At 40.1% G+C, this 243,793-nt stretch overlaps 4 protein-coding genes across 16 annotated transcripts; 1 reads left to right on the top strand and 3 right to left on the bottom strand.

Annotated features, from left to right (window-relative positions):
- Window positions 1–1,223: 1,223 nt before the first annotated feature.
- On the bottom strand, window positions 1,224–128,100 carry LOC137595259 (novel protein similar to human membrane-associated guanylate kinase-related (MAGI-3) (MAGI-3)). Of its 2 annotated transcripts, XM_068315219.1 has the most exons (22): window positions 127,794–128,100; window positions 45,986–46,102; window positions 38,322–38,441; window positions 33,124–33,330; window positions 29,187–29,355; window positions 26,803–26,882; window positions 25,091–25,148; window positions 24,044–24,150; window positions 16,687–16,872; window positions 15,270–15,917; window positions 13,639–13,670; window positions 12,654–12,819; window positions 12,486–12,580; window positions 12,118–12,325; window positions 11,492–11,674; window positions 10,850–11,035; window positions 10,542–10,638; window positions 9,922–10,027; window positions 9,530–9,667; window positions 7,478–7,616; window positions 6,540–6,625; window positions 4,064–4,182 (listed from the first exon to the last, which is right to left on the bottom strand). In XM_068315219.1, the coding sequence occupies exons 1-21, from the start codon at window positions 128,098–128,100 to the stop codon at window positions 6,576–6,578; spliced, it is 3,399 nt and encodes a 1,132-aa protein (XP_068171320.1). In that variant the 3' UTR covers window positions 4,064–4,182; window positions 6,540–6,575. The 2 variants fall into 2 exon arrangements, with proteins under 2 accessions (XP_068171319.1, XP_068171320.1); XM_068315218.1 differs by lacking the exon at window positions 6,540–6,625 and having other exon boundaries at window positions 1,224–4,182.
- A 3,084-nt stretch (window positions 128,101–131,184) lies between these two features.
- Window positions 131,185–151,699, bottom strand: lrig2 (leucine-rich repeats and immunoglobulin-like domains 2). Its single transcript, XM_068316170.1, has 18 exons — window positions 151,086–151,699; window positions 149,858–149,932; window positions 149,140–149,274; window positions 148,500–148,643; window positions 148,151–148,294; window positions 147,738–147,881; window positions 147,305–147,448; window positions 145,144–145,224; window positions 144,749–144,820; window positions 144,486–144,554; window positions 141,922–142,085; window positions 141,368–141,679; window positions 140,931–141,212; window positions 140,114–140,554; window positions 139,783–139,935; window positions 137,209–137,349; window positions 135,407–135,679; window positions 131,185–134,925 (listed from the first exon to the last, which is right to left on the bottom strand). The coding sequence occupies exons 1-18, from the start codon at window positions 151,274–151,276 to the stop codon at window positions 134,696–134,698; spliced, it is 3,195 nt and encodes a 1,064-aa protein (XP_068172271.1). The 5' UTR covers window positions 151,277–151,699; the 3' UTR covers window positions 131,185–134,695.
- Window positions 151,700–152,588: 889 nt separating this feature from the next.
- On the top strand, window positions 152,589–165,716 carry padi2 (peptidyl arginine deiminase, type II). 2 transcript variants are annotated; one of them, XM_068316183.1, is made up of 16 exons: window positions 152,589–152,828; window positions 155,142–155,316; window positions 155,800–155,869; window positions 156,135–156,196; window positions 157,212–157,335; window positions 157,558–157,710; window positions 157,837–158,030; window positions 158,376–158,479; window positions 158,616–158,727; window positions 159,240–159,347; window positions 159,960–160,111; window positions 160,677–160,824; window positions 160,947–161,040; window positions 161,125–161,204; window positions 162,452–162,598; window positions 162,713–165,716. In XM_068316183.1, exons 1-16 carry the CDS (start codon window positions 152,698–152,700, stop codon window positions 162,944–162,946), a joined length of 2,088 nt encoding a protein of 695 aa, XP_068172284.1. In that variant the 5' UTR covers window positions 152,589–152,697; the 3' UTR covers window positions 162,947–165,716. The 2 variants fall into 2 exon arrangements, with proteins under 2 accessions (XP_068172284.1, XP_068172285.1); XM_068316184.1 differs by lacking the exon at window positions 152,589–152,828 and adding an exon at window positions 153,376–153,533 and having other exon boundaries at window positions 162,713–165,708.
- Window positions 165,717–165,912: 196 nt separating this feature from the next.
- On the bottom strand, window positions 165,913–222,541 carry rap1gapb (RAP1 GTPase activating protein b). Of its 11 annotated transcripts, XM_068316182.1 has the most exons (25): window positions 222,418–222,541; window positions 197,364–197,457; window positions 191,252–191,287; window positions 188,766–188,813; window positions 186,275–186,313; window positions 185,574–185,759; window positions 184,955–185,058; window positions 181,729–181,807; window positions 181,574–181,627; window positions 181,419–181,502; window positions 181,227–181,327; window positions 180,645–180,774; window positions 176,295–176,450; window positions 176,068–176,139; window positions 175,898–175,984; window positions 175,596–175,745; window positions 174,291–174,422; window positions 173,098–173,175; window positions 172,375–172,484; window positions 169,827–169,943; window positions 168,606–168,717; window positions 168,366–168,462; window positions 167,818–167,924; window positions 166,763–166,807; window positions 166,424–166,690 (listed from the first exon to the last, which is right to left on the bottom strand). In XM_068316182.1, the coding sequence occupies exons 1-24, from the start codon at window positions 222,459–222,461 to the stop codon at window positions 166,799–166,801; spliced, it is 2,226 nt and encodes a 741-aa protein (XP_068172283.1). In that variant the 5' UTR covers window positions 222,462–222,541; the 3' UTR covers window positions 166,424–166,690; window positions 166,763–166,798. The 11 variants fall into 11 exon arrangements, with proteins under 11 accessions (XP_068172272.1, XP_068172274.1, XP_068172277.1 ...); XM_068316171.1 differs by lacking the exon at window positions 173,098–173,175 and having other exon boundaries at window positions 165,913–166,690; window positions 168,606–168,735; window positions 186,275–186,349; XM_068316173.1 differs by lacking the exon at window positions 173,098–173,175 and having other exon boundaries at window positions 165,913–166,690; window positions 168,606–168,735.
- Window positions 222,542–243,793: the final 21,252 nt, after the last annotated feature.

Here is a 243,793-nt window from a genome sequence, read left to right as displayed (position 1 = left end):
GTTGTCTACTATAATTGTCAGGACATTCCAGCTCCACACATCATGCCTATACCTAACATTCAATACACTAAATGTCACATTCCAGCCATATAAGCAGTTCAGTTGATTGGATCAGATCAGTCATTATGTAGTCAATGAAGCTGCTCGTCTCTGATCATAACAGGCTCTGAATGACTCAGCAGGTCTCATTCAAACCAAGGTCAAAGTCACTATATGAGGGTACAGTCTAAGAGGCCATTTACAGATTAATCATACTTTTATGTCAGAAACACATTTGATTCAACACTTTTCATTCCCTTAACTGGCCTGGTTAGGTTTGCCACGGATCAAATAGGTTCTTGGTGCTACAGCAAAAATCTCAGGTGTGGATCGGTAATTGTATGAAAGTTATGCCCCGAAAGAGATAATGCATAACACAAGAGCATTCCCTTTTCAAAACGGACCAAAAAAAAGTTTCACTTACAATCCTGAAAAATGTTCAAAGCTTCAATGTAAACTTGTATCAGTTGAAAAGGTCGATTTTTAGATGATTCTTGCAGCTTACCCAACTTTTATTTACTGTGATTCAGAACAAGAGTAAATAAAGAGAAACATAACACTCAAATGTAAAGCTGGAAAGCTATTGACAATGTTTTTTTTGTAGTTTTACTAGATTTCCTTGTTCCTAATTCAGAATGTGTGATTCATCAGTGAATTACAGTACATCCTTATACATTAATGGACATCACTAGATTTGTTTCTTGTATAATCCTTAATCTCTGCATCCTGAATTACATCTAGGTTTTGAAAACAGTCCCTGGAAAAAAGTTAATTTGTGAACTCATGTAAATATGGCTCAAAGATGCAGGCCTGCTTTCAAAACTATTGATGTTTGATGAACGGGACACAAACCTGGTTTAAAATGCCTCTGAGCTTTCTCCTCTTAATAAAGCATCTACTTTGTCCAACTGTCTCCCATCTATGTTGAGAGAAACAATTGGCTACCATGACAACTGGAAATCTCCCATACTTATTGCAACAATGGCCTATGCTGTTTTGTCTCATGCTATTTGATGGCAGGATGAGAGAATCTAAATATGACCTCTGTGACTTTGAGTTCTGATTGTATGAGTGGTACAATTACCCCAAGATCCAGAAATAAATGGGATCATATACAAGTTGATGATATTTTCAGCACAAGAGACCCAAAGGGTGTTTTCAGTAAAACTTTATTTTTCAGTGCATGAGCGGAACACCATGTCAAGGTCATAGTCTATCCTTTGTCATTTTTAAATATTTTGTCATTTTTTTACATAAAAAAATAATGGAGCAATTTAATATACCTCTATTTTTCCCGCAGAGAGAGCACTCAGCAAGTATTTATAAAGGTGCTGTACAATGTACAAACATTTACATTTACTGTTCATACAGAATGTAGAAGGTACTACAAGGATCAGTTCTCTAATGAAGCAACGCAAGGCCACGGTATAATACAGAAATGAGACACAAAATGGTCAAAGTAAAGGAGTAAAGGGGTAAAACAGTGCAGGAGACACACAAAATAAAAAGGGCATTATCTGATTCACCAGACTGGGCTATTTGTACCTGACACCCGTGGCTGGATTCACTCCTTCAACCAACTGAACTATTGCACAAAACCCACTGAGTGGCCAAAAACAAAGCTCCTATTTATTTTTAACCCAGACACCCATAAACAATCTTATCACAGTCAACCAGAGATCTTCACCATCATAACCTTTGCTACTATACTGCATTCCCTGAGGTCATTTGAATATGTCTTAATTTATAAATTGTATTCGTAGATATGTTGAGTATATTTCATATTATATAAATTTCTTGAAACAACAGTGAAATTAGACTTCATCTCATTTTCACTGACCTCACATGATAAATAAATCATCTCAACAATGCACAGAATACATCCAAAACTGTGTATGCCCAGTGACTAAACCACCATCTCACTCTGAACTCCACTAGCCTTACAACTAGCATTACATTTTCGCACAGCAGGCTCAACATGCACACATTTTAAATCCTCAATTTCTTTACTAATTAAAACCATCAGGGAGGTGGCACAAACTTTGCACAGTATTATGTAAATCACCATTTTTAGCTCTAAACACTGAATGTTTTTGAAAAAAAAAAAAAATCACGTCATAAAATAATAAAATGGTAATACATTTGTAGCACGTCAACATCACAAATTAAATACAACTCATGGTCATTCTTTTATGCTACAAGGGCAGATGCAGTGCAATGGAATTCAATAGATATTTAAACATTAGAATCTGTAAAACATGACACATTCAAATATTATATTTTCACAATGACAAACTTTTTGAACGACTGCAAATATTTGGTAGAGTGGCTTGCGCGCTACCTGTACATTTCATGAACTACAAGATTCATGGTAACCCTGACCAAGTACATTGGAAGGATGGTAAAAGCTCAAATAACATGGGAAAATCTTTAAAGTTTATATCAAAATGTGGAACGGCTTGGAATAGCTACATATGCATGTGTGAATGCATTATCTCAATAAGTTACACCTAAGTTGGTTATCACACACATGGTAAACAAGTTGTCAAAACACAAGTTTCTGGTCTTTTTAATGCTAATGTTCAAATGGTGGGAGGTCATGTATAACCACAGAACAGTCTAGAGTCACTGTTGAGGTGAACACTTGCTGGATTGTATCATAAATCTGCCTGGTATTGAGGATGAGAATTGGAAACAACAAACAGGATCATCCTTTGTGATGTGCAGAACACATGCAGTAAAACAAACAAAGGAACTGACTGCATGCAGCTGAGCAAACCTTTAAGAAAAAGACAAGTTCAAAATATCTCATCATGAGATTGAGAGTGAAATTAAATCCTTGATAATGGTCATGTCATGCGTACCAGAAAGGCGAGAGGTGAGGGCCTGTCTCTATTTCTTTGCATATGGATCATTGTATTGTGATGAGTGAAGCACTGTTGGTGGTCATTGTCCCACACAAGGCTTCCAGGATTGGCACATATTAACATCATAATATCTTGTCTGACAAGGCTTTGATATGGTCCACATGCTTGAGTCCAGTATCAGGGATGAGGCAGCGGACAGGGCAGGGGAGTGATGCTACACGCCACATGCAGTGTCACAGGACTTCCAAATGTTGTCTAGCCGAAATAAAACTGCATTTCTCTGTTTTGTGGAAGAACTCAGAATAATCCATCAATGGTGCTGATAAATATTCCATGGCTCAGCTGAAGTATGGTGACTCAATATTCTGTCACAAAGAGTCATGGAGAACCTCTGACTGGGAGACAAGTTTGGCTGTGCTGGGCACTTTCCAAGAGCCGGTGTGAGACAACACAAGTTCTCCTTTGTCGAGCTCTTTATTTTTATTCCTGTCTTCTACCAATTTCCTATCAACTTCTCTCTGCCTTGAGTCTTTACACGCACCTTTGTTGATTTCTTTTACTGCATGAGAGGATCTCATGTAGGTTTGAGACTCCGCTGCCTCTCTTCTTTTAAAAATGTCCTGCTCGCTATCCGGCCTGGTTCTTTGTCCTCTTCCTACCCTCTCCCTTCCTTGTGTACATTGTCTGCTCTCAACATCTCCCAATTTCACATTTTTCTTTCCATAATCCAAGCTCTCTTTGCTTGAAAAGTCTTTTAATCTCTTTTGAGGATCCTGTTGATGCTCGGGGTGCTGTATAGTTGAAGTGACCTGCTGTCCAACTCGAGGAGACTTCCCAGAGTTTGTGGATCGTGTTGCCACCTGAGAAGACCTGCTCCTGCCTTCTGTTTCTTCACCAGTCTTTTTGAGAGAGAGATGGTGCTCTTTGGATTCAGGAAATGTAATCCCCGTTTTCTTTGGGCTGCTTAGCTCTCTATCTTTGTGTATGGGCCTGATCCTCTTGTAAAATTTCCAACGGTCAAGCGGTGGGGGAGAGAGCCCGTCCACCTGCTTTGCTGGCCACTCCCCGCGCTCCTCAACTGAGCTTAAAGCCTTGATTCTGTGTGGCCTGGGGCCTTTTGGGGATAAGTTACTCCAGCTATGGGAATGTTTCAGTTTGCTGGAGAAGTGATGTGAGACAAAGACTGAAGTCCCAGTGGGAGATGGAGAGGATGAAATATCAGAGAACACCTCTCTGGAACGACTTGTGGGTGAAATGAGTCGTTGATCAAGTCGACCTGCAACAGAGGCACATGTTTTACAAAGGATGCAGGGGCATGTCTAAAGATTGAACACTAAGGTGTCCCAAGTAAGACACACACACACACACACACACACACACACACACACACACACACACACACACACACACACACACACACACACACTCTGGGTCGCTATATGGCGGATTTTCATTTTTCGCAGGTAGTCCTGGCACACATTAAATGCAAGTAACGAGGGATTACTGTGCTATAATTTGCTTTTTCCATTACATTCATTTAGTGTAGCTTTTAGCCAAAATGAATTACAACACAAGTGTGAAGATTTTCAGTCAATCCATGATAGCTCTTGTGTTGAACAAACTTAACTGAACTTTTTGGAAAAACCTTAAATACGTTTATGTCCTACATCTTCCATACAGCGATTTGCCATTATTGGTGATTTTGTTACCACCATTGGTGGCAAACTGTAGAAAACATGGCTGTGCCACAGGATCACCAACGTAACCCAAACGTCTACATGGAAGATGTAATGCAAATCCTGTTCTTCCTACAATGGAACTGCCCCAAAGCACTGGTTCATATTGTTGGATTATAAGTCAAAAACAAAATCCAGGAAGTGTGGAGCATACATGGAGTATCTCAGCAGATTGGACTGCAACATCCAGTTCACTGAGGAGGATGTCAGGGACAACAGCTGGCTTTTTCTGACTGTTCAGTGCAGATTGGCAGGGATGGGTCCCTCGGTGTAGAAGTGTACAGGAAACGCACCCACAGACTAATATCTGTGGTTCAACACTCACTACACTCTGCGACGTAAACTAGGAGTCATTGGGGCATTACACCAATGGGGTCAAAATGTACCCCCAATGGCAGAGAGGGAGGAGAAGAAACACATGCAGACCACACTCCAAACATGTTTACTCCAATTGGGTTTTTACTGAAATCATCAGACCCAAAACAGACCACAGAGTGAGAGAAGGCAGATGTAAAACTGTTGTCTTTCCTCACTTTGGCTGGGGTACCAGATAACCTGACATGGGTTTTGAATAAACACAGCATGCCTGTAAACTAAGTCTACCACCACCCCTGAGACAGAGGTTGGTTCACTGTGAGGACAAGACACCCAGAGGCTGAGTGGTTTAGTTAATGCAGTTTAGTGCTGTGAGAACTGTCCTGACATGTGGGAGACAAACAACCACAATGAATGGAGCACCACAAGAGATCAAATATCTCAGGGCAGCACTCAGCAGTCCTTCTGCACCTGAAGGATTAGGAGTATTTGTTTGAAGACAACACTGTACACAAATTGGCCAAGGAAGATAGTCAGTCGAAGAGATGGGTTTAAGAGGCCATCTGTATCAAACCTTAATACCATTCCTCGACAGAGGAGGCCTTCAACATTAGCTGTTCTCCACGTATATTTTGGGTTCCCTCTACAGAAAGTTCAAATCTGATCTGCATGACTGTGGGAAGCAAACGACATAACGCCGTCAAAACGACTGGAAGGTGACTCAAACCCCCCGGGGACGAGAGCGTACAAGCCCAGAAGTGACACCTATATGACCAGGTACCAACGGTGTCATTGTGACTTGAGGATTTTAAATACAGTTATCCCTTGCATATCAACACGTGCAATTTCATTACATCGCTAATGTTTAGTAGGTACGTGATAGCGTACGCGCATTCTATTGGGTGACAGCATCCAGAAGTGTGCTGCGTTCCGTGAGTCTCAGAACTCAGCGCACTTCGGTGAGAAACAAAAGTGCTTTAAACACTTTTGTGAAAAAAGGGGTGGGAAAATGTAATACAGATAGAGGATGGTTAAGTGTCAGTATGGGGAGGGTTCATAAACATTTAAATTACCGTAAATAATAAAATAGTTTGTTGCTATATCGCGGAATTTTGATTTTGCTGGTGGTTCCTGGAACGCATTAACCGCAAGTAACGAGGGGTTACTGTACCCCAACTAGGTTAAATATCCATAACTCCCCACCAGCCATTCATTGGATGACAGTTAAAATGTCTTCAAGCTCTTCCTGAAAGTCCAGCTGACTTTATTCAACACAGAGATAATTAGTGTGGCACCAAACAAATACTAAAAAAGGTTCACACCTTTTTCTAGAAATTGCACCCCTAAAAAATGTGAGGTATACAAAAAATAATTATGCACAATGAAAAATTCTAAGTTTAAATTAAATCAACTTTATTACTGAGAAGTTTATCATACGTAAGATAATGAGGAGAGTTGATCAAGCAAATCGGAGTCTTTGACCACATGGGCTCAAAACTATTATATGTTCAACACAAAACCCTGGCCTGTAAGGAGAGAAGGAAGAAAAGCAGTAGATTGAAGTTTTGACAATAAGAATTACCAAGGTAAAAGAAGAGGCCATAAAAGAGTGGAGATGTTAGTGTTGGTGTTCAGTGTAGTAGCACACAGTAGAAGAAGCTGTACTACCTGCATCAGGGGCAAGAAGAAAAGAGCCAAAGAAAGAAGATGGTTAGAGGTTGAATGAAAGAATAAGTACATTTGAATGAACACAAACTTCACACATTAGACTCAATTATTTCTCTGTTGGAGTCATTACCATTAGCTTTAAATTTGTTGGATTTATGCATTTAGCATGTCTAAAACAACTTAATGTCTCCTTCACCAAGCATATAAAAAAGCAAATTCAGTCCAGCTTGTTTAACGTGTTTGTGTTGTTAATGTGAAAATATATTTAATCTTTATTATGCCACGTAATTTAAATAAATAGTTTGGCGAGCAGTTGACTCTCGCATTGCGCATCTAAATATGGCGCTGAACAAATGAACCAGAATCCACAAGGTCACAAGACATTTTTTTTATCCTTTGAGCAGAGCTAGGATTCCTGTTTAATAATGGTTCTATGCTACGTGACATAAGTTAACTTCATTGACTTTAAAATCCTATTCAAACAGGGTGCTACAGGGGCCTGTACTCACTAATATGTATGCATGCGTTTGAACCACTAACTAGAGTGTGCTTTCTTAATTTCTATTTTCCCTTCGGGGATCAAATCAGTATATACAATTAAAAAAAAATAATTAAACTGGTACCATTTTTCATGTTTCTGTGAGAAGTAAATGAGCAAATGAGGAGTTTTTTCCAATTAAAATGAATTTGTTTCCAAGATGAATGATTATATGCCATGCTTTTCTGATACACAGATTAAGTTGATGAATTTTATTTAGTCAAGTAAATACTAATGTTGCATTGACCAACATACATTAAGTGATCATTGTGTAATCATTGTGTAATTATTGTGTGATCATTGTGTGTACTTACTGCCATCTTGAGCCACACCCGCCCCAGGTCGCAGCAGCAGTACTACTTTGCTTCCTCCAGCCTGGATCAGGTCAATAGCCCGTGTATGGGAGATGCCTCGTGCTGGCTCCCCATTTATCTCAACTATTTCATCTCCCACCTGTCAGCAACATGTAAAAAATAAAAAATAAACAGAAACAAACCAATAAAAAAACATAGCTTGCACGCACTTTCATTTAAACATACACAGGTGATGTGCTCACCAACACCTGGGTATGTCTAAAAAGTGAAAACACGTCAGTCTCTTAGGATCTAATCATTGTCGACATTCCTGCCCTCCCTTGGATCAGAAAAGTCATGGCCAGAGACCGCAGCCTGGAGAAATTTTGATTCTGGACACTTGCTGCACGTCTCAATTTCCATCTCATCCAAATGTTAGTCATGTGATATTTTCATCCCAGCGGAACACTTATAATATTGTTGAACCACAAGTCAGTAAATAATAGAGGCCAGGTAGGTAGATAGAGAATAAAACATGCAGAGCATCAAGCATGCGACACTAACAGTTTTAGTTAAATCTCTGGTGCATTTAGACCACAGCAACGTAAAGGATATTATTCCAGATTTACTTCACCTCCATAAACTGGCAAATGTGCAAACATTTGGCAATGTCATCATTTATCAGTCTTTATTTAACAATACTCAGAAAACATTTTTTATTTAATCAAGCATCAGTTTTGTATTTGCTGCTCACTGAAAAAAAACTTTTGGCTCAGGTGTGGAAAGACACATCTGTCTACAATATAATCAGCAAGGGACTTCAACATTAATGAACCACTTCTTAGAATTGTAAATCTCAGACCCACAATTAATCCTATTGGTTTTACTAACTCTTTGATCTATGTTTTAGTCCTACCACAATTTAATTTGTAAAAATTCTGTGCACATTCTCTATAATCAACTGTGAATACAATGCATCTCATTATCCATAAACAAATTCCAATACAATACACTGAGCACTTTCATTAGAATTTTTGGAAAATGACATCATGTACTTACTCTATGTCCTGATGACTTATCTTAGCTCCACTCGGAAAGCAAATTTCTCTAATAGCCCCAGGACCACCAAGATTTTAAGAAGAGCATATTTGGTGGGACGAATATTGTTGTATTATTAGATCTTCTATGTCTGCTTATCAGTGCTTTGGACATAATGGAACCAATTTAAAGTAAAGTCTACGGTTCAAGTGCATTTGTATTTGCTTTTTGCTGGTTAAACTGTGTCTTATCTGGGTGTGAAGTAAGGTGCAAGTGCAAGAGCATCAATCAGGTGTGTTTTAGCATAACATAATGTACATTCAACCAATGAGAGGATCTCCACTATTACCCAGAAAATAGCAATATGCCAGGGTGGCCTCATGTCACCTCTTTAAAAACATTTCACACAGAAAACACATTAATCTGCAGTGAATGAACAGCAGCATAATTTTTCAGTATGTCTACGTCGTTTATGCATGAAGTACTCCAGTTTCATTTCAATACATCTACTTGAACCAAGAAAAGATCGACAAGAATCAAACGTTCATTAATACTATGTGAGTGAACTTAATACTGTAAATTCACACACATAGTTCACAGAGAGATTATTTGTAAAGCAGCCATAATTCTGATGAATCCTGAGGCACTGGTGGTGCTGCAGTGAAACGTGTGAACCAGTTAATAAAACGCATGGAAAGATAAAAACACACAAAACAATGTAGGTCATAATGTTGGAACCAATCATTACATCACAAGTATGTAAGAGGAACAAAACAATGTCGACACATTATCTGATTAATGTACCCTTAAGTGGCTGGAAAAGTGCACCATTGACGATGTTGGTCAGTTGATCACCCCTACTTTCACTACCTACGTAGGTGCATTTGTGGATGTAAGCAGAGTATGATTGCTTCTGGTATGTAAGCACTGGGCCTAAATATGATGGCTAACAATGACAAATATTACATAAATATCAAGTCCAATGTTTTAGTCCCTCAGGGAGTTTCTAGCTACAGTCTGGTAAACTGCACTCACATGGATTCTTCCATCAAGCTCAGCAGGTCCATCCTCAGCCAGTCTCAGGATGTACAGTCCCATGTTGTACTCGGTTCCCCCTCGAAGACTAAATCCAAAGCCCCTGGGACCCCTCTCTAACTCCACTGTCAGACAACCCTACACAACGTGAAGGTCACAAAATTTCTAATAAAAATAAAATGCTTTCACACAAAGAACGGTGTGTCATGTTAACAAAGGACAGACAGACAGACTGACTGACTGACTGCAAACTGCGAAATTCAGAATTATAAATTACAAACTACGTATATAGACTGGAGCCTACATATCTATTATGCAAAAATTGATACCCTGAGTAACTTTCAGATGGATAGGTAGACATTTAGAGGACAGACTGAGAAGACTTTTCTTACCTGGTTGGGTCCTGTCACACACAACGTTCCCTGCTCACCAAGTGAAAGAGTCTTGCAGTCAGACCAGTTAACTCCCTCTCTCTTCTCCTCCACATCCAGGTTGTAACTAAGACAAACAAGCAATGTATTACTTCAGTCATGCATCCTGTAAACAGCACACAGCAGGACAAACCACAATAATCCTACGTTTAATACTTTCAAATCAGATTAGATTTTATTTGACAGATTCAAGGTTTGATTTCTACCCATCATTTTATTAATAGTAGCAATACCAATACTTTTTTTTAATTGTTGGAGTCTCTTGCTGCATTTTCACTCTATGTCAGTGCATCATCACTTTTACCAACGGAGCAGCAAACACCACACAGGGAGAAGCAGATGCTTTTAAAAGCTTCAGTTTGGTGACATTTGGAAAATTTTGATGTACCATTTAGGCACAAATTCTGAAAATATAAAAACTGACAGACTGTATCTTAACATCTAAAACGTACTGACTCAGGAAAATCAATACACAGGGCTTGACAGTATAATTATGCAAAAGACAGGGATGCTTTAAAGGCTTCTTTTCCACTGGTGACTTTATTTATTTACAATATTTATGGCTGAACATAGATTCTTACCGTTCATCCTGTAGAGATGGTCTCAGTCCAGTGGCTCTGTGCTGAAGAGCGGGACTCTGTTTAGCTGAACTGGCTCCAGATGGAGGGCCCTTGTATTCTATAATGCAGTTTCATGTTACAGCAGTCAGCAAAAAGTCAACCTGCAAATGTTTCATATTTACTACAAGCTAAAATGGCCAGCTCCCTGCGACTTGCCAAAGCGGATGAAATGGTTGAAGATGAATGAGTGAATGAATGAATAAAATGGCTAGCATTCAATTATGTTTAGCTAAATGTAAATTCTGTCTGCAAAAGATGCATGCTCTCACCATCCTCAGGAACCACTGTGAGGGTGACAACATGGCCAGCATCCTTGATGAGCTGTACAATGTCATTGTGAGAGAGCTCGATGATAGAGCGCCCGTTGACTGCAGAAATACGATCTCCGACATGCAGCAGGCCACAGCGATCGGTGGGACTTCCTTCGATAATTCGACCAATTTTGTGTGGAATAACTGAAATTGTTTTTGCAAAGACAAACGAGACATGAAAACCCAGATTGAAAGATTGTTATGGAAATTCTGAAATATATTAAGCAAGAATGGTGAAGCCTGATGGAAAATGGACCCATGCTTTTTGCTGACAAATAACAGTTTATTCTATGCCTCTTTTAAGAGGGTTGAATATCTATAAATGCTGACATGAAAGACAGAATGTCCTTCTCTAAGGACGAGTTAATATCCATCTATACCTATATTTACCTTTAATACATTCTACTTAACAATGACACCAGAACACAAGTAGTCTAAGTCTTTTTCCTTGTCTTCAATGTGTCTGCATTCTTAATAAAGACAAAGTGACTTAGGACCGAGCATACATACTGTACATGTCTAGAAATCTGTTTCCCCTCTATAAATTGGTTTTCTATACTGTTTACCTTGAAAAATGGACAAATAGTCTAACATACACACCTCCATATGGTGGTTTACTCTTGGAGGTCAGAATAACGAAGCCAAAGCCTTCAGTTTCCTTGCGGTGGAGCGTGATGTCAAAGGACTCGTGGTCCAAAGCGCTGGGCATTGGTAGGTGAGGGAGCTTAGGAGATCCATTCACCAATACTGGAGTCATTTCCTGAGCCTCTTCGTCTGTTGCTTCTGAAAATGCATGGATGCTAATGTAATTAAAGTGTTTACATATTGTTTGCATATCTGTAGCTATATGGATTTCTCTGTATTTATAGAATGCTGTTCACACATGAGATTTATGCAAATAAAAGTAATCGAGTGGTTTCTCATGAGTGAATATTATAAACAAAGTCACGGTGGAGCAGCGTTATCTCCAGAATGAGGTTGTTGAAATTCTGCGCACACACTCTGTTTCTGAGTTGTAGTCTGCAACCATCACACTGCTATCATACCTGTCAAAATATAACTTGCATCACTTGAAGTAGCTGATAACCTAGACACACTGTGGAATGACTCATTTTATTTCAATATGAAACAGTGGAAAGAAGTCTTCTATCGCCACATATTATCAGATTATTACTTAATTTGATGTAAAATATCCAAACTGTGCCAAATGTCCTTTCATTACACACCTCTGTAGATGACCTTCCTGCGTACTGTCAGCATGACTTGACCATTACGGGCAGCATTGGTCATCAGATCCAGCACCTGCTTGTGCGAGCGGCCTTTCACCATGACCCCATCAATGCCAATGAGCTCATCCCCTGCTCTCAGACGGCCATCCTTCTCCGCTGCACCACTGGGTACAATGGCCCCGATGAACACCTGGGGGAATACATTCTGATACAATGCTAGCATATTAGTGGCAGAGATAAAAATAGTCTGATAGTTGTAAAACAAGGGCAAACAACTGGCCTTTCTGTGCATTCTAAAATTTACAACAAAAATTAAAATATTTAAAATTTGTATGCAAGATGTGATTCTGTGATTCTATGCTTACTGGCTGTTGTGGTCCCTCTCCTCCCAAAACACGGAAACCAAAGCCTGTTTCAATGTCTCTCTTCAGAAAAACGTCAATGTCTTTGGCGTGAGGCTCTGCGGATCAGAAATAACGTGGGAATTTGAACCAGACATAGGGTTAAAAAGCTATTTCTGTGATGACGCTTACGTCTGCTGTCCAGCAGGGCTTTGGACTTCAGGTACAGTTCTGCGGCATCGTGTTTAGGAGAGTCGATGGAGCGCAGGGTGCTCACGTTGGAGTGGTAAGTCAGAGCCTGGGGGGCCGAGTCCAAGTTAGTGTCCAAAGTCTCAGTGCTGGCCATCATTTCCTGTCTCTGAATTGTTAAAAAAAAGGTAAAATTTTTATGTATTATATATATATATATATATATATATATATATATATATATATATATATATATATATATATATATATATATATATATATATATATATATGAACATAAAAAAACCCTTAAAAGTATCAATATTTACAACATACACACTTGTATTTTCTGCTTAGTCATCTGCTTAGTCATTCATCTATGACAACTATACTATCCAGGCTCATTACCCAAGATAAGTAGCTGAGCAGCTAGTAGTGATGAATTACTTTAAGTAATTTAGTCCCTTTCACATTTTCTGCTTTTAAAACATCAACAACTCTCAATTGAAACCCTTCTGTGTTTTGAAGGCCACACAATCAAATTTAATGGTAAAAGAGCGTCCTCAGGAAAAAAACAAAGATTTCCAAAATAACTATTAGATTTCAGACCAACAGGCAATTTTTTCATTGCCTTATTATATAATATTATTATATTACCTGCAAACTGTTGTAATAATGTAAAATGTTGTTGTAAAATGGCTCATCCATGCTTCATTACCATTACCATTACCATTACTTTGTGCTATTGTCCCCTGACAATAGCACTAAGAATACCAATACTTAATGGAAGTAATTAAGGCTGTTTTTCCAAGCAAACAAAAGGAGATGCTCAGAAGCATAATCAATATTCAAATTTATTGCCATCATTTCATTTTATGCAATAGATGCTTATTGGTTGAGCTGAAAGACAAAAATCTTTGAAATTAAATGGATGAGACCCCTTGGAGGTACAAAAGCGCAGAAATAGGAAGATATGGATTTCCACTCACAGGCTTTAGACTCTTCACAGGGGATGTTTGACCTGTGTAGAGACATACAACAGACATTGGAGGTAACGTAAATACAGCGATTACTGAACCACCAGATGGCACTGTCTCTCTGATGGTGGGCAAAACAGCAGTGACCATAAAAACAAAGCAGTGAACTGCTCCAAACTCAAGAGGTGTACTCACTCAGGAACGCTCCATTAGGGAATATACATTCTTGTGACATTAAAGATACATACGGAAGATAGAGGCAATGCATGCGCTGGACTACTGACTACATGTTAGCCTACTGCAGGGCGAAGCGAGTGGGTTGTGGGCACCAGATAGTCATGCATGTAATTCAATGACTGATAATTCCCTTCCCTCGGTGTTTGCTGCACAGTACACCCACACATTCTATCTGAGGAGTTGCAGATCATCACTTGTGGCCCCATTCCCTCTCCTTAGCTCTCCACATAAAATGGATTAACAAACACTCCTCTAGAGCCTGCAGCCCCAAGGGACCAGACCAACACTCCGCTTGATGATGGCTTAATGGAGTCTGAGGTAAAAGGGGAAGAAGCAGCAGCATTTTCTGCGTCAATGCTAAATTCCCAATCCAACATTTTCATTCATTCCAAAAGAACAAATATGGCAAGTGTGCTGTACACACACCTGAAGCACATCATTTCCTCCTTTCTTTAACATCTACTACTCAGTGATGCTCTCTCTCACAGACACACACACGCACGCACGCACGCACGCACGCACACACACACACACACACACACACACAGTGATTATCTAATGAGGGTTAGAGTTGGCTTTAGCTTTTCAATTGTGCACACTGGGTGAGGATGAGCCTAGCTCTGCAACAGCTGGGGAGGCATGCAAGGCGTGAGGGACATGGTAATGGTAGCACAACAGTGTGGGAGAGTAATCTAGGGAAAAAAAGAGAAGGGCTGTGATGAGGACGTCCCTGAGGACCTCTCCCTCTACGTACATTTGGCCATGGCTCTTTCAGGAGCCACAGATGTAGTGGCATGAACAAATGGACTGCACTCTGCTGATGATCAAAGCCAATCCGTGGCTCATAGTCTTATGCATCAAATCCTCATGGTGGCCCAAGAGGATGCAGGAAACATTTGAAGGGTGCACAGCTTCCTCCCTCTCTCCCTCAGAACCAAGCACATCTTCACACTTACGTAATTCCTGCTCTCAGAGTCGTAACAGATTGCGTTACGCCTCAACAGGAGTCACCATAAACAGATGAGAATGCTCAAGATATACAAGCAGCGCCTGGTAATAGTAAGAGGTAATAGTATCCAGGCTGATTATTATATGCATCTACTATAGGAGTGTAAGTGAATCATCTCAACTGTAATTGTACAAGCCACAGACCCAGTGTCATCACACAGGATGTGGAACAACATTGTATAGTCAGTGGTCAGCGGTAGGCCTTCGACAAGCCACATCACCTCAGCTCCTGTTAGTATCAACACTGACCTTACCTCCCATGAGTGCTGGAGTTGTATTGACAGAAATAAGACGGTGTCTCACAGGACGGTATGAGAATCAAGAATGATAGAAGAACATCTTTCATCCTGCAGGACATGATCCGCAAATACAGAGATGTAAAGATCTTTCAGTCTTACCTCCACGGAGCACTACAACTGCCACTTCGCTCCCCACAGGTAAGTCTTTGAGAATATCCACCACTTGGGCATGGGTCAGCGTTTGGACATTCTGTCTGTTGATCTCCTTGATGACGTCTCCTTTTTGCAGGCCACGGCACCACTGGGCATCTAGAATCATTTTAACCTTCTGCCCCAGTGGGCAGTCAGCTATGGCAAACCCAAACCCTCCAGGTCCCTTCACCAGTGACACGCTCACCAGTTCTGGCTGTATCAAAGCAGCAGCCACATCCCCACGCTCCCCCTGCCTCCCATTTGGCAGAGCCGCCACAACGGGCCGGCCGCTGGCATCCATGGTGACATAATGGAGCTCCTGAGAGGAGCCGTGAAGGACGTCGCCTTTCACGAGCAGCGGCTGTCCATTGATGAGCGGCACAGCCGTCACTACCTCTCCACCATGGAGGGCCTGTGGGGGTTGGGTGGCTGGTGGGGGAGGAGGAGGCGGAAGAGGGTCATCGCTCTCAAGATCTACATCTGGAGGAAGTGGGTAACCACGGCAAAGAACCATGTCCACATATTGGTTGGTGGGAATCGACTGGAACATCTGCACTACCTCTGGGTGAGTTTTCCCAAGGACAGACGTCCCGTTAATCTCAACAATCACGTCACCTAAGATAGATAGAAGGAAAAAACAAAAACAAGAAAAGAAGTGGAGGACAGGTTTCTTCTCTACTATGTGATGCAGATTCATCTATTTCTTTACATTTCTTTGTTAGACAGAATCATCTCCTAAAACACTGCAGTCCTAGTCACTTCTCTCTTGTATTTTCATTTTGACAGCTTCCTCTATATCTTCCCTTTCCTTTTTTATCAGTCATTTCTACTTTTCTCCCCATCTTTTACTCAGTTGCTCCACTGAGCAGACCTGAACAGTTCTCTCTGCTTCAACTATGCCGAGGTGATGGGTGTAGCTTTCTGTCACACTGAAGAATTGTAACTATCATTTACATCCACAGAGCTCACAGCTATGTGTTTCTATGGACAGCTGAAAGGCAATGGCAAGATCAGGAACAGAAAAAACAAACATTTTAGATGGTTTTACACCCATTTTAATCTCTGTCTGCTATAAAAAATATGGCATGGGCATTGCTGGAGTTGTTTTTATTGCTTTGTTAAGCTCAAGGGACAATTTAAAGGTCAAGTAAACACAGCACAAGTGAAGTTAACACCTCCAGGTGCATTGCTGGAGCGCACTCGATGCAAGCTGCCTGTAAAATAATTTTCTGTAATATTTTGGAAATTAGCACATACATCATCCTGCCAGCGAAATGTGATTCTTACTGCTCATCTGAAAAGGAACACTCTCCACTATCATCTAAGCTTATGTGGTGACTCATAAATAAAGGTAGAGTACTACATCTGTGGAGGCTTTCCTTACCAGATGCCATCTTGTTGTCATGGGCAGCAGGGCCGTCGCCTAGTACGTTTTTCACCTGCAGAAACTCATCTGTGCGGTCACCTCCAATGATGGTGAATCCAAAGCCCTGGGAGCTTTTTTTCAGCGCTGTGTGGAACATCTCACCTTTCAGCTGACTGGGGTCTGCAGTGAACCCAGAGGTTCCACCTGTACATGCAATTAAATTGTGGATGATAGCATATAGAGTATGAAAGGCCGAAATGCTGGTGGCATAAAATCTTCAAACATTGCCCAACATGAAATGCAGCACTTGTAAGAGGTAAAATCCATTTATGTCTTCAATGGATGTCAGCTTTATGCATTACATGCCAATTATCACCGCAGTAATTAGCCATTTCTAATTAACAAGCACGATTTACATGCCTGAATTAGATAAACCCAGCAGACCTTTTTGCACAACTATGATAAGAAAAGAGCACAAACAGACAGATACAATCAAATGGAAGGTTAGTTTCATAGGCTAAATTACACCTTATCTGTTATGTGCTACCTCAAATTACAAAACTATACAGCGGAACAGTGATTTAACACTTCTGACAGGATCCAATTTAGCACCCCATCTCTTTCTATCCCCTCCATGCGGAAGTCAGTGACTCAGAAAAAAGCAGGTTTGTCAGTGTTGACTTTTTATAACTTCAGCAAGGAACAACTTAAGGTCAGTGGCGACATGAACGTTGAACAGCAGCTTGTCTGTGACATAAACACTAGATAACAGACTGTCAGGGTCACACTGCATTAAACCGAGTAGCTCTCCTATCTCTCAGCACTTTGAATCATGAACAAACCATCTTTCCTGTGCTGCCTGATGGTACCTGATTGCGTAGTCTAGGCCGTCTTACAGCTTTGACGTAAAAATTCTGAATCCAAAGGCAGCGAGTGACAAGCAATGCAAGTTCCAGTTGCTGTGCTGAATAGTGAGGTGATGCTCTGGGATGCCAGAGGAGCTGAAGTACAAATATAGGGTTTATCAGTTAAATATTACAAATACTTTTGTTGATTCTTTATTATGATGTCTGTCCGTCTGTCTGTCCGTCTGTCTATGATTGCTAGCTGGTCTGTGACATCTATGTTTATCATTGTATTCCTATTGTTTTATTGTTCCTATTCTGGGACAAATATGTCTTCTTCTAGTGTTGATTTCATCTTTAATCTCTTTTAATTGTCCTTGATTTTTCTTTTTTATCTACTTTTAAATCCTTTTTTTTTTTTACCCCTTTATTGTTATTTGTGATGTTACTCTCAGGATATGACATCCTCGTAATTGTTTTTTATTACCTTTTATCGAATTGAACTGAATTCTTGTATTTATCCATTATCTATTACTGTGTTATATTGACTTTTATTTTGTAATTTCTCTTCTATTTATTCACCATTACTTAAGCTTTTCTCCATCTTTGGGTTTCATATTAGCATTTGTATATTTTGTGTTCTCATCCTCAGTTTTAATTCTTTCAACTCAGTCTCAAATCCTTTTTGTCTCAATGGTTTACTTTTAACATTATGTGGCCTGATTTTCCTGCCTTTGTTTTTTCTGTCAAAACTGATTTTAAAAATAATCTGCAGCAAACCTCTTCTCTATAGTAACAACATTGTGAACAGTTTCGCGACCCTTCACTCTGCCTCCCATGTACTGCTGTACTAATTGCGTGCCTAGAGGCCCCTAGTGTGTTGTGTCTGTTTCAGGGGCCTGTACACAACATTGTGCTGTGATTAACACATATATTTATGCATGTACATGAATGAGCGTAAAGATTATTGATCCCTCAGTGGGGAAATTAAGTAAATTTAATCTTTAATCTTAACAATTAATTTTATTTTCAACAAATTAATTAATCAAAGAGTCTGGGGAACTAGAATTGTTGAAGGAGTCCCAATGAGTTCAAAAATATGGGGATTCATTTATTTTCATCCATCCATTCATCCATCCATCTTCCACGGGTTATCCGTAGTCAGATCGCGGGGGCAGTAACTTCAAAAGGGAACCCCAAACTTCCCTTTCCCTGGTCACAACCACTAGCTCACCAGCACCAACCAACTGGGGGATCCCAAGGCGTTCCCAGGCCAGTGTTGAGATATAATCCCTCCACCTGGTCCTGGGTCTGCCCCGAGGTCTCCTCCCAGCTGGACGTGCCAGAAACACCTCCCTAGGGAGGCGCCCCGGAGGCATCTGCACCAGATGCCCAAACCACTTCAGCTGACTCCTTTCGACTTGAAAGAGCAGTGACTCTACTCTGAACCCCTCGAGAACAGCAGTGTTTCTCACCTATATCTAACGAGACACCAGCTATCCGCCTGAGAAAGCCCATTTCCGCCGCTTGTATCTGCAATCTTGTTCTTTCGGTCATGACCCATCGCTTATGACCGAAGGGTAGGAACGAAGATTGAACGAATAAATGAAGATTGATGAAAAGCTCTGCCTCTCGGCTTAGCTCCCTCTTTGTGGAGCCCAAGATACTTGATCTCCTTCACTTGTGGAAGGACGTCATTCCCCACTCAGAGAAGGCAGTCCACTGGTTTCCTGCTGAGGACCTTGGCCCTCAGATTTGGAGGTGCTAATCCTCATCCCTGCCGCTTTACACTCGGCTGCAAACTGGACCAGTGAGTGCTGCAGGTCACAGGCTGATGACATAAACAGGACCACATCATTTTCAAAAAGCAGCGATGTGATCCTCAGCGAACCAAACTGCAAACCCTCCTCACCACCACTACGCCTCGATATGCTGTCCATGAAAATCACGAACAGAATTGGTGATAAAGCGCAGCCCTGGCCAACAGCTACTCGGAACAAGTTCGACTTACTGCCGAGAACCCGAACGCAGCTCTCACTTTGGGCGTACAGGGATTGGATGGCCCTGAGGAGAGGCCCCCTCACCCCATACTCCCACAGTACCTCCCACAGTAAGTCCCAAGGAACCCGATCGTACGCCTTCTCCAAGTCCACAAAACACATATAGACTGGATGGGCATACTTCCAAGCCCCTTCTAGGATCCCTGCGAGACCAAATTGCTGGTCCATTGTTCCACATCCAGGACGGAACCCACATTGTTCCTCCTCAATCCGAGGTTCGACAATCGGCCGGACCCTCCTTTCCAGCACCTTGGAGTAAACTTTCCCAGGGAGGCTGAGGAGTGTGATGCTCTTGTAGTTGGCACACACCTTCTGGTCCCCCTTTTTAAAAAGAGGAACCACCACCCCAGTCTGCCACTCTTTCCGCACTGTCCCAGACTTCCATGCAATTTTAAAGAGGCGTGTCATCCACAACAGCTCCTCAACACCCAGAGCCTTCAGCATTCCTGGGCGAATCTCATCAACATCCGGGGCTTTGGCACCATGAAGTTGTTTAACTACCTTGGTGACTTCGCACGGAGAGATTAATTCAAATCCCCCATCATCCTCCAGCCCTGCCTCTGCAACAGAGAATGGGTCAGTTGGGGTAGTTGGATTCAAAAGTTTCTCAAAGTGCTCCTTCCACTGACCGACAACCTCTTCAGTTGAGGTCAACAGTGTCCCATCCTTGCCGTATACAGCTTGGATGGTCCCTGGTTTTCCCCTCCTGAGGTGTCGGACAGTCCTCGAGAACAACTTTGGTGCCGTCCGATAGTCCTTCTCCATGGCCTCTCCAAACTTCTCACACCCTCTGTTTTGCCTTCATCGCAAGCCAATTTAAAAAAAAAAATTAACTGTAATTTAATCTATACATGACATAATGTCAGAATGTATACTAATATACTGTAGTACATGTGTTTATTGCAGTTCATATGAACTAAGAGCTAAATTAATTTCATAAGGTAGGGGCCCCTCTACCAAATCTTATCTGGTGGAACTCCAAGCTGTTTGCATAAGTTTAAGTGTCCTTGACAAGGAAAAGTCTGGAAGCCTCTTGTTTTAATTGGATTAAAAAATCAATACTTCAGTTCATTTCCTGAAGTGTGACCATTCCTCACTGAAGATGGACTGCGACATTATTGTTTTAATAAAGAAAATACAACCAAAGAAAAAACACAAAAAAAATTACATCAAACACTGAAGTAGTGCGTCAATTAACTTATTGTCTTGTATCTAGGATTGAATCAAACTACAAGAGAGTGTCTGCATGACTGATAACAGTGGGACATACCAACCAATAGAAAGTATGTCTTACTTGTGTCTTAAGCCGCCATGGCCTTTTGGGGATTATTACTATAATCGATTGGTTTTGTTTTTTTGTTTTTTTTTGTGACTTTTGACATCTGCAGATAAAAATGACTGTATTAATGAATGTGTGTCCCATGTCTGTCTTTTTTGATAGTGATGCAAAATCACAATGAGCTCATTCTCATGCATTTCCAAATATCAGAACAGCTTATTTGGTGTACTGAATGATAATTGTAGTTCTCCTTCAGTAATGAAAACACTATAATGTCCATATGTGTGTGTGTGAGGAATATGAACGTACAATACCCGATGATGCCAAAAGATTCAGCAGTCATGGACATACACTGCAGGCACAAAAAGCTGTAAATGATTCTAACTTATCACAGCCAGTGTGGATTCCAGATGTCCAGACTGCTGGATGGATCATGCAAATCCCATTTACATAATTACATCCAAATTGCTTTATAAATGCAACAAGGAATGCCCCCCATGACCCCAATTGAGTGCTGAAATAAACATTTCACTGCATGTGTGATGAAACACAGATTAAGAGGACGGAGGATAAAGAAAGGAAAAGACTGTGACACTTGTGAACTCCTACTTCTGTGGGAGAGTCCACAGCAGGTCTCTGTGCCAATGATTGTGAGGAGTTTGAAAAACTTAACCTGAAATAAATCATCATATTCACTGCATCAAAAGCCATAGTTTTTAATTCTGTGTCTGACTCAATTCTGTGTAAATCTCCACCTGCATTATTCAGCATAATTAAGAATTGAGAATTTAAAAAGAATTGTGTTTGCCAGGCTGAGATGACTAACAAAGAATGTACTATAGCTGGCTGTGTAATTTGCACCTAGGCCTTTAGTGATGTTCTACTTAGTCAAACTTGCATAACTACATATATACATACAGCACATACATACATACATATATACATACAGTACATACATACATATATACATACAGTACATACATACATACATACAGTATATACTCTGTATACACACACACACACACACATATATACAGTATACATACATATATATTTAAGGAAAATGCATTAAAATATAATTAACTTTTATCATAAATTTTATGATTTCTGGTTAAGACAGCAGATAAGGCTTTGCTGGCACTGACGGCCCGCCACTATATGTACATATGCTATACGTATTTTCACCTATCAGAGCAAAGCAAGCATTAAATATTTGTGGGCACAAAGTCTGGTATGCCGGCCAGCTAACAGACACCACATTACTGTCTCTTTCATAGGCTCAATGCAGCAACAGCTCAGAATCCAGATGCAAGCCTGATTGCCCAACAGATGTGACCTGTTGATATGATGATATTTGATAAATACATATTTTACTGTATATTTTGTTATTTTAAAGATGAAAAAAAATTTTTTGGGAGATTTGCAGTATATGTAATCTAAATTTGACGCAGGCAACAGACGTTGAAAAGTTGTAACATGGGCAACAAAAATATATGATTGGATTCCTTTATGGGTCAAGATTCATTATCAGGCAACAGTATCATCAATGATGTACAGACATCCTAGGAACTCTCAAGTGCTGCTGCTGACGAGGTTCTGTGAAACACAAGAATGTATATTAAACAGGCTTGGAACACTTTTTCACTCCTGTCCTTCTCATTTTCACATAATCAAATCCATTTATTTATATTCTGCACACCATCTCCTATTCTTCAATTCTTCACACCATACAAGAAGAATGATGTCAAACAAACCTACATGTCAACTTAGTGAATGGCCACATTTAAGTCTTGACTTGAAAGGCTATAAGATTTTCTCAAAATCAGCGGCAGAAATTCCAAAAGTTGATATGTATGCGTACCTGACTTAAATAGTTTTTAATGAAAATTGTCTGATTGTTTCACAACAAATAGATTCATTAAAATGGTTATTTTTATGTATTCATCACTCATCCTTTTGTATTTTGATAGCAGTATATTCACGATGTAAACCCCCCTGTGTATTTTTCCTCTTGGAAAGCAACAAGCTGAATTCTAGCCTGAGGCATAACTGTTGTCTGATGATGGTTTAGTTTCATCATAACAACCATCTGACAGCTCACTAGGTTGTATAATCTGTAATCAGGGGCAAGATGGCGGTTTTCCCACACACCTGAACAGAGAAATTTCTGATTATGCTTGGAGTCTCTGATGTGCTGCTCCACCAGCTGTTGCCACACACACCACTACTGTATAAGTAAGCCTCCTCCTGTGCCTTCCCACACTACCAGCCAATCTCCACCATCGCAGGGCTGTAATCTATTCTACATCCACTTTAATATAGACGTAGTTAATTCATATTATTGCAGGAGAAAATTTGCTTGTCAACATAGAGAACAGACCAATACTGCAGCTCTGACATATATGTATATTTTAAGAGCAAGCTGCAAAGAAGAAAAAGCTAACCCTATTATTGTTACTGGTATTGTTTGAGGCTACTCTGAGTTTGACTGAGAGTTTGACCCACTCAGATGACCTTGTCTGAAAGGAATGCCCCTGATAAATATATTTTTCATATCATCTTGACTGATGTGAAAGCCCTCTGCACATGGTATAAGCCAAAGTAATTAAACAACGCAATGCTCATTAGACAATATCTGAGACACATAAATAGAACAAGCACAGGAAAATCTAACGTAATTAAAGCCTTTAACAATCATGTTGCTCTTGATATTTTCATACCATAGATGTGTCTTTTGTGCTATTCAAGAACACGATCTTCCCAGATACAGAGAAACATCCAAAATCATGAGGAAAAAGAGCCACAAAAATGACATCCTTCTGCTGCTCCATCATGGATGCCACACTCGAGAGCGATCGAAGGCTAAAAAAGGCCGTTGTGTGCATACAAAGAGATTCATCATTTTAGATGAGTTCAGGCAAACAAGAATTTCTTGCAATATTGTTCTTATCCAGAAAAATAATGACAATGTAAGTCAGAAAGCTACTGAAGTGCAGCTATATATGCATGTCTTCTGAACATAAGATACATATCGTATCCCATATAAGCATGTTTAAATGCTTCCTGTCTGTGCGGTCAAGTAAATGTAAATTATTGTAGATGCAAATTCTATTTCTGTGAGTTGCGTACACTACTGATCTAATTTCCATCATCAACAATCTGAACAGAGGGGGTTTGGGGGCTGTTGCTACCTTGTGAAGGTGCTGTGGCAGCTTGTTGGAGCGCGGCCGTCTCCTGGCTCAGCTTTTTCTTTGCCTCCAGGACTGGGTTCTCAAACTGAGTTTTCTGGTTGATGTGGCTGCAACACAAAGAGCCTCCGATTTAAGAGTCATACACAGACGCACATGTCTTTGTCTTATTGAACTTACTGTTCATATTTTCTGCAATTAATTATGTATGCCCCAGCCTGTAAAGAAACCAAGGCTTTCAAACAGAGAGATAGTATAGAGGCGCCATTATGAATACATTCATAAACACAGCACAGTAAAGGCTGACGCGCCTCCTCCTCATGTGGGGAAACTACGATGGCTTTTATTTATTCACTATTGTAGGAAATGAACCTCCCAACTGCCAGAAACATCCTGTTCCTCCACAACAAGGTAAACAGTCTGTCATCCCCCTGGCATCAAACCATGGCCATCACTTCACTGTGAAGTCATTTCAAGCTAAAACCTGGCGGCCACCAAACACCTACATGCCATCGACACTCTTTGTCCACAAGTTTTGTCTCCCTCGTCACTTCAACCTCGGAGGGCTCCCTCTGTGCAGTGTGAGCAATAAAGCAACAGAAGGGATTTCATTCTCTTTTCATCACAATAGATTGCTATCATCTCCCCACATCTCTCTGCAATGGCCATGTTTCCCTGGGCAATTCCCCGCCAGGCAGCAAATGCAAGAACACATGATGAAAAAATATGTATGCAGATTCACATTCAAGACACACATTTATCATGCTGGCATAAGACTGCGTTGTGTTCGCACACAGGTCACTGCAATGTTACACATAGTCATTAAGAAACCCACTGACGAACAATGAAAACCTCTCCTTACCCAAGAGGAACAAAATAATCTGTGCAACATCCTTTTGTTTATTTTTAGACTGTATTGATTTATGCTACACAACCGCTAATGTACACCAAACAATGCAATACGCACTTTGCTCTAATCCCTCAGGTTAAATGTGTTTGTGTGTTAAGTGTAAAAATGACGCCGACAGTGGAAGCTTTTGGATGACTTACTCAACGTAGTATGTTCCATACTGTGGGTCGTCAATTTCCTCCCAGCCATACGGTAGCTCTGCATCAAAAGAAAAAAACATCATGCTATTGTGTTTTGAAAGGAAACAAATAGGAAACATAAATAAAGACAACTGAAAGAAAGACAAAGCAGTAGGTGCAACATTAAGTAGATCATTTAAAGGATGTCCTATTATGAAAAACAATTTTTTTCAGGTCTGTACATAAACATAGCGGTCCTCCCTAACCCTACCAACTCCTAGAATCTGGTAAACAAACGCTTCCTGCATCAATAAATATCTGGAATTTTAGGAATTCATGCCCAGGACAGAATCAAAATGATCTGATTTACTCGAGTGTCATTTTTGTGATGTCACAAAGCGGGCGTAATTGACCTATCCTGAGTCATATTTGACGGATATGGGCGTGGTTATCCAAGGGGTGGAGTTACGGTAGCAGCGTGTGGTAACAACCTGGCTCAGAGCTACACACTGAAAGTTCCTCACAAGCTGTTGATGTAAGCTAGCATTTGGCTAACTAGTTAGCTCAGCTTCAGTCATGTGTGTGTGTGTGTGTCCGCTAAAGGTGTATCCTCAGCGTCATAGCGAACACAGCTGCGTGTATCCAAAGCGACGACACCGCTCATTAACAAACAGCCCATGCCTTACACAATGAGCCACGGAGTCACTTCCGGCCAAGTGAGAAAGCAGCTCCACCCCTACCGCAGAGAAATCAAGTTATTAACAAGAGAGACAACACGAGAAAAATAAGAGCGAAATATGTAGTAACGGAGTTGTCGAAAGTTAAAAAAGTCCCAAACTATGGTGATCGATCGATCGATCGGTAGTGGGCGTGCGTTCTCGTGCCACATGTAAACAAGACGCACGTTAATGTGAGTGGAGAGGGAGGTGTTGATAGAGAGACCTCGGGGGCGGGGGTGGTGGTGATAGAGGGAGCTCAGAGCCGTGTCCATTAACACAGAGCGTTTCGGAGAGGAATATTGATCAATATTCAATCAAAGATATTGAGGACCAGTTTGGGTTAAGACATTTCAAATACAGTGTAGTTGGGCAACTGGCAGCTGAATGACATAAATTAAAAAAAGCATATTATGGCACCTTTAAAGAGCTGTGGCCCATTCACCATGGTGGTGAGTAGTTGTCAGTGTATTTTCCACCTGACTGGGGTGTTTAGCATAAGAAAGTAGCCATGAAAATAGACTGCAATGACTGAGTGAACATTTCTGTGTTTTCAATAAGCAGGCCGGCTGGAATGGTTGATGTATGTCATGCCCTGATGAGCATATCAGGGAGAGGAAGAGAAAGGGGCCAGAGAGAGAAAGGCACTTCATGCAAGAGAGGGCTTTGGAGTTGCTTTTCAGAATCAACACACCAACTAGCTTTCAGTACGCCTGTAAAAATCCATTAGAACCAGGCTGGAAGGCCCAAGTCTTTCAGCTCTGGCTGCTCTCTGTCTGTACTGGCACCTAAAACTACATTAACATCATGAGGATACAATGGCACATCTGGATTCCCTTGAAATATACACCACTACTATTTCTTGAAAAGTGGGTCATGTGACTGCAATGCTTACTATTCTTAGGTGACAACAGTTCAAAGAGAAGTCAAGTACGTTTTAACTTTTGATGTAACATGTATAGCGTTATATGTAAATTCAGCTATGATTCAGTAAACCAGGTGACCCAATCATCTCACCTCCATCTTCACACTTTTCAGGGGGCTTTGCCTTCTTTGCCAAGCGAGGATCCAACCACGTGGTTGTCTTTGTGTTGTGACTGAGGAGGACAAAAAAGCAGCGGGTAAAGACCATCAATAACCTGCTGTTAAGGTGCACGCAGTCAATGAAAGGACTTGTTACAACAGAAAAATGACAACTTTTTTTCCCGAGTAACATGGTTTGCTCAGAGGGGTTGACGGATTCATCAGCAAATACTTAATCCACTAATTTATTCAGCTGTCACTTTAAAATGTTCATGGTCAGGTGGCCTTAACTTATTTATCCTAGCATGTGTCTAACAACTAGGATGTTTGGTATTCTAATATTTTAGTAGGTAGTCACGTGATACCATACGCACATTCTATTGGCTGACGGCATCCGGAAGTGCGATACGTTCCATGAGTCTCGGAACGCAGCGCACTTCTTTGAGACACAAAAGTGATTTAAACAGTCGATAAGACTGTGGGAAAAGATAATACAGATAGAAGGTGGTTTAATATCAGTATGTGGTGGGTTCATAAACTTTTAAATTACCGTAAATAATAACAAATAGTTTGTCGCTATATTGCAGAATTCATTCCTTGCGTGTGGTTCCCGGAACGCATTAAACGCGGATAAAGAGGGCGCACTGTAACAGTGTGTAATAGCTTGTAATAGATGGTAATAGAGTTAATAGTGGATTATCGATAAGAAGTCAAACTCTGTTAGTGATGCTAAAGGAAATATCACACAGGGTCATGTGAAAGAGGTCAGTTAAAAAAAACCCAACTAAATAGAGATATTAATTAGGTCAAGAGATAGAGAGATAGGAATTGGGTTAAGAAAAAGCAAAACAGATAGTAGCAGTCTCCAAGAGTTTAGAAATACTGTCATGGTGAAAAAATATATGTGAATTTATGTTTGGTGATGTACATCCTGAGGAATATTGAACTGTTACATTAATGATATGGTCATAGTTTGGATATAAGAGATAACTAAATCAATATAATATAGTTATTAATTTCATTGGTTGGATATATGACAGTTGTAAGAAAATGGGCTATTATGATTGATGTTTATTTCATTGTTTTTATTTGTAACAGAAAACAAGATGATGTTATTTCGATTGTTTTTTCATTTCAGGAGTTTTATTACATTTGGAAAACTTGTTATTTGTCATTTCTGTGTAGACTAAGAACGTCTGGATTTATAGATATGAAGATGGATTGGTTTGGTCTGCGACCAGACGGGAAAGATTTGGGGTTTTAGTAGAAAAAAAGGAGAAACAGAGCAGGGGGCAAAGAAGATGAAGAGGCTGGTGAGTATCGTGTGGATGGATGAAAAATAAAATATAAAACCTCTGGATTAAGAAACACGGCATCGCTCGTGTGGTGATTTTAATACACAAACACAAGTCCAGATAATGCTTTTTGGAATTTTATTTGTCGCAGACTACTGAAAGGATCACCATGAAACTGCGTAGAAGATTTAGACATGTACACTGAAAGAACCAATATTTTGGACTAGCTCTGAAAGGTCAAGAGGGCACTCAGAAAGTGAAGACTTCCTTCAATCAAATTCAAAAAACTTTCTATTGCAATCAGAACCCATTCTACTCCATCTATGACCAGCTTCATAAAGAGGACATTATTATTATAATTATTATCATTTGGATATGTGCCATGTTCCAGGTAAGTCTCAATCTACCCCAAGGACAACATTTCAATTGAAATCCAAAGAAAACCTCTAGAGTTATCCTGAGAGACCATCAAACAAACAAACAAACAAACAAACAAACAAACAAACAAACAAACAAACAAACAAACCAACAAACAAACAAAACAACTTCACAGAAATGATAACTTTAAGGTAATGTGATCATAATGATATGAATTTGTTTATGAAGTTTTTCCAGGCAAGTTTTCATGGTCATAATTTGATTATTAACATATGAGATTGGACTATGCTGAAAAAAATAGATGACTGGACCTTAGCAGATCCTAGTGGTGATTCATTTTGAAGATGATCCAGACCAGGATCTGAGAGTTTTTTGGGCCTATTCAGCAATTTTGAAAAAAAAAGTTACATTCTCCATCCTTTTGTCTTATAACTCAAAAACTAAGCAAAACACATGTCTATCACACATTTGGATAAATGTCCTCCAAAAGTCCTTCCAAATATTACGGTCATAGTGGATCTCTGAGTGCCCTCGTTATTACTCCATCAAATGAAAAATCTATAAATACCGAAAGATTTTATGCTATAATTTTAACAAATAAGCAAGCTGTAACTCATGATATTAGAACAGAATAAAATACAGTTAAAGAGAATTTATTTGCTCAGTATAACTACACATGACCCATTGGCTCCATCTTCAACTTACTCTATAAAGTAAACCATGCCGGTTTCGGTGTAAGCCATCTCCCAATTCAGGGGAAGAGGCTCCAGACTATCGTCTCTGGGGAGAGAGCTCCATGTACGGAAGTCCATGGTGTTGCTGGACTGGTTGTAGCTGGGCACAGATTTCCTCCAGTCTGCACCGTCTTTGAGCTCTGGTGAGAGAGAACTATGATTAAATAGCAAGATGAGGTGAAAATGAGCAGACAGAGTGGAAGGTTAGCTTGCAGAGAAACCTCTGCCCTTAGGCTTCCCTGCCTGCCTCAGGGAAGAACAGGCAGAGCTGATGTCACTCGCAGGGTTTGCATTTGAGTGATTGTTTGTGTTTTTGCCACAGGGGTGTTTTGCATGAGCATGTGTGGACAGTTTGAAATCATATGCCTGTACGTACATTCCCTCTGCGTTGCAGTGTTCTAGCCAGGGATCCATGTTAGAAAGGGCCATTTAAGCCTTGAGGCGGTTTGTGTATGATAATACTTAAATGCCGCTTTTCATATACAGCATATTCCAGTCTACATACAGATGCTCCACTTTAATGAGAAACTGTCTACAATGAACATGAAACATGCAACAAACCCACTGTTAATTCACTAAGAGCCCCGTGCTTTTCCTCAGAAGATCGTTATAAAGGGATGAAACATGAGTCTTTTTCATCCCATTCTTTTCATGTGGAGCTAGTCTCTTCACAGCGGAGGACGATGCCATTATATATTACACACAACAAAAAAAAGCAGTTCTATTTCCTTAAAATCACGGTATGTGGTTTTCAGATTGAATATATAATAGATCCAAATCAAAACACTGGGTAATTCGGGAGCATCAAAATCTTTTGTTGTTTGTCTTCGCTGATCAAAAACACACACTAGAGCTTCATACTTAAAGGGAGGTTCACAGCAGGGTGAAGGACAGCAGTCAGGTAGATTATAGACGGACAGCAGGGGAGGGAGAGATAAGAGTGATAACGCCAGTCCAAACAAGATGAGTGGAAACAGCCTTTTATTTTCCATTAGGACTGTCTTTCATTTGACTATAACTGTGCCCATTTTAGGCTGGTCTGAGGCTTCCCCGCTGCAGCTGTGGATACGGAAGAGCAGTCATTTGTGATGGCTTTCTTTCCATAAAAAAAGAACTCCTGGACGTCTGGGCATCAGTCTGTGTTTGATTTCAATATGATGGAGCAGTTGGGTAAACAGACAGCTGAGCAAGCAGCGCTTTAGCCGTGACTGTCAAAACAATACTCATCCTCCTAAGAAAAATTTAATCATTCCATTTTCAGCTTAGAAGTGCCTCAGTGTTAACTCATACACAGATATAGAGCACGGAAAGAGACCTCCTTGTTGGCGTGAAAGATGGTTTTTTTTTTCTCTGGAGGCCTCTGAAGTTGTCCTGAATGATCGCATACACAGCATCCTCCTCTAGAGACGAGACTTTCTCAAGGTGACCTGTGGTACAATAAATTAGAGATAACAGCACTGCCGGTGGAAGATTTATCAGCACTGCGGCCAGCACATTTGAAAATACGTGCGAATCTGTCACTTTGTCAACAGCCTGTCAGGCAGGTTTAGTCACAAACTCCAGTTTAGTATGAAATCACTGGTAAAAGGCTTCACCTAAATAACAAAGAAACTCCAACACAACACTTTTTTCTGTTTTCTTATATTCAGTTGTGCATATACTGTAGCTTGGATTTGTATTGTGACATACATAGATATAGAGATTAATAAGTATCGCAACTGATGAGTCACTAATTTTTTTCTAAACTGTTCTTTATTATTTGTTATTTCCCTCAATTTCTGAAGATTTATTTAACAAGTCAATATTTATTCATCACAGCAATGCAAGATGCCATTAAAAAGTATCTTTTTTTATCTGAATGTCAACACCCTGAATTGGATGCAAGTTAATGCTTTTAATTTATGATGGATTAACCCAACATGCTATCGGCTCAAATCTGTTTATCTCTACTTGCTGTTTTTGGTTTTCCATCAGGTTATCAGAACCAAGTACCTGGTACCATTTTTGGTACCGTCTCCATTGTGTTCCAAATAGAGTTGAGCAGGTACTAAAATTTCACATAAAACGTTATAGGCCAGTGATTGATCAGAAACAGTCCTTTCTGTATCATTGCATCATCAAAGCAAGAGAGCATCCTAAACAGCACAGATTAATGACCACCACATTCAAGCAGCTGAACCACTTTAGTACCTTCAGCCGCAAAACTGAGGAAGTGAAGCAAAGTCTCTGATAGCTGATGGGACAATGACAAGAGTGGTGAGAGCTGACTACGGGTGAGAGGCAGGGTATGCTCTGGACGCATCACAGAGGCCACATGAAAGACAAACAACCACTCATGTACGCAATTCGCCTAAATGATGTTTTTGGAGGTGGGAGGAAGCTGGAGAACTTGGAGAGAACCCACGCAGACATGGGGAGAACATACAAACTCAGTGTAGACACGACTCAAAGCGTTACCTTCTTGCTACTGCACCAATGCAATTAAGATTTCCTCAACGGACTGATCATCCAATCATCACTAATACTATATTATTATGGAATAAACTACATAGAGCTGGACGTTGGGATTTTTCCAAATCTCCTTAAGCACCTTTATGGAATAATATTCAAATTTTAATTGGAGATAAAATGGTTACATAGACACTGTGGCAGAAAGCTGAGATATTTTATGCTTCAGATTTGTTTGATGATAACACAAAACATTTCTTGAGTTTCAACAAGATTGTAGATAAATACAAACTGCCACGTAACCAGTTCTGGAGATATGTCCAAATGCAGAATACCCTGTCTAAATGGTTAGGAAGCTCTCTAACGTGTCCTACAGGCAGCCCAGTGGAAGTTTTATTAACTGGGTCATCACCATGCAAAGCATTACTTCAAAAATATATCATCTGCTGCAGGAACAGCTAAGTGACCCTCTGATTACAGTAAAGAAATGGTGGGAGGGAGATTTGGTGGTGGACATATCTCCTGAGGACTGGGAATCATGTCCGAATAATATTAACACAATGTACAAGGAAATTGGAAATAGATTCGTTCAACTGAAAATAATACATAGATGGCATCGAACACCACACTAATTGTATAAATGGAAACTTATCAACTTATTGTTGCTGGAGCTGTGATGGAGAAGGGCCTTCCATCTTGCATACAATATGGACATGGCCGGACTGGTGGCAGAACATCCAGCACGTTATGTCTGAAGTACTGAAAAAGCTTTCAAGTCTCTGCTAAACTGTCCATCTTGGGTTCAACTATAGAACTCAGAGAATCTGACTTGTCCTCTTTGGAACAGGGATGGACTTTTTGGCATTTACAACAGCTAAATGGATGCTTCTGAGACATTGGACGTAAAGACACCCACCCCCTTATGAGGAATGGGCTACAACAATGACTCAACTGGTTGCTTATGAAAGAGTAACGTACTCTCTACTTAACAAACTTGACCAGTAGATGTTCACCTGGGGTCCCTTTACTTCCTGGCTAACTGTGACCTAGAGGTCAAGCGAGTTGAGTATAAATAAGAGACTGATGTAATTATCTGTTGGGTAACACCAGCGTGTTGAGTGCTGTGTGTTTGCTTTCTTTATTATTTAAAATTCAATAAAATGCCAAATAAAAAAAAGAAGATTTCCTCAATAACTAATCTTCATTTGGCATCAAATAGGGATCAAGATTTGATTTTGGTGTGGTACATACAAAAGCCTCATCCAACTGATGGGGAAGTGGACAGAATGAGAGAGTAAGTATGCAAAAAAAAAAAAAGAAGTGGTAAAAAAACCAAAACCTGAACACCCACAGGGCCAATCGTCTGCAACCAACTTTTATGTTTTATAGAGACATAGTGTAAGATGAATACGATGTCTATAATTCACCATAACACTCAGTGCTTTGACATCTTTACTCACCAGGTAATCCATTAGCCAGTGGTGGCCTCTCATCATCATCTTCCTCCTCGGGGACCACGCTGTCCTTCCTGTCCATTTTACTGACTGAGGTGGTGCGCTTCCTGGGGATCTCCCCACCAAAATCTTCATCAAACAACACCTGATCCACCAGGTCAGGCTGCACCAGGTTGGGCTCCGCCGGGGGCTTTGGGGTTCCATAGTAGTTACCTTATGAAGGATGGGAGGGTGGACGACACTTGTAAAATTATGCAACCACTAACATCATTAAACACGCAATCAAAAACACAAACACAGAGTATATGGAGTCATATATATAGAGTATATATGTGTCATATACCACAAAATATCTACATATGCGAAGCGGCATGGGACAAGTCAAAGATGAGTTCCAATTGATGAGATCTAAATAACAACATGAATCTCAAACATCAGCACTGAAACGTGACTATTAACAGATTTTAAAGGTCTGACTCCTCAACATAATTCTGATGTCTCTTAACCTCCTGCTTTGTTATTCCTCCATAACTGCACCACAGGGCTGTCATGACTCATGTAACATTAAAATCACTTCACTTGGAATTTGCCAGCACCTAATTATACTGATCATTGAATACAGCAATTATCTATCTCTAAAATTGCTTTTCATCCTAATGAAGAAAAGCCTTGTGTTATGGATTATAAATATTCAGTGTGATAACAGTACACCATAAAGGCTCGGGCTCCAGTATAAAACTTTGTTTGCTCATTTAATTCATGGAGTGATCCATCTATGTATGTGGGAATCGATTTATGTTTAAAAGGAACAATTATTTTGCATCTATTAGGGCTATAAAGAATGTGTATTTAAATTTCTACCATATATTATGGTTATTTGTGAAGAGCTGCTCTCTATTAGTCAACTTGTTTCTTTTGTCCATCTATTTGTAAGATCAAATGCTTATTCTCTTTTTATAGAAAGTGATGATCAGCTTGAAGTAACCAAACTAAATCTGGTGTTTTATAATTAGATTGATTAAAGGGAGGCCTCCCATTGGGAAATAAGAATTTTCAGCTATTTAATAAGCATCCATAAACCTGATCTTATTTTCATAGGAACCCAGCTGCATATGGTAAGATGGTGTTATGAAAATTTGATTTATTTAAGAGTGAACATGCCGTTCTGTCAGGGAAGCATTTATCAGCTCCAGATCTTTTTATAGCTCAGTACAAAGAAGGAAAGCTGACAACAGCATGCATGCCAGCAAACATATAGGGGCTCAGAGGAATGCATCACAGTCATTCCCCAAGATTTATGGTAAGACCACAGCACCATGCCAACTACAATACAAAGCTAACTAGGTTAATGCAGCGATACTTGTTTTCCTCAAAGCAGTGGGGATGTTGAGGAGGAGAAGGAGACTGGATGATAGCCACCCCGCACCCACAAACATACCCTCCCCTTATCGATAAATTCTATGTTTACTAAGAGACACTCATCCACATCTGTAAAAAAAAAAAAAGGCTTCATTAACAGGGTTTGGCACAAAGATGGCTAGGAGAGATTGGGTCTACTGGCTAATCCCCGCCTGTCTCCTGCCATGGGATGACATTCATCAGCCAGACACTACCTCTGTGATTAATAACTGACAAACATGTGTCCTGGTCCCAGATACATGTGTGTTGCAGGTATTGAGGTGTGTGAAAGCAACATGTCATAGAAGATTTGTGGCATCATTCATCATGATAAATCGATGGAACCCACAATAAGCTGATGAGCGCTGATGAGCACGGGGAGCCGGTCTGATGTTACATGTCATCTTCATGTCACAGGGATGATGAGTTAGTTGTTTTTTCAAAGTGTATGTTGAAGGTCGGACTTCGCTTCAATGTGAGCAATTTCATGATTACAAAATCAGCGGCTAGTAAGTAAAAGTCTTTGGTGTCAAGGATAACATACAAAAGGTTATGAGCTCAGTGTTGTCACAACAGACAGAATCATTGGTACAGTGACACAAACCATCCACCCACCACGTAGTGCTGCTAATACACAACCTCTGCATTCTCATTTACATCAAGTCTGTTTCCCTCCCTCATTAAAGCATGACTCATTATTATTGGGGATCCCCAAAGCAACAGTGGATGTCCATTTGGCAGAATTTTCCCATCCCTAACCAGGATGCTGCTTGGGCAGTATTTGATTTTCCTGGCAGCAGTTTTGTCCAGCCTTGCATTTTCTTACAAGTTGTACCACTGGAGCTTTGTGTTATGTGAAAATGACCCAACCTGAACCTCAGAGGCAGTGAGACTGAGGAGGGACCAAAAGCCCGAACAAGACTCTCTCACTGCCTGGCACAGATGGTTGATTCATCTGCCTGGCAGGCAACCTGGGACCTTCCAGACCAACACTGAACAGAAGCATGTACCCTACCATATAGTGTGTGTGTGTGTGTGTGTGTGTGTGTGTGTGTGTGTGTGTGTGTGTGTGTGTGTGTGTGTGTGTGTGTGTGTGTGTGTGTGTGTGTGTGTGTGTGTGTGTGTGTGTGTGTGTGTGTGTTAAACTCTGATTAGTCTTTCCTGACAGGAAGGGAATCGACATGGTAATGGTTGGCAGAGTAATGGATTCAAAGGACATGGAGAGTGCACAATGTGTTGAATGGCCCAATCAAAATATTTACTAGGTAGTGAAACCTATTATGCATGAACATACATGTAATGAGCATATAATAAATTAACACATAATGAGCATTCAAGCGCGTCAGTTGGGACTATTAGTAAGACCATTATGATTCGTAACGAATTCCATTATCTTGGTAGCTTCAGAAAAAATCACTAACTGTACACTAAGTCTGAAGGCAATTCATGAAGTCCTCAGAGAGCAACGCAAACCATGTGACCTGTAGAAGAGGATGTCCGACCTTGTTTACTTTCCTCTTTTCAGAGGAAAAATAAGCTGCACTTCATGCAGTGAATCCCACTCCTCAATCCAATTACACCCAGCTCCTCTTTGACTTGCTGTGCGGGTGAGACATCAACACTCTGTCACAGTGGTCAGGCAGTGCTTCTCAAGACTGAGTTTTAGAGAAAGAGAAAGGTGAGTTGTGGGGCTTGATTGGAACATTCACTCCCATCTCTCAGGGACAACATACTGAAATGTCTAACTTTTGAAAGGCTAACACATCTGCACAGACTCCAAAGTGCTCCTACTTTCACTACAAATGTGCTTTCCATCAGAAAAAAGAGCTCAGTTCTCCTCTATATCAGCCCTACCTCTCTATTATAGACTTCTTCAGTTTGCTCTCCATTTCTTCAACTCTATCCAGTCAAACTCTTCAAAAAAGTGGTCTGGCTTTGGTTCAGAGATTAACAACAGCTTGATGGATCCAAAGGCTTGATCAGACACAAGGACATGATTTGTTCTGTGTGCACAGATCTGCTCATACATTTTATCTGTATCTGTGTGAACAGTGGCAGTGCCACGAGCACGAGGGTTGGTGAATGGGAGTTGGCATCTTATCAAACGGATCAGACACTGCAGGAATAACCTGCCTTGACAGGCCCATTACAGATTTGAATATGCACTTCACAGTCTGTAAAGAGCACAAACAAATGCACAGATACAGAAGCACACTTGTGCACACCCAGAGAGAGCTAACTCAGCCAAAATGCATTTTGTCTGAATGAGGATTTGACACTACCTTTTAATGCCCCATCACACAGGAAACACGGCTGAAAGTGAAAGAGGTAATGGCTGCAGACAAGGAGTGTTCACATGATCAGATGTCGTCCCTTAAGCATCTAGAGAAATCTGCACCCATTTTACGTCAGCACTGATATGTAGCAAGAAATAATGAGCCTAAAAGGAGAATCCACATTATCATGTTATTGCCATAACTATTACGCAGTTTGAGAGAAATCCTCCATTCCATTCCTCTCCTGACAAACTGTGGGTGTCTGACTTTCCAGGACCTCTCATTATAGGGTACGTGATTACGTTTCAATATGGCACAAGGTGTGGAAAAAAAAAAACATTGGCTGTTCTCCAAGCTGAAACATCCCATATTATGTAAACTTCTGACTGAGAAGAACATTACCATGCTTGTCTTGCTAAAAATGAAATTCAGTTTCCATTGCCCGGGGCTCCAAATAAAGGTTTATCAAACGATAGTAAAATAGTGATGTAAATGGGCTTGTGCTCAAGTTCAAGTAGGGGTACCTGTGGCTTAGACAGTAGAGTGGATCGCCCAATAATCTTAGTTGGTCGATTGCTGGTTCGAATCCTACTCCAGTCATTCACCATTCACCTTGTGCAAGACACTTCACCCACCTTGCCTCCATGATCTTACTCTGGTGTATGAATGTCGGGTTGTAATTGTAAATGAGAACTGGCTCACAACTGACCTACATGGTTAAATAAAGGTAAAAAAAAAAAGAGGAAGCAAAAAGCAAAGGAGTAAGTCATTTTATCCCATGAATAAAAGAAACGTAAGACTACAAGTGGAACCCGTGATGTGTGACAGTGGGAGCCAGCTGGCAGGGTCAGCATGTTGGTGCTTCTACATGAGACCATTCTCATTTAATGCAGCTGCTACATGCTCACGTTCTATTATAAAACAGGCAAAAATGTAAAGGGAGAGCATGTGGTTGTGGAAAGCTGATGATGGTTTTCTACAAGGAGAAATGCAGAAAGAAAAATTTTTAAATCTGGGGTTGGTTGATATTGTGGGACTTCAAATAAAAGGGTGATTGATATAAATTCTTGGCCTCAGGTAGGTGGAGAAAATCTGACTCCTTACCTCACAACATATAGTCCCCACCAACAATGTTTTACTTAGTCCAGCAGTCAAAAAGCATGGTTCTTAGAATCTGGATTGTAAAATTTACACTTTGATTTAAATTTATTTTAATCCCGCTTGACAAAAAAGCTACAACCATGTCCTGATTCCTACAGCACTCTCCTTTCTATTCAAATATAAATTCTGAACACGTCATGGTCGATTCTACACGGTGTGGAGAACCTAAATACTTCATCTGAAGAGCTGAGAGCATCACTGCTAATTTGACTGTCACTTCCAGCAAGACTTTAATCATGTTTCATGTTCTATCTGATCAATGCAATTTGTCCTGGTTGTCACATTTTAGTGTATGTCAAAATGTTGATTACACTCTCCACTATAGAAGGCTGGGGATATAAATACAACACAGTATTCTTATTTAACTACCATCATAAGTTCCACTCTCCAGTAGTAGTCCACTCTCCTCCAGGATCCTGAAGTCTCCCACACTGATAAAGTTGTAGTCCACTCCTGGCACCTCCCCATCTCGAGGAAGCCGTGTGGTACCTGGGGATAATGGAAAAAACAAAGACGTTATTGTATCAAAATAATGCTTGGTAATTTGAGTCACGGGTTGTTATGATGTTATATCAATCAACTTTTTTGAAAATGCTTAATGACCTGACATGTTCTGAACTTCATTTCTGAAGACAAATTCAAAAGTTTTCAAGGTTTTCACACAACCAAGTTAAAAAAATTGCCAATCAACTCTAGTTCTTTGTCAAACACTGTTTTTCTCTTATTAAAAATAATTGACATGGCTTCTCAACAAAAAGATGCATTTCATTTCACATTGTCTATTGAAAAACCAACCAGCATCAAATAAAATTAGAGAATATTTTCTAAAATTAGAGAACATGGTCTAAAACATCCAATATCTCACAGTTAAAGACAGTGGGAAACAATCCTGGATCCGGCCCTTTTTTTGGGTCCACATCACAATCAAATGAGGTCTTCCCACCAAGATTCATCAAAATCCTTTAGCAGTTTTTGTGTAATCACACTGATAAACCAACTTGCATATTAACAGATTATGATGAAATAATAACCTCCTAATTAGAAATAAGTACATTTTTGTGCTACAGCTCTGCAAAAGACAACAGCACAGTTTTCAAGTAGTAGTTATCTCAGTTTACAACGAAACCCAAGACCGTGGTGTCATCCAGAGAATGATGGATAATTAATTGAGGAGAGAGGAGCAGTAAGGGGTGTAATTGATTTTATCCTCTAGGAGTAGTTCTAGTAATTTTGGCTAACAGCCGATTATTGCGAGGTCCTTGGTGTATGCACTGGTTACAACTGACAGAAAAAAATAAAATAGCCAAGCACATCAAGAATATAAAATGTGATAGAAGCAATTTGCTGTGTAACCTCTTGGTGTGGTTTAGATTCACTCCGACAGAGACCAGAGTCGACACAGATGACAGGAAGCCGTTCTGATGGGTGCTGTGGTGAAACTGCAGTTTCAATACCGATCAGAGGTTCATCCCTCCAGGATGAAGATCCACAAGGCACAAATGGACACCGAGTGATTACATTTGCATGAGGATTATGTAAACTGTATTCCATGAATATATAAATAGGACTGCTCCATGATTGCACTCACGAATAGTTAGGTGGTATGTCACAAAACTTGTGAACTCCATAGGAAAAAATCTCAGCTGCAGTTATTTGTTATACAGGATGCCGAAAATGTGTTCATGCACCAGTCATCAATGCTGAAAGTCACAGCAATCTCCATAACCCAATTTCACCATCGCTCCTGGTCATGGTGGAGATTCATTCATCAGATAGGAATTCCTTTCAGGTTCGTGGTTTCAGGAGGGGAGGCAGTAGGAGTGAGGATCGGAAGAAAGCTGATAAACACCACCGGTCGATTGCAGAGGCTGACATAAATATTCATTAAAATTCATAAAAACAGGCTATTTACAATTTCAAATCAACCTGAATTCCACATCGGAAGAAATGAGAGCATGTTGAGGAGCCCTGCAGCAGCAAAATGGAGAAGTTAGAAACTGAGAGAATATATAAATTCCACCCAGAGAACATCAAGCCATGAATGTCTCACTGTGGAATGAGTCAAGCAGAATATTTATCAAGGATTCAAATATAGGAACATAAGACTAAAACAAACAGCACTTTTGCCTTAATTATACATCAGAAGCATTCATTGTACTGTTCAATAACAGAAAAGCTGCAATAATTTTTTTTTTAAAATGGCATATTTGTTAATGCTTTTTAGAGATCATGTTGAAATATCTTGTTGCAACTTTTTGCATCTCATGACACCTGTAGAGTCTACACAGATTAGTGGTGATGGTGCTTTGTAGAGTCGGGATGCACTTTTGGAAGCTTTATGTTTCTATTTAATTTAGTTTTTTCACCGTTATTAATTTGACAGTAAAAGCTTGGCAAATTAGGAGTAATTTGAGAAGTAAATGAACAGTTAGAAAAAAGAGAAAAAAAATACATCAGGGACACGTCCTTCAACGCTACATTTTGATATCATAGTTTATGAGACCAAAAGAAGCTGAAATTGCATTCTGTGTGAGAATGCCAGACTTGGCTGCTTCTCATTACCAAATACCTTCCCACAGTCATCAGTTTTGGTCAGAAGTGTCCTCCATAGCCCAATTACTTGAGCTACAGTTATGTACCTGTCAAGCCAGTCCTGGTTCAATCATCTGTATGTCACACAAGTGTATACAATAAGCCTCCTTTGTGGGTCAGTCAAAAACATGATACTGAAAGCTCACTGAAAGGGAAATGTTGGTGAGCAGAGCTCTGTAACATCTTGTCTCCTTCATATAAATGCTGGGAGGCTCACTGCTTTGTGAAAAGATGCTTTCAGTAGAATGCAATTAATTAAACCAAACAACAGACTGACAGAACACAGACAGGATCAGAATACAAATCTGTTCATGGTGATGTTTAATACAGAACGGAGTACATTCAGACCACACAGACCTGGAGAAGGAATAATTTCTATTTTTTTAATATATATATATTTTGACAAATACACTGTTCTTGTTTGTTTTTTGTATTGGGTTAACACTCTAATGGCTCAAGAATAAATACACACATGTAATTTCATAGCTTTGTGTGAAAGGTGCAAAAGGGCTACATTTATTCTTTTTAACACCATTAAATCAAGTTCAAAACTAGTTAACAGGTTGTAGTGCACCATTGCAAAAACCAAAGCTTAAAAAGGCACCGTTCCAAGTTTCCACATTTTGCCTACCAACGTCAGTCACAGCAAGATTCCAGTTAGACTTATTGAGCTCTGCTAAAAAAATAATTTGACATTTAGCCCAAATATGAAATGAAATGCGATGAAATCGAATCAACTTTATTAATCTTCCGTAGGGGAAATTATTTGTCCACTCCCGAACATATTACTTGTTGTTAGTCACACATGTATATATGTTGGTACAAGCCAGTAACACACACACAGCTCCTTTTTGGTGCTCCCAATGAACAACCTTGGCAGTTCTCAGGAGGTGAACTGGCACCTCCTACTACCAGTTCACACTCCAAATATTTTGGTCTCGAACAGATCCCATAATATAATCCCTGACATATGTAATCCAAACGTTACCTACGGTTGCCAAACTTCAGGACTGGCACTCATTACATATTTGACATGTGTATTAGTAAGCTTGAGGTGCTGTTGCGTAGATAATACTACTTTGTCTTTGTCTTGAAGATATCCAGTTTTGGGGTGTACTGCCATGGAGTGCAAACAATTAGCTCACCCATATATCGTGTCTAACTCTTGACTGTCCAATAATCATTGCTTGAGCCATATGTCTGTCCTGTACTGACAAAAATGTGAGGTCCTATGCCACTGCATTGTAAGGACATATTTCTTTCAGCATCAAGCCTGAGAGGATGTCATAATGGAAACATAAGAGGTAATTAGTCAGAAATGGCAGTCCATAAATTTAACATGGCGATTTTGTTGTGGTGCTTCCAAAAAAAGAAAAAAAAGAAAAAGGAATGAAAAGAAGGCTTACGGCTTTACAGTTGACATGTTGAGTAGGAATGAGGGAACAAAAGGAGGAGGATCATTGCAATGAAAGTCTGTTAGTTCTTTTGTGGAGTGCTTGTAAACTCTGTTGTATAGATTACCCTGCTGTTGCTGTATTATAAAGAAGTTTACAGCTATTCCTCTAACCATACATCTACAACAACTCATGTCTTTGTATCATTATTCTTTTATAACACAATGTAAACTAAAACCAAATACAACCAAAGAAAGAGGAAAGAGAGAAAACGAAGGAATGAAGAAGTGTGTGCATGCATTAAGATAACAGATTCCTGTGCACCAACAGTAGCGAGCAGTGCGAGCATACAGTACATCAGTAAGAATGAGATGCTAGTTTTTATCAAAGTCTTTCTGCCCACCTCTGATCTCAGCAGAAATTTAAAGGACTGAATGTGAGCCCAGGCACTAAATCCTCTTAGGAAAATCCTCCTCCTTTTGTCCTCTTTGTCCTCACAGCTCTTGAGAGCCACCTCCAGCCGTTAAGAAAAAGACCAAATGAGACCCATTATAAGACCCAGCAAAAGAGAGTCAATGAAGATCTATACTTACGAGTGACTCTCGTTCGTAGTGTCTTGTTTTTCATTCCTTTATTTGTCTTTTAATTTGAAAATTTCTGTTTGAATAATAATAATAATACAATCATCCCAAGAATACAAAATTTCCTTTAACAATGGCCCCATGGTGCAGTAGGTGTACAGAGTTGACCCAGTGGCGTCAGCAGCACAGATCAGCTGCAGTTCCATGAGTCTGTCTGGTTGTTGAGCACCAGGACACAAGCGGCTTCTGCTAATGTTCTTGCTGTCTGCAGGATTGTCTCACACACGGACTCAACAGATGCTGTTCCACAAGTTCAAGAAACACATTTGTATTGCAAATCCTTTCTCTGGTGTGCCACTACTCTCTCAAACTGCTTTGGATTCTCAACTCAAAATGAGAGAAGAAAATTTTTCAGTGATTAAGTGTGAGAAGTCAAGGATGTACAGCTCATTTAATAAGGTAAATCTATCACAAAGAAGAGACAAAATGCATTTAGATATTGTATTTTCATTTTCAATTTCTTAGCAAGATGCATGTTAAACAAATAATCCACCAAATATATATATATATTTTTTAAATCAACAGGTGAGATGAAGGAAGCAGCGAACAGAGAACAACACCAAGTGAATTTGGTGTCAAAAAATAGATACGGTAGTTTAATTGACTTAGAGAATGAACCAAAGTGAAACAGGTTGAGGGGTGTGTCACTGAAAGCTGAGTGAATGATGGGGGTGTTGTCACTGTGTAAGTCCTGGTCTCTTGCTCATTAAGAGAGTAATTTAAGGCATAGATTAGAGTTAGATTCATGTAGTGAGCCCACTGGGTGCTGATGATGAATGGTGGTTACAGGCCATAAAACCATAATGGACAACAATATCACTAAGTGATGTTCTCAGTGGTGGTTGGAATCAAGGTGTGTGTAGCGGTGAATGTGGCTGGTAGAAAGTAGGGAAAGAGAAATCACAGCATGATTTTTTTAAAACTGCGTAATCGTCCTCCCAATATGACTGAGCTTTGAACAAAACAAGACAAAACAAGTAAAATAATTCAAGTTGAACTTAAGCACCAAGAAAAGAAAGGCTCATATGACTACGAGGCATAAGAAAAAAAGAAAGTTGAATAACAATAAGAAGTGGATGTGGTGTAGAAAGAAAGATACCCTCACCTCCATCAAAGAAAATAAACCCCCCCAAAAAAACAAAAAACAGCAAATTATATGACAGGTAAACTGGCTATTTCCTAAATAAAACACTCTTGTGCAAACAACTCTCCTCTGAATCAACAACTTCCTAACATCAGGGGGTAGAGAGCTCATATTCTGCTTGTTTATGACTGTGCCTCAGGTGAAATTGCTCTGCATGTGAATAAAACCTTGACAATATTCGATTATGGTGTTGGTCTGCGCAGTCACAATTCAGCAGGATATGTTATTTAGGTCAAAATATCATCACAGAGTTACAATAGTGTGACTGTCCTTTCTCCTGTTGAGATCAGACTACTTCCATGGGTCACCTTGTGCTCTACAAGTGCAGTGTAATGTCTCTTTAAAATCCAGCAGCATCAGCAGCGCCTGCGGTCAATACCATATCTGGAAGCAGACTCAATAGGAAACATACCTCAGGCCAGTTCAATCAAGCCTTGCAGAGATTCTAAAACACCCCTGGAACCGTAGCAACCGTTTGATTCATGTGGTTATTTTAATTGTTCAAAAATTTCATTGAGCTATATTATTCCCTGAGAAAATAATGAAAACTATAAAACAAAAACAGTGTTTTATAAAATCCAGGTAACACCCAATTGTTAAAGACATCATCAAAATATAATACCATGTATTCTGGAGGCTCAAGAACATCATCCCACCTTGTTTCATAGAATGGGATGGATAGAATCATCTTGAAGTTTTTGTTTAATCCTTCATACAACATAATCTCCTTTGGTGTGTCCCTTGGACGCAAGCTTTAAATGCACTTCCATTCAACAAATATATTCACAATTATTCCATTTCTCCACTTTAATTTCAAACCTGGAAATCGCCATTATGTTATCATCTTGCGTGAGTTTCTCGTTAAGACATTCACCTGCGTGATTCTGCCTTATTAAAATTGACCAAACGGCAACACAACGTCTGCTCGTGTAACGCACTGCAGTGAGAGCGAGGAGTAAGTTTGACCCTCAAGGGCAATCAGAAGCGTCCTGTTGGGTTTCTCTGTCTGTTAAAGCGCTCTGTAATGTCTGCTGATGTGATTCAGCGCTATACAAATAAAGGTTGATTGATCGATCGATCGATTGTCACCATGCCTCCGAAAAAGATGCAAAAGTTGGAGAAAAAACAAGTGACAATGACTGCTTTCTTGCATAAAAAACAATCAGGTGATAATATGAATTAAAGGCAAAAGAAAACTATTGAGTGAAAAGTAAACGTGTAAAAAAAACTATTACATCTTTATTTCTAAAACTGTTTTTTAAATGACTACCAGTCTTGAAAATTTTGATAAAACTAAACTAATTTTACTCTTTTTTTCTTTTACTTAAACAGTTATGATGTTATTAATAACAATATTAAAATTAAGTTTGTGTACTTTTTATATTGTACTATTGGCAAAACTCAAATCTTGCGTAAGCTCCTACCCAATATTCTGTTATTGCTTTTGGAATGCATAAACGTCATGTTGGGATGCACAATTTTTTCTTGAAGCGCATCCCAGGGATGCACTACAATCTTGAGGTAAAATGAACTCTGCTCCTTAGATGAACCTCATCCTTTAGAGCTGGTTATTACCCCTGTGTCTGAATTATAAGTTGTACAGAAGCATCAAACAGATGTTGTTTATTGGAAAAACAACAACCGAACAGTGAATCAACACACATTGCCACTAAATATGAATTATTACTACCTTAAAAATATACTGTTACTGCAGGTTGCTTTGGTTCTGAATGGTCTGCAGTACTGAGTTGTTGAATTCAGTAAAAAAACAAACAAACTTGGAAACAAGCCCACTGGGACAAAGTCAGAGAGGAGGGGTACAGCAGCAAAGGGAAAATGTGACGTTATTCAATGAAGAATATGACTTTGATCATTGTGATGATAAGACACTGAACTAAATAAGTTACAAGGGTCAGAAAGATGTCATTGCTTGAGTTGCTATGGTGACAATGAGGTGTGTGTGTGTGTGGGGGGGGTATTTTTTAAATTATGTGACAGTGAACTGGTAGTGAGGATAGCAGTGTATGAATGGAATCAATAGGAATGTGTCTATCAGTAAGGTGTGAATGTGTTGACAAAAAACACAAAAAATTGCACATTATGCACTTCCTACAGTTTGATACAAACAACATCTTAATCACTTGATTAGGTTGCTCAAGTAATAGCGTGTGTGCGCAATTAAACCTTCCTTTGTGCTTGCTGGTGTTTTTGAGTACATGAATAAGAATTAGGGAAGAAGTGCTAAAGCACTGGTACACTTACAAGGGATGGTGCGAAGGTAGAGGTTGTCCCGTATGATCTGCTGAAGCTTGTGATCCAGCGAGCCCTTCTGAAACTGCAGACTGAGGTAGTGGCGGAGGTCAGTGTTCAAAACTTTACCTACCAAAACAGAGACATGAAGGTACATGAGGAATAAATTAAAAATTAAAAAAAAGGTCACAAATGAACCACATGACAAAATGGTTGTAGCAATAATCTTAGAAATAGATACAGATTTCACAAAATATTAACACAAAAACCAGTGTTCAAAAGTCAGCTGGGGCACATTTAAATTAGAAAATTAAAGAATATAAACCACATGCCTATGCATAAATGATGGGATTGAGTAGAGATGTGTGTATATACACAGTATATGTATGTATGTGTATATATGTATGTATGTGTGTGTATATATTATATATATATATATATATATATATATATATATATATATATATATATATATATATATATATATATATATATATACGCGTGATTCACACAGCTCCAACAATTATTTACTGTATCTTTCTTGTTGTTGTTAGTTGTTGTCTCTTTGAGCATCTCAGGGGGCCTCATGATGTTTTTTCTCATGGAGGAGCTTTTATTACCCCTGCTGCTGTCACTTATGCTTACTCTGGAGGGTTTTGTGGGTTCTGTAGGTTAACATTCCTATAAAAGTGCTTCGAAATGTCTGTTGATGTTGCTAAGCCCTTTATAATTAAAAGTTGATTGATTGATTGATTGATTGACATTTTTGATTGGATGAGGTCAAAACACAGTGTCCAGAATATGGCTTTTTTTATTCAAGGTTTTTCCTTATAGTTTAAATTTTTTCCATGACACCTGCTGCTGCCCCGAGCCAAGAGATTAAATCCTACCTGGTTCAGCTTTAAAGTCCAGTTTCATCATGGAGGCTCAGATTTTAGCTAAGGGCCAAGAAGTGGGTTAAACAGATTTTTAAACTCTGTCCTATTTAATCCACTTCAGACATTAAAAGTACACTACATGGATTTAGGGTAGAAGGGAGGTTACATGGGGATATTCATTCTGGAATACATTAGAAATATGATGTTGAAAAGGAGTGCAGAGTTATACCTGACTGCCTTTCTGATTATTTTACTTTCTAAAGAAAGCAGTTTGTTAGAAAAACCATTCACAAACGAACCTGAATGGAATTCAGTGCCATTAATTCATCTGAGCCAACAAATATGAAATCCAAGCTGCTAAGTGAAAAAATGATTATTGTTGAAATTCAGCTCCACATTTTCCTTTGAAGACCTCAAACGTTTTTTTGTCCAAAAGGTGTAATACCACAGCCTGAGACTGAAGCACAGGGAGATCTTCATAAGAAAATGTGAAAATATTTCACATTGGCTCACAAGTACCAGAAGCCTTTGTAAAAACAAAGGAAGTTCATGCAAAGTTTGAGGCGGAAGAAGACTTCAGAGTCGTCATGCACAAGAAAGGAAAAAAAAAGTTTTTCTCTGGGAGCATGATGAGGAGTTTGGAAAACAGGAATAGATCTTTGGTATCTGCCAGCCCTCAGCTTCAGCAAACCTCATTTCATGACAGATGGATGACTGCAAGCTTTGAAACAGTTTGACTACAGAGAAGCAATAACTTCTTTGTGTTTCTTTATGCTATTGTCTCTCCATCTCTCCTTCCATCTCTGTTGTGCACACAGATCAAGTTTTCCTCAGTACGATTCTTGTCTACATCGCTATGAATACCAATCAGCAAGTCTACAGAGGAGATCTTTCTACTGTAAAACTAATGTACTTCCTAATAGGGATGATATGTACAATACTTGAGGGGTTATGGAGTAATGATGAGCTCAACCTTCAAATCCTCTTGTCCTGCTCATGTCTAAACACAGGCCATTACTGTCACAGTGATTGTAATATTTTTCACTTCAAACACTCTCCCTTTACATTTTGGAAATATCAAATGACCCCATGTCAACAGTCCTTGAATGACACTGTTTTTGATCATTCCAATGCGCCGTACTTTTCTCCATCTTGATCTCCAAACCAGGCATCCTATCTAGCCCAGCAGAAAATTGCCCTATAATAAAATTCTGTGTCAAAACCTTGTGTAAAAATAGCAAGAAAGCAAGTATGTTTCAAGAAGATGCATGTGCCTCATATATTTGAGCTAAAAGCATTGCAACACACTCAGCTCATTTAGCTTCAAATCAATAAAATAGCATTTTCTAAAGCTATAACACCAATATTGAATGACATTAATATTCATTCTCATAGCAACCCTTGGTTTACAACCTACAAACTTATTTGTGGATGTTAAGTGGCTAATTTTTTAGTCATGTTCAGAATATATAATATTTTGTAGTCAATGTGCCAACAACAATAATTTTATAAAACCTGCAAGTTGGACCTAAAGTCCCATAAATGTGGGAATTCTGCTCAGGATGCAACCAGAATCAGAACATGCAACATTTAACATATTCAAATCACATCCTTTGAACTCCATACTTACATACAAATCTACTTACATGTTTGATCGGTCAGCCTCTTTACGTGTCTTAATTTCTTTTTCTAAGATTTTCACGTCAGATATTTTTATTTGAGAACGCAGACAGGCAACATCGTGTTTTCTGCCTGCAAAGCTAATCAAGTCTTCCCGTGTTAAGTCTCCAGGCCTCACGCATAATCTCGATAATAATTAGTCCATAATTAGTCTGAAGTATTTGCATTTTCAATAAAGAAACATTCTTTGAATGATGGCAGCGTCCTACAGAAGTCAAGGGCTCTCTGCAACTGACATCCATGATGCAATCAGCAGCCAGTAGCCTGGATCTTTACATCTGTAAAGTAGAGCTGCCAGGTGTGGACAATAATACTTCAAGAAAGTAGAGCAAGCATGTTGTCACAGTCCACTGCAAAATAAAAAAAATCATGTACACACAGATAAACAGACACACACACACACACACACACACACACACACACACCATTCTGATCTATTCATCGCAATTCTGGTACAGTGCTACTGTGCTGTTCTTGTGGTTTCCTGGGTCCTGTCAGAGACTGTTAGTGAGACTGTTACATCAATCGTCCTTCCCACTGATAATGCTGCTGCTGTAGTAGCCCTCGTTTATCGGCAATTCTATGGGCTCCATTGTGCCCAATCAGTCATTCACTCTCTTCTAGCCTTTTTCTGCACAGCCAGCCATGAGAATGAACATATTGTTCAGTTTGGGGCTACATCATAATAACTAAAAGTCATGAGAGGGAATGTGGTTCTTTAAAAATACATTTTATTTTATTAATTTTTACAATTTCCAGTACATCCTTTCCTCAAGATTGGACGAGATTAGACCAATCAAACAGTAAACCTCTTCAAATGCCGTTGCTTTAAAATCCTCTGACCACCTTCGGCTGCCTTTGATTTTGCATTAAGTGATGGCAGAAGACGTGTCAAAAAACCCAAAAAAAAACAAAGAATACCAAGTTCACATGTGAAAGCTCAGGCCCCATGTTTCTATTTGAACTCTGGGAAAAATTTTTTTGAAATTTTTTGATTTAAATTTTAGTTTACTATACTGAACTGATCCCTATAGGGAGATTATTAATCCACCCCAGCACACACATTGTTCAGTGAGCCGCATGCACATATACAAAGTGTGTACGGGCCCGTAACACACACACGAGGGGCCTGCAAGCATGCAGTTGAGGGAGAAGGAGAGTGGCGGGCAGCTCCTTCATGGTGTGCATAATGAGCAGCTTAAAAAGGGAATGGCGCCTTGCTCATGGGCACCTCGACACTGCTCTGGAGGTGAGTTGACACCCCCCACTGTCAGCTCACACTCCGAAGGAATCAAACCACCAATCCTGCGACCATTGAATGAGCGACGGCCTATAAATATCACCCCACCCACCCACCCACCCCGCCGCCCTCACTCAGAAGCAATAAAATTAGATTAGTGCTCCTTATTTCAAACACAGCTACCTCTCACACCCAAGCACATGTCATGTATCTGAGATTAGCTGTGTGAAAAAGACGAATCTATTCTGGTTATGTAAGATCGAAAACACGTCACGTCTCTTTGAAAGTGAAGAACAGAGAACACTATGAGCAATACGTGAAGCAAAAGAAAAAGCACCATTAGTAATATGAATGATTTTTATTCATTGCTGGACATCAATGATGAACTTTTGGCGGGCAGTTAGAACTATTTACAATTATTATACCCCTTAAAATCAATCAGCTATTTTCTAAAATACCAAGAACTCACTGGAAAAAACAGTTTTTCTATCAAAAATGAACACTCTGGCATGCCTGATGCAATCACTGGACTGCAGGTGAGAGTAAAAACAGATATATAACCACGGAAGTGGCTAAATCGAAGAAGAGGGCAATATCTTCTAAATTACGCATTTTCACCTGCTCATTGACAATTAAATGAGATAAAAGATAAAATCTCAATCTTGAAGGTGATAATGAAAATGTGAAAAGTTGCGAAAATCCTTCGAGAGCACCACTTGCATTGTGGAATTCCATTTATTTCTGATGCTTCTGAACCAGACCTTCGTTGTGCAAGTTGTACTGCGGGTGAATTGTGAATATCTCTCCCCTAAATGCTGCTACATCACTGACTTGTGATTTATTCTTCATATGCTAAATTAAGCTAATCATACACAGGTTATAACTCATCATACAGACGTGAAAATTATCAAATCATCCACTTCTGTCTTGCATACTTTACAGAATAAACTCCATTAAGAGGCACCATTGTGTGAGGATTTTTCGTGTTTCCTCTTGATAGATATTTTTCTAAACACAGCAAGTAAGCAAAATGCTCTGCACCTATTTCAAATTGTCTTTCTGAGGAATTCTCCCCAAGGCACAGGGGTCTTCCTCTGGGAGGTCATTATCTCTGTTGTCTGTCACTTAATTAACAATTTTCTCAATAAGGGTAGTCATCAGGTCTGTTCCTGACACTAATCTCAGAGCACTGGGTCAGCTCCTGGAGAAACAAACGGCAGGTCTTATAATACCCAAAAGACATTGGAAAGTCATGGGATTCACATGTATGCCAAGAATGTATGTGTTTTGGACTGAACAGCCTCCTGTAGTTGTTTAATAGATACACAAGGGGCTTTCAGACTTGGCTTTAATGTAACATAAAGTCTGCTTAAACATTAAGATTTATTTTTGTGTAAAAAGGGCTTTATTTTTGAGAAGAAAACGAAGATATCTGTCAGAATGTACTAACTGCTGCAAAACAGTATTTTTACTTCATTTACTACTCAAGCTATTAAAAGGACAGCACTAAACTAATTTTAAAGTGATATATATTTTGTTTATAATTATGAAAAAAATGAAGAAAAAAAATCCTGATTTCTGGCATCATCCCTGTGGTCAGGAAACCTTAAAATTTGCACTGCAGCATCTTCTGTATCCAGTGGTCACGTGGGGTCATACGTCATCGGCGACACCCGTCGCTTCATCAGTCAGGGCAGCCATTACAACACAATACGATCACCGAAGTGATAAATCAGATAAAGTCGTGGTTATCTGTGGGGTGAATGTTTGTTCCAACATCATAGGAGTTAGACACAAATATAGGAACCTATCTTTCTTCAGAATACCTTCTGGAAAGTTTGGGAGGAAATGGAAGGCACAGATAAACAGGGTAAAAAAGACCAGAGATCCGAAAATCTGCCATGAGCACTTCAACCCAGATGATTTCCAAAGAGATTTGAAGGTAAGATCATTTTCAGACAACCCATATTATTTATTCTGAATTCCCAGGGTTTAGTGGATAACTGGAGCTACTGGAGGTTTTGCATAAATGTTTTTATGACCAGATTATCACGTGCCTATGGCACTCACAAAAAGTAAACAATATCAAAAGTGATTTACTGAGAAGATCTGTGAAACTGAAATAAAACATAAACAGCATGTCAGTGCCTGATCCTTACACATTAGTACATTCAAGACATACCCCCACCCACAGTATATAAATGACTAAGCTGTCAGCTTTCCGGCGTCTACCCGGAAATTCAGGCCGCTAGCCGAGTTAACTCTGGTCTTCGCATTTGTCCACGTCTCTAACTTTCGGAGTCGTTGTGGCGGTTTATATTTCTTGATTGTGACGGACCTCACGTTGTCGTGTGGGGAACCAACCCCCGATGCTTCATTCACCAGGACAGAACTCACAAAGCCCGCGTCTGCCCGGATGGCCGGACTGTAACACCGAAGCGGCCTTCGTCTTGGCGTTCGTCCGTCCCACACACACGGAGCCGTTAGACACATTTATGAAGTATTAAGTATGACAGTTGCTGCTTTTGCAGGACACATCAGTTGTACAAGTGATTCCGTTTTCAATTGTGTTTCAATACTTTATTACACTGTACATTACTATATTATCAATATATTAAATGCATATTTAAATGTTATTCGTGCTTTCTGTTTGAGTTATAAGAGATGGTCGATGATATCAGTAAATTTGGACAGGAAACAACCGATCCTGTCCATCATCCATCCACAAACAGCTCTGAAACTCATCAGTCAACTTAGGCTGTTCCTTCTTTGCTCAACCATAAAGCTGCATGTAGGCTGATTGTTTCCCTGTTGTCTCATTTCCAGTCTTCAGCTGTGAGCAACTTCATAGCTGTAACTAATAACTATTTTTATTTTTAATATGATTTTAGTGTCATAACTGTTCCAACAATTTCCCTTCTTTGAGCAGAGAGTCCAAACAGCAGGAACGACACAGAAAACGATTTCTTAGTGAAACTAGCTGGCTAGCGCGAACAGTCTGTCCAGCTATGGTTTCCGTTTGGAATGGGGCAATCGATGTAGCATCCAAAGTGCTCCCTGGGCATCTGACAAAAATGCTTTTTAAGTAACTACATACAGTTCTGGTCATGAAGTCAGCTAACAGAACTATCACTTCTCTAAAATTTCTTTTCCACTTGCTCTGTTGACAGGTGCCTTTTCCTTTAACGTTAGCTCCTTTGACAATATCACCATTAGTTTGGACTATGTTGGGTGCGCTTGGTTTTCAATACCATGAAAGCTGATATTGTTTTATGGTGGAATTTCCACGGGTTCCCACTAGTTAATATATACTAGAGTTGTTATTAACTCCACTCAGTTCAACAGTAACGAATGGCGGTTAGCTCAATGCTCACATAATATGGAAAATCCCTTTGACGGGCTAGTGCTTTTGCATCGGTAGCGCGCTTAAGTTTTATATGCACACAGTAAACCAAAACGGGACACTATAAATAGTAAGTTACTCAAACAATATGTGCACTCAAAAAAAAAAAAAGGTTAACAGGTAGAAGCCATTGGCTTGTAAAATTTCCGACCCCACAATCAACAACATCTCTGTCATTGCAAAACATTATCAATCAAATTCATACATTGCATGTCACATTTTAATATTTTATTTTAGTACATTGTTGTTTTCTCAGCAATGCTTTCCTTTCCCCTGTTGTAGTAGTCATAACATATTGCATGCATTGACGACTAATCTGGCTATCGTTCACCGTCTCAGTTGCTACACTAAGCTCACAGTGATATTTTTTCACAGGCATGACACATGTAGTTCAATAAACCATAACAGTGTCAGACTTAAACCATCATTTATGTCAGAACTATAGCCTTGCAAAGTTTTTAAAAGATTTTTGAAAGGCAGATAGAAAAAGCATTTGGGGGGCTATTGGGTGAAGGCCAGGTCAGAAAGGAAGCATGTTCACCACGCAGGACAACAGCAGCTATAGACATGTCTATACATTCAATATACCACGTTATATTTAGGTGATATACGCCAGAAAAAAGCAGCAACTGCATAACAACTGACAACCAATTCATTATGTAAAACACCATTAAAACTGAACCTAAGCGCTTGACCAGAATTACGTTAACACTACGGTAGCCATAATTTAGGGTTTCATTTTTCCTAGTATGGGATTTGTAGGCTTTCTCTACAATCTGAGATTTCACCCTGAGGTTTTCTTACACTCAGCTTTTAAATCCTTCTCACTAATGCACCACTTCACCCCTACTGTCAGGCAGATGGATGCTGCTGTAGTCCTACTCTCTGCATCCTGTGGTGTATGACAGGTCACTGACATCCTCTTCATCAGGCTCTGTTCCCCTGTGGCACTCAGTCAAATGATGGCCAGCTAAGTCACAAGCATCTGCAAGACCTGACAGCACCCTCCCCTCAAGCCTCCTCCATCCTGCTCTAACTTTTGCTGCTTCCTGTGGCAATTTTAAGACACAAAATTTTTCTTGAGGCGACATTGACTGGCAAGTTTACAGTGAGGCATTTCCTCTGTTTTTCAGAAAGTTGTACATGAGATTGCGATTGGGGCTAAGTCTGATTGATAAAAAAAAGGAATGTGAATGTTGTTCAATAAGCCTGGCGTATGATCTCACACCTTACGAGGCATTACCAAATGAATTCTCCATTCTTATATAAGTGATATGTGGGGTGTTACTATTACTGCAGGACTATACAGAGTAGTTGCGTGATGGGCGTCTGTGTGACCCGCTCTACATAACTCCACAACCATCCACCCAAGTACACAGAGGCAGTGATCCTACATGTCCAAAGCTCTCCCTGCCCGCCCACTGTCGTTTCACTTCATTTTAGGGGGGCTGGGTCTGCCTTAAGCAGCTTAAAAGAATGAACTCCAAATGAGGGAAAGAATAACCAGATCACATCAAAATCCTGCAATGTTCATTTGATATATATATATATATATATATATATTTTTATGTTGGCCTATCTCCAACTCCAAGGCTACTATTTAAAATGTTTCTGACACTGTCATTACACAAAGGCAGTGTGAAGACAGAAAGTATGTTGCTCCTTTTACAATATTATACTAGAACTAGTGGGAACCCGTGTAAATTCCACAATAAAATATCAGACTTCATACCAAACATATGAAAACACATGTATTGGTATTATCAACCAAGGGCACTCATCACAGAGTTCTCCCACCAGCAGACAGCGCATCCCAGTCTGTCCCAGAACTGGCGTTGGCGTCTTTGGCGAGGAACGTGAATGAATGAATGAATAAATAAATACAGAATAAACTTTATGACTCATAAAGAAAGAAACAGATGAACAAATATCCAACTTTCAAGCATGTTTATCAGCGCGTCTTTGACTTGGAGCTGTTATATGTCAGAAAATAGCTCCGTCCATTCTGTGTGTACATGTACACACGGGTCACACACACTAACGTCACAGCAGTTTTTGTTGCAGGGAGACGCCCCCCCTGGAAAGAAAAAGTTTCAGTTACAGCGTCCACACGATAACACAGACCTGGCGTGTTCGAAAAACTTCACTTTGGCCAGCGTTTTCGTCCTGGACATCTGTGTTGTCGTGTGGACGAAAGGTGTAACCGCAACAAAAAGTCTCGCTGGCTGATGTTCACATGATTCCTTCTGGCAGATACGCCATGATTGGTTGGGCGGTAGTGGGTGGAGTCATGTGAAACCATGAGGTTTTCAGGTGAGCTTCTTCAAATATATAGGTGGGGAGATGTAACAAAAAAAATGCAGGCCTGAAACATATTTACAATGCCTATTTTAGTAAAAGCAGATATTTCAAACACATAATGAGTATGCATTATTTTATAATAATGAAAGCCATAGATGTACCTTTAGCACCTCATGTCACATGTGCTTTTGTCTGAACTAAGGTTCCTGTACAATCCAGGCTTCAAACATTTTCCCATACGATCGTATCATGACAGGTTTTCCAGCCCACTGATGTTATGGCTACACAGCGAAACATCTGCCTCCGCGTTAAAGTTAACTAACCATATGCTCCCTTCTCTTGTCCTCTGCCCTCCACCCCCTTCCATTCTGCTCATCAACCATGCAGGGGATGAAGCGATGACCTTCCTCCAGTGAGGTAAGAGACAGATCAGCCAAACTCAGCAGAGCTGCAGGGGTGGAGGTTTGTGCGGATGTGTGGATTAGCAGCAACATCGACAGCAGAAGTGCAGAGCCGCAGAGCTGCTGTGATAATGTGAGTGGGAAGAAGACACCCTGAGTGATATGCATGAAGGTGAAAGTGAAAATGCAAGAAGAGGTGATGGGAGGAAGGAGTGCTGCTTAGCTCGTGCTGAGTCATACTGTTACTCTATTTTGCCTTGTCGTCGTAAACGTTTCAGTCAGATCTTTCTCTCAGATCTGCAGAGTACATTTCGATTTCTTTCTCTTTTTTGCTGTTTCATATTTGTCCAATCTGGATCTTCATTGTTTCACATTCTTCCTCCCTTTAATGAGGAGTCCACATCCCATGCTTCTGTTTTGACATTATGTGGTCTGTGCACAGGGACAGCTGCAGAGTGAACTCACGCACGCACGCACGCACGCACGCACGCACGCACACACACACACACACACACACACACACACACACACAGTACATCCCATGAAGGTCTCCAATTAGCATCTTTGTCAGACAACATGTTAGGTCTCTTAGAAAAGAGCACATTTAAATCATACTTGGCTCCAAATTGATGGTAAATTCCAAACTTTGCTCCTCTTTATTACGTCACATTAGCTTAATTTTTATCTGCTGGTGAAAATATTATCTATTTAGAAAATGAGCCAAGTAACATTATCATTTACTTTCTCATGAGTTTGCAGTCATGCTATTGCTCTTTGAGGATGATGACTGCACTTTGAGCTTAATGCTTACCTCAGTATGTAGAGAGAATCACCCTATGGACATCACCACACAAGACATTTCTACTGATGGCGCAGCTAAAAATCTGCTACTACCAGAGGATGTGGATTACACCCAGACAAACAACCAATCTGTTGTGAGACAACACTCTGGGATGATGTTGAGTTAAAAAGAAAAAAACAAACAAAAAACAACAAAAAACAAATTTCCTAAATCCTCTGAGTTCTTTAACTCAAGTACATTTTTTTTCATTCTAAGATTACATGTCTCCTGTGTCTGTGGAACACGGTTTAGCAACCACTAATGTAATTTAACATGAATTGGTATTACACTCTCAGCTGTTCTACATGCAAAAGTACATCTAGTACTAATGCATGCAGTCACTGCACCTGCAAAAGAAAAATGAATTTTAAAGTTCAAAAGCAAGAACAACGCAAAGTGAGCTGTGTTGTACTAGGGCCTGTTTGGTCATAAGCTTCTTCTCAAATCTTGTTTCAACAACATGAAGTTGTCTTTTGTGGAGTAAGAACCCAGTTCTATGTATTTAATTATTGAGAGCAGGAGGACACTCTCAGAGAGGGTACGTATTTTGTCGCCGAGATAAGATGGAAGCCAACAAACATGCGTAAACATTCAAAAATCCGAGACAAAAGTTGGGTTCTCCTGCCACCAATTACTACTTCACACCTAATGGCCCAGTTCGATTTTCTCTTTAACACATCACACCTATGTACTATAAACACAAGGACCCCATGATATGAACTGGAACACACACAAAGAGACACTCCCTCTGGGAAATATAGTACAAAGACCAGAAACAGACTACAAAAAAGACTTTTAATGTTGTTTACTGTGACACTTTTTGTGCATAACAGTGAATCGATCCCTGATTCCCAGTTTCACCCACACTAAATAGCCTAAACATGGGTGAAAATGGATAAGTCATGCTTTACCCAAGACCACTGTTGAAAGACACACTCTGCAGCTTCATGTTAATCCTATCAGCCATCAAGGAACTAGGAAAATTATGGGCTATTGCAGTCATCCTCATCAATTGCATCGTGTTAATGGAAGACAGAAGATGGGAATCCAGAAAATTTTTGCCTCAGTTTCCCTCTCTATATAAGTGTTCAAATGATTGATATATTGACTGAAAATGTTGTGTTATTATTTCAGCAACTTGCACACCCAGGCAAAGATAACCTTGAAATAGAACTTTAATTTTTGCTGTGGTGTTGAGACGTGCTAGTCTCCTTGTTTTCAGAAAGCAGCCTCCACACGAGATTTTGCAGAGGAAGAAAGCAAATGAAAAGATGGTGTGTGCCAGACCGGAGAGGGGGAGACTCAGTGACACACTGAGTCTCCCCCTCTAGTCTCTCTAATCTTTTATTATGTAGATTATTATAGTATGGTGTCATTAAATATAACTTCCTAAGGTCTCGGCTGAAAGGCGAGTCAATCCGGATGTGTTTGTAATCATACAAAAACCTGACAAAAGGGGCAGCTCACCGCCTAATTCAAGTCTTCAGGCTAAAACGCCTCTTCCACTTTCGCTTTCATCCATGCAGCTTCTTATGGAAGCAAAGGTCATTTCTGTGCTGCCTGAAATGTCAGTCCATCGCCTCCAATACCATGTATTTTATTGTTGAGCGAGCTAAGAGCATCCTGGGGGCAGCAGGAGCATCTTATGAAAGTGAATTTTGTTCAGAGAGAGTGATGCACACGCATACATTTTACCTCATACACATCCACTCTCATCCAACTTCATCCTATAATTATATAGTATTTCAGTTACAATAATACTTTTCATAAGACTACTTTAGAAATATAAGAACTGATGCTTTTATGTTTCTGAGTCACTTTGAGATTACAAAGCAAAATATTTTTTTTCCCGGGTTTTGTGTTTATTCGTGTTTGTATTTTGTAGTCCTTGTGTCATTTCTTGTTCTTTTCTTTACCTGAGATCATTTCATTTGTGTATGCTTCTTGATTTTCCCTCCATGGGGTATTATTTCCACCTGGCCCCAACTGTCTGCTCCTACCTGTCATCTGTCTGTCATTGTCTCGTCACACAGTGTTTAGTTCCTGCAATTTCATAAGAAACGGCACTACGGTGGCACGGAGGGAAAGCACTGTTGGCTCACAGTAAGAAGGTTCTGGATTTGAGTTCTTCCTGTGCAGTTTGTATGTTCTACCCATGTCTGTCTCTCTCCAAATTGCCCGGAGTGTACCCTGCCACCCACCCATAGTCAGCTGGACAGGCTCCAGCAAAACCCATGATCCATAAAGCATAAAGTGGCTGTAGACAAGTTGATTAAGGTCGTGTTGTCTACAAGAAAATGGATGGAAGGATTCCATCAGTCCACTGTCATTTCTATTGTTTAGTCTTCTGGGTTAAAACCTGTTTGTTTTTCTTTTTTCTTTTTATGTGTAACAACCAGGGTTTTTCTAGTCAACTTGTTTTCCTTGTGGCCATAGTTTGTTCATGTGACTTTCTTTGTGATTTGCTTGCTATGTGAAGCTATGGGACTCCCGATTTTGACTGATTTTTGCTTTATGTCCTAGTCTTCCTTTTAATTTGATTAAATGTCTTTTGTTCAATCTTCTCTTGCCTTCATTTTGTCTAAGTTTGAGTCCTGTAGTTGTTAGCCTTCTTAGCCGTTAAACTGTGGTTAACTTATCAAAACAGATATCATGGCTAAGGGAGCAGATAAGGTCATTTATATTTTTATTGTCCTCTAGGGGAAATCATTCACTACATTTGACCTAGTGGGCAGCCCTTGGGGCACAGTGCAATGAAATTGGGGTTCATTCCCTGATGCAGATCATACGGCTGCCCATTTACTAAAAATTTGATTTTTCTTTCCAGATGATTTCATTGCGTTTTTGTTTTTTGCTTTTTTTATGAAGAGACCGTAGTGTCTACAGTAGTGGCTGTGGCTCAGCAGGTGACAGTGGGCGATCACACTCACGGACCGCACAAAAACACATCCCTGTGGCTTTATGACAGGACATACAGACCACATCAGCGCTGACACTGGCAATTGGCTGTGGCACAGCACAGCTGAACTCCAGGCCTTGTTGCTTTGCCATAAAACATTAAGATTTGCCATCAGTATCTGCTTAAGGTGTATTGATTTGTGCAGCGATGCAAGCATTTTACATCCTTATTCTATTCTCAAGTATCCACATAAATGATGGCATGACTACCATCTAAACTGTGATATTCTGCAGTGTGAGCAGATGGATGGCATGTGCGCCATGCTGGATTCTAACACAAAATGTAGCAAGGAAGAGACATGAGACCTTTCCTTACAAGGGAAAACGGACAACGGTGACATGTTTGTAAGGATTAACTGTTCTCTCACATCATGAGATCACATTTTCTACAACTACCATTTAGAGCATAGGAGTCTGCAGGGACATGGTTGAAAGCAGAATGAGCAGTACTCCTAATTGAGGGAGTTTGAGGGATTGCAGGATTTGGTTGCTGAAGGTGAGAAGCTCTGCTCATAATGCTCTAAAAATTGTTTCTTTGAACGAGCCAATATTTTTGATAGTCTAATGTATAATGTACAGACACATGTATTCAGGTCAGGGCACAACTTCACTGTATTCTTTGGTAACATGAGTTAGTGTTTAACATAGTTGAACATAAAATTGGTTGTCAAACCTGAATTTGTTGCTAAATGTTACTGTCTGACATGCTCGTACAGGCAGTCCTTAACTTACGAGCACAATAGGATCCAAGAGACTGTTTGTAAGCTAAATTCTTCATAAGTAGTTATTATGTTAAATTTCAATCTATAATTGCCATTTGAGGTTTTTTAACATGCCATTACTACTCTAAATACAAAATTACTATCCCCAAAGACTTACCACAGCAATTACAATTACAAACAACACATGAATGACATAAAATACTGTAGCACAGTAATGTAACTTTAACATCAATTTACACACCAAGAGCAAAGCCGACAAGACAACATGAAGTCTGACATCAAAGAAAATTGTTCACTTATTCTTATATTTGCTGAGTTATTTCGACATGACATCCAAATCTTTATCTATGGGTTGCTAATGTTACATTACTTGGCGTGGATTGCAGCATTAAAGTGAACTGCAATGATCAGCAGCACGTGTTTTTTCATATGTTCATAAATCGGATGTTCATATCTTGAGAACTACCTATTTTATTTAATCAGAAAGAGTGTGACTTAAATCTAAATTTTATCAACTATGAAAATCCAGTTCAAGGACGACGGCTGTGGTGGCCGTTCCCGAAGCGTGTTGATTGCACACTCCTTCAAAATTACTGACATCTGTGGCATTGTGATGTGCGAAAAAAAACCCTAATTTTAGAGTGGCCTTTTGTTGTGATGAGCCCAAGGCGCAGCTGTGCAATAATCACGTTGTGTATCCGGATACGGCACACCTGTCAGGTGGATGAATCATCATGGCAAATGAGAAGCAAAAGTCTGGGATCTTTTACTTCGGCAACAACAACAAAAAAGGGTTCATGTTTGTTCACTGTATATAATTTGTAAATTAGGATGAACCTATCCCCAAACCTTGGGAATAAAGAACCTTAGCATGGATAGTCTGAGGACATCTTAGGAACACTACAACACTTACAAAATGCAAAAAGACAGAGGAAGAGGATGGAGTAATATACAAAGAAGGGCTAATATCAGAACTGCATTACATGTTTTTGATATGAATCTCAACTCCTGCAAGATAATTCATAATTCTGATGAGGAGCACAGAAAAATCAGTCGTGGTGTCTGAAGGGCGCATTAAACGGGTAGAACATGGAGAGAATGGAGCTGCTAGTGAAAGTAAGAGTCTGTTGCAGAGGCTGAAGGATTTCTGCCAATTGCATTGACACTGTCCGGGTGAGAAGTCAACAGAGACCATCATAGAGGGTAAGCTTTTGACATGTCTATGGCTTAAGGCAATGTTAGCTATCAGATATACTCTGATGCTGTCAGGACAGAAGAAAGTGTGAGACAGTGCAGCCTGGAGCTGAATAAAGGAAGAGGTAAGGTGAGAAGAGGGTGAGAGAGGAGGAGCTGTTGGTGGTGTTATGGGGATGTTGACGGTCCCCACGATGGCGCCATGACAACCTGGCTCAGGTGTGAGCTGTGACCTGTTAATAATGTCCCACAGGCTGCTGACAAAAAAAGACTGCAGAGCATTTCCCCACTCAGATTCAAACAATCATGTAACAAACCTTTTTATGTTTCATTGAAATCTGACCAACTTCAACTTCAATACAGCACGCCAAACACTTTTGGCAAGGGGTCTTCAAAGTGAAATGACTATGTTAGGGTTCATCAGTAAAACTACTGTCAAAGCACACTCTAACAGCAAATGTTTAATAGTAATTGTCACTAGAAATATAGTAGTTGAAAAGAAAAAGAAGTCAAATATCCCAGCAATGGGACATACTGTACAGATACAAAGTGGTTTAGTATCAGTATGGGGAGGGTTCACAAACGTTTAAATTACCGTAAATAATAAGATAAATAGATCGCGATCTTGATCGCGGATTCCTCAATCGCGTGTGGTTCCTGGAATGCATTAACCGCAAAGACTGAGACCGCACCGTATTAGCAGCTCATGTCAATTCATATTTTCAAATGAGCCAATGAAGTATTGAACGATAAATTTTCAGAAAATAATGAAAAATATCCTCTTTTTCATATTGTTCACAGCTCAGACCCAATGCCATTCTAAAGTAGAATGGCAGTTATTACAGTACATTACACTATTAGTTATTAGTTATTTATACATTATTAGTTGTTTAGTAATGGAACAATTTATGAGAGTATTGAAATAGTGTGTGGCTCCGCGGTGCACTGGCGTCGTGCCCGGAGTGTCTCCCGCCTCACGCCCTATGCCGCCAAGATAGACTCCAGCTCCCCGTGACCCACTGCGGCGAATATAGCGGTGGTAATCTGAAGATGGCTGGCTGAAATGACTTCTTATGGAGTGATTGTTGAAGGACTGACCCCTATATATTTAATGGGTCTTTCAAATTAAGCATTATTTTTTCATGTTCAATGGAATTTTACTTTCTGTACACATGCTGACAAAAAAAACCCACAACTAGAACCAATGTAGTCACAGACTGCAACATACCCTGACCTACTTGGATAGGTCAAACATCAAAGCTAGTACTCTGACCTACTGTCATTGATCAAAGCACTAGCTTTGATCTATGGTCTTACTCACACTGGCCTTCTCCCTCGTCTTTCTATGTTATCCGGTTCCTGAGTGTACAAAAGATGTAACATGTAACAACCACTGAACACAAGTGAAAATAAAGCCTACTTAGCAGAGAAAAAATACTGACTAATCTGTGGCATTTGCACATATTCTATAAATTCACATGTACAAAATATGTCTACACACCGCAAATGAGGTTGTTTACATCAGTGATCAATCAAACTGAAACCATGTATTTTCATAAACTCTCTACCAATGGCTCTGTGTAAGACACTGGAATTTACTCTTTATACCTCGTTTGCAAATGGCCCAGTTTAAAAGCAGCTAAATCTATTGCAGTCTGAGCCACATCTCACGATCACATCTAGTGTTTCAAGGTGAAATATAGTATGGGACGCAATTATTCTTAAAGACAAATGACTTCAGGTAGGTGGGGTGAACAATATCTCTTCACACAAATTTCGTATTTAACAGACTAGAATGCAAACCTCGGAAATCAAACCTGCAAGTTTTCTCAGGCGGGATGTCTGTTGAGCAAGTGGATCATGCTGTAATGTGGTAAATCTCCAGAGAGAGGCAGAGTAAGTGTGTTACTGGCTGCTGTTCACAGACAACCAACCAGCAAGAGGTGTGAAAACATGGTGCAAAAACATCTACGTATGAATCCCACTAGAATGCATTTTTCCCCCAGGGTTTGATATAACAAGCATTTTCCAAATCACGAGTCATTACTTATGTTTATTTTCAAGATAATCTGAGCACAGCAAACTCACAAAAGTTTGAGAATTGCCTTAGTTCTCTTTTTCTCTTGATTTTTTTTGATGGTCATTTCACATGAGATCCATATCACAAATGCAAGTTATCTTTCAAATACAGTCTATATTATGTCAACATGTTAATCTACCTTAGTAAAAAAACAAAAAAAACAAAACTAATACTAAAATTAACTCAGAGGACACAAATGTTTCTGCAACCACAAAAATTAAGCTTGTACTGATCTGGGTGGGCAAAACCTCTAGCAGAGGTGAGCAAAATCACATTGAAAAAAGTTTAACTTTGGCTACAAAGGTCTAACAATGCCAAGGGAAAGACTCCTTCCTGTCCTACTTTACTTTGCACTGCTCCGCTCTACCCTGTCCTGTCTTGTCTTGTCAAGTATTGAATGACAGTAAAAGACTTAAAGCCAACTATTGATGAAAAAATACAGCTGAAAACGATATCAAATTCAAAAGACAACCTACGGCTGCATTTCTTGGGACAGTGCTGGGACACAGAAATCCCTCATTCTACAGTTCTGGAGCACTGAAAGCAGACGGAACCCCCAACCCTCACTCCATGTGGTGACCTTTCTAGTTCGCTAAATATGCAATGTACTCGACACATACGCTTGACACACTCTAATTCCCATACTCATGTCGGATAGAGCTACCAATTGTTGCTGTGGAGTAATTGCTCTGCATTGTAATTATCCTCCATAAACACTGCTGTATGCCCTCTGAAGCGCCAGCAGTAATTATTTCCTTTGAAAGGGAATTTTTCATTGCCATCAATTAAACCACTTATAGTATGGTAACTGTTAAGGTTTTTGTACAGTAGTTGTAGATAGAGGGGGTACTCTTGTTAATTGGAACCTCAGAAGGCTTTCCTTTCAAAGACTGGCATTGGTTTTAAAGAGGGATGAAGAAAAAGGAGACAAAAGGAGAGATTATGGGAGTGAGGGGTGGGGGTGGGGGGTGGCTGGAGGTGCAGAAGCGGGGAGTTCATCATTATCTCAAGGTTATGTTGCATCCCATTCACCTGTGAAGCTTCATTGACCACACTGCTCTTCATAGGCCATAAACAACAACTAACAATTGTCTGCTGGTAACAGACACGCACGCACACGCACACGCACACGCACACGCACACACACACACACACACACACACACACACACACACACACACACACACACACACACACAAACACACACACACACACACACACACACACTAATTCCCTGTTTAATGTGTTCTAGCAGCAAATCTCCGCAGTGGCAACTCTGACATCTCTCTATAATTTATGAAAGCATATCCAAATCAGCATTGGTCTCTGTCTGTTGCTAACAAAAGCACACTGGGGCCACCTTTAAGCAATCCATTGGCAAATTAAGAAGTGAGGATAAATCAAGCTGTCAAAGATTTTTCTGCATCAGCCTGCAAACTGCCTGATTATAATGGCCTCTGTGCCTACCAAGGCTCTAGACAGCTCTGCCACCCACTCCCTGTGGTACAACAATACATCTCAGACCACACAACCAATTCCAGTTCATAAAGGGAGAGCACACCACCCCAAATCAATTAGAGCTGAAATATGCCGTTTTAGGACAGCTATTTATCTCAGCAATATCCACAAGGAAAGACCTTAAGGGGGTTTGGAGGACAATGATTAATTTAATCAAGTGTAAGTGAACTTTCTCCAAAAATCATGCCGCTCCAACAGATAATCCGCTTTCCCTGAAACGTTTCCAACAGGATTAGCCCCCGAGGGAAGCCTGGATGCATTTTATCAGGGAGGATGAGAGAGAGAGAAAGCAAGAGAGAGAGCAAAAAGAAATGAGTTTGAGAATAGAGAGGGAGATTCTGAGAAAAGAATGAAAATTTAAGTACACTGAAAGAGAGCTGGAGATGAGAGGGACTGGAGGATAGAAGGAGGAAGAGTAAAGGGTCATTTTGGAGTTACTGAGGGAACGAGAGACATAAACCAGCATTAACATGAGTTTAAAATGATGTAGACAGCTCAGAAATAAAGGGTAACAAAACAAGTTCTTAACTTGGGCATTAAATGTTTTATTTTGGGAATGAAGGTCGTCACAACTGAATTACTCTATGTAGCTTCACATTAATCCTATTTGGTCAATTATGGTCAGCTGCGTGTGCTCTATGTACTTTTGTGTATTGGTGTATTACGCCTGTATGCTGTGCCAAGTTGTTTTAGAAATTTAACATCTCATAATAACATTATATTCCATTGTTCTGAATCTCTAGAAAAGAAATGAAATTGAACCATAAATTAAAATTGTGGATCCAAGCTGCAATGTGGATTTGAGCTGTAGTGCCAGCTTGTGTAGAAGAAGGTGTCTTGACCATTCACAATAAAAACTAACAACCTTGGTTGAATGTATTATAAACTTGACGGTCTCCAAAAAGCTCACACAGTTATCCCAAAGACTGCCTCTGGCCTAATAATTCATCTTCCTATTTAAAATCTATGTTGTGCTGAGCTCGAGGTTACAACTGCAAATGGGGCGTCGCTGAGCTGCGCTGAAAGCTGTAGCCTTTGATTAAACTCCTCTATTCCAAGTCTAATGCCCAAGCTTTGAATTATTCACACAGTTGGTGGAGAGGGGTTGGGCATGCTACAAGCCTGCTAAGTGTGTTAGCCTAGAAAAACATAATGCAATAAAGCTTACCCATGCATAATGGATACAAGACTGAGGTTGGGTGCTTTCTGTTGTGGGAAGACAGAATTAGAGGGTGAGGATCAGAGCAAGGCGGCTCAACAGTAATGTTGCCAAATTGCCGCCCTCCCCTGCCAGGGCATTCTGAGGCCTTAACCTCTCCCCTCATGGTTGCTGCTCTTCTTTCCCTCTATCCATCCAACACGGCTACAGAGCAGCACAACGTCTCTTCATTTCAACAAAAATAACAAGTGGAGTACTTAGAAAGTCAACCAGGGTCACAGAGGAGCGAAAGCAGATGTTGCTTTGAATAATACTATGTGTCAAACCATAACGATAAAAATAAAAATACATACGGATTACTTCCCCAAAAAGCACAGGACAGTAAGGGAAACAAGGATTGAGGCCATCCAGAGAGGAGAGGAGTTTGGTAAACTGTGGGTTAATTAATCACGTTGGTAAATCATCCGAGTCTGCAGATTTGAACTAAAAGGGTTTTTTTTTTTAATTGAAAATATTTCCTTACCATAGAATACCTGCTTGAAGAATTAATTTGTTTTAATAGCCTATGAAATTCTGCCATGAGCAGAGAGTACTTAAAGTTTATAATTCACATAAATTTACCTGAATTGCCTTCTAATAATGAACATTTTAACAGCATAAAATCCGTAGCTCAAATAGACCTGCTTTCTAAACCTCACAGCTTGAAGCACAAATGCCAAACCAAACAGAGTTTGCTTCTATAGTGATATAACTACAGTATATGTGAGAAACACTGGCCAAAGTAACAAAGCCACAACATACAAAAACTCCGTCTCATCCATCCACTTCATTAACCCTATTTACTAATTAAACCCATACAATTGTTTATTGACAAGGGCACACATTTCCTCATTTGATGATATTTTAACAGCTTCGCAGTTTGAGGAACCCTAAATTCACACAGCTGAAGGGTTCATTATGAAATAAAAATACTTTGAAGTGATGAGCCATGGAGACGAGGCAACACAGTTGTGACTGAATAAAGTTCATTTGAATAACTTGGAGACAAGTGGACTCTGTCAGTGGACTGTTTCTAGTTTATAGAAGTGTGAATATACTGAATGGGGGGGGGGGTATGAATATAGTACAACACAGCTGCACAGATCTGTAAAGATTGAAGTTATTTTCATTCATTTGTGAAATAAATGAGAAAAAAAAGTTTTAAATCAGGTCTTTCACGTAAGACTGTTGGGAAGTGCTGGTTCTCAACATAATAGGGGGGACCTAGGTTCTGTTATATTTTGTTAAGTAATCCATTCAAAGTGCCTATCAGCATCTTCATTTGAAGATAATTCATTCCTTTCTTAATCTATACAATGAAAGGATGTTTATATGTGGCATTTCTCATGTTATCATGAAGAAAGATAGACTTGCATGAATTATGTTTTATTCTGGTGGGGGAATCCCAAATACTGCCACAGAGGTACTGCTAGTGATACAGGTAGATGCTCATACTCCAGATACTGAGGCTAAGAACTTGAGACCAGAACATACATGTTATGGCTGCAGCTCTGGCAGTATAGTCCTCTGTTTCATCTGTCGTGTGTCAGTGTTGTGTGGAAAACTGGAGGTTAGAGTTTAAATACAGTATATTACAATTTAGTTTTGGTAAAATATAGACAGCAAATTCTAACTAATACGATCCGAAATGGAATTAATCTCAAAATCTTCTTTTGCCTTATTGTTGGCAAGCTACTACATTGAATTACATAATTTGAATTAAGGCCTTTAAAGTTGGTGTCAGGTCCTAATCAGTTCACTGGTGGGCAGATTGGTGGAAGAAGGGAAAATACATACATCTTATTACACAGCTTCTTGGGGACAGCAGTGGTAGAGCTGGTGTCCTATGATCACAGGATCGGCGGTTTGATTCCCGCTCCCACCCAGCTACCTTCCGTGTGTGAGCTGACAGTGGGAGGTGCCCTCCTCCTCACAAGCTGCTCAATTGGGTGAACCGCAAAGTCGCTGCCTGTCACTCTGCCTCCCACTGTACTCTTTACTGTTACTGCTTACAGTCCCCTAGTATGTTGTGTTTGTTTCAGGAGTATGTACACAACATTGTATGCATGTCTGTATATATAAGTATGCAGAGAACGTATAGCCTGAGTGAGAAGATAATTTCCCCGTTGAGGACATTTAAGTCGAGTTTCTTTCTTTGTTTCTTTTTCCTTCTTTTATTTCTTTCTCTGTCGTGGATCGCGGGGTAGCTCAAGTCTATCTCAGCGGACTAGGTGTGAAGCCAGTGTACCATTGAGCCACGGGAAAGACAGACACACTCAGACCTACAGACAATTTGAGACCAGCCAATTCACCTGAAGCGCATGTTTTTGGAGGTGGGAGGAAGCCGGAGAACCCGGAAAGAACCTACGCAGACATGGGGAGAACAAACAAACTTTCTTGCTGTGCGCTGACAGCACTCCCCACTGCGTCACTCAGGAGAAAAAAATATGTATAATATTTAATTGCAAACCTTCTATATGTGCTGGGGTAAAAAGGGGATTTGATCTTCTCAAATGCAAGTGCTGCTTTTGCGTTGAAATGGCACTTACATTGGAATTCTTATGGTGTTCTGGACTATAAGGTTGATGGGTTAGTGATTTTAGTTACACAGCAGGGGGGAGCAGATCAATCATAGGGTTGAATGTATGACCTTCACTATGAAACAACATTTTATGAGTGAAGATTGCCAAATATTTATGATTTTTAATCTTCAGTCATAATGTACAAAGATCTTACTTTATATTTGTAGGTACCTAAGCATAGCTTAAAAAAATCTTGATGTTATAAATTGAATTAAAATTTACTGACATTGTGATCTCTGTATCACACGACATTGTGCAGTAGTCAACGATGCACACTACTTTGGTTTTAACATGCCAGCACAGCTCTACCGATCTGTGAGAAGAAGTGATTGTCCATTAGGCACTGCATGTCGTGCGGGCCGATCCCTTACTGGTGCAGCATTGATTTACAAGTTCAATTCTCACCTTCTGAATCTATCAAGCTCACTGTGCAAGTCTTGAAAGGCTTAAAATATTCAAGGTCACAAGGTCAAGAAGATGTGTGCCTCCGCGTCAACATTGATATTTCTGGTGCAATCCAAGTGTGCAACACTGATGATGCTGCTATTCATTCATTTTCAGTTCATTTGAATCCGGGTCACAGGTTAACCCTGGAGCCTATCCCTGCTGATATTGGGGATTGAGGATATTGGGCAGGAGGTGGGGTATACGCTGGATAAATTAGTGTTTTTTTGCAGGGCAACATAGAAAGACAAACACCCATTCAAACGTACACTCACGGTCAATTTAAGGTGAACAACCCATGTATATTACATGCTTATGGAGGTGAAAAGAAGCCAGAGATCCCGGAAAGACCCTACATGGGGAGAGCATGCATACTCTCTAAGGAAAGGCCCCAGGTGTAATGGAACCAAGAAACTTGTTGCTGTGAGGTAACAGCGCTACCCACTGTGCTACCGTACTGCCCATGACGATGATGTGGCTCATTGAACATTAATTTAAGCAAGTTATGATACGGAACATTTTTCAGGCACAGGAGGAAGGGACTGGAGTAATGGATACAGAAACTCTCAGCCCCAACCAGACAAAACAAGCAGACTAAGTCATGGAGGGCTTTTTCTTCAGTTAAAATCTGAGTTTGAGGAAACGCTGCTTTGTGATCAAGGTTGGAGTAACACGTGATTTCATTTTGTTGAGCTTCTGCGGAAACATTACGCCAGTAGGCTCAAAAAGGCCGATTGCTTTTTAATGTAGTCTCTACATACTTTAATTTACTCATAATGTATATAGTTTGACACTACTTCCAGCTTTCATGCAACTGTGATTGTTGTTTCACAGTTTTCTGCAAGAAGAAGCACATTAATAACAAACATAATATAGATTTTCATTATGGAAAATTGTATAATGGCAGTATCCTTTGGCAGGACATTTAACTTTTCATTCATCCTTCTGGATAAACGCTTCAATTGCATCATTTTAGGGTGTGACAGTCCCCTTTTCAATTCAATAACTATGACAGTAAATGTTCTGAAAGTAATGTAAACTGCTTACAAAACCCATTCTGTCAAAAACAGTCTCCACTTCCAATCTGAAGGTTGGCAACAAAAAGAAAAAAAGAGTTTAATACACATCGATAAAGTGTGTAAATAAACTGCTAAAAACCAAGCAGAATGCTGTTATGCATGCCTAAGCCGTTTGAATTAGTCCTCCTGATCTGCCTTGGATGACAGCCGTTTGCACAGGCAGAATGTGATATGAGAATGTATCGCCACAAAACAGACTGCTCCCTTATGCCAACTCTTCCTCTTCACACAAAGAACCGACTTTGGCACTATTCACTCATCAGTCCTCAGCGCAACTACCAGGCAAACTCTGAAATGGAAGCCATGCTGCTGCATGAGCTATGCTGGATGATTTCCAGGCATTGTTCAGGATGAAGTGATGAACTGGTGTTATCCAGACATCTTGCCCCATCAATGTTTGTGCTTGGCGTAATAACATCTTTGTCCATTTTGTTCACTTCTAAAAGCATGTAAATGTCTTTGGGATTCACTGGACATTTCATCTCATAAACTAGACCTATGTATGTCAAAGAATAAATAAAAATATTCAACAACTTATTTTGAAGGAACTTTCTAGTCCAGTGCATTGATTTAAACAACCTTTGATTAAGCCATTTTCAACATGTAGCTCTTAAATGTGTGTTGCCTGCAACAGGACCAAAGTACAACTAATGCTGTGACAGCACACGTCTTGCCGTGAATAAAAGTGTGCAGACAATGTCATAGTTTAGCCAAAATTAATTTTCTCTGCTGCCCGGTAGATGTAGACCAAGAAAAGAGCACTGTTTTTGAATGTCCTACATATGTTGCACTTTTACTGCTTAAAAATAGTGACACTCTATGCTACGTGTCAAAAAGTGTGACATGATTAAAACATATCCAGAGTGGTGTTCCATTAAAATGATAGCAGGCATTCTTACAGTCAGCAGGTGATGCGGTCAAAGTAATTGACCTGATATTATTGTGGTGTGATACATTAAGAAACTGACAACCAGCAGGAAAAAGACAAGGGTCCCAGCAGTGGGAGATTGTTGTCCTGGTGGTGTTTACTGTGCTCTGTGTTATTGTGATCATTAAAAAAAGGTCTCTCTTCATGCTCGATTGGCAACAGCAACATGGTGACAAAATTTGTGTGTGTATGTGTGTGTGTGTGTGTGTGTGTGTGTGTGTGTGTGTGTATGTGTGTGTATGTGTGTGTTGAAGGCAACTCAAAACAGTGAAAACAGCTGAGAGAAGACTTGTTTATTCTTCCACTGTGTCATCATCTGTGAATGTGAGGTGGTGAGAATGGGAGGCGATACAGAAACTGACAGGAGAAGCAGGCACAGGAGCAAATGTAGCACTTAGGAGATTAATCACAATGTGTTAATTGGAAAATATTTTTCTTTGAATAAAAATGTGGAAAAAGAAGTCCTTGCGTTGCTTTTGATGACAAGATAAATATGTTTTAGGGGTAACTTCTTTTTACGGGGACAATCTTTTCTTTTACTTTTAAGACGGAACACAGAAATCTAAATTAAATATCCTCATACGATTGTTTAAAAAAAATTCCCAAGAGAGTATGTGATAATGAAAGAAACAGTTTTAAGACAGAGAAATAGATATGGAAATATGATAACAATGAGAGAAATTGTAGTACCAATAGATGTGGATAATCATTTAGTCAAGACAATTCAGAGGCCTTTGCTTTTGATCAGAGTGAAAAATTGAAAAATAGACAAGGGCTTTAGTGTAACTTGATTCAATACAGTAGATCACTTGTGCGTTTGGAGAAATAAAGGTTTTCCTGACATAACTAAGTTTTTGTACGTTCTATAAGCAGAGGGGGCAGAGTAAGGGAGTAAAGGACAATATAACTCCTCAGTGCCGATCTTGACCATCATATCACCCCCACCACAATCAACTTCCTTTGCCGTAAAGTCTGTGCTACTCCATTGCACCATGACCTTTAATAGACTTTGTCCACTTCTCCACAGCGAGGCGAGGTATTTCATCAATGATGCATACTTGTATGTTAGTGACGCAAGCATGTAGAAAGCAGGTATATCGAATCGCTCAGCGTCCTCTCTGTAACCAAGGGCTTTAATGGGATTCTTTAAGACCAGCTACTCTGGCTGGTTTCCCAGTGTAATGCATGACAATAAATCACAATCATTTTCTATGCTTGTGCTTTGAATGATAGGAAAGTATAACGTGATGCTCATGATAGTCTGCATCTTGACATTTACTGTATTTCCTTCTACATGCTTGAACAGAGCTCGGCACTGCTAATGTTACTCTGACGTCACCACGAGTCTTTCCTGCTGTTAATTTGGTTTCCTCCTGCATGTAAAATAATGGCTGCTGTAGGATACTGCTCTCAGAAACCCCAACTGGCAGAGAAGGTAAAACCCACTGTGCTCCAATATTTATGATTGTTCAGTTCAGAATAGACAGGGCCAATTCCTGCTTGAAAGTCAGAAGCAATCCAGTATTTTTCAGCGGCACTAATCATTCCAGACGGACGATACATCACGGTGGTGAGACATTTGGTTACGATGAAGAACTGCATTGCTGCAATGAAACACTACGCAGTCACAACATGGTTAATATTGCTGTATCTGGCCTCCTCCCTTTACCCTACTTTGAATAAAGGCAAAAAACTCGTGATAGAGCTTAATCATCTTCTACCAAAAGTCCTTTCTTCTCAAGTCCTCCTCCATCTTTTCCACCTCTAAAATCCTTTACTCCCCTCCATTACTTAAATAAGGCTAATCACCCATCCAGCCGGTGCAGTCATGTGCCTGGAAGAACATGTCAGCAAGGGGAGATCAATGGACTGCATCAAAGGGCTGGAGCAGCACACAACCCATCCCAGCTCAGGGCCTGAGAGATAAGGCTACCTCTCTCTCCTATATTTTTCAAGGGATAATCCACTACTGTTCTATTCGTGCTTGTGGTTTAAATGCCGGGTGTTTTAATGAGCTGGGTAAGGCAAGACTAAAGATGCCAATGTTCAAGAGCTTTAAAGCACATGCATGCAAACATGATAATGACATGGGCATGCATCTATAGCCATGCAACTACTAGTGTATGATACAGCAAAATTGTTTGCACATGCTCCCATAAGCACCCATGTAGGCCTGGTTGCATTGCTCCTCCAACAGATGTATTATAGGTTCATCCATAATAGATTACTTGCTAATTAGGGGAAAGTTGCTGGTGCTTCAATAATGTTGAGGGAAAAGTAGGAACTATGAGTAGATAGCTTTGCCAGCTCCCTCCAGAAGATCAGTCTCAGTCTTCACTCTGTTCTTGCTGGAGGCCAAGCAGGTGTTTTACTATCCAAGGGTGCTAACTCAGCCTCCTCCGAGGAGCTGGCTAGCTGAGAAGCTGAAAACAGAGGGATCTAGAGAAGGAGGATATGAAAAACAGGCTAGTTAAGATGCAGGATATGGGGAGATGAAAGAAAATCTTAAACTCACTCAGCAGTCTTAAGAGAAAGATGCGCGTACGGTATCACGTGACCATCTACTGAAAATCTGAAGCTGTGCATCTTGAAGCGCAAATAAGCGAATGATTACTGTATATACTGCATATCAATATATTATATATGTTACATATACAGTAGAATATAACATATGTATATATGTATTTATATATATATAATTATATTATATAAAAAATGTATATATTCACACACACACACAAACACACATATACGCTGACCGGTAGAATTAAAACGTGAACAAAAGGAAGACTTTGGAGACAATAGGGGAGTGCTAATACATTCTCTATAACTCCTAAACACATAGTTACACTGGTTAAGCCAATAGAATCCTATAGAGTGGTGACAAGACATTCCACAAGATAATTACTTTAATCTGAAAATCATTTTATTAAACTTTTCTATGAAGCGTTATATAGCACTGACTTAGGAAATAGCCACAAATCCCCACCTATATATTTGAATAAGTGCGCTTGAAAAGTTTTGCGCTATCACACGCCCAACCAATCACAGTGATCTGCCAGAAGGAATCACATAAGGCATCGGGCAGCGAGGCTTTTTGTTGCGGTTACGCCTTTCGTCTACGCGACAACTGTATTTTCATTTGTGTCATGTCCAAATGATCATTTTCCATACTGACTGTGTGTGTGTGTGTGTGTGTGTGTGTGTGTGTGTTTGTGTGCACTGCACACGTATGCAAGCATTTGGAGTTAAACAAAAGTAATTTCCCTACGGGAATTAAGTTTTATTTGGTTTTTAATTTTTACACACACACACACACACACACACACACACACACACACACACACACACACACACTCAGTGTACTGCCAACACTAAAATATACATGTTTTACATACTTCCTTATTTTGTTGAGGCTTTCTGTAAAATGCCACACACTTCAAACTCATGCCAACTGATATTTTGGCATCCAGTAGATGGCGCACTAGAGCAAATGAAGCCTCATGAAGCTTCGAACCGCAGTGAACCGATTGGGATGAAAAGCTTCAATGCTTCATGGGGCTTCATCTGCCAATCACTAACTATACATGGGTTTCCCAGTTAACATAATTTTAGAATGTCTTAACTGTTCCAACAGTTTTCATGTTTTTGAGCAGAAAGTTCAAACAGCAGGAACGACACTTTTTTTTTTCTTTAACAATCCCAGAGTGTTCCCAGGGAGCCAAATATTTAAACACAACTACACTCGTATCTTCCAGTATTTTATCTTAATGCTGATCTGAACTTCTTTTGTACACTTTAAAGCAAGACAACCACTTCTGTATTTTAATAATAGGTGGCAGCATGTGGCTATGGCTCAATCAATATTAATTTCTCTGCAGACCTGGAATCCTAACATTCTGCATAATTGCGCTGAAGGCCTAACAGTATCTTGTTTTGTGTGACTGAGTGTGTAAATGCAAGGGGAAGCAGCAGGCTAGGTAACGGTATTATGGTGCAGCAAGCTTCTAGCTGCTAATTCAAGGAAGAGGAAAGGAATTAAAACAAAAGACAAACAAGGTTCAAGGAGTCATTATCATCGGATAAGAAGATGAAATTGTGACATTTATACTTTCACATTTTAAATTTTATAGTCAATTGAATGTCCTTGGTTGTGACATAATAGTGGTGTGCTAAACCAATCCCTGTTTACCTGTGATTTTAAGCAATTCTTTTTATGTGAAAATAAATCCAAATTTCAAACTCAGTCCTGCTGCCCCTTGAGGATCTGTGCACTGGGCATGAAAAAAAAAAGGAGAAAAAAAAGCTCTAAACATTAGTGAGGATCATCTATAAAACATCCAAGACAACAATATCACCACACATACATAGAAACATCTACACGCAAGAGCACATGAACACAAGTGCAGTTGACAAGTGCAACCTGCTCTTTGTGGTCATTGCAAAACATTTCTCGTAGTGAGGATGGGATACCGACTTGTTTTCTGTGACTCTACTTGAATGTGATATATTCTCTCACTCTGGATACATGACCTACTTACACACATGCACAAAACGACACTTCTCACCACCGCCACTACAGCGAGGCATTGTGTGTGCATCACCTGTAGAGTGAAACTTTTTCCCAATTGAAAACAGGGAACAAGTTTCTGCATGTTGGCCCCATTTCTGTGCTCTCCATGAGGTATGCAGCAGCTGCGATGCCTTTCTTGGGACTATCACACATGCAGCAATACAAATCTACACACGTTTACAACACACATGCATGTGTGAGTGTAACATAAGCACTGACATTTGTTAACAAAGCTTGACTGCTGCTAAGATTTTTTTCCATTCTCCAGTTTCCTCACGCCACCAAAAATGTGTAATTTAAGTGAATTGGTCACTCTGAATTTGTCCGTATGTGTGAATGTGAGCTTTTACGGTTGTCTGCCTTTTGTGTGGCCCTGCACTGAGCTGGCATCTCGTCCGTGGTGTACCCTGCATGTCATCCTGTAGCCAGTTGTCGTAGCCTCCAGCAGAACACGTGACCCATTACTGGCTGAAGACAGGATGATTACGGTTGTTTCATCTTCAAGAAGATGAGTGAAAATAATAATGTACATTGAGGTTTAAGACATGAACATGTGACCCCGTCTGCTACTGAACAATCAGAAGGGAGCTGGAGTGTGTGTCCATCTGCAGTACAGTACTGATGCTTTGCACTCTTCTTTTTTGAGATTGCTACCTTAAGTCACACATTTCTGAACCCTCTAATTTCCTCCTATCTCTATTTCCTCTCCAGTGCTCCACCACTAGAGCCTCCCCACATTCCCCTCCACCCTTTCTCTAAGCAGTGTTCCATGACATTATCTAACCAGCACAACTCTCCCCACAGGAGTACCATATCAGCTGCTTGTCTCCTCAGGACTCCATTACCTGTTTTTTCTTCTTTCCATTTTTGCAGAACATCTCCTTCAACTATCAAAATGACAAGAACAAAATGTGTGCTATCAAACTAAAACAAGAAAAAGAGCAATGTCATGGATAGCTAAATTGAAAACCTCTAGCACTCACCTCATAACTAACAAGCGATGAACCCTGCAAATCCACAAATTTGTGCTCCTTTATTCTTTTGGCAGCATCACCAGAGGGAACAACGAAGGCTCCATATAGAGGTTATGGTCAATGACATCTGGCCAAAGGTCCTTCCTCTTGACTAGGTCCAGAATAACCTTCAACCTTGAGTTTTTACAGCAGTGGAATAATGTTGTCTGAGGGCCTGACAAAACCAGACAGAGGACGAGGGCCTGAAGCAGGCCAGGGAAATGTGATGAACAAGTGTGAGAGCCCTGTGGAGATGATGTCAGAGTTGAACCACTGCTTTTAGAGATATCATATATGACATAACTAAAAATAAATCCAGGTGACCACAAAATCAGCAAATGTGATGGGCTGTCAAATGTCAGTCAAAAGTTACGTTTTAGAATGGAGGCAAAACTTCCAAAGCAAACGCCCACATGTATCACTTTATATTGAATACAAATCTATTTCCATTATAACAATATCATATACGTCAATGGATTTACTATGACACACACTGCAGGTAGAAATCAATCGATTCTATTTTCATGGAAATTGCGACACACAGTGTTCGAATATTTCACTCAATGTAAACTAAATATTGTCTTCATGATGTGAACAACACTTAGTTACAGGATTGGCTTAACACTTAAGATAATAAATGCTAAAACATTAAATGCTATGTCATATATAATATCTCTTAAAGACTAATAGAATTAAAATTAGAATATGCTTTTTTCTAAACTTTAAAGCTACAAGAAACATTAATAATTCCTGTAAATTATTTGAACAAGACAAACCTTCTAGACAGAAAAAGACAAGTAGTATTAACACTATTGCTTTAATGCAATCTTTAGAAGACCTCCAGCTCTGTTGTTGTCTGGTTCCAACAGTCACACATGCCAGGTGAACTATAATGCAGATGGATGGCTCACTCACCCTGTGGTGGTTATGATGCACGGAAGTTTAAAACCTGTTGTCTCTGAGCTGACAAACACATTCTTCACCGTCTGATTCAGCACAGCCAGAGGTTTCGTTTTGTTTCACACAGTGCACACACACAGTTCCTCCCTGAAGCAGGTGTCTATGAGAGTCAGACCCCCTCCATCGACCATAGAGATGCCACTATGCTTTTTTCTTTTTCTATTGTATTTGATTTCATTTAATTTCCCAGTTTGGGATAAATAAAGTATATCTTACCTTATCTTACCCTAAAACCTGAAGTATTGACGGTGACATCTCAATTAGTTGTCAGATATCTTAGAAATACAGCATTGTAATAGATTATGTCCCAAACTTGAAGAGTGCACATCACTTTGTGTGATGTTTTTCCCTCTATTACGAGCTTCCCAGTGACGGGCCCTCAAGCTGTAGCATGGCTTGTCCCCTACCCATCTGGTAAATGTGATAAAACAACAGAAAACATGAGGATCTGTCAGCTACAACTCACTAAATAAATAAGAAAGTAGGTAAATAAATAAGTACATAAATAAATAAAATCCAAATTGCACATTTTCAAAGCAAGTGGGGTCAAAGCTGAAAATTGAATACGCATATTTTTGCTAAAAGAAAGGACCTTCTCTGTGAAGGTAAGAAAGGTACCAGCTGGTTTAATAGCGACACATTTCATTTGCATGCGTAAGATAACATGATGCACGTTTTTCTTCTTCTTCAAACAAACAAAGGGAGGTTATGGGGTAATCTTTAAACGGGTCCTTTAAGTTCGTGGGGGTGGGGGGGTGACAGTTACTGCAGACGTTGTGAGATACATTGGAGTACAAGATTTGTCTTCTGCTTGTTGCTTTAAATAGAATTCTTGGTGATTGCAGAGAAAAGGCTAATGTTGTTTTCAAACCAAAGACATAGGGAAGATCAGGGCCTTTTCAATAATACAGGTTTTGGTGTCCTGAAAATAGGAAATCCCTGCAGCTAAGGAAGAGCACCTGGTCCCAATCTGTATTAGCTGGTGTAAGAAACATGTCCGGAACCTCCTTGCTCACTGCTCCCTCTCAGTGAATACTGCCCTCTGCATATCGCATTTCTAGTTCAGTATGGCTGTAGCAGACGTAACCATTGTGGAATGATTGTTATCCGTCTGGACAACCAGCACATTAAGGTCAAAAAGATCACCATCATCGTCAGAAACAGCATCTTCTCATTTTGTCCTGAGGGAAGAGCCTCAAAAGAGCCACGGGAAGGTATGAAGCCTGAACGTCCTGTACCGGGAATCCGTTCATTTCATTTGGTGGACCTGAAGTCCACACCTTCTGGGTTAATATCAAAACAGAGTGGCTTAATAAAATCCTGAGTAACCTCAAATATGAGCTGTTTTACTGTTGTTTTTTTTTGTGATTTTAAAAAAAAATGTTCATCTACAGAAATCAAAAATTAGACACTAATCCCAGCCATACAGGGTGGCACAGCGGCGCAGTGGGCAGCGCTGTCGATACACACAGCAAAGCACACACAAAACAAAAATATATAATAGAGTAAATAACTAATCACATGTACATAAACTAAACCAAGCAAGTTAACACAAGCTTCTCAGTGATCACAGCACACATCACGTCTCACACACCACGAGCTGTTAAAAGTTTTCAAATCATTAATTTTTCTGTCGTATTTAAAGTAAATTGCAATTCTTATTTATTTTTAAAATGATTTCCACGTTGCAGTCTAATAATCCTTCAGTCTTTTTGTCTGACCAAGAAGGAAGTTTAAAATCTGTCACTCTTTTTCTTCCTTCGTTTAAAACCAATAGTAAATGCTTGTTTGTAACAACTGCTATCAAATGACTGAAAGATGCGTTTTCAGATACAGGAGGATCGATAATGGAAATAAAACTGTTGACTGTCACAGCACCATGTGAAATCATGCACTGCAGATCTCTAACCTTATTTGTTTATGTAAAAAAATGCCCCAGTTCCTCTCCACAATACTGTATTTAGGTCTGTCAGGTAAACTCCGAGGTATTAAACCCATTTGTTTTCAATCTGAGTTTATCTGGGAGACAGATCTCTTCCAGCCCATCTCCCATCATAAGAGTTCGACTCACCCCCCAGTTGACCTTGGCTGGAGGAGATCTCACCAGAGTGCTGCACGCTTTGTTCTAAAAAGTCCACATTAGCCTGTTTTTGTAATTGCGAAAAACACAGAGCAGAGCATCCCTGCCCCATGTGCCTCTGCAATTGAAAAGGAGCGCTTAAGCCACCATTAACCCTAATACACTCTCAATGTTTACATATAGCAATAGAATATGAGCTAAACCAAAACTTTCAAGTATATGCAAGTACATGTTTTCAACTGTATTGTAAGCCTTTTCTTGGTCTATGACACTCAAAGTCATTTGGACCCGCTTTCCACGGACAAGAAAACACGGAGTTGCAAATACTTTCTGACATTTAACATGAAGATAACACTAAACTATATATAGTATAATACACACACACACACACACACACACACACACACACACACACACACACACACACACACACACACACACACAAAATGGGTTACTATATAAACAACTATAGCATGTTGCTTATGAATGTCATGAAACACTACAGAAAAAATTAAATTTTATTTACGCAATGAAAACATTTGGAACTATTGAAATAATAATAAAAAGGCAGACTGAATTGAAGGTCTCTTTCAAAGGAAGTGAAAACTGTAGTTATACACATAGAAGAAAAAAAAATATTGTAAGTCGTCATTCTCATACCACTTTTGAGCTTTTGGAATGTGGAGCAGAGCCTTGACCTCAATGTAAAAAAAAATTTTTTAATTAAAAAATTCACTAAAAATATTTGAAAAATATCTTTGCCTAGTCAGTGGGACTTCTGAGCCTACCAGCTTTCAGGGAGTGTGATATATTTTGAGCGATGAAAAATATAAAATATAATTTGATTATTAAGTATAATTTAGTATCTCTGGTGGATTCAATACCCACCAAGGGAGCTGTAGGGGATAGGTGCAGTGTGGATCTAAAACACTCATCTAAAATTGGAATGCTGTCAGGTTCAACACCAGTGACTTGTGCAAAGTAGTCCCCAACACAAGACATGTTTTCACCAAGGAGTAATTAATTCAAAAGCCAGAAATGCCAATGGAGAGAGAGCAAGGGTGGGTTGAGTGAACAAATGAGCAAGTGAGAGCATGAGTATTAGATAAAGAGGAGCAATGAGAGAAGCTGGCAGAAGGAAGTGAGGAAGACGGCTTACAGGGAGCGACAGCACATATGCCTACTGCTCAGAGCTGGGCCCATTGAAAAGGATAGATCTCTCTTTCTTTGGAAAGCTGCAGGATGCCAGCCTTGTTAGTCAGACAGGCAGCAGGCTGCGTCCCAGCAGCCCCTGTTGCATATTCATTCAGATTGATTAATGGATCCTAAATCTGTGGGTGTTGTGTCTCTTGACATGTTCAGAGACGTTGATACAACCATGTGCATCTGGATTATTCAGTAAAGCAGATGAGGGCTGATAATGTAATTCCACACTCTTCACTCACAGCTAATCACAAAATGAATCAGCTTTTCATGTGCACAATCACTTGAAGAACTTTACAAATTTCTATTTGGATTATTTATTTTTCCGATATCATCAGAGCCCGTAGTATTTTCACAATAATGAAAAACTTCCACTGAAGATTTACAAAGCCCTCAGCAATCACAACACCAGCATATTTGCCCAGTTTCAATGCCCCAAACAGTTCCTCTAGAGTAGTACTGTCATCTCTGCCAGGGTTATGTTTTGCCAGCATTGGATTGTTTGTCAGCTCAGTAGGTTATAAACAGATTTTGATGAAAGCTTCTGGAGAGGGACTGAAAGGTCCTAGAAGCAATGTGTAGATTTTAGTGGTGATCTAAATTAGCATCTGGATATTCATTACCACTGAGTGATGGGACAAGTATAAGAGTTTGCTTCTAACTGGATAATGTTTGCAACGTTTTTTGGAAAAACACAGCGAGACTTACCACACAAGTCTGATATGGATCCAAGTAGGTTCCAGACCCAGTGACAAAAAAAAAACTCCACCAAAGCTACAAAAGCAGCCGCTAACCACCTGCCTGCAGAGAGTACCACGGTCGTTTTTGTCCCATCAGCTCCACAAAGTGAGTGGGTTTAGAGTGTGGGCACAGATATTTGTAACTTTGCATGCTCTACCTTCTCCCTGTGTGTCCCTTTTGTGTGTGTGTGTGTGTGTGTGTGTGTGTGTGTGTGTGTGTGTGTGTGTGTGTGTGTGTGTGTGTGTGTGTGTGTGTGTGTGTATAAACATGTTTCTCAAGTGACCCTGTGACAGCAACAACGAGTCTTCTGGACATGTACCCTACTCTACGCTTGCAGGATGTCCTCCTCTGGTTCATCTCCATGATTGTTCCTGCTCCTTGAGCCTGTGCCAGTGTTCTTGAACACAGCATGCGCATGGTTGCAGCTGAATTAGACGCAGCTATCCATTTAATGCCAGCATTCTTTTTTTGGCACCTGTGGTCAGTGTCATGTTGCACATTTACAACCTAGGAGGGTCCTCACAGTCTGCACAGGCCTCAGAGCAAGAACCTGTGTCAGAAAGGCAGCTGATAGATTTGTTTCAGGCGTGTGGTGTCTGTTAGGTGTTATCCTGCTGCTCTTACATTCTTTGGGGTTTGTCAAAGCATCGGCATCTTCTAAAATAAACAAAAATGCCAAGCAGTCAATGTTTTTAAAACCCCTCAAGGTGGTGGGGTGGTAAAGGGGTAGACTTGTTTACTAAGACAAGCACATATTTTCTGTCTAAAAATCCAACTATTGTTATGGTTCAGCTTCACCAGGAAGTAGCAACAAGTCTATAAAAAAGGAAGATATAGAGAAAGAGCTGGGAAACACAAAAAAAGAATAAGAAAAGAGGAGGCGAGCATGTCAGTAAAGGACACAGAGACTGACTGACAAAACCTTATTGGATGTATTTGTTTTCTTTTGCTTTTTCAGATAAATCTCATTTATTGTAGCTGACAGCAAGGAGCCCTGCACAGACAAAACTAACTTTTTTTTTTCTTTAACATGACCATAAAGCAGTTCCTCTAGCCGAAAGACTGCCGTCAAACTGTAAAAGCAATATGTTGTATTAAACCCCCCCCGACATATCAGTCATTATCACATTAAATGAAATATTATGGATGAATAATTCATTATTATAAAGGCTAGAGAGAGCAACAGAATGTACTGTCACATAGAACACAAAATATTTGACCTCGACTGTGCTTTTCGCTCTTTTTAAGAACTTCTTGCTGCATTGCATTCATATTTGCCAGGCATCGACACTAAGGTGTGAAAAATATACTCTGGTTAAAATCAGGTTCGGCTTTTTCTGTCAAAAGTTTGATGGGTACCAGGCTCAGAAAATCAGCTGAAAACATTATTCATGTAGATCATTCAAGCAAGAATGTCATGCACTTAAACTGCAAGATATAAGCACAGTTTGTGCAGCATGTAGCAGCTTAGCTACCTATTATGAATATACAGTATAATCACAAACTATTTTCTCAGTTGTTCACATAACAAGAGTATTAACATCCATACCATTCAGTACGACCTTGAAAAGGTGGCAGAGATGAAAAACGTAGTATGTGGTGATTCACACATATGTGCATCACCACATTAATTGTCAGATCACCACATATTCATTGTGAGATGCACAAACATCTGACAATGAATTAGCGATACATGTCAATTTCATGTCCTCTTCTACTGGAGAGGGTGCAGATTGTCCTTCAGGATTCAAAATAAATCAACAATTGGCAGCAGAAGCAATTTAACCAACCCCTGGGTCTGCCAGAGAAAGCATATACGTAATCAAATCTCTTCTTACAAGGTGTTGTGCATGCACTGGGAGGCCCATAATGAAAGCATAATACAAACATAAGGTCCTCATTCAGCTCAAGAAGATCCCCAGATGTTCTCAAAGCCAATATGACAATAAGAGTCATAACCCACGATGAATACAAGCAAGATAGTAATTTATAAGAAGAAGCTAAAAACAACAATCTTATCAAGTCCCCATTATCAAGATATTACATAATTAAAGATAATTCATTAGATTGACTGAAAAATCACATTCAGAATAAATTCCCTATCATCAGCTGTAGAATGTAAAAGGCAATTATTATTTTTCTTATCCATCAGAAAGATAGTTATCAGTAAGATAGTGATGGGTTTTTAAGAGAAAACCTCGTGGGCCTGATAAATGACTTTTAACTGATTATTACAATTTAGTTTTATTTCAGTCATTCAGCATGAAGTTCTATTATCATGATGTAATCCCAGTGGGAGTCGAAAAGATAACAGTGAATTGTTCCCAAGCGCTCACAATGATATATCTGATGGAGCAAAATTATTCCTTTTTGAGATGGAGATTAACTTTAGGGTAAAGACAAAAACACATAAAATTGAATTAATGTTCAACAAAAGGTTTAAATGTGATACCTGCCACATCCAGATGAAATCATTCTTTGTATGTTTTCAATAATGATATTGCTTCAAGTCTTCTCAGAGAGAATGAGTTTGTGTTGACATGTGGAAGGAGTGACAAATGTCCATCTTGGAATCTTGTGAAAAGAAATTCCCTGCTATCTTTTATCACATTATTCTTTTTCAGAATTACCAATAATAGAGGAAGGAGTACCCAATGGTTCTGGCCATCATGGATCAATCTTATAGTATCGTACAGTGAATTTAGCTGGATCCTTCCTATATCCGATACAGCCTTGTCCACTAATCAGTCACGCACCGTAAAAGATTAATCTCGCAGAGCATATCAGCCTATGGTAACCTGGTTCAGAGCAGTTGAACAGCTGTATTAATTTTTAAACATGCGTTGAATTATATCTCAGTGCTCATTGTGGAACATCACATGAACAAACACAAGTAGCACAGACATAATAATGTGAGTGCTAAGCCCAAGGAATGCAGCCTTACAAGAATTAGTAAAGGAAAAACAGCGATCAGATTTACTGCTACACAACAGATTAACTATACTCAACTGCAAGACACAGACTGTCAACCATGAAGCAGCAACAACTATCAGTAACTGTGGTTCAACCAAATGGTAATGCTTCCTTCACAGAAATACATTAAAAAAAAGTTTACATTTGTAACCTGTGCCATTTGTTTTCCACCTGCCTGGAGATTGGATCACTTAAGTGGAAATGACTTGCTCTTTCTCAAAATAATTAAGATGATCAATCCTGACAGTAAAAGGAAATTCCGTTAGCCTTTCTAGCCTTGCCAGAAAGAATAGCCATCTTTTTATTGCATGAGCTCTCAGAGAAATTACCCTACTGGATGAATCATTTCATTATTGGAGTTAGGAATTGTGATTGTCCATTATTCAAATTCAAACATTGTAATCAGATGAAGGTAAATTCGTAAGTAGTCACTAAAAATCTTTTGTAACACAAAAAAACATCATCATTGCAATCTCAACGTTGTCTTTTTTGCTATATGTGTTCCATGTGGCAATGAAACAGGGAGAGAGAGAGTTGCTGCTAAGGATGGAGCCAGTTCTGTTTCATAATCTGTCTGATGATCGAGGTCACAGCAGGGATACCCCATTTTATAATATGACATTTCTTTTAAATACATTTCAGGGAAAGAAATCCATGCATGCATATACTGCTCACTGTGAAAACACCTAATTCCCTTAAATACTTCGGACATGTCAGATATTAGAAAATTATTTATACACCTGTTAATCTATTTTTACTTTTATTTAGAACACGTTTGGCTGCTGTCAGATAACGACTGTTTGAACTGATGTGCAAAGTAGAACACAATTGCACAATGTACGAAAAAAGTACATTTTAAACTTGCACTTTTAAACTCTGTATTTTCCTAATGAAAATAGGAAGCTTAAATTATGCCCATGTAGTTGTGATAAGGCTGTGGTTACCATGGTAACAACACTGAATGGGAGAGGATGAGAATGTATGAGAGTAACCCCTCATGATAAAGGAAATAAATAATAAAGATGGACGTACAGAAAGTACGGATGATACAGATGCTGAATAATACTGACATGTTTATTTATTTCAAGACAGTGTGAGAAATATCAAACTGGAACGTGAAGCATTAATGTGTTCATTTTTTTAACTGGAATTTAAATAACTTAAGTAGATCAGCTTGTCGAGGTCTTGTGTTTTCACTCACCTTCAATCCAAATACAGTGGTACCTCTATTTACGAATGTCTGTACTTACAAAACTTCTCAGCAGGAAAATATTACCTCTAGTTACGAAAGAAAATTTCGACTTACGAAAGGTAAAAATACAGTATGGGCTGATCCTCACAGCTCCCACAGGTTCCTGAACGCAACATTCTCATAGCTGCTCTGCCATTGGCTATTACCTAGTATCTTCCTGGCATCCCATTGGCTAAGAGGGACCTCTGCGTGGAGCTAGATCAGTGTTTATGCAGGGTCCTCGTCACTCGGCTCTCGACCCGTGAGGTGTTCTGATAGTTTTGCGCAAATATACTCTATTAACTTTTTGAGTATTCGCTATGGACCCCAAGAAAGTGACGGAGAAAAGAGGAAAAGAAAAGATGAGGTTTTTTTTCCGTACGAACAAATCAAGAGATAATAGAAAAGCATCAAAAAGGGAAAAAGGTTGATCTCACCAAAGAATATGGCCGTAATGCATCTACAATCGACACGTTAATAAAACAAAAGGAAGTTTAAGGAGTTTAAGGCATCGTGTGGGTGGTTGGAGAAGTTCAAAAGGAGGACTGGAATTCACTCTGTTGTTCAGCATCGTGAGATAGGAGCGCATGAACCAAAGAGGGCAAATAACAATGAGGACAGCAGTTAAAAGGTAAATGAACATCATTTTTATTCTTTACTCTATTATTTGTTTTTTTCATTATACACAACTGTCATTTATTGTGTAATAATCTAATTGTAACATATATTTGTTACATGTTTTGATGCATTTTTATGCTTCATAAACATTTATGTCGGAATTTTTGTGGGCTTGGAATGGATTAGAGCATTTCTACTTATGAAATTTTCTACTTACGTAATTTCTTCGGGAACCAATTAATTTCATAAGTAGAGGTACCACTGTATCATGTTTTATTGGTAATAGACATATACTGTATGTCGGCTATCAGTTTGATATTACAGTGCGCCTTCAACGCACATCAACGCTCGCGACTTCACCTCATCGCAGATTTTTGATAGGCAGTCACTTGTTACCGTACGTGCATTCTATTGGCTCACAGCATCCGGAAGTGTGCTTTAAACAGTCAATAAGAGTGTGGGAAAAGGTAATACAGATAGAAGGTGGTTTAATATCAGTATGGGGAGGGTTCATAAAAGTTTAAATAAACCGTAAATAATAAGATGAATAGTTTGTCGCTCCATCACGGAATTTGTTAATCGCGTGTGGTTCCTGGAACGGATTCACCACAAGTAAGTAACAGGGGCACACTGTATTTTTAGAGATACTGTGTGAGACTGATGCAGTACATGTAGAAAGATGTGATTTACTCATCTTATTCAAAAACATTGCTGGCATGAATATACCTTCCCTAATCTAATATGTCATGCTGTCTCTACCAGCTGCCGGTATTGGCTGCCTGAGTCTGTCGTGTTTCATGAATGTAACCCAAGAGTGTCCAAGTTTTCACCAAAAGTACACCCATCTGTGCCTGCCCACCATCATCTATTCTCAGATCAAGTATATTAATACCAGTTCTTTAAATTTCCGATATTGATGTATTAATTCCTGTTTGGTATAAACAACATGGAAAGAAAAAAATATAATTAAAATGAGACAAATCTTTCTTACATTGTTTTCTATCAATTAGAAAACGTTTATAGGCAAGTTAAATTCCACCAGCTGGGTGTCATGTGAAAGCATTTATGGACAGCAAAAGAGAGACTGAGGGAGACAAAATGAAAAAGCAGTTGAAGGACTCTAATGCAATAAAGTCCAGATGGCAGACAATCCCAGTCTCCTTTTATGTCTCAGAATGGAAAGTAGAGTAAAACTACCTGTCCATCGTTGTTGAATAGAGGTCTTAAAAAGTATGGATGTATACAAAAAAAAGTGACAGTATGTACATGTTTACTCTTTACTGTATATTTTTTTTACCAAGTTGTCAAATTGACATTGTTTTGTTACTATCATTTTGTACACACACACACACACACACACACACACACACACACACACACACGCGTCTGTGCGGTGTCCTTCACTGCAGAGAAAGGTGACTTTAAACAAAATTTATTTTGATTATTATTATTCATCCATTCATTCATTCATTCATTCATTCATTCATTCATTCATCTTCTAAACCCGGTTCATCCGCTGGTGGGGGTCACAGGGGGCTGGAGTCTATCTATCCCAGCCGAAGGGGGGCGTGAGGCAGGGGACCCTCCGGGCACGAAGCCAGTGCACCGCGGAGCCACATAGACAGTCCTTAACTGTAGATGAAGGTGACTTTAAACAAAATGTATTATTATTATTATTATTATTATTATTATTATTATGTGTCGTTAGTGTGATGAGCTGGACCCACTTATCAGGTTTGAGATTAGAGTGGACACCTAAGGGGTGGCAAAGCAAGAAGGTGCCAGTTCAATGGCATTCTGTGTGCTTTCACAGCAGACCAAGTACAGCCTGCAGGGCAGGTTAGGCTTTGCAAACCGGCCCCCAAACTTGTTTAAACTATATAATCAGTTTTATGAAAAAATGCAGTTCTAAAATATGTCATACAACAATCCTCATATATGTACGCTTTGCTGCCAAAAACATGTATACTGTATACTGTAATGTTTTCAGCTGGCCCACCAGTCAAAGGTTAAACCAGTCTGGCCCACCAGTCAAAAAGGTTGCCCATCCCTGATTTATGGTGATAGAACTGACTACAAATTTTAGTGGTCCCCTGTATTTTGAGTCAGTTGTATCAGATCTTTCCTCTGTGTCTTGAAGGTATTCACCACTCTGTTCTATCTACTACGTTTAGACGGAAACAGTATTCATGAATGCCTTGGCATTCATATATGATATGTATGGATATCATGTCCAGAAGGAAGGAAACATGCATGAGAAATGAGACGTGTCAACCTCGGTTATGGCATACTGCTGCTAGTTTCAGCACAGACTGTAATTTTGTAGTTTTCCACAGCATAATATTAACATGGAAGTCAGTGTTCAGGTGTTCAGTCAGTGTTGATGAGGCCATCTCATAAGCAATGTTTAAAGTAATAAAGAAACCACTCGATTCTCTAAGATGATACAGGTAGTAAACGGTTCAAAGAAAATTCTGTCCTGGTAGTTCTCAACAAGCAAGAGTTTAACTTTCCACTGAAGTCAAGGGAAGCGCTAGATTTCAAACTTAAACGCCGCTCTAAAACCTCCCAGGAAAGGTGACAGAAATTTTTCTTTTGCCAGTCAAACTTTTGACTGTCCAAGCATCTGAAAACTATTGAAAAAATAAGTCCTACTCTATCAAAAAAAAAAAAAAATTAAAGAAATCTTAATTAACTTGAACAAAATAAGCTTTTACATTCAAGCTTAAATGAAATCCATTCATCCATGGTGGATGGAGATGAGATGATGACAATTCTCTTGTCTAAAGCCACTTATCCGACGTGTGGGTCACAGGTTTGCTGGAACCTTTCCCAACTGGCTACAGACAAGAGGCAGGGTACACCCCAGATGAGACACCAGCTCATTGCAAGGTCACACAAAAGACAATGCAAATAAACAACCATGCATGTTCACACTCACAAGTAAGGAAAAATTCGGCGAGGAGAATATACAAACTTATACAAAAAGGATAAAACTCAGAGCCTTCCTGCTGAGAGGAAACAACTCACACTGTGCCACCAAGTTCCAGTGAAATTCTCCGGTTAAATATTACAAAAGAGATGGGACTTTAGTTGTTGTTGTTGTTGTTTTTTGAACCAAATTATGCTCTGTTGAAATTAGGCTTTTGAGATGAACCTTTGGACTGCCGATGCACAAGTAAATTCTCAGACAAATACTTTTACTCAGTCATTTGGGAACTTGTAAATGCTTAATGTCGATAGCAACACTAGTCATGGTGGCTTAGAACTTAGCTGCATCTATGCTATTCAGAGAGATGTTTTTGAGAGAAAGAATACCATCCATTTTTGATTTGCATTCACATGAATGCACACATAAGCAGACACAAGGAGCTGTCAGCCTGACAAGTTTTAGCTCACAGTTTCCACAAGCCCAGCCGTCTCCAGAGGTGGATTTCTGCCTCTGGCCAGCTCAACACAGACAAGGGGACTCCTTTTTTCCCTCCACACAACTAGGCAGTAGCTTTGCACCTCTACTTAAATTATGCCCAGTTCTTGGAACATCTCCTCAAGAGGAAAGGGGACCAATTAGCCTGATGCCTGCCCTGAATCACTGTAGCTCTCATGCTGTAACTTGACTGAGTCTGCCTCCAGAAGGATAAAAAACGCCTAAGAAAAAATAGGTTGTTAGATATAGGGATTGTGTTTTTTTCTGTATTTTTGTTGTACTGCTTCATCAAAAATACGGTTTTGGTAAAAAATTAAACATCCAAAAAAAAAATAATCCCAGAGTAAAATGTCATTTTCATCGTTGACTCTAGTTGGGAAATCACTTGACCAGGTTACATAATAGAGAAATACAGGCAGGGGTAATTTTCGAGTCCTGTGAAGCATTCACAATATTCAAAAAACAGTTTTATAGTTCATCAACTCTTTAGAAATGAGTAACAAGAGGTTATTTTCAATGCAGGTGTATTTTTGAATGACAGATCGTGCAGGATTCAAGCGAATAATTAAGGCAACATTCCAGTTAACCCAATTTTGTCTCAACCTGTATTACCAACCTCTAAAATGCTTATTTTACATACAAAGCTTAATTATAAAAAATGTGCAAGGATATGTTTTTCAGTACATTTTTATATGATTCCAAATGAGTGCTGTAATATCTAATTGGTTAGTTTTCTCATGTGACAGCAAAGGAGTACACACGTGTTTTGGAACACCATGTGTGAACACCGCTTATTCTTCACATATGCAGACCTGAGCTTCAGATCTGTGCGTGTCCAAAAGCGAGGAAACCTGAAAGATTTTGACAGGCCTTTTGGTGTTGTGATTTTGTTAAGAACAAATAGGTCTTTAAAGGCAGAACAAATTGCCCGCTTGGATTGTGTCAATTAATAGAGTCATAATCCTTTCAGACACCTGAAAAATTGAATTATTCGACAATTATGCTGTTTGTTTTTTTTAAAACCAGTGAAACACATGAGGTAGACTGCTTTAAATATAAACGTGGGCTGGTTGATATTCTATATAAAACAACCGGAGACTATGAACCAGCCCTAAGGGAGAAAGAACACAATAAGTGCATCAGTATCTTACTCGTATATGCTCCAAGTAAGAATTTCACCTCCCCTGCCAGAGGTTTAATGTTTAATCTGTGCAAGCACTCACTCAGTTCTAGCCTTGTATAAAAAAAAAAAGCCGTACAAGACAGATTTGTTCAGGACAAAACACATTCCACCCACACAGATGCTGCTTCCTCCTCACATCTGTCCATCTTACCATATGGTGTAACTTTTGTCTACAATGGAACATCATAAAGATTGGACAAACAAAAGTGAAATAATTTCCTAATTACATATGGATCCATTGTGCTGTGGCCTAACACCAATTAACTCCAGTTGGACAAAGATTCAGTTTCCATTTCTCCGACAAACTGGCTGTTCCACTCAGGGATTAACATCCATCCCTGCTGATCTGACCACAAGTAGGTATGTCTGAGTCTCTTGACATTTTAATGCATTTTCACATAGATCTTGAGATTGTAATTGGATATTTTCTTGGTCTCAATGCAAATATACCCGCAGATCTCTGGTACATTTATTCATTCATTCATCTTCTGAATCTCTTTTCCGCTGTGGCTCTTTTCCGCGGAGAGCCGGAGCCTATCCCAGCTCCCTTAGGGCGTGAGGTGGGGAAACTCCCAGCACGACGCCAGTGCACCGCAGAGCCGCACAGAGACAGACAAACGTGCACGCACACACTCACACACTACGGGCAATTTGGAACGGCCAATTAGACAGAAGCTTTTTGGAGGTGGGAGGAAGCCGGAGAACGAGGAGGGAACCCACGCAGACACGGGGAGAACGTGCAAACTCCACACAGAGCGGGACTCGAACCCAGAACCGCCTTGCTGTGCGGCAACAGCGCTACCCACTGCGTCACCGTGACGCCTGATCTCTGGTACAGATGACTGCTTTTTTTTTTTGTGCTTTTTTTTAAATGCAGTTACAGTTCTATCAACTTCGCAAAAATCCAACATTGATAATCTGGAGTCATGCCCTAACAAGCGTGTAGTTTTTGTACAAATGAAAGAATAATGTGGTGCATTTAATGTTGAGTTTATACAAAAGGACAAAATGAATTAGAATCCGTTTAATTTAAGGGAGTTTGGTTTGAATTGTTCAATAGTTTTCATAAACATTTGCTTACGTTGGTGAGTAAGAGAGACATCAGACATGTGATGTCTATAACAGTAAACAAAATGCCAGTCAGTGTGTAATCCATTACATATGGTGTTATGACTGCTTGTTGTCATCTCACATGGGATGTCATCTGAACAGGCAGCAATTAAATGTGGCCCAGGACATATTTGCTTTCACACTGGAGAAAGAACGCGCAGATATATGAATCAGATGACCTGTGATTGCTGTTCAGGTGTCTGAAGCACAGATGCATCCTCAGGGTCTTCTCACTGTGTTCACAGAGCCATTCGTTTGGGAATTGATCACTTAGCATAGGTTTGTGTGATTCGGTCACATAATAAATCACTTCATTCAGGCATTAAAATGATTTTGGACATTGTAAAGCCTCCGAATCCCAGCTAGATACAGTAAACAAACAAATAGATCACTATTACAATAATTATAGGAAAGAAAATGAAACAGATACAAACAAATACAACTAGAACCATTATAGTCAGAAACTGCAACATCCCACGACACCCCTGAATTCAAAATTTTACGCTGACCGACTTTCATAGGTCAAGGTCATTTAATAAAAGACCCACGATCCAATATGTAACTGGTGCATTCTATTTGTCATGAGGTATCAGAGATGTGTACCTAAAGGGGTATAAAAGTGAAAATGTGATCTTGACCTAGTTTTTCAAGGTCAAGGTTGTGATCTAATTTGAATTTAAAGCCTTTTGTTTTGTCTTTCTATCTTATCTGGTTCCTGAGATACGTGCAAAAGTATCTAAAGATTAAAAAAAAAAAAATCTCGGACCATAGATCAAAGCCAGTGCTTTGATCTATGGTCTTACTCACACTGGCCTTCTCCCTCGTCTTTCTATCTTATCTGATTCCTGAGTGTACAAAAGTTGAAATTTGACCTTGACCTACTATTTCAAGGTCAAGGTCATCGTCTCATTTTCATCCCCTTTCATCCCGTGTAATGTGCTTTTTGTTTCATCTTTCTATCAGCAACGGTTGTGACAAACACACACTGACAATTTCAACACATCACCGCTTTGTGGGATGTAAAAAAACAGCACGCTCTGGAAGAAAGATTATCCTTCACATCAAATCTGATTCCCCCATCAATGGCCGCACTCTCAGCTCCACTTTATCCATTCTGACAGACTCAATAACAGCAATATGATCAATATCAGCACTTCTTATCCTGCTATGTACAGCATGATGAGGAGATCTGTAGAATATAAAGCTGTGCCACCTTAAATAATTAGCCAATAATTAATTTCAAGCATCGATAGCTTGTGGAAAATGAGCTGAGTTTTCGCCTGATCAATCAGTGGGTTCAGCCCCAATCTGGACAGAGATTCAAAGTCAAACCTGTGCTTTAGGAAGGATGTATTGCATAACTCCCCCCCTTAAGGGGGGGGGGGGGTTGTAGAATGAATATTCTAGAGCTTGTTGCATCTTATTTTTATAATTTAGTATTTATGATGTATTTTATAGTTTTTTTCTCACATATGAGAACTGCAGCTAGCATTATGGGAATCTTCAGCACCATTCTTTATCTGTCTATCGGTCTGCCGTTGCTCCAGCACCTCTCCCAGCCCTGGCTTTGCTGAGAAAGATGATATACAGCGTCAAAACAGTGTCACATCTTACCTTAGCTCAATTGACCCAATCTCTGCCTTGCTTCCCTTTGACCATACCTTGCACTCACAGCTCCAGTCTCAAGCCAGACCAGCGGCTCTATTCTAAGTCACGCATGGCTGGTCTGTCTGGAAGAGACAGACACAACACCACCACTGCTGCTGTGGCTGTCTCTGTGACATATATAAGGAGGGAACTGTCAGAGCTATGAATAAAGAGTCTAAGGAGTTTGTCCAATATTCTGTGAGAAAGCAAGATAGAAAAAAAAAAACAAGGTACAGAGAAATTGTTTTCATAGCATGCATGTGTTTTCAAGATGCAGTATGTCTCTGTTACAGATTTTATGTTGTGTTCCTAAAACTAACAATAAATTAACAAGGTAATTTCATTTTATATATTGCTTATGCAATGACATACTATACATTGATAAAGGATTCTCTGTAAAGATTTTTTTAAAAACAATACAAAGTCCATCCATCCATCCATTTTCTTAGCTGCTTCTTCCACTTTTGTGGGTCATCGGAGTTGCAAACAGCGGAACAACATGCAGACTCCATCCAGAAAGGACTCGAACCCGAAACCTGGTTGCTGTTAAGCAACAGCACTACCCTCTGCACTACCTGATATCCAAGTTTTGGCCCTATTTGCATAAGGCAGTACTACGGTCAAAAGACTTGCAGGATGATGGAGACAAATGCAAACAGCCACACAGCAAACAGATTGAACTGTCTTTATTTTCCCCAGTTCCTTATTGTCATTTTGCACTGAATAAGCTGATATGCAATGTTATTTTCATTGTATGTGGACAGGGGTTGTGGCAGAAAATTGTTTTCGAATTTATTTTTTTGTTAATCCTATTTTGTTTAGTATAAAAATGGGGGATGGAAGCTCAGAGGAAATGAATTGTTTTTTTATTGTTTAACTTCCTTGTCTTATGTATTGTGTGTGGAAAGTACAATTTGAGTAGAGATTCATAGATAATCACCAGAGAACAGAACTGGGCCGAGGAATATTGGCAGGTAAGAAAGCACCGAGCTCAAGTTTTTGAAACATTTAAATGGTCTCGTTCTTATTTTCTTGAATCCTTCTTCTATCTGAACTCTGAGAAAATATGATATATCATTAATGTATAATACAGTAAATACCTGTCTGTGAAAGGGAACAGGGACATTTTGTGTTTTTTTTCTTAAAAAATACACCAGTAATTAGGATCATTTGGGTAATGATTCACCCACTCCATGGCTTTTCCCTGGCTTGTACTGTGTATGAAACCGTTTTCCTTTCCTACGCTTGAGTGCAGCAGACATTTGTTTACAGGCTGTCTTGTCATGCCTGTCAGCTCAGCTGTCAATCAAACACATAAACCTATCCGGCCCATCTTACAGAATAAAGGAACATTTTTGATGCTTTTCCTGTGAATATTTTCTCTCCTTTAATGGTGGAAATAAATTGAAAAACCACTGGCTCAAATTGTGATGACATTTGTGGTCTAATAATGAGCACCGCCCCAGATACTTTTTACACTCAATTGTAAAACTTTTCAGCCGTTCTAGACAAGAAAAATTTAGAAGGAACCTGGTCTGCTGTTTAAATATTTCAGGGTGTTGTCAGAATTCTGCAGGGCGCGTTGGGTATCTATGACAACCAGAGCAGGGTGAAGAACAGTGTTTTCGTCTTAATCTGAGACCACCACTAAAGATGATGTATCCCTGAAAACAACAAGACAATTACACTGTGCTGTACTCTGCTTGCTCCGTGTAATGAGATGCAGTATGAGAAGATATTATTGGATGTTTCCAATTCCAAAGTGCATTAAGATGACTGTTTCTGTGCTATTCTTTTGATGAAAACAATCTCTTGTTCTTGGACTATAATAACCTGGTCTCACATTATTTACATTTCTCTCCTTCAGTCTTTTTAAATGCCTCCAAGGTGCAAAATTTTGTCTTTGTGTCATCAAACTAGTAAGGGGTACATGTATATTTAGCCAATATTTAACTAAAATGCCTTCCATCCTCACTCCTAACACAGTGTAACATGAAAAAGAGATTTGTGTTGAAGCAAATGGCTGGTCACTGTAACCAAACTGAGAAAATCTCCTCTTATGGTATTAAGATGTTAACCTTATAGCCAGCAACTCTGGGATATTATCAGAGGATAATCAGATTAGGGCCACAAATATCCTTATGTACATTAAAGCATGCAACAAACAAGGTTGTTATTTTTATGCTGCAATTTTATCCCACTAAAGCCACCATTAACCCAATCACTTCTGTAGAGCTCTCAACTCAATAATGATGAGAATTTGTTTGTGCTCACTTAAAGCTAATTTATCGAAGTATTAGAATATTAGGGAGGGGTTCTTTCTTAATTACCCACAAAACGTAGGAAAACATCCTCCCTGAATAGGTCCTAAGGTGAGCTGAATAGAAGTTGACATGTTAAAAAAAAAATCGTTTTGTGCACTGTGGAAAAAGAAGGGGGAAATGTTTTCTGTCCATACGTTCTGACACTAAACAGCTGAGACAATCCTATTAAATCCTCCTGTGCTGCCAATGACAAGGGAATGTGTTGAAGTGTCAGGTGTTTAACTTTGACTATGATGCTCAAAAGTTGGACAGCACCCCAGAGGATGTGCAAAGGGACTCATCCACCACATCAAAAGAAGTGCTGACATACAGTAGAGTTGAAGAAGAGAAAAGCTGACGTCAATGACATGGCTTTAAAAAGTCGAAATCAAAGCGGTCATATTGATGAAAGTGGTAAAATGGATGGCCGAGAAAACACGGCAATTCTTCTACTAACTGCTGTAGTTTGCCGCTACAACATTTTTAAACACTTAGTGGACAATATGTTCATAATTTAGTATCTCTTAAAGTGTTTTTTGCTGAGCATGTTTAGACCTTAACGACTCCCATTTGGTTCATTTTGGTTTTATGCACCAGTTTCTAGTTCAAATATTTAATTTCTGTACAATTTTTTCTGAAGCACTGAACAAGCTACAAATTGAGCTTCTGTTACTAAGATGCAGCTAAGTGTATGGTGTATGCTGCATTGTCAATTGTGATCACTGAGCTATTTATGAAAAAATAACATTGTGGGAGTTGTGTGAAAAGGCTCTGGTAAAGTGTGAATATTCACAATTATATTTTAAACAAATATGGCTTGTGTTTCCTTCTGTTTAGATAATCAGATAGTTCTCAGTAAGAAAATTTCTTGTAAGGTGTTATGCGTTCAAAACAACATAATTATATAACATTGGTCTAGGACACTGTCATGGAAGACAAATTGTGAAAAACTTTTAAAATATAAGCAAGAAATTAGCTTATTAAGAACTACCAGGTGATGTGGCACAAAATGGATTGTCATAATTGAATCTGTACCAGTTTTTTCATTAGAGTTGAGTGTTTTGATAAGATCAACTACACTTTTTATTTTTCACAGTCATAGGAAAAAAGCACTGCAACAAAAATGATAAAAGAAAATAATTCAACACAATTCCATATTAAAAATAAGCGACAAGTGAACCAATGTTACAAAGTACCATAAAAATAAGAACACCTACTGAACTTCAAGCCTAATTTCTATTGTAATAATACATAATAAATGTGTTGCATTTACAACACATTAAATAGACTCAGTCACAGCTTTAAAATTAATAGATTGAATACACAATAGACAAAACAACAGGATCAAACTGCATGCAGTATGGAATACTATAGCAAAACATGATAAAGGGATCAAAAACCAACTTCCCCACAGGTAGGTGATTAACATGTGAAAGACAACTTGGTGCCATGGCAACAAATGTAATTTTGATAGGAAAGGGAGATAAAATCTGGGGATAAAACGCAGACAGATGTAGAGTTTTTTGCAACAGTGAACTTGGACAGAGGCAAACATTTATAGGATTCCTGCATTGCCAGTAAACCATCTTACACCTCCTGTGTCTGACTGACTAATCAGCTCATGATTGAAGGTTTACCAAATCTCGTTCTGCACTGCTGAGAAATGACAACTAAACCTGAAATCACTGCTCCTTACACATTAATAAGGAAACCATGGGGGAAAAAAGTCTTAATGAATCCAGATTATTCAGATTATCTGTATTTATACATTGATGGCGACATAGCATTTGAAACATTACTACACAGGTATATTTAATATAGGTTGTTTTTTTTTTACTCCATGTAAGGAGTGAAATTCGCGACATTTGGTTTTTGAAGCTGAGCTGGTTTCCTCCTCTGAAGGTCTGGTTCTGCCGCTTGTCATTTGAATCATTTGAAACACACACACACACACACACACACACACACACACACACACACACACACACACACACACTATCTCTCATTGTTCCATTCATTCATCCTTAATCATCTCTATTCATGGATATTCCCTTGCTAAGCCAAGAGCCCTACAGCTTCTTTATAATCAGATCCTCCATCACTCTGACTGGACTCAGGGCAGGGGGGTCTTGCAATTTCACTGATTAGAATCATTTGATAATATTCCATCTAAAAGTCGCTCAGCTTATAAAGACAAATATTGTCCAGAGGGTAGAACAATAACAAATGACACATGCAGAATATGACATACACACACACACACACACACACACACACACACACACACACACACACACACACACACACACACACACACACACATATATATAGTTTATTTCAATTTTAGACATATTACTACAACAGACTTCACAGCTTCATCACATTTGCAACATCAACACCAACGTCTGAAAAAAGGGCTGACAGGTAGAAGCCATTTGGCTCATGAAATTCATAAGTAACTTCATTAATAACTCAATGGTAATGTGGAAGACAACCCTAGAGTCCAACTCAAAGCCAATTGCCCAAGTTAACATCAAGTACAGCATATACCAAAGAGATGCACTATCACCACTGCTGTTCTGCATAGGCCTGAACCCCCTCAGTCACATCATCACAGAGTGGTTATGGATACTGATTCTGAAACAGGGCAACAATCAGCCATCTCCTCTACATGGATGACATCAAGCTGTATGCAAGGAATGAGAGAGAAATCGACTCACTGATCCACACCACCAGGTTCTACAGCGACGACATAGGGATGTCATTTGGATTATACAAATGTGGCCGGATGGAATCGAAAGAGGCAAGATGATCAGAACTGAAGGAGTTGACCCACCAGGGGGCAGGATAGGAGACAACCAGGACAGCGACAAATACCTTGGGATTCAGCAGGCTAATGGCAAACATGAGAAGGCCCCAAGGAAGTCAACCACAGCCAAATACCTCAGAGAGTAAGGCAAGTCCTAAGGAGACAGCAAAATGGTAAGAACCAGGTCCGATCCATGAAAATGTACACACTGCCAGTCGTCAGATATCCTGCTGGGATCAAAGGCTGGCCAAAGTAGTAAATAGAAGCCACAGATATTAAGACTAGAAAGCTCCTTACCATGCACAGAGGATTTAACCCCAGCATCTACCACAGTAGATCTGACCCAAGGTGCATCCTGTGTAAAGAAACCCCCGAGACAGTCCAGCATATAGTAGCAGGGTGTAAGACGCAAGCCAGGTCAGCATACATGGAAAGGCACAACAAAGTAGCTGTGATAGTGTACAGGAACATCTGTACCCAGTATGGACTAGAAGTACCCAAATCCCAATGGAACATACCACCAAAGGTGGTTGAGAACGACAAGGCTAAGATCCTGTGGGACTTCAGCTTCCAGACCGACAAACAGCTGCTGGCTAACAAACCGGACATAGTGGTGATGGACAAAGAGCAGAAGAGAGCAGTGGTGATAGATGTGGCGATTCCAGCTGACGCCAACATCAGGAAGAAGGAACACGAAAAGATTGAGAAGTACCAAGGGTTGAAAGAACAGCTGGAACAGATGTGGAAGGTCAAGGTTAATGTGGTCCCCGTGGTAGTAGGAGCACTTGGGGCAGTGACCCCCAAACTGGAAGAGTGCCTCAGTCCAGAAGAGCACAGACCTTGGGACCGCTTAGATACTGTGTAAAACCCTCAGACTCCCAGGCCTCTGGTACGGACCCAAGCTTGAAAATGACACACTGATACCAGCCTACAAGGGTGAGAGGGACTATATAGTGTATGTGTATGCATATGTGTGTGTGTGTGTGTGTGTGTGTGTGTGTGTGTGTGTGTGTGTGTGTGTGTGTGTGTGTGTGTATGTATGGGGGGGGGGGTATGGGATGAATAAAGTAAAAATCTTTTCTGAGTTTAGTTTATATAGTTAACTACTATAACTATAACTACTACAGCATACAACCTTATACTAATACAAATGAGACATTTTCGTGGTCTTTTACTGATCAGTGATAGATGGTGATGAACGTATCAGGTAGCGTTGGTGAAAGAGGAGAGATCTTCGTCTTTGCTCTCCATCTCATGCGACATGAAAGAAAAAAATGGGTGAGTGTAGAGGACAGGGGACAGTTTGGCAGCTGGGGTACAAGCAGTCTTTTCAGGCATTCATTATTAAGCCCATCTAAAAATACATCAGAGGCTGCCTTCCTCCAGGCACATGGTGCATCTGAATTTCACAGGATCCTTCTCTCAGCCGCTTGATCTGATCTGAGGAGGTGCTTGATGTACTGTACAGAAAGGTGATGCAGATGTGCCAGAAATGTTGCAGATGCGCAAAGAAACACAGGCACATTTATTCTAAACATCAAAGATTCTTCCAATAAATCACAGGCATATCTTTAAAGCAGTGTTCACACTCCTCACGCCCAGCCAAATTTAAAGAGTTCAAAAGCAAAATTTCTTGCATAGGCCTGCTAATTTCAGCCCAGAGCTCAACAACTTGACAGTAATTTGTATACAAGCATGCAGAGCTCACAACACCTCAAGAAAATAAGCTAAGTGAACCAGATATGCCTCACAGGCAGCCTCCTCTTACCATGTATCCCCGATGAGTCTCACAAGCCTCTTCCTGTTAAAAAGCGCTCCGTGTCTCAGCTTGTAACATAAGATGTGGTTCATGAAATCAAAAGGTCACAGATTGGACAGCACTCTTTGTTAATTGCATTGGGGAGAGACTGTCAACTTAATTATTGCAGCAGAATCTAGAAATGATTCCTTGCAAATCTATTAGACACGTTTACTGTGCAAATCATGTACTGAGACTCACGAGTCAATAAAGAGAGTTAAACAGGATGCACGAGTTGCTTCGACTCAGCTGTGATTGTAATGGGTAGATGACAATGGTTGGATCTAGTCTTCACACACATATCTAGGCAAAAGTGTTTCCTAAATCGTATTATTATGTTAATGTAAACATAATATTAATAATGTTATTATGTTAATTATATTGACATAAAATATTTGTAATGCTCCACCTGAGACTTTATTTTATATACTGTGACTAATATTTACATTATTGCAAATTCCACAATGACAGAAAATATCACAGTTACGATCTAGTCAGAAGCTAATCATTATTTGCTTGACAGATGCTAATAAGCCGAACGTCTTTAATTTGAAAGAAAGACAAACATAATTCTGAAACGTCTAGAAAAGATTTAGTTTTACATAAAAGGTTATTGATGGCTATTAGTTAGTAATTCTTGTTTTGGTGCAACTGACTTCAAGGTATTCAAGATCATTTCCAGAACACAGTGTGTGGGGAAACTAAACACATCGATTCAGTATTTAATCATTCCACAGGTGAAAACCTTAAGAGTTTTCACCTGAAATCCACGGTGGGATTTTAGTAGCCTATTTTTTATTTTTTTATTTTTTCCTGACATTTCATTACAAGAGACTTCACCACCTTTATCTCATTTTCAATATCAACATCATCTGAAAAACAGGGCTGACAGGTAGAAGCCATTTAGCTTGTGTAGTTCCCGTCCCCAGGATCAACGAAACATCTCTCTCATTACAATATTTTTTCTACCTATTCATACAATAAATTTTGACTGTCACTGTGGCACATTGTTGTATAGAGATGATGCCCCATTACCTACAAGATCTACAGGCATGTAAGGACAAAAACATTGCAGCTGTTTCACTGCATTCCATTGTTTAACATTTTATTAAGAACTTTTTTGTTTGAAGAAGAATTACAGGGTGAAAGTTTTGCATATATATTGATTACTCCTAAAGTGTGTGTGTGTGTGTGTGTGTGTGTGTGTGTGTGTGTGTGTGTGTGTGTGTGTGTGTGTGTGTGTGTGTGTGTGTGTGTGTGTGTGTGTGTGTGTGTGTGTGTGTGTGTGTGTGTGTGTGTGTGTGTGTGTGTGTGTGATAAGTAAATGTAGACTTATAAGTTCAGAGCAGTGCAGCATATTATTGCCCCAGAGCACTGAACTGGACTTGACTGACTCATCTCCGTTTCTCCACATTGCTTACACACACCTAATTTTTGCACGCACAGACACAGACACAGACACAGACACACACACACACACACACACACACACACACACACACACACACACACATCTCATTTCTCTCATCAACCCCTATCTCATTCCTAATTTGGACCTTATGCCTTAATTTAAATGCTACAAGAATTGCAAACCAGAAAAGTACCAGAAAAGTACCAGAAAAATTTCAGTTGTACCAAATCTTTTTTCAGGCCCACATATATTTATTTGACCACTGTAATTACTTCACACATTAAAATGTATTGATTGAATCAGAATCATTAATTATATTGAATTATGTGATTCTCAAAGTATTCAATTTCATTGAATTTCTTTACATTTAATTACATTTTGACTCAGGACTTGTACACTGAATGCTTCTGTGAAACAGTGAAAAATGAATGCTTGTACGTGCTGGTAAATGACACACCTTGGATCTGGAAATACCGGCTCAGAGAGGTGCAGGAATTAGCCAGGGGTGTCTCACAGCCTCCCTGTAAGTCAACAGTCAGACAGTCCATCCAGTCATCCGCCCGAGCTTTCTACAACAACAGGACTCCCAGCAGAGTGCACTGATCCCGCTCTGCAGCAGTCAGTGGGCTATTTATCTAAACCCTCACTTTTGTCAGGTCCAAGGATGTTCATGATCATTCACCCACCTACACACACACACACACACACACACACACACACACACACACACACCACACACAAACAAGGCTCCTGATTCCATCTATGTAAGCACAATGTAAGCATTAAGACCTAATAAAAGGAATATTGCTTTCTCTTTGCTTGAGCGGTCTTCTTTTTGACTCGGGGGCAAGCAGTTCAACACAGACATACAGATGAGTATACCTTCACACAGCACCCCATGACAATGCAATAGAATGCAGGTGTGTGTGTGTGTGTGTGTGTGTGTGTGTTAATGAATGGAAGTACAATAGATACGGCTTTTATGTAAGTGTATGCATGCACTTGTCAGTGGAAAGGGCCAGATGGACCAAAGAGAAGAACAAAGCCAAATAAAACAGAAGGATATCAAAAGAGAGGAAAAAATAAAGGGGGAAATAGGAAGAGAAGGCACTTGAAGCTGAAATGCTTCATTGCCTCTGTGGTCTAGCACCTCACATCATAAAGCATCCACTGACAGATGAATTCAGAAGAGTCCAATAATAGAAAAGCTGTCGCATAAGCACCCAAATGAAGCTGATGGGTATGACTGGCAGACGAGTAGTCACAGTTCACCATCTCAGTAACAGCTATCCAGCAGAACCTGATGCAAACATGGAACACAAAGAATTAATAAGGGTTGAATGCCTTTGCAATGTCAGCAAGGAAACCTGGAGTCTAGATGTGTTTGCAGGACAGCTAAATTTTGTCACTGACCCGGTTGTTTCTAAAAGTTTTGCTGACGCCACAGCCAGGGCTCAAATAAAATACCAAGCAGACTGCATTACATCTTTGCAGAATTCACAAGACTCCATCTCCATATATTTCAAATAGTCCTTATATTCCACTTAAACACAAATGTCTTCAAACCCTGAACAGAAAACCAGTTGGTTCAGATTCAGCCTTCATGGATTATCATGAATGAATGATAAGCTAGACGAGCAAGACTGTCAGGGGACGGGGTTAGGACCCACATCCAGAACACTAGAGAAGTTCTCATTCGTGGTTTTAATTAGACAAGCAAAATCCAGGAAACACGTGAAATCTTAAAAAGTCCAATAAAGCCTGAGGCTAATCAGCCTGATGAGGCACAGGAGTTGAGATGATGCACAGGGATGGAGAAAAGACTCTGACCACATGTTTGGCCCCGCCTCCTACCATACTCCAGCACTGCAGAGCAACATGACACAAATACAGAACCATGACCGTACCTCCCCCCCTCAAGGTACCGCCCCCGACATCACCAAAACAGTCCCGGAGGTGGGTCAGGATTGGGCTCCAGGACAGAACCAGACTCTGGGACAGATCTGAGTTCAGGTTCAGGTAAAGGCTCGAGAACAGATCTTGGTTCAGGCTCAGGCTCGGAAATCTTTTTTAAAGCTCTGTTGCTCACACAGTAGAAAAGAATAAACCACACACGTTACTTTTAATTTCAATTTGAAGTGTTTGATCCCAGCACCTGGCATTCACAAACAATATGTCGTCAGTGCTGAAGCATGACTGAGTCAAACATAAGAATGAAGCCGGTGGTGCTGCTGCTGTTATGATGTTGTATATCTAACAATATAGACCTTGTTTTTTCCAGTGGCACTCACGTTTCAGTGGCACGTGTAACACACGGACACAAACACATATGTATATATCTCATTGCTTTGTTGAACCCTGCAAGAATCAATAATCATAAATCAATTTCCTATAAGGCTATAATATAGCAAGCAAGGATTAACACATTAAAGTAAATTATATTTGGTTTTATTTAGAAAATATATGCAATACCGGAAAAGTCAAAGCGCTGTTTTTTCGGCTCATCGACCGTTGTGCGGCTGCAGTACAGTCGCCCTGCCAAAGAGGGCACCCACGTTAGCAATGAATGGGGCACTGAGTAATGAAACAGTTTTGGGCACAATTGTCCCAAACGGTTTGAAGCCCTATGGGGCGCCATTCGGACATCACTAGTCTCAGGTACAGTCATTAGAAAAGATTTCAGTTCCAGCACTCTCTCGGGGTCCAGTCTTAGCCAGGTTGTTCTGTCAGGGGAGGGGTTAGGACCCACATGCAGAACACCAGAGGGGTTCTCTTTCATAGTTTTAATTAGACAGGCAAAATCCAGGAAACGCATGAAATCTCAAAGAGTCCCACAAACTTGAAGAGTGGGAATGGTAGAAAACAATCTGGCGATCAAAAAGCCTCAGGCTCATCAGCGTGATGAGGCACAGGCGTGGAGATGAAGCACAGGTGTGGAGACGAGGCTCTGCCCACAAGTTCTGCCCCGCCTCCTCCACATTCCAGCACTGCAGGGCAACGTCACACAAATACAGAACCATGACAAAGGCTATGGTTACATCCAGTATATTGATGATACCTAGTATCTGGCATTTGATCATGTACTGCAGGCCATCCAGTTTTATTTCACAATGTACATTCAAACAATTACAATTTTGATAAAACCAATCCAGGCAATTTCTGACAGGGTGCACATTAACTTGACATTTATTGTTGTATAACAGACCTCCCTGAGTGAGTCTGCTGACTGTGCTCATCCTACAGACCATTATCCTGTAGTTTCACATTAGCGTGGTACTCAGTAGAGCTCAAACATCTACCGAGACCCAGGGGTCCCTTAATCAAACTAATGGTCCTTGTACCATAATCTAAGGTTACTGGATCTGGGGTTTTTTATTTTTTGAGAATCTTTATGTGGACCCATGTCCGTACCCATATGCACCAAAATCTTTACACCTGATTTAAGATCAATTAAAAATAAAAAAAAAGTGTCATCAATAAAAAAAGCAAAGAAAAAAAACAAGATCTGTGATCCTCACTAGACTTTACCAGAGTAAATTTTAGGCCAGCTCTCATCCCCCAACAGACAAAAAACAAACAAACCAACAAACAAATTGACATGGTAAAAACTTTCTTCATGGATTTAATAATAATAATTTATATAAAATAAAACTTGAAAATGAACATCAATTGAATTTTAAAATCAAAGTTTGGGTGCTACATGTCTTCTACAGTTAGTTTTGGTCAACTTTACCATATTACATTACCATCGCCACATTTATAATCTTTTTGTGACGCACCTCCATAGTGTTATCATCAACTAGGAGGCTGCATCCTCCTGTATTTCATAATTATAACTGGAACATTGTTCAAGTATTTAAAAAAAAATATGTATGTAGTACACTGTTGATTAATGGTAGTGCACATTTTCTGACACTCAGGTGTCATCGCTCTTTCTCTCAATCCTCTCATCCTCACAAAAAAGGTTTCTGGATTATACGTGATTTTTATCAGTTGGCTTTTTATTTTTTCATCAGACCACATACATATTACATTCTTCATATTTTTCCCTCCCTATTTGTCATCTATGTGTTTTCTTTTTGATGATGAAAGCCTGCTGCTTCTGAAATTTGTTTAGTGGTCAGCATCTTCCTAAAAAGAGCTTTCACACTGTATATAAAAATAAATAAATAAATAATGGTTGAATGTCTTCTGGACCAAGTGTTAATTTCCTCATACAGACTTATGTATTGGAAATAATGGATGCTAATAAACTAAGAAATGCCATCTGCGTAAGTTATATTTGATTTAGCTCTGTTGAAGCTTCAATTGTTATCAGACATAAACTGGAAGTTTCACAACACGAAATATACTGCCACAATATGACTTTACAATTTGTATAGCTCTCAGAATATGTATTAGTTATTATACAGCTTTACATATTAAAGATTCACATTAATGGTAAAGGTGATGCAGGAGGGATTTAAAGGAGGATGATATTTATATGACTGGGTGGATCTGAATACAAGCAGTTTAGTCACTGGTTTCACTGACTGACATGATTCAACACACTGAACAAAAACCAGGCAGGGCCTCCCAGGGGCAGGTTATTCCTCTCCACACCTGTGGTTAGACACAGTGAAATTCAACTATTATAATAAAAAACAAACAAGAAATACAAGCTCTATGCATGCTTCTCCTTAGGTGTGTTTGTGTGTCTGTGTGTGTCTGTGTGTGTGTGTCTGCTCAAAAGGCCCTTCCTTCAACCGATTAAAAGCAATGAAGGCAAACAAATGCCTCCTCTCACGTATGAAAATTAAAATTGACAAATAACCGTAAGTCACAGGTAACAATCACATAATAGAGCAGCATCAGCATATACCCTGCTGGGCTTGCACTAGACATTCGTCACTTCGCCATAGGCGAAGTAAATTCCAGATTGGCTACAAGGTTTTTAAGACTGTGTAGTCACAGTGGCGTTCTTATTTTGACGGAAAAAAGGCTAAAACTTTGTCGCTCACTAGCGGCGCTCGCTACTTCCGCTAGCGAGCGGCACTAGCGCCGCTATTTCCGCATTCCGACAGAATTTAGCTGAAGTGACCCGAACGCTCCCGATCATTAAATATGCACTCGTGTCATGACCTCCTCTCATCCAATGAAAAACAAATATATTGTTTCTTTACAAGCTGAACCTGCAAACTTGTGTCCAACATGGCGAGAACGATCGATCAAAAGAATCCAGTGTTTTATAGTAGAGTTTGTGTTAAAGTCCTCATTAATAAACAAATGGTGAATGCTGAGAGGGGGGAGGAATGGTGACAGACCGATCAGAAGGTAAATGAAAGATATTATCAATTACTATCAATCAATTACTTCTTAGACTTTTGTTCCCTACGACCGGCAGGAATAACCAGCGATGCATGTAAATGTGTATTCACCTCGCTTGCTATTTTTCATGGCTTTTTAAATTGAAATGAAAAATCATGTTGTTGAATTTAAAAAATTAAATTAAATAAACTATGGCATACCAATGGTGATGGTGGTGGTCAAAGTTAAAATGTGTTCTAGTCCAAGTAAAACTTACAAGTAAACATTGAGTAATATTTTGTATGACTGTATCTTCACATACTGAATGGAAGTTTTCAATTGTTGAATCTCACATTCATACCTGCATAAAGTAGGACAGAAACAAAGACAGTTCAGCTTGAACTGTTGACTTTAGTGTATTTTTGTAGGTAAACTGAACAGAAGATTTTGTCCTTAGAATGCAGGAAAACAACCCCATTTTCTAAAAAATTTCCCAGGGGAGGCCCCCCAGACTCCTCCAGGGGGGGTGTCCCACCCAACGGCGTCGGTTGTCCGCGCACTAGGCCACCGTCTTGGACACAGAATGTGGCTTTTTGTGGCTTGCTCAATTCTTTTACACTGAGCCACAGCGGCTTAGTCATAGTAGCTCCTAGTGCAAACTCAGCCCTGTGATATGTCTCTGGAGACATAATATTGTCATACTGTATGATTTAAAAACAAAACACTGGTTTTACAAAATTTGTAAAATACAAAAATTAAAAAAATTAAAAAAATTTTAAACTTAAAATATCAAATACTTAATACTGAAACTTGACTCAGAGATGAAAAACATATTCAGGAGAGACTATTTCCCAAGTGGATAATTAAATTTTCTTCTTCATTTATACATTCTTTTTTTTTATTACTTCCAAGCCCTCATTAAAATTTCTGAAACCACAAAAAGGAAAATACCAAACAAAGATACTATTTTTTGGAAATGTTTTCGACTACTAAATAGTCTTAAATACGTATCTCCACCCTGTCAATACATAACAGGAAAAAGTGAAAACGTATTTGTCTGGAACCTTGATAGAGAGCAAAGTAACTGCAGCAGCAAAGCAAAACTTTACTACAAAGCTTTGTACATGAAAATATGCCAAATTATTATTCAGACTATTTTCTGTTCCATCAACAGCTACATCATGAACTGAATTAAATAGCTTTTTTTATTTCCCTTTCAAAGGTCAGCAATGCAATTAAGTCAACTCCCATGTATCTACTCTACCCATCTGCAGCCAGACAAATATATAAAAAGCAAGCACCAACTACTCATGTCACTGGTTCCAATGGGCTTCATCAAAAGACAAATGTTCTGTCAACAGCATGGAAGCCGTATCCCTACATCATTTTGATAACACACGTGTTGTCCTCCACTCTTTGTTAGGGGAGCGGACGGACGGACGGATGGATGGTCTCCTCAAGACACCCAGTAGGTCCCTCCAGTGCATCAGTAATCTGTATCTTTTTACACATATCAATTTGTCTCTCCGTGTTGCAGTAAAAAAAATGGTTGGTATGGAGCTGTTAGTGGCACAGGATTAGAGACAATTTTAAGAAAGGAGGGAAGTCGATTGAGGCTACGTCCTCAGTGAGGCAAGCAAATGCTTTGCCAGAAACCAGAAACAAAAGGGGAACATTCTTTATAACTATACAGCTATTACATCAAAATATATTCAGCTGGTTATTAGATTCTAAAGGTGTTCAGGCACACACTGAGGTCAACAATCCTCTGGATCAGTTATTGGCTGGCTACTAACTGCACATTTTCCTTTTTGCCTACAGTTGGTGGAGGAATTCTTAAGAAATTGACTCCAATCAATGGGCGACACAGCTAGCAATGGCATGCTTGTCATTAGACAAGTCAACATATGATCATGTGGGCTGTAGCCTTGATGTGCTACTGACTAACCAGCAGGTTATTAGCTTAGATGTTTGAATATCCCCCTCATCCAAAGAAAAAGTCAGCTCAATTTCCCACAGCACACAACTGTGTGCCGAATGTTGAATTGGCCAGAGCAGTAGCTGACTTCGGTAAAAGTGGCCTCTGATGACCTCTTGTGAGTTTCAATTTATTCCAGATGGGATGGTGCCTGTAAGGGTGCATGAAACAACATTTTCCTGGCCTATTGTTCTTTTGATTTTTTGGTCTTTTCTCTCGTTAAAAAAAATAAATAAATAAATAAAGATTTCAACACTTTCCTGTCTCATACATAGACACATCTGTGTTGCATAGACAAATATGTATTGCTTTTTTTTGTTTTGTTTTTTTGTTATTTTAGCATCCAGCTATCTCCTCTAAATGGAAAGTCATAGCTGGAAGTTAATTACTTCGTGCTTGAGAACTTGCAAATGAAAAACGACGACCCTTAAGAATGTGTTTTCTTAAAGTTACATCTCCTGATTCAATCAACAAAAAAATGTTAACTGGGGTAGACAAATTACTTTTTAAGTAAATTCATTAAAACAGCACTGTCAAACAATCGACATCGGGACTCCTCAAGCAAGGCTGCTGCTGTGTTCTGAGGCATGGAAAAATATTATGAGCTTCTCAACTCATTGTAATTGTTTAATTAGATATGACATGAAGTGAAAATTACATTAGGAAAATGACTAGTTTGTTTTTCTTTATATTTTTTTAAATTTCATACAGGTAATTCCCATTAAATAATAGGCAAAAATGTATCAAGTGATTCCATGCATAATTAAATATGTCAGCACGAAATAAAATTAAAAAATGGGTCAGAGGAAAAAATATTTTATTAATCACTTTCATCAATACTTTAAATTTCCATAGGTATTCCTGATGCTCCTCTCCCCAGAAACACTCGACAGATGTAATATTGTTTTTTTGTTTGTTTGTTTTTTATACTTTTGCTTTTCACTCAATTGTTTTCTTTGCCTTTATTTCATACATACTCCTGTGGAACCGGCACCGTGCTGACAGCCTTGTCCACACAAATTTCAATAATAACTGACAATAATATCTGTTTCTTTCTCTTCATTAACTTTGGATTGTAATTTATGCAAGAAAGCATAAGGGACATGCATATCTCAGGTGGGTCCTGTCATTGGCATCACAGGTGTGTTGAATCTCATAAGTAGGCAGTCTGCCTATTTAAAGGATGGCAAATAGTCACTGTGCTGTCTGGTGACATGGTGTGTACCACACTGAACATGGACAGCAGAAAGCAAAGGAGAGAGTTGTCTCAGGGGCTTAGAAAGAAAATTATAGACCAGAATGTTAAAGTTAAAGGCTATAAGACAATCTCTAAGCAGCTTGATGTTCCAGTGACAACAGAGGCACATATTGTTCAAAAGTTTAAGATCCACGGGTCTGTAGCCAACCTTCCTGGACGTGGCCGCAAGAGAAAAATTGACCATAAACTGAAGAGACGGATAATTCGAAAGGTATCCAAAGAGCCCAGAACAGCCTCCAATGAAATTAAAGATGAACTCCAAGGGCAAGGTACATCAGTGTCAGATCGCACTATTCGTCGTTGTTTGAGCCAAAGTGGACTCCATGAGAGACGACCAGGGAGGACACCACTGACGCAAATAAAAAAAAGCAAGACTGGAATTTGCGAAAATGCATGTTGACGAGCCACAAAGCTTCTGGGAGAATGTTTTTTGGATAGACGAGACAAAACTGGAGCACATCAACTCTACATTCACAGACAGAGAAATCAAGCACATGAAGAACACTGTCCCTACTGTGAAACATGGAGGACGTTTGGTTATGTTCCGGAGCTGCTTTGCTGCAACTGGCACAGGGTGTCTTGAATCTGTGCAAGGTACAATGAAATCTCAAGACTATCCAGGAATTCTGGAGAGAAATGTGTAGGAGAGAAATCCTGTTGGAAGACCCATGATCTGCGACTGAGACCAAGCTTTCTGACACTAGGCAGCACTTGTTTGTTTTTTTAATTAAATTTAAAAAAAAAATGTGGAAATGTTGGTGCAGGAAACAGGGGTGATGGGCAGGTTTGGTATCCAGCAGAGGAATGCAGAAGGATAGATGGTGGTTGACTTTGCAAAAAGGACTTTGCAGAAAAGGCAGGAACATAGGGTGACCTATAAAAGTGGAGGTAGGAGCACACAGGTAGACTACATCTTTTTCAGACTATGTAATCTGAAGATCAGTGACTGAAAAGTAGTGGTAGGCGAGGGTGTAGCCAAACATCATAGGATGGTGGTGTGTGGGATGACTCTGGTGGTGAGGAAGATGAAGAGGGCAAAGGCAGAGCAGAGAACAAAATGGTGGAAGCTGAAAAAGGAAGAGTGTTGCATGATGAAAGAAGTTAAGACAAGTTCTATATGGTCAGGAGGTGCTTCCACATGACTGGACGACTACAGCTAATGTGATCAGGGAGACAGGTAGGAGACTACTAGGTGAGTCATCTGGAAGGAAAGTAGATAAGGAGACTTGGTGGTGGAATGAGGAGGTACAGGAGTGTGTACAGAGGAAGAGGTTAGCTAAGAAGAAGTGGGACACAGAGGACTAAGGACAGTAGACAGGAGTACAGGGAGATGCAGTGTTACGTGAAAGTAGTGCATAATTAATTACATATAAATAACATAAACAATAATAAATTATGAAAAGAAACGCAAGAGTCATGTGTGCACATACAAGCTATATTTTTACTCTGCGGACAAAGCGTGGTGAAGAACGAGATTTGGTCCGAGCTGATGTATTCATCTGCCAACTAGTGGTGATCCTGAAGCACGACTCTTAAATCAGATTTTTGCTTGTATGTCAGACAAAAACATGGACCGAGCGACAGTTCACAGCTCAAAAAACTCGTATGTTGAGTTGCTCACATGTCAAGGTACTACTCTACTTTTTACCAGTCTTCTTAACACAAGTAGCTGTACTAGTGCCCCGTGAACAGCCGATGTGTATCATTACATCTAACAGACACATAAATAAGTTTGATAAGTGGAAAAAAATTGTCAGTTGAGGTACCTTTGCAAAATTTGAGCTTTGCATTAAAAAGTAACAATTAAGAAGAAATAAGCTGTGTTCTTTTGATCCCCTGTAGATTTTCTGCCAGCTCCCACCGATCAACTCTCTAACTGCTGGCATTTTTTTTTATCACTGGCAGCTACAGCCATACTAAATGTATGATGATCATGATGTTAAGCTACACCCCTCCCCAGTTTGTTCCATATAATTAATCAGTGATGAAACACATGCGAGAATGTGTCTGACATAAACACACTCAATTTTATACACTTGAGGGACGTTAACATAATGACTATAAAAGGAGAAATAAAGTCAAACACTGAAGCAAGGATGTGCTGTGTGAAATGTAGATCTGTAGCTTCATGTTTGAAGTCTCAAAGGTCCTGTATTATGCTCTTTATAATTCATGTCATTCAGCTGCCGGATGTCCAACAACCCTGTATTTGAAATGTCTTGCTCCAAAGTGATCGTGGTCCTCAATATCTTTAATTGGCTATTGATAAAATCACTTCTGCCCCCAAACACTCAGTGTTAATGGGGCACGGCTCTGAGCTCCCTATCTCCACTCCCCTACCCCTCCGAGTGCCCTCTATCAACACAAACTTCCTCCCTCGCGTTCACATTCGTTGTGTTTGCATGACACACTTAAACGTGCGCACACACCTGATGCTTTGATCTATGGTCTTACTCACACTGGCCTTCTCCATATGCACTAGTCTATGCAGTAGTCAGGATAAACTAGTGTGGATACACGCAGCTGTGTTCTCTATGACGATGAAGATATGCCTTAAGCGCACAGGCGCACACACACACACACACGACTGAAGCAGAGCTAAATTTTTAGCCAAACGCTAGCTGACTTCAACAGTTAGTGAGGAACGTTCAGTGTATAGCTCTGAGCTAGGACATCACTGCACAATGCTACCGTAGCCTCAACGAACTCCCCCTTGGGGATCATCAATCACTCTGTGCAATCACGAGCGCAATTTTTTACATCACAAATTGCGCTCTAGCAAAATCTGATTGTTTTGATTAGGTTCAGGCCATGAATTACTAAAATTCCAAATATTTGATGCAGGAAACGCTTGTTTACCAGATTCTAGGAGGTGGTCGGGTTAGGGCCCCTTTAATAAAGTTTGGACTTTTACTGATCCCTTTCACCTTTCACATGAGGTGATGGTGACAGGGATCACATCCTTCTTGAGAGTGGTAACCATTCACACCACTAGAACAGCCACTGGGATTTGGGGTTTAGTATCTTGCCCATAGATATTTTGGCTGGGGATTGAACCACCAACCATCTCATAACCAGACAACTACGCTCGGACCGTTTTACCACTGAAACAAACTCACCCCCATAACAGAGTTTATGGCAGATGTGGTGTAAATTTTCACACCAATCACAAATACACACTGCTGATAATACCACTATGATGCAATACAGTGGACTACTGTCACATGCCTTCTACTTCCTAAAAACCACAACTGTCCACCACAGCTGTTAACAACCAGGGCTCATCTATTTATCTGTTAGCTGATGCCCTCTCCTCATCGGTTGGCATAAGTGTGTGAAACCATCTGTAATCAGATTAAGCAGTGACAGGGTGACTGAAGCTTCCACTCGTTCCATCCCACTGTTAACAGCATCTGTGTCATGTGGAGAACCACGTGCATGCTGTGGAAGAAACAGCTTAATACGCTGATTCCTGTGCATGTGTGTGTGTGTGTGTGTGTGTGTGTGTGTGTGTGTGTGTGTGTGTGTGTGTGTGTGTGTGTGTGTGTGTGTGTGTGTGTGTGTGTGTGTGTAAAAGCCCATGTGCATTACAGCTCTTCATTAATATTACATTAACAGGTCCTGCATTACTGGAGACACCACCCTGTATGTGGCATTTTAAAGATGTAGCATAACACACAAATTTATTCAAACATTTCACTCAATCCTTCACCAGTAAACATTATGCAAAATCAAATGTTCACTCTTCTGTAATGTCTATTTATTCAGACAAAAGTGAATTAAAATAGTACACACCAATTCGCAACAGTCCATTTAGTTAAATCAAGTCTTATCGAAAAAACAAAATTCATAGCCCTGCCATTAAAAATTAAGGATACAATACCGACCAACTTAGTATGTCTTATACTGTGCGGGGTTTTAAAAAAATTAACACTGATTCAAGAAAAAAAAGAAAGTGCATCAAAAGTTACTGGAGTCTATTCTAGCCCACAGCACTTATATTGAAAATTAGAACAATATACTGAAACGTAGTGTTAAGTGTCATTACAAAAATATAAATAAGAGAAGAGAAGAGAAGAGAAGAGAAGAGAAGAGAAGAGAAGAGAAGAGAAGAGAAGAGAAGAGAAGAAGATACCTGGTCACTTTTACGTTAGTGTCATTTATCATTTGTCGTTCCTGAATTGCCTCACTTTCTTGGACAGTATAATACAGAGGAGGTGGCGCAAAGCAGAACAGGATGCACTTATATTATCTCCCTCTTGGCAGAAAAGCACAAGAGAGGGAGCATTCTGATGATTAGGTGAGTTGCAATAACCCAAACACTGAGAGCCCCTCTTGTTGTGCAGCCTCTAGGAGCAGACAGGCACGATCCTCACCTTGTTGATGGCTCTGCAGCTACTCAGATCCTGCCTGCCACAGCTCCCCTGATCCACATAACCTAAACAGTAATGTCTCATTGGCATTCAGTCACACGCCTGCAGCAAGCTGAGAATGGAAGGCCTGGTGCTAGCTCCCTGCTATTAAGATTCTACAAAGCCAGCCGTTCGCCTGACGCTACAAGCACACAGCGAGTCGCACAGCTCAGGAATAATAAAAGAGCCGCAGAATGGATAACGCTCAGACAGCCAAGAAACAAAAGGCAGGAAAGAGAAAGCTCTGTTGTGCATTAAGTTGTGCGTCAGTTTGGTTTGTAATTCATACTGCAGTGTCAATTAATAAAAGTTATATAGTTTAAGTGGCAAAATCACCAGTGCAAATGAATAGCCATACTTGCCACAGCCACTCTCTCCATCCTTTCCTCTGTCATCTGGAAAACCATACTTTGACAACTTGTGGAGGTAAGGAAGTCTAGGAGAGGTGGCAGCAGAGTTTCCGACTGAGTTGTTCAACAGGATCTTAAATAGTGAGAAGATGCCTGAGGAATGGAGGAGAAGTGTGCTGGTGCCCATTTTTAAGAACAAGGGAGATGTGCAGAGTTGTGGCAACTATAGAGGAATAAAGCTGATGAGCCATACAACAAAGTTATGGGAAAGAGTAGTTGAAGCTAGACTAAGGGCAGAAGTGAGCATTTGTGTGTAGCAGTACGGTTTCATGCACAAAAAAAGTACTACAGATGCAGTATTTGCTTTGAGGATGTTGATAGAGAAGTACAGAGAAGGCCAGAGGGAGCTGCATTGTGTTTTTGTAGATCTGGAGAAAGCTTATGACAGGGTGTCCAGAGAGGAACTGTGGTATTGTATGAGGAAGTTTGGAGTGCCAGATAAGTTAGAGCAGTGCAGGACATAGGTGTGAGATGTGCTGTAGGTGTGACAGAAGGAGTTCAAGGTGGAGGTGGGACTGCATCAGGGATCAGCTCTGAGCCCCTTCTTGTTCACTATGGTGATGGACAGGCTGACAGACATGAAGTATGATGTTTGCAGATGACATTGTGATCTGTAGTGAGAGCAAACAACAGGTGGAGGAGAAGCTAGAGAGGTGGAGGTTTGTCCTGGAAAGCAGAGGAATTAAGGTTAGCCGCAATTTGGTCTAGAGACAGTGTCACTGAGGAAAAGACAGGAGACAGAGCTGGAGGTAGCAGAGATGAAGATGCTGAGGTTCTCTCTGGGAGTGACCAGGAAGGATAGGATCAGGAATGAGTACATCAGAGGGACAGCACATGTTAGAGGTTTTGGAGATAAAGTCAGAGAGGCCAGACTGAGATGGTTTGGACATGTCCAGAGGAGAGATAGTGAATATATTGGTAGAAGGATGCTGAGTTTTGAACTGCCAGGCAGGAGGCCTAGAGGAAGACCAAAGAGGAGGTTTATGGATGTACTGAAAGAGGACATGAAGGTAGTTGGTGTGAGAGAAGAGAATGCAGAAGACAGGGTTAGATGGAGGCAACTGATTCACTGTGGTGACCCCTGAAAAGCTGAAAGGAAAAGAAGAAGAGTGTCAACTATTGAAAATAATATCAGTTAAGTGGCAAAATCAACAGTGCAAATGATCAACCATACTGGCCACAGCCACTGTCTCCATCCCTTCCTCTGTCATTTAGAAAACCACACCGTGACAACTTTATGATGAGACATATTACTGGCAAGCCTCCCATCACAAGCCACACAGCAGCAGCACCCCAGCTGCCCATTTCCCCTGCCTGCTTATGGCAGTATATCAAGATGCTCCCGGAATCCTAAACTGTTTGATAATCACCCTTTGAAAAAGCAGACTAATTCAGACGTCAAGGCCCATTACCTGTGAGCTGTCTGGAGGTGACCTGAGCCCCTATCTTGCAATGATAAACACCAGTTGGAGGATAATGCACATCTGGATAACAGAACAGTGAGTAGTGACACACTGGCAACCAAATGTGCCATCATTCAACACAGCTGAAGGGGGGGTGGGGGGCAGAGGCAGTGTAGCGAGTAGCAATCATTGTTGCATAAAGATAACGTCCTTCATGACAGCGCTGGGTCAGTCAGCCGCCGTATGGCTGCTGTGCCTCTGGTAAAATAAACAAGACTCTAAGACCAAGGAAAGACTCCTCACCAGCCGTCCCCTCCAATCTGCTGTCAGACACTTGACTGAGAAGATGCTTCTATCCTCAGCTCTATTTCACATGAACAGGATATGACTGATGCACATTGATGAGCAAGGCAGCAACAAAAATGCAGCAAAAATATCACACTAGAGACAGAACCCTGTTTACACAGTTGTAGTTGCGTCACATATGAACATGTTTTGGGGATTTTGATTTCCTCTGATGACTCCTTTTAAGCTATTTAATGTTTAGGGGTTTCTATAGGTTCCAGAGGAAAAACCGATAACACCAATTCATTTTTATGATACAGCTCACCGCCGTCAGACACAAGAGTGAATAGATCTCCAGAAAGCAGATAAAGTCAAAAAAATCTCTGAACACTTTGAATATGTGAATAGAAATCTCCAAGAACACAGCACTGAAAACAATTCCATAGAAAATCCAACATACTATTTAGAACATGTTATTTGTATGGTTTACAGCGTTATCACCATTTCTCCTAAGGGCTACAAACGATGATGCAATTAGAGTTAATTCCCAACTAATTCTCAATTTCCATAATGGTCTTTCTTCCAAGCACAGCAGATTTACAGAAAGTCTGAGAGATCATGTTGCTTGCTCATACAAAACGCCTCCATCCCTTGTCTGTATCTGACTGACACACACACACACACACACACACACACACACACACACACACACACACACACACACACACACACACACACACACACACACACACACACACACACACACACACACACACACCTCATTAAAAGCTGCCATTATGGCCTGTATCCACCACACTCACTTCCTGATTATGTTATCCTGATTCTGTGACCATTAACTTCCAGTGATTCCTCACTCTGCTGTAAATGTCAGGAAAAACACTTTTTTTTTTTTCATTAAAGGTCCCATGTTATGCTTTTTTTAATTAATGTCACTCAACAGTCAGATGTTCAGCTACACTGTATTTGAAATGTCTTGCCCCAAATTGATCCGTGGTCCTCAGTATCTTCAATTAAATATTGATCTAATCAACTTTCGCGGGCGTTCAAGTGTCGCATGCAAAACGCACATGAACCCAAGGGGGGAGGAAGCTGTTGATAGAGGTCGCTCAGAGGGGATAGGGGGATGGAGATGGGGAGCTCAGAGCCACGCCCCATTAACACCAAGGGGTTTGGTGCAGAAGTGATTTCAATCAAAGATATTGAGGACTACTGATCACTTTGGTGCAAGACATTTCAAATACAGTGTCGTTGAACATCTGGATGCTGAAAGACATGAAAAAAGTATAATATGGGACCTTTAAACAAACTAATTTCCAAGTTTATTTTACAGAAAAAAGGTCAAAGATAAGACTTAAAACTCCTCATGTCAAAAGACAGGGGAGACCTGGATTTGTCCCATTTAAAAAAATACTACTGGGCACCTCAACTAATTGCAATGGTGGCATGGATTACAAACGATGAGGAAACCAGGTGGATGAATGCAGAACAGAGCACAAACATGGGTATAGCTTTGGCTGTACTGCCTTTTCTATCAATAAATCTGTCAATAAATTCAAAATAGAAAATTAACTGATAAAACATACTTTAAAAGTGTGGACAGCCGTTAAAAAAAATGTTCAGGTGCCCTGAATCAATCTGCAGAGCCACGATGAGTTCAGGAAACCCCGAGTTTCCTCATCCTGTGTGGGACAGTGGTTTTCAAAGATTGGTCTGATAAGAGACACTATTAATCAGTTATTTGATGGAACAAAAGTTAAAAGTTTTTGTTCAATTACAGGAACAATTTACACTTCCATAGGATGACTTGTATAGCTACTTTAAAATATGGCACTGTACTATTAGCCATAAAGAAAAGGAAATGTGCAGAAATCCGAATGGAATTGAAGAATATTTTATTACCATTACAGAAAAAGGTCTTCCTACTAAAAAAAATGTGTCTCACATACTGTATATGCAAAAGACTCGGGGCTGATACCTCCTAAAATACATGTTGCATCCAAGAAAAATGGGAATTAGAATTTAAGACCATACTTGACAAGAAGGAATGGAAAGATTTATGTTCCAGCAGTCAGTAATAAATAGTTATGGAAGAAAAATGTGATTGGAAACTGAAAATGAGATGCTTCAATACACATTTTAACATCTCTCTATATGCCGAGGACTACTCATTAAGTTTCTGCTGGAGGAACTGTGGAATGAAAAGGAATCACACACAGGTGTTTTGGGATTGCCCAGTAATCCGAAGATTTTTGGAGAAATGTTACAAAAGAAACGGAGAACATTTTGGAGGAGACTATTGGTTCAAATCCTAAATTGTTATTGCTGGGCATTATCTCTGGGAGATATACAATGCGGATCAGAGCTACATGATGCAGATTCTTTTATTGCCAAGAAGATGATAACTATGAACTAAGGATGCAAAACTACCAACAATAACCAAAACACATCTACACAATGGAACAGATGACTGCAAGACTCCAACTGAAGATGGACATATTTAATCGGAGTTGGAATTGTGTTAAAAAATATTTGGGTGTTAACTGAATGATGAAAGATGTATTAAAACCTGTTACATTTCTGACCTTGTCCTTGGGAAAAACGAAGTGGTCATTGGTCTAATGTCCGTGAATATTTTTTGTGTTTTGTATTTGTTTTTTTGTTATTTCAAAAAATAAGAGAAAAAAACAACAACAACAAAAAACAGGAGGTTGAAAGTTAAACAACCTAATTCAGAATACAGCAGCTTAGAGATGAGACAAAAAGGTGAAGCTTAAAATGTCATTCCTACTTCTTATAACATACATCTAGAAATCCAAATGTTCTATAAAAACTAAACACAATCCATAAAGAAAAGCTGGAAATGTTTCACTTCTACAGGGCAAACATCACGTGATGTCAATGACATCCATTTCAGAATGTACAGATCTGACTTGAATACCTGTTCCCAGGATGCCATTCACAATGGCATCACTGCAGGTGTGACAGCTCCATTTTGATTGAAGTGGGAATAATGGGAGTAAGCTGGGCAGCTGCTGTCATGCTGTGTTTTGACTGTGGCCTGCCTCTTAGCTGTGCCGTTACCAACAGCACACATACGTACGCGCCCAGCACAAGTGGAGTATCTCACTCTGGTGTTGATGAATTGTTAAAGATGAGACTGGGAGCACCTTTACTCTTTGTTTTCTAGTTGTAATAACACAAACTCCCTCCAACTCTCCCACAAAAAGCTCAGTACTAAGTATTGGAGACTTCAAACAAAGATGCTATAGTCTTTTGGCAGCTCTGCTCTGCAGTGGTGTTACTGTCAAACTGGTGCAATGTTGCACTAAATAAATAAAAGTACAGTGCAACCTCGTTCCTCATGGTTAATGCCTTCCAGGAACCCCACGTGATTAATGAATTCTGCGATAGAGCTACAAACTATTCATATTATTATTTACGGTAATTTAAAAGTTTATGACCCTCCTCATACTGATATTAAACCACCTTCTGTCTGCATTAGCTTTTCCCACACTCTTATCGACTGTTTAAAGCACTTTTGTGTCTCACTTAAGTCCGAGACTCACAGAACGAGCGCACTTCCGGAGGCCGTCAGCCAATAGAATGTGTGTACTGCATCACGTGACTGCCTAACAAAAATCCGTGATGAGGTGAAGTCATGAACGTTGATACGTGAAGACCCGATGGCGCACTGCATAATAATTCTCATATTCAGTGTATTGTACTTTGACAAAAACTTCTGTCTAGTACAAGATTAAATTTTATTAGTTATATTCGCCCAAAAAGCAATTAGGTACAAGACATAATTAAGATATTTCAAAAGATAATGCCTACTAATCTCTCTGAGGTTTGAGAACAAATCCCCAGAGACGCAGACCAAGAACTAGTAAATGATCCCAGATGATTTTTATCGGTCTAAAATGTGATTAAATATGTTAAAATCTACAGAGACATGGGAAAAAAATTATGGATTTCAGACACAGAACACTACAAGAATAATTTGAACTAAGACAATCACAAAAATGTGTCTTAGACTAATGGCAAAGGCAGTGGTGTATAAAATCAGGAAGGGATGAGACAACCCCACCCTATCAGTTGCTTCTGTGTCTTCTGGAAGCCAAGGGGATTTGCTTTGAATGGACAACACTCCCCATGCCTTGTTTATCGGATTGTTTTTGCTTAACAACACCTCACTCATTGAACCCCACCCACTGACGTCGCAGACTAACTGATCATCATGTATCACAGAGTTTGAGTTTTCTGCAAATCATTTCTTTCCCTTTGCTCTTGTGACACCTCATGTCATCTGTCAAAGCCTTTAGTCATCACAGAGACAAATGACTGTGGGGGTTGAAATAGAGAAATGGACTGAAGAAAATGACAGGAAATGTCCAAAGAGAGTGGGGGTCAGTGGGTGCATGGTGAACCTTTCCATTATTAGCTGTATGAGGTGGCAAGGCTGATAGATGGTATATATGTCTTGCATCTGCTGACTCCCCTGCAGTCAACAAAGCATAGGTTGTTAATTCTAAGAAACCCGTTTTATTTACTCTTTAAAACACTAATATAATATATTATATCTTATAATATATAATATTACCTTCAATCAGTTAAGAATCGATAGTCGCAGCTCTATGAAAAAGTAACCACTTCCTTTACCGTATTCAGTCCTTCATATATTTCAGCCTTGAGATGCGATGCGTTCAGGGTGTACCCCGCCTCCCGTCCGCAGCCAACTGGGGTAGACTCCATCGAGACGACGATTACAGTCGTCTTGTCTTCAAGAAAGTTGATGTATGGATGGATATATTTCAGTAGAAGGATGTATTTAATGAATTTTAATTATTGAAGTTCTCTTTTACCTTATATTTAAAATGCCTCCACAAAAACACTGATACTTGCATGGTGAGCATTTTGCAGATTGTCTACAGTCAGCAAGTCATCAGGAAAAAAGTACTTTAATATGGCAAAATGGACATTTTTTCAAAGTCTACCTTTGTGAGTGTGTGTGTGTGTGTGTGTGTCTGCTTAGCGTGAGGATGTGTATAGAATACATTATCACTGCACTAGAATTGTGACAGCTGCCACAGGCACATATGGGAAATGCTTCATGAGAGTCAAAGAGGACAAACAAACTGCAAATCAACAAAATGCTTTCAAAAACGTTACAGTGAGGGCAAAACAAACACAAATGCACAAGATGGTTACCAGGAAATACAGGGAGGAAGAGAAATGGGGTCATCTTCCTTTTCAGCTCGTTTAAAACAAGTATTCAGAGGCTACACTTGACCCAGGTTTTCACAGCATTTGTGGGCCTATGATAACAAAGACATTTATAATTGAACCTGGTTAGCAGCAGTGTTCTTTGCTGCACAGTGAATTAAAGATGTAAATCAACACCAAAGCACGATACTTTTTGTGTCCTGGTGAAAAGGGAGCACAGAGAAAGATACCAATGAAAGTTTGTCAGACATTAATAAGGAGAGTTTAAGAACGGCAACGCAACAACACTCCTGCTGACTGTGATGCTCAGGTGTTGCAGCAACCCGCTTCCCAGAGTCGCTCGAGTGTCCCTGAGCAGCACAACATTGACGGACGAGCGTGGTGACATGCCAGCAGTCTGGTAAAGTTAACGGAACAGGAGAGTTTGATGCTGTGCTTTCCCTCTCCGATGCTGGTAATTTGTTAGTGTCAAATAATCAGGACAAGACTCAGGGGATGCCGTGCTGTTCTGTTGGTCCCTATCCTCTGGTCTAAATTGCAGTAATTGAGCAACTGGTTAATGAATCCCTGTGAAACGGTTATGATTTCCGGGTCTTAAACCTATGAGACTTTGCCATTCCTCTGACTTTTCCTTGTGGGTCACAAACAGCTCATTTCTTCAAATGAAAATATCTTAAGATTGGTCCATTTTGGTTTTACACCTGCCCCTCTGACTCTAGTGTAGTTATACAGTAGTTCTCAGTAAAGTGTCTCAACTGTTGGACAGAGCCATTATCTTTGCCACGTCCTTGCCATTGTCAGTGTAACAAGAAGTATGATGTCATTGACATTTTTCAACACCATTATCTTGTCAAAGCCTGAAAACTAATGACTTCCATACATCACATCCATCTTTATGACAACTGAATAAACTCATTGCTTTAATGGACACTGTTCAATACTGTTTGCTGTCACATGTTAATTAATGGAAGTACATGAACGGATATTTCTACAAATGCAGTGATCTGAACACAGAGGCAGCCTGGGTGCTATGAAAAACATATTGCTTTAGGAGCTGATCATCAGTGCAGAGTGTACATACATGCAGTTAATGGGTCAAAACGTACAAAAGCAAACCGTTATCCTTGAGGTCCTCCATATGGGTCTCAATAGATACAGAGGTAGAGGAGTGGCTGAGGCAATTCTCCCAGTATATTATGGAAGCATCTAGTGAAGGTTTGCCAGGTTTCATTTTTGAATTCTGTGTTGCCTACAAATTATTAATAAGGCAAATGAGAATTCACCAGCACCTAAAACCCATTGTGTGTACAGAGTCTGTTTGTTCCATCCAGCCTTTATCTATCAAGCCAGTTGGCAAAAGTGAGATTAAGAGTGGTTTTATTTCAGGGAATGCCAAGCCTAGAAAGTGAGACATTTGTAGACAGCACACTACAACACACACACACACACACACACACACACACACACACACACACACACACACACACACACACACACAGCAGACTAAAGTGTGGGTTCTCTCCGGGTTCTCCGGGTTCCTCCCACCGCCAAAAACATGGGCTTCAGGTTAACTGACCAGTTCCAAATTGACCGTAGGTGTGAGTGTGTGCATGTTTGTCTGCATCTCTGTGTGGCTTGGCATTGCGCCCGGAGTTTTCCCCGCCTCACGCCCTCGATCAGCTGGGAGAGGCTCCAGCCCCCCGCGACCCGCCACACCGGGTGAAGCTGTTTACGATGAATGAACAGCTACAGTATGAAACACCAAACTCATCCAATGGCAGAGCCATCGGATCAGTCACAAAGGCGAGATAGATTTTAACACAACAATTTTTTTATTGAATAACCGTAAGTCCCAAAACCACTGTAAAATCATGGAGAAAGAGCTCATAGAGCCTTACATAGAGCCTTACAGTCAGGTGTTCTGTGCCAAAAAGGAAGTGCATTATGAAGGCTCTACATCTCCATTCATCTGATTGTCAGAAACATCTCTAAGGCAGGAGCACACATCTATGATATTTGACCCTCCTTTCTAGTCTGCTGCTTTCCCACTCTCACTCTCAATCCCCAGGGTTTTTTTTTCTTTTCCTCTATTTTTTTGCAGCCTTTTGCAAATCTTTTTACTGTGACAAAGCATCGCCTGTCAAGAGGATGGTTCCATTGAGAAGCACTTCCTGATATGAGAAGTGCATTAATGTGATTAACCCACACTCACTATTGCAGTTTGATAGAGGGGCTTAGGGGCTTCTGTCACTCCCTTTTATTCTCTGCTGGCATGATCAGCAGCTATGCTAATGTGTGAGCAAAAAGCAGGTAGCTTAAATGTAATGCAAGGGAAATTATCAAAAGCAAATTTGATTATGTAATTTGATTCCCACAATAAGAGCACAATTTGCCTTGGATGTTGGCTATGCAGAGAAGCATGAAAGGATTCTGCAATAAGGTCTCATTATCGAAACAATATCAACTATTAAAAATCATGAAGTAAAAAAGGGTTATCTTTAAATCAACACATTCTTAATGTGTCACTTAAAGACACCTCCAATCTGGCATCTGCTTTTAGATATATTAAATATTTAAAGCACATTTCAGCTGCTGGCTGAGACACAAGAGCCTGCAATGGCAGAATGCATCAATTTTAAAGGCAAACCTCATATGAATGTGTTTAAAACATTTCCACAGCTAATGTTAATCACCCAAAAGGCAAGAGAGGTTTTTGCTCCAGTGACACTATGTGCTGCACTGGAAAAATGTTTGTCTGATGTGAGAGTCGTCAGCCTTTCAGCTGCATATAAATGCATAGGTTCTAGGTATGTTCTGATTTCACAGTGATGAGGCTGCAAACATAAAGGAGACATGCCAGAAAAATAACAGAGTGTCAGAAAAAGAATTCTGGGAGACATCACAAAGCTTTACATCAGGTATCTTTTTCAATCCTTAGTCTAGGGCACTGACAGAAATAGATTTCTGTGGTGAGTGCGGAGCTTCTGGTAAAGGCATCTCCTAGCTTAATCAAAGAAAACAGGCACGTCCAACTCACAGTGGAATTGGTGGTATCGGATTAGTGTGAAGTTCTTCATTTCAAAGCAGTAAAAAGGGATGTATGTGAGGGTGTATACATGAAGCAATCCAAAGAGAAGACAAGATATGCCAGAGGCAGCTAGAGAAAAGCACAAGAAATGCTGCATGCAGCCTCTTCAGCTCACATCTGAAATAGCTAATATCCTCTATCAAAACATGCATCTTGCATTCTGTCTCTCCATCCATTCATCAAGTCTCCATTTCTGCTAATGCAACTCAGTGCACTTTCCCCTCTTGAAGCCCCACCCTAGATGTCACCAGCAGCTCAGGAAGCCCAGCAGCACCAGTGAAGCAGGAAGACCAAGAGGGAACGTCTGGTGGACGCAGAGAATCCGTCCGTTGCTGCTGGCTTCCATCATCTAAGCTCAGCTTCCAGGGGTTCCATGTTGAAAAGCTGATGCTAAAGTCCCACTGCCTCCGTCAGAGTGGGGAAAATTGACTCGACAAGTCAATTATGCAAGAGGTGTGAATTATACACGAGATCACAACACAGGAATTATATGCTGCGCAGAAGAGTGCACATGCACTATACAAAATCATACAATATAACAAGCCCATCTGTACACTGACGCCAGAGGGGTTTTGTGAGATTTTTTTCCCCCCCAAACAGAATACAATGCTGGTTGTGCCAGATGAGTGAAAAGGAACATGGGCATATAGACCAGACTGGTAAGTTTAACAGTGAAGAAATAGGTGAAGGGGAATTTTGACTAGTGTCTTGCCACCAATTACTTCCCAGTGAGCTTTAAAGAGCCAAAACAGCCTTGTGTTGAAGTTAAGCCTGAAGCACAAAACAGATCTTCCCAATATTTTTATGCCTCTCTCTCTCTCCCTCTCTCACTCGCTCTCATTCCTCCATGCCCTTTATTAATCATCCTTGGTTAGTGGGGCAGAGAGTGTGGTGTTAGGAGCTCTTGGGAGTACGCAGCCATGAAATACACACACATGCACACACACACACACACACACACACACACACATACACTTTTATGTGGATGCACACTAATAGGCAGCAGGCTCATAAATCCAGGCAAACATAGCACTATTCATCATTCTGTGGCTTGAAGGCAATATTCAATAAATCAAGTACTGTACTTAAAAAATATGCAAGACAACTCCACGGTCTGAAACACGTAGCAGCCCAACACACATCCTGAGTGGGCACGTGCACGCATACAGCTGATGTTCAGGGATCCTGGCCTCCAGTCCTGGGACTCAGCTGCAGCCGCTGAACATTTTGAACCATCTCAGTTGTTGCTAAGAGCATCAGTGAATCACAGCACAACCATTTCCCTCACCTACAAAACGCATCACCTGAGGATCTAAGCATGCGTCACTGCTTTTAGGCCTCATTATCACAGTTTGGATGCTGAAGACAACATCCTTTGAGAGTCGGATGCGGAGTGAGATGCGACCCTACAAACCACTGGAGCTGCTGGCCAACGGCAGTGGAGTATCTTGAATAATGGAAAATGTAATTAGGACTTATTCCTATGCATGTAAGTGCACTTAGCCTGGAAGGCTCCATCTGGGCTAGATGCCATTATTACCATTATCACCATTTGCTTGCCCTGACGACAGTGTGAGAGACCTGGGCAATTAGATGTTTAGGGATGGAAGGAAGAAGTGGATGAGGAGACTGTTGGATACGTTTAAGTAAAATTTAATTATATTTTACTCCAATTATATTACTTTTTTTTTTAAATGCAAAGGTGGTGTGTCAATGGAAAATAAATGTGTTTCAACTTATACGGGGGAGACATCTTAAAAATAAATCTATGCATGACTTTTATATGGATACTTTAGCCTCTGAATGTTCAGGGATGATGAACACTGGCTGTAAACAGACCGATGTTGCCGACATTGATGTGGATGAAGGTGAGAGTTGCCACATATTAAAGCGTCCATCTTAAACAGAGCTCCAGCAGCAGGGACGCACCTGGTTTGACCGTCTTCAAGCGAATCGGCTCCCGAAAGTGCCGGATGACAGCCAGGGTGTCTCGGTTTGTAAGTCCACTGACGGGCGTTCCGTTCACCTCCAGCAGGACGTCTCCGTAGTAGGGCAGCTTCCCGACGTGACACACCAGCACGTCCAGTTTCATCTGCCCCAGGTGGGGGAACAGTCCCAGCTCCGCTCCTCCTAGGACCTCCACCACGGAGCCAAAGTCCCCCAGGTTCCCCCACGACACCGCGCACTCCACCACTTTACTGGACCAGTGTTTCTTCTTCTTCAGCGTTCTGGACATGGTTTCTCCCTTCTTCTTCTTCTTCTTCTTCTTCTTCTTTTTTTTTTTTTCCACCCAAACAATTAACGATTTGGTTGCAGTCGACTCAGGCTGCTATTGTTAAACGAACGCGAAATGACGAGGCCCAATAAATCCTCCGGAGTTGTTCTTCCGACCAGCTTGGGCTCTCATCTTTCCTAACGTGGAGGAGGCTGGTTTTCACACGCGAATCTGCGCCCAAGCTCGGTTCATTCCGCGGGCTTGTCGGGTCCGACGTGCGCGCAATTGCCTGGGTGGCAATTCCAAGCGCACCGTGTGCGTAAAAACAGGCGAGGTGGTTAAAACGAGATGAATTCACATGTTGGGGTCTTCATCGCTGCTCTGGAAACATATCTGCGTTTTTCTTCGTCTCTAGGAGAGCCTCCCGACAACAATCAATTGGGGGGGGGGGGGACACACACAAAACAAACAGCGGATTTTACTCACGGTGACAGATCGTGGGATGTCTGTGATCTACAGCGTCAGTGAGACGTCCCTCATACCTGTGGGTAGCAGGGAAATATCGCGTCCCTCTGCAGCCGGTTTGTGTCGCTGAGATTCAGCTCCTGCTGACTGAGCTGAGAGGAATCTGCGGTCGTTTATTCCGCTGCTGGTTCGAACACACCTGGCAGCGCCGAGAGAGACGCTGTCAAGCGCAGAGACGCCCGCTTTACGCTCGTCGGGAGCGGGATCCTCCAGACACTCATGCTGGCTCCATCCTCCGGTTTTTCGTGGTAATAAATTTAAAATATATATATAATGTATGAGTCTGGCAATATATACTGTAACCTATTGTCATCTTGAGTTCATATTATTTGAATTGTATGTAAACACTTAAGGGATTTATCATAAATATCAGACAAAATAGGTCTGGAACTCAGTAAAAATACCCCGAGCGTGTAATTTTACGCCTCTCACACCCTATTAAGACTTAATTTACTCAGAGGTAAGTATTCTTGAGGATGGTGCCTCACTTAATTAAGGTGTTTCCACAGCGCCACCTATCGACAAAATAGGAGAGATTATAAAAAAAAGTGTTTTCGAGCTCTTTCCAATCACGGCAGACTACATACCCAATAGTGTCTACAGTATGTGTGACTAATAGGATAGTTGAACTGATTAAATTGCTCATTATCGTTTCTGCTTCTCGTGTTCGCAGAGAACATGTTTTCAGTCACCTTCGGTCTTTATTCACGGCTGAATTATCATTAATCTAGCAGATTATATATATATATATATATATATTTATTTATTTTTTTCCCAAGTATGATGATCTATACTTGAAATAAAATTTTCTCATCATATTACGTTTCTTGGCCAAATATACGATTTACCCGTTGTTTAGCATAACCAAATCACAAAGCATATTTTTTATATCTCATTAAAGCAAATAGAGTTTTTTTTCTCAGTAATGGCACACACGTTACCTTTGCTGACTACGGTCATCTCAAAATGATAAAACCCTGACTGACAAGCATCTCTGTGGTGGTCCCTCTAGAATGATCCAGGACCTCTACTGAGAGTAAGCCACGGTGGACTTAATGAAGTCCTTGTGATACATACATACATACATACATACATACATACATACATACATACATACATACATACGTTTTCTGTAGACGAGACGATTGCAATCGTTTTGTCTACAGCTGTTTTTTCCATCTTGCTAGTCACGGATCTGCTATGGCTACGGGTGAAAGGCTGGGTACACCCCAGATAAGACGCCAGCACAGTGAAATTTTAGTTTTCCTCACAAATGGTGGGCTGTTTTCCTGCTAGGTGGATAACATCTTATCCTCTACACACAACAGATTTCCATTGTCTGAGGGAGCAAAGCAGCTCGAGAACATCACTAGACCACCGCCATGTTTCATTGTGGGTGGGGTGTTCGTCTCAGCATCACCTGTATTACGCCTCCTCCAGATAAAGTTTATGGCTCCATAATATTTCAAAACATTTGTTTCTTATCTAGACATTTTGAGCTACTGGAAATATTTATCTTGCATTTTTGGTTCTCCCGTGGAAGAACAAGTCCCTGTGGATTGAGGGTCTTTTGCTTCAAATGTTGGTTTCATGACAAAGGTCTCTGATATTTGATGAAAGACTCACAGTGATTCATGAGTAAAGTGGAGTTAAAGTCCAACTGTGGTTACTAATTCAATTCTGTAAATGTCACTTGATCTCTGCAGATCACTCCTGTTGTTTCACAGCTGGATATAAATGATGCACCACTTGCCATTTCCAGAATCTCTCCCATACATAACAAAACTAACATTATGGGTGAGTTGTTCAAAGGACAGCCGTATGTCACTGTTATGTAATGGACTTAATTAACATTATGGCTGGAAGCAGGGAGAACGCCTTCTGTAGTATTAATTAAGCAGTAGTCGTTTCTGTTCTCAGGATGCGATCCGTTAGTTTAAACACAGTGTTGCCACCCTGAACAATGTGCTGAATAATTCATCACTTGGTGGAGGATCATGAACAATGCTAGCATATTGACTATGGGGAGAAGCCTCCCAAACAAAAAAGCAGTCTTTAAAGAGTTGAAGCAGTCACACTTAAATAAATGCTTCCAGGGAGTCCTTAGGATTTATGGAGGGGAGACTTGCAAATTAAGATTTTGTTTAAATGACTGATGGACTGCTATTTTAGGCTCACATTAGCTGGCTTTGTGTTGGCTGTACATGACTAAAATCCAGATTAGAGATGGTTTGGCCTTTTAAACCCTTCTCTTGTGTGTCTAGAAATCATGTTGTGTGTATGGAATTACATAAAACCTAAAATAAAATCCTCCAAGACCTTTCATGTGCTGTGATTTTTTTAAGCTATCATCAGTAAAGACGCTGTATCAGAGAACTGAAATGATGGTAGAGGTTTAAAATGTTTTTGTTTTATACACAGATATGCAGGTACATTCTCCCCGTCTTTATGTATAATTGTAAAGTCAATATAAAATTCAGATAATTTTTTAATGTCACCTTGGAAATGAAAACGATTGGCTGCTTTATGTTTGTTACCTCATACAGTTGCTGAGAAAAAACATTCAAGACCCAAACAAGATGATTAGAATTCCTGTTTAATGTTTAAGTAATGGCTATGTAACAAAAGGGCTCTTTAGACATGCTATACAGAATGTACAGGCAAACAAGACAACAAAAAATGCTATTCAAAACAAAAAGCAAAAACAGCATTGAAAAAGCAGCATTAGATATTGCCAGCACAGTTACTGCTAACCTTTGGTATAAAGTCATAAAGGATGTTTAGAGAATAAAACAAGCACGCATTGTTTTTTGATTAACAGAGAATTTGACTCCTGGTGCCTTTGGAATAAGTTTTCACTGCATCGTTTTTAGCTAATTATCTCAAGTTCTGCTTCCACTCAAGCAAGGAGTTTGTCAGGATACAAAGACACGGGTTTAGTCTTGGCATACAAAGGTATGACCAAATTCAAAGGGAGAGGCTCAGAATGTGCTGATCTAACACAAGTATGATCTGGAAAACAAGTTAGAACCAAAACAAGATGCCAGCACACGCAGCACTAAAGAAATGGAGGTATACCGATATATACACGTAGTCAGTTTGGGTGTTCACTGAGAAAATAAGAAGAATGTGTTTGCAATACTTCAATATTACATTAAAACATACAGCATCAAGCTACATACATGTTCACTGTAGATTAACATCAGCATTGTTGAGTCATAGAAACTAAAAGAACAAGAGCAGGAATATGTCTGATCCTAACAGACGTAGCACTGAAACATCAACGCAACGGATGTGACAATAAACACAAACGCTCAAATACATACAGCCATCAGAAACAGCTGCCAGTTCATTTGGTTCAGCCAGCTAAAACTAAGTCAGAGGAGTGTTTGTGAACTGTCAGGTTTTTTTTAAATAAAGTTCATCATCATCATTTAACCTCCAGGCTTAACAGTTGATAACAAACTAACAGTGTCCTCGATGCAAGAGTGATTTACTGCACAACTGCTTTTAGCAAGGTTCAGCTAATAGAGCCGAGAGGATTAAGAAGAAATCGATTGAAAGTAAATTGATCGGACGCGGTTTTTCACAACGCTTGCAGTCACTTTTCAGGCAGGAATGTCAAACACTTGCTGATTCAAGCTTTTTGAGTGAAAGAATGATCATCTTTTGTTTGTCTTATAGGACTGAATAAAAAAACATCCAGGCTTTTGACTGTCGGCTCGACAAATAAAACTTTGTAGATGTCCCACTGGGCTGTGGGAAGCTCTGGGAAATCAAGTTGAGTATTGTACATCTGTATGCCGTATTTTGGATTATTCAGGAGATCCATCAACAATGTTAATGATCATCAGTACCTTTCCTAGTCACTAACAAACAGGTAACTAAGTGTAATTTCCTCAATGTAATGAGGAAAAGGGCTTTCAGAGAGTACAACAGTCAATCACATCTAAATATGCGAAGTGCAACGATCAAGATGATTTTTTTTCAAGGACGACTAACCTGATAAAAAAAGCACATTCCTCTGAATGGTGAGTATTTTCATTTTTGGAACCTCAAAGAAGTTTTTGAGCCGACATTCAAAACGATAGTTAGCTGAAGTTGGCAGTTGTTGGATAATAGATCTTGAGATTGTGCAGGAAAAGAACAATCAAATAGAAGTGTTCATTTGTTACCTAAGGAAATTAGTAAAAACTTCAGAGTAAGGCTGGGAGCATTAAGGCTTTGACTGCAGCTTATGTTTCAGACCGTTCTTTAAATGGTGCAGGAGAGCACGGGATTCATTTGATTATGTTCACGTACACATAAAATAATACAATACATTCTCATTTTTCACAGTGAAGTTATCAATACTTCTGAAGGATCGTGAACCTTTGAGATAAAATCCATCCAACCATCCATCTTCAACTGCCAGTTGAAGATGGATGGATTTGCCCAGGCTGGGACGCCTGGGCAAGTCTCGGGATCCAGGGGGATCCCGAGGCGTTCCCAGGCCAGCCGAGAGACATAGTCCCCCCAGCGTGTCCTAGGTCTTCCCCGAGGTCTCCCCAGGGAGGCGTCCAGGAGGCATCCAAAACAGATGCCAGAGCCACCTCAGCTGGAGGAGCAGCGACTCTACTCCGAGCTCCTCCCTGATGACTGAGCTCCTCAGCCTATCTCTAAGGGTGCGATCAGCCACTCTACAGAGGAAACTCATTTCAGCCGCTTGTATCTGGGATCTAGTTCTTTCGGTCATGAGCCAAAGATCATGACCATAGGTGAGAGTAGATTGACCGGTAAATCAAGAGCCTCGTCTTGCGACTCAGCTCCTTCTTCACCACGACAGACCTATAGAGCAACAACATCACTGCAGAAGCTGCACCGATCCGTCTGTCAATCTCACGTCCCATCCTTCCCTCACCAGACCCCAAGATACTTAAAACTCCTCCACTTGTGGCAGAGACTCTCCAAAACGGTCCCAGTGCACGCTGAAGGCCCAGGTTTGATGAGGCCAACAGGAGATAAAACCATGATAATAAATTGTGAAAATTTTAAAAGCATGCACGCTGCTTCATGTTTAACGCCATTAATGAAGTGACTGTAAGATATGCTAAAAAAAGAAGGAATCTGTACATACTTTACACAGAAACTATCACGTGTCCTGATGAAGGTTACTGAGAGTCATCTGTGAAAGCAATACTGAGGAAGGCTGTCTTGTTGACAATATATGAAAATATCCAGCTAAACCATAATTGTCACTTGTGCAAAAAAAACAACACAAACTACATTTACTCCCAATTGCTCCTCGTTACGATAGCATAACATGAGGGAATCAACAATTACATTTGACATTAAACAAAACCAAGATCCTATAAAGACAATTATATATATATATATATATATTTTGTAATAAACACCACATGATGGTGTCAATGTCTCTGGAATTTACATAACAGGATAACAGATAGCACAGTTTAGAGTCAGTCCAGATCTGAGGGAATGTTGTACCCGTGGTTTCTATGTTCTTCCCAAATTATCAACCACAATCTGCTGGTTCGTGAACGATAATTGTCCCATTTCAAACCTCCTCTTCTTTACCTGGGAACAGAAAGACAGTTTCTACTTCTTGTCCAAAGTGATGTCAGCTGCTCTCTGTGTCTGTACCGACAATAACCCAACAAAACTACCAGCACTGATGAGCACTAGCAAAAACATTTTTCATACCCCCACAGCTGCAGCAGGGGCAAAAGAAAGCACCTGCATATGCTCAGCCATGTTTGGGCGTTGACTCAGATCAGTGTCTGACATGGCTCTTTCATGTGTACATTCATAGATTTCTCCAGACAACACAACAGAGAGGAGGAGACATGTGGGTGACAAGGAGTCCAGCAGACGTGGACGTGTCGAGGAGGAGGTCGCTTCAATCACAGATCCACTTTTCAAGCTTTCCACACTGGAATATGTTAGTGTGTCCTTTTAAGGGAGTGGAGAATGTAAACATACAAGAGAACATCTTTGGCAGAGTGTGAAGAGTCTCTTTGGAGGTAGTGGGTGAAGGGAGGAGGGGGTGCAGCAATCAGGAATCAGAGACGGAGTGGGTCAATCTCAGGACCTATGTGGGAGGAGGATTCTCCTGAGGGTTAGTCCTATCAGAGGCACTTCTGTGGTCCTGTGCACATTGGCTGGGGAATGATTCCACCTCTGGTTCATGTTGTTCCTCCCTGTCAGTTGTGGAGGAGGGGGGAGGCACCTTGTGTATCATCACTGGATGCTGTGAGGCACCTGGCTGGGGCTTTGAGGATGGGTTCTCCCCTTCTCCCCAGAAGGACCTGCTGAGAGTGTCTGCAAAGACAAAACACGACACTGTCATGTCCACAAATTATCTCCCGCCATCTGACACCAAACCATGTTTTTATCGCAACAGCAATTTGAGACATCAATGATTAAGCGCGGCCATAGACTCTTTGAATACCGATCAACCTCATGGCTGATCGGTTACTAAAAATTAAATTTAAAAAATTAAATTACATTTAAGGAGCCTGCAGCTCCTGCAGTCACCTGAACATCTCTGCATCACGCATCTCTGGAGGATCAATACCTCTATGAATACAACGTCAACGAGATTCACAGTTCAACAAGAAATCTAATCTGTAAATACTGGCTTCAAAGTGATGACACAAAGTGAAAAGTAAGCAAAGAACTTTCTGGAGCATCAGCAAAATATTCAGAGTCAACCCGAGTCAAAAGATGATGTCGCCACATTTTCTTCTCACCGTCGTGCTAAAAAGAAAACAAAGTGGGGTTTCTGTTTCCAGGATCTCACCGTTAGTGTAGTGGTCTGGGGGGGTGTGGCTGCTCAGCCTTTTATCGTGAGGGGTAAGGAAAGGAGAGGAGGAGTCCTGGTTGCTGATGAAGCTCTCCAAGATGCCGTCCTCATGCTGGGCGTGGCCGCTGAAGTTCTCCTTCAGGCCTGGTAGTGTCTTGTCCAGCAAGTCGTCCTCCCCCAGGTAGGCATAGGGGCAGTACTCCCGTGTGCGAGAGTAGATGTTGGCGTTGTCGTAACAGTCTGAGCAGATGACCAGCGGACCAGCACCACCTGGGGAAACAGTTTTACTTTCCATGTGTTTGTTTACGTCTGATCCACACCTCCATTTAATCAGGACTGATGTCTGCACACATCATCACCAGATTCCTTATTTACAGCATTTTCTGCACAATAAGGTGCACTGGACTATAAGGCGCACCTTCAATGAATGGCCTATTTCAAACCTTTTTTCACAAAGAAGGCCCACTGGATTATAAGGCATACTCTCGGTTTTTGAAAAAATGAAAGGCTTTTAGGTGCGCTTGAGAGTGTGGAAAACACTGAACTGTTTCTTAAAATTGAGAAAATACGGCTATTACATGGGAAATAATTTGATTTTTTCTCGAACAGAAAAAAATCTACTGTAAATTCTGTTTCTTGTTGTTGGGAATTTCCATTTAACTATGGCGATAATCACAAAACGCCTCTGCTAACACAGACAGAGATATCACAACACTTAGTCCTTGTCTATCATAATTTTCTGAACATAGAAGTACAGAGCACGCACAACACATACAGTAAATAAGTGCTACACAAGAGGCTGGTTCAGGCTGCTGGTGAGCTCATTCTTCAAGGACAGTCTAACCCCAACACTATAAAGATGACGGTAAATGAACATTCAGGGGTCTTCTCCAGAGGTTTGTTGGAGCGCCCAGCGCTGTATTCTCACCAACTTGTAAACTGCTGAACTTGTTCAGTAAACCTTGTTTGAACAACAACTTTGTCTCATCTCTCAACCAAGCTTAAAGAACCGAAGACGGTTTTGTTCAGAGCAAAACCCTAACATTGTCAAATTAGAAAGGCTTTTATTAACTTGAAATTCCTCTTAAAATGTATCTAGTAATTTCCTGTTACACTGCTTGATATCTAGATATATTATTTATTAAATATAAAGTATGTTTACTTCCATCCTCTCATCTTAGACTATATTTAAAGCACCCCAAGCTGTTTCTACATGAAAGATGTTAAATAATGTGTACATTATTGATGTTTTATGCGGCACGGTGGTGCAGTGGGTAGCGCTGTTGCCGCACAACAAGGCAGTTCCGGTTTCAAGTCCTGATGTGTGCGGAGTTTGCATGCCCCCCCCCCCTGCCCCGTGTCTGCGTGGGTTCTCTCTGGGTCTTCCCACCTCCAAAAACATGTGCTTCAGGTTAACTGGCTGTTTCAAATTCTCCGTAGGTATGAGTGTGTGCACGTGTTTGTCTGCCTCTGTGTGGCTTTGTGGCGCACTGGCGTTGTGCCCGGAGTTTCCCCCGCCTCACGCCCTCAGCCAGCTGGGATAGGCTCCAGCTCTCCGTGACCCGCGGTGGCAGATAAAGCATTGTAGGAAAATGGATGGATGGTAGAATTAAAATAACTTATCGCACTGCAATCTATGATCTGAATGATCGGACTAGAACACATTGTTCTACTCCGATATGGCTCAGATATGTCATATTAGAATGAAACGGAAACATGCACACAATATAAAGCTTTATTAAACCACAATGTGATCATCTCCATATTTACTAGTATAGGAGCTGTGAAATACTACCAACCTGTCCCGTGTGCAGCCAGGCCCTCACAGGGCTCTCCAGGGTGGAAGCTGCCGTGGCCGGTGAACAGAGAGCCAACCCGACAGTGCAGCATACCGTTCCTCTCAGTCTCTGCCTCACTGTTAGTGTCCTCATAACATACACCTGGGACAAACATGATCATTGCTTAGTCTCACATTTAAGAAGGGTTCTGATCCAAGACAACCAAAGCAGATCTAAGAACCAAATGGGTAAACTTAAATCAACGGTAGTTCGGATGGATCGCATGACATAAAAAAATTAGATGTCAATCTATCATCCATTAAACTCACACTTGAATGTATTCGAGGCAGCCAGGCAGGTGACATCTCATGTTTTCGTGAACTGAGGTCACTGCCCATGCGCAAATAATGGCCCTAAGCCAACAACACTAAGAAGCTAGCTAGCCTTAGGTTTCTTTATCTTAAACTTAAGAAAAAAAAAAAAAAAAGAATGGGTGAGGGAGCTGGACAAAGAAAACAAAAATGTACCTCTTTCCTACGGAATTGGGAGAGGACTTTTTTTCTTACACCCTGACATTTTCAAAGTGCATTTGCCTCATCTGCCAGTCTACTGTCTCAACACCGAAGACAGGAAATGGCATTTTCGGACTGTTCACGGAAATTATGACACCAACTTGCTGCCGAAAAAAGTTTTCAGGTGAGTCATCTCGTGATTAAGAACAAGACATCCTTCCAAGTCAGAGAGATTGTAAAAGAGGCATTCGTTGAAGCACGTGACTCAATTACTTAAGAAATTTTCAATTCTTTCAAATGAAAGACACAACATTTCTGCTTAAAGCTGCAGCGCCATGATTTGGCAAAATATATACTTACTGCCGGAAGTAGTTTTTGTCCTGTTTTTAGATTCTTTTTGTCACAGGTCCTGACTGCAGACTGCTGTCATAGTAACAGGAAGCATTCATTCAATAAATGCCCATTTGTTTAATTTACTAGAGCACTGCCATTCCTTGTAAAAGGTCAATGACAGTTAGTCTTACATTTTCAATCAACAGGAAGTGGATGTCTCACTGTTACTTCACTTAAACTGTGAAAATTAAAACTAAAGTAGCCTGTAGTCCGCTGTGGTTTTTATGTTTGTCTACTATGACACACCTTCGAAATACATGTAGATTTTATTCATAGTTACATTTTTTCTTTTGATGTTAAATATTGATGTATAAAAATAAGGCATCCTTTATTAATGTTAAAAAATACTGCTTATATGTTGCATCAAATATTATTTTTCAGACTACAATATTCAGTCCTTGTTAGTGTAATGAATTTTGAATGTTTTCCTTACTTTTGACTAGTATACAATACTAAAGACTATTTACGTGAGGGAATGAATCATTAATAACACAAAGTCCAGCTTCAGTAATATATTACTATAATAAAAAAGTACCTCACATGTAATTTGATATTAACTCACACACTGCATTTTACGTGCATATAAAAAGCGATGATACACATTTATGTAAAATTTAAATATCAAGCGTTCAGAGAGGCTTTTATCTAGATTTACTATGGTAGGAAAAATCCCTTTTTTTTAAACATTTGTCTTCAAAATTATTTTGAACAGGTACTTGGGGGCCAGCTTAGTAAAACTCATTGGGCCAATTGGAGCCTTCTGCTACTAAGCTGGTACAACAGGCTACTAAGTACACAACATGTGTGTGGAAAAGAGCTTGGTGCTCTCCAACAGGATGTAGATTTACATCTGATTAAGGTTTAGAACCAAAGCGGTGTAATGTATTGAAGACACTGGTATACCCGACAAATCTGCAGAATCCCAGCAGAGATCACTGACACAACATCGTGTACGAACCCATACAACCCAGCAGAAAGGTCCCAAAGGAACCAGGATCCAGGCCAGACTAACATGCAAATCAATCTGAGGTTTCATTCCACCGCTGTTAATTTGATTGACGATCAACTTCGATCACTTCCCCCAAACTGTGCTCCACTCTTGTAGGATAAACAGATAAAATATTCATCTTCATCTCAAAAGCCTTGTCTCCTTCAAAGATACCTAAGACAAGATGACGTACACTATTTATTACCAACTGCTGCACTGCAGTACTTTTTGGCAATTACAAATTGAATAAAATGTTTTTTTGGCAAGACTGAAAACTGAAAAACCCAGACAGTTCATTTGGTTTCTGGACGATGAGAGAAAAATGGATATTACGACCTTTATGGTTGATATGACAACTTAAAAGGCAAAAAAACAACAACTTTGATTCAGTAGCAGCTGTTAAGCACACAGAGAATGATGGACATTCACAAAATGTATCTCTAAGAGGACTGGACATAATTTTCAGTAATAAAACAAATTCATGGTGACAGACGTTTCCTCTCCTGTGGAGTTCACACAAAAACTGCTGCATGTGTGATTTTAGACGAGCAAACTCTTGCATCTCTTAAAAACACAAAGTCAAACTTTGACATTAACCAAAAACTGATGGTGAGGAAGTATCAAGTTACACTAACAACAACCATAATGCTAGGCAAACAATTTGAGTTACAGAATCATCAAATCTAAACAAAGACAACTTACCGTCTGTGACCTTGTGGACATATCCATTGGAGAGAGGAGGCATGAGCTGCTGATGGCTGCCAGCCTCAGAGTTACTGTAGCCTTCCTGTGGCTCTGACAAAGTACCCTGAGAGGAGAGGTAACTGGGGATGTCTGTCGGAAGATTCATCTCATCTGGAACAACAGACACATGCTGTTAAAGGGCAGTGAGTTTCAGGAAACAACCTTATCCTGTCAGTAAAGAGCTTTGCCGACAGATACATTTCCTGGTTTTTCAAACAGCAGTCTCATTGATTGGAGATCAGAGCAAAACCCTTTTATTTTATATCACAGCTGTTTCTGAACTGCTGACCTGTGTTGGTGATACTGTAGTCCTCGCTTTTTCTTCGCATGTGGTAGATGACAATGACCCACACCAGCGATGTTCCGACCACACAACACACCACCACAATTACCACGATGCCTACAGTGGTCCAGCCATCCTGGACGTATCCGGAGCCGGTGTCGCAGTTTGGCGATGGCGAGACACTCACGTAGATGTGGCCACGCTCTGTTCCCAGAGTGTTAGACATGATGCAGGTGTATTTCCCAGCATCCGCAGGACCGGCATCAACTATGATGAGCAGTTGATTGGCTGCTGCAAAGAAATGGCGCTCGGTGAGAACAAGAGGTCCATCATCTTTGGTCCAGTTGAGGCGTGGAGCTGGACTGCCTCCAGCTATACACTGAAGGACGGCAGTTTCACCGCGGGCCACTGTCCGGTCCTCCAAGGGCCGCATGAAGGATGGAGTTTCTGGAAGAGAGGGGCGTTATTGATGTTTGATTTGAGATGAATATCCCTGTGATGTGTGTGTGTCGTGTTGTTCAGATAACTGGTTATGAGGTTGAACTTTTTATTTTTGTTTTAAAACAGCTTTTCTAATTAATGCTTATGTTTAAGCTTGATTGCAGATTTGGACTTGATTATTGACTATAAACCAACTCACAGCCTAAACTAACTCTTCCATCCAATTAGATTCAAGTATACTACTTGGCTTCTATTTATATTTACAGTCATATTCTAAAAGTAAGGAAGAAACAGCTTAACGAAAACCACATTGAGCTGTGTGACTCAGCTGAAAAGAGCCAGCATTAAAACAAAAGTAATTTTAATCAGGTGGGTGACTCACCCAAAACTGTGAGGGTAGCATTTGCAGACAGGCTACCAGCAGCATTTTGAGCGGTGCAGCTGTACACTCCCATGTCTTCTGTCTTCACGTTAGCAATAAAAAAGATGTCATCATCTGGCATGACATGCATCCTGCGCTCTCTGGCAGCAGGGAAGTCGGTGCCTCCGTCCTTCTGCCAAGCGATTTGGGGAGACGGATGGCCTTCAGCAGCGCACTCCAGCCTGGCCATGGTCCCGGTGCGGATTGTCAGATCCATGGGAGTCTTAAGAAATGATGGCATCTCTGAATGATAGGGAACATAAAGTCAAGTGTGGGACAGAGGAGCAGGCAGGGATCAAATAAATCTAAGGGTTCCAACGCTTTAGACTATTTTTGCTAGAATTATGGTATTGTGCACACTCACACAATCATCCTGTGTCAAAGATTTACATCCTCACCATTGACAGTCAGTTTGGCTCTGTTGGAGTAATTGGAGCCGAAGTGATTAGAGACCACACACTGGTACCGCCCTTCATCGGTGAAGTTGACGTTGAGGAGGTGAAGAACGGTGGTGTAGATGAGTTCTCCCTCTTGGTATTGGGCGTAGTTTTGCACCTCTGAATCATACAGCACCTCCCCATCCTTACGCCATGCTGTGGTCATCGGTGAGTCGCTGCTGCTGGACGCCACACAGGTCAGACTCACATTGTTCCCTCGTAGTGCCACAGATGTCTCGGGGTGTGTCGTGATATGAGGTTTGGGGAAATCATCTGTAGAGAGGTAGGGACCAAACAAGCCCCCGAAATTTAACATGAACTCTGTCAATACAGGGAAAGCAACATGGTCCTCTTCAAAACATGAGCCTGAACAAAAAGAGAACTAAAGCACTGCTGTGTAAAACTAATCAAAAACATCGGAACCATTTTAAAGAAACCGAAACAAACCCAAATGAACAATGCAGACAAACAACTACTATTTTGGACGGGAATGTGAATAAGACAAAGAGACTGACCACAAACAAATTCTTCCGGACTGATGGACAGAACGTTGTGACCAAAGAGACTGGTGGGATGAGCACAGATGGCGGACACAGACTGCTGAAATTGGGTGTCGGTTAGCCAGGGAGCTAACCACTGCATGTGGCAGTCACACAGCAGGCTGCTCGTGTTCAGGATGCTGAGAGCAGGAAGGAAGCGTCACATGAGCCACATGTAAAATCATTTAACTGCTGCAGAAATAAAAGGATGACACGCAAATGAATATGAATGTGGAACGATAGTGATGTGTTTCTACATCTGAGAGTGATTAAAGATAGTCCTGTTCAGAAAAGCTATAATTTACTTTCTTACGTGTATAATTTAAAAGGGACTGCTATCTGCTCCGACAACATGACGGTAAGTTCAGCATAAGCAGCATCAAGTATGAGGTGTGTGTTTTAATAGAGCTCTGGTGGTGCTCCAATGATGAGTGATGACTTCCTTAATCAAACACAGAAGCTGATTCACTGCTAGCATTAGTTTAATAAACTTTATCTTAAAATAAATTTTAATTACAAGGGTGTTGCTGTTATGTTCCTGTAGCTTAGTTATCAGGCAAAGCCACTTTATCCACTCCTCAAGCAAACAGCGCTAAATTCCATTAAACATACTATTATTAACAGGACTTGACTACTGTCGTATTCTAAGTTAGACAGCTGCTGAGGCATTTCATTAGCACTGCTCAGAAAGACACTGGGGAGATTAAATTTTTAGATGTCAAGAAGCTGAACATTTTCACCATCTTCCCTCACAAACAAGGAACAGCTGCCCTGATGAAGAGGCTGATGATGCCGCTGAAGTATAAGTCGCTACACTCTAATGTCTTAAGAATAGCATGTCTTTGAATGCCATCACAGAAATAATGCAGAGGTCTAAAAGCAAAGTTACAGCGCATTCATTCCTAAAGTTACAGCAGGTCAACAACTCATCAGATTGTAGCAGATTATAATAAACTTTACATGATGGTATTAAGCCAATTTAAAGTGCTATATATGCCATTTAATTGCACTGTTATCAACCCATCTGAACTACCCTTTATTGCAGTGGCCCCCAACCACCGGTCGTCGCGGGCCATTACGTACCAGGTCGTGACAGTATGTGACCGGGCCGCCCAGTACCAGTTCGCAAAACACACTACGTCCAGCATACACTACGCCTGGTACCAGGCAACCACGGGCAGCATAAAATGTTGGAATTTTTCTTTTTTATCATTATCAGTCTAAAGATGTTTTATTTTGAAAAGTGACTTCTGTACGGAATGACGCCCAGACAAATGTATGCATCTGTGCTTCTCGGTCTTGTGACAGGTTACCAGTCGTTACCCCTATTTTAAGCACCAACAACTGCGCTAGTGTTCTGGATTAAAATCAAGCAGATTATCCTAAAATTGCCCAAAAAGCAGTGAAACCCTTTCCACCCTATTTCTGTGAAGCGGGATTTTCTGCAGTGGCTACAAACAAAACAAACTACGGACAGCACAGCTCAGGTGTCATTGTCCTCTGTTACCCCTAGATGGACCGGCTTGTTGAACAGAAACAACCTCAGGGCTCCACTAATAATAATTATTATTAGAGAACAAAGACTAGAAGAGGTGACTGTTGTGGACCAGGAAGTAGCAAAGATTAGTCAGGATGAAGTGAGGAGGGCACTGAAGACGATGAAGAGTGGAAAGGCAGTCGGTCCTGATGATATACCTGTGGAGGTATGGCAGTGTCTAGGAAAGGTGGTAATAGAGTTTCTGACTGGTTGTTCAACAGGATCTTAGATAGTGAGAAGATGCCTGAGGAATGGAGGAGAAGTGTGCTGGTGCCCATTTTTAAGAACAAGGGAGATGCGCAGAGTTGTGGCAACTACAGAGGAATAACGCTAATGAGCACATGTTAGAGGTTTTGGAGATAAGGTCAGAGAGGCCAGACTGAGATGGTTTGGACATGTTCAGAGGAGAGATAGTGAATATATTGGTAGAAGGATGCTGAGTTTTAAACAGACAGGTGGCCTACAGGAAGACCAAAGAGGAGATTTACGGATGTAGTGAAAGAGGACATGAAGGTAGTTGGTGTGAGAGAAGAGGATGCAGAAGACTGGGTTAGATGGAGGCAACTGAGTCGCTGTAGCACCCCTGAAGGGAAACGCCGAAAGGAAAAGAAGATTAATTGATTGATCCTTTAATGTAGAAATAATCAGCATTCCTCCTACTTTGAATGCACTGATAAGTAGTCACTGTGTTTCAAAATAAATCTCATCACCATAGTCACTTGAGTCGGGTTTTTTAATATTATTATTTCTTATTCAATTGGATTTTTCGTTCTGTGACTGCCTTGTTATTAGACTACAGCCGTCCTGGTGTCATTAACGCTTATCGAGAGAATGAACGCCTGTCTGAGAAAATATTGTCTAAGATCAAACCGGTCTGTGGCGCAAAAAAGGTTGGGGACCGCTGCTTTATTGCGTAATAATAATAAATTATTGAAAAAAACATCAACATAGGGAAAAGCCAGCTTCCAAACACACACAGGAGCAACACGATACATATACTCACAAGACTTTGAGCTTCATATGGGACAATGCCTCAGGGTGTATAGACATGATGCCGTTTTTGCTGAGGTCCCTAAAAAAGTAATAGAAACATGTATCAGCCACCTTTGATGCCATTTAATCCAAATCTCATTCCATCCCATAAGCACAACAGAATAGCAGAGCAGCAATAAAACCCTTTCATCTTCAAGCATTCCACAATAACAAATCGTCCAAAGACACAAGAGGATAGTGAGGAGAAACACGATGTGTAGTGGTGATACTCACAGGTGCTCTAGCTCCTCCAGGCCATCAAACGCCTTCTTAGTGATTGATTTAATTTTGTTCCGTTGTAAGATTCTGGGAAAAATTAAAAGATTTTTAGTGGTCTTTTCTGAACAGTTGCTACTGGGTCATTTTTACTGCACATTGAAAACAGTTAGCAGTTTTCATTAAGGCCAGATAGAATAACAGACAAACGGCTTGGCAGGTAAATCTATGACCAGACATTAAAAAAAGTAGTTCCTCTAAAATCGTAGTAAAATAGTAGTTCCTCTAGTCGAAAAAACAGAAAGCAGACTACATCCTGCTCTCTTAAACATTGATTTATTTTTTTTTCTAATTGCAGGACGCATCAACAATTAAATCAACATCTATCCATGTGTCGATCTGAGCGTCCTCACAGTGTGGTCAGCCTTTTCATTCCATCAAACACGCCGATGGAGTCTTCAATGGCCCAGGATATTTCATTATTGCGAATGTCTCTGCAAAACAAAGACAAATAGTTCAGATTAATCCCTGTCTAATGGAGGTGAGTCAGACAGGGACACTACAGTATTACCTAAATCTGTTCACCCATTAAGTTAGTGGAGTCTATACTCTGAAAGGGCGGGGCTTAAAAAGCAGGAGGCAGAACAAACCATGTGAATTTAGGCCTGACTATCAGACATTAGAATTACTGATCACAGCAATCCCCCGTTAATTCGCGCCTCAACATGCCCGTCTTCACCTCATCGCGGATTTTTAGTAGGCAGTCACGTGACACTGATAAGCTCATGCTATTGGCTGACAGCATCCGGAAGTAAGCTTAATATCAGTATCAGGGAGGGTTCATAATTAGCATAAATTCGCCTCTACAGTAAACCGCGGAATTTTGTTTTTTGCAGGTGGTCCTGGAAAGACCTGGAATTGACCGTGAGTAACGAGGGATTAATGTACTAGAAATCTACTTTCAGAATTGAGCTTTAGTAATTTGAAAGTTATTCAGAACAGCATTTGAATAAACCCTGATGAACATCAGTCAGTTAACTATTATGAATAATTCTTCATCATAAATACAAATATTGGCTAACTGTGGTGACAAAACTACATTTTCTGAGTATTGCACAAAAAAACTAGAATACTATAATATATTTTGCATATTATCAGAGGTAACCCTGTGTCTGGAACATGGATAAGAAACTCTGAAATGATTTCTGGTTTCAACCAACTTTGCACAAGTAGAAGGGAAAATCACCATACAAATCATATTTATATGGTCTTGCTTGGGGCCATGGCTATAAGTCTGTGTTTTTGATGTAATCGGCCAGCTAATTATTTAACCTATCAGCACCGGCGGTGACTGACCACAACCAAGCAAATAGTCTGCAACTTTTGCCAGTTTTTGTTTCAGGTATGTTATCATAACCTCCCCTGATTGTCACCATATTTGTTGTTGTCAACACTTTTGACAATTCACTGCCCTCCTGTGGTTGCATTACTGTCTATGTAAAGAAAGTATGGATGTACGTAGGTGTCGACTGTGGATGGATGTTTCCATTTCCCTGCATAGAGGGAATATAAATGGTATTTAAGGTACTGGAATTAGTACTGACTACATAGTTGTTAAAACAAACCCCCACGTCACTCTGCAGAGACTGGGGCTGTAACAGCTCTCTGTGTAGACACGACAAAGAAGACACACCATCTCCTCTCTGGCTATCAGTGCCACTGAGTATGAGCTAGGAGTCCAACAACCTGAGACACCTTACTGTCACAGTGTGTCTCAGCTCACTGCCACTGCTGTGAGCTGAGACAGGAACCTTATTGGCTCTGTTAAATAGTGGGACAGTCCATGGCCCCACTCGAACCCCAGAGAGGCCTTGTGTTTACACTATGGGTCATGGGCTCCATTGTTTTCTTTTTTCCTAATATCTGGCCATCTCTGAAAGAAACGTGGTCATCAATTCCCTTCTCCCATGGAAGCTCCCAGAATGGTCAAACTAAATGACATGACCCTATTTTTTAAGGTGGGACTGTAGCTTGTATGGTAAACGAGCAGACTTGTATAACATGTTTGAACCAAGTCATGTGTTTTTTAGCACTGCCATGGGATGAACATGTGGATTATTGTCAATTTTAACTCCCATCAGCCTGATAAACAGAAGAGGCTAATGTGCATCCCAATTTCTCTTCCTGCCAATGTTGTACTTGTTGTGTTCCTTCTAGAAATGCTATGTGTATACAAAAAGTTTACAATTTAACACATTATAATAAGGAACAAAAGGTAGGTAAGTCCAAAAACACAGAAAAGTACAAATAAAATGTGAAAAAAGTTTTCATTAAAAGGTTGCTGACAAATTCTACTGCTATTTCTCTAAACCACTAAGGCTTACAGGGGTATTTATCCAAATACAACAAGTACACATGACGAATGAACAAAAAAGACCTACTGTAGTCAACAGCCATCATTCGAAGGCACAGAGCCAAACACAAGTCAAGACCTGATTATGTGTTACATACTAAGCTTCATTAGACGATCCAGGTACAAGATTTTAAAAAGATTCTTTGAGATGTAGAACTTACAGAGTGCGGAGGCTCGCCAGGCTGTTAAACACTCCCTCTCCCAAATGACTAATTGCATTTTCTCCCAGGTTCAGGCTCTCCAGGAGACCTAATCCCACGAAAGCTGTTCCCTCAAGTCTAGTCAGATGATTGAAGGATAGGTCTCTGCACAAAGTAACCATGAATAAAATATAGATTAGTTCAAATACATGTCTTTCATTTATTTTACTAAAACTTAACTCTCAAGAATGATAGCTCAAAATGAAACAATTTAAAAAAATAGTGTGGCACGCAGTAAGTCCACCAGGGGCAAGGCAGCACTGCATTCGATCCGGAAATGTGACAATATCACAGCAAGATAAAAGTTACTCTTATGATCATGCTGAAAGCATTTCAGAACCTCAAGCTAAAGAAATAATGTGGAGAATCTGAGCTACAAAGCAAGAACACTCACAGCTCCTCCAGCTTTTGGCAAAACTCCCAGGCATCTGGTCGGATGATGCCGACAGCATTGTGGCTGACCCGCAAGACACGAAGCATGCGCAGGCCATACAGCCACCCTTTGTTCACTTCAGTTAGGTTATTGTGCTCCAGCTCTCTGGAACATAGACCGGAAAACGAGAATGGAATTAGCTAAAAATGTTACTACATCATTCGAATCATGACAGATCAGTTTAACTAAATTTGGCTAAAATGACCACCTTGTGAAAATTCAAAAAACATGTTTTAGTTCTTATCCTACCTCTTTTTGCACCAACAATTCTCTTGACATTTTATAGCACTACATAAAGTTTTGAAAATACACATACTTTACATAAATATCCTTTGGAAAGTATTTAGAGAAAAATAGTGGAAAAGTGTCCTCACAGTTCTTCAATGTTGTTAAGCCCGAAAAAGGCTCCATCCATGAGCTTTGTGATGCCGTTCCTCTGCATCTTCAGTGACTTCAGTGACTCCATCCCTTTGAAAGTGAGGCTGTCCACTATCTTGATCCTGTTACGTTTCATTTCACTGTAACAAGATTGAGACAGCTTGTTATTTTTTTTCATACAAAAGATCCAAATAAAGGAACATCTCTAAATGAATTTACAATTGCATTACATTAATTATTCCACTGATTTAAGTCAGAGTCACAACAACATAATGAAAATTTTAAAAAATTGTCAACTTATGCTAAACAAAGTGATCATTTCATTTAAACATCAACATCACTTACAGGATATGAAGCTGTGGAAGCTTGAAGACTTTGGACGGAAGCACAGCTAATCTGTTCCTGTTCAGCTTCAGCACCAGCAGCGAACTGGAGATATTTTCAAAGCAACCGGGCTCGAGGATGCTGATCTTGTTATTACTCAGATTCCTATGGGACAAAAGCGCTGACACGTTAGACCTGAAGACAGGAGAAGAATGTCTGGTCTGTGTTCACATATCAAGGGGGAAAATATCCCCAGGAGGAGGCCCACAATATTGGTTTCTACAGCAACATTTACAATGCAGGGTTCTGACTTGACAATGAAATTGGAAAGATCTTCTTTTGCATTGCACTGATTTGCTTTTAAATTACAGTTGTAACCGTGTAATATACCGTACATGTCCATTAGTTACTCTGTAAATATACCAATCACAACAAATCACTTAACAACTGTAATCAAATCATTCTTACACATTTTATATTGATGATGAAATAATTTTGCAGTACAGTGAAGTTATTGCTGCCTCAGTATTTTGTAGTTTGACTTTGATTTTCGTTCAGTCTGTATCATCTGGCAATTCTTGGGCATAATTTACTCATATTTTTTTTGATGAAAGGAGAAGAGTGACAAAGAAGTCAGTTTAAACACTCGACATTTCCTTACAGGTACTTCAGTTGCATGGAGGGGAAAGATCCAACTTTGAGCTCAGTGATTGAGTTTGATGTCAGGTCCAGAGTCTCCAAGGAAATGTATGGCTGCAGCTGATGAATCGACAGCTTTGAGATACGATTGTGGAATCTGAATCATAAGAAGATAATCAACTAGTTATTTTAAATATCAAATTAATAATGACACTGAAAACAGGCTCTGTCTATGGTACACTCATGCCACTGTGAAGAAACAGTCACTCCTTTCTCACTACAAAACAACAATACCTAGTGACAGAATCACATGTAGGTATCAAAACTTAGAAATGTTATGTCTTTTCCAGCAGCAGTTCTTCTTTTTGACGACATTTTTGAAAAATTGTTTTAGAGAGTCATTTCTTTCTCAAGAGAATTGGAAACACACACACACACACACACACACACACACACACACACACACAAATCATTAAACTATTACTATTATTTATTATTATTATTCCTTTACCCCTTATGTCTTATTTTTTCTTCAATGTATATTTTCCCTCTTTCTGTTTGTTCTGTGTGTCTGAATGCTGCTGCAACACTTCAATTTCCCAGTTTGGGATAAATTAAGTACATCTCATCTTATCTTAACTAAATGCAGTTCAGTTTTGAAGACAGAAAATGCATTTGACAGTACGTCTTTCAATCATGATTGGAGGGACAACAAAACTTGAATGGACATTTATACTTACACCGACAGTGAGGTGATGTTTGAGGAAGCATCTCCAAAAAAGGGAAGAACAGTCAGCTCGTTGTGATTCATTGTGCTGAAATAAAATTTGACATCACATCAGAGCCATATTTAAAAAAAAAAAAAACACCGAGAAGTTCTGTAAAATGACTTAAACATTAAAGTCCATTGAATAGCTCTGACTCATGCTTCTCTTTACTAAACAAACCAGAAATTCTGATCAATCTACTCCAGGTCATAGCAGCTTGATATTTCATTTCAGCTTCCACTCAAGTCACAAATATTTTTTAGTAGTAATAGTAATAATAGTAATAATAATAATAATAATAATAATAATAATAATAATAAAGGTTTTGGAGAAGCAGCATTAGATCAATTCGATTTTGGAGACTATGTAAACTGAAGGAGATCCTATTATACTGATCTACATTAATAAAACGCAGTCAACACTGGACATATCCAAAACAAACGAGGCAGTCAGAGACTGCAACATCCTGCGACACCCCTGAATTACAAACTTTACCCTGACCTACTTTCATAGATCAAAACCAGATCTAGGGTCTTACTCACACTGGCCTTCTCCATCGTCCATCTATCTTATCCAGTTCCTGAGTATAAAAAAATTGAAATTTGACCTTGACCTAGTTTTCCCAAGGTCAAGGTCATCATCTCATTTCCATCCCCACTGCCGCCCGAGTAATGTGCTTTTTCTTTCTTCTTTCTATCTGCAACGGTTGTGAAGATATTTGGTGGACTAATGGACGGACACTGACGATGACAACACATCACCACTTTGTGGGATGTAAATAGAAAACAAACAGTTTCAGAAGTCTCTCCCATTGAACAGTCTCAGTGACAGTTTAACATTTTAACATTAGTGGAGGCTGCTTTTAATGAGCTGAGTAAGATAGCACTGACTTTATCACGGTGTGTAGATAATAAACAAAGTCAGTGCTCATCCGGCTTTACGTCATTTCAGGTCAGTGACAAACAAAATGATTCTGAGTGGAAAAACGATCAGTCCGGAAAACTTTTGCATTACTGATTACACAATTACTACTAAGAAGTATCAAGTAACACTCAGATACTGAGCCAAACTCAAAAACTATGTCATCTAGAGGTGAAGATGGGGCTCAGCTGCACCTCTATGGGGTCACGGGGATCAATGAGAGTCACGTGACTTAGTCATCAGCCTCACGCAGAAACTTCAGCATCAGTCGTGTCCTTACACTTCTGTTGTCCCGTCCGGAGGGTTCAGCGGGGCCGTCGTCAGCCGTTTTCTGTTGCAGTCCAGAATGTGGACTTCTTCTTCTCCTCCTTTGGAACAAGAACACGGAGCAGGACAGGATCCAACAGCCCAGGCGCTCCAACTCAACAGCATGAAGACAAGGAGCGAAGGAATGGACCAGCCTTCCGCCATTTTAAAAGTCTCCCCACTGAGGGCTACGTTGCTACGTGGCTAACTCACGAAACACACACGCTAACAGTTACAAATACACCATTAAAGTCCTCTATTTTTATATTAGTCTATCGATGACATACTTGTGACTTATACTGTCACAAGTCCAGGTAGCTTTTATCCAACTTGCGTTCGGCATCCCAGCTTTTCTTCCCTTCTTCCCAGTGCCTGGAATTCTTTCTGCTCCAATCTGGACAGCCTCCAGGAGTTGCTAACGTTGAGGTGATTTGGTGTAACGAATACACCAATATATCTGTTAAACTAAAAAAAAAAATCCTATATAACTCAAAGAAATGTAATCCTTGTGGACCCAACCAGTTAATCAAACACTAACTCTTATTTTCGGTATCTTGCTAGCTCGAAAGAACAACAAAGCGCCTTGAGTTGATGACATACGATATGCTTTCATCCCGCCCCTCTCCAGCATACTTCCACTCGTTCTATTGGTCGGTGGGGCTGCTTGTCAAACAGCTGCGCCGCTTTGATTGGCTTATAGATCAGTATGATTTTGCGGCAGCCTCCGTTAAACCTCGCCAAAAGTTTTCAGAACTGTCTTGTATGAACTCGTACTTCACTTCTCTGTGGGTATGGTTTGGTAGTTCCCATTTTATTCCCTTTATAGCCACAGGTTTCATATTTTAAAGAAGCGCATTGAAAAGCGATGTTTTATCTTCAAAATCATTTCTTGAAATCCACAATCTTGAGCGAATAATTGTAAGGACGGTAGTTGGTAATGTTAGGATAGAGGACTCATAAAGTTTGCTCTTCTATATTTTACTGACACAGCTGTATTTAAATGTATGCATGTGCTTAATATTTTTACATGAGTCTTCAGTACAAATTCAAAGCAGAGAACTTGTGTACTATTTTAGTCTTGTCTTACGCTAGGTTTAACTATAGAATACTAAAAAAAAATAGAACTGTAAAATACTAAAAACTATTTCACTGATTGATTTACTTTGCAAATTTTGAGATTTGAAAACAGACGTATGCATACACGTGTTTATCTTGCAGAATGTGACGTGTTATAATTAATGAACACATATGAACTGTTATGAAGATTGAACTGCAATACCTTGAGTAACATTTTAAATGCAGGATATTTGTACAGTATGTGACTCGGTGACCTTTTTGCAGAATGTTTACTGAGTGATGATCTCTACTAGTATTAGAAGTGTCTTTTAAATGCTGGGTGGCGCTGTGCGGGAGATCAGAAGACACTCGTCAGTGTTGAGCCTTCCTGCCACTCCTGTCATTACCTGGACATTCATGCCTCAAGGGCAGACCTTGGTCTGTCGTGTCAAATTACCACCTGGACTCACATTTCACGAATGCACTCAACAGAGTAAAACTGTAGGTCATCAGTCTGAGGCAAACCAACCATGTTTCAGGAACATTCCCAAATCGACGAGATAAGAACTTCTGAGTGTCTGCGCACATGTCGTCTGGACACGGATTATCCACAAAGTGTCCTCCATGTTCTTGGTACGTCTCTGAAGGCAAACCTGAACAGGTAAAATGAGTTATGATGGAGTATACCGTTTCATATCCTACTGTTATTACCCTGCTGGCAATATCGGAAATGTATGCTGTTTAAGAAAGATTAAGGAGTTGTAGTTTATCGTTGGGAAATTTTTCTGTCAAAATATTTTAAAAATCGTTTTTTAAAAGAAAGAAAGAAAAAACTTTTCCTGATAAACATTTTTTTATTCATATATCTTATTGTATCTTGTTTTTAATGTTGTTTAGCACCTTGTGATTGTTTCCTCTATAATAAAGCACGTTAAAAATAAATTTCATTATTAGTAGTAGTAGTAGCAGTATTAGTATTAGTAGTAGTATTAGTGTTAGTTGTAGTAGTAGTATTAAAGCACGCAATGGAAGCCAGTGTGAGCACAAGTCCGAATTTAATGACCGACCCAGAGGGAATAAACAGATAAGCAGAGGTGAGCGCGCTCAGGTGAGGAAAGAAGGGGCGGGGTTTGAACTGGTGAACCAATCACCGAACAACAACCTCTCAACCATCACCACATTCACAGTAGCTCTCTGCGTCCGCACCAATTCGTCTCGGCATTGCGATCAGCTGAAAGCAAGTGACACCGCACACATCTACAACCCCGCAAACCATGAAAGTCCCGCGAACCGTCAGAATAGATTCTGGCAAGAAGACAGAATTTGTCTTCGTGGTGGGAAACGACCTCTGTGTCAACCTGAACAGGTAAGGTCAAGTTCCACATGTTGACATTTAGAATATGCACATTCGGGGGTTGATTGTTTATTAAGTTTTTTAGATGTTTATTATATTTATTATAAATATGCTGTTTCACTAAGATATCAGTGTAGTGTATGTTCTGATGGTATATGTCTGTATTGTCTGTGTTTCTATTTTCTCCTGGTGTTTATTTATTCAGTATTTATCATGTACATTTATTTCTGAGCAGTGAATATTTGCAATTTCCTCTGGGATTAAATTTCCTCCGTGTTAAAAAGATGTTGTGTCTTTTGGAAATGTAATATTGTTGCACAGGCCACAACAACGTTTATGCAGGTGAACAGTCTGCATGTGTAATTAATTTGACTACATGTTGCTCAGATGATTGTCAGTTCATTTAGCAGAGAGTTAACAAAAGTGAATCCTATGCAGTTTGACTGAAATATGAACCAAACCAGTTGGTCCGGTTTCACGCCAGTTAATTTGGGAAAACCAGATAAAACTAATGCAGTCAGCGTTTAGCAGTATTGCAATAAATCATACCATTATGAAGTGTCAGATGTTCTACTTTTCGTTAATCTGTTTCATCAAGTTGTGTATTCTTTTGTACCACTGAGTGCAGATTGCAATATTAGTAAGGCTGTGTAACTGGACTTGTTTCCAAGCTCATCCTGCTGATGGCAGCCTGGGTGATCTTTTGTTTTGAGCATGGAAAACAACAGTCCTCTGTTGCTGCTGACCAACATGTAATACATTTGTTGTTGCAAAGAAAAGTAGATTGTAGTTCCTTCTTGATACCATCCTACGAAGCAAAAGAGAGAGGATTGATTACAAAATGGGCAGTGTGGGAGCCTGGAATCTTGCCAGCTTGGATACCTTGGAGCTCATATGGTTTAAAACAGGCCTTATCTTGTCATGTGAATAACAGAGTTTACTTTCCAAGTCTATCTTGGATAATATTGAAAAACGAATTAATAATACGATTGACATTTGTTCATCCTACCTCTAATTTTGAAAAATAAAACTCTGAATTCATATGCCTTGAGGAGGGATTCAACTATTTGCAAGTCACATAAGGAGAATTTTTTCACAGCATATTTGAACAGGTGGAACAGTCACAAATCCTCATGTACAAAGTTTTAATGTAAATGGGGATGTACAACATGCCTGTAAATTCAGCTAATCTTTATGGATTATATTTTTTTGACATGCCTGTGAAAGTGTTGCCACTAACTTGCTGATACATGGAGAATGTGAACTCAGGTAGTAATTTAGAGTGAGAATGCCAGATGTGTTGTTCCTTAGGCACAATGCAGGCAGGTTCTCACTTGCAGCTCATTCCATAAAAAGCATCAAGTAATGAGTAAACACGACGAAGGGGCAAGTGGTGACAATGTTACCACCCACCGCTCTGTATTTACTCTCTTTTTTCTTTCCTCTTTGTATCTGTCATTCTATGCTGACTCCATCACTTTGCTTCACCAGCAACAATTAAATTTGAGCTAATGCCCCACCTGCATTTGTGGGCACTAACAAATATGTGTTTTCACAGCTAACATGGCTTTGATACACTTTTTTTTTGTTTCAACATGTGTTATCTTGCCTATTTCCCAGAAATGCCCCTTCCAAGTCCAAATTCTTCTCCGTCAAGTGCTCCTCTGATGTTCAATACAGCATCAACCCTCCACCCACAACAACATCCCGCCCCACCCCTCCCATCCCTCTCAATGGAAATTCAACACTAAACTTCACCATGACGCGCGCCAGTGAGCAAGAGAATGACAACAAGGTAAAGTTGGGCGGATGTGCAACTTAATGTCACTAAGCAATTCGTAATGAGTCAGGAGTGCTTATATCATTCACCATTTATACATGAAAACAATGAAAACAAACATGTTATATCTTAAAATTGTTTTGTAATTTCTATAAAATGGTGTGCATGAAAGCTGAACACTCCTACAACATTTGCTTTTCATGTAGAGAACAGTTAGTTCATGATCCTAAGAGCCAGAAGCTGTCTCAGAAGGAATTGTATGATTTTTGAGTTGAACCTGACGTATATCAATGAAATCTCACCATCCTTCGAGCATTTCCTTTTAACTTCCGTGTTTAGAGACTCTTCTATGTTGTGTGTGTGTGTGTGTGTGTGTTAGTGTGTGTGTGTGTGTGTGTGTGTGTGTGTGTGTGTGTCTACATATATATGTATAAAATTCAATGTATAATATTTCATAGCTTTTGTCAATATAAACGACCTGTACTCTTGTTTTCTAAGCTGTCTGTTTGGTACTATGACGAGAAAAAAGAAATTCTGGGGAAAGCGGTCCTACACCTGACAGCTATCGGTGAGTTAAGTAAAAACATGTATAATGAAAGAATCATCTCAATCATGTACTTTTGCCATTGTAATAACACCATAGCATTAAAAGTGTGTTAAATCCTGCATTTAAATCCCAACATGACCTTTTTATCTGAAAATACATTGGCCAGAGTGATCTTTTGTGATATCAACATAATTTATGTGCATATATATTCTTTAACTGTCTTGTAATATGCACCACTTGTGGAATAATTTTGCAACGTGATGAATAAAGTGTGTATGTCACACAGAGATCTCTCTGGATGTGGATGCTGACAGAGATGGTGAGGTGGAGAAAAACAACCCCAATAAGGTGAGCTCAGATTTATTGCTTAGACAACACTTTAAAGTCCAGAGCCCATGGGGGAGACATTATCTCTTTTCTAACAAATAATAACATACTACATACGTGTGACAAATTGAATAGGCCTCTAATTTTATATACAGTAGTACCTTGAGATATGAGTTTACTGTGTTCCACGACTGAGCTCGTAAGTCAAACAACATTTCCCTATTTAAATTAACTAAAATCATTTTAACCCCTTCCAATATGGCTGGGGATTTAGTTCAGTAGTAGAGTGCATGCTTTACATGGATGCTGCCCTGGTTTCAATCCCCAGCATCTGAGGCCCTACTGGGGCACAAGCCAGTGTCAACTGCAGGTCGGTCCCAAGTCCAGAAAAATCCAGAGGGCTGCGGCAGGAAGGGCATCCGAAATAAAAAACTTTGCCAAACAAATATGAGCATTCGTCTAAGATTTAAAAAAATAAAAAATAAAAATGACACACTGTGGCAACTCCTAAAGGGACAAGCTGAAAGGAAGTTTTTTAATCCGTTCCAGTCTTGTAAAAAAGCCCCAACCCTCCCTAAAATATGGTAAAAAAATTTTATCAACCAATAGAGATGCATACTGTTCCTGTTCACAATTAATGATGTATAATAAGTTATGTAAACAGTGATAAAGTATGAAAAGAAATACAATACAGTAGTCACGAGAACACGCCCACTACATCTGTTCTTAGTGAAAGAGGAGGTCCGGTCTCAGGTGATGTTGTATCCATCTGCCAACTAGCGATGGTCTCCTGAATCACGGCTCGTATCTCATATTTTGTTCATATGTTGAACACAACTATGGACACTGCGATCGCTCGCATCTCAAGTAACTCGTATGCTGAGCAGCTCATATCGCGATGTACCACTGTATGTTGTTTTAATTTCTCTTTTAATTTCTGACCAGAGGATAATCTATAATTTTGTTTTACTTCTCGGAACACTTTGAAATCTCTGAATCACATTCGTTGATGTCGAATTTGTTAAAAACACCTCAGGGATCCTGGAAATGGGGTCCTGATGGGCATGGAGCCATCCTGCTGGTCAATTGTGACTGTGAGCGGTCCTACTGGAAGAAGCCAGACCATATGCAGAAAGGCAACGCAGTCACCCGAGTGTCAGGTATAACAGTCCAGCTTCACATTTATCAATTAGTTCTGTCTGTTTTCCTGCTTGAGCTTTAATAACCTCCTACAGTTTAATACAGTCTTGATAGAACATCAACCAAATAGCAAACAAACATATGTGCAAACAGTGGTGGTAAAAGCCAAAGCCCATTTATGTCAAGTGTTTCATGTGCGTTTTTTAAAATTTTTATTGAACGTTAGTGTGACTCTTATGCAGATCTCAAGGACATGTCTCTCATGGTGTTACGGACCAAAGGACCTGCCAAACTCCCAGAAGGATACAAGCTCACCATGCACATTTCACAGAGCGATGCAGAGGGTGTTAGAGTCTTCAGGTCCAAAACACCCCCAGTAGTGATTTCTGAGTCCTGTGAGTTGTAAAAGCCCTGGAACCAATGTCATGTGGCTACATAAGCCACTACTGGGTGCTTAAAGAACTATGCATCTTAATTTGTTTAGGTACCTCTATTTCAATCTTCTTTGTGTTCCTTTTCAGTTGGGAGTCTCTTCTACAATGACTTTGTGAAGGATTATCCTCTGGTTCTGAGCAGTAAGGACTTGTCCCAGGAGGTGATGTACCTCGGAGGTGAATCAGAGTTTAAGTTTTACGTGGAAGGCTTAAAATTTCCTGACGTGGACTTTGATGGGTTCATTCGCATCAACCTGAGTTTATTGGAGCCCATTTGCAAAGTAAGACCTGGTCTTCATTGACTGAATTATGCTGTTTCATCATCTTTTTTTCACTTTAATTAGTCAAGATGAAATTTTGGCCAAAGAATATTATTTTAATAAACATCCTAACTCAAGGCTTTCAGACACATCTTGCTCCTAACAAAGCTTGTATCGATAGGAGTATTTGCTAAAACCAATATTTAATGGATCAGGAATAAACCTTCATGTTGTTCCAACATGAAGTGTTTCATTTTTCTTCTGTTAAATTACGTGTATAGTTTAATTTGTTTGCTGAAATGACATTACTAAGAAACACAAGATTATAACTGATTAAAAGTAACAGTCTCTCTGATATATTGACAGGGTGTCCCGGAAACACCAATTTTCACAGACCAAGTTGTGTTCAGAGTAGCTCCGTGGATCATGACACCCAACACCCTCGATCCTATAGATGTGTTTATCTGCAGGTAAGAAGAGATGCAGACAGTTAAGCTTGTTGTTTATTTATTCTCAGATGAATTTGTATTAAAAAATTACAAGGAAATTGCCAAACATTAAAGCAGGACATGCCAAAACTTGTGTCCCTTGTGTTCATCTTCTCAGTACATCTGATAACTACGAGTTCGTCAAAGGAATAACAAAGCTGGCTGAGAAGAGTGGATGCACTATTAATATTTGCCATGAGTATAAGAACAGAGGAGATCGCTGGATACAGGTTGCTAATTTAAATATATCACATGTTCATTCTGATTTTTGGAGCTTGGGGTTTTTCTATAAATTCTGTGATTCTGTGAATTTCTTTTTACAGTGGCACTGTCAAAGGTGTCACAAACTAAACAGGAAGAGAGTAAAATTACATGATGAACCTATTTGAAAAAGAGCTGCAACTGAAACAAAATAAGCTCATTTAAAAACAACATGTGTGAGAATTAGAAAAACCTGGAACTAGATGAGTGGAACCCACATCAAACACACAGTTACAGTGACAGGCAAATAGGTTTTTAACATTTACATTGAAGAGTGGGAGTTTCTCAAAGTTAACACCCTGTCTCTTCACAACAAGGTAGTTCAACTGGGTTCGTAGCCACCTGGGGGTTTTCCTGTTCTGTTGTATGATCTTTGACTCAATATGTCAGGATCATCCTATATTCCAAAAACACAATGTTGGTGAACCAATAACTGTTGGATGTCCATAAATGTGATGCAACTCATACATCTATTCTTCAGGATGAGCTTGAGTTTGGCTATATTGACTCCCCTCACCAAAGTTTTCCTGTTGTTCTGGATTCCCCTCGAGATGGAAAACTCGTGGATTTTCCTTATGACGAACTACTGGTGAGAGACAAAAATACATTTTTCTTTTCAATAATAACTTCAATATATGTTTTAATCATGAGCCTCTCTTTACTTTCCTCAATTATCTGCTGTAAGGGAAGGTTTGTCTTTGTTTTGTGAGAACAATGTTTATATTAGAGCTTTGGGAGACATTGTGCCTGTAGGCGTTGACAAGGTATTTACATTGACTTGAGCTGGAATGTTGTTCATGTGTTGGGGGGGGCAAGTCACTAATCCTAAACTGACCATTTCCAGGAGATGGTCAGGATTGATAACCCCTCTAGGAAGCAGGTATCAGAACAGTGGTGATGATAAAGAAAGAGAAGGAGGCTAAACAGAGTGAACTGGGAGGAAGGACTTCGCTTCTGTTTTTTGAAGTTACCTTGTTGTATTTTTTTGCCGATTAAAATGTCTAAAAAAATTCTAATAGTACAGTAATTTCTTTTTTCAGAAGTAGGAATCCTTGTGTAGCACAGTAAATAAGAATATTTGTACTCAGATTCTGCATGTTCCTAGTTCAAATCCTATTAAAAAAAAATGTTTCACTGAAAACAGTGTTTCCATCTGAGTGAAGCATGTCTGAAGCATCTCTAACCACCAATTTGTCTTTAGGGCCCTGACTTTGGCTATGTGACGAGAGTACCTGAGAGAAAAGACGTGAGCAGTCTTGACTCCTTTGGCAATCTGGAGGTGAGTCCTCCCGTCACCGTGAATGGAACAAACTACCCCCTGGGCAGAATCCTCATTGGAGTTGCCTTCCCTACGTGAGTTTGCAAAGACAACACCTTAACTTGAACTTAAATGGCATTTACCTTCACTTTTACCTTAGATGACCTTCTTCTATTTGCTAGTGCACCGCCAAAGTCATTCTTAGCTGTTCTGAACCGCTTGGCAACAAACCACTAGAAGACAGACGTCTGTCTGTGTTGTGTTCCGTGCTAGAGAATGCTGTTACAAGCTGTTATTTGCTCAGCTAACCTTTCACACAGGTTTTTAAAAACTTAATGGTGAGTCATGAGCTCATGAGTTTAAACAATCAACCTGAATTGCCTGTTGGTCAGTTGCTGTTGATTGTTGGTTTTCTTGTGCTGGAAGAATTACTTATCTGAAGCAGAAACTAAAAGTTGTTTTTTTTTAAACACTGACTCCCAAGGAGTACAATTGTCTAGTTGTCTACAATTGTTTTCTATTGTTTTCATTCATAATAAAACGGGTTCTTAGCACTAACAAAGCTTCGTGGTTTATACGTGATTATTACTTCTGGTCCATTGTTGTAGGGCAGTGCACTAAACATATCATATGATTTGTGATCATATCTCCTCCTTTAAGGGCGACAAAAGGGCGTAACATGACTAAGGTAGTTCAGGAATTCCTGTGGGCTCAGAAGGTCCAGGAGCCCATCGCCTTGTTTTCTGACTGGCTCTACGTCGGCCATGTAGATGAATTCATGAGTTTTGTTCCTGCGCCTGACAGAAAGGTAAATGCTGAACTGAAATACGAGATGGTTAGAAACCAGACAAACCAGAGATGCTGTTATCAGGCCTGTTAGCATCGTGTGCAGCTGGAGTTACCTTAATCACCTTTGTTCTGTCTTCACAGGGCTTCCGTCTGCTGCTAGCCAGCCCAGATGCGGGCTACAAACTATTCAGAGACCTACAGAGCAATGGGCATGGAAAAGCCACCCTGTTTGATGGTACGGTTTCTGACACTATTGTGCTGTAGTCTACAAAGTCATGATATGATTCTTAACATGTACTCTGAAAAACTTTTCAAAAAGGTGTTAAAGATGAAAAGCCATTAACAGTGGATGAGATGCTTGAGGACGATAATTTTCATTCTCAAAACCGCTATGTCCAGGTGAGAAAACAAACTTCTGACTCCAACATATACTGTAATGTAAGTTGTTCTTTGTGGCCAAAGGTATGTGAACAACCAATGAGCTGCTAGAACAGCCACTACTCCAGGGATTTCTCTCATAAGTAGCCTCAAAAGACAGAGTGACGACAGGCTCTTATGTTGACGATACTTGTTGATACAGGGTCCATGTTTCAGTCGGTGTGAAAGGTCAAAAGGTCAAGGTTCCGTGGCATCGGAATATCCCTGCATTGCATGTAAAGGACTAAGCCTAAAACAATGAAAGACTTTCCCAGTTAATTATTCCTCCTCAGCCACAAGTTACAGTTTGCAGGAGGAATCCAGCCCTATGACGTGTGTATATAGCACACAATGTATTGTCTATTAGATGTCTACCTTGTATAAAAGACTAAACACCATAGATGGCACATTTCCAATGTTGTGGCCATGTGTTTTTTGTCTTTTAAAGGTCCTAAATGATTATTTATTTAGAATATTAAATGTGAATTCCCCAAAATATTTCTACGACTTGTCCTTCCTAAAACACCAGCCAGATCACACATTTTTACAAAGCAGCTTTTTCCAGCTTCTTTCTCAGAATTGTTTCTCGCATCTTCAACCTAAAACAGGCAGCACCTTTAGGCTCAGTACAATGCAATAATAAAGAGAGCAATGCAAGTTTACTCTATCTTCTTGACCCCATTCTCCAACCTACGTCACTATTTTCCTCCTGGCTCTAAGCTCTAACCAAACCCCACTGCCACATCAACAAAGAATGAAAGTTTGAGAGAAAAAGACAATGTCTTGTGACTGGTTTTCAAAAACAACAATGCATATGAAATGCACAGCAAATTAGCATCCAATAAAATCCAAATATCTGTAGATATTCCCCGAAATGTAGCATAATTACTCGATTAACACTCAACTTACCATTGACACTGGATGTTTAATTTTATTGCCATTTGAAACATTGTGTAAGCAGGAATTGTTTATTTATCTTTGGCTATAATGTCCTTTTGTTTGCAGGACATTGACACAAAGTTTATTTGAGAACTGCTACATGACCTGCTGGTGTTGTTGTTGTTGTTATTTATTTATTTATTTATTTATTTATTTATTTATTTATTTATAAATTCAATTCAATTCAAAAACTTCATTAGTCCCCACGGGGGAATTAAAAGCAGGATTGGTGACATTTTTTTTTGATGACAAGCTCTTCCTAACAACTGTACCCACCTGCTTTGTCCCAGAGCTGCATTGACTGGAACAGAGATGTCCTGAAGAGAGAGCTGGGCCTGGAGGATGAGGATATCATCGACCTGCCGATCCTCTTCAAGTTGGTGGTGGAGAAGGGAAATGAGAATCAGTTCAGAGCAGTGGCCTTTTACCCTGACATGGTTTGTTCGGACATAATCAGCTGTGATAGTTGTTTTTAAATGAAGCACTCACCAGTAACTACATCTAAGTGACGATTGTGACCCCCTTGAGTCTCATTTCACTCGTATTTGTAGGTGAACATGATTGTCTTGGGGAAGAACCTTGGCATCCCAAAGCCCTACGGCCCCAAGGTGGATGGTCGCTGTGCTCTGGAGGCTGAGATGTGCTCCCTGCTGGAGGGCCTGGGCCTAAACTGCACGTTCATTGATGACTTTGCGTCCTACCACAAAAGGCTGGGAGAGGTACACTGTGGCTCCAATGTCCGCAGGAAGCCATTTGAAATGAAGTGGTGGAACCTCCAGATGTGAATTGAAACTGAAGGGAGAATGAATGCGGCTTAAAGGTGCACATTGTTATTTCAAAAATATGGTTGCTTTGAGTTAGCTTTAAGTTAGAAAAGAGATTTTCTTGGATTCTCTATCAGTCTCTAAATCTCCATAGATATGTTATGAGGGTAGAGCAAGCCACAGCCGCTAAAATGCCTTAAGTTGTTTACTATATGGAAAGTGTTTCATTCCAACCACTGTGTCAGTCACTCAGTCAGTCCAGTAGTAACTGAGAGAATGTCCTATCAATGAACTTCCTTCCACACTTTCAGTACTATCTGCATCCAGGCAGATACTGGGTTATGGTGGGATATACCCTTGAGAAAAGGCACTAGACTAGCTAAGAAGGGAGGCTTGACAAAAAAGAGCAATGAATATTTAAGCGGCACAGAAGGAACATGTTATGTCAGTAAGGGAAAAAAAATGAAGAGGAGCCAGGGAATATCAAGAGCTGTAAGGCTTTATTTTTTTCATCTTGATTTAAAGAAGTATTGCACTATTGACAAGTGGGCAAAAGACATGGAATGAAAAGTATTGAAGGCATAATGGTATCAACACCCTTAAAGTTGCTGTTGGTGATTAATTATAAACATATCAACATTTATGGAGATTTTTGGTGTTGGGATGTGTTACGTTTTGATTTATTACAGTACTCTTTTATTTTTTCTAAGCTGTCAGAGGTTAGTGTTACAAAGCTGTGCTAAATGTGCTCACACCAAAACATATGAATTCAATACTGGCTTTTCTTGAGAGGTGGAAGATGGTTGCTGTGCTGAGGCTGAATGTTGTCAAGAATATATATATGGAGCGTTTCCAATAGCACGTTTTTATTTGTGTAAACAAACTTCAATTTAATAACATTTTCTATAACCCAAATCATAAAAAGAAGTTATCTAATGACACCTTCCATAAAAAGCAGGTCTACACTGAATTCTTAGACATTCAAACAATTTCGAAGTTAAGATTTGAGAAACATGCTTTATTTACATTAGAAATATTTAAAAAAAAGATTAAATATCCCTTTATGTATTAGTCCCTGAGTGGACTGCTGCCCTCAGTGCAGTTAATCAGAGAATGCACAGGGGTAGTATGTACGATACTCCTCAACCGAACTAATTTATTTGGAAAAACTCAATGAAATTAACTTAGAAATTGCATTTGGATGCAAGATTGAGTTTATTTCAAATAGTGTTTTAATAAAGTTAATTCTAAGGTAGTCATCAAATAAATTTATGCACTTGAAGCTTTTTGAATATTATCAGTATCTACTCTGTTAAAAATTTTCAGGATAGGACTTCCATACTTGGGTAGATTGATACCCTCCACTTGTTAAAGCCTCCTGTGCACGCAATTTTGTGCTCCATTAAATGGTTCATTTTCCTATCAATAATTTTTCTAATATCTGCTGTCTTTTTCCAGCATTGCCTCCAAGGGATGTACTTATGCTTCATTTTCACATGTAATGCAGTAATGTTGTAGCAATCAGCATCTATCCTAGAAATATTAAAAAGTCTGGAACCAGTTTGGTCTATTTTATGCATTTTCATCTTTATTAGTCATTTTTGCTTATTTACAAAAAAATTAACAGCAATATTTACAAGTATTTTGAACAAGGACTAAGGACACAAGAAAAAATTACAATCATTTGAATGCAGTACATAGAAAAAACAACTCCCACGCCTGATGTAGTCCAGACTGGCTGTTGGCATACAGTGCAAGCACAGTTAAATGAATGGTACCCCACGGTGATGTGCTATAATAATACAGAACCACAGGAGGGCGCTCTTCAACCACTCAACCATCTCCCAAGTCCAGAAGGGAATCATTACAAATATTATTTTAGAAAACAATTTTAAATATTTTAACACACCATTGTGTAATATTTAAAGAATTTGTGTAAATATTTTGCCATTTCTGTTAAGTCGAATAGCAAAATGTCTCTTTGTTCAGTTATTTTGATCCATAAAGTTGGTGATTAGAGGCTGCTTTGCAAAAAGTTTGGTCCATCGCCATATACTTCTACAACTTCTATTAATTGTAAATGCTGCCGTTGGCTCCCATTACATTATAAATGTATGTCCTCTTTCTTCAAGACACTGAAATAAAACAACCAAACTAAAATTGTGTCACTTCTTTCCTTTATAACAAATATGCCAATATGAAAAAGCTTCTCTGAGGTCAGGTAACATTTTCAGTTTCACTCTATTCAGGAGTCCTCACAGCAACACCATTTATTGGAGCAGATATGTTCAAATACTACATGCCTAGTTTTACATTCAGTTGCCAGATGGCGGTGCCTCAAAATCCAACCCTCCTTCCAAGCAGCTCCAGGGACACAATCATTAGAAAGGCAACTTCAATATGAGTCACAGTGTAATTCAGCCACAAAAAGGTTTTTCAAAATGTATTTGAAAGTATGTCATAAAATGTAGTGCTTGGATTGCATACATATATTACACTTTACAAGTAGAGTTAGAATCTGACATTTGGCTCTATTAGCAATGTGCACTACATTTGGAATTAACTGGTTTTCAATGAAACACAAGTTATGGATGGCTATGACACCCACCAGTCCACAGAGGAAAGATATTTGGCAAGCAGATTTACACCACAGACACCAGAGACGTCTGCAAACACACGCTTGTACAGAGACATCAAATCAACAGGCGGTGTGTGTGTGTGTGTGTGTGTGTGTGTGTGTGTGTGTGTGTATGTGTGTGTTTGTGTGTGTGTGTGTGTGTGTGTGTGTGTGTGTGTGTGGGTGTGTGTGTGTGAGCGTTTGGAGATAAGGGTCTAAACAGCAGTGTTCTAAGTGGATTAAGGATAATGATGGGACTGATGAGGCACCAAAACATGATTGTTATAAATGGTCAATAGATAATCTATTAAAATATAACTTTTTTTGAAGACTTTAAGTAAAAAAACCACATTAATTTAGAAACTGTAGTTTTCTCTGTTATAATTCACCTGCCCCATCATGCACTGCCATCGCTTCTGGAGCATCTCCCTGTCTCTCACCCTTAAGTCCACTGGGATAGGCCCCAGTACCCCCACCCGTGAAAGTAGAAGGAACAGCTCTGAAAATGAATAAATGGATTCACTCGCTATGGACGGAGGAGCATCATTACAGCATTACAGACACACCCTTCATCGGAAACAGCACAGAAGCGATCATAGAGAACAACAAATATCCACTGCAGTACAGCAGAAGAAGAACAAACCATCAACGAAACGCAAAATGTAGCCTGAAAAGACAGGAACATACACACCCAATACACCAAAGATTAATCCATGTACAATATCACAGTCGGATGTTAGGTTGACATAAAAAAAAAGAAAAGAAAGCTTTGCGATCTAGGGCAACTCTCCTCAGTTGTTTGAGCCGGCTCCTTATCTTTCCATTTGGAGTCACATGATTAACTCTCTGATAAAATCTTTGAAAGAGGAGAAGATCAAGTGTAAACACTGAGAAGGTTTCAGATCCTCCTGGCCTGAAGCAGGAGCGTCCAGCCGGACTGTCTGCTCAGTCCTCAGCGGTGATGCTGCATGGAGGTTTCATTTCCTTTGCATTCAACGTGGCAGACGTAGGGATGTGTTCATGGAGAGGTCTCTCATATGTCTCTCAGTCTATTTACCAGGCTGCTTTTTTTCGCTTTCTCCTGCATCATAGTCGTCGATCACATGCCCTCTGTTTGATTTTGGCAATAGAGGCATCCTGTTGGAATGCTGGGAAGTACACAAAACAGTGAATGAGTTGTTCAAATATAAAAATATAAATAACAAATTGCCAAACCTAACCTGTAAAAGAGAGTCGGAGTGATCACTGGAGTGTAACTAACAGTTCTACAAATAGACACAGAGAGATGAGAGCACAATTAACATCAATGACTGCAACAACAGAAGGCATACAGATACAAACCATTAGACCAGACCTAATTTTTCTTATTGATGTCTTCAGTTTTCAGTCATGCGAGCCATGTGGCTCAGATGACAATACAATCTCTGACTTTTAGTAGACTTGGTCTTTTCCTCTCCACAGGATTTATAATTTATCTACTGTGTGTGTAATTTTGACTTTGGAGAATTCTATGTTGTACCAGTGCAGTTGAGTCCCCTCAGTAATAGATCCATAATTATCATTACATCAATATTTTACTTTTTCCAACACTTCATTTCATCATAAAATACCTGGTTTGGGGTTGATTCACCTTTGTTTTACTACTGAAATCTGTGTATCATATTTTCCTTTGTTGTTTTCCCACATTTTTGGTTCAGTTCATTGCAGCTCTACTTAAATCTCACTTTTGTCTTTTATTTTTCATTTTGAAATTTTGTGTAGGTATTTTCCCTGCATCTCTTGCAGTCTGAATCTCTTCCTTGTTCTACATGTTTTATTCACTATTTGGATTCTTTTTTTTTTTTGCTGCATTATTTCCTCCTGATTGTGATTATCCTTTGTTAACTGGATTTCCAGTCACCCTTAGTGTTTTTGTATTCTGTTAGATATAAGATAAACAAGATATCTTTAGCCCATTTTTGCTTTTAATTTTGCTTTTTGCTTTTTTTCCTTTTATTATATAGTTGAAAAACTGTTGAGGATTAAAATGAGGTGCAACAATCAGGAATCAATCCTGTGGTCACCGTTGCATTATTTTTACCCTTACATTTTAGCTTATTTATTTTGTCCAGTTGCTGCAGAACATTTACAATTTGTTCTGTCAATCCCTCACTTAAAGGACCTAAATGGCTCTGACAGCTAATCAGAGGGAACTGTCTCACTAGCGACTTTATAAAACATGTAGTGAACCCATCCAAGTATCACATAATGAGTGATTCAAGACCGCTTGTCTTACCAATGAGGATTTGTGCTCTTTCGAAAGGCGATCTGTCTTGGGCTGTCCGTCTGTCCCTCTTGACTCTGATTTTTTCACTCCATCAGCTTGATGCTGAAGATGAGAAGCTGCTCGGAGGGAGAAGAGAGAGGTGTAGCTGTCATGATTAATAAACTAAAGAATATAGAGCTGCCAGGTGTTCTGGGTATAAAAGGATAAGTATGCAAATGATTAATGGGTTCATAGTGAATCATTACTGATTAAACATCTTAATGTGCAGTCAAACAGGAGTTCAGTGGGAATCACAGGTATGTACTGTACTTTTGGTACATAGCTAACTTAACCCACATGAGAGTTGGCTAACAACCTACACAGACTGGCCTTCTGTTCCTGACAGCGAGCTCCTCTGGTGCATCCGTGGTGACTCATTCAGGGGTGCTGTGTTATTAATTACTCAGGATGTCAGGAAGCAGAGGCTGTTTTTATTTTGGTCCATCTAGAATCCCTTTAGATAACATGTTCCTCACACCTTACACACTCAGTCATGAGACCTTTTCTCCTAAACTAACCTTGAAAACTTCCCAGATTGCTGCATACGCTGTCTTCCATCACAGGGCTGAACAGGAATGCATCTTTCTTGAGTGGTGTTACACAAGAAACACTTTCCTGTAAAAGCGGTACAGCAAATTAGTACTTTTTTTTTTTTCAAACCAACAATTTTTATTTGCATTTTTGTCTAAGCCTTCTGTTGCAATTTTGGATAAAGTGACCTAAAAGTATGGACCTTAACGCCACCTGCCTCCACCCACCTGCCCGGTATCATAGTCCTCTTCTGCCTCCTGGTCTTCCACCACACTGGCAAAGCTGCTGGCGTTGGAGGAGGAGCGAGAAAGGTCGTGCCCCTCGGGAATGGATGGTGCCCTGCAACACATCGACATACTGGACACCTGGGTCACTCTGAGTGCACAACACAAACACCAGCGCTCTCCACACGCAGTAAGGGTTAGAGCAGCACAAGGTGACGTTTCTGCTTGTCTTTCCAAATCAGCTTATCTTTATTTCTCAGCACCTCTAAATGAAGTGGCAGCGGTGAGTTAGCATCTGTGGCAGGTAATGAACTCACAATGAAATCAAATCTTTATCAAGACACTTAGAGTCGTGAGCGTGTTTTGTCCATTATTATATCCTGTGATGTATTGTAATTGTCAGTGTTTGTGTGTTTGTCCGTCCGTCCATCCATCCACCAAATATCTTCACAACCGTTGCAGATCGGAAGACGAAAGAAAAAGCACATTACTAGGGCGGCAAAGGGGATGAAAATGAGATGATGATCTTGACCTTGGGAAAACTAAGTCAAGGTCAAATTTCAACTTTTGTACTCATCGTGGATTTTTGGAAGTTAGTCACATGATACCGTACGTGCATTCTATTGGCTAAAAGGCATCTGGAAGTGCGCTCACGTGAGTCTCTGACATCCCGTGAGACACAAACAGTCGATAAGTGGGAGGAGGTAATATAGATAGAAGGTAGTTTAATATCAGTATGGGGGGGTTCATAAACGTTTAAATTACCGTAAATAATAAGATGAATAGTTTGTCGCTCTATCGCGGAATTCGTTAAACGTGTGTGGTTCCTGGAACGCATTAACCACGAAGAACGACGGCGCACTGTAGAACTTTTTTACGTACACATCTCTGAAACCTGATGAAATATAATCACAAAATAACAAAAGCAACATTTTCAGGAAGCCGGAGGCACAAAAATGTGTAGGTCAGGGTAAAATGTTGAGTTCAAGGTTGTCGTGGGATGTTACAGTCTCTGACTGCCTTGTTAGAGATTGTGTGTCTGAACTTAGTCCAAAGCAAAGTCCTGCAGACTGAGAGGGGGGTGTTGCTTTCACAAGATTTTGGACCATCAATAACCAAATACGGACATTGCACAGGGACAGTTGTTTCTTTCTAACTATGACGAGAAACAAGTTCTCAACATGTCAACATCTGCAAATGCAATAGAGTTAAAACAATATTCACCTGTTCTTAGTAGCAGGGAATTCTGGAGAGCTGTGACTGGACGAGTTCTCGGATTTGTTTTCCTGTGAGAACTGGCTGCTGTCCGGTGTCCTCTGGGTGTTTGGAGACACCTCCCGGCTTTAGGAAAGGGATGGAGATTTACATGACAATAAGTTTGTTGTTTTTTTTCCTCACTGAAACGATAACATGGTGTGATGTTCATACTATACATGCAACATCAAGTCTGACGTGTCAGACTGTGGTCTGACTCTTCCCAAATCCACCTGCTGTGTTGAAACTAGGGATGAGCGAGTACACCACTATCTGTATCTGTATCTTTATCTGTATCTGTTCAACCATCTAAATTATCTGTAATCTGAATGGGCGGGACTTAAACTGAAAGTGGGTGTGGTTTGACCGAGAATGGGCGGGGCTTAAATTGGTATCTTATTGTATTTTAAGGCTGAAATGATATGGATTGATCAGAAGTGGCTATATTTATTTTTTTGAAAATTATTTATAGAACAGTCCCAGAACAGCCAATGTTTTTGATCACAAAAGTGATATTTGCAGAACAAGTTTTTTATGAACTCAGAACATGAAGTGCATTAATGAATTCAACGCATGCAATAGGAAATTATTAACTACAAAGCATGCATGAACAAGAATTATCATAGTCGACACAACTTTCCGATTTTTTGTCTTTTTCTTTTAATCTTTAAAAAAAAGTTATCATATTTTTTCAATTATTTATTTATTTTTACTACCTAATGTTTTTGCCATTTTTTTTTACAAAGGTAAACAATGTTGATTAAGGTGTGTGTATGTGTGCGTGTGTTTCTGTGTGTCTGTTTGTGCAAGTGTGTGTGACATAGTGACTGTGTGAGAGGGACAGAGAGAGAGAGCATGTGCGTGTATGCACGCGCTATGTAACAGTTAAAATATCTATACAGTATATAAATTATTAATTTAAACTGAAGTCAGAAAGTGTCAAACTAAGAGCAAGTAGGTAAAATTTTTTTACCTACATTGCTTTACCTACTTTACCAAGTAGGTAAAGCAATGTTAGCTACAGTGAAGCCACGCACAGAGAGATCAGTCAATGTCTGTGTGTGTGCGAGAGTGGGGCAGCGAGTCGACAGCTCCCGCTGCAGTAACAAGTCTCTGTAGGGAGGGGCAGGCGCTGTGTGTTACTGGCCAATCACAGCGCTTGAAGACAGTGAGTTATGAAGATTTCCCTTCAGCACGAGCACGAGTATTGACGAGTTCTACTCATATCATGCTCGTACTCGTCAAAAAAGCGTTATCCGAGTACCCGGCTCAACCCTAGTTGAAACCCCTAATTTGTATTCCATAGTGGAATATAAATCAGATGGTGGGGTTATGCACTTGTCCTATTGCACTGAAACAGCTGTGCCAACTATAGAGAAGAATGACAGCAGCAAAGAATGCTTTTTAGAATCATATTATTGCTTGTTGTTACCCAAATGGGAGTAAAATGAGCCACAAACATTAGATTCTATGAAAACGTCCATTAAAGCAGTCGTCTGGGTCATCTGGTACCGGGCCGCACAAAAAAGAAAAATAATTTACATTACTTCCGTTTTATTTATTTCAGAGTCTGAAAGATGTTTTATTTTGAAAAGTGACGTCTGTGCAGAATGACACATAGACGAATGCATGCGTCTGTCCCACTTGACAGGTCTCGGTCACGTGACAGGAGAAAAGTCAAGGCAGATTATCCTGAGATCACCCAAAAAGTATTGAAGTATTTCAAACCTTCTGTCTTTTTGAACTGGGATTTTCTGCACTGACTGTAAAGAAAACCAAACTGGAGTCGACTTGACGTCCGGAACACACTTCAGATGTCACTGTCTCCCGTTACCCCTAGATCAGTGGTCCCCAGCCACTAGTTCTCATTACTGTAATTATTACTTCCCACTTCAAATTGTTGATGTATTGTAATTATTACTTAATTGACTTGTTCACCCTTCTATTGGAAATGATCAGTATTTCTCCTACGTCGAACGAAAAAAAAGTTTTTTATTGTCTGTTGATGTCTGCGTTTTACATAAAACCACTGCAGATGATTTATTATTAGACTACAGCTGTCCTGGCATCATAAACGATTATCAAGCAAATGAAAACTGGTCCGTGAAAATATTGTCTTGGATAAAACCGTTGAGCTGCTGCATTTGAATGTAATGTCCACTTGTTTTGTTCTTTTCCTCCCATCTGTGTCTCCATAACTCCGCATGGATGGGTAAAGTCAGAGAAATAATATCACTGCTTACTATGGTTGCTTGAAAAAAATTGAAGTATGAGGTCAAAAAGAGAATTGTTCAATAGTGTGAGAGTATTATAAGTCATCTGTCGAGCAGCTACAACCTGTAAATTGTGCAAAAGGTTCGTTTTGTCATTAAAAACTCTCCTTGGAATAAACAAACACAATAAAGCATCTTAACTGTCTCACAAGCAGTGCATCTAATGGTTAATTTCTTCCAACTGTTGCAACACCATCCTCCTCACTACCCACTCCCTGCTGAGCATCTCTGTTCACTCCTCTCACCTCCTCTCTTGGACCTCCTGGATGTTCTCGATGCCAATGGCACTGCTGCGCCGGGAGCTGAAGGGGCCAGACTTTTTCCTGGTTGGGCTTTTCCCAGGAATGATCAGTGACTGACAGTAGTTATGGAGAACAGAGTCAGACACACTTTCAGGACAGCATTAATTATACAGTGTACTACACAGCTGGAATGGAAAAATTAATGTATGCCTTAATAAACCCACAGATCATATTCTCTGATTCTGACTTATCTCTGATAACTAAAATTTGATATTTTACAGATTATAAGCTTCATTCTAGAAATTGTTTTTTAATCTTTTCTTATTTTTATTATTGAGGCCAGACTAAGTAGTTTACTTATTCAATGTTCAAAAAGTCTGGAAATTGAAGATGTATTGTGATTCATTAATAATGATCTCTGTATTAGAACAGACTCAGAGGAAAACATTAAAGTAAAATGAACTGCATGAAGCCTTGAAATCAGCTGAAATGTAATGAAAACACATTCACGTAAACCTCTCTTTAAATAATAGCTAATACATAAATTAATACCACAATGAAACAAATATCATTCCAATGTATAACAGCTATAATTCTGAACCACCTGGGGTCACAAGGACTAAAACAGGGTTATTTCACCTGTACACAACCAATTGTACATGACAAACAAACATCAGCAAAGTAAAACTAGAGACAAAAAAAAGAAATGGATAAATATATATGAACCTCTTCTATTGTTCCTATCCCTATGGCACTGCCTCGGCGTCCATATTTACTGGGACTTTTCCCTGGAACAAGCAATGACTGGGCCACACAAGACAAGGCAAGGGGGAACATACACACATACACAGAGAGAAAGAGAGAGAGAGAAAGAGAGAGAGAGAAAGAGAAAAGACAATAGATTGGAGGGGGGAAAAGAAAAACACATCATAAGTTCTCATGCGACAGAAGGATTTAAAACAGCAAGGTGCAGGAGAGCTTGAAAAGGAGCTTGAGGCGTGACTTAAATGAGAAGTCACAATATTGAAAAAAATTCAAGATTTTTAGAGCAGAAGCAGGCTGGGGTCCAACAGAGGAGGCACAGCAGGAGGTGGGGCGCCGCTGAGGTAGCAGACATGTTGGCGGTTGCAGCCTGGGGGGTGCAGGTCTGTTTAGTGATGCATTCAGAAGGAGAAAAGTGGCAAGTAGGGATGACAAAAATTTGTGGCTTTTTAGAAAAGTTTACTCTTTTCAAAAATGGGGTTAGTTTAGTTCAAATTTAAGAACTCAAAAGAGTTCAAATGTTATTAACCTCATCTTTGAAAGAGACACAGACAGGCCATCGTGCTGTGTGCTGACCGGAGACTCGACTGTAGCTTTTGCCATACATAAGCTGCAGACATACACAAGGTTGCAAAGAAATGCTGTAGAATTACCACCAATAAAAAATAATGACTAAAGCACAGTAAGGGGGGGGGGGGGGTCTGGGTAGTCATACAGCCCCTACACTAAGCTCAGTTCAAGACTCCAAATAGAATTCAAACTGGGATGCAAGAACTTACAGCCATCTCGCACTGGGGAGAAAGTATTTACATCATTCTGCACGTCTGTCATTCTAATTTGTGATGGACATTTTCTGCACAGGTGAGAATGAAGTGCTGACAATGCATTACACTGCTAATGTCCCTTACAGAAAAAAAAAAAAAAAAAGAGCCGAAAAATGGAGCAGGGTGGATTTAAAATGTGAGGAATGAATGAGAGCTCCAACATTAACAGCTGATGAAAAGTGATACAAATAATGCTACAATGTGCTCAAGTGCTGCTTAATAAAAACAAAAGAAATAAATGGTGTTTAGAATAATTTACACACTCTTGGTGCCAATCCTGAGACTATATCCTAAAAATGTACATTTCAGGTAGGACCTAAATGGACTACTTACAATCCCTGGGGTTTTGGGGCTCTCTGCGGGATTGTGAGTAAAGCTGCCACTGTGACTAGTGGAGACTGTGTTTGACTTCTTGTTACTGAGGCCCATGGCATCCATTGATTGGCTTCTGCTGCGGATGACCCGCTACAGAGAGAAACGAGGAGATATGTCAGTGGACCCACTGACGGTAACGTGGCACAATGTATGAAAGCATTTTAACTCATGTGACTCTTTACTCCAAGTCCAAATTAGGTACTTTTAATAGATTTGTTTTTGTATGTCTTTTTCTACTGTGAAACGTGTCAATAGTTAAAGCACAGGCTTCAACAGCTATTTCCTAAAGCTAAATTTAAAAAAAAAAGAATGATAGATGTGTACATATCTATGTGTGTTTGTCCATGAATTCACAGTACTTTATGCGTTTTGCACAGCCAACTGTTCTTAAAGATTTAGGGCCAGTGCTGGTCAACAGGTGGGACGCTGAGGATGACACAAAAAGTCAAGGAAAGTGTAGACTTTGTGGATGATGAAGAGGATGAGGAAGGAGACCCTGTGTATCTTTCTCAAAAGCTACCACTGCTTTGTTGCATCACGATGGGGGCATGATGAGACAGAGATGAGATAAGGAGAGCAGAATCAACCACACAGAGGAAGAGAGAATGTTCGTTGGTGCAATTTGTGGTGGACCAGCATGATGACTCGACAAGTGGATGAAATTAATTTGTATTGATGCAGGGCATCTAAGCACAAAGAACAAATGGAGCTACAGAGATGAGAGTGTGAAAGAGAGAAATGGAAATTTCTATTTGATTGCACGTAAATAAAGAAAAGATGTAGGAGAACACGTTGCAGGATGGAGAGAAATACAACGAGGGAATGCTGCAGATCTCAAGAAGTGCAAACTGCATGATCAGCTCCGTAATGAGGGGTCATTAAATCCTTCATCTGACACACTCAGTCACAGCTTCTACTGCTGTGCCTCAGTGAATACACTCCTCCAACCTAATGGTCAATGATGGAGCACTCATAATCAGAATGGAGAAGTGGCTTTTGTATATATGACAGACCATAAAGCTAGAAAACGCTACAGCCTAGAGAAGAAATCAGATGCCACAGAGCTGGTCGTTTGAGATACAGGTAATGTTCCGTGCTTTGTTTTCTCATGTGTGAGTACCCAGAATCCCAGCCAAAAAAGCAGAAGGATGGCACAAAAGAATCTTGAAGTTTCTCCAGTTCATTGTCTCATCACCTCTTTAATTATGAGCATTCTCTGGCATGCATGTGGAAGTGAAAACCAGACCAGAGACGGGGCTTTACCTTAAATGATTCAAAGAAACCTCCTCCTCCTCCTCCTCCACCGCTCCCATTCTCCGCCTTATCTTCGTCTCCAACCAAGCCCATCATGGACTGGCTGTTGATGTGCAGCTCCTCATACAGCGTCTCCAGAAGGGCCGAACGTGTGCGCTCCTGGCAACAACAGTAAATTACTTTGCAAAATAAAATGCTAATAAGCCAAAATTAGGAGGAATTAGTTTGCTGAATCTGGAATGACAGCAGCACATCAGTATGATGGACATGAGCTCATATGTTGGTTCTCATTCAAGACAAAATCTTCTCACCTCAAGCTTGGCAAACTTCTCAGCCTTGTAGCAGGCATACTCTGCATTGATAAGTTTGGTAAAGAGGAACTCACGCAGATCTGAGCCCTGAGGAAGGCAAACAGGGACAGAAAGTCAAAGATAAATCAAGTATATGGGATCTGCTTGTAAAGGATTTAGTGACTGCTCACCTTTTTGAAGATGGCAGGGTCAGGCAAAGCAGGTCCAAAGAAGGGCACGTCATCCCGTGCTGTCACAGACACCTGAAGAGAAAAGCAGGCGAGCACAGCCTGTGACACCACTGATAGATGACACAGACGGCACAGCTTAAAGCAACCTCGTAAAGAAATGAACCCAAGGTGACATTTAAATGTCATTAAATTCTCTCTGTATGTTATCAACTGTCCGTGAAACCAACCTTGTAAGTGACATTGTTCGTACATGCGTCCTCCACCTGCACCACCACATATGCATGGAGGAAGTTGGACTGAATCATGTCCGGAACGAAGGGCGTGTTCTCCTCCTGGAACACAATGGCGACAATGTCGTTGCCTATGTGCCTCTTCCTTTGCAGCTGGATGGCAGGGACAATGAAAGAAAAAAAAGAACTAGTTAGACAAACACAGCCACAGTATCATCTTAACAGAGAATTTTTATTGTGTTTTTGTTTTTTGTTTTGTTTTTTCATTTTAATTCATTGCAAAAGTAATGCAAGAACAAAGCACAGAATGACCCCGATAATCTGCTATTTTCAAAGAGGTTATGATTTGGTTTGGAGTAACAGGGACAGGGAACAACAGTAGAGCCACCGCAAAGTCAAACAAATATTGCTTCCAATTGTGCGGATGGCTGATTGTCAGTGATCCAAGAAATTGCCACTAAGTAAGGATTTTCACCGTGGGCCAAACAGCTTCATGCTGCCTGAAGGACATGTCCCCACCTGAAGGACAGAGGCTGTATTCATGCATTTCTGTAACACACCGGTATTATCAAACACCAGGGATATCTCCTGTGCTGCTTCTATGTTGTCCATATCAGGAACATCTGAGAAAATTTCAATGAAGAACTGAAAACAGACCAGAGGCGGTTTTTGGGTCAGACCTTTGGGGAGCGCTCATCCTCCAGGGGTAAGATGGATGCTTGTGCCTGCAGATTTTTTTGTTGCTATGACTACACAAGGTAGGCTGAAAACACACATGATTTTGTGTCAATAAATCTATTGACACTAAATCATTCCTATTTAATACTATTTATATTTTAAAAGTGTATTATGTTTATCATTCTGTTCCTGTATTTAAGTTCTATTTATTTAATTTACCTTATTTTAATTGACTACGGTTATTTTTTTTTGCATAAAGCTTAGTTATACTTTGTTCTACTCTGTTAGTTTGAATGACTTAAGTACAGGTACTGTAGTCGTCACAGATACTGCAGTAATACATCATTAGTATTATGAAAAGTAAACAATGAGACTGGTATACAGTTATCAATTCAAAGCGATAATAGATCATAAATCAAATTTGATATGTGAATAAATAAATAAATAAATAAATACAGGCAAACAAACAAACACATAAATAAATAAATAAGTAAATAGAATTTATCAGTCCTTTTGCTAACTCTTCTCTGTAAAAAAATGTTGTACTGCATGTTGAAGGCAGACAGAATGAGGTCTTTAGTACCACTGAGATCCAGGTGCTTATATCTTGTATGAAGCATTCTGAGTGTTGTTTTCTAATTGTTGACACCAACATTCACAAATTCCTCCTAGCTGAGATTTTTATCCAACATTTAGTAAGTAAACCAGAAAGCAGCCTTTGTTCTAGGTGAGTACTCTAAACATCAAAACATCTGGAACCATTGTTATGAAGGTTCTTTTGTTGTGAACCAAACTGATCTTGCGGACATTGAGAAGTTTTTACTGGTAATTCATTGATACCTGACCTGAATGACCTGATTCGGGTCTCTCTCTGCCTCTTCTTTATCTTCCTCACTGATCTGTTCTCTCTCATTTCCCAGATACTCTTCTCTCTCTTTACATTGCATAAAGTGTTTCAATGACACCGTACCTGATTAGCCTCAACCATCATTCCTCTGATCATACATCATCTACACCCAATGCTTCTTTCTTCTTCATGTCCCTATGCTTTCCTTTTATTTTAGGTTATTCTGTTGTTATAATTATTTCAGTATGTAAATTATGTAATTTATACAACGTCTTTTGGCTGTGCCATTTTTTTTTCTGTCACTGTTGTGTGTATTTATTGTATCTCTTGTGAGCAGATGTCACCTGAATTTCCCTTGGGATCATTAAAGTATATATCTATCTATCTATCTATCTATAAGCTAGCTGTCAGCTAAATTGCATAGCTTGGACTAACGTACATAGGATGCCAACATGAACATGTTCCCGTTATGTTTGTGTTATTCTATTGATGTAATCAACCATCATGGCATTCTCTTGCCCCCCAGCACTGCTGTCAAGAACCTGAGGGTGATCTTTGATCAGTACCCGTCCTTTAAATTCCCATATTTTACCAATTAATCACTTCCTCTGTTCACATGAGATCGGTCAACCATATATTTCAGGGCCTGACAACTTTTCATGATTTGTCAAAGTCAATATAAATATCGAGAAAATAGAAAATGCCCACTGTGGTGTAAAGGAAAAGGGTCATCAAATGCTTTGAATTATTTGTTGTTGTTTTTTAACAGGATTACACAAATCTAATACATGCAATTTTCAGCCAGCATGAACACATACATTTTGGTCATTGTCAAAATCAGTGTTTCAGGATTTTTAGGGCATTTTTCATCATTCAGCATTAAACTTTTGAACTATGCAGAGATCATGTCTATCAAATACTGCACAAGGATAAACCTCCTCCACAAACCCTTCCAAATGTTACAGCCTTGGTGGAGGTTTGTGCTCCTATAAGTGGGAGTAGCTAAAGACTGAGAAAGTTGTGATTTGCCAAACAAACAGCAGTTTGGGATATTTCACGGCTTAAATAATTGCATTTTTGTAATTGGACTTAAATGCAAATTGTAATAGATTTGTATCTTTCATAATTTCTAGAGAAAATAACCAGAATTTGTATGGTAAAAGAAAACGAGATAGTTTTGTCACAAAATGCATTTCTTAGACATGAAACAGGTTTAGAATGAAGTTGGGGTCAAATGAACGAGAAGCTTTCTGAAAGCTCAGTTTTTTTGAACTGATGAATTTAAAATACCTGGTGCAACCTTTGACAATTAACTGAATGTGGGGCTGGATTGAAACACCTAAAACTGTAATATCCATTCAAACCTACTACATTCACTTAGCATTTTCTCTTTTATGAAACAATGATATTTCAGTTGTACATGGCTTCTTTTTCTTTAGTCACCTCATGAATCATTCCATGTGGGTGTTACTTATGTCCTGTTTTGTTCTCATGCATCACCAATATGAACTGAGTGCAGGGTTCCTGTGGTAACAAACGTCACAATAGTGTAGTATGGCAGCTGAGAAGTAATGCAGCTTATGGCAGGAAAGAATCAAGGAAATAATTCCTCCTGTTGTCCTGCCTGTGTTGTACTACCTGTGTTGTACTGCCTGTTGTACTGCCTGTTGTACTGCCTGTTTACCGTGGGTCAGAGAGGATTTCATCTGTGCTGTATGTCATGCATATATGGCACACTTGACAATAAAGCTGACTTTGACTTTGACTTGACTAAATAACAGTGGTTCTTTACAGCAAGTGGTCAAATTAAAACAAAAACAACAACACAATTCTATTGGTCATCAGAGTGACTGAGGACATTAAATAAACCAACCTGCATAAACAACGTTCAATTGTTAAATGGGTATTTCAGTATTTTTATTGTTAGATTAATATAACTCTCATGGAACAGTAGATATAATGACCCCTCCTGGAGTCTGGTGATTTATTTGAACAATGAGTTTAAAAGATAGTCTGGATGCAGAGGTTACATTCACACCGTAGAGCAAAGGGGACTAAATTTAATAAATTTTGCTCTGATCTAACACATCGGTTTTTTAATTTCCCACGATTGTGTAAAGAGAGTAAATCACATGGAATCTGAGCTTTCTGATTCTACTCTGGGTGACTTTCAAATGTCCTAAATCAGATGCATGTCTGGTGCATATCTGATATAGAACAACTAAATTTTGATGTAACGGTGGTGTGAACAGTCAGATCAGGACTCATGCAGTCACTGACCATGGTCCCATCGCTGTTACTCATTATCATTATGCATGAGCACCAGTGGACAAAGTCAAATGAGAAGGATTGCAATAATGATGACAGGCAGACAAGGTGCAGATATGAGATAAATGGGAAAGTACTCCAATCAAAGCCTCTTTTCACTTCTGTTAAGAGTTAGATGGAGATGGAATTTCTATAACATGGTGAGCCCAGATCAAAGTACTGTCAAACTTGTCCTAAAAAATCCTTCCATTGAAACAATAACAAAAAAATAGCTGAAAATTCTAAATGTCTAAAGGCACAACATTTCTTTGATAAATTTATGCATATTTTGTTTTGTTTTTTTGTAATGCAAGCGTCTATTTCAGGTATTATCATTACTTTCGACAGAGAGAGATGGACAGATACATGGATAGATAGATTGATAGCTAGATAGATGAATACATTTGACCAATTTCTGCTGCCATGGTAGTCTAACAAGTCTCAAGGAGAAGCCTCTAGGAATCAATTAATGAAGTAAACTGCTCCCACAACCAATCATTGAAATGCAACTATACCTGCTGTGAGTCTCCTTCTGTGTAAGGCAGCTTGGTGGAGACGTGAAACATAATCTCTTTATTATGGAAACTTGTGTAGACAGATTCCATCCCCGTCTGCCCATGAGTGACATCCAGCCCACCTCGAAACCTGGAGGAGAAAAGGAAAATAAGAAGAGATTTTAGGACAAAGCTATTAAAAACAACAGAGAATATGAAAACAAGAGAAGACAGTGAAGTAAAATCAAAGAGATTGAAGGGAGCAGGTGACAGGAAGATAGAAGAGAAAGAAACAAAGAGGTATTTAGAGTGGAACATAAGATTGTGCTCCCAGAGCATCCAGTCAATCCACCCTCATCCATCACTAAGGCGATGCCAAGGGCATTTCTTCTGCCCACTCAATCACAATATCAGCAGCACTCCAAATATCAGGACACTCTAAATCACCTTTTCAGGGATTCATTTAAGGCAGACTCTGATCATAGAGATTGATGGCCAGCCTCTGACAGACATGTGGTGGAGTGTTATCCTGAGATTAAAACATAAATGTTTAAACCTGCTGCTGAGAAAATTGAAGGAAATTGAGTTGAAAACCATCTGAACCCTTTAAAGTCATGAAGCTCAATCTTGTGGCCCAGAAATTCCAGGAACTCGACAAAGGCAGGGCTTTCTTCCATGTTCCCAAACAGCTCCTCTTCTGATGTCTGCAGAGAGAAAGTGAAGGACATTTTTAGGACGAGCAACACATGACTTCAAATGTAGAGAACAGCATCCAGGTCTCTGAAGAAGACTCACCTGGCCAAACTTCTGATAAATCACCCCAAACTTAAAGTTGTTACTGATCACATGTTCATCAAAGGTGACAATGAGCCTTGATGCCTGAGGAAGTAAAAATAAGACATTTCCTGTCAAGTTTTTGGATGTGTATTTTCAGTGGATAGAGGACTTACCTTTGGGTAGAGAACAGGATAAAATCGATCCACGTTCACTTCTTCACAAACAAGCTGTGGATGAAACAGTGCATTCAGACTTTCTTACAGTAAAAGCGAGGCATGGAAATATATTTTATAATATTCCAATATTTTATCTATATTCTGTGAATTACCTTGGCCATCTGAACCACGTTGGGGAACTCAGTGAGGCAGGAAATTGGAATCACATCATGGTAAGTTTTTAGTCTTGTCCTAAGAGACATCAAAATTGAAAGACAAAATGATGACTTCTGTTCTACATGCAGCTTCTTTTTTTTTTTTTAGCAAAAAATGTCATTTTGTGGTCATTAATTTCCATATTTTTAACTGTTTTGTCATCTTCCCTTAGCTAGATAGCAGACCAAATCATTGCCAGACCAGAAGGGAGAATCTATCTTTTATCACTTGGCCCATCTTTTTTTAACATTCCACTGTAGAATGAATGTGGGTGGTAACCATCCAGTGGAAATAAATCCGTGCGTGAGAAGTGTCGTGGGCTGAATTGTCTCACAGCATATTCATGCACTCTAAAACTGCATTAACAGTTAGGGAACACAGCAATCAAATGTGGAGTGGAGTCTCACAGGTGCCAAAATTAATTCACAGGTAACATGGTCCATCGAGTTCTGCCTCTCTACCCTTGCCTGCCTTTTAGAGGATTTCAGTGATGTGGTACAAGTGTGGGTGAGAGTGGGTGGGAGGCATGCACAACAGAGATGAATAGTGTGCTGGTTGTTAAGCACTCGATGGCACAAGTCAACATTTAGATAGGTAAATTTATCTACAACACACAAACCTGTGTTCTCCCCTCCCAGAATATAAATGGTTAACATAGACCTCTATTGTCCCCAGGAATGCAATTCGTTCCAAAGTTTTAAAGGCGGGAATATTTTTTAACAACATAAAATTTTTCAAAATCAAAATATGATTGTTTTGTCGACTGCAGTCCTCCTCTTTTCCTTTCAGCTTTTCCCTTCAGGAGTCGTCACAGCAAATCAGTTGCCTCCATCTTACCCTGTCTTCTGTATCTCATTCTCTCACACCACACATGTACTCTCATTCACACACATGTACTACTACTGCTGCTCACAGATACTCACTTCTGCCCTTAGTCTAGCTTCCACTACTCTTTCCCATAACTTCATTGTATGGCTCATCAGCTTTATTCCTCTGTAGTTGCCACAACTCTGCACATCTCCCTTGTTCTTAAAAATGGGCACTAGCACACTTCTCCTCCATTCCTCAGGCATCTTCTCATTATCTAAGATCCTGTTGAACAACCCAGTCAGAAACTTTACTGCCACCTCTCCTAGACACTTCCAAACCTCTACAGGTATATCATCAGGAACGACTGCCTTTCCACTCTTCATCGTCTTCAATGCCCTCCTCACTTCATCCTGACTAATCTTTGCTACTTCCTGGTCCACAACAACCACTTCTTCTAGTCTTTGTTCTCTCTCATTTTCCACGTTCATCAACTCTTCAAAGCACTGCTTCCATCTTTCCATCACACTATGGTACCTGTCAATACACTTCCATCCCTATCCTTAATCACCCTAACCTGCTGCATGTCTTTCCCATCTCTGTCTCTCCGTCTTGCCAACCTGTATACAGTCAATCAGTCTCTCCCTCCTTATTGTCCAACCTAGCATACAAATCATCATAAGCCCCTTGTTTGGCCTTTGCTACCTCTACCTTCACCTTACGCTGCATCTCCCTGTACTCCTGTCTACTCTCCTCAGTCCTCTCAGTGTCCCACTTCTTCATAGCTAACCTCTTCCTGTTTATACACTCCAATCACAACTCCCTCACTTCATCACTTCATCAAAGTCCAAACAGAATATCTCCTTCTCCTCCAGCTCCCATCCTACCTGTGGAGCATATCCACTAACAACATTGAACATCACACCTTCGATTTCTAGCTTCAGACTGATCACTCCATCTGACACTCTTTTTACCTCCAGGACATTTCTAACAAACTCCTCCTTCAAGATAACTCCTACTCCATTTCTCTTCCCATCTATACCATGATAGAACAACTTGAACCCTGCTCCTAAACTTCTAGCTTTGCTACCTTTCCAACTGGTCTCCTGGACACACAGTATGTCTACCTTCCTCCTCTGCATCATCATGTCCACCAACTCTCTACCTTTTCCTGTCATAGTTCCAACATTCAACGGCCCTACTCTCAGTCCTATAATCTTGGCGTTCTTCTTCTGTCTTTTCCTACAAACACATTTTCCTCCTCTCCTTCTTCAACCAACAGTAGTCCAATTTCCACCGGCACCCTTTAGGTCAACAGCACTGATGGCGGTCGTTGTTAACCCAGACCTTGACTAATCCTGTATGGAAGTCATAGATTCGATTCACATGTTTGATTTGGCAAAAATTTTACGTCGGATGCCCCTCCTGACACAACCGTCTGTATTTATCTGGGATTGGGACCGGTACAATAAGACACTGGCTTATGTCCTCTTATGGCTACATTGTTGTGTTGATTACAGTAATGACCCTTATTACACTATGAACATTCAGATCACGTGATGTTCTTAAACCAAATATAATAAATAACTTCCGTAACATGGATTGCTGTGCACATGTTTATACGACAGTATAGATGTGAAACTGTCTTCCACTTTTTATTTGGAGCTGATTGACCCCGGAAAACCAGAGATACGATGGTTTACATTTGATCTAAGATAAGAATTTGAAATGGCCACTTATGTGGTATAATCAGATGGCAGACGCCATTTCTGTCCATATAGTCGCCATCGTACAAGCGGGGATGCATTTTGTCACGTGATGCAAACATGTACCGTGATTTGTGCATTTTGTAACGTGATACAAACACATCTCGTGATTCGTGCATTTCACGTGGCACTGTGTTTTATTTTGAAAAACTACTTTGAAGAGTGGCATAAGTGACACAAACTGTATATAGTTATGTTAGAAGCCTATGGCAACCTTTTTGGAGTTCAAAATCAAATTGATGAGAATGTTTTTGGTTTTTATGTGAAATAAAACAAAATTTTTCATTTTCAAATTTTACTGTGTGTGTCTATTTTGCCCCAATATGTCAATATAGTAAGTTATAGGGAAAAAATAACTATCTCTTCATAAAGCTGAAGTTGTGCTGAAGATAAACATACCAAAAATAGGTATGTTAAATCTTTTTTAATGCGGTATGTAGAGACAAATATCAAAGGTACCAAAAAACGTCCAAAATAGATCTGGGGTCCAAGGGTTAAACACAAGACATCTCTGGGTATTTATTGTCAAGGATTGCCGTTAAAAACACTTGTAAGAGGGACAACAGGTCAAAGATAAATATAAAAGATAATATAAAAGATAAATATGTACCGAAGCATCAAGCGCAGATGCTCTTGATCCCCAATGACATCATATTTCATGGAAAAGACCAAATGGCCGAGGGCGGCATCTATGATGTAATAATTAAAATGTTCCTGCAGGCAGAAAATCAAACACATTTTTGTGTTAGCTAGAGTGGTTAATATTTGGATGACACAGTGGTTAAATTGTTATAATAACGTGAATGAAATGCTGTGAATGAAATAACGTAATCAAGGGAATGAACAGCATTGTGTAGAAAACCATTTAACAAGCTGGCATAGAGGAAACAGCAAAAAAAGTATATTAATTTTAACAAATATGGGTTAAATGCACTGCTTAGATTCTTTTTCTTCTCTTTTTTTCTTTGCACATTCTTACAAATATAGACATTTGTTTCACAATTTAGTTTTATACAGTGTAATATTGCAGCATATGCAATATTCACTGTGGGCATTTGTATTTTGATTGTATAGTTTAAAGTTCTTCACAACTCATGACCTGTGATGCACTAGCAACCTCTCGCCCGTATCCAGCAGAAGAAACAGCAATAGACGAGACAATGTTGTTGTTGATGTGATGTGTTCTGTTTTGTAATGCACTGGAACAGAATACCTTTTCTCACCCTCACCTTGCCCATGAAATGCTTCCTGTAGATCTTGGCCATGCTATTTGTCTCTAGTTTGATATGGGAGGTGGGACAGGGGGTCTGATCGGACTCTGGGGGATCTTTAGGCTCGTGATTGGTTCCCTCAATCCAGTAGCCTCCAAACTGGGGCAGCAAGATGAGTGGAAAAGGGCTGGTACGACCCAGAACCTGAAAGGGAAGGAGGATAATAATAAAAAAACCAAAAAGAAACGTGCTTTACATTAAGCACTACATTGGTTTCATTGATATTGACAAACTACAGTGCGACCTCGCACATTCGCAAATCAACTCTCGTGACATCAGTCACATGATACCGTATGCACATTCTATTGGCTGACGGCATCCGGAAGTGCGCTATGCTCCAAGAGTCTTGGACTTACAGTACGTAAGAAACAAAAGTACTTTAAACAGTCGATAAGAGTGTGGGAAAAGCTAATACAGATAGAAGGTGGTTTAATATCAGTATGCGGAGGGTTCAGAAATGTTTATATTACTGTAAATAATAAGATAAATAGTTCATCGCTCTATCGTGGAATTCGTTATTCGCGAGTGGTTCGTGGAACACATTAACCGCGAGGAACGAGGGCACACTGTATTTTCCCCATTTAAACATTTAGCTTTTCTGTTGTCCATAAAACATATTCTGCAGTGTAAGTTATTTGTGAGGAGAGTTATAGTTTTACCTCATGAACACTGGGATAAGGGATGTAATCCTCTTCTGTCTGCCGGGAGAGAAACTGATACGTGTGAAACAGCTCCTAGTGGCACATTCAGTTTAGGTTATTATTTGAGTGAAATAACAATGAGCAACAAATGAGACAAACTATAGTAGAATCCATACTACGAGGCTTTCTCATCCTGCTGGAATAGCCAAGACCATGTTAGCAACAGATGCCTTGTATTCTTATTTGGTGAGTTAAAGTAGTCCTTTTTGACATGTAATGGAAAAACATAACCTTTAACTTTGAAATGGAAAATTAATCAGCTCTTACTGAGCTTTCAGCCGCTGGGGGCAAATGCATGCCGCACACTTCAAATGACATCGCTGGACACCACATGATTATAAGCATTTCATTTCTCATTTACTCCCTGACATTTCTATAACTTCTATTAATTTTTCTAAGTCAGTTGAAATACAGGAGAAAACAAATCATTATAAACGACATGAATCATTATTCAGATTCATTCCTATTTGATAAAGTCAGGAACCCCACAAAGATGAATGCATGAATGCGCGAAAATGCATACATACATACATACCCACATGTATGTAGGTATGTATGTATGTATACCGTATTGACCCGAATATAAGACGGTGTTTTTTGCATTAAAGTAAGACTGAAAAAGGTGGGGGTAGTCTTACATTCGGGGTCTAGACATTATACCCATTCACAACGCTAATGGCGCCAGATATCTTTAAAGCGAATGCTGACCTTAATTCCCCAGGCCAAAGCAACCCCTGTCACGAAGAAGAAAAATTAAAAAAAATTGTGGTAAGAAAGAAAAGAGAAGAAAATAAGAGAAGAGATAACAAATAATGGAGAAACGTTGCGACAATCTGGAGAAAAGTGGGTTGGTTCTCGGATGGTAGCAAGGTCGGGGCCACTCACCATTGATTTACAAATGTGATTGCACTTTAGTCAACATATTTAAAATACAGATATTAAGATGTGATAGACAGTTTTGCATGATTTGAATGAGGCACAATAACATGTTTTTTCTCTCGAATATATTGTTATAACCATTTGTTTCAGATGTACTGTAATTATTTTCTGTGTAAAAATTAAATTTGGTGTTCAAAAAAATCTTTTTTCAAACTTGAGTCTTAAAAAAGAGGGGGTCGTCAGGGTTGTCTTATATTCGGGCCAATTCGGTATATATATATATATATATATATATATATATATATATATATATATATATATATATATATATATATATATATACACATACATACATCAGTCGCGGGCCGTTGGGGCCAGCAAAGCCTAACAGAAACCAGAAATCATAATATTTATTTTCTCAAAAGGTAGTCTATAGAAAAACGTCACATCTTGAAGCACAAATAAGCAAGAGAATACTGTATTATAAAACCACATTTTTCCTTTTTTTTTTGCCTGGACCTTTTAATTTCACTGTTTCTGCTTGATTAAGTTCAGTAATGACTGTCTTTGGGATGGAGACAGAACCCCTGTCTCCTCCTGCATCTCAGTCTGCACTTCCTCCTCCACAAATCTAGCAAGGACACTCCTCCTTTACTATGTACATTGCTACTAATACTATGTATAAAACAACTACTGATTGAATATATTAAAAGATGAACTTCACAAAAAAAAAAGACAGACAATATTTTTAAAATATTATTGAATGTCGAGATTCTATTTGTCATATATTACAGCGCTGATACCAGTTTCCTTTAATTAGTTCAATTACATAGGGTCTCCAAACGCCAGTATCATTACACATACTAGAGCGTGTGCTGCACGGCGGCGCAGTGGGTAGCGCTGTCGCTGCACAGCAAGGTGGTTCTCAGTTCGAGTCCCGCTCTGTGCGGAGTTTGCACGTTCTCCCTGTGTCTGCGTGGGTTCTCTCCCGGTTCTCCGGTTTCCCCTCACCTCCAAAAACATGCGATTCAGGTGGATTGGACCGCTGCAAATTGCCCTTATGGGTGTGAGTGTGTGCGTGTGTGATTGTTCATCTACATGTGGCCCCGTGGTGTACTGGTGTTGCGCCTGTAGTGTCCCCTGCCTTTCACACTCAGTTGGCTGGTATAGGCTCCAGCAACCCGCGACCCAGGATAGCGGATGAAGTAGGTATCGAAAAATGAATGAATGAGTGAATATTAGAGAGTAGCCACACCAAGTAGCCAGTAGTTTTTTCACAAAACTGAATGTTTTTTTCTTCTTTATGATGATTACCTTTTACTATTTGCCCTTTCTGTCTTGTCTTAACACCCCATGCTAAGAGTATCTTCCAGTTTTTGAACTGAATTACTCTTCTAGCCAATAGGACAACTTATGATTTTGCAGCCCGAGTCCCCATTGAGTCCCTTACTGTGTCTGTGAGCTTCCAAAAGCCTGTCTGACAGCTGATAAGGAAAGGTTTATAACTCTGCCATTATGGGATCTTTACCAGGCCATGGTCTATGAAGAGATGTGAGGTTTTGCAACTCACTTTGAGGGGGGGAGGAAGCGGGCATCTCTGCTCATCCATTCTGAAGCCCTGTAGATAGAGAGAGAGGAAGGAGAATGAAAGACTACATATGGAGCAGGTGAATTATCTCAGACATATGTGCAGATAGAGAGAACAGACACACATACAGGACATTTTGGATTGTTGCATTCATTTAGTTTCTCATACTATACCATAGCATGAGATAGCTCTACATGATAATAGTTTACATTTACACAACACAAGCACAATCACCAGATAGGCTGCAGAAAGACGATGGATAAGAGACAGATATTGTAGCTGCAGAAAAATATAAGGGAAACTCCACAAGAGCAGGGGAGTTATTCCCATTAAGCCAAAGTATAGATATCACAAGCTACAACTACATAAGGCTCCAAAAGTGCCAAAACAGAACTTTCCATCAGCACCATCTCTCCTTATTCTGCTGACTCTACTGAGTAGAGACTGCTTCAATGAAGTGCACAGAGAGACTAACAAAGCATTCATGATCAGTGGCTCCTTTGTAAAGAGTTCCCCGCAGCATAATTTGAAATTTATCAAATTGGATGCTTTTAGGATTAAGGAAGATCAATGAAATTGAAATTGAAAAGGCTTTCATTAAATTTCTCCTTTGAAGCATACTACCTCTGTTAATGTTTTTTTTTCTTCCTTTCCCTTTCCCACCACTTACTCACACATGATAAAGAGTATGATTTCTAATAATAAAAGATGCTGTTGCTGTCTGTAGATCATGAGTGCTACAATCCAGGTGCTGGACAATATGGTCCCTCTATCCCTCTATCTACCTACAGCAAACTTCAAAAAAAAGACATCTCAAGATCAAAAGGACTTTACAATATAGACTGATTAGGCATTACAAGTACGCATCTTCATGCCTGGACAGCTTGACTTGTTACCAAGTGACAAGTGATTCCTTAGTAGAGTAATCCCTCGCGCATTCACGCATCAACACGCGTGGCTTCGCCTCATCACGGATTTTTAGTAGGAAGTCACATGATACAGTACACGCATTCTATTGGTTGGCGGCATCCGGAAGAGTGCTGAATTTCGTGAGTCTCATAAGAGTGTAAGAAAAATAAGAGTGTGGAAAAAGGTAATACGGTGGTTAATAAGTAATAATAAGGTGGTTAAATATCAGTAGGGGAGGATTCACAAATGTTTAAATTACCATTAATAATAAAATAAATAGTTTGTTGCTATATTGTTTAATTTCATTTTTGTGGGTAACTGTGTAACTGTGAGTAACGAGGGATCACTGTAGTTCCTTGAGACTCCAAAACAGTGGGTTTATTTAAGTCTCCACAGAGTTCCAGACATTTTTAAATTCAATAATGATATATACAATGCATCAATGTAGATTATTTGAGTGGTATTTTAGAACAATGCAAATTTGACTTCGGCACAACGATACCAAAGTTAAGCCATTCTGAATACACCTTTAATTTGAGTTTAGAAAATAAAGCTATACAGTAATTGATAATCAACATGTTGTGGAATCTATAAAAGGATTCTAGGTCTTTTTTTCATTCAAATGGACAGATACCCCATAAAAATATGATGATAAAGGTTTTTCATAGATGTGTGCTATCTGGTCTCTAAATAATATCCTGTTTGTTGCTTGTGTTGAACTACTGTGGTTGTGGTAGAAACAGGCCTTTGATCTTTGTATAAGGTTTGACTAAATCATTGGTAAAAATCCATCACCTCATGAACCACAGCCACTCTGTTGGAACCAGAGCTTAAATATCAGCAGGCCTGACAATTCAGACTATATAAGGAATGAAGCTTTAAATTTGTGGTTATATAATGTACACTAATGTAAACATGGTTATAATTTATATGTAATTTACACTTTGTTTTAGGAATTGAAAAACTGTCCCTAATACTGAACTATAATTTATCATAAATAAATAGTCTCTCCTTTAAACAGGCTCCAGTTAGCTATATCCTTAATGGGCTATCCTTTGCATGATGACTTTTTATTTTGCATGTTTTAAAAGCAAATTAGCTTATTATCTGCCCTCCCACCATTGTTATCACTTTTTTTGTGTGACATATCGAACATGCCCAGAAGCTACCAACAAACTGCATTACTACCAGTCAGCCTGTAATATAACAGCCTTTCACATGTTTACTGATGCAGAAACAGCGACACAACTGTGAAGATGAAACTCAGAGGTTCTCTTCAGGCCATTCAGAGGCATTAGGTTTGCGAAGATTGCCTGGGGCTGTCACTACTGCAATTTCAAAAACACATTTATGGCAAAGAGGAGGGTACATGAACAGACATTTGGTCTGAAATACAGAAGTAAGAATAGCAGTTAAACGGGAGTCTTGAAATAGAAGAAAATGGAAGTTCTGTATTTTAAGCAAGCAAAAATCTCAGGAAGCAATCTGATTACAGCCGTGGAGGGAGAACATTGAAATTTCAGCAGTTAGTATGAAAGGCTTGGGACCATTTGCAGTACCTGCATCCTCTCGATCATGGCAAACAGGTCCGAGGTCTGGGAAAGAGAGTTGACAGACATCCAAACAGAGGTATAGGTTGTCAGTTGTGTTGATATGCTTCCCCTGATGACTCCACTCATCCTTCATCTCTGCTCATTTTAAAGCTGGCTGCTCAGTCTCAAGATACAATGTCTCCTGTAGGAATATCTGACGTCTCCCAATTCATTACTTCATGAAGAGAATGACTGTAAATGCATCTCCTGCTCCACCTGATACGAGACTCGCTGAGGCTCCATTCAATTCCAGGAGAATCTCAGACATACTGTAAACAAGTAACTCTTCAGGGGGAGAAATGAGTCTCAGAGCGCTGCAGCGATTCTCACTGTTGCTGCAGTCATCAGCTCACCTGACTGCATGCAATGGACAATTTAGCAGGAGGATATTCTGATGTCGAATGTTGTTGCTGAATGCACACGCAAAGAAAATGTGAATGATGTGGATGGCCTGGCTATACTAATTTTGACAATAAGACATAAATCCAGTCAAACACTTAAAACACCCTCAGTTAATCATTTCTCATCTGCAGAGGCCACATTACAGATTTTAAGCAGCTCCAACCTGAGATGAACAGGATCACACCCTGATGGTGCTGCTTGTCATGGTGTAGCCCACTGTTCACCACGTAACACAAGTGGACTGAAGTGCCAAGCTGATGTTTCCACATGACGGCAAAAATTAACAGAGGGGGCCTGCAGTGCTTCCAAAACATACACACACACACACACACACACACACACACACACACACACACACACACACACACACACACACACTGGAATGTGCACGTCTGTCCTTTCGAATATGCAAAAAGTATCGTTGTAAACTGAAATCATATGACCGCCCATAAAAACCAACTATAACTCACCTGACCCAGTAAAGACAAAGGTATTACCTCAGTCTATTGTGTGTGAAAATAAACAGTGCAATATGATATTCAAGTAGTTACTTCTCTCCTGACTACAAAACAAATGTCAACACATATGATTCTACAGCAACTAGTGACTATTATCTTGATAGAATGGAATGAACTTCTAGACTTATGGAGCAACAGAAAAGGATCTGGAACTATGTACAGATGCAATGTAGAATTCTTTGATTGCATAAAACAGGAAAAGTATGCATCACTATAAGTAGTTTTATCTAAACACCAACATAATGCATCAAGACTGAATGAAGCTTAAAGTAGACCCTAGGCCAGGGGACCCAGTTTGTGTTACAATATCAAACTCAAATATGTACCTTCATCAAAAAAACAGCAATAAATGGAAAACAAAGAACTCATTAGCAACTGAAATATACTCACATCACTGTAGCATCGTCTCTTGAGTAAAGGCTTGCTGGATGGACTCCTGGGTAGTCCATCCAGCAAGGCATTCTTAGCTATCCTGAAGTCATTCATCCTTCCACGTGTACCAACGCAGGCAAACTGACAAGAGTGAGGTGTTGATGTCACTGAGAGCCACGGCAGGAAGGTGAGATTGACAAAGACGCTTCACACCGCTGACACTCAGGCAATAAGCAGACAAAACTTGATAGCTGTCCATCAGAGTCCATATATCAGCATGTGTGAGGTGAAAGCATGTGTGGTTATGTGATACAATCATTCCCCTTCCTTCCCTTTTTTCATGCCCTCCAACCTCCAATAGACACACAGCTGTTCAGTAGGAGGAACAATGTTTCTCCCCTCCTCCTTCTGTACTCTGCACTATGTACTCTATTGAAAACACACACTCTTACGCATGGACGCACTAAAAGATGCACTGCTCTCTCAATAGCTTCTTCCCATTTTCCTCTATCTCATAATCACCCTGAAAAACACTTCTTTCACGTCTCAGGTAATTAGGAACAGACTTTTTGCCAATTTCATTTTATGTTTCTAGGAGTTGTACGGCACATTCTGAGAAATTATTTAACAGCACCATCAGAGCTCATTTGTAGGTTTTTATTCCATTTGCAGGGACACAAATGTTTCTGACATAAAGCAGCCATCATAGGTGAAAAATACCACTCAGTACTCAGTGGTGCATTCTGAAGTTTCCACATTAGGATGCACCATTCACAGCAACATGTCCTTGGTATAAGGAAGCAATGATGTGAAGGCTCCGAGCGTTATCTTAGGAAAGCAGCCCAACTCCTTGCAATTGTGGACGCTACAGTCAGATGGAGAATGTAGCCAACCTGGGTGCATAATAATCTGGGCACACCAATCGTTAAACTTAGAAGATAGCAGAAGATGCTTTCTGTGACAGTGTTGAAGCAGTCTTTTCTGTGGAGCTATATCCACTGGGCCAATGTCAGCACTGAACTACCTCTAAGAAAAAGCTGCTAAAAGCTTTTAAGAAGAGACGTCATTTCCTGTACGTGAAGAGGTACTGATTACACAACGAGGATAAACAGACATATAATTTCCTGAATTGATTTCCTTTGAAGTAAATTGATGGGAAATACATGCAAGGTAGAGAAGTGGCAGTAGAGTAAGGTGCACAGAATATCGATTTTTAAAATTATACTGCATCAGAACCACATGACTATATAACATGAGCTCAACCTGTGGTCACTCTCATCTGTGGTCATCTCTTTGCTCAGGTCTGGTCTGATTTTTGCTGAATGCCAAACAAAGATTTGAGAGAACAGCTGACTGCTTTATACTGATGATCACAGGCAAAATCTGAGGGTGATATTAATTACTATTCAGATTCACACTATGAGGACTTGTTTCAGTTGTAAAGCATCTGATTGCAAATCTGTGTTGATGAGTGATATCAGCTAAAGCTGTGAGGAAAGTCAACTGCTTCAAGAGTGCTGCGGGAATATGTGGTGCGATCTATCAGAATAATATTTCAACAGGAAGATCAGCCATGAACAGGTGAAACAAATCAGAGCATTGACTTGGCTTTGATGGGCTTTCAGTTTTTTTTCTTCTTTTGAGTTGTTACATATCGGTTCCTATTGTTAAAGATGACATGGAGCCTCTGCGGTGAATCCACTGTAAGTGTCTATATGCCTGAGGGGGTCCCTTCTTCTCAGAGTAAATTACCAGCAAATTGCGAAGTGTCTGCGAGTGTTTGTCGAAGACAAAAAAGAGCAAATGGCTATCTAATCATGTCATTCATTGATCAGCTGTCATGAATCAATAGCTGAGTGTATGTCATATGTGAATAAGTCGATATGAAACACATTTTTGTCCATGGAGCCCACAGTCTGGACATCTTTTCATCTCAGCAATTCATTAACTCCTCACAGCTGAAAATCACCGTTGACTCGCATCCAAATCAAAATCATGTCTGACACCTACTCCCTGCACCGCCACCGTGGATGGTCTGTGGGTTCCTCTCCAATGGCAATACAGCAGAATGGAAGACGGAACTTCAAAGGGAGTTAATCAATGGGTGCAAAGCCTATCCTTTCAGCCACGGGAAATCCATTGAGGTCCATTCACCAGATCTGACTCCATAGAGTATCATGACCTTGCTGTGGACTCAGGGACCTCACAGGCACACATATTACCCCCCCAACACACACACACACACACACACACACACACACACACACACACACACACACACACACACACACACACACACACACACACACACACACACACACACACACACACACACACACACACACACACACACACACTCAGATGAACAGGTTAAAAGATGTTATGGTCTACAGAACCACTGCAAAGATTTCTGTATGCTGAAGCAAATCTTCAGTCTTACAAAAACAGTGAACAATCCCAGGAGACAATGAGGTAACTCTCCCTCTAAGGCTGAACATCTCCTGCATGTCTATTAACACCTGCTGGGCATTCCAAAGTGTAACACATTAATATCACTCAGCGGCTCATCGAGCAAGTAGGACAGTAAAAACCTTGAACTTTCAACATAAAACTGTGGAAACCATGAGTATCCCTCCATTGCTGTTGAACTACACAAGTTGTGCATGTTAATTGTTGAAGAGATGATTTACTGATATAACAAAATACTATATAACACTATTACCATAAAGCTGATGGAGTGACGCGAATGATTAAAAAAGATAAAAGTATCACAGCTAGAAATAATCCAGAAGCACCCTTCATAAACCAGAATGCAACTCAACAACCAGCAGTTCAGGTGTTAGTAGCAGCACATGATAGACGCTCACATTTATTTCATTTTCAAACTTTTTTTTTTTTTGTCACAAGCAGTAGTTACTGCCAAGATCTTAATCACTCACTTTATGAGCAAAGGTTCTATTGCAACTTGCAGGACAACAGTAGTGCATCAGCACAGACTGATGCTGCAGCTCAATCCAGTATGCAAGAAATCATCCATCCATCCATCCATCCATCAATCCATCCATCCGTATAGAGGAGAAGATAGAAATCGTCTTTTCTACAGCTGCTTATGTACCAGCTGGAACCATTCTCAGTTGGCTATGGGCAAGAGGCGGGGCACACCTTGGATGAGACATTGTCTGTCTTCTGCATTGTCTGATCACAACCCTGTGACATTATTTTTAGTCCTTATTTCAATTAGCTTCTACTCATAAACTCTCAGAGATCACACAAATAGCTTTTTGTTTCATCCTCTTGCAAAGTTTTAAGCGGTGCAATCTTGGTTATGCCCTTGGTTTTAAGAGCACTAGTGTGTTCATCCCTAGTTGACATTAAAATGACACTTCTGTCACTACAGATGCACAATTAATTCAGGCACTCAATAGAAAGTATGTAACTTTTATAAAACTATTAAATTATTGACAATAATATTCATTAAAAATGCAGCGTGCGATTGGAAATGGAATTTTTTAAAAAATGTTTCCCTGTTACCCAGTTTTATGCCGCTCTATATCAATTCATCGCTAATGGTATTTCCACTGCATGTGTAACAACAATATTTCCAATATGCCTTCTATGGAATTTGCTGTAATGGAAATGAACAAGTGCAGCAGATCTATATATGTCCCTGAAACTCTTGAAAAAGGGCACGAACCCCTGTGTCACATGAGACAGCAGACTGCCTGGAATCACCGGCAGAGAGGAGCATTAGAATCACCTTTCACCTGCATGGAACAGCAGCGATATAATGAGCAAGGAACAGGGAGGAGACCAGGGAGGTACAGCGAATACAGATCCAGACATCTAACACCTGTCAATAGTAATCTCATGTCCTGGACTAAATCAACACAAATGGCAGCTACTGGTCGAAGTTCTCCGATATGAGCAGGGTATTTTCACATGCATAAACTACAAATGATACATTTATTGTTTATTGTCATAACCAGTGATCTCATTCTAACTCTCATACATTCATCCATGTGACATCAGAGACACTCATTCCTAACGAAGACGTACATTTTTAAGAACAGGCAGAAATCTTCATGTATATGAATTTGAGTGAATTAATTTAAATTTCAGTTAATTTACTGAATAAACAAACAAACAAATAAACAAACAAACAAATAAATACACAGCTGGATGAAAAGTATTTGTTGGGCACACATATAACATGGCCTTGTAAGAGGCTAACCACAGGAGCTAACCATGAAGTCTGTTATGAGTAAGTGATCAAAAGAATCTTTAAATCAATTCTTTATTTGACAAGCAGCCAAAGCACAACTACTAAAATGGGATTTAATAATAGATCTTTGATTTCTTCTTGTGAATTAGTCAGTTTCTTTAAACTGTAGATACTTTCATAGTGTTAACATGAAATACACAGCTCTAATTGATTACAATGATAATGAATTTACTTGTTTTGCAATCATACTTTTAAACATTCTGACTCCTTATCCGCAGAATTCAAAAATTATGTGCAGTACGGATTGATCTCTTAATGGCTAGTATAAACAAGAGACATCCTTTCTTGAAGCAAACCCTGATGTCATGCTTATATGGTCACCTGATACTGTTTTGGAAATGGAATATGGTTTTCAGTTTCCATGGCTCTAAAACAGCTAGATTGTGTGAGAAAGTCGACTATCTGAAGATGTCTGCTTCATCAGATCAGATTCTTGACTCTGATTCTTGTGCAGCACAGAATTCAAACCTGAAGGCAGTGGTGGGGTGTTAATGTCTCAGGTTACCTTTGAAAGGGAGGGAAGAAGAACAGGAGGGTTGGAGTGCGCTAGCGAGGACTCTACTTCGTCAGGGAAACGAGGAATCCTTCCATCTTGTTTCCTGTGAGTCAGAGAGGATGGAGGGATGGTGGGGGGTTGAGGTGATGGGAGTAGGTGGAGGGGAGATAAAGGAGAGAGAGGTTACGGCTCGCCTTGAGCTGAGTTTCTCATTTAAGCAATGAGAGCACAAGAAAATGTAACACAATTTAGTCTGTCTGCGACGATCACTCAGTTCTTAGTACAATGAGCCAGGCTGTCATGATTATGCGGCTGAGGAGAGAAAGCCCATCATCTTCACTTTGGTTTTTTGCTGTCACCCTAACTAGGTAGAAGGTGATGAGATGATCGCTATCAGAGGCAAGAAAGAAAAACTTCACAGAGAAGCAGGGAGGAGAATTAAAGAGTGGGTAAAGGTGACAACTAATTCAAGTCAGAAAAGAAAGGAGCCTCAGCTTGCATCTGTTAACCTGCTACCTTCACCTGTCGTTCTTTGGGCCTGTCTTCCTCTCCCTGTGTGATTTGGAGAGAACTATCAGTCTGACCAGCGCTCAGGTCACAGCATTACTTCACACTTCCCAACAGTCAGCCGCTAGAACTGGCAGCCCGTCTGTGCATGCAACCTGTTCACAAACCTGCAGCTTTTGCAATTGCTGGTGCTGAGGAGTGAAAGAAACAGAACAATCTGATTCCTGGTGAGAACGAAGCCGACATGTGCACTCGCTCATACATGTTTCCACCATCTTACCATCGTTCTACACATCAATATGACTTAAGGCTTGAGATAATTTACATGGCGGTCTCTCCCTGCAGGCAGTCCATTAGCAAATACTGCAGCTCTGAAAATGCCCTGTCTATTACAGCCAAGGCTGATCTATAAGTCTAAGTAAACAGAGCTGTACTTTTATCACAACAGCCCTCTGGCCTGGAGTAAAGGTTAGGAATTCTATTTGAAACACAGCACTGACACGGCTTTCTGTTGCCCGCTTAATCACGATACCCTGGAAGGCTGCAGATCTTTGATGCAGCACCTTTAGCTTCTCAGAGCTGACATTCCTCCAGAGAGATCTTTTTTTTTTTGTCTTCCTTTATAATGCAGCCTGAACACAATCAGGACATGATGACAAATGCTGTCGAAAAGTTTTAAAATCTGCCGAGAGAGATCAGGTTTCCTGGGTTATTTCAGTCACTCCCGTCCAACAAGAACTTATGCAACTACTCCTTTATGATATTTGCCAGAAATATTTTAATCTCTTTCACATTTCAGATTCCAGTCATATTTTGAATCAAAATATGAGCTCTTGTTATCAAACACCACCAGCCTAGCATGTGACCAGATATGGATACAATATGGATTTATTATGTCTAAAATCAAAGATAAATATTTAATAACCCCCCATCTGCAGCTGTTGTTTGTGTGTGTTATATTTCTGAGGAAGCACACTAAAATTTGATAGCAAATGTTTAAACAGGGTCAAATGATGAGTTTATGACTCTGCTGACACGGTCAATATTTGGTCCTTCAGTGATAAAACATCTTAAAGGTAATCCAGGGTTAAATGTTCATTAAAGCTTTTTTTTTTTTTTTTTTTACACATTCTCTCATGGGAATCAACCATTATTAAAATTCGGTGTCATCAATTACATGGATGGAAGTAGACACAGACAAGGTAACATGATCGCAGCCATAGTGCTCTAGAAAGGTTTCCTTCCAATTCTGGTGTATGTTAAATCGAATGATAATGATTGGCGACAATCCATTGCACAGCAGCAAAGGGGTCATGGTGTCACTGGGTTATGGCCGTGTGTTGACTGACAGGCAAGAGGTGTATCCCACACCGCACTTTAGCAGCCATCTTGAACACCAGTTTAGGCATGATGCCTGGTGAAAGGATCATCTTTTATTTGCATCTGATTAACTACTGGAGCCAAAACAGAGACTGAGAAAAAGACAGCAGTGTACAGCTGGCTGTCTGTCTTTGTTCATGCTGGTGTTAAATGGGAGATGCCTTTTGGGCTGCCTTTTGTTGTTTTTACAGACATCCTGAACAAAAGCTTTTTCTTCTCTCCATATTGAATTTCTTTTACTCATTAGTCCTCTAGACAAAAGCACAATTTACAGAATATTTTGTTTCAAATGATGACATTCAGATGTCCTAACATCATCTGAGTCTTTGATTGAAAGCACACATACAATAGATTAAACTAATTGTAAATATTAAATAACTATAACAGCAAAAAAACCTGACATTGCCTGTTTGAAAGGCTGGTATTATTTTTAGTATACATTTATTTTTGGCAGAGGAAAGTTTATAAACTAGACAAAGGGATTATGAAGCTGTATCTGCCACGTACTGTTTCCAGCAGCTGCTTCCACAGACTGCTGGGTCAAAAAATCTGAATTCAGGCTTAATGTGGCCCAGTGGTGCTTCGGATAACTGAAGCTCTATTAGCTGACTGAATACATTTGAGTAGATTTTTCTTTACATTGCTGCTGCAGTCAGATTCAGTTTCATAGGTTCTTTTCTTTATTTGACTGGCCTATTGATATTTTTTTTTATAATAATAAAAGGCTCCCATTATCACTGCTAAAGAAAGTGGAAAACTGATCCAGAATCTGAGGACTCCATCCCTCCTCCTTCCTCGCTCCAACTTCCAGCCCCGATGAAAAATTTCTCTAACTGACACGAACACAAACATGTTCCACAAACTCTTCTTTGCAGAAGACATAATACTCTCACTTCCTATTTGTGGAAAGAAACAGCTACAAGTATGCACTGATGTATGTATGATACATGCTTAGTCATATGCATGTTGTTGACAAAGCATCCCTCTACAGGGGAATATATATTAGAGACTACAGCAACTCACAAAGTAATGAGATAATGAACATAATGACTACCAGTATGTTTTTGTATCAAAGCACAACTGCAATAACTAAAAGAAAAATTGGACATAAATGAATGTGAAGTTAAACTAAAAGCTTGTCTTGCCGACTTATTATGCAATCGCTACAAGCAGCAAAAGCAACTACTAAAGGTAGACCTCGCTCCTCTGAAATAAACAGACCTTGAGACATGCATTAACAGATAGACTGGAGGTGCACTCTAATGCATTGTTTCTCAACTGAGTTACACAATGATGAGCACAAGTCCATATTGAACATTTCTCGTGAGTATGTGGAAGTTTCTCACTCAAACTGAGATGTTTAAGAAACTTGTAATACACCCCTCAATCAGAAAAACAACACAACAAAAGACAAACAAATCAACAAAAATATGATCGCAGCTCCGCCCCATGATGACCTGGTGTCTTATCCAAGGTGTACCTTGCATTTCACCCATAGACGGGTGTAGTAGACTCCAGCAGACCCATAACCCTCATACAGATAAACTGTTGTTGATGAGTTGATTGCAATCGTGCCAGCTACAAGAAAGTGGATGGATGGATGAATGGATGGATGGATGGATGGATGGATGATTATGGCCCATTGGATACAGCTGCAGCTCATAAGAGAGGTCCAGAAGAAGTGATTGTCTCTCTGTAACGTGGAATAATCGCCATCATCTTCATCTTTCAGTACTTTTCTCGATGCCACCAAAAAAAACCCCCCAAAAACCCCCAAAACAACAACAACAAACCTTTCCTGTGAGAGTGAACTGCAAGCTGGCTCTAACTCAAACATTGCAGACTCATTTGTTCTTGGTAATTGTAACATTCAAATGAGGCTCAAATGAATATTCGGAGAACGCTATTTTCTAATTTGTCTCGCCTGGCACATCTCCTGGGTTTTGACTTGAGTTAAAGATGACATTTATCCTCTGGGATTGAGTTTCTTAGAGTCGTAAATAACGGATAAAAATAACATTTGATTATTTTTTTTTTGCTTCAGTCGTAATATCTTGCTTGGTTGCATCTTTCCCTCTCCAACAGCACTAAACATAACAAACGCAGTCAAACGCACATTAACCCCTCAGCTTTGCAGGTCCACTTATTGGAGAGAGACTACAATCAAGTGGATCAGTTGATGCACAATTAAAACAGACTGATTTCCTCAAGATGCCAGTCAGCAGCTTCTGGCTGACTGGGGGAGGCTGGGGGATGAAGACGAAGAGAAAGTTCAGCATCTTCAGCGTCAAAGATTGAAAAATCAGGATGAACACCAAAGAGTTTTGTCCTCAACTCTTCTTATTTGTCCCTCTTATCTGCTTACTTTGAATGCTCTGATATCTCAGTTTATCCATCTATTTCCTTCACTCCGTCAACTCCATTTAAGCTTACCTGTCGATAGCGGCACCTCACTTCCAGCTCAGCTTCCTCTCCTCAACTTGGCGTTCCTCTTATGTGTCGCTCCCTCTGTGTGTCTGACTCCATTTCTGTCCTCCAGCGCCTACTGACGGAAATGAGCCACTCTCCTGTTAGATGATGCTCTGAGCAGCCCTCCCTCTATCCTTCCTTTCTGTCCTACCCTCCCTGTGCCTGCAACCCTCCCTTGCGATGAGCACAAACATTCCACTCACTCTTTATTCTGCTCCGAGACGGAATCACTGCCTTCCTACGTCTCCCCTTTTCTTTGATTTCTTCACCTCCCCTCATCTTTCTCTTTATCTGTCTATGATACATCCCACCAAGTTATGGATTTGCTTAAAAAGTACCTGATTCTTTGTCTCTCAAACATTCTGCAAATTTGATATTCATAAATGTATTCTTGCTTTGAGACAGAAGAAACATGGACATTACTTCATCTGAAAAGAATGGCATCAAATCTTTCAACCCTACTGTCTGTCTGTGACAGCTGCTTCTGACACCCTAAACTCTTTGTGCAGAAATTAATGTAACCACACCATTATCTGTTTGACACATCGACTGGCTGTTTGCTGAAAAGCCCTGAAAAGCACTCAAAAGCTGCAGACTTTGTAGCACGTCATTACATACAAACCACGTTCAACCCACAATAAGCACAGGTCAGTGCTGTCCAATGTAACACTGAGTAATCACATTTACCTAAATCTCATGCATAAAAAATATGACTTGTCACCACACATTACGTATGTGCACAGTCACAATGAAGCAGTCTGTCATACAAGGCATTGATTTAACTGGATGTCCACCTTTATTCATGGAGCTAAGTGCAGCATCTATAAGTAAGTGTTGAATTTTAGTCACTTCCTCATGGAAACATAAGCAGAAATGGGAGAAATGAGCATGATTCACAATGTGTCATGCACACGTCTTTGCAGTGTTGTAACAGTAAACCGGGGCCATAGAGACAAGAAGGTATTAGAAAAAAAAGAAGAAGAAAATTCTGTATTATAAATGATCTGTGACATAAAACTACATCAGAGACACCCCCCTGTGTAGATTAGCACATGCTTCCTTCCTCCTTTGGCATACATGCTCTGCACCATTTCTCATGAAGACAGATGAACAGCATTCCAGGATTGCAGTTACAGTACGCTTACCAAGCGGCAGAAAATGTAATGATACAAGGGCCAATCAATAAGTTAGGCAGCAGGCCACGAAACAAACCAATAAGAGCAAGTTAAATTTATGTTTCTTTGATGCTATGCTGACTTGTCCAAATCTTTCTACATGTGTGTAATGTTACAGATGTTCTGTACGTGCATGCACAAGCAACCGTGACACAATGAAGGACAACTAGGACGTTTGATAACCTGTATTGTGGTTTTCCAGCAGGGGTTTCAGGTGAGCTGCCCTGTTATTCTCTGGGGGAGGATAAAGTTCCCCTGTGAGAGGAAAACACTCGATCACACCTGAGCTCCAGCAGGCAAAAAAAAAAGAAAAAAAAAAGCCTGTTACATGTGGGGGAAAGCAGAATCAACACTTGTTTTAGACCCTTGTGCTGCCAGAGGCAAATCTTTGTTTACACATTGCAAACCAATTTGGAGGCAAACCATGTGAGGAGGAGGAGGAGGAAGAGGAGGAGACACTGAACATTTAAAAAAATGTTCAGTGTTTCAGTCCAGCTGGGTTGGCAGGAATTGTCAAGATAATCAGACGGTGTGCAAATGGAAGAACGACTGTATGTGGGTCACGCCGAGAGTCTTCTGACTCTTTCCCCCCACTTCTCATTTCATTAGTTTAATCCCACTCTCTTTCTCCGTTTTTCATGGTGACTGTCTGCTTCCCACTCTGTTCACAGTTCTCTTCTGAGGCAGCGAAGAATAAAGTTAATGTTTACACAGCATCAAACTACAATGGAATAATTTTGTCCTTCTGACATTCATTTCAAGACATGGGGTCTCTAAAGCTGTAGGTCAGTTACAGACTCAGCTTTTCCCAGAGCTTTCCCAACACATGAGGGCTCTCTGTTCTAATTCTTCAGATCCAACTAAAAGTACTTTTTCTGAGTGAAACAAGAATGTAGCTGAAAGGTTTTAAGAACCTCGCCCATTGAACTCTTCTGTAGAAATTTTGAGTTAACTTATGGGCTGTAGAAGTTCTTTTAGAAATCTCAGCGCTCCTGAAAGCTGAAGTGCATGTTATATTTTGCAGAGACAGCTAGCATTAGTTGACAGTGTATCTGATAGGATTTTAACTCCCCCTGCTGTTAAACCTTCTAACAATGTCCTCAGCCATTAGGAGTAAATCTGCACACACACCCTGGGGCCCTAATGCCCCTTTATCTAAAGGGCCTGTGCCCCCCCGAGCTCTGTGTAGTACTCCAATACCTGTTTAAACTGAGCCTGCATCTGTTCAGGGTCACGGGCTGTGGAAAACATTGTGCCTGGTCGCAGTACCCAAAACATCAAGACCATTGTCAGCTGGTGTCATGGTGTTCTGGGGGAGGATGTGGGCATTGTGGAGGAGTAAGTACCTGGGTGTGTCCATCGACCATAGTGAACTGGAAAAGCAATTTCAGTGCTGTATACAAGAAAAAGATGAGCTCAAATCTTCAACATATGCAGTAAGATGTTCTATCAGATCTTTTATCAGTCTGGGATAGCCAGTATACGTATCTATGCAGTTAATGCTATTGGGACAGCATTAGAACCATTGAAACAATGAAATGACTCTTTACAAACTGTTACTCTTCGATAACTCCAACCATCCTTTCCACGCCCTTCTGCAGGCAACGACGAGCTACGTCCCAAACAGACTGTAACTACTGTGACTATATTTATCAGGCTATAGAACAAAACAGTCAAGGCAAAAGGGTGCATTAAAAGTCTGGACTTTGCATGCATGCGTCTGTCTCTCTGTCGACAGTGGGGGAATTACCCTGAGAATTTCATCTTTATCAATTTGCTGAACTCATATATTCAATCAATTCAGTAAATAAGTAAATAATTATCAACAGCAACAACTCTTTCCTTGATGTAGATTTTCTCAAATTCAAAGTTTGACGTTATGTTCTCTTTTTCATATGACCAATATGGAACCATTCCGACCCATAGATTGATCAGAGTTACTATGGTATGTGGACCATGGTATGCAGCACAGCAGAAAATACTCCAGGTGCGCTCGGTGGCCAATGGAGAGGTAGAACAGAAAGAAGATGAAACAACAGGAAGTACTTCATGCACAGAATGAAGCAGAAAATTAAAATAAAAAGCCAACTTGCTAATAAAGGTTAATTGTAAAAAAAACAGCCTCATTACACTGATGCATGTTAATAGCTTCGTGAGAAGGTAAAAACATAAACAACTTAAAACAATCATTCCTCGCTAACAATAACAAATGTTTATGAGCCATAATTTGTCATGCTTGGAATTATCAATGATTTCAACAGGAAACAAAAGTACAACTTTTGCAAGCAATGATGCAGCTAAATTTATCTATTATGTATTTATTTGTATCTGATTTGCTTGTTTCTCCTCCCTGTGGGTGCTCAGTATTTAGGGTGGCAGCTTAAACACTGCAGCACCCGTGTGAACACCATATATGTTAAGCTATATTAACGACTCTGGAAGCACTTCACTTGCTTCCACATTGTTTTCTGCCTGTCTCACTCAGCAGGAGTTTCACAATGCCTGCCTGAAGAGCCTCCTGACCTCAGATGTAACAGAGCGTCATTACATGGAATTGACCTCCTGATAATGTTAAACCACAGCAATTGCAAACAACATTAACCCTCTCAGTAAAAGTGAACCTTTCATCCAATTAGATCAATACATTTGGGGAGGCTGATGAAGTGAAACAGGAATGATTTATAGAAGACTTTTCAATGTGTGGTGAAATGAAATAATGATCAAAAGCATGTTTTCAAATGCGAATCAGCAAGTGAAAATTTAGAATGCGCTACACTTAAACACTTTCCTGTCACAGAATATTAAAAATGGAATTTTATAAAGTGCAATAAGGATTATTTTGAAGTGAATCCAGTGGACGGTGAAACGCTCATGGTTCTTCTCTCATCCTGAGCTGCAGCCACAGGCTAGCTTGTATTTAAGTGAACAGATGCACAGGTGAACTCCATCTGTTAAAATAACCTCAAACATTCCCAGCTCTGCTCTGTTGCTGCCCTCTGTCCTCTGGTGGTCCACCTACGTGAGACTGCTGAGAACGGGTACGCCTGTCTGGATTGTTGCAGGAGTCTGTCACCTTCATGGTTGCGATGCAGTTTAAATCACAAATTCATTGGATGAAAAAGGTTTACACCCACCATGAAATTTTCCTCTGACTTGGAAGACTGAATACCTAGTCTGTGTATTTTAAGAGTAGAAGACTGAAGCTTCAGAAAGTTGTTGTGGGACTGCAATATTGTTTACCATCACAAAACAGTGTTGGTCAAATTAATGTAGACGCATCATCACAATGTGTTAATAAATTTAGACGCATTTTATCTTGGATCAGATCAAAGTTAGTTCCATACTTCTGTAAATTATGAATTGTGCACATACTGTATACTATATGTAGTAAATGGGGTTGTTCATTTCCACCAGAGGTGGTTCTGCAGTGGGAATCAAGAAGTCTGAGGTTTGCGTTCTGCGATCGCTGAAGGAGCCAGACTTTGTCAAGCTGCGTCTTCAGACATTTTATTTCCCTGAAAGGAAAATGGTATCAGAACTGATTCACCACAGCTGTGTGCAAATGTGATCTCTCACTCCTAAAGTGAGCTGTGATAAAACTTTTACTATGTGGGTTGGGTTGACATTATGTGATGTAAAAAAACAAACAAAACCAGAAAACAATGTAATATCCAGTCACACTAACAGGAAAAGGCTATTGCTTTAAACTTCCATACAAACCTTCATCTGCCCATTGACCACTCTCTTCCATGTTTGCTCTCCTCTCACTACACTAACTTTGTATGAAGAAGGAAAGCAGCCATTATCCACAATCTGAAGAAGCACAGATACCCAATTAGAGGCCTCTTGTCCCCTCTGCCTCTCATCGTTCAACACTGAGGACCACTTCATTATCACCCAGCTCCTCAATTCTGTCCAGGGCCAGGGACTCACAGTCCTGCAGCTGCTCTGAATGGAGGGTTTTCAAGACATATCTCCACCGTTGACACATAAATGTAATATATTATCTGGGAGAGGTCTAGTTAAGATATGATCAAGTTGTCACACTTCATTGCTGAATTATACAGTATGAATAGCATTCAAATGCTTTTATCATCAGAGCAAATATCCAACATTAAGATTCCTGCAGAAATGCAATGACAACTCTTCTGGCCTGCTTATTGCTGCACAGGCTGATAAGCACCACAATTATCGAAAGTAATCAACTTAATGAGCATTTAATTGGGAACACTGTGCTGTGAACAGTTTAGTTCACAAAAATAGGTCTGTTTCCATTTTTCACAAAGAGTAACCTATTGATCAAATTATTTTAGGCTGCTTTAGTCACATCGACACAATCCGTCCATTTTTTACTGTATGTGTTGGAGTGAGTTGACAAAGATGGCAAAGCCTGGCTAACCTGTGTTCCTGTGCCTCTTTAAAAATTGGTTGAAGACAATGTTGGAACAGATAAATTTTACTGACTTGGCATTATCCTTCAGACAAGAATTGAGTCGACACAGGGAAGAAGAGAGTCATATAGAGTCCTTATGGACAGAACTGATCATGTAACCCCAGCCATAACCTTTTTTCAAGTCTATAGGTGCATGTGTGATACTGAAATGAATTAAACCACTCTCAAAAAAAAAGAAGAAGAAAGAACTAATGATAAGAATGCTGTTCATACTCATCTTTAGAGCTGACAGAGACTAACGGATACATAGTTGGCACACTGACTCAGTAATTAGTGATCATTGCTGTTGGTTGTTTGAGTTGCATAATTAAACTCTTAGCTGGCATTAGCATGTGATGAAGACCTGACTGCAAAGGAAGGAAACCCAAAATATACATAATTAGCTGGTGTGCAATGCTCCTCCGACTTACTTGAATCATCTTGCACCTTTAGTTTTCCCCTTGCGGTAAATTGTCCCATTGGCCTCTCCAGACATTTGTGACTTAATTTAATACCATTCAAAGAACCTTTAAAATAAAAAAAATTTAAATTTCTTTGTTATTGTAGGGGATGCTATAAATAACACTTTGAACTTGAAAACACTCTAAACCATAATAATGAAAGAAAATATCAATGGAGAATATTGCACACATTTCTTTGTGATGTGTAAAAGTGTTTGAAAGTTTTTAGCTTTATCTGCTAATGAATAATATCTTTTATTATTTGTAGTATCCTTGGATATATTTTTTCCAGGAACTGGAAGTGTTCCGTCCTGAAAACATGTCTGTGGAAATTCTCAGTTATCCAAGTCATCATCATGTAGAAACTTCCAGTAGGTTAAGTCAAAATTTCAGGCAGGAACGACCTGACAATCAAAAGCAGACACTACTAATGAAAACTATTGGATGACATTTCAGGATGAACCTAAAATGCATTATGACCTTTACATTTGAATTTAATGTGACCACCTCCACATGTTTGAATCTGTTCAATGTTTCAGTACTTATTCTTCAAATTATGATCAGACATCAGCGGTTCGATTCCTATTCCTGCCTGCCATCCTTGGAGTGTTAGCTGACAGTGGGAGGTGTCAGCTCACCTCCCGGTCACTGCCGAGGCACCCTTGAGAAAGGCCCCATCCCCCCCTACAAGCTGTTCATTTGGGGCGCACCCCAAAGTCGCGACCCTTCACTCTGCCTCCCCATGTACTGCTTGTACTACTTGCATGCCTACAGGCCCCTAGTGTATTGTGTTTGTTCAGGGGTCTGTACACAACATTATATTGTATGCATGGTCTGACACATACTGTATATGCATGTAAGAGTGTAAAGATAATTTCCCTGTTGGGGATAAATAAAGTTGACTTGCTTGTTTTCTTTCTAAATTGCTGTTCTCTAACAAGGGGTTTAATGACAAATCACATGCTCTTGATCCATGAATCTACCCTTAATTCAACATCAATCAAAATTGATATTAAACAGTCCTCATTAAGTTGTTCACATTTTGACATCACGATGACACCTAACAACTGATCTACAGTATCTCTGAATAGCCTGGCTTCAAACAGGATGTTCTCAAATGGAAGTGGCCACTGACCTTTGAGTGTCACAGTGTCATCAGCAGGTTGCAACAGACATACAGAGAGACTGGAAGAGTCACGGAAAGGCATCGAAGTGGACGTCCTTTAGCCACATCCAGCCTCATCCCACGCTGATGACCGCTTTATTGTGAAAGCGCCTTGAGGAAGCGGATGATAAATGCCACTCAGCTCCAGGCACATTCAAGGGAGGTGAGAGGCACCCAAGTGTCACGTCAGAACAATCAAGACCATTTACAGTAGATCATTATCGCACCAACAAGCACAGGCATCACTGTCTTGTATGGACCAAGGAGCATTAATGCTGAATGAGGTACCAGTGGGCCTCAGTGCTGTTGTCTGATTCAAATAAATTCATGATGACTTGAAATGTTGGCTGTCAACGATATTGGAAAAGTCAAGGAGAACACTATACTTCAGCCACTGTTGTCACCAGACACCTTTAGCGGTGGTGTTGCATCATTAAGGAATGGTTACTGGAGAATAGGGCAGAGTGAGGGTCAAATGGAGTGACCCTCATTCCACACCTGTGTCCAATTGAAAATCTATGGAATCAGCCTTGTAACTGAGAACATGCAAACTGCACAAAAAGACCCAGGTAGACTCAAACTGAAGACCTTCTTTCTGTGTGGCAACAGTGTTACCCACAGAGCCATGTAACTGTACCCCAAAATCTCATATAACCTGACATATAACCCTTCAAGATTAGTGGGATGCCATGAATTAGCAGACAATTAATAATAATAATAATAATAATAACAATAATAATAATAATAATAATAATAATAATAATAATAATAATAATAATAATAATAATAACCCCTAACATTTTGTGTGTAGCATATATCTAACATATAGAATATATATCCATTTATCTGATTACAATTGTCTCGTCTTCAGCCGCTCATCTGAAGTACGGTTGCAGGTGTTGCTGTAGCTTATCCCAACTGGCTATGAGCAAGAAGAGGAGTAGACCCTAGATAAAATGCCAGCTCATCACAGGGTCACACATGAACAGACAACCTTGCACTTTCACACACAGCTGTGGACAATTTTATCACGATCAATTGACCTAAAGTTCATGCTTCTGGTCGTGGGAGGAAGCCGGAAAAGAGAGAACCCACGCAGACAAACTGAGAACAAGCAAACGGCACAGGAAGGCCCAGAATCAAACTGAAGACCTCTTTTTCTGTGAGGCAACAGTGCTACCCACAGAAGCACAGTAGTATATACAGTAATATATATTTCATCGATATACACTGTACATCATTGTAGTTGCTGTCTATCTTTAGACAAAGGGACCTCTGGCAAGAGTTGTATCTCTTTATCTCTCCAATTCACTGCCATTTAAGCAGCAACTTCACATCTAAATGCAACACTGATTAGCTGTGAAGACATCCATTATAGAAAATAGGAAACCCACATCAGACATTTGGCTCTAAACATCAGTGACAATTGATAAATAAAAACACACCGCTTGGCTGAAACTTTGCAAAGGCAGAAGGTAAGAAAATAAAAATATTTGATAGCTTAACACCAGCAAAAACAGGGAATCTTTGACTGTTTTTTCTCTCTAGCATAAACGGTCACAGAGCAATTAAGTTTGGATGTGGGTCCTAATACCGCCGCACCTGAACACTCACAACACACAGAATGAATGGAGGTGAAACAGACAGTATTATCACTGAAATAAAGTGGACACTCTTGACAACATTGTAGATTTGAACCATTCTGTGACTTTTCTGTTTCCATTCTGACTGAAGTCAGACATCTAATCAAACTCTACAGTTGGCCAGTTGGTTGGTGTTGGTGTGATAAAGAAAGGTCTCAAGGACTGCTTTACAAATTATCCACTAGATGGAAATGGATCATTTAGAAATGTATTTTTTGGAGCAGCAGAGCACTAAACAAAGTTGTCTGGTACAAAATGTTTTTGAAGAGAGGACTCACCATTAAAACTCTGGTTTTGGAGAAGCTCTTATTGACTCTATGGGGAAACAAAGTGTCATTAGACTTGACTCCATTCTAATCTATGCATCACTGAAAGCAAACCAAACAATACTGAAAGTAAGATTGCGGATACTGTTGCCGAAGCTTTTTGATAAATGTCAAAAAAATATATACTTTTTTGAAAGTGCTGTTTAATCTTCAGCAGTTGTTTCCACTGTCAACTCTTCGTTATTGATTGGAAGTTATATGGTTACTATATTTACAGTGTATTTGTTTAGACTAATAAGATCTCATTAATATTTATGGAATTACTTTATGACAAAAGGGATCTTCTGCTTTTCATGACAAACAAAAGTCTGGAATTCATTTTGTGACACAGGTTTGAAGAGTGTGTGTGGGCAGATTCAAAACGTTGGCTACATAATGAGATTTGTTGTGTTTCACAGGTCTCTAGTGTATTCCTCATGTTGGGCTCAACTGTATTCATTAATTTAGGTGGCAGAGCAGTATCATTAAAAAAAATTAAGTTATATTATTTTTGTACTGTGCTTTAGCTCAATTCATTATTTCCTTCATTATGCTTGTGTCCTCCTGTGCTTTGTATTTTCATTGTTCAAGGCTGACAGGGACACTCACCTTAACATCCACAACTGTGTGCTTGTATTTATGTACAGTGCGCCCTCACGCATTCGCGCGTCAATGATTGCGACTCCACCTCATTGCGGATTTTTGGTAGACAGTCACGTGATACAGTACACGCATTCTATTGGCTGACGGCATCTGGAAGTGTGCTCTGTTCCGTCAGTCTCGGACTTTCGTGAGACACAAAAGTGCTTTAAACAGTCAATAAGAGTGTGGGAAAATGTATATGTATAATATCATTATGGGGAGGGTTCATAAACTTTTAAATTACAGTAAATAATAAGATAAATAGATCGTGATCTCGGTCGTGGATTCCTCAATCTCGTGTGGTTCCTGGAATGCATTAACAGCAAAGAATCGCTGTAAATGTTATGTACACAATATATTTTCATCATAGTTAAAATGTGTGTACGTTGCTAACTGATTTGAAAAGGGAAGGATGTGTCTACTGCTAATTAATGCCTCTCACTCCTCCACCCTCTCTGCTCCCTTCCACTTTCTTCATCTGGTCCTCTGTCTGACAGACACTCATCTCATCTAGAATTGGTTTGACTAAAAAAGCAGGACAGCACAGCCAGTCTAAACGTATCCAAAAAGGTTGGTAGCAAAATAGTCAATCATAATATGATAAACAGGTACGTTAAGGTAAGGAAAGAGCAGTGGAAAACACATTTAAAAGGAATCCATGACAGGAATTTTGCTCTACTTTCATTAAAAGAAAGTACTAGTTCTATATTTAAAGTATCTGCTACAACGCAGAGCTAAGAAAATACAAAGACTAAAGTCGGCCAGAAATCAGTGACCAGCTTGGCTTTTTCTCTGTTGCTAAATTATATTTTTGAGTGAAGAGTGTATGGTGCTCCTGCCATTTACCCTACATACTAATAATGCAGGCCAAACTTTGCACACAGATATCCGGGACGCAAACGCCTGCCAATAAACGTGTTGATCAACCCACTTATGCGGTTATGTGTAGACATGGTCTGATTCAGGTAGTGGTTTGGTTTGTGCCGTGTGTTTTGACAGCGATATAAGGTGGGTTCTTTCTAAAACAGGGGAAATGTTGTCAAAAATGTGAAGCTCTTAAGACCTGCTACAGCAGACAAAAATGTTGTTTTTGAAACAAAACCCAATGATATGACCCAACCATAATCACAGGCTACACCTCAACGCTACAAAAGCACCCTCATTGTCCCACATACCCCAACCCCAACCACCACCAACCCTCACTGTACAGGTTTACTGTACAGTGAGTAACCCCCCCCCCCCCCCCCCACACACACACACACACACAGTGTACTGCCATCACTAAAATATACATGTTTTGCATACTTCCTTATTTTGCTGAGGCTTTCTGCAAAATGCCACACACTTCAAACCCATGCCAACTGATATTTTAGCATCCGGTAGATGTTGAACTAGAGCAGATGAAGCCTCGTGAAGCTTTGAACAGCAGTGAACTGATTGGGATGAAAAGCTTCAATGCTTCATGGGGCTTCATCTGCCAATCACTAGCTCTAGCAGATGCACTTTCACTCCCTCCATTCATCTGTAAAATAATAAAACGAAAACATGATTGTAATGGAAATGGGTGTGGCTTGGCCCCAAATGCAGTACACTGATTCATACTTTGAATCAGCAAAATCCTACAATAGGTAGGATGTAAATAGCAGTCCAAATATCAGACAAAATCCAGGAAACAAGCAAAACTAACATGGAATTCCAAGAAAGCTGAAAAGTAGAACAAGAAAATGACAATCTGAAAGTGAACTAAGGTTGGAGCAAAGCTTAACTAATGTGGAGCCTAATTAGAAATGTGAAGCAGGTGGCTGCAGCAACACAAGTGATAGGAATGGGTGGATTGAGGGTGAGTGAATTCAGGATACAGAGGACAGTAGGGAAAACTGGCACTGGGAGGGAAAAAACACGTTAAGCTTACTTTAACTACAGATTGGGTGGCTTCCAGGTCATGACTGGATCACCAACCACCCAGAGATATCTGCACCTCACCCTCACCATTATTTTGTGCATGTGCCATGATGCCATGTAACTTTGGCCTATCAAGTGTGACTAAACCAGTGTGTTAACCTTCATTCTTTTTAACTTTCTTTTCAAACCCATTACAGATTACAAAGATGCAATATTAAATAGTTGAAATATCCCTTTAATTTAAGAGCACAGAAATAATATTTAGTAGCATGCCCAAACCATCGGGTGCCAATATAGAGCTGCATGCTTAATGGATGGCTGAAAATCTGTAAATGTGTAATATTGGCTGGTTCGCCACATCTATGGCTCACCAACCCTTTATCTCCTGTTCTGTCTTCTATTTCACCCCACTCCTACCCCATTAACAAAACAGAAGGAAGGTGGAAGAATGTGTCTTACGGAAGACATGTTATTTCATAAACCTTTCACAGAACATGGTCTGTTGTCAGACATAACTTACCCTAGAACTTTAAAGAAGAGTTGGCATATGAACAGTGACATTAGCGCGCTGTTGCTGAGGGCTTGACTGCTGCTATGTGTTGAGAATGGAAAATTTAGTTTGCCAGTCAGTTACACGCTCTGTGATAATCCCCTAGCTGACAAGGGCAATAGACTGTTTTGGTGTTAACAGCAGGAGTGAGAAACAGGTCGACACATAAACAGCTATACCTCCATTGACAGAGGTGGAACCTGACACTTGAGAGGGAACATACAAATAAATGCAAGGCAACCAAACGGGCTTGGTTGTTGTGACAACACAAAGACGTGTTACCACTGAGATTTCATATGTTTATTTACAGCGTTGTCAATAACTTCACTTTGAGGATAATCTGTCATGAAATGATTTCTTTTTACATTGTTTGAAATAACTTGGAAAAGTTGAATTCTGCAATTCAGTTAAAATATCCCTTTATTAGTCCCACAGTGGGGAAATTTCCATTGAGGATTTTAGTTGTAGTAGTACAATAATAATAATAAAAATAATTATAATAATAATAATTAGAAGAAGAAGAAGATTGATGTGATTTTTAAAATCACGTTTATTCATGAAAGTCAAAATACATCACAGTTACATTGACAGAAAATCCAAAAGAGATTTACGCATACAGGAACATTTCAAAAACAAATTATATGAAATGTAGGAACATAAGCAAAATATACGTAAATTACACCAACGTCTGACTCACTCAACACAGAACATAAGACACCTTTGACACAACATAAGTTCGTAAAAGTGTCTAAATCATTCATAGCTCTGAAATTGTTAATATCGATTGTGATTTTTGGTTTACAAGTGACCCAGGGACGGCAGTCCCAAAAACAAAGTCCACCATCACCGCCTGGACTTGTTCCAGCGACATTGGTGGGGGTTCAACACAAGAAAAGCCGGTGCCACAACATTGATGGAACCAAATTATTTATAATTAAAATTCAACCTCTAAAGGACAGTTTTGATAAAATCCATTTCCAGTTTTTGAGCCTCCCTTCCACTTTCTCTAAAAATTTGCCCAGTTCTTTTCCATAATAGTCTGATCTTGTCCAGCCCACCTCCTACCATAAGAGCCTCACTCTTCGCCCAGCTGACTTTGGCGGAGGAGATTTCACTAAAAAGTTATACAGTGCATTCCAAAAAGCCTACATCATGCCAGTCATTGATTGCAATAACAATATCATCAGCATATACAAATATCTTAAAACCACGAGGAGAACCAGGAAAATTAAAACCGGAGAGGCCTGCTCTCAGCTAGTTTAAAAAAGGTTCCAGTGCAAGAGAGTAGAACATCCCTGAGAGGGGGCGGCCCTGTCTCACATCCCTTTGGACCTTAAAAGGAGCACTTAAGCCACCGTTAATCTCAAGTACACTCTCAATGTCTCCATACAGGGTCTGAATCTTGGCAATAAAGGTAGAGCTGAAACCAAAACCCTGTAGCGTGTGCCCCAAGTACGAGTGTTCAACTCTATCAAAAGGCTTTGCTTGGTCCATGGAAATAAGACCAAGTCCTATGCCCAATGAACTTGACAGTTCCTAAACATTGCAGATTAAATGTATAGTATCCGTGATTAGCCTGCCCGGTACAGAGTCAGTCTGGTCAACATGAACAACCTGCTTTTTGTAGCCTGTTCGCCATGACGTTAGAGAGGAGCTTATAATCTGTGCAGAGGAGGGACACCGTCTGCCAGTTCCTATGTCCTGCAAATTTTCTTTTTTTGGCAGGAGCGTGAGGACTGCCCTCCTACGGCTCAGGGGCAGCCAACTTGTCGTCATACTTTCCCTGAGCACGAAGAGCAGGTCCCCACCAATCACCCGCCAGAATTCTTTGTAGGGCTCAACTGGCAGGCCATCTAGGCTTTGAGACTTACCAGATTTCATCCCCTGCAGGGCTTTAGACAGCTCTTGCAGGGTGATGTCAGCATCTAGGCGGCAGTTTTGTTCCGCCAACAGCTGCGGTAGACCAGACAGCATGACAATATTTCAGGTTTCTCAGAGTATTCAGAGTGAAATAATGTTTCATAGAAACCTGTGTGTATCTACGGATTTCTGCACTGTCCTCCAGCAATATACCCTCCGTGGATTGCATCGAGTGAATCATCCTATTTTTGTGACTGAAATATATTTCACTGCTCCATTCTCGCTTCCAGTCAACTTCATTTTCAACAGTACCGTGTTTCTCTTGGACAAATAAAATACCTAACTTATTAACATTTATGAAACTAAAGAAAGAGGCTCTTTTCACCATGTCTCTTGCTCCATTCAAATTCAATGTGCCCAGTTTTACATTGCACATGCTGAAAAGGAGGTAAGAAAAGCGAACAAGATTCAAAGACCAACTATTTTTCCTCCACAATCTTGATTTTTTACTTTTGTCATGAGTTTCTTCAACCTAAAGACCTCTTAGGCCATAAAAAATGGTTGGTCAATTCCTTCTGAATCTTTTACATCATAATGGATGTTATCTAGAAATATGTGGAGGTCGGGAAAGAAAGCTTACACTTTGGCCCTCAAATTTTTTGTATCCTAGAGGAATTTTTTTCTCCTGCAGATCATATTTTCCTTATTTAACTTCTTTAAGACTCTCTCCATACTTCTTCTCGGAGCTATTTGCATCAATAGATGTCTCTGGTGTTTCCTTATCAATTTTTTGCACTTTGCTCGTTCTTGTATCAATGTTTTTTCTTTTAGGAGCTAATTTTAATATTCCTCCATCCCTTGGCATATCATCCTCCTCTTGTCCCTCCAGCAGAGACTCGGCCACTTTTTCATAATTCTCCCTGGCCCCTTCAGCCTCCACCAAATCACTCTGTGAGCTATTATTAACTTTATCAGTGCTCTGTGTGTCTATCACCTGTATAACCTTTGTTCCGTCACCTGTTGCCTCTTGATGGTGATGGTTGATGGCGATTCAGCGGGGGATGGAGTTGGAACCTCACTAGGCTGCGTTTGTGAAACCAGGACTGCAGCATTGGAAGTTACCATAGTCATTACAGCCACCGGATGTTTAACCTTTGCACTGTCATTTATGTCTTCTTTAACCTTTGTTCCATCACCCGTGACCTCTGTGTCGACGGCCGGCGATTCAGTTGGGGCTGGAGTTGAACGACTACAAGGCTGCGATTGCGAAATCAGGACCGCAGCACCAGAAGCCTCCACAAAAATTGCAGCTACTGGCTGTTTAACCTTTCCGTTGTCACCTGTATTCTGCATGTTATTCCGCGGCTCCGGGTCGGCAGTCAGTGACCCAGCGGGGGATGGAGTCAGAAACCAACAAGGATGTGGCCGCGGGGCCCGAGCCGCAGAACTGGAGGCTACCACAGCAGCATAAGAAGCAGCAACCACCGGCTCTGCAGTAACCACAGCAGCCGGCCGCTCAGCGGCCCCGACCGCCGGCTCCACAGCGGTTGCACTACACCCCCAACAGAAGCCCCTGCCGGCGCTCACCTTCTCCCTCTGGACAGTGGGGGATGAGATGCTTTAACGTTTTATATGAGTCAGGAGTCTACTATGTTGCGACAGCTCCCTCTCCAAGGCCTCGTGCTGAGGTGCGTTTGATATGATCACCCTTTTAGCCCGGTTAGCCAGGTGGAAGATGGGGGTGAAGGTGTTCTTAATCACCACACCGCTCACAACTACCTAGTGCACTTTTTCAATTTCATCGAGAAAAATCACCACTCCTTTGTCCATTCGGGAGCCTGCTTTCACGCTGTCATATCCGACCTTCTCTCCCACCGCTAAACACACCTCCCTCACTGAGCAGCTGACAGTCGGTGCCAGCCTTATGCGGTGCTGGCGAGTGAGCCATTCGAGTGAGGCTTCTTCCTCTTTGGTTGCCCACTGCTGGGCTACCATATCGCCTCCTAGTCCCTGCAAACGCCCTGCAAGTACTACCGAAAGTAACTGTGATGTAACTGTAGGTACTGAAACGTGAATATACGAGCAAAAAAGAAAAAAAATAGAGTGAATAAACACGCTAAGATGCCACACTCTCGTCACGTCCTTTCACCAACTCCTAAAACGTAGCCGTGGTTAGATTATGGTACACAAAAGCGTTTGCAAATACATTAAAAACAAAGCGAAAAATAGAGTGAATAAATGCGTAAAGACGCCACACAATCCTTCCTTTTGTTAGATCAAAGCAGAAAGAAGAAGAAAAAGATTTTTGATTTTGAAGAAGAAGTATAAAACAAATCCAAACAAGCATTCCAAACAAGATTGTCAGGAGCAATCTTGCTGATATTAGAAATGATATAATATCAGTACTCTTCTTCTGTGTGACTTCAAAAATAATGTTCAATTAACAAGTGAAGTGATTGCATATTTTCCTGTTCTCCATACAGTCCATTCCAAGCTGGCTAATGCAGTTCATCAACAGAGTTGGCAATGACCCAGAATGTCACTGGCTAATTTAATTTCCAGCACACATGAAGAAATTCTTTGACAACAGCCAAATGCATCTTTAGTTAAAGGACTACTTCAATGCCTGTCTCATTTCTTGGGGGGAAATACAGATTTACAACAACTTTAGCAAGGAAATTTTAATCTACACACACTCAAACCACCATTAGCCTTGTGGTCTCCCTAATTTGCCACACAACTTCAATCAACCACATTAAGTAGATGTGACTACACAGTGAGCTGAAGTCAATTTGATTTAACATGTAGCATGCAACTTATATTGATAATACGCCAAGAACAGAGAAAAATGTCAAGAGTCAGGAATTGTTCGCTAATTTTGCACAAAAGCTTAGATGAATCATTGCTGACTCCTCTTCTGCCAGTTAACTAATTAATTAAACAAATAATCAATACATCTCTGCATTTGTACAGCCACCATAAGCTATCCAAAGCAATGAAAAGCATAACATACTAAGTTGTAAATGACTGAGGAGAAAATAGCAAACTGTGACTTCTCCTACCAACAAGGTACCAGCTTTAATTTAAAGCATGACAATACTTTATTCATCTTAACCTGGCGTTCTCTTAATCTTCATTTTACCATGACACCTTCAATTCTTGAGAAACAATGTCTTATAAAACATGCAGTAGTATTGTTCCAGGGGGTTATGGTTTGAAATTCAAGTGGTGGGGTTGAAAAAGTTTGCTGAATGTACATGCGGGATATAGAATTTAAAAAATATATCTGTTCAGCCACAGAGTCAGTCTACTGGTTTTTAAATCATTTTGCCTGCTTCACATAATTGCATCCTCAAAATTTCCATAATTATAATGGAAGCCAAATCAGGAAGAAAACCGGCACAGGAGACTTAAAATTGATGCTCAAATTGGGCACAAGCTTTTCGAGCTCATCTCTTCGTGATTGCAATTTTGTGCAAACAGTCACGTTATCATCTCCTAAAGGCAATTTCCAATGAATTGCAAGCAGAAGATTTTCTTGCAACAAAATAAGGACAAACCAACAATTTGCTGGTATAAAAGTTTTTTTAAATGAATTTCTATGTTAAAGCTTTGTCTCTGTTGTTCTTTGGTAATTCACTAAAGCAACAGCAGGGCCTTTAACTACAAACTAAATATACTGAGCCATGTGAGCAACGACGGGCTGCTCTTAGGAATGCGCACTCAAAAAGGTCATCAATCCATTATGTTGTTCTCCTTCACAAAAAGCATGGCAGATAATTATTTCATCCTCCCACTTAGAAAGCTTTTACAACTGCTGTTATACACACATCTTAATGTGGCCTTAAGAACTTGCATTACCTGCCTTCTGTAAATAGCCACTGGTGCTTACAAGACTTTTGTTTGCACCGCTGATACTTGAGCCGAGCTTCTGACAATGGAGATAACCACTGATATTTGCTGTGAAAGATTGCTCCCATCATTCTAATCCATCCCAACATGGAGAGATGTCAGCAAACTAAAGCATAATTTTACAGATGACTCATATGTATTGAGACGGAATCTAGTAGATGTAATAAAAATCTAGTGGGTAAGACATCATGTGTCATGGTACAACGACAATTTAACTTGTGTCGTATAGTTAAACTTCCCATGACATGGTACGTGATCGAACTGGACGCATGATACAATCCGATTTTGAACCCTAATCAGTGAATTTAGTGACTAAACAACTTCACTAACTAACATAACTAACCACTTCACAATGTTTTTCTGGTTGCATTTTGCTGGTACCTTCCAATGGTCACGTATCATTTTGGGAAGAACTGGCAATAATCAAGTCGGTTGTTAGGGACCTATCGTTGATGGCATCAAACAATAACTGGAGGTCAGCTTTAGCTGAGTTTATCAAACGATTCCTGGTAGCCAGCAGGGTTTTGTGGACCTGAAGTGTGACACCAAATAATGGAGTCAGTATTACCAGCCCACAAAGTTATTATGTAAAGAAAAGTTCTTGGGTAAAATGGAGACCATGGGATGAAGGGTTGCTTTTTACATGAACGTACGAACAGCTCAATGGTCAGTCAATAGGTATGTAGGAACATTTAATAATGGTTTTAGTTTTCCTGCTTCAACAAAAAACCCTAAAACAAGTATGAAAACTAAACACAGGATAGCTATAGCGAGAGCAAACTCCAAAAATGTGTAATTGCAACAACTGCCCTCAGGGTTCACTTTTATTATTATTTTATTTTATCTGCACATTGGAGACAGGTGAAACGAAATTTCAGTGTCTGTGCTAACATTGTTGTTACATAGATTTTTGATAATAAAGGCTTTGACTTGACTTGACTTATGCAAAATTAAACAAATGCAGAATATATATCCATCACATTAGCTGGATCTACTCCAGAAGTCAATGTTCCCTGTCTTTGGGATGATGACCACTCCTTTACCCAGTTTGATAGAAATCTATCAAGAAGTTTAAAGGGTGAAGACATAAGTAGCCAAAAAGAGCCCCATCGCATAATATCTACAACTGCCATTCCAAAATGCAATGATTCTATCCTTTCTACAAGACCAACCTCTCAAACAAGTTTCATGTCAACTCATTAGTGTTTGTATCATTTTTCCCTTTGAAGGCAAACAGAAAAAGAAACTGGACTGATCATTCTGTGTCCTTGGTTGAATCAATTTAAATGTATCGTTCAGGCGCATCAATCATTTTTCCACATCACGGTGTCAACATTCCAAAAATAATATTTTTATTAGCAATTATTTAGTGTCGAGTGGCCATATCCACCCGTGCAGACAGGCCAGCTTTAGACCGGACTCCTACACCAAACTGTGCCCTGTGAATGCTTTCTAGGCAGACTTGGCGGAGCCCCCAAGCTGCAGAACACAATAGAAGTCATTTCATCATCCTGTGAATGTTAATGCACTGTCTGGATGAGCTGCTCATAAAATATGTTATTTTCATATCTCTAAGATTCACATTTTCACTGCTTTGAAACAATCGTATCTGACAAGATTGTGACTCCACAAAATCACATCCTTGCTCTTATTGTACACACTAATTTCTAACAAGTTGATGAGATATTCAGCTTATTCACAACTGCCAAAGAGAAGATTCATTAATGCATTGACTTCCCTCACTATCTAAATAAGCCTTCCACAGAATCTGTTCCAGTGACTGAATATTGCCTGACAGTCATTCTCAGGATGACACAACACTTTTATATAATGAAGCAGCAGTGCTATATTTTTAAAGTGTTTTCCTTAAATATAGCAGAATGCCCCCATCATTGTAGATATTAATCTTATCCATCTAGTTTGTTGTCCATTCATGGCCTGAACTGACTTTATGATGAAATAGTTTGTTAACTGACCAGCAACTCTCGTGGTGGAGCACATTGCATTGGAACACAGGGCAAATTATCATCTCCTTAATATTCCATCCATCCATCCATCCGTTTTCTAGACATGCTTTTGTCTGCTGTTGCGGGTCCCGGGGTGCTGGAGCCTATCCCAGCCGACTGGGAACATGAAAGCAAGGGACACTTCGGACTTGACGCCAGTGCACAGCTGAGCCACATGAAGACAAAGACAAACATACACACACACACACACACTCACACCTACAGGCAATTGAAGCTGGCAAATTCACCTGAAGGGCATGTTTTTGGAGGTGGGAGGAAGCTGGAGAACCTGGAGAGAACCCACATAGACATCGAGGAGAACATGCAAACACAGCATGCAGTGGGACTCGAACTGGGAACCACCGTGCTGTGTGGTGACAGCGCTACCCACTCTGCCAACATGCTGCCCACCTTAATAGTCAGTTTATTATTTTAAAGCTCGTTCAATTCTAATTAAAAAGTCTGTGAGTCTGAAGCACCAAGTTTTGACAGTCAATTGGCGCCATCGAGCGCTGATGTGGTTGAGCGTGTGCAATGCAACACCTTGCACAGTCTGACACCTTCCTCTCTCTATTCCTGAGATGCAACAAGTACACCGGCAATGACACCAACTCCAAAATCACAATCAGAGAGATTCATCCTCAATTGTCTCACCCTCCATATGCTCCAAATGTGTAACTCCTCTTCCTCTGAGGCATCCTGCTGAATGGCTGATGAGGACTCCCGGGTTGATGCAGGATGGTACAGCAGTTCACAGCACAAGACTAAGGAATCATCTCTTCCACCCTTTGCATTCGAGCCAGTCTCTTTCTAAAGCACAACTCTGTCTCTCCTCCCTCTTTGTCTCAGCCCTCATCTAGTCTGTGTGTGTATGTGCATGTGTGTGTCTGCGTGTGTGTGTATGTGTGTGTGTGTGTGTGTGTGTGTGTGTGTGTGTGTGTGTGTGTGTGTGTGTGTGTGTGTTCTGTCTGAGTGTGTTTCATGTGTGCTCATATCTCAGCCCTCCCTCCTTCTGTCTCCTCTGTGATCTATGACTAAGTTGTAGGAATTGCTGTCAACAGAAAGGTGTGTCCAGTTGTCCTGTCATCCTGGAAGCAAGCAGGATTTTTCTGATGCCCCGCCTGATTGAGTCCTTGTCATTTTCAGCTGAAACACATCCCAAAACAGTCATGAGTCTATGAATGCAACTTCCCACTGTGGCTAACGGCCAGTTCCCACAATGTGAATCCCGAGAGCTCTTTCCTGGATGTCCTTGAGGAATAAAAATGTGTAGCTATATACAGTAGATATACTATTCCATGCTGCTTCCTGACTGTTTAATGTTTGTTCCAATGTACAGTTTACATTCATTTGTACTAGTTTTTACTTTTCTCAGATTTATGTATTTTCTCTGATATTTACATGCTTATGAACTACCTTGTGGGGATAAATGAAATAAATTATTGAGTACTACTCGCTTACCCACAGAATAAGGGGAGCTATAAGTTCTTTACTGTAAATGACCAGTGAATCAGCTGTCAAAATGCTTGGAGTTGCAGTGCTACAGTATTTGACTTCCCACATCACATTTGGAAAGTTTTTTACAGGAGTACAACAAAATATGAATATTCACTCATTATCTTCTTATCCCCACACTGACAGAAAGTTAAGAGTCTTCATTTCCTCTTCACGATTTGATAATAACAACTGAATAGTTTTGCAAAATTTGTCTGAAGAAGAAAAATGGACTTACAGACTTTCTTTGAAAATACACTTTTTATACATTTTAGAAGCTGAAACAATTATTATAATGCATGCTAATGCACCACTTGATAAGATAAAGATCTTATCATCGGTATATTTTATTGTTTACGCACCTACTGCAATGCTTCATCACAGACAGCACAGAGGGCTCTGCAGATGTTGCAGACCAAGTGGCTTTGTCGAATCTAATAGCGCAGTTTTAGCATGAACGCTGAAGTATGCAGTGAGATAATCTGATCTCAGAGTACAGACCTTGAGCCGGTACATCTTCCTTAGACTGGGTTTGAGCTCAGAATTTCAGATTAGATTCACTGGAGTCAAGATTTAAGCAGAGTGTAAATAATTATTTTACATCAAACTGGGATCACATCAACTCTTCAGATTTGGATCACCATACTGGATCCTTTTATTTTATTTTTATTTTTTTTCCCAATCTTGTTTTTTAGGATTCTGCTGCCATGGAGCTTCAAAAATGTTTTCTGTTTCATAAAACTTCTCCAACATCAGTTGGGATGTGCAGCTAAAATTTTATATTTGGGTGAATTGTTTTTTCAGGAATCAAGATCACAGTCAATCATTAGGCAGAGATACTGGACGAGCCACGCCATATTAGAGGCAGAAGACATTTAACTATCATGTTAAATTTACAGCCTCACCATTAGCATTATTTGAATCCTCAAGAGATGTGTGATAGAATTCTGTCCATGTTAAGGACCGCAGCATCCCTTTCTCTACTCAGTTGGATGGTTCTTGCACCAAGTATTGCAATGTGAAGATGCTATAACTTCTCACATGAGACACTTGGAGATAAAATAAACTTTTAACAGTCCCACAGTGGAGAAATTTGTAATACCCATTGTTAGGATTTTTGTTTTCTCATGTTCTATAATATAAAGAAGAATTCTGCTCCTGACGTGTAAAAGAAGTGACTAAAAAGAAGTGAAGTTGGATTATCTGAGAAACAGCACCTGTCTCATTACTTGACCTGTTTTAAACCTGACGGTTCCTGATCAATAATGAAAATAAAAAAGACTGGACTGTGACCAGACTTCTCTTTAAAAGTCAAAGAAGATCAAGAGGAGCAGCTTCTTTAAATTTTATATACTGAATTTAATCCCCGCAGGGAAATTAGTGGCACACTAGTGGTTAGTTTGAATCATGCATATATATGTGTGTACAGGCCCTGAACACAGAAACACACACAACGGGCCTGTATGCATGCAGAGGAGGTAGAGTGGCAGGCAGCTCCTCCATGGTGCGCCCAAATGAGCAACTTGTAAGGGGGACGGTGCCTTGCTCAAGGGCAACTTGGTAGTGCTCCGGAGGTGAGCTGACACCTCCCACTGTCAAATCAAACCGCCGATCTTGAAACATTGGACGACCCGCTCTACCATGCGCTCTACCAATGACCCACTGCCGCCTGACAATATGATAACGACATCAGGGTGTGAGAGGAGTGATATCTCTGTCAATCTGCTGGCAGAGCATGTGTGCTTATGGTCAAACAACAGATGGCAGCCTTACAACTCTGACATCTACTCCTATTTGTCTCTTCTGTTTCTTTCTTGCTCATTTCCCTTCTCTCACTCTGGCTTCCCCTCTGCTCTCATCTCCCTACATAACCTCCCTTTGCCTCTGGGTGCCATCTCGCCTGTCCGTCCGATAGACTGTTTACCCGAGTAAATTATTTTGATGAGACGTTTCTGTGGTGTGTCTGCTTCAAGAACATTGAATGTCCTCTTGTTCCCTTTTCATTACTCCCAGTTGACTTTTAGTGATCCACTAAGTCTGATTGGACCCTAGCCAGAAATTTGTTGGAAATCAAATTGGAAGATTTTAGAGAGGACACAGAAATAAATAATTTATTGTGTTCCACCGAGGAGCCCTTGGTGATTATCCTGAACTGATGCTTTATAAAATAAAATAAAATAAAATCAATTTTTTATTAATCCTCCGTAGGGGAAATGATTTGTCCACTCTAGCACACATAAGTTGTAGTTAATCACACACGTACGTATGTGGGTACAGACCCGTATTACACACACACACACACACACACGCATGCACGCACGCATGCACGCACCACGCATGCATGCACGCACGCACACACACACACACACACACACACACACACACACACACACACACACACACACACACACACACACACACACTATAGATGTATGCATTTCACAGGACACCACGGGTTTTTTAAATCTAGAGAGTGGGGCTGCAAATTTCAATCAACCAAATTTTGATTTACCACAGCAAGCTAAGTAATGGTGCAGGCACATGGGACTGGTGGACCATATAGAGTCAAGAGCACATCCAACATTTTCTTATCTCATATTGTATTCTTCATCACACCCATCAACTTCTGATGCAGACATAAAGGTACCATTAGTCCCTGTGATCAACATAATATATTTCTTGGAGCTACTCTAAAGCCCTGTACAGGAATGCAACATATTATTTTAGACATTTGGGGAGTGAGAAGGCTTCATCTAAGTACTCTAGTACTCTCATACTCCCAGGTGGGGGAGACAAAATCAGCATGCTGCAGATTTAAAAACTGGTTTGGTACTAACAGTATTATTGAAAGATTAGCTGGCAGAGATGGAGCAAAAGAACATATGAAAGAGGAACATTGATTTCTCTGATATATTTGGGTCATGGCCACAGGGCCAATGTCAAATACATTTGTAGCGACATAATTTGGCCAGTTATATGAATCCCTTATAATGTATTATTTTTGCCATACTGACAAAATACAAAAATAATAAATGCATCATAAATGCATGGACAGAACATCTATCCATGGAACTTGACTGGTTGGTTAGTTGGTTGTTCCATCAAGAGAAACCTGCCATATGGCAAGTTGCAGGTTTGACAAATGTTCTCTTACTTAATTGCTTTATCAGCTGGTGTGGATTTGTCTTCTCAGATGTGTTCCAGCCTGATAATAACTTTTTGAGCTCTGTTTTTGCAAAACATACTGTATATGGGCAGTGTGGGAGGTTGAATGCAGACATTGCTCATGCTAACGTTACTGTATGTCTGAAATTAAATATGCCATTATGTTAAGTTGATGACTGAGTAATAGCATAGTGTTCTGACTGACTAACAGTCCTGTCATTATAATTCTTTTGTGAAACTGTAAACTGTTTGAAACATGCAGGTTATGCACATATGAGTATTTATGAATCCTGGATAAAATGCCAGCTTTTTTGAGAAGTACTTTGTTAAATTACGGTAAATCTGGTAGGTTTTTATGCAGATGCAATTTATTGGAAATGCATGCCACTGCTCTGTAAAGTCCAAAAGCAAAAATTATGCCTCCAGTCCTTTTTTTTTTTTTGAGAAAAGTGAGAACAAATAGCATCTCCTTGTGTCCAGCCAGCCTGACCTGGTTCTCTGGCCGAAAGTGGCACTAAAATGTTTCTAACAGAATGAATTTTCCAGAGCTAGACTTGTATTGTTGCAGCAGTAATGCAGGATGAAGAGAGAGCTTTTTTTGTGTCTCAAAAGATGTCCTTCAAGAGGATGTGGGTAGAGGAAAAAAAGCTATTTACCCAGAGTGCTTTGTGTTGAACAGGTGAAAGAGAAAGGACAGCTTTGTGTAATTAGTCTGCAGAGTTCATTTGAAAGGGGAACAGGCTGTTTGGAGTGCTCCTCTAAAACCAGTCAACATTGACATTGACATCTTGACTGGCAATGACAGAGGATGGTGCTAATGAGAGGTTGCCCTCTGAGAAATGTGGTTTAGTTTACAATAAAACAGTGCTGTTGCAGAGGCAGACACTGCTAACTGATCCTCAGGAAAAGGAGACAAAGCACAAAGAGAACTCAAACAGCTTGTCAGAAAAGAAAAATGTTTTGATGGACAACCTTAACATTTACTATTGATGTAACACATGACAAAATTACCCTGTCACAATTGTGTATTGAGTTTATTAGCAAAATTAATGATTAACCAGCTGTTTGGAAATGATCAACCATCAAAATTAGTTAACAGATCAATATAACAGATCTTAACACATTATTTACAGTCAACTGCAGGCTTTAAACAATCAAGCATTAATGATATGGGCTTTCTTGTAACTTCTTGTAACTTCTATAACCTGCTGTAAACATGGATTTTCAGACAACAGCTTCTGGTTCCTGCAGTTTACTATTGCCAGAAAAAAAGTGTTTTCTGTGTTTCCTTCAAGAGTTAACAGGAAAGAGGAATTCATACAGAAAGGAAAGCAAAAGATTCATTTGATTTGGAAAGTTTGAAGTTGGAGTTGGAGTAGCACTACCCCTTGCTGTTATCCGGAAGAACTACTATACACCCTCTTCAGCTGCTATATGTCTCAGGGGGCTTTTTGAGAGTTCTGTTCGACACAGAATACATGGAACATGGATCAGATTCTCCTGCCTTTCAAGAACAAGATTGTCCTGCCTGTCGTGAATTTTACAACACACAGCAAAACAAAAGAGGAATGGGATAGACTTAATAGGTCATGAATAGTACATTGAGATTTTATCTCCTCTTAGCCTCATGACATCGCTCATTATGTCATCTCAGATTCTACAGGGTACGGGTCAGTATGGAACAAAACTGGCTCTTGCAGATACCACCATTAATGTTATAACCAAACATAAAAAAATATATTCAATCTCTCTGTCACACATTGCCAAGGCAAGACTACTAGGGGCTTGATGGCATTGAATTACTCATCACAGATAAGCAGATTCCAGAAGAAACGCAGCAGACTATTATCATCTTCCATCACCCAGCCACTTCGAACGTTACGAATTTCACAAACTCCTCTCCAGGCCATTGTTAGAGGAGGAGAGGTTAGAGGACTAAATTCAATGAGAAGACCCAGATGCCTATACTGTACACTCACTGGCCACTTTATTGGGCACACCTGTCCAACTGTTCATAATGCAAATTTTATTATCAGCCAATCACATGCTGCTCTGCACTTCACTCAGGATCACCTCAGGACAAGAGGTGATCAAGAGGTGATCAAGGCGGATGGCCTATAGTTTGGTCTATAGTTTGTAGTGTATACTTTTGCAGTGTAAATATAAACATACATATATAAAATGTAACATTTTGATAATATGTGTGTGCAACATATGAAATATACATATTCACATATGGTTCTGGCTCCATTCCTGTTCACCCACCACATGTCACCTGCAGAAGTTCTCTGATGACTCTGCAATCGTCGGCATCATCACTGATGGGGACGACAGAGAGTACAGAGAACTGACCATATGTGAATATGTTTACCATATTCACATATGGTAAACATATTAACATATGGTTAATATGTTTACCATATGTGAATATGTATATTTCATATGTTGCATATGTTAATATGTCTGTATATTAGTTAAGTATTTAAGTATGACCCCACTCCCCAACTGCCACGATCGTACAAATTTCCCCACTGTGGGACAATAAAGGATTATTATCTTATCTTATCTTATTTTATCTTATCAGTCCCTGCTAATGAAAAGCAACTCCAGAGCATGATGCTGCCACCACCATGTTTGACGGTGGGGATGGTGTTTTCAGGGTGATGTGCAGTGTTACTCTTACATCAAACGTAACATTTCGCATTCAGCCTAAAAAGTTTAATTCTGGTCTCATCTGACCAGAGCACCTTGTTCCACATGTCATCTGTGTCTCCCATGTGGCTTCTTTCAAACTCCAGATGGGCCTTTTTATGGTTTTCTTTCAGAAATGGCTTTCTCCTGCCACTCTTCCATAAAGTCCAGGTTTATGCAGTGTACGGGCTGAAAGTTCAGAGGGACGGCCAGGTCTTGGTAGGTTTGCAGTGGTTTTATGCTCTCTCCATTTTGATATTATTGCTCGCTCAGTGCTCCGGGATACATTTAAATATTGTGAAACCTTCTTGTATCCCATTCCTGCTTTGAACTTTTCTACAACTTTATCTTGGACCTGCCTGGTGTGTTCATCACACCATCACAGAGCAGGTGCATTTAAACTGAGACCAAATGACACATTGGTGCACTCTGTTTGTCATTGCTAGTCATTTAGGTCAACTTTGGATCATTCAGAAGTCAACAGGGAACTTCTGGAGTCGGTTAGCTGAGCTGAGAGAACAGGGGGCCAATACTTTTGCACATCCTACTTTTCAGTTTTTTATTTGTAAACGCAATATAAAATGTTGAATAAATTTGGTTCCACTTCATGATTGTGTCTCACATGATGTTGATTCTTGAAAAATATTTTAAGTTTTTTATCTTTAAGTTTGAAGCCTGAAATGTGGCTAAATGTCAAAAAGTGGTTGGGGGGCCAATACTTTCGCAAGGCACTGTACCTACAAACATAATGACCCAAGGAATTGTGCACCGTTGAGTGACTGACTACAAAAGTACCACCAAACATCTACTTCAGTCCTTCTAATCACACGCACACACGCACGCACGCACGCACGCACGCACACACACACTAACACACACACACACACACACACACACACACACACACACACACACATACACACACACACACACACGTATATACAAACACAGACACACAATTCCCTGGGAAATTCCCAGTATGACATGTACTTCACCCTCTGGGGTTAAAACTGGAAGTAGAAGCCCATTAGGACAAATAAATGAAGGATATCGAGAGGAGAGAAGAGGCAAGGAAGAGAAAACCAAGCTTATTTTTCATGTAACAACTACTGAGTCAAGCAGCAGGAAAGAAGCCCTGTGGACCACATCCTTGGATTAATGACCTTGCAGACAGAGATGCAGCAGAGAGACTCAGTTAGGGGCTGGCTTTGATTTATCCGCATGAGAAGACAGCAAGGCGGGAACCAAAAGAAGGCGGCGAGAGATTTCTAATCATGCAGACTCATCAAAGTAATCTTTCAGACCTCAGGGCCCGTCCACTGTGAACAGCTTCAGTCCTACCACCAATGGTTGTTTGGGGCATTCCTGGCAGGGTCATCACATTAAAAGTGCTTCCACTTCAAAATACATTGTTAAAGTTCAACAAGATGGTGAAGTGAATATATAATACAATATCAACAAATAGTATAAAGGAAGATAAAAGTATTGATAGATTTATTTAATCTCTTCTTAGAACTGGTACAATCCTAATCCTTTATAATGACTTTGAAGAGACAAATGTCTGTCAATAGCAGTCATTTGTTTAAAGAATGGCCTAACATCATCAGAAACTGAATCTGAAATAAAATATATAACAAATGAATTGTGACTTTTTAAGCATAAAACCCAAGCCAAACTCCAGATTCACTACTGTTAAGGTTTTGCTATCCGAATTACTAATTTCTTTTAAACTTAACTTTGACATGATCACTGCATTATCTGTGAGTTATATCATGTCTATATTAGAGAACACATGGTAGACAGGAGTACAGAGAGCTGCAGCGTAAGGCGAAAGTAGAGGTAGAGAACAAAGGCTAGAAGAGGTAGCTGTTGTGGACCAGGAAGCAGCAAAGATTAGTCAGGATGAAGTGAGGAGGGCAATGAAGAGGATGAAGAGTGGAAAGGCAATCGGTCCTGATGATATACCTGTGGAAGTATGGAAGTGTCTAGGAGAGGTGGCAGTAGAGTTTCTGACTGGGTTGTTCAACAGGATCTTAAATAGTGAGAAGATGCCTGAGGAATGGGAGAAAAAAAGAACAAGGGAGATGTGCAGAGTTGTGGCAACTACAGAGGAAAAAAGCTGATGAGCCATACAATGAAGTTATGAGAAAGAGTAGTTGAAACTAAACTAAGGGCAGAAGTGAGCATTTGTGAGCAGCAGTATGGTTTCATGCCAAAAAAAAGTACTGCAGATGCAGTATTTGCTTTGAGGATGTTGATAGAGAAGTATAGAGAAGGCCAGAGGGAGCTGCATTGTGTTTTTGTAGATCTGGAGAAAGCTTATGACAGGGTGGCAGAGAGGAACTGTGTTATTGTATGAGGAAATCTGGAGTGGCAAAGAAAAGTATGTTAGAGTGGTGCAGGACATGTATGGGGACTGTAAGACAGTGGTGAGGTGTTCTGTAGGTGTGACAGAGGAGTTCAAAGTGGAGGTGGGACTGCATCAGGGATCAGCTCTGAGCCCCTTCTTGTTCGCTACGGTGATGGACAGGCTGACAGACGAGGTTAGACAGGAAACTCCATGGACTATGATGTTTGCAGATGACATTGTGATATGTAGTGAGAGCAGGGAACAGGTGGAGGAGAAGCTATAGGTGGGGGTTTGTCCTGAAAAAGACAAGGAATGAAGGTTAGCCGTAGTAAGACAGAGTACATGTGTGTGAATGAGAGGGATCCAAGTGGAAGAGTGAGGTTACAGGGAGAAGAGATCAAGAAGTTGGAAGATTTTAAGTACTTAGGGTCAACAGTTGAGAGCAATGGAGAGTGTGGAAAAGAGGTGAAGTGTGTACAAGCAGGATGGAACGGGTGGAGAAAGGTGTCAGTTGTGATGTGTGATAGAAGAGTTTCAGCTAAAATGAAAGGAAAGGTGTACAAAACTGGTGAGACCAGCGATGTTGTTTGGTCTAGAGACAGTGTCACTGAGGAAAAGACAGGAGACAGAGCTGGAGGTAGCAGAGATTAAGATGCTGAGGTTCTCTCTGGGAGTGACCAGGAAGGATAGGATCAGGAATGAGTCCTTCAGAGCGACAGCACATGTTAGAGGTTTTGGAGATAAAGAGGCTAGACTGATGGTTTGGACATGTCCAGAGGAGAGAGTGAATATATTGGTAGAAGGATGCTGAGTTTTGAACTGCCAGGCAGGAGGCCTAGAGGAAGACCAAAGAGGAGGTTTATGGATGTAGTGAAAGAGGACATGAAGGTAGTTGGTGTGAGAGAAGAGGATGCAGAAGACAGGGTTAGATGGAGGCAATTCATTCACTGTGGTGCCCTGAAAGGAAAAGCCAAAAGGAAAAGAAGAAGATCACAGAACATATGGTTAATTAAGCCATACTGATCACTTTTCTTTCTGTCACTTGATACTTTCTGTGTTTTTGACCTTTCTGCAGAAATACTGTTTAATTTAATTCATTAAAAGTCAGAAAGAACATTTCTTTGTTCTCACTCTTTATTTTCTATGCATCTTTAACTATAAACAAAGGTATTTACCATCACACCCACAAAGAGGATCTTCTGTTTTTCTTTCTCATATTTGATACTGTAGTAAACTCAATATCTTTGTGTGTCTGGACTATTCAGACAAAAAAAGAGAGAAGTTAATCATGACTCTGTACCTCCACCCTGTTTTTCCCAGTATCCTGCAGTGTAAATATATAATTTCACTCGTCACCATTGCTCAGTTCTAAAACTGATACTAATACATTCAAATTCAAAATTCACTGGACCATAATCTTTTCACAATCTCTTCAATAAAATTACACTCTTCTTAGATTTTACGTTGGATGCCCTTCCTGACACAACCCTCTGTATTTATCCAGGCTTGGGACCGACACAATAAGACACTGGCTTGTGCCCTCTTGCGGCTACTACTGCAAACCCACGTAAGTCTTTTTAAAACGGAATACTGTGATGATCTTATCGATGTTTTTCTTTGTAGTGGTACCCCTCCAATTGTGTTCCAAAGGGAAACATGACATGAAAAAGCCATTAGAAGATACTTGATATCATTATCCCACACTTGTGGACTTTTGATATTAACTTAAAATTCTACTAGCGGCAACCCGTGGAAATTCCACAATAAAACAATAGTATCAGAGTTCGTTTGTTTTCTTTTTTTTCTTTGCCGTCAAAAGAAAACAAACCGCTGTGTCCGACAAAGCCATAGCAGCTCCGTGTGTGTGGGATGGATAATGATATGTCTGTGAGAGAAGAGGATGCAGAAGACAGGGTAATATGGAGGCAATTGATTCGCTGTGGCGACCCCTGAAGGGAAAAGCCGAAAGGAAAAGAAGAAGAAGTGTGTGGGACAGACGAACGAGAAGATTAAGGCCGCTTCGGCGTTGCAGTCCGGCCATCCGGGTAGATGCCGGATTTGTGAGTTCGGTCCTGGTGAATAAAGCATTGGGATCCCCACACGACAATGTGAAGTCCGTCACAATCAAAGAATATAAACCGCTATGTTTGACGAAGCCAAAACGTATGTGAGAGACATGGACAAATGTGAAGACTGAGCTAACTTGGCTAGCAGCCCGAACGTCTGGGTAGACGCCAGAAGCGTGACAGCGTGAGGTTTTTAAAGTGAGCTTATTCAAATATATATGTGGGGAGATCTTTGCATATATACTTAAGTGTGTGAATTTCCATCACTCCCCAAGTGGACTCAGTTTGAATCTGCATCATTTAGTCAAGGAGAGGATGTTACTTATTTTGGATATTGACATACACAACAGATATCCACACTGAATCGAATCAAACTAATTATAGACAATTTACAATCAGCAGCATCTCAGTCTGATGACAATGACCAGCCTGCTTGACATGAATCAACTTATAAGAGCAACTGAAAGCATGGAAACGGCTGTCTGCCAGCAACACAGGACTCATAAGAGAACGACTTGCATTGGGCATTTCATTAATGTGCTGACAGAAGCAAGATTTCAGAATCGCAGAGAGCTGCAGTGGAGGATGGAAAAATGCAATTCTGATCCTTCAAAGAATCTATCAATGCAAACCAATCACGTTGACGTATATGTAAAACAAATAACCTACGGAAAAGATCTGTATCCACAAAGCGTCACATATGGTTTTCTATTTATATAAGATTTATTTGTTGTTATGTAATCATACAGCAAAATATTGAGGTTAGTGTGGAGAGTTGGTCTTGTGGTGCTGTTCTCTATTTTTATTATTATTATTATTATTATTATTATTATTATTATTATTATTATTATTATTATTATTATTATTATTATTATTATTATTATTATTTCTGAACATCAATCATATATTTAGAATTGTACATTTTCTTTCAAGTATCTCATATTTCCATTATTTTCCATTATAATGCAGTTTGTATTCTCATTTCAATCCAATACAGTCAGTCAGTCAGTCATTTTCTAACCCGCTTAATCCGCTAACGCAGGTTGCGGGGGAGCCGGTGCCTATCCCGGCAGTCTCAGGGCGTGAAGCGGGGTACACTCCGGGCACGACACCAGTGTACCGCGGAGCCACATAGAGACAAATCATTCACACACACACCCACTCCTACGGTCAATTTGGGACCGGCCAATGAACTTGAAGTGCATTCTTTTGGAGGTGGGAGGAAGCCGGAGAACCCGGAGAGAACCCACGCAGACACAGGGAGAGCATGCGAACTCCGCACAGAGCAGGACTCGAACCTGGGTCCGCCGTGTCTGGCAGTGCTAACCACTGCGCCACCGTGCCGCCCCAATTCAGTTGGATGATATTTTACTTATATGGTGGCATTGACCAACCACTGAAGATGATAGCTTTATTAGGTTGGCTAAATAATTGGAATATGTTTTACAAATTAATTTAATTTTTAAAAAAATTTGGGCTTTTGCAAACATTGGCAGTCACATTGACCATTTTAGGTATTCAACGTGCTCTGTGGTTCACATACAACAAGACTGAGTGTGGGATAAACATAAGCTCAGAGAATTGTTTTCAGACGTTGTTCATTTCAAATGGTTTGCCCTTGAGTCAATCAGACCTAATTCTTCTGATTATTCTCAGAATCTGAAACTGAATATAAGCAGGGTTGGAAATCAAGCAACAGTAACATTACCAAAATACAAAAAAAAATAAAATTAAAAGATCCAATAATTCATTATCTTTTTCCAAATTCTGGAATGAAGAAGCTGCATTGACATTTATTGACACCGTGAAAACATGTCAGCATCATTTACAATAAGCATGAATGTAAGAAGTTCAATATACACTCCCTTTTGAGAGTGTATGGGTGGGGGCAGCAGTGGTTCAGCGGTAGACCAGGTGCCCCATGATCAGAGATAGGCGGCTTGACTCCTGCTCCCACCCAGCCACCTGGAGTGTTAGCTGACAGATAGGTGGACAGACAGACATACCATCCATCCACTTCCGCTTATCCGGGGTCGGGTCACGGGGGCAGCAGCTTAAGCAGGGAAGCCCATACTTCCCTCTCCCTAGCCACTTCGTCCAGCTCCTCCGGGAGAATCCCAAGGCGTTCCCAGGCCAGCTGGGAGACATAGTCTCTCCAGAGTGTCCTGGGTCATCCCCGGGGCCTCCTCCCGGTAGGACGTGCCCAGAACACCTCACCAGGGAGGCGTCCAGGAGGCATCCTAACCAGATGCCTGAGCCACCTCATCTGGCTCCTCTCGATGCGGAGGAGCAACTGCTCGACTCTGAGTCCCTCCCGGATGACTGAACTTCTCACCCTATCTCTAAGGTAGAGCCTGTACAACCTGTGGAGGAAACTCATTTTGGCCGCTTGTATCCGGGATCTCGTTCTTTTGGTCACAGCTCGTGACCATAGGTGAGGGCAGGAACGTAGATCGACCGGTAAATCGAGAGCTTTGCCTTTCGGCTCAGCTCCTTCTTCACCACGACGGATTGATACAAAGTCCGCATCACTGCAGACGCTGCACCGATCCGCCTGTCGATCTCCTGTTCCATCGTACCCTCACTCGTGAACGAGACCCCAAGCTACTTCAACTCGTCCACTTGGTGCAGGATCTCATCCCCAACCCGGAGAGGGCACTCCACCCTTTTCCAACTGAGGACCATGGTCTCAGATTTGGAGGTGCTGATTCTCATCCCAACCGCTTCACACTCGGCTGCGAACCGCTCCAGTGAGAGTTGGAGATCACGGCTTGATGAAGCCAACAGCACCACGTCATCTGCAAAAAGCAGAGACGCAATACTGAGGCCACCAAACCGGACACCCTCAACGCCTTGGCTGCGCCTAGAAATTCTGTCCATAAAAGTTATGAACAGAATTGGTGACAAAGGGCAGCCTTGGCGGAGTCCAACCCTCACTGAAAACGAATCCGACTTACTGCCGGCAATGCGGACCAAACTCTGACATTGGTCGTACATGAACCGAACAGCCCTTATCAAGGGGTTCGGTACCCCATTCTCCCAAAGCACCTCCCACAGAACCCCCCGAGGAACACGGTCGAACACCTTCTCCAAGTCCACAAAACACATGTAGACTGGTTGGACGAACTCCAATGCCCCCTCAAGGACCCTGCGGAGGATGTAGAGCTGGTCTACTGTTCCAGGACCAGGACGAAAACCACACTGCTCCTCCTGAATCTGAGATTCGACTTCCCGACGGACCCTCCTCTCCAGAACCCCTGAATAGACCTTGCCAGGGAGGCTGAGGAGTGTGATCCCCCTGTAGTTGGAACACACCCTCTGGTCCCCCTTCTTAAAAAGGGGGACCACTTGCCAATCCAGAGGCACTTTCCCTGACGTCCACGCCATGTTGCAGAGGCGTGTCAACCAGGACAGCCCCACAACATTCAGAGCCTTTAGGAACTCCGGGCGGATCTCATCCACCCCCGGGGCCCTGCCACCGAGGAGCTTTTTAACCACTTCAGTGACCTCAACCCCAGAGATAGGAGAGCCTGTCTCAGAGAACCCAGACTCTGCTTCCTCATGGGAAGGCGTGTCACCAGAATTGAGGAGGTCTTCGAAGTATTCTCCCCACTGAGTTACAACATCCCTAGTTGAGGTCAGCATCGCCCAATCACCACTATACACAGTGTTGACAGATGGATAAATAGACCATGAGACAAACATCTGACTCTTTAGCTTTCTTGTGCTTTGGACGAGCTGGAGAGGTATTATATGACTGTACCTATACTGCAGGCCTTCCACTGTACCTCTCACCATCATTTCCAGGCCCTACAGGTCCCTTGTGTGTGCATGTGTGTGTGTGTGTTCTGGATTGTACCACATATATACTGTACATATGTGTAATGATGATTACTAAGAACAGTTGAAAAATAAATTCTGCTGGGGACTATTAAAGGGTCTTTAAACTCAATCTTAAAGAGCAGGTGGCATCTGGTATGAACGTGAGCAGTGTATGAATATTTCTGTAAAAAGGTGAATGATGGCTAGTATTGTAAAGCACTTTAAGCTGTCAGTCAAACTAGAAAGGCACTAAAGTCCAATATATTGACCAATCAGCACCTAGAACCAAAACACATTAACACATTTAACTGGGAGGTACTGGCGACAGTCAGGAGGTGGATGCACTTAGATAGATAGATAGATGGATAGATAGATAGATAGATAGATAGATAGATAGATAGATAGATAGATAGATAGATAGATAGATAGATAGATAGATAGATAGATAGATAGATAGATAGATTACAGAAAAGAGACTTCGGTTGGACATAAGCAGCATTAAAGAGCTCATTGAGAATAAAACAATCAAAAAGGTGCTCTGGACAGTGACGAAAGGACAACTCGCTGACTGTCTGACAAAAAAGGGGGCGTCACCGTTATTGCTCTTGAAGGCTCTCTGTGAAGGACTGTGGAATCCAGCCTGAATGTTTCTGTTAAAAAAAAAAAATCGGAGACGATAGTATTTTGTTATTTTCTAAACATGATTGTACCTTAAATATTTTTCCTTTACACTTGGCCTTGAGGTTTGTTTGTTTTATTTTAAGAAAGAAGAGGGAGATTGTTAACATGTGTTGTTCTACATTGCACACTTTACGACAGTTCTGTGAGGTTCTCCTTTACGGCATTGCATGTGTGGTGCGCATGCGCAGCGAGCACCTGAGTTCAGTTTACTATGGTTTTTGGAGGGAACCTGTTTGCATGTCGGCTGCTGCTGTGGAGAAATAAAAGTCAATGAAACTGAATAAACGTCTTGTTTACTAATTGAATATCAACAAAGACCTTCAATTATGATACAGTAAGTCAGTCATTTTCAGATTACCACCGCCATACCGCCGCAGCGGGTCACAGGGAGCCGGAGCCTATCTCGGCGGCATAGGGCGTGAGGAGGGGGACACTCCGGGCATGACGCCAGTGCACCGCGGAGCCACATACAAAGACATACAACCATGCACACACACTCTCATTCCTACGGGCAATTTGGGACCGGCCAGTCAACCTGAAGCGCATGCTTTTGGAGGTGGGAGGAAGCTGGAGAACCCGGAGAGAACCCACGCAGACACAGGGAGAGCATGCGAACTCCGCACAGAGCTGTGTTGTGAGGCGGCAGCGCTAACCACTGCGCCACCGTGCCGCCGAATTATGATAGAAATTATCTAAATTATTGTTGAATATTATTATTGAATATTATCAACTTTGTATTTCTTCTGAACCAGCTGTAGCTCTTGTCACTTCTGTGGAATTTACAGCCATTTAAGAATTCAACCCCTTGTGAAAAGGACCTATTTACTTAGTTAGAAAATATAAATATACAATTTTTCCTTTTAGTTTTCTTCCAGAAAAGTACAATTATTAATATTAATAAGTGCCTTTTTCACACATCACAATCCTGAGATAACCTAGGTGAAACAGCTACTAGAGGTGTGTTATGTGATTTGTGGCAAAGTGTGCAGTGTGATCCCTGCTCATACTGCCCCACATTTGTTGCCATAAGCCCGGAATTTAAGTACTGGCATCAAAGGGTAAAAAAGCTCTTTGATTTGCTTTTTCACTGTGATCTGGCACTGTCCATTCCCCACTGTGACCCTAGCTCTTTGAGGGCCCCCAGGCTCCTACTTGGATTTGCTAAGCTTGTCCCAGTAAGTTGAACTGAAGCGTGACACTCTCCAGGACTGCACTTATTAAAAAAAACAAAACAAAAGTGGCTGATAGTGCCATGAATGTACTGTTGGTCCATTAAATTATTTTCATAAGACATCTGGAAACTATCTGTCTATGTGAGTTAAATCACCTTACATGATGATGGAAGGTATCTCTGTTATGTTTATGTATAAAATTAAAAGCTTCAAATGCCAGATCACATTTTTAAAAATATTACGTATGTGATTATATTCTCTAAAAAAGAGTAAAATCATTTCAACACTCATAACTAGTTTATTGTCTCTGAAATGTCAATGGCCAACTGTTATAATTTACTTTGTAACATTGCTCTCCCTGTAGAACCTGTATCATAACTAAATATGTATATGCAAAGGCTATGGTCCAAATTAACCCTCAATGTTTTGTGTGTTTTAGTTAGATTCTGCAGTATAAAATATTGTGTACGATTAGGTATTGTAGTCATACAGGTAACAATACAGTCCAAAGTTCAAAGTCCAAAGTTTTGCTTTAATTGCAGTGCAACATGGTGATTTTTGGCCTCGGGCTATAAAGTGCTATATTGTGTTGTGGTATGTCTTTTAATGGACCCATGATGTGGTCTGGAGGGCAGGAGGACAAACAAGTGGTGGGCATGATGAGATGGATCTTTTAAAATGATGAATGTTTTCTGTAGGCCAATGATGACAGCACTGGACACATACTGGAGCCTTAGTAGATGGACATATGGGTCCATCTCAGTAGGGCTGGGTAATGCATTACATTTTGCTATTGCAGTGTAGTCCAAAATTTTCTTGTTGATATTACATCTGCATAAAATGGGGCAATATATTCCAGCAGCAAGGGATATTGGTCCAGTGCATTCATAATTTCCAGAAATCCAACAGAATAACCATTACAAAGAATAAACATGCATTACTGAAGAAAGAAGCCAAATTACAATATCCAACCTTCAAATTGTTATAGTGATTTTACCCTGTTGTTTGTTGATTTACAGGGGTATAGTAACCAAAGCTGAGCCCTGCATGTACTCTGATTGTTGGAGGTGGAGTGATCCAGTGTGAGGGGCATGTTGATTTATTGGGTGGTTGTGTGTGAAAACAGGGTAGAGTAGGTAGCATTGTCATGCTCATTGACCATTTTCCCCTCGCAATTCATGATTCTTAGTATCGAACAGGCCTGAACACAGCCTCACTAGTGCAGGCTCTAAGAGCCTGTTTTGACCAGCTACCTTCTGAATTGTGCCATTTGCAAGTGCCATCGTCACAAATGTGACATCATCAGTCTCTATGATGAGTGTTAGCCTGTTAGAAATGAAATGATTACATTGGTATTTGGTAAATAAATGCACTAGCTGTAACTAGTAGAATTTAAAATACATTATATCTATATCTATATAGTAGTTGTTTTGTTTACTGTATACTATATTTTCAATACAACATACATAATTATAAACATAAATACATAAAACATACAAATTTTTAGTCAATTTGATAACATATGAAGGATTGTTGAATTAAGATACTTCAAAGTGTCAAATCTTACACAGCTGTTGCTTAGATAAATGCACTGTGACATGTGAGAGGTACAATACCTAGAGGTTTGTTGTTTTATATCCCTTTGTTAAAATCAGATTATTAAATGTATAAATCAGGACACTCATTGAGCGATACAAAGCTGACGTGGCCACAAATTTAACGTGGAATCACTGCCGTGAAGGGAGTTCAAGATTTGGAACAAACTCCTTTTTTATTGCTTCATATACCCAAGTGAGCAGTGAAGATGAATGTACTCCTCGTCTGGGGCCACAGCAGCAGATTCCTACTTCTTCCCTGCTGATTCATCTTTTTCCCCGTCCCTCCTATGTACTGTTTTTTCTTCCTTTCTGAATATTGGTGAAAACGTATCAAAGGTTGGCTCTGGATCTCTCTGTTAATCCATCATCATCAACCGACCCTTCATTCCACCTTCTTATTGCTACAAATCTAAACGTCTTCATCAATCATGCCTGCAATACTTGAGACAAGGGGCCTATGCAATGAAGCAGGATTTGGGTTAAGCAAGATAATTCCAGGTTAACTCTGGGGTTTTGCTAATATGATGGTAGTTCACTTCCTACTGTGTTACATTGCCATGGTAACTTATACTGAGAAGTAATTCTGATTTGGAGAAGGTTGACATAAATGTGTGTCTACTGAAATATCAGTTCTCTTGGAAAATGGCATCACCAGTTGAGGAAGATCCTCTTGCCCTTGTAGCGCAGATCATGAGAGGATTCCTCTGAAGGAAGAATGACCTGACATGTCAGAACCCCCTGGCATTTCCAGACGAACACCTTTATGAGAGATGTAAGTTTTCATCTCAGGACTGACACAACTGTCATCTGTTGGAGCCACATGTGGTCAGTGACACATGCAGGAGTGGTGCTCTCCTTTTCTCTCTCTTTCTCTTTATGTGTGTATGTGTATGTGTATATCAAGTATATATGAACTATGGAGCAAGATGGAATTATGTAAAAACTGTAAAAAAAGTTGCTTTTCTGACAGTTTTGAAAACCTTTGGCCTTTTCTCACAGAGCTTCATGATGTACTTGTTACTTGGTTGTTACTTCGCAGCTGTGACATGTCAAGGTTCATTTGTGGATTTCTTTCCTTCTTAATGGGGTTGGAAGCATCAGTTGTGTTGTGCAGTAGTCAGGTTGATTATGGAGTTGACAGCCCTATTCCACAACTGTTAGAATCAATAATTTGACACGAACCTTTCAGCAAAGTAAAGAGAAACAGAATTTTAAATTCAATCTGGAAAATTACTAAAACAAACAACAAAAAACTTGTTAGAAAAACAATGGCTCACACGAGGACGGCCCCAGGAGCAGAAGATCAAAGGTCACCTCTGCTGCTGAGTGAAACTCCATTCAAGTAACCAGCTTTAGAAATCAAAAATTAATAGCTTCTCGGATAAGGGTCCAGATAAATACCAGATACATTCCTGCATCAACTGTTTAGAGATGACTACATGAACCAGGAATCTATTGTTAAATAACTGCAAAGGGTTAATTACCAAGGAAAAGTAACAAGCTTCAGACCAGTGAAAATCTGTGCTCTGAGTCTTTGGGTCCCTGACTTGATTCTTTCTTTGTGGGGTTTACATGTTGTTCCTGTGTCTGCGTTGGTTCTCCCAGAGTCCCCCCCCCCCTCCCCCCATATCCAAACCATGCAACCTAGGTGAATTGTTCACTTTAAATTGGTCATAGGTATTACTTTGAATATGAATGTTTATCGTCCTGTGTGTGGCTATAAACTGGAGATGCCTCTCATCTGTAGTCTGCTGGGATAGGCTCCAGTTAACCCGTCACCCAGGTTGTGATAAATGGCTGAAGGAGAGGAAATGTGTGGTCATCTCATCTTCAAAAAGATGATCTCCAAATTTTACATCTTTGATTCCACCCACCGTGTCTTTGTACAACACAGAAAAGGTGAACAGATGGTCTCTACATACATCATTCCCAAAGTAAAGCATAGAGGAGGAGGTGTGATGGTGTGGGAGTGCTTTGTTGGTGACACTGTCCCAGCTTGGCTATCACAGTATCCTGCAGCTCCGTGCCATCGCATTTCGTTTGTGTTTAGTTGGATCATCATTTATTTTTCAACAGGACAACGACCCCAAACACATCTCCAGGCTGTGTGAGGGCTATTTCACCAAGAAGGAAAGTGATGGAGTGCTGCATCAGATGAGCTGGCCTCCACAGTCACCGGACCTCAACCCAATCAAGATGGTTTAGGAAGAGATGTGCAGCACCTATGGGAACTCCTTCAAGACTACTGGAAAACCATTTCAGGAGACGACCTCATGAAGCCCATCAAGAGCATGCCAAGAGAGTGCAAAGCTGTAATTAAAAAAAAAATTAAATATGAAATGTGTTTTGAGTTGCAGTACTTCACTTTTAATTGTTTACTACATAATGTCATGTACTCATTCATAGTTTTGATGCCTTCATAGAGAATCTACAATTTTAAAAAATAAAGATATCCATTATATGAGAAGGTGTTTTATACACATTAAGTTTTTCTCTTGTATTCTTGTGTGTGTGTATGTGTGTGTGTGTGTGTTTGTGTGTGTGTGTGTGTGTGTGTGTGTGTGTGTGTGTGTGTGTGTGTGTGTGTGTGTGTGTGTGTGTGTGTGTGTGTGTGTGTGTGTATACACAGCTCTCTGATCATTTAGGAGAGCTAAAGCTGCTTTCATTCACCAAAAAGACAGTTGTTCTGAATTAGTAATTAATGTGTAACTGGTTATGTGTTCATTGTGATGCTGGGGATAGCCTCAGGTGGACACACACACACACGCACGCACGCACGCACGCACGCACGCACGCACGCACGCACGCACACACACACACACACACACACCTGACTGAAGTGGACCTTGGGGATGACCACGCCCATATACATGTGGACAATCAAATATGACTCAGGAAAGATCAATTTACTCTATCAATCAATTTGATCGTTTTTTATTTTGTCCAGTCATGAATCCAAAAGATTCCAAATATCTATTAATGCCGGAAGTT

The sequence above is a fragment of the Antennarius striatus genome, chromosome 5 (genome assembly GCF_040054535.1).
Source record: "Antennarius striatus isolate MH-2024 chromosome 5, ASM4005453v1, whole genome shotgun sequence".
In the NCBI taxonomy this organism is placed as follows: domain Eukaryota; kingdom Metazoa; phylum Chordata; class Actinopteri; order Lophiiformes; family Antennariidae; genus Antennarius; species Antennarius striatus.
Note: the sequence above shows the minus strand (reverse complement) of the source record. Positions and strands in the feature narration are given on the sequence as shown.

Coding starts and splice junctions, on each gene's coding strand:
- lrig2 (XM_068316170.1), bottom strand. CDS start 151,276: ATGGCGGAAGGCTGGTCCATTCCTTCGCTCCTTGTCTTCATGCTGTTG. Junction 148,644..149,139: donor TCCATGCAACTGAAGTACCT/GTAAGGAAATGT, acceptor TTTGTCCCATAG/GAATCTGAGTAATAACAAGA. Junction 145,225..147,304: donor CTGGCGAGCCTCCGCACTCT/GTAAGTTCTACA, acceptor TTTGTTTTGCAG/AGACATTCGCAATAATGAAA.
- padi2 (XM_068316183.1), top strand. CDS start 152,698: ATGTTTCAGGAACATTCCCAAATCGACGAGATAAGAACTTCTGAGTGT. Junction 158,031..158,375: donor TATTGGAGCCCATTTGCAAA/GTAAGACCTGGT, acceptor ATATATTGACAG/GGTGTCCCGGAAACACCAAT. Junction 160,825..160,946: donor TTCCTGCGCCTGACAGAAAG/GTAAATGCTGAA, acceptor CTGTCTTCACAG/GGCTTCCGTCTGCTGCTAGC.
- rap1gapb (XM_068316182.1), bottom strand. CDS start 222,461: ATGCCTCAGAGGAAGAGGAGTTACACATTTGGAGCATATGGAGG. Junction 186,314..188,765: donor CGCTTCCTCCCCCCCTCAAA/GTGAGTTGCAAA, acceptor CTCTCCCGGCAG/ACAGAAGAGGATTACATCCC. Junction 168,463..168,605: donor AGGACTATGATACCGGGCAG/GTGGGTGGAGGC, acceptor CCGCTTTTACAG/GAAAGTGTTTCTTGTGTAAC.
- LOC137595259 (XM_068315218.1), bottom strand. CDS start 128,100: ATGTCCAGAACGCTGAAGAAGAAGAAACACTGGTCCAGTAAAGTGGTG. Junction 29,356..33,123: donor ACTGGCTAATGGATTACCTG/GTGAGTAAAGAT, acceptor CTCTCTCACCAG/AGCTCAAAGACGGTGCAGAC. Junction 26,883..29,186: donor GGCATGGTTTACTTTATAGA/GTAAGTTGAAGA, acceptor TGTCCTCCTCAG/TCACAACACAAAGACAACCA.